This window comes from Vespa mandarinia, chromosome 2, assembly GCF_050613455.1.
Source record: "Vespa mandarinia isolate Hongniang chromosome 2, ASM5061345v1, whole genome shotgun sequence".
Classification (NCBI taxonomy): Eukaryota; Metazoa; Arthropoda; class Insecta; order Hymenoptera; family Vespidae; genus Vespa; species Vespa mandarinia.
In genome coordinates, this window is record NC_140811.1 from 10,471,383 (window position 1) to 10,759,740 (window position 288,358).

At 34.6% G+C, this 288,358-nt stretch overlaps 20 protein-coding genes across 48 annotated transcripts in view; 11 read left to right on the plus strand and 9 right to left on the minus strand.

Moving 5' to 3' along the window:
* Nucleotides 1-639: 639 nt before the first annotated feature.
* LOC118444306 (uncharacterized) lies at nt 640-42,279 on the minus strand. Of its 4 annotated transcripts, none has more exons than XM_035872473.2 (13): nt 41,781-42,279; nt 11,158-11,366; nt 8,888-9,406; nt 7,474-8,413; nt 6,525-7,394; nt 6,030-6,284; nt 3,812-3,981; nt 3,325-3,603; nt 2,817-2,978; nt 2,439-2,730; nt 1,967-2,204; nt 1,720-1,870; nt 640-1,526 (listed from the first exon to the last, which is right to left on the minus strand). In XM_035872473.2, exons 2-13 carry the CDS (start codon nt 11,317-11,319, stop codon nt 1,266-1,268), a joined length of 4,299 nt encoding a protein of 1,432 aa, XP_035728366.2. In that variant the 5' UTR covers nt 11,320-11,366; nt 41,781-42,279; the 3' UTR covers nt 640-1,265. The 4 variants fall into 4 exon arrangements, with proteins under 4 accessions (XP_035728366.2, XP_035728357.2, XP_085520712.1 ...); XM_035872464.2 differs by having other exon boundaries at nt 3,812-3,999; XM_085664586.1 differs by lacking the exon at nt 41,781-42,279 and adding an exon at nt 15,879-15,981 and having other exon boundaries at nt 3,812-3,999.
* Nucleotides 42,280-43,356: 1,077 nt separating this feature from the next.
* Nucleotides 43,357-46,206, minus strand: LOC118444610 (uncharacterized). 2 transcript variants are annotated; one of them, XM_085664588.1, is made up of 7 exons: nt 45,948-46,206; nt 45,410-45,767; nt 44,700-45,322; nt 44,121-44,341; nt 43,902-44,056; nt 43,660-43,828; nt 43,357-43,574 (listed from the first exon to the last, which is right to left on the minus strand). In XM_085664588.1, exons 1-6 carry the CDS (start codon nt 45,986-45,988, stop codon nt 43,661-43,663), a joined length of 1,566 nt encoding a protein of 521 aa, XP_085520714.1. In that variant the 5' UTR covers nt 45,989-46,206; the 3' UTR covers nt 43,357-43,574; nt 43,660. The 2 variants fall into 2 exon arrangements, with proteins under 2 accessions (XP_085520714.1, XP_035728935.1); XM_035873042.2 differs by having other exon boundaries at nt 43,357-43,584; nt 45,948-46,205.
* Nucleotides 46,207-60,132: 13,926 nt separating this feature from the next.
* On the plus strand, nt 60,133-93,095 carry LOC118444391 (uncharacterized). Of its 8 annotated transcripts, XM_085664992.1 has the most exons (10): nt 75,531-76,077; nt 86,696-86,785; nt 88,831-89,274; nt 89,362-89,726; nt 89,829-90,121; nt 90,357-90,678; nt 90,866-91,365; nt 91,704-92,001; nt 92,095-92,220; nt 92,416-93,095. In XM_085664992.1, exons 2-10 carry the CDS (start codon nt 86,704-86,706, stop codon nt 92,584-92,586), a joined length of 2,601 nt encoding a protein of 866 aa, XP_085521118.1. In that variant the 5' UTR covers nt 75,531-76,077; nt 86,696-86,703; the 3' UTR covers nt 92,587-93,095. The 8 variants fall into 8 exon arrangements, with proteins under 8 accessions (XP_035728537.2, XP_085521115.1, XP_085521118.1 ...); XM_035872644.2 differs by lacking the exon at nt 75,531-76,077 and adding an exon at nt 60,133-60,597 and having other exon boundaries at nt 88,831-89,726; XM_085664989.1 differs by having other exon boundaries at nt 75,530-76,077; nt 88,831-89,726; nt 90,869-91,365.
* Nucleotides 93,096-93,225: 130 nt separating this feature from the next.
* Nucleotides 93,226-98,336, minus strand: LOC118444430 (uncharacterized). Of its 2 annotated transcripts, none has more exons than XM_085664995.1 (8): nt 98,152-98,336; nt 97,548-97,849; nt 96,290-97,352; nt 96,026-96,231; nt 95,529-95,714; nt 95,025-95,166; nt 93,524-93,726; nt 93,226-93,347 (listed from the first exon to the last, which is right to left on the minus strand). In XM_085664995.1, exons 1-7 carry the CDS (start codon nt 98,186-98,188, stop codon nt 93,587-93,589), a joined length of 2,076 nt encoding a protein of 691 aa, XP_085521121.1. In that variant the 5' UTR covers nt 98,189-98,336; the 3' UTR covers nt 93,226-93,347; nt 93,524-93,586. The 2 variants fall into 2 exon arrangements, with proteins under 2 accessions (XP_085521121.1, XP_085521120.1); XM_085664994.1 differs by having other exon boundaries at nt 94,947-95,166.
* Nucleotides 98,337-98,973: 637 nt separating this feature from the next.
* On the minus strand, nt 98,974-104,341 carry Ir93a (Ionotropic receptor 93a). 5 transcript variants are annotated; one of them, XM_085655254.1, is made up of 15 exons: nt 103,965-104,341; nt 103,603-103,764; nt 103,446-103,541; nt 103,170-103,319; nt 102,852-103,069; nt 102,476-102,640; nt 102,220-102,387; nt 101,911-102,144; nt 101,658-101,840; nt 101,097-101,327; nt 100,759-100,906; nt 100,139-100,490; nt 99,942-100,019; nt 99,702-99,862; nt 98,974-99,625 (listed from the first exon to the last, which is right to left on the minus strand). In XM_085655254.1, the coding sequence occupies exons 1-15, from the start codon at nt 104,119-104,121 to the stop codon at nt 99,528-99,530; spliced, it is 2,601 nt and encodes an 866-aa protein (XP_085511380.1). In that variant the 5' UTR covers nt 104,122-104,341; the 3' UTR covers nt 98,974-99,527. The 5 variants fall into 5 exon arrangements, with proteins under 5 accessions (XP_085511380.1, XP_085511379.1, XP_085511382.1 ...); XM_085655253.1 differs by having other exon boundaries at nt 98,976-99,625; nt 99,942-100,073; XM_085655256.1 differs by lacking the exon at nt 98,974-99,625 and having other exon boundaries at nt 99,735-99,862; nt 99,942-100,014.
* A 982-nt stretch (nt 104,342-105,323) lies between these two features.
* On the plus strand, nt 105,324-108,037 carry Dok (docking protein homolog). The gene is made up of 3 exons (XM_035872988.2): nt 105,324-105,847; nt 106,163-106,336; nt 106,424-108,037. The coding sequence occupies exons 1-3, from the start codon at nt 105,776-105,778 to the stop codon at nt 107,870-107,872; spliced, it is 1,695 nt and encodes a 564-aa protein (XP_035728881.1). The 5' UTR covers nt 105,324-105,775; the 3' UTR covers nt 107,873-108,037.
* Nucleotides 108,038-108,157: 120 nt separating this feature from the next.
* On the minus strand, nt 108,158-109,839 carry LOC118445066 (uncharacterized). Of its 2 annotated transcripts, XR_004839140.2 has the most exons (3): nt 109,064-109,839; nt 108,442-108,578; nt 108,158-108,308 (listed from the first exon to the last, which is right to left on the minus strand). XR_004839140.2 is itself a non-coding variant. In XM_085655262.1 (2 exons), the coding sequence occupies exon 1, from the start codon at nt 109,630-109,632 to the stop codon at nt 109,105-109,107; it is 528 nt and encodes a 175-aa protein (XP_085511388.1). In that variant the 5' UTR covers nt 109,633-109,839; the 3' UTR covers nt 108,176-108,578; nt 109,064-109,104. The 2 variants fall into 2 exon arrangements, 1 of the variants encoding a protein (XP_085511388.1); XM_085655262.1 differs by having other exon boundaries at nt 108,176-108,578.
* A 65-nt stretch (nt 109,840-109,904) lies between these two features.
* On the plus strand, nt 109,905-116,384 carry LOC118444251 (uncharacterized). Of its 3 annotated transcripts, XM_085655252.1 has the most exons (7): nt 109,909-110,050; nt 110,142-110,211; nt 110,334-113,003; nt 113,119-113,256; nt 113,328-114,990; nt 115,061-115,232; nt 115,304-116,384. In XM_085655252.1, exons 3-7 carry the CDS (start codon nt 110,515-110,517, stop codon nt 115,525-115,527), a joined length of 4,686 nt encoding a protein of 1,561 aa, XP_085511378.1. In that variant the 5' UTR covers nt 109,909-110,050; nt 110,142-110,211; nt 110,334-110,514; the 3' UTR covers nt 115,528-116,384. The 3 variants fall into 3 exon arrangements, with proteins under 3 accessions (XP_035728269.2, XP_085511376.1, XP_085511378.1); XM_035872376.2 differs by lacking the exon at nt 110,142-110,211 and having other exon boundaries at nt 109,905-110,050; XM_085655250.1 differs by having other exon boundaries at nt 109,908-110,050; nt 110,142-113,003.
* A 656-nt stretch (nt 116,385-117,040) lies between these two features.
* On the plus strand, nt 117,041-118,654 carry LOC146873209 (luciferin sulfotransferase). The gene is made up of 5 exons (XM_085655258.1): nt 117,041-117,236; nt 117,332-117,428; nt 117,506-117,807; nt 117,902-117,996; nt 118,179-118,654. Exons 1-5 carry the CDS (start codon nt 117,041-117,043, stop codon nt 118,473-118,475), a joined length of 987 nt encoding a protein of 328 aa, XP_085511384.1. The 3' UTR covers nt 118,476-118,654.
* LOC118444892 (uncharacterized) lies at nt 118,344-120,429 on the minus strand. 3 transcript variants are annotated; one of them, XM_085655259.1, is made up of 5 exons: nt 120,299-120,429; nt 119,619-120,234; nt 119,306-119,551; nt 119,102-119,229; nt 118,344-119,011 (listed from the first exon to the last, which is right to left on the minus strand). In XM_085655259.1, exons 2-5 carry the CDS (start codon nt 119,783-119,785, stop codon nt 118,737-118,739), a joined length of 816 nt encoding a protein of 271 aa, XP_085511385.1. In that variant the 5' UTR covers nt 119,786-120,234; nt 120,299-120,429; the 3' UTR covers nt 118,344-118,736. The 3 variants fall into 3 exon arrangements, with proteins under 3 accessions (XP_085511385.1, XP_085511387.1, XP_085511386.1); XM_085655261.1 differs by lacking the exon at nt 120,299-120,429 and having other exon boundaries at nt 119,403-119,492; nt 119,619-120,153; XM_085655260.1 differs by lacking the exon at nt 120,299-120,429 and having other exon boundaries at nt 119,306-119,545; nt 119,619-120,153.
* A 75-nt stretch (nt 120,430-120,504) lies between these two features.
* On the plus strand, nt 120,505-124,107 carry LOC118444497 (protein Skeletor, isoforms B/C-like). Its single transcript, XM_035872806.2, has 13 exons — nt 120,505-120,644; nt 121,145-121,364; nt 121,427-121,535; nt 121,611-121,849; nt 121,923-122,091; nt 122,174-122,285; nt 122,359-122,495; nt 122,567-122,702; nt 122,761-122,950; nt 123,017-123,117; nt 123,190-123,444; nt 123,523-123,630; nt 123,715-124,107. The coding sequence occupies exons 1-13, from the start codon at nt 120,578-120,580 to the stop codon at nt 123,900-123,902; spliced, it is 2,031 nt and encodes a 676-aa protein (XP_035728699.2). The 5' UTR covers nt 120,505-120,577; the 3' UTR covers nt 123,903-124,107.
* A 405-nt stretch (nt 124,108-124,512) lies between these two features.
* LOC118444521 (protein fem-1 homolog A-like) lies at nt 124,513-129,585 on the minus strand. Of its 5 annotated transcripts, none has more exons than XM_035872913.2 (9): nt 129,239-129,585; nt 128,218-128,700; nt 127,614-127,922; nt 127,163-127,526; nt 127,029-127,089; nt 126,763-126,945; nt 126,449-126,697; nt 126,238-126,363; nt 124,513-126,156 (listed from the first exon to the last, which is right to left on the minus strand). In XM_035872913.2, the coding sequence occupies exons 2-9, from the start codon at nt 128,651-128,653 to the stop codon at nt 125,935-125,937; spliced, it is 1,950 nt and encodes a 649-aa protein (XP_035728806.1). In that variant the 5' UTR covers nt 128,654-128,700; nt 129,239-129,585; the 3' UTR covers nt 124,513-125,934. The 5 variants fall into 5 exon arrangements, with proteins under 5 accessions (XP_035728806.1, XP_035728798.1, XP_035728791.1 ...); XM_035872905.2 differs by having other exon boundaries at nt 128,212-128,700; nt 129,363-129,583; XM_035872898.2 differs by having other exon boundaries at nt 128,212-128,700; nt 129,347-129,583.
* Nucleotides 129,586-129,965: 380 nt separating this feature from the next.
* St2 (Sulfotransferase 2) lies at nt 129,966-132,463 on the plus strand. Its single transcript, XM_085664728.1, has 7 exons — nt 129,966-130,124; nt 130,201-130,404; nt 130,511-130,607; nt 130,673-130,829; nt 130,897-131,017; nt 131,757-131,851; nt 131,928-132,463. Coding segments are annotated over exons 1-7 (990 nt in total). The 5' UTR covers nt 129,966-130,123; the 3' UTR covers nt 132,243-132,463.
* A 1,435-nt stretch (nt 132,464-133,898) lies between these two features.
* On the plus strand, nt 133,899-145,372 carry Ask1 (apoptotic signal-regulating kinase 1). 4 transcript variants are annotated; one of them, XM_035872486.2, is made up of 24 exons: nt 133,899-134,019; nt 134,388-134,522; nt 134,621-134,829; nt 134,893-135,087; nt 136,366-136,535; nt 136,889-137,057; nt 137,129-137,428; nt 138,224-138,477; nt 138,661-138,820; nt 139,049-139,402; nt 139,523-139,784; nt 139,941-140,078; nt 140,169-140,335; nt 140,405-140,500; nt 140,565-140,704; nt 140,798-140,953; nt 141,476-141,583; nt 142,068-142,180; nt 142,258-142,427; nt 142,503-142,767; nt 143,012-143,339; nt 143,437-143,590; nt 143,670-143,746; nt 143,823-145,372. In XM_035872486.2, exons 2-24 carry the CDS (start codon nt 134,486-134,488, stop codon nt 143,890-143,892), a joined length of 4,092 nt encoding a protein of 1,363 aa, XP_035728379.1. In that variant the 5' UTR covers nt 133,899-134,019; nt 134,388-134,485; the 3' UTR covers nt 143,893-145,372. The 4 variants fall into 4 exon arrangements, with proteins under 4 accessions (XP_035728379.1, XP_035728387.1, XP_035728394.1 ...); XM_035872494.2 differs by having other exon boundaries at nt 141,488-141,583; nt 143,823-145,369; XM_085664952.1 differs by lacking the exon at nt 133,899-134,019 and adding an exon at nt 134,069-134,106.
* A 3,400-nt stretch (nt 145,373-148,772) lies between these two features.
* Nucleotides 148,773-171,983, plus strand: Dhc93AB (Dynein heavy chain at 93AB). The gene is made up of 34 exons (XM_035872292.2): nt 148,773-148,897; nt 150,951-151,240; nt 155,724-155,966; nt 156,047-156,279; nt 156,387-156,652; nt 156,725-157,131; nt 157,186-157,613; nt 157,687-157,928; nt 157,992-158,259; nt 158,343-159,207; nt 159,293-159,647; nt 159,725-159,996; nt 160,077-160,457; nt 160,547-160,695; nt 161,337-161,582; nt 161,659-162,190; nt 162,264-162,828; nt 162,915-165,308; nt 165,385-165,746; nt 165,817-166,293; nt 166,369-166,633; nt 166,705-167,054; nt 167,112-167,374; nt 167,435-167,731; nt 167,801-167,970; nt 168,043-168,346; nt 168,409-168,878; nt 168,947-169,501; nt 169,578-169,878; nt 169,953-170,536; nt 170,622-170,749; nt 170,819-171,033; nt 171,092-171,448; nt 171,540-171,983. Exons 1-34 carry the CDS (start codon nt 148,773-148,775, stop codon nt 171,981-171,983), a joined length of 13,803 nt encoding a protein of 4,600 aa, XP_035728185.2.
* A 10,343-nt stretch (nt 171,984-182,326) lies between these two features.
* Nucleotides 182,327-183,226, minus strand: LOC118444999 (venom metalloprotease inhibitor-like). The gene is made up of 3 exons (XM_035873866.2): nt 183,065-183,226; nt 182,634-182,755; nt 182,327-182,514 (listed from the first exon to the last, which is right to left on the minus strand). Exons 1-3 carry the CDS (start codon nt 183,114-183,116, stop codon nt 182,419-182,421), a joined length of 270 nt encoding a protein of 89 aa, XP_035729759.2. The 5' UTR covers nt 183,117-183,226; the 3' UTR covers nt 182,327-182,418.
* Nucleotides 183,227-186,464: 3,238 nt separating this feature from the next.
* LOC118445033 (chymotrypsin inhibitor-like) lies at nt 186,465-187,541 on the plus strand. The gene is made up of 3 exons (XM_035873924.2): nt 186,465-186,625; nt 186,890-186,990; nt 187,279-187,541. The coding sequence occupies exons 1-3, from the start codon at nt 186,574-186,576 to the stop codon at nt 187,357-187,359; spliced, it is 234 nt and encodes a 77-aa protein (XP_035729817.1). The 5' UTR covers nt 186,465-186,573; the 3' UTR covers nt 187,360-187,541.
* Nucleotides 187,542-187,682: 141 nt separating this feature from the next.
* Nucleotides 187,683-191,371, plus strand: LOC118445025 (chymotrypsin inhibitor-like). Its single transcript, XM_035873913.2, has 3 exons — nt 187,683-190,904; nt 190,993-191,102; nt 191,202-191,371. Exons 1-3 carry the CDS (start codon nt 190,856-190,858, stop codon nt 191,280-191,282), a joined length of 240 nt encoding a protein of 79 aa, XP_035729806.1. The 5' UTR covers nt 187,683-190,855; the 3' UTR covers nt 191,283-191,371.
* A 13,601-nt stretch (nt 191,372-204,972) lies between these two features.
* On the minus strand, nt 204,973-207,606 carry LOC118445017 (chymotrypsin inhibitor-like). The gene is made up of 3 exons (XM_035873901.2): nt 207,490-207,606; nt 207,238-207,344; nt 204,973-206,760 (listed from the first exon to the last, which is right to left on the minus strand). Exons 1-3 carry the CDS (start codon nt 207,542-207,544, stop codon nt 206,677-206,679), a joined length of 246 nt encoding a protein of 81 aa, XP_035729794.1. The 5' UTR covers nt 207,545-207,606; the 3' UTR covers nt 204,973-206,676.
* Nucleotides 207,607-243,355: 35,749 nt separating this feature from the next.
* heca (hdc homolog, cell cycle regulator) overlaps nt 243,356-288,358 on the plus strand; it is a 122,741-nt gene continuing 77,738 nt past the window's right edge. The window contains exons 1-2 of the mRNA XM_035873222.2: nt 243,356-245,687; nt 262,188-262,284. Of these exons, the coding sequence (XP_035729115.1) occupies nt 244,882-245,687; nt 262,188-262,284 (903 nt within the window). The 5' untranslated portion in view covers nt 243,356-244,881. The remainder of the gene's footprint in view (nt 245,688-262,187; nt 262,285-288,358) is intronic.

Below are 288,358 nucleotides of genomic sequence, written 5' to 3' on the forward strand. Positions count from 1 at the left end.
TATGCGTTATACGCTTCTCGATTCATAAACAAGAAATTAAGTTTTAAGTAAATGAATAAAAAATTAAGTAAGTGTTTATAACGTAAAATGAAAAGCAATAAACATCGTGTTAGTAAATTAATTACAAAATTACCACGTATGAAACTGTATGTCCGATATTTTCAAGCCATGTAAAATACATATATACATTTGATATAGGCACAAGGCTTACCAATGGACATTTATTTTTACAAGGTAAAATTCATAAAGTTTAATTAAAAACTTTTTTCATATCATTCGTGTGCACCAGTTTACCGTATGAATAAATGGATCCTTTTCTCTTCTCTCGACGTCAATCTCGTCCATTTTCCCCAACCAATTTTTATACACATTTTCAACTTTTATGCAAAAGTAAATATTGTGCAAAATAAAATAGAATGAACACGTGATTTTTTATAAATGTAAATATGTACACATATTTACATTCATTAAAATAAAAGCTTTATTTTCTTAATGTTTACGATAATTTCATTCAATTTGATTATTTATGAGTATTGCTAATTTTTTTATATTCTTTATCGTCGCATGCAACATCGTTTCAGGAATAGAATATTTAATGAAAGGAATAACTTAACAAAATTTATCTTTTATTATGAGTATTACAATGTAGGCACGTTTTCTTTGTACAAAAATGTCTGATTATAAACAACATTATATTAGAATGTATATAAAGCATAAACTTTTTGTTCTGCATGAAATAGAACTTCCAACAAATATATGCTTGCTTTACTCTTAAAATAATTAACAATGATCAAAAATAATGTACTTATAAATAAATTTTCAGACAAGACTATCGATAGAAATTATTTGATAAATCAAGCATGCATTATCACGTTTTGATCGGCCTTTGTTTGGCATGTATTTTTGAATATCTAAATTACCATTATTAAATATACTAAATTAGTATATTTATTATCAGATCTAGATACATTGGGTAACATATTTAACAGTAGTCACATAGTAAAAATATCTTATTATAAATGTTACGGTGTATTAATTATAAAAGAGAATTCTTAAATTTCTTTTATAAAAAGAAAATTAAATATAATAAAATATAATACAAAGAAGTCATTGGACTACTGTTAAGTGCACATCTTTTATCGCTTTAAAAACTTAAGATATTAACGCCATTCACAATTCATAATGAAATAGATATTTCCTATCTTAAATTTCGATTTTTCGATAAATAATTTCATAATTACATAAAACAAATAAATTATATCACTTTAACAGACTCGCGACAAACGATTGCGCTGTTCATCCAATAAAATCGATGCCTCACACATCATTTTCGCGCTGGTGCGAACTAAAAATAGCAGTTGATATTCGTCGGTTATCGTCAAAGGTGCTCGCGTTCTTACTAAAGCATGGAGAATAGTTGCTCTCTCAAGATCGAGCCATCTTTGAAGAGCCACTTCCCTTTCTCGTGGTCCACCAAGAGTGACATCGGCTGGACCCCAAAGAGTGAACTCGAGTAAAGATTTTATCTGCCCAATTAATATTATTGACAACGATAGTATAAAAAAAGGTTGATTGTTCATTTAAATTTAGATATATATATTAGAATTAAATTATACAATGAATTACATGTTGGTAAAAAAATGTCGAATCGTATTAAATGCATTCAAGAAGCATATTATAGTAATGGAAATTACAAGGCAGAAAATTTATCTTATGTACCTGAGAAAGAGTAACTGCTTTTTCACGTAACAATAATTCTTGCACGAGAGGAAGTTTCTTCGTCAAGTGTAGTTGTTGAAGAGCCACCAAAGCACACTGACACAAGGAAATTTTTTCTTCTCGTTTGACGTCGCACGTGTCCACATTTAATCTGCGGAACAAGAAGTCGTTTAACAATAGCTATCATCGTTTTACAACAAGTAAATATTTTCTACAAGGGCACATAGAAAAAAAGAAATTTACCGACCCTTGCAACAGATAAAGTCGATAGCAGACGTCTTTATCCTCTCGACAAAGTATCACGTTGCTCAGACTTTTTGAGGATTCTTCGATTCCTCGTGCTTGAAGACTTTTCAGTGCGTTAACGAATTGAAGTAAGACGAACGAGGACTCTCTTGTTATACCTTCGTCTTGGGAATCCTTCGTGGCTAATCCAAAGCCTTGAATCGTACTTACTTGTAATCGTGGGAAAACCGAGATCGCCGCTGTAAGAAAATCGATTACATTGTCCATCAATATACCTTTACTTCAAATATTATTTTCTAAGATCTAATACAAATGATAGTTTATTCAAATGTTTAATTATGAAAATCTTAAGTATGAATCGATATTATCTTCTGCTCGTTAATTTTCGTAAAGATCAAAAAATAATTTTTCTTTCTTAATATCACAAATTTCTTTCGACAAAAATTCTTTCCAGAAAATAGAGAATAAATCACCTTCCATGTCCTTGCCGGCGGATAAACTGACTCGCTCGGAAATCTCTTTCGGCACGGTCTCTATGAACTCAATTATTGGCGCCAGGTAGAATTCCTTTCGCGACACGTGCATCGCTTGATCGAATGCGATGCACAGGCTGACGTTTTGCTCATTCCAACTAGCCGAGCAGAATATTCGCCTACCAATGAAAACGGACGTGTTTGCGTCAATGGTGAAATTGCAGAGACGAGGATTCAAATTTTTCAAGGCACGAAGACTTACAGGTACTTGGGCAACTTGGTTCACCTGCAACTAATTTATATTCTTTTGTTATCCTATTTCTTATGAATTGAAAAAGAAAAGAAAAGCTTTTGTGATTTTTTTTTTAGAAAATTTACTTGTTCGACAAATTGTGCGAGTGCCTCATGATTCGCCACGATAACAGCGCCATAGTTATCTTCTAGACTTCGATGAACAATGCTACGTCCTCTTCGTTGTCTCAATTGATTCAACCTTAGCTCGTCATCTTTGCTCTTCCAATCCTGATCCTCTTCTGCACCCTGCACATTTAAGTAATTTATTTTAGAAACAACATTGTATACTTCCCCGTCATATAATATTTCAAACATTTAAAAAGAATAATCTTATTAATTTCATCCTAGTAAATCTTTCTATTTCCTCTTCCATTATTCTATGAGCATTATTAAATCTATTATTGCTTTTATCTCTTCTCTTTTTTTGGGATTAATTTACAAAAAGGATTCTATCTTGTGCCATATTTTTCTTTCTTCTGGCATCTTTATACATATTCTATACCCTTCATATAAATAAAAGTTTATTGTGTTCAAATTCGATAAAAAAAAAAAAATGAAACGAGATCGAGAAAAAGGTGAAACAAAAATGTACCTCATCACCAGTGTAAAAAGTATACGGTGCATAAAGTTCGCTTTCGGTTTCGCTACCGCAATAGGGTAACGATGTTGATCTGAGAAAGGGTTGATGATGATGATGATGGTGGTGGTGGTGGTGATTGAATTTGAATTCTACGCCTGGATCCATAACACTACTGTCGGATTTCCGCTTGCAGCTGGGATGATGGGATCCGTTGCCATGACGTAGCTCTAGACTCGAATCGCATTCCGGTGAGCTGGACAAACACTCATAGACGTGGCTATCGTTCAACGTCTGAAACGAGTTCAAACCTAATGCCTTGTTGTCTATGTCGAGTAAAAGGTGCAATATCTTGAAAACATTTCATTGGACTTGAACTTTTACAAAAAGCGTACAAAACAATTGAAGCATATGATTTAAAAAAAAAAGAATAAATAAATAACGATATCTGAAAAGAATAATTCAGAAAATTAATGAATACTTCTTAGCTGATTTTCATTACCAGCGAATCGGAAGTTGGTAGCGTAATAGTTGCGGCTGTCTCGTAATCGTTTTGGTTCAAATTTTGGGACGAAGAGCCATGCTTCTTTATCAAAGGCTGGGATGTTGTTTGGTCTCTCATACTGGCGGTTCTTTGAGGTTTCGAGGGTGCCAGGGCACTGCGCACCTCACCTGTAACATCCTCCGCTGCTGCAGGCACGTCCGCCATCGTCAAGCGCCACGGGTTAGTACCACAAGACACAAGGCATTGTCACAAAACAGGCTAGCTACTACAAGTAACTAGCGTATTAGCCGCATAACAATCGTACATTCAATACTAATCTATGTATCTCATGTATATATCTATATATGTATGTATTACATACTCTATACTGCGAAGTAGAACTCAACCCTATTTGGTCGTCAGCAAGAATTAAATGACAAGGCACAGGCACAATAATCATGAAATATTTTTACGATATACAGAAATTTTCTTCAAATTTCTATTTTTTTATTATTTTTTTTCACAAGTGCATGTGTATGACATGAACAGAGAAATAATGAATTAGTCGTTACATTGACATCGCTAAGGCAAATTTGTGATTATCGAAGATGCAAGAGTATTTACAATATATTATCGCATTATTGATATTAATAAAAAACAAAGTTTCAGTTTTTTAAGGTTTCGGCAGACATAAGTACCGGTTTGATAGCGCTATGATTGAGAAGATTCGGGAGATGTTGAAATTAGCAGACATTCCTTGTACCTAAATACCTAATTCCAGTGAACACGATGCTGATGTATTTAATCAATGCATGCGGCGTTAATTGCACCCAGCGTCAGTTAGAAGAGCTCTGCGCAACACAAACGCTGTTGTTAAAAGATGGCTCAAAGGCAAAACCGATGATAATTTTTGCAGTTTTTTATTTTTTTTAAACATCATTATCTTGCAAGCTTTAAGCACTTTTACAAAGATGCTCCAGTCATCTATTCATCGAAGATATAATTTTATTATCGGATGATTTATATAGGACAATACTTAAAAAATATAATTTTTGTAAAAGGAATAAAATTATTTTGTATGATACAGATGATATAAAATAATTATATAGACCAAAGCTAAGATCCTAGATAATCGATATCAAAAACTTGGCTCCATTTTCATTGGCGTTCGGACATCGCGCATTGCGCACCATTTTTCTCTCCCGCTCAATTAATAAAATGCCGAAATATTTTCGCGAAACGAAATGACACGCGCAGAAATGCAAGGACCAAGCGAGACACCTATTATAAAAAGGAGATAAGAAAGGTGACACGAACGCAACAAAAAAGAACGTCTTGGTTGATTTGACTAAGAAAAACAAGACTCTCCGATGTCTTTTTCAGGCAAAAATATTTTTATTAAAAAAAAAACATAAAACGTCAAATAATATTACAGGCTTCTTCGTTATTTTTCTATTTTTATTTTTTACTTTCTTTTCTATTCTTTTTTTATCTTTGACGTGTTTACGTATGTACAAGATTCTATGTCGATTACAATACCACAGAAGAACATTATTGCATAAAAAAGAAAATTGATACGCTAGTCTATCTAATAAAAACCAGCCATTCTCAAACTCTTCTTCGTGGCAAACATCGTCACCATAGTGAGAAAAAACAGATAGCATGCGTACACTTTTGATCGTGCTAATCATCGACTTTCGACTTTTAGTTTCATAAAAGCACGATATACGACGCATATACATATGTACGTATATATAGATATATGTATGCATGTAGATATAATATATGTATTTATGTATGTTTATATATGTATATATATATGTGTGTATATATCTATCACAGAATATTATGAACTATTTTACGTATGAGACATAGTCATTTATCGTTGTGAATTACTAGTAATGGCTTCTTAAGAATAAAAGCGATTGTACGAAGTTTAACTCATCTCACGACATATAAAAGAGAATATGGTCGAGTACCGAGAAGAAGAGTATAGTTTGAAGAATAATTTTGTTATGCTCTCATTTAACTTACATTAAATAAAATAAAAAAAAGAACCACAATATCGTCGAAACAAAGAATCTAGCAATAATAAAAGCGTTTTTTGCATCACTCTTTCGTACGTTTAAGCGGCTAACGCGAGGGATCGTATGAGTATGGCTGTTAACATTCACAGGATTCGCGTGAAAAGACCACGATGAGTCACATTAGTTACATTGTATAGGTCTGAACTTACCCAGATTCGCGTAAATCAAGTCTGAGCTGGCCGAGGATGAATTCGACGGTTGCCAAGAGGACGGTGCAGTCGTCGTCATTGTCGTCGTCGTCGTCGTCGTCATCTTGCCTACTGATTTTTCGTTTCTATCCAAGAATTGTTGCGTCGTTTCGACACGCGGTGGCGGTGGTCTGATAGGTTTGTTCGATTGATCTACTCGAGACCAATTCTCCAAAGATTGATTCCTTGGTGGAGGTGGTGGCTTTCCTGGTCTAACTGTGAACAGACATCTAAGATCTTTACCGAAATTCGCGCCATACTCATTTTTAAAAGGACAAAGTATTTGAACGAAAAAAAAATGAGTATACGAAAAGCTTTTAACGCATATCAGAATGAATTGAGCTCTATCTTTACTATTTTGTTTGAAATGAAATTAAAATTCAATCTTTTTACGAGAAAAAGTATTAATTAGATAAATAAATTTAAAAGAGAGACGTTATGATTGAGAAAGCTTACCAGTCGAAGAATACTGTTGAGAACCATTGGGAGAACGTGTCATCTTTGTGGCTTCACTTCTCGAACCGCAGAAATCCGTCTGATCCTCGCCGATCCTGGTGATTCTATCGTTTCCCACGACTTCAACTGCAGCACCATCGAGCTCAAGAGGATGAATGATTTCTAAGCGCAGTTTCGGTTGCGGTGTCGAAGGTATTTCATCGAGTCGTGAATTTGAAGCGTGGCCGCTGGTCATGTCGACGTCCTTTCTCGAACCCATTCTGAGAAATCTCTTTAGTGAAAATCTCGATCTACCTCGTTTCTTTCCCTCTCTTGTTTCCGATCCGTTCGTCAAACTATCCTGCGACAAGGATATAGTCCTTTTCGAAGATGAGGAGGAGGGCTCATCATTCGAATGAGATGAACCAGTTGGATCCGGTGCTTCGCAAACAGCTTTCCTAAACTTTGGGCTACAAGACGAGGCTCTCTCCCTCTTCTCTTTTTCGCGTACAACCGGCGAATCTGATTTCAGATTCGCACTAGGATTTCTCGCAAACAAGCTCGAACTTGTTGGAAGATCCTCCGTAACTTCTGGTGGTCTTGGCGCCATTCTTCTTTTATTGTTTACCAATCGAGTTGGTTCCAAGCCATCTTCTTCTGCATCTGTACTTTCGCCAATATCACGACCGTTCGTTGAAATCGTTTTCTTTTCTTTGACCGATTCGTAAGTAGACACGCTTGTTCTGTGATTAATTTGATCGTTTCGTTCTATTTTATCCTTCGTTACTTTATTCGTTGCAACGGATCGTCCAATGATATTTAAAGAAGAATTCTCTACTTCGGTTTTGGTCACGTATCTCGTTGAATTTGGAATCTGTGACACAACTGTACCTAACATACGTGAAAGAAATCGTCAAAATAATAGCTTATTAATCTATAGAAAATAAACTAATAAATAACTCTTACCAACCTGTACTCGGAAGTGTCCTGTTAGTAACATTTTGTACCGACGGTGGTGGTAAAACGTAATTAGCGTTGATCCTTTTCATATTGGCACAACTAATATCACATGTGGGCTCACTCTCCGGTAGAACAGACTTTGTCCCAACGAATGTCGACGGCTTTTGAGGTACCACGGGTTTCGATTTTGCGTCCATACTGACAGAACCATGAAGAAAAGACGGCCTCGGTTCCGTAGCGATTAGAGAGACTTTATCCGTTTCACCTTGAATCGATGACCTGGATTCCATAGGTGGTGGACTCCTTGGTAAAGCCGGTGGTTCTATAATTTCCTCTTCATCAGCCTTGCCATCAGGTTCACCGGCCAATTCACGACTCTCTTTGAAATTAAACTTTTCTACGATAGCCTCAGACGAGTCTGTTTTTTCAGTTTTTTTATCATCTACACCTACAGCAGTAATTTTGTTAATCTTTTTATCACGAAGAATTAACGGTCTATCGCTTTCAGCAGCTTCCTCGTTTTTTTTCAAAGATGTCAAGTTCACTTTGATTTCATTCTCTTTCATCGGACATTCTTTCTCGATGTTCTTTGAAAATTCATAGTTCGAACAATTACTATTATTATTACTTTGTATCAATTGAATCGCGATCTTTGGTTTTTCATTGTCTGTTTTTTTGATAGCTGGGCTGCGCGAAATACTCGCTAATTTTTTCTCACATTTTACACCAAACTCTGCACTATTCGTAGCATTCTCGAGATTCTTATCAGTGATACTAACAACAGTATTGTCGATTTCCGTCGATTCGTTCCTCTGTATTACGGATATCAAATTTGTCGAAGTAATCAGCGGCATGTCCGCAATCTTCTCCAATTTCGAAGAATCGCTACTCTGCTCGCGTTTATCGTCTTTCCTATCAACTGTGATCTTCTTCAATGTCTTCAAGGTAATCTGTGAAAGTTGTATCGTTAATTTAATCAAAAATTTTCTTTTAGTATACTCTTGCCTTAACAAATATACATAACAATGAGTGACGATGACTATTGATATATCCTATTGATTTCATAAACGAAGATATGGCGTAATTGAACATTTTACGTAAGACCTTTTAACTCATAACAATGAAAAATAATAGAGCCGAAATAGTATAAAGTTAGAACATTACTTGCGTTTTCCAGTGCAACAAAACAACATATATCTCAACCTGTTCCAACAACAACCTTTTCTAATGTGCAAAGATCGAGCAATATTTCATCAACCCAGTGAAAAGCAGTATAAACTCGAAGTAATATCTTACTGTATCAACTTCACTTGGCAAGGATATAATAAAAATGATTGATTATATTTCTAAATACGTTTATATTTTTTACATAAAATTGACATTTAAAAATTTCATAGTTATGAACATTTTTACATTCGACTCACCTCGTTTTTCGACTCCATCGAGTTATTAAGAGTGGCGGACTTAGTGACGTTCGAAAAACCATTCACAGTAATCTTCCGATCACTTGGCCTTTTAGCGGTCGGCAAAGATTCATCTCCACCAAAAGGAGTGACGGATACTAAGAGCGTCGTTTTTTTCCCATCGGCGTCCTTTTGAATCCTACCGAGCATCAATGAAGCAAATGTTCTTGTCGATGCTGCAGCAGTCGTTGAAGATTTGTTCATTTCATTTGTAGGAATGATTTCGCTAAGATTCGCCGTAACGGTATTGAAATTTGTATTGGCGCGGGTTAGATTGCTCAAAGTACGTTCCTCCTCACTATCAGGTATTGCATCTTCTTCCGCGTTCAGAGAGTCCACAAGCACTTGCTCGATGTCCTCCTCATCGTCGGATAGAAAGTCATCGCCGCCGTAACCTATCACCTCCGTTAGAAATTCCGGAAAGGCCACGTTCTTCTTCTTTTGATCCTTTTGCACCGACTCTTTTACTCTCAGGATACTCTGGAGATTACGTGAAAATAAGAAAAGGATCATTAAATAATTTACCACGATGTCACAAAATTATGATAGATCTTATTCCTTTTCTTGAACAATATAAGAAAACTGTTCGAGGAAAAAGTTAGATAATATGAATCCATACAAAGATAGATAAAATGAGAAATGAAATATAAATTTTCTCATGCTTCTTTGATTATATTTTAATCGTATTTCAAGCGTAATCGTATTGATATCGTCGATTTAGTAGTAACACATTTTCATGTAGAAAACTGGATAATACTTTGAAATCTCATTAGAGAAATCGCGAATCATCGAGCTTTAGTGTAGTATACGGGCAAAGTGCCCATACGCTTTTCCCACGATATATGATTTATTTAATAACTTATCTCGACATTTTATGAGACTCAATAAAAAGCTAACAATGACATAAGACTGAAAATTCTTGCTGAACTCGGGTCAGTTTCAGTCTCTAAATTTATTTTCGTCGTTAGACGTAGACTTTATGACTGATTAAAGTCGAAAGAAAATCTTGTTGGAAAGTGGGATAGAACTTTGCCATACAATATACATAATACGTTCATTCGCCTTATCGGAGGAAATGAAAGTTTATTTCGACTAAAAATCCATGGCGTGACCACCGATGATATCTGCCAAAAGAGATTCGTTAAAGTTTTCTCCTTTGGAAACTCAATAAAATTTGATTTTGATCAAAAGACACCATCTATCTCTCCTTTTTTACGTTTATCAGTACCATTTCGATCGTAAAAATCATGAAAGGACACTTGATCGAGCTTTATTTGCAGTTCCATTTATAAATCAAATGGTATTTTCCACGAAATATACTAGAACTTCGTAATTTCTCTATAATTGTATAGCATTTGAGAGGCAAATCGAGGGTAAATCTCGCATTAATGTCGATTTTAATTCCATGACGGTTTCAAGCGTACGAAGAACGCTTTCACGATGGCCATAACACTAACAACTACGTAGCTATGTAGATATCTACGGTCAGAGTAGTATATGAAAAAAAGATGGGAACTTGTTCGGCCTGTTGCTCTTTTAAAATTTTCTAACGCATACGCACGCCAACTACAACAACCTGATGTATATGTATGAGATACTGATTTTAAACGAGACTCTTCACTTGGACGACCCACTTCCAGTGAGTTTACACTCGCAACACATAGACCTTGCTACTAGCAATAGCCTCGGTTAATGAACAGAGGGTTCATTTCGAAATGAGATTCGGTTTTACAATTCTTTCTGTTATGAGTTTTATCGACTATTTAATTACATCGCCGCAACTATTTTAATTCATTAATCGTCATGTTTTAACGTTTTTTATGTAAACTTTCCAATTCAATCTCCGTTTCATCGACCCACGTAATTATTGCGATAATCTTCGATACGTTTTATCTAATAACGGGCATTTATTAGCGAGTTATGCCGATTCCGCTATTTGCAAGTACTTGTCTTTCCCCGTGAATCATTACCAATCCCGTTTACTCGAGTGCTCGTTCCAACGATGGCCGGACGCGACAGATGCCAGGAATACGCCAAGTTTTTCCGGTTATTCGTCCAAGCATTTATGAATTGCGAGCAATCCAGTTTCCAGTTGGCACGATCGTTAATCTTCTCGACCTTGTACTGGTCGATCGAACGGTATACACAGCCTGATACATCGAGGCTGTCGAATTAAAACAAGCATCTCTCTCACTCTCGAAAATAAAAAACAACGCTCACGATTTAGCTACCTGGAGCCTGAAACTGTCGGCCTTTAGATTGGAAGAAGCCTTTTCGATATTGAACCTTAGCGCGTCCTCGTTCGATGTGTGTTCCTCTCTCGGCTTGAAGCAATTCGAACAGAACTCCTTCTTCCAAGCGTTCTGCACGAAGCGATTGCATTGTGCGGACATCGTTGCTTCACTGCAGCGACAGCGAAAGTCCCGTTACATCATCGTCCCTGAAAGGAAAGAGGCGAATTAGCGATCGTTCGGCTCTCGATACGCAGTCCATACTCTTTACCATTCTTGAAAACAACTCTGTTGCATGCTTCATTTAGTTCTGGTGCACGTACAGATTGCATCTGCAATTTTGTGAAGCTCTACGTGTTTAGGCTACTTTAAACTTCAGTGAATAAATAATAATGGACGAATAACGAATAGGAATGTAAGGATATTTCGTATAAAATAAGACCGACAAGATGATCGTAAAATCTGAGATTCACGAGAAATGAACCAATGAATCCTTCTTGCTATAAATAAAATAGAATCAATTCTCTTTGGACTCATGCGAAGTGGGAAGATAGTTTTAACGCGAAAGAATAACATTATAGGAATATCTCCGCAAGTACATATTTATTGAAGAGAAAGAGAAAAGGAAGAAAAAGGATAGAAAGAAAATGAAGATGCACTGCTACTTCTCTAGTTCACGATGCGGTTTATTTTATTATCAATTTATCTGTGCTCCTATTTTGGCGACCTCATATATTTTGATCGAGACGAGGCCTCTACTGTCTACTCGTTTTTTTTCGAAATCATCTCTCTCTCTCTCTCTCTCTCTCTCTCTCTCCCTCTCTCTCTGACTCATTAACATCTCTATTGTAGTAAACCAAATTGTTTTGATAGTCAAAACATTATTATATACTGGTATCGATCGAAACGTTTCTCGGTTAAGTGTCCGAATGCTGACCTCGGAAATATTTCCTTTCGTTAGAAAAAGTGATGTGACACTTTTTAAGCGTAATATATAAGCAACAAAATTTCGTTGAACTTCAACCTGTCTGTGCCTCGCCTTCAATATTTTTGTAAAAAATTTATTGTACTATTAAAAAATAACCTAATTATTTGTTTATTTATTCTTAGCTCTATTCTTAGCTCTATTCTTAGCTTATAAATATCACGGTCAAGTAGTTTTTATCACGAGACTAGATGAAGATTTCTCTTCGTTTATCGTATTTATACATGAGATACCTATGAATGGGAGAAAGAAAAAGACGAGAGTAGTAAGGCAGAGAAAGGGAAAAATAAAAGACACGATAGTTGACGATTCGTTTCATAGGCTTCAAACCAAACGACTTGTCTACGTTTCCCTGTCGACAGCAGCTACCGTGAATGCAATCAGGACAATTGACCTGAGCTGCTCGCTCGACTGAGTAATTGCCTCACTTCCGGTTCTCGCTTTTATTCCTCCGACCTGCTTGTCGGATCGAATCCCGCCATTGACGAACGATACATGAGTACCGATCCTCTTTTGAGAAACGAACGAGCTTGCAAAGATATCTTCAAAGGCCGCAAAGAAGAAAGATTTGTTTTAACGTACTGACTTTTAAACTAATTTAACGAGAATTCACATATTCACCTAATGTATTTTATAATCTCTTGAAAAAGAAATATAGAGGAAAATTTATTATTGAGTTAAAATTAGTGACTAGTGGATTAAGTATTGGAAAGTGACAAAATTAAAGATAAACTGTTATTTCCTTTATAGGCTGCTTTCTTTGAAAATTAAGTGTCAAAAATGATCGAGTCGAAGGAAGATTTTTATTCATTGTGTGCGTGAATATGTTACACCAATCAAATTAATTACTATTTTGCCAATTCCCCCTTGACGATTCGTACGTTGCGAACCATGACGTAGAATCAATAAACGGAGCAAAAGAGAGAGAGAGAGAGAGAGAGAGAGATGCGAAGGTCGGTTTCTATGACTACTAGAATTATGTCACGTTCCGTTATATATCCGGAAATACAAGTCATGCGAAATCCAACGGAGCGAGTTCTCGGAATTCATGAAGAATTTCTTGTTACCGATACGCATGCCAATTTTGATAAAAATTTACTCGAGAACGGAAAATCGTATTCGTGAAACACATTCTCTTCTTCTCTTTCTTCTTATTTATTTTGTATTCTTATATTCCTTTCCTTTTTTAATCAAATAGCAGTACTTTTTTTACTACTATTTTATATTTTAACTTATTCAATCATACTGAATTATTCAAATACAATAGATATCTTTCCGTCTGTATTTATTTATTTATTTTTTCACTTGGTATCTCCTTTTTAGCAATTCGTCAAGGACAGAAAATCGGTTAGTAATGTCGCATTATCATGCACGAGCTGCAAGTGCTCCGGCTAAGAATAAAGTACCGTTCGCAATCTCGATGATCCGTTACATCCCTCACGTCTCATCGAATACGAAGAGGTTTCGCATTAAGAGCGAAATTATTACCACGTTAAAAAAATTACGATTACTGTTTCATCAATTAAATTTTATACTTGGAATTTGATTATTTTACTTTTTATTTGTTATCATTATAACTCGTTTAAAAATATTAAAATTTTGAAACATATCACCAATATCACAGGAACATGATCTATTACTAGCATACATCTTCCCTGATGTTGCATGCGCAACATATGTACATTAAAATGAATATATCTATCTACCTATTTATTTTGAACTGGAACGGATTTGAATCAAATAGGACGAATGAGAAAAGAAGGCTGAGGCCAACGATCTCATCAGAACATCTTTCTTGGAACCTATTAACGCGAGCAACGTGTCGCAATATTTTGACAGTCACGTTGTTAACGAGTTACAAATACACTTCCGAGGTTAACAGTACTCGAGGAATGGCCTAACTGGAGACGATCTTTATCTATTTTATTTTACGATCTTGGTAGATACGATAAGGAACAATAACGAGCAATATTTTTAAGAAAAATTATATCTAGAATACGTAAAGTAAGTAGGTATATGAGAAAAGAGAAACTATAAAATATGGTTACGGTTATCAACACATAAGTTATAATTGCTTTTCACTATATATCTACGTATACATTAAGCGAAGCGTTCTCGACAAACGAACACATGCACATGTTTAACCGAGCGTTTACGAACAGACCGTGAGATCTCGATTCTCTTTGCATCGCTCATAATTGTCATCTCGATCGGAGCAGACGCGTGCACTTTATCGTTCAACGTTATCGCCTGAACGAAGGATTACGACGACCATACGCTTGAAATTAGTTATGGTGTATTTCTGGTAAGAATAGCCGTGAAAAGCAACTTCGTTTAACTTGCTCATCAAGAAAAAGAGAGAGAGAGAGAAAGAGAGAATTTCTCTCTGAATTTCGCACGCTTCAAGAGATCAAAGCTAGCCGCTTCCAAGTATTTGGTTTAAAAGTATGAAAAAGGTACTTAACCATCAACAATTCTTACCTTCTAAAATGAACTCTTGAAACTTTAATACATTCGATATACCAGAGCATCGTTTTATTCTTCATTTATTTTACTATGTTTAGATTGTCGAATAATTTATTTCCTTTCTGACTTTTTTCTCTTAAAGTAGTAATTTTCAGGAAAACATATTCACATAAACATTCGATAACGAGATACATTTAAATAGGAAAAAAAATATTTATTGAAAACGAATGATTCCTTTGACGCGTCCTATATCCGCCATGCAAAGACTTTCTTCCCTCCAGCTTCTTTGCTTTCCGTCTCGCGCATCGTCTCGTTTTCTTGGCCTCAACGACCGGAAAGGCGGACCTTCTCGACGCATTCCAGAAAGATGACGTGGCCGAAGTACTTGAGAAAACGTGCTTGATCGTACGTTTCTCTAAATGTGAGTCCTTCCCTTTTCCCTCTTACTCTCTCTTTCATCAAGTGATTAGATATAATTATATTATTGAATTATCACCGACGAATAAGATCTATTAGGTTGATTATAAAGTATAACGCATGAGAAAAAGAGAGAGAAATAAATATTTTAAATGTACAGTTGGAAACGTCTACGGAATTTATGCTTTTATAGACCGTTTTCATTTCCCACGATACAATGAAACACGACGGATAAACGAGAAACGGACGAACGAATTACTGACTCGTACTGTAAACTTGATTCCGGACATACGTACGAGAAAAGAACGGTAGTAGGGAAAAGAGAAGAAAAAAAGAAGGCTCAATATATAACAGGCGGTAAAAACAAACGAAGAGATAGACGGAAAGAAAAAAGAAACAAAGAAAGAAAGAGAAAAAGAGAAAGAGAGAGAAAGAGAGAGAGAGAGAGAGAGAGAGAGAGAAAGATAGAAACGGAAAGAACAAAGCAGAGAAAATTCATATACGATTCCGCTATTGTGCGGATCGCTTCTCCTCGTTCCCTTGCTGTAATTACTGTTAGCCTTCCATTCAATTGCGAGCATTAAAGCTAGTCATGCCTAACAGTACGGCGTCTGGGAATCTCGTGTGATGCGTGTCAAAAGATAGAAAAGAGAGAGAGAGAGAGAATATTGGAACAAATACCAGAAGTTTTTTTGCGAATGAATTTGCACCGCTGATAGTTGTCGAGCATTAACTGCTTACTACATGCGACGCGTCACTTACGCTGATAAAAGATACAGAGAACCGTTTTTTCAAAAAATAATAAAAAAAAAAAAAAGACGAAAATGGTAAGATAGCGTGTAGTATGACGTACCATTTCCAGATTTAGACTCTTTTTCTATTGTACGATGTTCGAAGAAAGGCTGCGTGTAAGTCAGAAGATCGTCGACACTTTTATTGCAAGCAGTATCCGCGATCTCAAAAGAAAAATATTCATTTATTCTTGTCGTCGATGACTGTGCTCGTTGGTCTCTTTGTATTAAATAATAAGCATGATTAATAAATAAATAATATTAATTTTGTGTCTACATGATCGTAGAATAAATGGTGTGATCATGGTAACACAAAGAAAGTCTAAAGTTCTAATTCCAAAGTCACGATTTTATTCTAATCACGTCCGTATTGAGCGAATGAATAAACGAAGTGAAACGTAAGTAGCATTGGACCACGAAACGATTTCGTGTATATTTTATTTGGGTATACCATTCGTACAACGAATTTCCTTCGAATAAAGCTCCCGACACTCCAGAGATTCATAGTCGCACATTTACAAGAGAGAGCTCGTCGTTGATCGAACGACGCGATCGTGTGTAACTGTAGCCGATGGAGAGTATACGTCGCATTCGACTCCAATTGCAAGAGAAGCAAGGTGTAACCTTCCTTCCACCAACCACTAAAATTCCATCCCAAGGTGACGTTTTTTGCATACCTTTTGCTCTACCCGACGAATCGTACTTACGATGAAAATTATCCGTGAGTACTGCGACGCCAGTTAAATCTGACGCAACGATATTTCTACTTTCTCCTGGGAGACTAGCAAATAGCAAGAGGCGAAGCATTCGACGTGAAAATAACTAGAGATTTTTCTTTTTCTCGTGAAATTTATTATAAACTAATATTTAGAAAAAAATTATCTCGATTTACATTTTACGTGCTTTCATCATGATAATTTTTTTTATATAAATATCGATAAATTTTTGAAATATTGTTCTCTAAAACTTCAATTGTTGAAGTTTTTAGAATAATATAATTATCTCGAGAAATTTCCTAAGAACTTCCTTTTCTTCAATGGTGTTAGCCTATAATAAAAGGCTGGCAGAATATCGCCAAGTATCGTAAAACTTTATTAAGCGGATAGAAAGTACAAGTGTTCTACGCATACTAACTTATTCACTTTTCTTGCTCTACTCTCTTTTTTTTTATAGGAACAAAAAAATGAAAATAGAAGGTGAAACAATGACGTTAGCCAGGAAACATACAAGGTTCTGCACTTCGAACGAATGGATTGACATTTTTAAAATTATACTAAAGGAACGTGCCCAATTGTTAAGCGATCCTTTATGGGGTCGAATATGACGTTAAAATACGTGGTAACGTACTAGTTTGAAAATAATTTCTCGAAAGAAAATAAACTCGATGAAAAATCATTTATAAATCTCCACTAGTTCCTTAATTATTTTTTTTAGTATCTATAGGAGATAGCAACGTATCGGAAGGAGAATTAAAATCAAATTGCGAATGATCGATTCAAACAAAGCTTCTTCTGAGATCTTAAAAACGAAGGGACAAGTTTCACACGTCGTTAATGACCAATATAAATCGCAGGTAGGTACGCTATAGCGAGTGGAAAATTCAAGCGTCGCTTTTGCGACGCTTGCATTTCAAACCGGTTTGAAATAACATACCGAAACCACAATATTTTTGAGCATACCACTTGAGAACAGAGAACTCGCGTTAAAAGCAAGAACATAAACCGGATCCATGCTACAATATTCAATTTTTGTGACTAGAAAATGCAAATGATAAAAAGGCAAAACGTTGCCTGTTAGACTCTCTATCTAGCTGAACGATCTATAATTAATAATCTATGCCGAATAATGAAAGGATAAATAATGATCGACGAATATAGTATAAATCGCATGCGTTCATTCACTATCTCTCAATCGTCGAAACGTTAACGAAGCGATTTCAAAAATTAATTACATGATGAATCCACACGAGGAATATATAAAAAGAGAAAACAAGAAAAGAAAGTATATGTTCTCTCAAATCTTATATAGGAATAAACACGCATTTTTATTAAAATACTAGAATTTATTAGAGTGAGAGCGAGTGAGAATAATAAAGAAAATGACAAAAATAAGTATCAAGGAAGCTTTGGATTCTTTCTTTTTATACATTCATAAAAGTGAAATACGTTTTGTAAATTTGATTCCCGTAATGCAGCCCATTACCAGAGCCCATTTATACTCGTTCCTTCGGCCAGTTCTCCTCCGAGATGCGAGCATGTGTTCGCGTTATGCCTCTACTGGTCCTAAACGAGGTCGACCAGCTTCGACCATAACCACACCTCCTTTTACTAGACTACTACTCGCGCTGCCCCGTGTATTTTATCCTGCGATCCCAGAATACGTGGCGGGCTTTCGAACGGCACGAGATATACGCCTCGACAAAGGATCTCACCGCTGTTCCTTGGAATTTTATATACCTATCTACCTACCTTTACCTACCTACCTATCTCTATCTCGCTTCTTTCTATCCTTCTTTCTTTCTTTCTTTCTTTCTTTCCTTCTTTCTTTCTTTTTTTCTCTCGACGAGGATCTTTCTCATCCGTCTCTCCAAGAACAAAAGGTAAGAGTCGATTTGAATAATGTAAAATCGTACTTTCGAAGTGACGGCTAACGAATATTTTAACTTACATGAGCTATCGACAAATTTACTATCTTTTTTACGAACGCTTCCTTTTCATCGTACTCTTTGTCCTCAAGTCCAATTTTTTTGGATCTTTTTGTTTTCTTTTTCTTCAAAACGAAAACAGAAGAACGTCATTCGTTGGATAAAAATAAATTTTAAAATTCAACATTTGTCACAAGATATATGAACATCCGTATTATCGTATGATACTCAGCTGTATTTTGTTTCCATCGCCCAAATAATCGATGTCGACCCGATTGGATATCTCACGTAGCAGCCGATGGTATTCGTTGAACACTTTCGCTTCAGCTACATAAATACGGGCTCGACCTTTCTCTTAAAGGAACGAGTCTACTTCGTCGTTCTCGATGACTCGTAGGGCATCGGTAGATAAGATAAGAAAAAAGAGGAAAAGAGAGAGAGAGAGAGAGAGAGAGAGAGAGGAAAAGAAAGAGAGAGAAAGAGGAAAAGAGAGAAAGGAAGAGAGAGAAGAAGAGAGAGAGAGAATACAGAGTGTGTAACCATTAAAACAAAACCGATTCCGTGATCCAAGGAGACTCTTGCTTCAAGATTTCTTAGTCACGAGCAAAGCTTATGTAACTTCGGTTTGTCTAATTTTTCAATGGTTTCATGTTCCAATAGGTTCTATTCTTATTTTTTTTTTTTTTTAACTAGAGTATAAAATCCCTCAATTTATTATTTCACTTTAAGTGGGTCAGTCATTCCAATGTATCTTTGAGATGTTTTAAATATCGTCATACAATATGAACGAAACTTCTCCTACCAATCATAAAAAATAAAATTTCTGCCACCAATCGTGAAAAATAAAATATCACAGACACAGAAACTGAAAGCAAATATTATTCGTGTTACGTGACTTATCGAATTCACTCCTTTGCAGTGAATTGCCATGTCTAATGGATAGGTAGACCTCGCAAGGAAACTTTCTCCGATAGGGATACAGCTCGTGATCGGTCACTCGGCCATTGTCGTTTGACGCATGGGACTTTGATGCAGCCGTTCAATATCGTCACGTGGACTTTCTACAAGTTATCTCATTCAAGTCCGAGCACGAATTTTCACAAAGCACAAATCTGTACTGAAATATTTTCTTAGTTTCGTATATCTATAGATAAATATACGTATCGTCGATCTGTCTTTCACTTTGAGAGCCAGAATGCGCGAAGGCATCATCATCACGCGTGGCTGATGGTATGCCGCGCGAGAATGGACTTTCCTTTCTAACCTTACGATCTTACTTCCACGCAAAGCAAGAAAATCGAGTCTTCTTTTCTCTTTTTCAACCATCTTTTACTCACCCACGAACATACGTGATCATCTCGATGCGCTACCTAAAAGGCGACCGACGTTGGAAAATGTGTTAATTATCTCGCATACGACTATATCTTCTTTGCTATGCTATTCGAAATTACAAAGGAAGAGAATTCTTTTTATTTTCCTTCGAGTGTAACCTCAATTTTTTTATCAAGATAAGATGCGGAATAAAAAATTTCTTAATTATTATTTTATTTTGATTAATTGAGTTTAATCAAAGATATTTGAAACGGAATTTCAATAATGAAAATTATAAACATTTCGTTACGTTTCTAACGTCTATACAATTTTGTGATTGAATAAATTAAAACGAATGAGGAATAAAGATCAATTATTAAATGAATAATACAAACTAAAAATGAAAGAATTCTAATGATAGGAAGAATTTTTTGATTGGCCTTCCTGTTTTCTTTCTTTTTTCTCTTGATTTCACCTACATTCATACTTTGAAAAAACTTCGACGAACAACGTCAGAAAGTTGGTCTCTCTTATAACGAAAGTTTTTCGGTAGCGTGACGTTTTTCCTGAACCACGGAAACTTTGCAATCGAGTGAAGGTGAACAAGGGGAAAGGTGAAAATGGGGAATGCCACGTGAAAAATAGTTTCGGTGTAGGAGCTTTCTACAAAGAATAAAAATCGCGTCGAAGAAGAATCTTCACTTTTTTACCAGTCGCCTACGAAAAATTTTATTTACAAACCACATGGTTTAAAGTTTTGTCGAGCTTCCTTGTACTTCCGAGAGTCAAACGAGTTAAGCTTAGACATCGCTTCTTCTATTAACAAATTAACGATTAAGTTTTATTTAAAAAATTTTAACCTCCGAAATAGTCCCAAAGAAAGAAAAAATGAAAGACGGAACAATTTACGTTTAACTAACACATTTTATTTTTTTCTTAAAATCTTACACAGTGAAAAATTAAAGTTAAATAGAGGAGATTCAATTTAGTGTTCAATTCAAATTTCAATAAGAAAAAAGGCATTCTTGAATCTAACAGGATATTCACAAATGCCAAATGAAAATACTAATGTTAATTCGTTCGGAAAGAACTTAATTATTCCGTTTTTTTTCTAAGATTTATTTCTCTTCACTTTTAAACTCTTAACAATGACATGTTACCAAAATAAAGCTCGTGAGTTATACTACCTATGCGAAAAAACTATTTTTATCTTAACAATACCATATATTCTCCACTTTATACGTAATCTTCTCCCCCCTTTGATATACGTCGACCTTGACATTTTCCGTATAAGCACACGTCGTGTAAGCGAAATTGAAACATCCACGAAAGATCGACTTAGATCGATACCCGTCTATTTTTCAAATCATCTCATCGATCTTCGAAAACGAATATGTTCGTAGTTAAATCCAGATAAGAATTAAAACGATCTAAATCAGATTTCATTTGAAATAAGATATATATATATATATATATATATATATATATATATATAACATAAAAGAAATTTTATTTTTAAATAGCTTTCGTTATTGAAATGTCTCAATTTTAAGAGAAAAACTTTTATAGTAGAATAGTATTCTCATTGAAGAACGACTACGCTGTCGTTTCTGTCGAATGCTTCTAGCATTGTGTAACGGAGTATTGTAAGAGTAAACTCGAAGAAAGTAGTTCGTGGAATGAGTACGGGCATTTTCCTTGAGCTCTTCTTTATGAGCCTTACCACGCATGCAATTGCTCTTTACAAATTTCATTAACGCATTAGATTTTAACGTTGACACAAACCCACGTACCGATCAACGTTTTCCTCAGTCATATTTCTACTTTTTATTTCTCCAAAAGCGTACCTAATTATATAATACAGATGCCTAACTTCTTTCGTGATCTTTCTCTTCTTTCTCTTACTCATTTCACAATTCGACGTCTATCTTACAAATGACAATCCGCATGGATATATCACTCAATAATTCTTGCATTTGCCATGACTGGCGAAATGCTTTCATTTACCAATCATAAACATAACAAAAATGCAAATTTTCGAATGTTTACCTTCACATTTTTCTTTCTTTTACTGATTTTTCTTATATATGAAATAATTATCATTCCAATTACTTCGTTCGTGTGAAATAATTGGAAATGGCACGTGTAAAATTTCTTTCTCTTTATTTCCTGACTTTTTTTAACGATAAGAATTAAACTAATGCATGGTTATACGAGTAATTTAGTTAATTTCTGAGATTCGACTCTCGTTATTCCTATAGATAAACTCACTATGTTTATATCGTATTATAAAACGTCGAATTTCTTTATATTTAGTCTCTTAATTAAAATTTCAATTATTTTTGTGAAAAGTTCTACCATCTGATCAGGATTAGAAATTCTTTTCGTATGCTGTATATTTTAAAATTACGATGCAGAATGTACTCACGATATTTTATTCGTGATATTCATGAAGGATCTCGTTGAATTTTAATGTCAGTGCTGGGGATAGCTTTTTATTTATCGATTAATGCAGAATGGTCGCTTTGAACGCTTGAGCTCACTGTTATCGGTGAAACGATTAATGGAGTATTGCTCCATTACCAAAATGAGGTAATATTATTATTTTAGATACAACATTACTATTGTTTGGGCTATTTAATGTGATGGAAAAAAAACTCGAATTTAAGAAAATTTAACATAGACATCAATACTTTGCATATCATATTACATTGGATATATGATATAAAATCTTTATAATGTTTAATTGAATAAAATTCAGTTATTTGTTATTATTTTTAATCTAATCATTTTGATATTTAAACATGATTTTATAATGGATTGAAAATGTTGGTTGTATTTTACATTGCATTATAACGTTTGATAGTGATCAAATTATATCAGCATCAACTTATATAAAGACTTGTTTTTAGCGAAAGGTGTTAATGACACGATACTCGGTAGTAGAAAAAACAGAGACCATCATTTTCGAATCTACAAAAAAGAACAAAAGGCGAAAAAGAAGATTCTTCAAGATTCCCATTCCTGGAACGCTGATGATTTCTAATTGATTGTAAAAGGCGAAGCTCTGCGATCGTGTCCTCGATATTTCACGAGCACGAAGAAAAAAGAAACGTACTCGTCGTCTACGCACGAGAATCTCGTACGTACATACATCCTTCTTTCTCTCTCTCTCTCTCTCTCTCTCTCTCCTTTTTATCTCTTGAGGCATTTAACGTCACAAGTGAAACGATGTTTCATAGTATCAAAGAAACGATGTTATTGGGCTGAGGAAAGATTTAACAACAAGGTTGTACATATTTCTGATTTCTCGATGAACAAAAACTATATCTTTGTCTTCCTCGTGTCTTAACCGAAAGTATTCCGAATAGCTTGAAGTAGCTTAATCAATTGCATTAATACTTATTAGGTCGTACCAGATCAAGGACGAGGTTTCTCAGTGTCTCAATACGTCGAGAAACCCGGTTCGGAGGCCTCGTACAACTTAAATTCGGGCACTTCCTAAACTGGAAATCAGGAAACGCGAATCGTTCTCTCTCGTTCTCCACCAATTCGACGAAGGAGAGAAGAAAAAAGAGGAAAAGCGAGTTGTGCAGGTGCCGATCGAAAGGTCGTGTCTCCGTGGATAAAAGGAATGCTTGAAAGTGGGAGGAAAAGGTCGAACATCAATCCTAAAGTGGAACGAAACGATAGAAGAGAAGGAAGGTCGTAATCTATCTTTCTCTTCCTCTCTCTCTCTCTCTCTCTCTCTCTCTCTCTCTCTTCTCCCTCTTCTTCTTTCTTTCATACACGTCCACAAACGCACAATAACACATTCTGGCACTAATAAATTTATAAAATTAGCAATCCACGCTATCGGCTGGGAATAGCACAAGCGTAAGAATCGAACCTCATTAGGCAGGCTCGTTTCTTCTAGCCGGTAATTAAATCCGACAAAAGAAAAGGAAAAACGCTGGATAAGGTACATCGTTCGCGAAGTAGGCTTCCCGCATTTAATTGTATCGCACCTCGTTAGGTCGTCCCACAACAGGTCGACCTTTTGGTTCTGTGTGTATGTGTATTTATTTCAGGGTTCGCAGGAAAGCAAGAGACACTGCGTATTACGATAGGTCGAGGTGATGAAAAAAAAAAAAGAAAGAACTTGGAAGAAAAGAAAAAAAAGAAATCGGGTGCAAAGACCAGCTTGCTGCTAGGCAGACATGATTATGGAAACGAGAGAGAGAGAGAGAGAAAGAGTTGGTGAAAGAGTGAAAGAGTCCCAAGTCTTGTGGAAAGAGTAGAATTGCGGTCCAGCCTAGTTTTTTAAAAAATGTAGGTAAAGAGAACTCGTGATCAAGAAAAGAATCAATCTCGTTCTTCTTTTCTTTTTTTTTTTTTTTAAAGAAACGAGCCAGTGGTCTAGTTTATTGAACGGATACGACAGCTTCTTCCTCTTGAAAAGATTTTGATTTCATCGGCAAGTTCATGGAAAAGACGGAAAGGAAAGAATATCAGGAGACAAAAATAGACGCCACAATTCGGTAAGTAGTTATAGCTTAAGTTTCACGAAAAGTCGTACCATTGCAGAATCAGAAGTTATAATGTAGAGAGTTCTGATGATCTTAGAAAGGCTCGTAAATATAGTAACAAATTACATCCCGTTTCTTGCTGATGTAGTCTTTAAACGAAGCAGCCGTCTTCTTCCTTTGGGACCATACTAAAATTCGAAACTTATTTCGAAGACGAATGAAAAGTCCGAAAGCATTTCTACGGCATAAGCGTAGAATTGAAAGGGTTCATTCTATCTAGGTCCATCTTATCCACAAGTAATAACGTGCCGTATATACACCTATTGGTATATACAGATCGGATAGAAAGTTGTAAAATAGAACTTGATAAAAGCAAAACAAAATCGAGTACTCATACGAGCAAAATAGAGAAGAAATGAAACTATCGATTTTATAATAAAAGAAATAATTCATCTCATTTTCTGAAAAATATTTAGGATATTGTATCTTCTCATCGTTTCTTTTTCGTTTTATTTTCTCTCATATGTTTACGCAAAATGATCATAGTACTAATTTTTATCCTTGAGTACTTGCGGTACGTTTCTTTCTTTCTGTCTCTTTATTTGAACGCTTAGCTGAGTCTCAAAGGCCAGCACCTATTGCCAACGATTGTTCCTTTGTGCAACGCACATCTCTGAATTGCCTTGAAAGTTCGAACGGGAAATGTTACACGCCGCTATTCCGCGCGCTAAGAACCAGGATTTGATTAAACGTTGCAGTAGTAAATGAAAATTATTATCTAGCGTTCGCTATCCTCTTTTCTATTCAATAAATAGTAGCGAAAAAAACGAAGCAAATTCTATATCGCGAAAAAGAAAAAAGAATTCTTTTGAATCCAGAACTACGTCAAAAATTTAATTACATCTTATCAATTTTAAAAAATTAAATTCGGTCAAGTGATTGATTGAATCAACGGTCAGCCGATTTGAATCCGCCTCAAACGTAACACCGTTTACCGTTTTCCGTTCCACAAACCGTTTGACGTAATATTCACCTCGCTGCTTCCTGTGATATCCTGAACGATCATACTTTAATCGATAGCTATATGAAACTCGATTCATTCTTTCGTCACTTATTTGTAATATATAAACTCGAGAATTATTTTCGAATGAAGTAACTTCTTATTTGTTGTATTTAAGATGCAATCATACGAACGAAACAATTTATTAAATTATTTTAATGAATTACAAATACGTTAAATGCACTTGAATGAAGTTTTTTGTAGAAAAGAAGTTTTCGTAAAATAAACAAAGAAAAAGGTTATATAGACGAAGATGAAGACCATTCTCACTCAGTATAATATCCGAATAATGGAGCGATAAAAACGCTGAGAAACGAAAAGACGAAGAAACTAATTCGCGGAAGATTACGTAGCTTCTTTTAAAAATGCCGATTGTTAATCTTGAAAAAGGGAATACTTATTCTCGTCTCTCTTTCGTTGGCAATTTATCTCGAGTTTCCTAGGAAAGTAAGACCCACATTTAAAACATAGGTACATAGGTACATAGATATTTATGTACTTACATATATATGTACATAAAGAAATAAGTATGTAAGTGTATGTATGCGAGATCGAGTAGCGAATTCCAAAGCAGCATTTCGAAATCGCAACGAGGTTTGCGAGCGAAAAGAAATTACATGCGGGCGTGTATCGCATAATATCTGGGAAAACATTGAAAACTCTGTGGCCTCGCGCTCGAGCGCATACTCACACTCAACCGTTAACGGTTTAACGAGCATTTCGTTAGTTTTTCTTTTAGAATTCGTTTAACGGCAACGATTCGTTTCTCGCTCGCGTTCTTCTATCGTCATGACGCGATTATACCCTTCTATACGCGTTTGCGCGTACGTACATCTCCATGTACATACATATGTGTGTGTTGTCTCTTGCGAGTTGCGTGCACAGCCTGCCAAGGAGGTCAATGCCTCTTTTTTCTCTATCTCATTCGGTTCCTTGGCAGGTCAGCAATCGAGCATATAAATCCTATCGTTGTAATTCAATAAAAAAATGTTTCGTTTGATCTAGGAACGAAATTTCGTTTACTTTATTTCGTTTTTATTTCTTTTATTTTTCTTTTTTTACATCATGATATATAATTATATATTAAAGTTTTAGGAAAAACATATTACTTCAGTAATCGTCCAGATAAGAAATCGTCAAGTAGCGTAAAAAGAAATTGATACGAAAAAGCATGCGGAACGTAGAGAGCAGATAGGAATATAAATATAAGTTTCCTTTTATACATACGTACGAAGGATTAAATTTCAACTGACGTTCGCACTGTATCAACTTCCTGGACTGATATATCAACATTAATTAGCCGAAATTTATAATTTTCGCTTCCAATAATATTTTTATCATCAATATATTCTAACTTTTCGGTATAATGTTTTTCGCTCTTTCAACTTTACGATCCTATCGATTATACCAACATAATTTATTTTAATAGACAAAGATATAATTTTGGAGATTTTAATCCCTTTGTTATCGATGATCATTAGCGATTAAAATAATTCTGATCCTTTACCAGATTCAAGGAAAGGAAAAAATGGAAAGATAATAAAATCTGTCAAAAAGAGTATTCGTTGATCAATCCGAAGAAAAAGATGTTGAATCGGAAAGTACACGTCAGCGATTTTATCGATGACAAAGGCAAAAATACATTTCGATGATGCAGGATGCATAGTATGGTTCGTCCACATCGTACAAACTTTTACAGTCTGGTATAAGCGAAAAGAAAACTAAGGGAAAGGAAAAAGTATAAAAAGAAGGAGCAACAGAAAAAGATAAAGATAGAATTGAATGCGGCGTATCGCTCACATATATATATATATATATATATATATATATATTGTACGTGTACACACGTCGAACTTACATAGGCATTCAGAGAAGGATTCCGTGTGCGAGGTCCAACTTACGGGGCAAAGTTCCGCTACGTGCCAGCACGTTTGCTACCAACGAACGCTGTAGAAACGCATAGCTCCTTAAGAAGAAGAAGAAGAAAAAGGAAAAGAAAAAGGACGCACATGAAGTATGGAGAACCCACTGGTACGCGATACCCTTTGTAAGAGAACATCGATGATATTATCGAGACGATACATATTTTAAGAATTTATGATTAGAGGAAGAAACGATCGATCGTCCCAGAATTCCTCGTTTTTAAGTAAAAATGCAAATAAATAGACAATCAAGTGTTAAAGGATAATTTATCATCTTTCAATATGATTAAACAACATTACTTTTGCATGGCTCATCATTCAACATACGATTGATTTTCGACGAAAGCTATCAACGATTTATCTCTCGATCAAAATTATCTAATATATAATAGTAGAACGTTCGTTATTTATAAAATCATGTCGGATGTAAAGCTGATAGAGAAAAACTTATGCGGTTCGTAAACAGGCTCCTTTTCTTCACTCGAATCATAAATTACCATTTTCAAAAGGCATTTCTATGAGTTTATCTTTCTGGAGAATTGTATCCCGCACGTGAAATCTACAGAATCTACTGAAGGAGAGAATCTTACACGACAAAAGTTTTTCTGTTACCTCATGAAATCCGGAAAAAGTCCATCCTGCAAAACATAAACCGTTAATGGGTAGCATTTCGAAGATTCGCCGCACGGATTCACTAAATGGAAATTTAACAAAGGTATGGTACCTGGCGGTTATTGATGGGGAGAGGGAGACAGTAGCGACGGAAAATAAATTTTCTACCCAAGTAGTCGGTGAAAATTTTTCTAACTCTCATGAACTTTAAAATTTGTAGTTTGAAAATCTTAACGTGATTGTCCTAATTTTATATTTTTTTACTTGCGATGTTGGAATGTATTACATTGCTATGTACATTAAGTATGTATATATATAAATACAATACATATGTAAATATAAAAATCAATACTTTCGCAGATATATCGAAATAATATGAGGAAAAAAAAGTTTCATGATGTAATAAGACTCGTAAATGAGCATGAAAATATAAAAAGGTTCAAGAGTAATTACTCTAAGCGATTTCTTTCGCCTTGACTCGCGCAAAACGATGTTCGTTCGTACGTTAAAAACTAGCACGGAAAGGCAACACGTTCTTTGCGGACCGAACGAATCGCCGTGTAATAAGTGAAAGCCCACATGTTTGTTTCTTCTTCATCTTCTTTCGCAATATATTCAAGGCGAACTCCCATTTTCATAGTCGTCGCGTCATGACATTGACAGTGATTCACCATCAAAAAAGAAGAAAAGGAATAAGTTTACAAAACGGAAAAAACGGCACAAGCATTTCTCTTCGATAAACAATGTTTTATCTATCAAATATCATCCATTCGTTATCGTGCCAACTAAGCTCCTACACGAGATCCACTCAAGAAAAACTGCTTTTACCTACTTTCCCGTTTACTTCTCTCTTTAATGTTTTCACTAGTCCGCCTTTTTTCTCGCTTCTCGTTTCTTTAATTTTTGCTTCTTTTCTTCGTGTTTGACTAGTCATATAAACAATATCTGACAAATTTTTACAATAAATTGATTCATGGTGACGTAAATTGAACATATGACGTAAGATAAATATAAAACAACATGATACAGAAGAAGAAAATATTGGAGCCGAATGAATATCGAGAAATTGTTAAAATATCACTTTCGAATAAAATTGTAAGAGCAAATACGTAGATCTATCAATAATAACGAAACAGTGATGAAAAACAAACCAGAGTTGTTTATATTTTATGAATATATATACATATCTTTGACGACGATGACGATAATCTTTTTTAACTGTTCCTACAAAGAGCGTTACTTTACAAAGAGACCGTTGTAAATACAACATTAAACAAAACCCTATTATTGGTTTACGGTTTTATGCTGATTATCTGATTTGTTTTGCTTTCAAATAATAATTAAAAAGTCAGTTTAATTGTTAACCTTTGATGCAAGGATATTGATTTCGCTCGATGATTTGTCGATCAAATATAACGAGAATATGGTGCAAAAATTATATAAAATTACCACTGAAGATGGTAATTTTAGCAAAACATCAATTGGTATCTTCTCATTATGTGACAAGATACCTAAACCGAATCGAAATTATAAAATAACATCGCAATTATAAAGTGATTGGTATCGTTGAGTTGAATTCATTGCTATTATTATTATATTTGTCATTACTAATCAAACAACATAATCATTATAAATGAGAAAGAATGGTTCTTACGAAAAAATAAAATCATTAAAAAGAAAAAGAAAATTAAGTTTTCGTCTAACACTCTTTCTGCTACACAATAAGAAATAGTGAAAAATGTCTCCCACAGTTTCGAACGATCACAGGATCCGCATCATTGGAGAAACTCGAGCCCTAAGAGAATCTCCTGTAGTCTGGAAGCTTTCAGCAGGGAACACGCCATTCCTCTGCGAGGGAATTTGGGACGGATTAACAGTTAGGTCTTCCTCTTCCTCTTGGCCCGACCTCCATCGATGTTAAGGAATGCAATGGCATTCACTTATAAACGCTTAGAGTTATACAAAACATAAAATGCGAATTTTAGCAATCAACATGTCTATTCGAAAATATTCTTTCTCACTTTCTCTGAAATATTTCATATAAAATCGAAATCTACATTTTTGCGAGACTGATTCACGTTTTTTCGAGAGAAAAAAGAGAATAGAATGGTATTTATGAAATCGAAGAATATTCTTTCAAAAAAAAAGAACATAGAATTGTCTATAATAAATAGACAATGCTTCGAGTGAAATGTCGGTCGAACGGTATTGACCTTTGCTGGCATTTCGACCCTAGAAAACATGCTGAAGAAAAACTACCGTTCGATCGATCGATACTCGGTTTCTTTGCGAACGTTCGAAGGTTTACAAAATAATATGAAAAGTTATAGAAGTAAGATAAATCTGTCAAATTAAGAAAAACGATCGACACTCATTCGCGTTAAGGACGCTCTAAATCTCTTTTCGTTAATCTCGTTCGTCGAGCGAGTTATTTTCAGCTCTCATAGAAATCAAGACACACTCTTGTCGTTAGTTCAGAAGATCCAGAAAACGACTGTGAATGTAGCTCGAAATGATTCTCCTTTTTTCCTCGTTGCATCTCGTATTCCCTCGAAAGTATCTCGTAAAGGTCTCAACGAGACTGAGAGAAAACGTATTTTTGGATGTAGCTGCGAATAAATGAAAACAAAGGGTAGATATAGCGTCCTAAGAGCTTACAGAAGAGACATTCGAGATTAACGAGCACCGACTTGTTTTATTTGTGGCCCTAAGAAAAGTTCGAAGAAGGATTTCCTCGTTCTTGAAAGTAATTTCATAGCAACCTTTAAAAAGTAATTTTTGTGAAAACTTTGCAACAACATTCATCTTTTTCGTACTTATAGTATTCTCATGGGATTTCATAAGAAATAAGCGAGATAAAATAGGCCGAAATCGTTTACGGTGTCGGTTGATTACGCGATCGAGTCCACGAAATCCATGTACCGTTACGATCTCGACTCTACCAAACGTAAGCGCGCAAAAAGTTCTTCATGATTGTAGAAGCGCGAGTATGCGAAAGTCACGTGATGCGTCGTTTCACGGTAGATCGACACTGAACTGTAAATCATTCTTGGGAAGTGCTTCGTCCGTGTATTAAACGACTCCTTTTTCGAGTATGGATATTATTAAACTAATAATCTCTGTTTTCATCGACAAGAAAAAGTAAAACAAATAAGTGAGCTTTTTAACGACTCAACTAAAGAACCAATCAAAGATATTTAACATTTTCAGACTGCCTTAACTTAAACTCGTCACGAATCCAACTCGACTCATTGAATTTTTTCCATTTTTGAAGTCTATAGATATTTAAGAAACAATAGAGATTTAATAGATACCTATATGGGAAAGTTCATCTTTTACTAAAATGTTACAAAAATCCTCAATTTGGGCCATAATACAGTGGCTTTAATTTAGGCTCATCAAAGACTTAGAGAGTTAACGTTTTAATAACGAAAAAGGATTTCGATAATTGTTCTTATCCTTGGCAAATTTGTACAAACAAATCTGACATCAATGTATAGTTCAATATCTTCAAAATTAATATACAAAAAATCATAGGCTTTGATAATTTTTTTAAAAGTTACCGAAATTTATATAAATTCTATACAAAAAAATTAAGAAAAATTGTTATTATTTTATTAAAATAACTTATTAATATTAAAAGTATTACAGTACTCAACTTATAAAAATCAAATTAAAAAAACAAATATTCCGTTTACAGCACATGTATGAAAACTCCATTGATTTTTGTATTAACTTGACAATTCAATTTCATAATAATAAATTAACGTATACAGTAAAAATTATAGGTAATATTACAAACTACATTTTTTAATTAATATTTTCCGATCTAAGAATTTTTTAGATCTTACATTTAGAATTTATTTTTGTCTATTAAGCGAAACGTAGTGCAATCTAGCGATTCCGTTATGATTTCAACGCACGCTTTTACCACGCATAAATAATAAACAACGACGTAGTACCAAAAGATAAGCTTATTAATAAAAGAAAAGCCTATTACCTTTCACGAAATTATCGAAAGCGAGATCAAACAGGAGGAACTTTTACGTTTACGTCTGCTTCGTCTAAACCCTCTTAGAACTCCCTTTTTCTCTTCTTAAACGAGTCGTAAAGTTTTACGAGCCTTCGACGACCCATTCTCAGACGATGCACTTTTAGAAAGGCGCGCGCGCGCGTACCGGCATCGTAGCTTGAAATAGCCCGCGATCGTGGAAAATAAATACATAGGACTGTTTCTATCTCTCTCTCTCTCTCTCTCTCTCTCTCTCTCTCTCTCTCATTTTTTCTTCACCGGCAGACGGACGTTTCCTTCTTCGCAAACCATTCTTCGGACCGGATGTCATGTCGTTCCACCATTCATTCGTGTGATAGCAACGGTAGCGTAACCGCTTATTGCCCGCCCATCGACGAATATGCATATGCATACGCACGCGTCTCTTGCATTATGATGGATTCTCACTTATGCCAGTAACGTACGACGTTCTTAAACACGTAGAGGAATTCTTCGAAAATTGACAATAATTTTGGAAAAAGGAAGACGATGCAATATTTTCTTATAATACATAATTATAAATTAATTATATTTAGACATCAAACAATTAATCGAGTATTCTTAAATTATAATTACAAACATATAAGAAAAACTATCGTGAACGTAGAATATAGTGATCTTATATATTATCATTAAAGAAAATTGAAATAAAGAAAAAAATAAAAATCATGAAGAAGAAATGAAAGAAGAGCAATTGAGGGACAACACCGATCGATGACATCATTTCCTCCACTCTCCTTGTTTCCTTCAGGATCGCGAGAAAAAATCTAAAGAGGCGATCGTGCGTTTTCCTCTCTCCAAACTTCCGGCTAAAACTCGTCGCGCTGAATCGAGGCTTCTCTTCCGGCGCACGATCACGCTTTTCACTTCTTAATTAGCAGATCTATCTAGCAGATTAAATAATATTCCGTGTATGGAATAGACAGGAGACTACGAGTCTCGTTTGAGTTCTGTCTTGTAGCTAGAAAAGCATGAAATCTATTCCCGCGAAACGACCAAGAGGAGGAAGAAGAGGAAGAAAAGGAAGAAGGCTTTTGTGTCACTCCCTATAACGGACTCTCTCGTCTAAGACTTTAGAAATTACGAAAGGCGAGAAAATAAAATGTCTCTTTTATCCCACCGCCTTTTCTACGTAGCACGAAACATCTTAATTAGCCATGACTATAAATCGTCTCTTTTCCGCACGTGTCCGTTCTTAAACGTCAAACCGGATTCTACAAATTGGAAAACTCAATTTAACACTTTATCGCTTATATATTAACAACTTAGATTTTTTAAATTCTTCTGTCAAATATTCTCGATGGATATATTTAAAATAGAGGATGTACCCACATACGAAAAGAGATGGGAAATTAAATTAATTAAATTGATTAAATTCTTTAAAGAATGTAATTTTTCCTAAAAATATTTTAAATACGAATGATACTCTTGTCACGTATTTCAAGAGATACACGTGTGACCACGAAATAACCATGTTCTCGCGTATAACAATCTAATTTCCGCAGATATCCCCATGTCGAGTGAAACAGGCACGGCATCCATGTCTATAGGTATTTCTCTATCCTGCTCTCTCTCTCTCTCTCTCTCTCTCTCTCTCTCTCTCTCTCTCTCTCTCTCTCTTACTCTCTCTCTATCTCTCTCTTTCTGTCTCTCTTCCTATTCTCTCTATTTCTCTTTCTCCCTCCCTCAACTTCCGAGAGCAAATATAGGACAAACCACTAACGTATGAAACCCGCCTGTCAAAGGAGATTACCGATCACGTCTATATAGTTATCCGTCCGGTAAGTAGGTACTGTCGCCCTGTTGTCAGGCTCATCGTTACCACCTTCTCTTTCTCTCTCTTTCTCTCTCTCTCTCTCTCTCTCTCTCTCTCTCTCTCTTTCTCTCTCTTTCTCTCTCTCTTGTATCTCTCTTTTTTCTCACATATACAGACATATGGTTTTATAAGAACGAAAAAACCCGAGAAAATCCTTCATCTTATACCGTTTTCGTAACGCAATACGAAGTTATTAGATAAAAAGTACCCATGAAAGAATAAATCAATCAACAAGATCACAAGAGAAAATACTTTCTTTTCGATCATGTTATCGCTTGCATCAAAAATTTTTTTTTTGTGTGAATGATTACGAAATGAATAGTTTAACTATTTTTTTCACGACTACGAAAAACTTACTTCACTGAAATTTATAGGTCCATAAAAGAAACATCTAGACTTAAACTTTAACGTAATCGACTTATCGGGAGAACGCGATTATCTCCTTATAAGACCATACGCAAAATGTTGTTCTTGTAGGCCAAGCATAAACCTATTGATAGAAGTCACGCTTTGCTTTCTCCAATTTAACTCAAACCATTAATTATACCCGTCCGCTTTTGCCTCTTTGAGAATGGCTTGCGTACGGCGATCTCACACTCGAATATCCCGTCTGTGTAATTAGAAGCATCGAGTGGGCACGTGCTATTTTTTTATGCACGAAACGATCCCCTCAAAAAGTAGGCCTACTTTCTCTCTCTCTCTCTCTCTCTCTCTCTCTCTCTTTCTCCCCAGCTTTTTTTTCATACGCATAATCATACTTTCGATATTTTGCGTGTTCTCTGAAAGGCTGCGGGCTTTATCGTACTCAAACTTCCGACAATAATCACATTTTTGCAATGCATCATTCTCGTTCGTTTTTCCTAATGGTTGCGTTCGCAAGCAAGGACAGCGATAAAGCGTTTTTCTTTTTTTTCTCTTCTCTTCTGTGGGTATTTTCACTTCTGTCAATTACGCATTAAAGATTGCACACATATGTCTGTACATTCGTTTGTGTGTATGAGGATTCACATAGGGAAACAGAATAGTCAAATTCGATCTCATTTCAGCGATTTAGAAATCGTTTTTTCTATCTTCTATGCGAACTCCTTATGTATATTACGAAGATGATGGTCTATCAATCTTGCTTATGATTTAGTATACGATCTTGAATGCTGTTATTACATTTTCAATATTGAATAAACCGTAAGCAGTTCGAGGAAAACCATGTTTCTACCTTTACATGATCCTTTCAAAAAATAAAGGAAGAAAAGAACAAGAAACGATAGTTGTTATATTTTATCTTAATACATCAATAAGTAGTGAAATGAAAACAACAATAAAAATAACAAGTAATAGAAATAATGAAACGGATAAGAAACAAATGAACTCTGAAATAATGAAAAATAAGCTGATAAACCAATTGAATGGAATTAATAAAGTTATATAAAATAAACTTCGAAGATTATTGTAGAGAAAATAAGCAGGCAATTTATCGTATGACAGGCTATATAAACGAATGTAATTAATTGCATAGACAAAAAAAATATGAGAAGAAAAGAAAAAGCTAACAAAAGAGATACAAAACTAGAAGGAAAAAACTCGCGTGACCGTTTCGTTTTTGCTCTTAAAAATTTATCGGACGCGAATAAATACATGCAAGGGTAATTATCTTAGTTAATTCTCCGCTCGTTTGCCTAATTGAACATTTTTTGTAAAGATTATCGATGCTACGACAACCGGAATCTTTTTGAAACTTTTGATAATAGAATATATTCTAACTTCGTTTTTATCATAAAAAAAATTCTTTTTTATTATTCTAAGTTGACAAGGGTATCATGACACATCGATACGAACATTCTTCGAAAACAAAATCTAAATGCAAATCTGTTAGCGATAATGAAATTGTCGAGAAATCTGCGTTTTATAATTGTTTCTTTCCATTTTTAGAATACTCCAACTATATTTACATTTTACAATAACATTTTAAGTATTTGACTTTAAATATGTATATATTAAACCATACGTTTCTGTTGCAATTTTGCAAAACTTTACAAAGTTGCCACTTTCCCAGTTAATGAACATCATTCTCGTTCAATACGAGAAAAATATTTGTTTATATAATACGGCTTATGAAAAAAATATTGCCTATGAGATTAAAAAAAAAATATATGAGAGAGAGAGAGAGAGAGAGAGAGAGAGAAAATTTCAACGACAAGGACGAATCGTGCGCAGATGATTTAATGCGAATCGACTGCTACAATGGTCGACGCATTGGGAGTATGTACATCAATAAAAATACCATGTTTTAAAGTCGCTTTTACGCGCTTGTTTTATAGCGCTCTCATTTGACCTATTCAGTCCGTTCAGCAATTTTAGAAACAAATGTTAAATAAAGCACTTTCCGTTTTTGTTTTCTTACTCCTTTAATTACACTTTATAATAATCGAAAAGGTAATCTTTAAAGTTTTTTGAAGGAGGATATTTTGACGAAATCGTGCATTGTTAATTATAAAAGAAATAATAAAAAAAATTTTGAAACTATCCATGAAAAGGAATGACGTCGTTTGGTGCTCGTATCTGAGCTTCAGATTTCGTAGTTAGAAATTCAAGAATCTATTTACTCTCACGTAACAAGAGACTCCACATCCTGTTTTTGGTTGGACATGTTAACCATGTGTTATTGTGACTCGATATTTTACAATACATTCAAAAGAAGTAAAAAATAAGAAGTAGAATTTGCTTGAATGGAATACTACTATCGACTAATAATAAGAATAATGTTTCGAGATTTTGCGACTAGTTCGTGAATAGAAAATCGCCTTGAATATGGACATACTCGTTTTGCCTCTTCAAATTACGATGACTACTCATCGAAATTTTGAAAATGAATAAGATAAGAAAGTCGCGGAACTATGATTCTCTTCTATCTAATTTCAATTACTTGTTGCTTGTACTATATAACAACATGAAGCAATCTTACCTCACCATCCTCCAAGAGATAAATATTTTTTCCATGTTTCCTTATCATGTTTATTATGTTTAGATTTCTTTTAAATTGATTTATTTGAGTCAAAAAAGTATATTATTTTATTATGGGAACACATTCATTTCATACAAGTAGACATTCGTAAAAAAATTGTCTAAAAAGTTTAAGCAGGTTAATCATTACAGCAGTAACCAGGAATGCGGAAAACTCGCATTCGATACCTGGTCCAGGTTACCCAACGGCCCAACTTTTTTCACAAATCCTATATTAATAATAACATTTTTCATTTTTTTTTCTTATGTTGTTTTAATTTATACATGCGCCCAATACAGACCGTCATCAGAATCTAAAACGATGATAATATGCGAAGAATATCAATCTTCTTATTTATTCGTTTTTCGAAATAATGTGTCATTCGCAAGATGATTCGTAAAATGATTCACTATCACTATTATACTTATGTATATGATACGTAGAATATAAAGTTACGTTTTAAAACATAAAGCTAATTGTATACGTTTAACATGTACAACAAACGAGAGATAGAAACGAGAGAAAGAAATGAGAGAAAAAACGAGAGGATCACGAAAAGCTATAGAGAAAAGCATAACATCTTTAAAGTAAAAAAAAAAGAAAGAAAAAAGAAAGAGGAAAAATGGAATAGAAAAGGGTAATATTTGTTCAAAAGATGAGAATTACGAGAATATGATATCGATCTTTGTTTTTCCTTTTTTCAGGTTTCAGCCTTTTGAGTTCCTTTCTAAATTAAATTTTTTTTCCTACATTCTATTCTAGTCTATCTCACATGCGAGATGGAAATAAAAAAGGCGTGGCATATGTGGAAACACGTAGTAAAGTGGAGAATAATTCGATGTGTTTCCAATTGAAACAGAGCGATCGTATACCATCCAAGAGCACTCGAGAAGGAGCTTGCGAGCTTAATTACCAGAGCGGCTCTTTAAAGCGTCATGCCAAGTGGAATCATCGTTTTTTCCTCTCTTTTTTCTTCCGTTTCATTCTTTATACGTCACATTGAGGCCAGGCTAAGGGCGCTAAGGCCACTATACGTAATTGTGTGTGCTCTTAACTGCTAGCGTTTACCTACTTGGATGCGTCCACTTAAATGTATTCCCGTTAACTCTACGGTTTTGCGAAAAGCCAACGATGCGAATATAGCACTCTCTCTCTCTCTCCTTCTCCCTTTCTCTCTCTCCTTCTCCCTCTCTCTCTCTCTCTCTTCCACCCTCTCTCTCCCTCTCCCTCTCTCTCTCTCTCCCTCTCTGAAAATTATTATTTATATTATCGAAAATAGAGTTTTGAATGAGAGAACATCAATGACTGCAACGAGCCATTGACTTTAAAAGAGAAAACAACAAAAAAGGAATTCTTTGGAAGTCCTCGATAGAAACGTGCAAAACAGAGAGATGAGTCACGATTGTAATTAACACGATCTCGCTAATGCATCCGAGAAACTTATCAGAGGAATGAATGCATAATGCGAAATACTGTGTCAAAGTTATCGATTATACATGCGCATAATATACATATTTATGTTATTATAACAGAAAAATAAAGCAATTCTTTAGAGATAGAAAGAAAATATACTCAAAATTCGAACGACTATTCGATTTTAAAGCCTCGCCTATACGAGACCGCTGCACGCCAGATGTAAGTAGGTTCAGCAAAGAGACGACCTCACGAATGATTCGTTCTCATGTTACAAAAGAAAAATATACTCGTTAACACATCGTTTATTGCTCATCGATGGAAATCATCATATTCTCGCATTTCACCCAGTGACACAACAAAATGGTTGAAATTATTTATCTTGTAAAATCGATAAGGTTTTACATCGGTGAACATGGATATATGAAATTTATTTCGATTAACAATAAAGTGGTACATATGAAAATAGAAATCTTTGAATAAACTAATGTATCGTAAGAAGAAGATTCGAGAAGTATAAGACTTTTTCAATAGAAATGAGAAATAAATGATTCAGTTCTTTTATTAGAAAAAAAGTTAAATCATCAAAACGAATTAATTTGTTTTTTCCGATTAACAGATTAAAATGTCCAAGCTAAGTCAATCATGTGTAAATTAAAAAATAAGCCTCCGCATTTTAATTGAGACCAATCGATTCGTTACTCATGAATTAGATTAATTATCCGATTCTATAACTCTTCCATAGCGTTCACGGAACGTTAGTCTCGTTTTTCACGCCGAACATGTTTAAACATTTTATTCTTGGCATGCGCTTTTTTAAGAATTATCTGTTAATAGAAAATGTTACGATAGGATGCGTCTACCTTTAATGATCAAACTTGTTATACTATAATAGTACTATTAAATAAACGGTCATTGATATGCCTTTGAAAAACTTTTACCAAAAAATACCGATAAAGTTACCGTAAAAATAAATCGTAGCAACGTTCAATAACTTCGTAGGAATCGCAAAACAGAAATATGTACTACAAGAAATATTTTTCTTTCGATTAATGAATACATATATGCAGGTCACGTCGTAATATGCATTTCTTACACATACTTCCTGTATCGTTAAAGATCTAACAGACATATCATACAACGTGACTGCTAACGACTGTCCTATGTCTACTTGAAAGAATCTCGATTTTCAAGCGAACCGACAAAGCAAAAGACCGCGAGCATCGTTCTTTATATATTTATATATATACACAAGAAGAGCGACGCACTCGAGAAAACGAGTCGAGACTCGGTGTTGGATCTCGTAAATAGCGCTGGCCAATTAAGAGGGTCATTTCTACTTTTCTCCACTATATGGAAAGGGGAAAATCTTTAACAAAATTATTATTGTAAGCAATTGCGAACTAATATCTAAATAACATCAATGAGACAATAAAGATATTCTGTCTCTGATAATTTCATTTTTATAATGAAATTTCTTTCTCTCTCTCTCTCTCTCTCTCTCTCTTTCTCTCACACATTCTCTTTCTCTCTTTCGTCCATGCATATTAAGCATTTTTCTCGCGATACATTTTTCTCCTTTATACTCAATTTCTTCTTTGTAAATCTACAAAAAAAAATGACAACCATTAAACAATCGATACACACCATAAGTCTTCTCAATCTAAATGATATTTCGCAATTCTAACGAATATAATAACTAAGAAGTATTTTACAACATAAGAAGATTAAAAAATCGTTCGGTATTTAAAGAAATGTCATATTCAAGGAACAAAGCAGTTACGTTTAAATAAATGCCTTCTTTAAAGGGAAAATTTTTTGTTTTGGATAACGTTACATTTTTCGTTTTTTCTTAAATTTAAATGACAATTGATTGTTGAAATTTGAGAATTCCCGATTGGCTACTTTACTAACTTACCAAATTCGATTTCTGTGTATGAATGGGAAAGAAAAGAATGACGATCTTTCGACGATGTGCAACGAAGAGAAACGAGTCTTTCTATCGCTCACATTTATTATGCACGCTTGAGGAAACTAGAGAAGAAAAGGAAGATAAAACGGACGAGTATTGATTGGGCCCTGAGTTCCTTGACCGATAAGCCAAGACATCGAAGAGACTCCAAACGTTTTTCTTCCTCACATTCCTTTTCTTTCTAGTTTTCTTATTGCTTCTTGTTTAATCGCGATAATTTTCTATCTCATCGAAACCTTTTTGTGTGTCACGTAACCGCCCACTTCGCGGTATATACAAACATTTATCAGTAAAATCCTGGCGGGATTTCAACCAACGAACAACGAATCGTTTCTTATCTTTCTATCTTTGTTTACCACGGAATCGCGTTCGAATTTCATGACGGAAACGGAAAAGGACGCGACTTGTGGTATTTCAAGAGACGCTATTTAAACATTCCTTCTTTTTCTACGAAATAATATTTTCAACGATACATCCAAGAACTAAAAATGATTTCTTTCAAAATCACTCCTTTCGTATGATTCCTTGCTCCATCCACACATTATTTATTAATTAAGCAAACCGCTTGTTAACAGTTCACGTCATTTCGAAAAATTAGCGTTTCATCCTACATTGATATAACGCTCAATGTAGCTGACTCATTAACTTCATACACTAGCGAAACAATTTTTTTCATAGACAACAATTTTTTCTCAAAATTAATAACGTTCTAATCTCAGTCGAATTTCTGCCTCTTTTTTCTTCGTTCTTTCTTTCTCTTTCTTCGAATTACTTCGACGTCAAACTTAACGACGTTTCTGTTATATACGTCGGACGGTCATCGATTCGTCGATCATTGACGCCTAACGGCATCCGAAATCGTTGTCGAACACACGAGCATGCGCGATAGTCATAATTCGAAATGACTGAACGATCTCCTTGCGTGCCATTCGAACCGGAAGCATAAGATCGTTTTGGGTTTTGAAATTGAGGATACGAAGATTCGTGCTCCTGTTGCATATATCGTCCTTTCGTTGCATCGAAAATCGCGCGGTAAGGTAATCTCTTACGAGATCAGAATCCTTTACAAACTTACCGAGTGTGTGCTACTTCGCGAAACTAATTTAACGAAGGATTACACACGTAAAGCTAAACTTTTGATTAGCTTTAGCTATTTCATCTACGACACGAAGTACATTTTATTTATCTGTCTTATTATCCTACGATCCTATTTCAGTCTAAAATGTAATTTTGTTACAATGAAATACTTTGTTTCCAATAAACTCTTTGCTAAGACGTTGACAGCCAAGTTATTCTAGCATAAATTAATCTAATACTTTTGTAAATAAAATATATAAAATTAATTATTTTATTTTTTACTTACACTTTACTTTTTCTTAGTCTTACAAATGTTACAAGAAAAATCTTTTTAATATTTTAAATAAAGCCTTTAATATTGAATTATCGGCATCTTCAAAGTATTTTTTTCAACCTATTAAATAAGATTTGTTAATTTGTATATTATTTATAATGCTTCATAATGTTCTAACAAAGAACGGTCAAAAAAGTCTTACTAGGAATCTTTTTTAGGCTAAATAAAAATATCGAGATAATACAAAAAGATTACTGTGCCACAAAACAATACGTTTATCCTTGAAAAATAATGAATATATTTTACCTTCGACGAATCCAAAGAAACCACAGTAGGTACTAAAGTTCCCAAACTCTCGATAAATTCCTTTGCAAGGTCACTCTCGATAAATTCAATAAAAAGCAGAGAAGAATGAGATTACACTCAATGAGATAAATGTCGCCAAGAAAAACGAAGATAAAGGGTACAAAAGACGATGTGAATAAGAAAAGATATGCTACGTGGTAGAAATGAAAAGAAAATAAAGCATATAAGAAGAAAATCCGCGTATATACTCTACTGATCGTGCATCGCGGCCGGTGCCGAGCCGACTGACTGACTGACTGACTGACTCCGCAAGTTAGCACCGGTCGTACAATCACCGCACTTGCATCAACAGACGCACACACATATAAGCGCACAGAGAGCTCACGGTCCCGCTTGAGACCCTCCTCTGACTTCTCCAGTCCCTCATTGGTCCCAGCGTTTGCCTCTCCTTTCTAGCAAGAACGAAGGCTCCGTTCCAGCTTCCATTCGAGCCTCGCCTTCTTCGTTTTCTTCTCTCCTCTCTTTTTCCATCGTTACTGCATCTCAACGATATAACTTGCATGTATGCGTTTATGTTGGTACGACTATCTTTATACTATGTGTTTCATAGTAGCAATGGGTCCAATCTAATACGTATCCTTCTCTTAATTTTGAAGGTTATTCTTTGTTCTGTCGCCGTTAAAAATTAAGATCTTATCCTAAGCATATATACTATAATAAATATTACGATTATGTTATTCGATTCAAGGAACTGAAAAGAAAGATCGAGTCTGTATATATTCTGAGTATATTTATCGGTGTCGAAGGTACGTAAGTATTCAATAGTATAATAATGGAATTCCATTTGTAATCCTTTGATAATTCTTTCATGAATTTCTATGCAAAAATTTGAAGAAAATATATAAATGGTGAAAGTATAGATACATTTCTTGCTTGTTTTCTCATTTTAGCCTATCGGTTTGATATTAATGATGAAAAAAAAAGTATACTGAGATTTTGTTTGGTACATACTCGAAGCCATTGCTACGTTCACCGTTTCTCTCGAATTCTTAAAATCTCTTTGTGACACATCAAGTTTCGTAGAAGCAAAATTTCAAAAGACTGAAAATACTCGAATAATGTCTTCGACCTTCTTTCAACTTGAACAAAACAATCCGATGATATTCATCTTAATTGGTTTAATCTCATGAAAACTCTTTCTAAAATATTACTTTAAAGAAAAAACTTGAATCGCGTATGTAGAAAGCGATGCATTTAAAATGTATAAGAAATTATACGCTTTTTAAAAAGTATAAAATACGTCTAATTTAAGTATCTAGAAATATAAAAAAAAAAGTACAAATCCAACAAATTTTTTGATAAAACCTAATAGTAATTTTTTACTTAACAAAACTCGTCGAGACATTAAATTATATCGAAATATTACACGTTTCTATTTTTATTAAAGACTTTAAAAGAGTTTTAAGAGATTTCAAAATATGACTTCCAAATATATTATTTAATCCGACAATCCAAAGATATTATGTGGCTACATTTCTTTTAGCTGACAAATGTTAAAGTGGGAAAACTTTATAGATTTTCGTCACTATGAATTTATTATCGATATATTATATAAAAAATAGCTTCAAGTAATCCCACGTCTACTGTTACAATTGTAAACTTCATTTATCAAATCCAACATCCTCTTTTTCATATTTGAGTTGAATCAGGACATGCCCTAGATGTTCATCGCCTCAAGGTTACATAGATACAGTTCGCTACTGAACTGTTTTATCTTATGAATACTTCTCTATCCTGAGAATTACTAGAATTAAGTAGATGCAAATTTAATATTAGTTTCTCTGATTTTCAATATACGAGGATTTTTCAAGATTGTTACTTTATTTAATTGACGCTAAACTCTTGAGTAGAACTCCAATGTTCTCTGTTAAGAGACCATTTTCCTGAATTATTTTCGATATGTCAATTATTTTCTCCGATCTTCCTCGCAATTCTTCAAACATGTTCCGCGCAATTATTACCTCGACGAGAACGTTCCAAAAGAATTGCTACCAAGAAAGATACATATTAATATACCATAAAAGCGATATACCTTGCAAGATATCATACTTGATCGCTTACCTCGGCATTAGCATAATTAGATATGCCTATACAACTTACGAGTCCATTACCATGAGCATAATATCCTAGCTTCCGCCTACGGAGACCAAAGCAAAAAACTGTCTCATGCGTTTTGCAATTTTCCAATAATTTGTCAATTTCTTCGTTCAAACCACCTGGAATAATAAAGTATTCGGTAATTATAACTCGATGATCAATAATCCAATCGTCATATTTTACCTGCAGATAAAATCTTTTCAATATCCGGTGCTATCACAACAAATTGCACTTTTTTTAATAGAACGTGTTTTTGAACCTCCTTTAAGCCCGAGTAATAACGACGTTTATACTTGCCCTTATTTTGATCTCTATTGTAAAGTTTTGTTTGAAGCCTTCGAATTTCAGACAAAAATTTTTCCAAGGATTCGTTAAGAGAAAAAGTTATTAAATTATTACAATATCTGTAATGTAATTGAACTGTCAGAATATATATCAATTTAATTTATTCTATAACATATAATAGTATATTGTCATTATAATACTACGCATGGTTAATTACAAATAATATAATCTAAACGAGTTTCACACAAGGCATATATTATTTATAGAATATAATATTTTATGCAAACAATATACGTTTCGTTATCTATATTACGAATACACATTTGTAATACACACATTAATATATACATATATGCATGATCTATACAGAGATTGATAAGAATAAATTAAATTTCACAATATCTTTAATCATTTCATCCTTTTTTCTTGTATATTTTCAAACGTATTCATACCACGAGAAAGAGTAATAGTACTTACTCTCTAACATTTTTGGAATATTTTACATCTAACAAATTATTAATATTTGGTTTAATATCTACATTATCCTCGTCAGTAAGAGACAAATTACGTTGCAAAACGTTTAAATCATTAGTATTGTTAAACGCATTTCTATAAGGAGCAGTGGAAATATTCTTATCTTTCACATCCGAAATCTTTAACTCATCTAATTTCTGAGTTAAGTCCGGCCGAAATTGTACAGAATCTTCAGAAATGTTTTCCACTATAGTGTTTCTGTAATCTCTATCATAAACTGTCAATGTTGACATAAGTTTTACATAATCTACATCCACTTCCGGATCTGATTTGATCTTTAAGGTATTCAAATTAATACTATTCACATTTATAACGTTTTCTTTTATCTTTCTGGTGTTGATCTCATCTTGATATTTCATTTTCATATTATTCCAGCGTTCTAGTATAATTGTTCTCTTTAATCTTGATGGTTTTTTAAATTTTATATTGTACAATTTATTTTTTCTTATTTGGAAACCCTTTTCATTTGATTTATTTGTGTTAGCTCCACTTGAATTTATTTTGTAAACGTCGAACTTTAGTTTTCTAGATTTTTTTCTATTCCTATTTATGAAACATTCTGCATTCTAAACATTAAATTTAATAAAGAATTATTATTTTTGACATACAATAATATCAATCAAATATTTATTACTGAAGTATTTATTACTTACTTCCAAAGCTTTACTTAAGTCAAGAAATAACTTCTCCGATCTTCTATGCTTATGTAATCCTAACAATTTTTGATGTTTTGCTTTTTTTGTAACATAGGGTATCACAGTTTCTGTGATAACAGATTCATGATGAGAAACAAAAAGATCTGGCAAACTCTTAATCTTTACATTTTTCTGACCAAGTTCAGGATATTCTGACTCATTTAAACTTACTTGAGTAAATATCTCTGTTGATATACTCGCATCACTACGATATCTGCAATGTTGTTCATTTTTCTGTGCAGTATGTTTCATTTGATTTTGAAAGCTAAGCTGAGGCCACGTCAAATCTCTTTGCGATTTATTCTCTGTCTGTGATCTATATTAATGCATGAAATATAAGTACAATTATTTTATAATGAAATGGAAAATAAATAAATCTGATAAACATCATCTTTAACATTGCATTATAAATTATTAAATCAAAAATTAATCTTTGTAATTACATTTTATAAACTAATTAACATGTACATATATATCTTGACATTATTGAACTTACCGACATAACCAAGAAGAGTATGCATTGTAGGATTGGTCCATATTGTTTAATATTTTTTACCAAACCAAAATTATCTTCATAATGTATTCACACAGTACTTCTTTTATCGAAGTTTAATATTTATATTGTATTGTTTGATATTCGAAAAAATTATTAATTTGTACAAATCTTATTTCATCCTTCCTTCGAAGCTTATGCTTATACTTATAAAAACCAACACGTATTAATAAAGGCACGAACAGAATACATCATAGATATCAGACAAACTGAATATATTTTGTCACAGTGTTTGTTATCAACTGAACGTTAAAGTTTCTTTCTACAATTTACGTGTCGGAATCTGCATTATCGATGTAGCATCGAAGAAAGATACTAACGCTATTAACGTCATAAATTGAAACTAATAATCGTCGCGCTTGTTATCACGTGATCTTATACTTTTTATGAAACGTAATTAAAATCACTATTAAATTTAATTACAAATTCTGATATTATACGATCTTGATCAACAGCAGTTCTAATTCCTAATTATAAGCTATTTTAATTCTATATTAAATTGTGCAAAACAATTAAAACAATACTAAACAATTATATACGCATATGAGAAAATATAATATTGATGTGTTGAAATATACTAAAATGGTATAATAATATACGCTTCATTATTATTTATATTTTGTTTACATTCATGGTTAGAAACAATATAGCAGATAAAAACAAATTATACAATGCTAATCATCAAATGTTAGCAATAAATCACAATTGTAATTAAATTCGCAAGAAAACGTCCTTTCTCAAAGGAACAATTAATCTCTTTAAACGTCTTTCTTTTCGCTTTCTTGAAATATTAAAGTACTACGATACCATAACAAATTAAAACTAAACTAAGAAAACTGATCGATCATATAAAAGAAAAAAATAATCTTTCCGAATTCTATAGATTCATAAAAAATAAATCATAGTGGTTCTTCTCCTAATGTCCATTAATACCAAAACATATATATGTGTACTTTCTTTTCTTATGTTACCAAAGCAGTATATTCCGTTAAAAGGCACCATTTACCGTAATACACGGCCGCTGGTACATATTTTTGCCGTTAAGCTCGCCTTTACGACAGTCATAGAGACACTCGTGTTGCCATACGTACTGCCATTCGTACAGTGGCGGCCATTAATACTGCGAAGAAGGATTACCTACTATTTTTCTTTTGAAGATTTCTCTTTAACCTGATTTATAGTTATTAGCCATATAAATTCATATTAATATTGCTAATGTACTCATTTGTGTGATAACGTTAGACGTTTCACACTTTTGATAAATATGAGAATAATCGGTGCGCAATGTGACAATTTTACCTATGCATGTAAGATATAAGATGAATATCATAAGAAGAAAATAGAGAAAAAAGCTTTTTTGATTTAAAGCGAGATCCCTCCGTATGTTTTTCACGATTAGCACTATACATTACAAGTCTTGCTTGTGCGCCGTATTGAAAGGACCTGCGCACGTGGTACCGAGCAGGTACTGAAAGAGGAAAATCAATAATTTCCAGGGTATAAAAGATCCTGCCTCCCGTAACGCGAGTTACCTTCTCTTTTATTCCAGTGAACGGTGTGCAGTGTAGCCGAGAGAGAGCTCGTCGCGTCCGTGAATTTAACCATTAAGCTACATTTCGGCCTATAATACAAAGTAAGCTCGGTTCTTTCTCGATTGGTTCGTGTCGTTTTTTAAAAAGCTCTCAAATTTTTTCTTTATCATCGCAGAGGTAAACACAATCATTCATGTCTACCGTAAGATTCGTAGTATAAGTAATAATAATTTATTTCGAAATTTAAATCGAAATTCGATTAACGCGGCCGATCTCGATGTGAATGCGATCACATATCTTTTAACACGAAAGAACCTATATTTTTACCGTGACAAACTCACTTATTGATCAAACATTCACGTGCAAACAAACTTATAGCACATCGATATCGTCCGCACGTTAACGAAGGAATTTAATCAGAAAGATGAACTTCTTACGAGATTTTATAGACTCCTTGCATATGTTGACGATCTGTATACTATCCGTATATGCAGACATGTATACATATGTAATTTTAATTTATAAATATTTCTTGTATTCCAAATTATCTACATATATATACCTATCAAAATTATTAAATACAAACATGTGTATATATATGAAATACGTGCCTTAAAAGTTCGAGAATAAAAAAATAAAGTGCTCTATATATACGGATATGAAAAACACTTCTGTTTTCGCATCACTCCACCTCTATATTTTTTTTTTTTCGTTTATGGTTCTCCACACGAGACCGTTACTATCACGTACTCCGTGGTGTGGCACGTGTGGCATGGTGTAGGCCTCCTGGGGATCCCGCCATGTAAAAGAATGGGGACGCGTTCGGGCACAGTACCCCTTGGGTGACGAGGAAAGCTGTGCTAATCTCTTACTTTACTTCTCTCTCTTTCCTTACTCGTTATCATATATATTTTCTCTTTAACCATCGAAGTTGATTAAAACTTGCTGGGCCATACCTGCTGTCGAAAGTTTACAACCGCAGTCTCGTATTTAATTACTGCATATAAACGACTTTTTATTCGCATCCTCTCGTTTGCTTTTTATTTTCAATATCTTCTCTTTTTTCCTTGATCGCATTCCGAAAGTTTCCTACCGATGATTACGAACTTTATCAATTATCTTGGTATAAACGTATAAAATTTCACTTTAATGGGTGAAATTCGTACATACATATATGTATATATACGTTGAAATAAGTCCCGGCAGCTTTCGCCCTGCTTCTTCTCGGAATAAAAGTGCCAACGTGGCTGATAGATAACGATCGGGTTCTATGGAAAGTCTCCTCTACGAGAATTAAGTGGAAACTTTTTTGTTGAGTGATTCATTTTTCGAGGAAGATTATCCAACGGGTATATGTACCTAATTAGAATAAATAGGTATTAGTCTTAATTACTTTCCACTTATTTTTTCGATTACTTTCCTTAATCCTACTGACTATAGAATTTTAAAAAATTTCCTTTTATATTTTGCAATCTACTTAAAATCTTTATTTCAAGTTATCCGAAAGCACTTGATAACATCTCTTAATGATGAAGGAAGATAAAGAAAAGAAAAGAACATCTATGTGTGTGAGTATAATTACCTAATTACTTGCTTGCAATTATCACAATTACATTGCGACGAGTTGGTCGCAAATCGTACTTTGATGCTCTTTGCCCCAAGCGTAAAATTGAAAATACATATACTCATTGTCGCTCGCATTCGCGTCGTTCGTCTAATTGAACATTACTTTTTTTTCCACTAATTAAACATTACTTTTTTTCAGTGGTCTTCTTGAAAATACCGGAGTTCGTTATGGAAAATAAAAATTATCATAATACAATAATCAATATCTCTTTTATCATTTTTTCTTATTCTCACGAAAATAGTTGTTTACGAAAAACTGATTGGTTGTAAATCGCAAATATCACAATATTTTTGCTCAATGATTACAATGGAATATAAATATTCTTTCGAATGTTTTCTTACGTAATTCGAACACAGATAAAAACAGACATTGTAAATATATATTTCGAAGGGAAAATCTGTGATAGATAAGATGGATGGAAAGATGTCGTAAACGAAATGAGATCGTTTTATATGCACGAGGCGATTTACGCGTCAAGATATATCGCTTAAAAGCATATTAGTAAATCGAGTGTTTGCTATTCCGAGCGCATAGCCTCTTTCTCTTTCTTTTTCTTTCTGTCTTTTCTTTCTATCTCTTCGTGATGCAACGACCCTCTTTATGCACACGAACGATATATCTCGCAAAATTGATTTTGTCGGTATGGACGGTCCTTCATTTTTATTTCCCACCTTTTGTCGAGTATTCACTGTAGTTTGCTAAATTAATATGGACAAGTTGAGTCGTCATTTTTTCTATTAACACATGGACGTGTGTAAACGTCCAGATGAAAGATTCGATAACAGAGAAACGATAATATACTGTGAAAAAGGAACAGGCAAAAGAAATAGAGGAAAGGGAGTATACATATAAAAGACTAAAAAATTAGCAATTATAAGTTCTGTACATTAGCATACAAGAAGGCATTCGCTCTCACAAAGCCGTTGAGTTTAATAGCTTCTGCATGAAAGCAGGAATTTATGAAAGATCGATGTTAAATTTTATCCCTAAGGCTCCTTTGGGAGAAAAGAGAATAAGAAATGATGAAAATTACTTTCGGGAACAAAATAAAAGGAAGAAACAGTAAAGCCGGTATAATATGAAATACACATAAGAAGAAAAATAAAATAAAACGACAGATGTAACGTAGATAATTTTGTTATTATTAATTACTCTTTCCTAAGGTTAAAGATTTAACATATGATATATATTTTCTTTAGAAATGCAGAAATCGGTGAATACGGATCGAACTTCTAAGGACGAAATAACGATGAGGAGTAACGATTAAAAGTAACTCATTTTAATTCGGTCGCAATATTATTCGTTTGTACGAATTACGATATTACTCAACACAACCGTATTTTCTTGGAAGAAAAAAAGGAAGAGAAGAAGGAGAAGAATCACATTGCATTCGATTTAATGATATTCTCCAGAATTCGGGTCTCCGCCCTTTCACTCACTCGCTCGCTCATCTTCTTTAAAGATGGAACGAATCGATGTCGAACGAATCTTCCTCTATTTCCCTCTCTCTTTCAGATCGGACCGCACTCGATATCTGTGATTTACGTAAAATCCTGCGGTTTCCGGCGACATCTGGCAGAGTAAGCGAAAGATACCATTTGACATAATCAACCATTGAATTAGAATCTACGTTCTTCTCTCGAATCGATATGAGGGGAGGAACGTAAATGAAGGATGAGGAAGGAGAAGCAGTACGGTAAATTGATATGCGTCGGAGGACGAATGAAAAATTTAAGATCGTCTTGGTTATGATTTACGATAATGCCGATAGCCCATTCTTCCGACACTTATAACATATATATCTATGTACATATGTACATATATACATAGGTAGGGGTGTGCGTGCACATATAAGTTACGTACAGAGTATATAACAGAACGAAGATCGTAATGTCATTTGCACCATGCACCGAGGACCGTTATCTTTATCACGCGTATTCTCTACAATGTTTTAAAGCAGTGTTGTTATGTAACTTCTGTAACTGTACATACAAGACACGAATACCGGTACAGGTGGTAAACTTTATTCTTCTCTTTTTTATTTTATTTTTTTCCGCTCAAACGAAACAATCCGTTGTCTGTGCTGCTCTGCGTGCCGCAATAAAATTCTTACTCTTTTTCGAGTCGTTATGTTCTGCGGACGAAGGAAAAGGAATGAAATATTAAAGATTAGATAACTGATCGTCTTGTTTCTTCCTATGCGAATAAACGTATTAGAAATTAGATAACCACAAGAGACAAGACCGGTTTGCACGTTTACGATCGATGATTTCTCTTCCTACTAACTCTTCGTCCTACGCAATTTTCTTAATTTCATTTGTCAATGCGATTGAGTGTCTCACTGAACATCGTTTTCTATATAATCTTATATTTTAATTCGACCTAGAAATTATGACGTAACGAAGAAAATATCGAATGAATGCTCCTCCTCATCGATTCAAGCAATCAATCAACTAGAAAGTCATCTGATAAAGTCGCTGCATTAGAAAGTATGTATACTTTAAAGTGGCAAGGGTTAACTTAAGGATATAATTTCAGGTCAAACGAGTATGGTCATAAAGTCATCACCTTCGACTGCTGCTCGTTGACGCGTAAGATCGTAAGCAGACAAGAAACGAGTAGATCTCACTGAATGTCACCTCGATATACGGAAAAGAGATAGAAAAAGAGACAAAAGAGAAACACTTTGCCCGCTATATACGAATACTCATTCAATTACACACAACAAGGTGTTGCTTCCATGCGCATACTTTATCAAAGCCAACAGAGTCGCTTAGGACGTAAAAGAGTTGTCGTGTAAAGAGAACACGTAATTGTTGAAGATATTTAGTTCATAAACAATTTTGACTCGTATTTTGATACGTACGATTATTGATCAGAACTTGTTAAATATTTTACATATTGTACGAGAGTACAAATTTTTAATGATATATATATATATATATATATATCATTATAATGATATATATATATATATATATTATATATATATGTACTTATAAAAATAAAATAGAATTATATTTTTCATACTTATGTGTACTTTTTTCGATATATTATGTCAACTAAATGTAATATAGGCTATGGGCGTAACGAGAAAAGCCTTTCTTTGAAAAACACTTCGTTCTTGAAAAATCCCACGGGAAGTAAGATAGAAAGAGGGGAAAGAGAATTAAAATTCGCACGATGCATTTAGCAAGTACGAGGATCGTGACATTAATACGGCTTGGCGTATGCGAGGAAAACTTTCACCACTGTGCATTGTGCGTTCCCTTCTTCTTCACCGTATCATTAATGCCGTCTCACGTTCGCCGTTTTACAGACACGTCCGATTCGCGTTCAATTTTCTTTTACCATTGCGGTTTCTCTTTTCTTTCTTCGTAAAACGATTCGGAAAAAGTATCGTTGGTCTACACTAGAAGTTATAATTTAAATAAAAAGGCAAAAAAATAATTACAACTCAGAACAATTTTTTCCGCCTTCAAAGAGTTAATTTAGCATTAAGATTGAGTATCCTGTCAAGAAGATTTCAATGAATGCTCATGCTCACTCGAAATTCGTAAACAATGGATCCTTGCTTCCTCTTGCCAACAATGCGACGAGATATTATTAAGATTTCCAACCGCGCATGTACCTACATTATGAAATCGTTTAAATGCGAGAACACTCTCATTTTTTCTTTTCCTCCCTCTCGTTTTTTACTACACCTCTTTAGCTTCGTCCTTTCTTCCGACAGTTTCCTTCGAATTCATCGCTCGGAACGTCGCTTTTGCATAATTGGACGGAAAAGTAAAACGTTCAAGAAAAAGAGCATTAAAGGTTTTAAATATTCGAAAATTGTCATATAGAAAAAAATATTATATGTATTTACATTATTAGATTGCTTGAACTTTTACGAAATATCGCAACATACTTATATACATATGTAGCGTACCACCCAATAATTAGCATCCCGTTAAACTTTATCCTTTACTTAAAGATTTCAAATCATATATTTTCTCAAGGTCGAGGTTAATTACTCGCGACAGACGCTCGTAATATCTCGACGACCGTATCATTACTTACCACCGTATTTTCCTAAAAACCTTCACTTATAATTACGAGATACGATCGCTTAAGAGAAAAGCATCATATATCGCGAATATAAGCCAGATCGTGTGGCGATAATTCGAAGGTTCAATAATTAGAGAACCACCGAATTAAAAAGTATTCTCCAGTGAGGGCCCAGAAAGAAACAGAGAAAAACAGAGAAAGAGAGAGGTACCTCATGGAGATTTCGCGGACACCTTCAAGAGGGAGTTCGCCGGTCGGTTTTACAGAACGGAACGGGCAGTTTCTCGTTTCCTACTTCTTAATTGGCTGCGCGATGATAAATCCGTATAGCTTTAATTGAGAGCCCGGCAGCACGTGAGCTGCCTCAGCAGGCAGCCGCAACAAAGATAGCAAACGAAAGAAACACAAGACAAAGCGATCTTCACGAAAGACTCTCTGTGCCTACTTCAAAGTTGTCTTTATGTTTCTTTCTTTTTCTCAAGAGGAAGAGCACGAAGAAGCTCCTTCCAGCTCTGGTAGAAAATGCGTATTGTGACCCAGTGACACGAGTAGGCCGATCCTAAGCCGACCGTTATCTCCGCTTGTCTCCTCTCCTCCTAGCTGTCACGGCATACGTCTTTTTGCCTGTGGTATTTTAGCATTTCAGGAATCCTCATCGAGTCTGTGGTTGTGTTTTTAGTAACCAGGATTTCCGACTTCTGGATATTGAACGAAAAATTGAAGTAGAAATAGTAGACAGAGAAGAAACAATACAAATGATCTCCAACAACTGTCGAGAGAAAGACGGAAAGAGCTATTTGGAGCAACGATGACTCTTCGAAAAATATTGAATCTCGAGAAAAGAACGGCAAGGCGAAGATGCAGCAGAAAAGTTTGCCTATCTTGTTTGCACGTGTCACAAGTAATAAAATACGAAAGAGAGGTTTCGGTTCGAGGAAATTTTGCTATGCGTCGTTGCCCACATTCTCGACAACTTGACATTTGCGACATATTGACAATAAGTAAAAGAGTTGAAACGTAGATACTTAACTTCTGAGATTTATTTAATCACGATTTATTCATCGCACTCTTCGTTCTTTTTATCGTCAGCCACCCTCTTAACTTGCTTACCATCATACGATGTCAATCGTATGACGTCATCTTTGAACATAATCGTATTTTAATTACGAGACGCGAGGAGTCAAAGCAACGAGGTCGCTAATTTAGCTTGCTATACGAAGTTTAATCAAAATTTATTGCTACGATACGTATTAAGCGCACCATTTACCTTTTCGACCTTAATAGACCCACTACAAGTAGTTTAACATTGTCATCACTACAAAAGGATAGTCATAAAAAATCCTTTTAAAAATCTTTTCAATCATGGACCACGTTTGTACGGTTTATCCGAAAAGAGAAAAGTTTTTATCGATTCTTAAGAATTTTCTACCACAATAGATGTTTCTTATAGTGGTAGGTTCAAGACGTGCAATTTTTTTCTATTCGAACGAAACGTAAAGATATCCTTCAAAATAGTTGAAGAAGAGTAAAGAGCTCTTTTAAAAAGAAACAGAGAGAAGAAGATTTGTGCAAAGAGAACAGTAATTAAAAAGAGAGAGTCCAGATTCAATCCAAATGCCTCCGTACGCTCGATTTTCTGTTATAAATGAATTCAATTCGTTAGCCGTGGAAGTTTGTGGTGTGTGAGCAAGATAAAAGTGACCCACTTATGATTAAAACAAAGACGAAGAGAAAAAGACAGAAGGAGAAGAAAAATACAGAAGAAGAAGAGGAAGTGGCTGCTCTTGAATATAAAACAGAGGATTATTATCGTTCTCGATATAAACTCTTTAAAGGAGGAAAATATTATTGTTTAAGTTGGAAATATTATTGTTAAAGTCGGAATCGATTTCAGCTTATGTTACGCTTCTCTTCAAAGTTCTATGATTCCAACGATTCTTTAAATTTTGATGTCAAATTTTAAGAGCTTACTTTGGATAACTTTAGCTTCGAGAAAATGTATAAAACATTTCGATTTGTTCAAGCGTATAAAAGGAATAGCCCGTTAAACTCATCTCTTCCATAAATCCTCCATAAGACTTGAAGTGAAGTTCGAATATAATACATGCCAGATAACGACTTACGGAGGACGAAAGAGCCGATAGAAACTTCCCTTAATCGTCCATAAAGCTGCCACCGTAGTCGTGGCACGTTACCACGTCAATTAGGAACGTAATAACACGACGAAAATTCGACACGGGGGCGCGCCAGAATTATGACATGTGCCTGTTTCAATGGTCTTTTCGCGAGATACCTTCTGAGATTTACGACGAGACCACCGTCGAAATGTCCTCTTCCTTTGGACCAGACGAAATTTTACGACGTCATTCTTTCTCTCCGGAAGTATCTTCTCGTTCCTCTTTCTAACGAGTCATACTTATTATAGATCTTTCCAGGTAACTAGGACAAAATGACCAATACTTTGTTTTATATTTTTATTTTTTTATAATACATCTTCGTCAAATTAAACAATATTTGCGATATTAAATAAACTCACCCTCTCCAGTTTTCACCCTCTCCATATGAATACAAGTCGTCGAATACGTGCGTTTGTAGTGAAATTTTAGATAAAAAAGAGAAAAGAACTTTCTTGCTTTTATCCTCCGCGCGCTACCCTCATAACGGGCCTCAATTAACGAGCCCGATACACCAGTCTAACCAGTAATCACGAACATTCGTCCATGAAAAGTAGAAGGGAGCGATTTCTAAGTCTGTCCATTGGCGTAATGAGTTTAAAAAAACATTTTAATTTTGAATTTTCAAAGTATTTTCAATTTATCCGCGCTGCTACATACGATATGATATAATGTCATTTTTATACGTTGTAAATCTCACTTCTGGCAATGAATGAATAAATAAAATAAGTAAAGTAAATAAAAGATTCTTCCCCCACAATATTTGAAGATTTTTGAGATTGAGAATATAGTCTTCGATCGATCAAAGATTGATTAATTGATTAAAGACTTTAAAGTCACTGGTCCTGATGAATCATATTGACTAATCCCATTCGTTTTAAGACGATTGGCTTAAGCGGTACTTAGGCCCGTGATTAACCGATAAAATATTGCAGCATCATTCGTACACACGTGGCTATATTCTCAAGATGAGACTCGAAATCCTCGCTGTTCGATCGCGTGAGTTCCGAGAGTTCGAGGGGATCTTACAAACCCTCTTTCTGTCTCTCTTTTTCTCTCTCTCTCTCTCTCTCTCTCTCTCTCTCTCTCTCTCTCTCATCCCCCCTGCCGTGAAAAAAGAAAGTGAACGCTGTTGCAGAATGCATCCATTTTAAATTAGTTTCGTTAGCTCGCAAATGATTATCGTGCAAACGATCTCGCCTGACTTCTTCGACAAGAGGATACAATACATGCTCCTGGGAAGAAATTATTGAACGAAGGGACTTTGAAAACGAAACTCGAATCTTAATACGTATGAACTATGTAGTTGAATTCTATTTTCTTTAATTTGTAATTCCACGTAATATTATATTATAACATAAAATCATAATTCGATTCACATTTGCTTACAACTTTACCTACTTCGCTAGCTTCATATGGTAGAGAGAGAGAGAGAGAGAGAGAGAGAGAGAAAGAGAGGTGAAAATGTACGTAAGAAGAGAAATTTTCATTTGTAAAGATCTCTTGAGATAATTAGATACATGGCGTGAAAGCATGATTGTTTCAAACAAATAGAGGCTAATTAGATGAGGTTAAACGACGAATTTTGTATTCTTAGGAGAGAAATGCGGAGGTTGGTCTGTCGATTGTAAAAAGGGAAATCAATTCCCCCTCTAAATGGAAGCCAAGTAACGAAGAAAAACATGTTAATTGATGGTAACGGGGTAGAGCATGCCGTTAACGGCTCATGATCCAATAACCCATTTACCTTCTCCTGTGAAACAAAAAAGTCTCAGTTTCATCAGACGTTTATATGCATTTCCACTCTGAATCGCCGACGATCTGCTTATGCGAGTCGGCTGACACGAACCACACGCGCGAACACATGCAATATTTCTATAATATTATACTTATCTCTATCTAGCGCAACTTCGAACGGCCTTTCCCACCTCACGCATCTACAATTAGTCGGCGCATTTGATACAAATACCTTGGGGCATAATTAATAGCGTGTACTTCTACGTACGTGCATTGTAAGTAACGAATCCTATGAATGTAAATAATTTTACAAAGGTAGCTATCCTTTTTCGAATCGAACGATTCTTTCTCTATTCTCTCTCTCTCTCTCTCTCTCTCTATCTACCTATCTATCTATCTATCTATCTCTATCTATCTATCTTTATCTATCTATCTCTTTTATTTTCCAATATGTTATTATTTGGAATAATTACAAAGAAGTGACCCATGAAAATGAATGAAATAAATTAGAAACTCTTCAAATACTTCAGTTCAAGGACCCTTGGGTTAAAAGGACAAATACATCTGCGTTAATTTTTCCTTTTTATTGAAATGCTTATCTCGTTAATAACTCAGAGCTACGTTTGGGAATTATTGAAGTAATTATTTACTGCTATACTCCGCGTACTTATTTTTATATCATGTTTAAGTTCTATGGAGATCGAGCCTGTGTTATAACATTTTCGTTAGCTTATACCTCTTCATTGTCATCTTTTATTAAAATGCTTTCTACCTTTACGCGCATATTTATTTAAAAAAACAAAAAGATAAGCAAACTTGAAAAGAATTCAACATTCCGTTATCTTCTGAACGACGAAATCTAATCATCTTGCAAATTTGTCACCTTCTTTAAACTGTAAACGAATAGATACATATATTCTTCATATATTCTATCTATGTATATATTCATAGATTCTATCTATGTATATATTCATAGATTCTATCTATATATGTATCATAGATTTTGTATATGCATTTATAAAATATAGAACGTTTAAAACGTACGTGTATAATTTGAGATAATAAACAGTTAAATTTACAGCGAATTACTTATATTATATATTATATATCATGTTTATACTTACGATTATGGATAATATCTATAATTATAGTAAGATATAACTTCATATGTATAATATATTGATGAAGAGAACGAAAAAAATGTAAATATCAACTCGGTCACATATGTCCTTGCGGTTTTCAGAATAGTATCGAAGGATGAGTTCGACCGCAATATTTCTTTTCCGATTCTTTCCTAGTGTCCCCCGTTTGAGGTCTCCCTGCGAGAAGTAAGTCATTAGAATATGAGTGTTCAACGTGATCTCTACGACCGCTTGGCGCGTACCGATGAAAGGGAATTCGATCGCGATTGCGTACACGATACGAAGTTACGTAATTTTACTCGTTTAAAAATAAAACTACATTTGAAGAACCAGAAACGAACAAACTCATTCAGAATTCATTGTCAAGTGAACAAGAAACGTAAATATATCGTTTTAACTTTTACACAACCGTTTCAATCATTTTTGACTGTCTTTATCATAAAATACAATATTCTTCCTATCAATTCGCGAGATTTAATTCCAATCTTCGGATTCTTCTACTTTGCAATTCCGTACGATTATAAAAGATGTGACCAGAAGCGAAATACAAATGGCACCCTAGTTACTCGACCGGCACTAAATCTTGGCTTGATCTGTTATACCACAAGTTCAGAGTGAAGTCCGTGGGCGTTCCTACGTCTTTATATGCACGGAACAGTAAACTCCCGAGCGTCTACTTCATACTTTCCTCGTCCTGGTTACTCTCCGCGAACTTGGCACGTAAACGTTTGCCGTTGTGTTCCAGCATCAAATAGCTATCGTCGAATGCTCTGAACATAATGGAAATTTGAAGAATTTGAAAGTGTTCTTCGTTCAATCTCGCGGTTTCTTTGCCTTTCAAAAAAAACTTATCTTCACAAATTCTGGATATTCTAAAACGAAGCATGAAAATTTCTATAGTATACGAGTAAATTTGACAACTCATAAAAATGGAACTCCCAGAAACGTCTATCTGATACAACTAGCTCTAATTCATTGTTTATCTAACGTTCTAATGAACGGTAAGCTTTCAGAGAATAACTGGTGTTGTAAAAAAGAAATATTGCAAAAAAGAATGTACAAAAAATTTCAGAATCAATAAATACAGTTACGTACGTATACATAAACTGATTGTTTATGAAGATCTTTTACATTCTTTGTCCACATTAACGAAATAACGGTATCCGGCTGATATGAAAATATACAATTAGTATCCCAGATCGGTAAAGGAGATTGGAATTTTCGTGGACGGTTTCGTGGCATCCTCGTGATGCGACTAAGAAAAATAAAGCAAGGGAGGAGACGCAGGCCTAGACGGCGGTAACAGCGGCAGGTAGACGGCAGCGAAAGATGAGGCCGACGGCCTCGCACTGTTCTCCAAGAGGTCGACCCACTTCGTTCGAAGACGAGAGGGACCGTACTGGTAGGCAGTTGGGTACATACGTACGATGTACACCGTACATACGTAAATATATAGACCTTCCCCTCTTCCTCGTCATATCTCCTTCTCTTTTTATTTTTATTTTTATTTTTATTGGATCATACTCGTAGAATCATGAGTTCTACTTGCTTCTTCAAACTTTTTTATCATTTTTCAAAATGACAATATGACGAATCTAAATATAAAATTAGTACTTTTAAATATTTGTTAAAGAAGCAGAAAGTAAGAAAAAGAAAGAGAGAGAGAGAGAGAGTCGCTATCCAAAAAATTCTTTTCATTAAGACCAAAAATGAGGTAGAGGTGGAGAAATATCGGCGGGAGACGACACGTGGTTTCTGCAATAGCACGACTGGCACGAGACTCCCTACTACAGCTCTCCTTTGAAGCGCGGTTTCCTTGTCTCCACACTGGACGCAATGAGGCGATCCTCAAAGCGCGACCGGTAGTCGAGCCGCGTGCACGTGCTTTCCGGAGATGGTCTTTCGATCGACGAAAATCTACACGCTGTTGTCACCGGTTCTTTCTTCCGTCTTTACCTGTTTTATCATTCATTCTCACTCTTCAATCTTACAATATCGAGTTCAACGAAAATCGATCTGATCAGATATTATCTGATCTTTGTCTCTGAAACAGTCTATATATGTGTTTTAATGAATTTTTCGTGTCTTTTATGAACTTGTTCACGTGTCATTAAAGTTTTGTTGAATCGAAAAAAGAAAATACAAGTGTCTCGGAAACAGAAAGGAGCCTCGGTTTCTAAAATTCCTTGAGAATAGAAAGCAAGTTTAAGCCTGTCCGTAAACTTGGGAACGGATCCAATGTCCCCGAAATAAATTATCGAATATGACTAGAGACTGAATGTGCAAACGCAAAGCCGACAGTCCTCCTGAGGAAGAATCGGCATCTTATCGGTGAGTCCATCGTCTTTTAAACACATCTATGACATGCAAGGTCGACAACGTACGCGTTTTTTAAAGTATCTCGCCGGAGTAGGTTACCGGTTATCAACGTTGCCGCTTGAAAGTTTCGAACGGTATGATAAAAAACTGGAAAAATTGGAGAGAAGGTGGAAACGTCAATGGATTTATAATCCGATGATAAATTCTTCGTCGTTTAGCGGATTAATTCGTCTCTTTGAAAAAAATATTCGAATTCCACAATTTAAAAAAAAAAATAAATACTTATATTTTTTTTCGTTAAATGCAAACCGGTCCTTTCTCTCTCCCCCCTCTCTCTCTCTCTCTCTCTCTCTCTCTCTCTCTCTCTCATTGGATTTTCCACTAAAATCTATCCGAATACAAACAATATCAAAGCGAGGAGCAAAAAAATGTTTTTACGATAATGAGTGAAACTATGTGAATTAATGGCAACTGAAAGTACTTCGTCCGAAGAACGTGCACTCGCTCGTGATACCCGATGAATTATCAAGCATCGTTACGTGTAGAAAACGCTATAAATAATTATATGTTTTAGCTGAATTATGCGTATGATTACTCTCTAATTAACAGAGTTAAAAGATTAAGGGTTCGACGGTACGATTTCGAGATACAATACCTTCAATATCGCTAGACTTTCGCCGAGACTTCAAACGTTCTCTAATAATAGTCGGACAGTCTTCTCATTAATAAAACAAATAAGAAGGATATAATAAATCTGTTATGAAGCATTTGTCTTTTTCTTTCTTTTTGAACTTTCTCTCAAAATATAATTATCAAAAGTTCTGAATGATAGAGAAGTGACAGCAAAGCGACACAACGATCGATTCGAATCACACGTTTCACGTTAGCTTCTTAACTCTCGTAATTGGAATCGACTACAATCGGTCCGAATAGTACTTGTATAGTAATAGAGAAGAGAAGAGAAGAAGAAGAATTATTGCTATTAGTCCGAAGGCGAGATGTAGGCAAGCGGCTAGAGACAAAAGGAGCGTAACCCACTTTACGTTAGATGGTTCGTAATGGAGAATTGTAGACGACGTCGGCGACGTTTATTTAGCTAGCGGTCACTGGAGCGATTGAACCGAGCGGAGATTTCCACTCTTTATTCTGAGCGAATCGAAGATATCTCTCTTCGTGTGATTAATCGTCTCAGTTTACGATACCTGTAACGAAATGACCGTGTAAACTAGGTCGACTGTCCCTCGATTCCTTTTCGAAATGAGCGAATCCGTTTACGATGCTATCGTGCACTTTCACTGATTAGTTGCGCGACTAGTCACATCGTATTCCCTGGCTTCTAAACGACGATTGAAAACGATTTACAGTAAAACTGTAGATATCTATTTCTAACGTATTCCCCTCAAGATAGGATTTATTGAACATACGAATCTTGTAATCATTTTCGATAATAAAGTAATGAAGATTGAAATCGATAAATAACAATTGTTATTTATTATAAAGAGTCTATGCTCGTCGTTAGATCGTTGAAAGAAAGGAAAGAAAAGAAGGAATGAGTTCGAAGATGAGTAAGAGTTTCGAGCATCGCTATTCCGCTCCAGATTTCGTAACGCGGACGTGCCGATTCGGAACAAATTAGAGATGCTTTTGTTCACGATGGATTTGGGTCTCTCTCGCGAAATCCGTTAGACCGTCTCACCGTCACGGTCCCTGGGCCATAAAAGATTTGTCCTCTATAACGTGAACTATTACGATGAGGACAACGAAGGGGACTCTCTTCTTCTTTCGACCCAAAAACCAACCGATCGAAATAAATTTAAGAAGTTTAACAAGCTCACTCGATTGGATGATATTCACATTGGATGATGTTAATTTTTATCTCCCTTTTTCTTGCTCCGAGCGATAGTATAACCGTTAATAAAACTGAACCGTTTGATCATTAATTCTGGATGGATTAATTCTCTCTCTCTCTCTCTCTCTCTCTCTCTCTCTCTCTCTCTCTCTCTCTTTCTTTCATAATGAAGCAACATACGATTTGCAAAAACGTAAAATTTACAAACATATAATCTGTTGTTAAAAATTATCGTTATCAAGAAGAAAAAAAATGAGTTTGTGTGAAAGTAAATAAAAGATAGCAAATTGACATAGTTTGATTTAGATCTGATAGAGAGTTAGTGAAAATTCTAAACGCGTTTGATAAGCAAACGGTGCAATCGGTTCGTTCTTTCGAGCCAAAAAACGATATCTCTTTCTTTTCACTTGGTAGACCATAGTTGAATGAAGCATTAATTATTTACAGTGATCGCAAAGTCGTCAACCTCACCACACTTTTATTTTCTTTGAGCTCATAATATTCACGTAAGCATTATAATGGAGAAATTGTAATCGAAGATGTGAAAAATTCAAGGAAAAGAGCTGTCGAATAAAAATAATCATTGTTTCCGGGATCAATGTCATCTAGAGAAATTTCCACGACGACAAACAAGCGGTTCTTTTCTACTATCTTGAGCTTGTCTACGACGATCTCTCTTCTCTGACACGACGAGTCGGAAGTCCTCTTTTCTCTGGAAAGGAAAGCATTTTTAGACAGCGTTCTTGAGAGAGAACGCAAGTTCAAATTCGCTTAACCATCTTTCTTATTGACATTCAACATTTGTTGCAACGAATTCATATATCCAGTATAAATTTCTGTCCTCTCGAGAATCCGAATCTTTCTATTTTTCTTTCTTTCTCTGATTTTACGATTGATCATTAAGTTATTCAATATCTTGGCGTTATTGTGACAACACGTGGCTTTTAAATTCAGCGAAGCATCAGATAATTTGGCGTAACTCCTGTAATCATGTCATCAGCTAATTCTCTCTTTCTCTTTCACGATTCATTTCAGTACTAACAGCTATAATAAAATAACAACTGTTGTTTGCTAAGCTTGCATAATTTATTATGTGATAATGAAAGAAGATCATTAACATATAAAAAATACTCAATTAGTTACTTCTAATCTCTTTCTAGTTTCTTTTTAATCTCTTTTAAAGAATTTTACTATAAAATTCGAAAAATTCCGCAATCTCAAACATGTTTTACGTAAACCATGTATATATATATATTAATCAATGATTATTAAAACACAAAACAATGTTATTTTCTTGGTAACTTCAACCCGCAAACATATACGATACAAGAGACCTTTGGTTAAAATCATAAAAGAGAAAGGAGTTAAGAAAGTACTTCCCACGATCTCGATTGTCGCGATAACGTGATTAATATGAGAGTCGTGACGGATCATACGCGGTGTTTCATTTAACTTCAATGTAACATATAACGATACGAAAATAATCAATTAAAATATATGATAAAATAATATCAAATGTCTGTATAAAATGTAAAAGTAATAGAAATTTAAGTAATAGTTTTTTAATTTTAATTAATTATGTGCTTTAATTAAATTTTTTCATCGCGACTTGCTTTTTTCCAAGTGTTCTATCGTTTCCTTAATTTCGAACGTTACATAAAGGAAAATTAAACGGACGTATTCACGGAGTAAGTAGGCTTATAGACTTGTAAAGAGAAGATGAGGAAGATTCGCTCGGCGAGAAAATGTGCGTGTATCGGTGACCGGGCGCTTTTAAAACAGGCTCTCTCGGCGCCATTAAAATGCGTCGTTCGTCGTGGAAACACCCTTTCCAGTCTGTCACATTGCAGCGCCGCCATAAATTTCATCGGGTCCAACAGGCTGCTCTAAATGGCGAATGCCAAGATTTCTACAGGAACAAAACGGTCACGAGTTAGAATCCAACCTTGCCAATCACCGATTCAAATCTTAAATATCTCTCTACTCCCCCAATCCAAGATAGACACAGAAAGAGAAAAAGAGAAGAGGGAGACTTCTTCCTTTTCCTCTCTCGTTTTTTTCTCTCTCTCCTCGTATCTTCTTTTTATCGTTTCATCGCCCACGGCATTCACTCATCGACCTTCTTACGAGAGATCCGACTTTTCCGTATGTCGTCCTCGATCTCTGTAGCGATACGTACATGTAAGAACCAATAATAGCGTGTTATTTATCGAGGTTTCCCTCACATTTTTTGAAACTTCCTCTTTGTATGATGGAAATGAAAAATAAAAAAAAAGCTAATATTGGACACAAACCAGAATCATTACATCTGGGTTAAATTTTCGAAAAGCGACTTTGGTAGATGCCCTAAGAAAGAGAGAAAGAGAGAGAGAGAGAGAGAGAGGAAGGATAGGTCAAGGTAGATGGCACGTGCCCGATAAAGTTTTCGCTTTAAACGCGAGACATCGCGTGAGCGTCTCGTCGCACGAATGTCAAAGTCTTCGCGCAAAGAAAGCATACACCATATGATTCAAAGAGAAAGAGAGAAAGAAATATTCTTTATCGCTTCTTCTTCAAGCTTTCACTTTGATGTTGCAAATATTCTAGTAATTCGAAAGGAAATGAAGCAGATGGGATATAGTTCAAATCAAATATTGGGAAACAAAGTCTTTGACACTTGTTTTAATCAATGATCATTTTTTTTCATTTAAATCTGTCCTGATAAAACACTTTTTATTCATATGATTTTAAATTATGGCATATAATTTTTAAAAGATATATACAAAATCAATGAATCTCTATATTATCTTTATTATAAATACAATATATGTACTTAATTATTTAATTTAAATAAATAAAGAAAAATGAACTCAAAATTCAGTTCTGAAAGACAGTAGAAGAAAAGAGGAAAAAAATCAAAAAGGTTTCGTCATATTGAAGGGTTTAGATACAAACGGGTTTAGATATTTAATTGATTATTTTTATACGTTAAAAAAATAAATTGAAAACACTCTAAATTAAAATAATATAATCATAATAAGGATGTGGAAAAGACTAAAACAAAGTCGTTAAAACATTAATTATCAAAAACAACAAACATAAAATTATTGATTATGAAATTTTGAAATTTAACGATAGTTTCCAATAGAAGAGAGTGTTGTTCTAAAATGTATAACTTTCTGAATTATTTTCCTGATACTATACGGAAAATAATAACTATAAGATCATACAATTATACCTTGGGTAGAGTTATAATTTATTTCTTAAAGTTTATTCACTAAAGTAAAATTAAATTATACAACAAGAAGTAACACAAATTTTTCAAAGTATATTTCTTAAAATCTGAATGCAGTAAATCGAAATAGCATTTTGAAATTGAATACATAAATTAAATAATGATTAATAAGAAATAAATTTTTTAAATACACTGCAGCTAATTAACTCAGCAATATTTGTGTTGTTATTAAATATATTAAAATAGTAACTATATCGAAACTAGCAGTCTTTAAGTACAATCGCTTATTTAATTAATAAACGCTTGTTAAATTAATAAAATTTGTATTGTTTTCGTGAATGAGGTATACTTTCTGGTATACATATTAGTTCACTGCGTAGAAAGCATTTATGAAGTCGTATTGCTCGTATACAATTTTTTTTGTGCTATCATGTAGATTATACATACATAAAAAAGGAAAACTTCATGACATAAGTTTAATGTCCGTATCTTAATTAATTAATAAGTAACACATATTAGAGTCAGTGAATTACAGAAAATAATTAAGAAAGCAGTACACTTTAAAATCACACACTTTCTTGCGAGGAACTTTAAATTAATAAATTTGTTAATTTCATAGTCAATAATTTTACAATTTTTTTTATAATTAATATAATAACGATTTTGTTTTAGCCTTTTTCAAATCATTGCAATCGTGTCATACTAATCCACGATTTTAATCTGTTTTGATGTTGATTTACTTCAATTTAATCAATTGAAATCTTCGTTAGGAATAATTATATCGGAACCATTACAGAATTTTCCAAGTAGTAAATGAAAATATAACATTTTTGTCAGAAATAATCTGTTATACTTTTCACTATCTCAAATGGAATTCTCTATGATTATTTCTAAAAAAAGAACTTTTCGACCGGCACGCGAAGTTTTCACGAGTCAACGAAAGAATTCTCACGCGAAGCGAAATCTCGTTACGGTGTAAAATATCTTTCGTGGAAGAGAAATCGACCGAGTGCGCCGATATCCCTAAACACTTTTCTAATTCGACGTCAAATCAAAACCTTCTCATGAATTGCAGAGGTACTTATTATCGAAATATGTATATATCTTTCCCTTGTGTTCTCATAACGTCTTCAACTCGATAATTTTCTGCATGTACATACGATTATTTCCTTCTTATGAGAAACGATTTTAGAATAGAAAGTTTCTTAGAATATAAAGATCAAATATGAGCATTAAAAATTGAAGTATATTAATAGCTGCGATTAGAGATATTGAATGTGACATTTATCTTCAGATATTTAGGATATTTCTCAATTATTGTTGAAATATCTTAAAGAGAATCTTTAATGAGAAATGGTGAACCACTCGTGTATCATGGAGAACACGCCAAGTTCACGCTAACTCTCTCTCTTTCTCACGTTCGACAGATAACTTTCACTGACTGAGTGGTCTCCTCTTCACAAGATATCGATCGCGGAATCGAGAAGCAAAAGCGGACAATCGACTGAAAATTTTGTGTAATTAAAACTGATCATGAAGAAGGATGTCGACGCGTGCTTGGAAACTCTGTTGCGTCTATTTGTTACTGCGTTCAAGAATTCAACGAATATACTTACATATGTATGTGTGCGGATGCATACACGCGACTGATTTAATGCTAATTTTACCTATTATCAGTATGATTATCGACAACTCGACCACGATTCGTAACGTACTCGGAAGCTGGTATTTAGCTTGATTTATTGACTCAAGATTCTTTGCATTCAAGCAATAAGCTGTTTTATTTTTCAAATTATCTTCTATAAAATATTAATCTTGCTCCATCTTAGTTCTCTTTTATTAGAAAGAGACAGTCTGCATCATAAAATTTATTAAATGTACTTATTTTTAAACTTAAACTAATTTGAATAACCTGTTTTCTAAGAAAAGAGAATTTATATTTGAAATAAGAACAAATAAAAAATTAGGAATGTATCATCGAAATAAATTGGTACGCTTATCAACGAACGAAATACAGTAATGATACAAATATGTCGTATGTCTACTTTCCCCTATCTTTTTTTACTTTCACGATCGAAGTCGTCCGAGTATATAATAGCACATACTTAATAGCATCATTTGTTCTTATTTGAATGATAGAAAAAGGTCTCGATGTTTCCAAATATCTCTAAACTTTCATATACCTTGTGCTGTCGAGTGTACATCTATGTATAGATAGATTGTTGTAGAAAGAGAGAATACTGAATCGGCTCAGCCTCTGCTCCGTATCCGTATCTTGGCGATTTCATTAATCAACGTCGCACAATAGAGGCGGCTTTAATTGCACCTGCCCGACGACTAATTAAAGAAAATCAGCATCGTACGCGATAAGATCATCTAAACGGAACTAACGAGCCACATACCGTAGCTCGATTCTAATGGGAGCGAGCGAAGCCGAGCGTCTCTCTTCGTCTTCTTCTTCTGTGAGATGGAATCTCGATGGCGGATCGTCGAGCACGTACAACGACACGACGAGTGTCCATTCAACGCCGATAATGACGACTGTTCTTTCTCTTTCTCTCTCTCTCTCTCTCTCTTTTTCTTTCTCTCATCCCCGTACTCTCGTACTTTCGTACTTTCTCCAAATTAGCCCCGCGTAGATACGACACGCTCGCTCACATTAGATAGGGTTGCCTCCCGCGAGCTCTCCTTTTACTTTCAAAACTATTGTAGAATGCGAAAACGGCATGTTTCTTGAAAAACTCCTGAGAAAATTTTCCGTCGTTCGCATTAAAGCCAACGTCCCCGTGTTCTAAAGTAATTAGTTTTTATTGGAAAAAAAATTACCGGAAGTAGAACGCCGAGATACAAATTTTCTCTCTCTTTCTAATAGAGTTCGTTCATTACGTTAGTTGAGTTCTACGTGTAAAAATCGTGCTAAGATCGTGCACGTAGAATCTCTTACGTTCTCCAAGACTATTCATTAAAAACAAAAAAAAATAATGTATAATATATATACATAACTATGTACATGCATCGTAAACTTAATAATTTTTTTCGAATTTTCAACTTGATTTTACATATCAATAAATCAATGATACACATACTTATGTATTTTCTCGTTACTAGAACTCGAAGCGACGAGAAAAAAGAAAATCGAGAGCTTGAAACACTAGGTGGGTATGCATGATACTCGAACGCCTTGCGTGTCTCATCTTTAGGTGGTTAGAAACGAGACCATTTCGAAAGTGATCTCCGTGCTCTATCTCCCGTACGTTGACTCTCATCTCCATTGACAGTGACGAATAAGAGTCCGGTAGATGCCTTTAACTTTGGGAATCTTCTCAAATTTCTGATTACAGCACGTCATTCATATTAGTCTTTATCAAAAAATTCTGTCGAATGAGATCATCAACTTAGGAGATCCCTTTTGCTGTGTGAGTGAGGATAGACGAAAATATAAAAGGTTAAGGGACCATAAGATTTTAAATCATACTCCGTAAAATTAAAATAGATCGTAGAATGTGTTTCTTTTTTAAGAAATTTCGATGATGAAGAAGTTTCATACTTTTGAACGTTCTCCTTCCGCATTACGAGATTATCCTTCTTTTATAGCCGGATTCAGAAAAGAAGAAAAAGAAGAAGAAGCAGAAGGTGGTAGCTATGGACGCGATATTCTGATAAATATTGACCAGTCTGGTTGAGCACGCTCCAGCCTACATGCGATATCCATGGTCACGATTCTCGATGCACCCAACGTGTTCTTCTATTGTCATTCTTAAAGCACAATGCTAACGACGGGAGGTTGCTACACTGTTTCTCGACCTTTAAAACGGTCCGAGAAACACTCGAGGGAATAACGGACGATTTCGAGAATATTTTCAGCCATTGAAACGATCCCAAATACGAACTTGTTTTCTTTCGAAGTAAGATGAAAATACATAAGCTATTGTAAGAAGATTGCAAAAATACGATGCTTCTAAATGAGATTTCGAAAGGAGTTCCGTAGACCCTTCTTGATAAGTTGTAAAGTTTGATCGATTTTAAAAAAGGCGACAGAAATATTATCGATCTTACGGAATTTTTGAAAAAAAAAAAAGAATTACGTCGTTCTCGGAGAACTTACTTGGAAGCAATTAGTGTTGCTAAGTCGAAAGTCTCTCTCTCTCTCTCTCTCTCTCTCTCTCTCTCTCTTTCTCTCTTTTGCTCTTTCTACTTAGCTCTTAAAACGTGAGTTATTAACTCGATGGCATAGGATGTACGCGAGTCGGTAATTGCTCGCCCGGTGGAGCGTTTATCTCGAGTGGAGAGCCAGTCTACTCTCTTTATCTCTCTCTTTCCCTCTCCTACTTCGCAGTCGTAGCCTCATAGACTTTCATTGAGTAAGATTGGTAAGAGTAAAACATAATGCTCGGAGACATCGATTAACGGTAACTGTAAACGACTTTACTCTCCTGGTCATTTGTATTAACCTGTGTACAGTACAGTAGAACCTACGTTATCTGAAGTACTGCAAGACATATGAAATAAGTTCCAATCTTGAAAATCGTATACACTTATCATGAAAAAAAGTAAAATAAAATTAATATAATACTTAATTTAGATTCCTGTTTAGAATACAGAAATAAGATATTCCTGTTTATTCGTCGACGTTGTCGTTTTATATCTATCTTTGGGAGAAATCTTTCTTGAGCATTGACCCTTTGCGCAATGCGATGTTCTCTTTGGGCTCAATCCAAATAAGAATACTTGTACGATAAACGATTTTGTTGTTTTCGTATTCTTCCAAACACACATCTCCATCATACAAGAGGTATGTTCGTAAACTGTACTAAAATACTTATTAGTCATTCTTATGAATCATCCAGGATTTTCCATCGCCGTTCCGTTTTTCAAGTTAACATGAGTGAGAGAGAGAAAAAGAGAGGGGGAGAGAGGGAAAGAAAGAGGGAGGAAGAGAAAGAGAGAGAGAGAGAGAGAGAGAGAGAGAGAGAGACTAGATACTCGAAGACTTTCACTTGATTAGACGAACATGCTCTTAAAAATTCGTCGATAAAAGAGCCACGTACGACGAGGAGGAGAAAAAACAAGCCAGTCGAAGGACGACGACGGTGGGTCCTCTTTTCTTTTTTACGGACTACCCAAACGAGAGTAAGATTTAATTCACGATAGGGCACAGTCGAAGGAGAGACTATATCGAGGCTCGTAATCACTCGGACACGTTGATGTATCGTGCCCTGGAGCACAGCTCGTGTACTCGCCGCGTTAATTACGGGGTCTGCGTCTCCGGGAAGTCCTCCTTTGAGTGCTCATTGAAATTTGGCCGGGAATACACGCTAGGTTTATCGGTCCCTTTTAGAAAGTGAAATCACGATGTTACTTATATTCGATCGAGTGGAGAGAACGCTTTATTCTCTTTTTTTTTTAATCTCGACATTCAAGATACATCGAGGGAGACACTTAATTAGTCCTTACGAGGGACTCACGTAAAGAAAAGATTATCTCGTGTAGAACGAGTTCGCATTCCTTTGTTAGAAGATACCGAGAGAGCGAGAGAATATGATTTGTATAAGAGAATTTCGCGTTTATGGGACGAGTGTATACGGTACACTCACTCGTTGTAATACTAAATACGTAAGCTCGGTCACGATACGACTTGGCTCGATTATTATCGGTATGAACGGTCAATGACGAGAATACTATCTTGATATGATTATGATCTTTGATTAAATGCGAACGAGAATAGAAAGGGGCGGCGTGAGTCGAATTACGTGATACGAGGAATTGTTAAAACGGTATTAGAAGTTGAGCATTTATTGTTAAATTCGATTTTGAGGTCGAAACCTCGTCGATTAATATGATTGTTATGAAATTTCCGAAGAAGGACAAAAATGTCTTCCACAATTTAATTCGTTCGCATTATGGCGTATTTCTTAGAATCCTGAAAGAAATTTAATGCAAATTAACGTGAAATTTGAAAGTTTGTTCCATACTCATTTTTAATATTTTCAAAAACTATAACTCTCGAGATAGTCGCATTGATCTCTCAAAGATTTAATGTTTTCTAAATTTCTTCCAAAACTAATCTTTCCGCATGTTTCATTAAGATCTCACTTTTTCTAAGCGTTTTTTTTTTTTTTAAGTAAAAATAAATCTTTCGGAAGTCCAAAGCAATCTTCGTACTAGATCGAGAATAAAACAAGTATTATCGGGAGGTCTATGATTTAGTAGTGATGAGAGAAGGCGGAAAGAAAGAGAAAGATAGACACTACTGGATCATTACAGTACTCTACGAGATACGTGCCGTTCTTTCAAACTAGGTATCCGCTAACATTCCTATATACATTGATAGATCAATGATCATATCATTCTATCTCCCTTGTCTCTTTTCTTTCTTCGATGTTACTGTAAACCTCTTTAGATGTAGGTACTTATTTTACCTCTTTACGAACACTATTACATTTGTTTCAAAATGGGAATCATGAATATAGTCAAACAAAGATATAACGACTATAGAAATAAATTTGTTACCATCTGCTTTCGTTTAAAAAACTAGCTCGAACATTATATGACTTCACTTTCCTCTTTCTAACCCTCCAAAGAACAGTAATATATCTATTAATAGAAAAGAAAAAAGAAAACAAGTAGAACTTAAGTTGAAAAAAATTAAGCTCGAGGTAGCACTTTAACCAGCATGGTTTCGAGAGTGTCCGTTCAATGAACGATCCTTCTCCGACGAACTCTTCCATCCGTAGCCTCATACTCAACTGCAAAGTCAATACCAATGTTTACTCGGTAAATATCATGTGAAAAATACTCTTACTCTCTTTTTCCCTCTATAATCGGAAAATCATTATATATAAAGACGAGGTTTATAGTAGAAATCCAATTAATTTAATTTCGTTCGATCATCTATCGAATTAATTTGAAATCGAAGCTCGTAATAAATAACCGTGATTGTACCGTTCGTTTAAATCAATTGATTTCTATTTATTATAATCGTCTGCTTATTAAAATCAATTATATCTGTTTAGTAATTATTTGAAGAGGAAGACATAAATTGTCATTGTTAATAAGATAACAAACAAAGCATATACAAATTAATCGGTCGAACTAAAACAGTTGCATTCGCCATCTACCATTGTAATTATCGCAATCGTAGCTATACTTACAATCTCTCTGCGTTTCCATCTTCGTGAATTGTTCGTTTACTGGTATAAAAGCAGTCCCATCTTCAAGCTGCACTTCCGTTAATTGCAACAAACTGGAACTAAAAAAGAGCACGTGCCAGGATCGTTTCTGAAACATCGCCTTTCCGCTTAATCAACATACTATTCTACGCTAAACTAGAACTAATTTGATTTTAAATAGATAGATGATAAATATTTTTAAATATATCAAATAATCACAATCCAATTATCCAATGAAATTAATTTTAATAATTTAATAGTACATGGGCAACTTTTCCACCGTGAGTCATCATCGATCAATCCATTTCCTCACTGCTTAAGTTTATTAGCCACCACTCCATCTTTAAAAACATAAGCCATGCAACTTATGAGGTACGGTATCAAATAGTAGATATCGTTTTCTCTCACCTTATCGGAACAGGCTAGTAGAAGCAGGAGTCGCATGTGGTTCGCTGACCGTCAGTTGCTCGCCGTTGATGTAATAGTTATATTCTTAACGTAATAATCGTCTTAAATTATTAATCGGCTAAACAATTTTATGATACTTATATTATAATTTTACAATTTTGAAATACGATTTAAAGAGAGAAGACGATATTTTTATCTATCTTTCTCTTATTTCTCCCATTTCTCTCTCTCTTCGTCTCTCTCTCTCTCTCTTTCTCTCTCTGCCTCTCGCTCTCATTCTTTGATCTCTAATATCGATAGCGAAGATTTAAAAGGATTAATCTATGATTCTTAATCTATAGAACTTGAGATTTTTAAAGAATCCGACGTGGTAATCCTTCATGAACACTCAGCGACCCGAATACCGAGAAACTGGAATGTATATGTTATACTCGGGAATAACGTTTCCGCGATCCTGACTCATAATCCGATTTTGCTCGAATCTCGAAAGTACTTACATTGAATATTAACAGTGATTTAATTTTATGATACATTAACAGAGTTGATAAGAAAAAATTGCATAGTATTAAAGAAAGAACAAAATGAAAAACTGAGGTAAAGCGTAGGTGAGATACGAATTTAAAATTTTCATGCAGTCGCAAGCTGGAGAATACATTTCAAAGTTTGTTACATCGAAACATAGCGTTCCCCTGCTTCCGAGACGATAATTCGTGTTAATTTTACAGTTATTTTCCACCTTCCTTTTTTCTAGCGCCACAACCGCCGCGTTAGGAAGACTCGACTCCTGGCGTAGACTTGGTTAATTAAAACAAATGAATAAACATTAGCTAAAGACCGTTGCTCGTGCGTATTGCAGCACGTATCTTTGCTCGTTCTATCTCGGTTTCTCTTTAGTCGTTACTGTATTAAGGAATCGTAAGTCGTTGATATTGTCGACAGCGACGGCGTCGACAACGATGTCGACGACGAGAAGGATGCAGCGTACTATTTTGCATCGACCATTAATCGATGATCTCTCTAGTGTCAAATTTACGAGGGACACGCGAGATTGCATTCTAAACGGTATTTTATCTCCTCGGATCGATCTTTTCTTCGACTTCCCGAATTCTCTTCTCTTCTCTCTTCTTTTCAAGATCCGGCTTCTTACCAAGTTTTTCGTATCCCTCTTACAAAGATCTCTAGAGTTCGCTACAGGCCGTTAATCGGTTGCATTTATCGCTCAGACCCCGAAGTATCCTCCTCGTTTACCGTACGTGTCATTACGTACGAGGCATGCCATAAGAAATTCTTTGGAATAGCGTGCGATCGACTTCATATGCAAAAAATTAGAAATATGGAACTTTGTCTTTCGAGTGTTTGAGAGTATTAATTACCTGATATAATTAAATGCTCGATCGTAGGAAGGAACAAAGCAAAAAAAAAGACAAAAATACGTTTATCAGGACGATTGAATATAAAAAAAAAACAAAGTTCACCGGTATTTGACAAAGAGAGAAGATCGCGATCCTATCCTCTCAGTTAAAGCCCCGATGAAAAAAGAAAAAGCACGGACCTAGAGAAGAGAGAAACGCCTCACGGCAATGCTGCTCTCGCAACGGTTCGTAATTAGTGGAAATAATTTCGTCATTAATCGCGTCATGGGCCGACGGTCGTTCGTTTTCTCTTTCCTCTCCTCTACAGCCGCCTCCTGCGGCTCGGCCATCGTTTTCTTTTACCTCCTTCCTCGTTCCTCTTCGTCGTCCATCGTGCCAACATTCTTACTTCTTGCGCGGCTCGATGCACAACGACGTAGAACTTAAAGATAAACAAGGAAAAGCGATACTTTGCGTTAAACGTCTCTTGTCTTTTTCTTTCAAATTCGAGTAGGAATCACGATAATGAAATGTATCGCAAATTGATTAAATCTCGAGCGCCTGGTATTTTGCGATTAAATTAATTATATGTGTTGAGCATCGAACGTCCCTCTTGTTTTTATCGGAAAATTTTTAGAGAACGTAGAAAGCTAAATATAATACTGAGACGGTACACAAGTGATAAAATTGATCAGAAATTAACTTAAGAGTGATAACATAGCACTTGTTTGAATAGCTGTAACGAATTTTGTAAGTTCTTCTTCCGGTGGCTTTGAATAAAAGATACTGAAGAGCATAGGATGCGTCCTGGAAGAAGGACGAGCAACAAGATAGCAGTTAGCAGTGTAGAAGAGAACGCGTCGAGTGAGCAGGGAGAAAGGAGAGAAAAAGAGAGAGATCAAGAGGGAGAGAGCCACGATGGCTGCGATGGTGATGGTCAATGGTTGTATACCGGTTAAGCCGTTCAGTGCTAGCCCGGCGTTCGTCACGGCTAAACCTTAAACCACTCGACTTATTGAATATCCGCGACACGATCGTCTCTTCGGCATTCTTATTTTGCCTTCCGCAAAACAACGTCCAAAGTATAGCCTTATGCTTTTTGTTTTCCTTCCAAGGGATGTTCCAATTTTGATCATCTTCTTTTAATTTGATATATTGAAAACTAAAATGATTTTTCGTTAAAAGAAAAAAGAAGAAAAAAAAAGTAAATTTCAAAGTCGATCGTATAACTTCGTCGTCGTTCTTAATTTTATTCTTCTGGAAGATGAGAGAATTGAATGTCAAAGATCTATAACAGCTTGCGAAATTCTTGAAAAAGCGACATCACAATGGAGATATCACCGTACGTTAACGTTGTTGTTACTGGCATCGTCAAAAGGACGCGCTTGGAGATTAAAACGTCGAACGAGCAGCCTACCAGGATTCGAGGTGATCGCGGATGAAGTGATCACGCGAAACGGACCAATCGCGGATCAGGACCGATCCCAGAGGTTTATCCAGGTATTCCGTACTTCACGAAAAATCTCTTTTCCGTTTTCTTTTTTTCATCGTCCATTTTTTTTATCGCAAGATTAGATGACTACAACAATGACCATTGTCGTCTCTCTTTCAAATGAATGCACGTGACTCTTCTCGTTAAGAGAGGAAAGTCAGGGATGAGTCGAACGATGAACTCGTCGATCTCTTTCTCCCTCCCTCTCTTTCTCTCTTTCTTTTTATCCAAACGACCGATCTCAGCTTCTGGGCGGCTTCTTGAAGAAGCTCAGCTATCTCTCTCGCTTTCTCTCTTTCTCTCTCTCTCTCTCTCTCTCTCTCTCTCTCTCTCTCTTCTCTTTGTCGCACTATGATTTCCACTTGATTCGTGAGCTGCTCGTGAATACCGTAACGACGTTGTCGAACGTGACTTCGTTCGTACAACCACCAACAACTATCAGGTTTGCCTCGCTCTTTCTTACGCGCCACTGTTGATCTGCGTCGTTTCCAGTTATCCATTACCGTTTTCGTACTTCCGTAATACTTCTCCCTACCATTTATTAATAACACGGTAGAACTCATTCATGACAGCCACGAGCGACGATACATTGGTAAAGTTTCTGTGAATCTCTGTATTTCTATTTGTTATCCTTATTTATCTGTTTGCCTTGTTCTTTCTTTCCATCCGACTTTTTCTGTTTCTTAAACAATATTATATTGTATTATAAAATTTACTGTATTACTCTTATATTTAATTGTAAATTATACTTCTTTCGATTTCTAAAATAAAATGTCTTCGTTATTTCCTATATGCTACATTTAATTATATTTTTATTTTGTTATTGAAATTACGTAATAATTAATATGACGGACAATGAGCCTTGGTACAATAAGTTAATCTTCTATTTTTATCCTTTTTTTTCCCTCGTTATCTCCCTTACTTTCGCACGATTTACTCTACCAAGTCCGCGATATATAATCTTATCTTCTCGATCTCTTCTCATTCTTTCGTGGATTCATGATGGTCCAGCTTCCGCGCTTACGCGAGAACCTTCCTTGGTTCTGCCGCTTCTAATTTCGAATTACATTCGCTATGCACGTCTTCGTTTCTCCGCGAAAACCGTTAGACGCCGTGAGATTCTAAGACCTCTTCATATTCTGCTTCTTCTAAGTTACGAACTTGAATTCGATGAGATTTATGGACGATCAATGATCTCGATGTAATGAAATGATCGATTTTGATAGAACTCATTTATGTCACTTACGGATAAACGTTAAGTTAAACACTTTATATTTAAGATGAATTTATTGTTAACATTTCGGTAAATCACCGACGTGATTCGTTCGTTAATTACTACATGAATGTACACGAGCATTAAGTTAATAATATCGAGCTCACGTGGAGCCGTGTTACAAGCAGAAACGAAGGTACGATGCCTGATTGCCGGCACTATATCGATCTAAACTCGCTTCTTCCTAGCACGTACCTATTCCGAGCGGGTCAAGAAGAGTTCCTCTTCTTCTTTTACTTATTTTTTTTAGACTCGTGCAACGGGATACCGGTACGGTGGCTCGATTTCGCGCTTATCGCAACAAAAAGGACTTCTCTTGCTTTTTGCATTCTTGTCCATCCACATAACATTCAACGTATTCGTTCTCATACAACGAAGAACATAGAATCAGACAAAATATAATCAAATTAATAATTACCGAGTAATCAAATTAGCGTTTAATTCCTATAATTGATAAAAAATATAAATAATCAATATTTTTTATTAAATTGTTAATCTTTTTAAATTATTAATCAGATCACAATTATATAATTTTGATCTTGATCGATTTAAATTATTTGGATGGAAAATTCTTTTCTTAATCTATTATTTAGTCTTTCTCTGAAAGAAAATCCTTTCATCTCCTCCTTCTATTCATTCTCTCTATCGATTAATCTTTTTTTTCGAAATATCATCTCAGAATTCTTTGGCGGTCCTTCGCTTTCATACAAATTCACTCAAGCATTCAACGAACATAAAACGAAGAGAGAAAGAAAGAAAAAAGCATCGAAATACGTCGTTCATTTCTTCCATGAACATTTATACCGCACGATAACTCGTAAACTCTACTCGCAGATAAGAATAAATTTTCCATTATCTAAAAAGTCGTGCACTTTCCTGTGATTTATGAGATTGATGGATCGATCGATCAGCGTTTTAATCGTCAAGAGAAAGAGAGCTGATAGAAAGTAGAGGAAAAAAGATTGATGAGGCCTGTTTGATTGCATTTCTACAAGATCATGCGAAGAAGAGAGAGTTCTATTTGCTATCGCGAACAAATCACGTTCGCCCACTCATCACGACTATGGAGGTGCGCCTCGTAATTCACGAAAAACGTATAGAATAGTTCGGGAAAATTATTCACTCACGTATACGCCTTGATTTCATATATGTTTGACTAAGGGAAAATATAAGAAGAAATTCTACAAGCAATTAAATAATACCGAGCTATGAAATGAAATCGTTCGAGCATGAATCTTCATTTACCGAAATTAATTCAACTGATCGAGAATACATTCCTTCTTAGAGGATTTTTATTATTGCACGCCCTATACAGACTTTTTCTTCTCACGTTCATCTAGACGAGAACCGTGTGTTTTAAAATATGCTTTCTCTTCTTTTCCATCAAGTCTCGAATCATCAAATTAGCAACGAACGTTCGATCAGGTTTCTTGAAACTTTTCAAGAGATTCGATCGATCTTTAAATATTGTCCGATACAAAAAATTTATTAAATACATCAAAATTTGACTCGATCATCATTTTGATAATTTATACTTCTTTTCAATAGCGTAACTTTTACTACAATCACGTGCGAAATCACTTGCTTCCGAGTTTACGAATACACTTCCTAAGTCGTTTAAGCACTTGTACTTAGTCCTAAGGTAATTTAATTTATGTCCTTCCTGGTACGTCGACTGGCAATGCATCTTGCTCCGTTTAATAATCGAGCGTAACAAAGTCCACAGGAAACGAACGAATGATTAAAAGGAATAGTAGAATATATAAACAAGAAGAGAAAGAAAGAAAGAGAGAAAATGAGAATATAAAATCTCGAAGTCTTCGCATAAGGAATTCGATTTCTAGCATCCACTCAAAAATGCTTCGAAATTTTCGTGATAACTTCTCTCTGATATCTTTTATTCATAGCTTGAAAAAATTTCGACTTATCCATGAACGCAAGATAAATTACATTGTTCGTTAGACGGATCAATTTTTTCAAAATCTGATCTTAGACAACTCCAAATAAGAGGCAAAACATATATATAAAGATATTTATTACGTAATACCAACATTATACTCAATGAATTCTCAATGAATTATTTTACGAGATACCTAACTATGCAAAATATTAGTTTTGCCGATAACGGTAAAGACTCTATCGTTCAATAAAACTAAAATGGTTCTACTCTATAGTGCAATAAAATTTTCTTAATTCGGGCAGTAATCGTTATTTCGGAAAATTCGCTTCATGATTAAATTAAAAAATAATAAAAATCAAATTTCAAATCATAAAAATATCAACGGTGAATTTACACAAAATTTTCCAAACTTTTGTTCGAGAATGTATTCATCTAATTTAATCGAATCAAAGTCAGAACTTAACGGAGAAAAACAACGATTCATTCCACTGAGATTAATTAATTTGACGCGCCACGTCGAACATCCTTAATTACAATAGATCGCAGATTATTGAGATTGTATAATAGGTGAACGAACGTAGGCGCCAGGCCGTTCGTGTCGTGTCTTGTCTCAGATGCAATTTGTTCTCTCGAGGACAAGTTGGCCGATTCATTAACCGGCACCTTAGAACCGATGACCTCGTAGCACCGGCTTCGAAGCTCTGATGCACAATGGAGAAGGCGTTTAACCTTTTGCGGCATCCTGCGTCGCGTCCAGAGCGTATTCTATTCTACAGATAGTTCGTACCTTTTCTCTCATTAGTATTTACCTACGATGATGACCATCATAAGAAGCCGTTTCAAGAGTGAACAACTTTTTCTGCTTTTCCACGACGACTATCTCATTTCATGGACCATTCATTATTCTCCATAAGGAGTTTTTCAAAAATGTATTTCTTCTATAGATTTTCGTTTTGATTGAAAAAAAAAAACATTGCATCTATTTTAAATTAATATTTTGATCACCAATCACAAAAGCGATCCTCCATTCGCCGATGGAGATAATTGAGAACGCGTTACACAACTCTTTTATGCCATCATTGTTCTCTCTTATCATTTTTCATCGCAAATGATTCCGTCATAAACGATGCGGTCGTATAACGGTCATGGAATTGCCTTGCAACGCTAATCGCCAAGAAGACGACTCGAGATCGACCATAGGTAGCAGACCATCTATTCGCTTGTAAGAAAATTTCACAAAATCTTACAAATATTTGTGTTGATAAAAAAAAAAAATGATTTTTCATCGTTCCATCTGTAATCATTTTTTTTACATGTTAAAAATTATTAATTTATATATGTAATTAAACATAAATTTATCTATTTGTCTATCTAAATGTCATATCTAAATCATAGTGTAAAGTAAAGATAAGAAAGCCAAGACGTTCGCGGATCAACGTCCTTGCGTGTTCGCTCTTGAGATGCCTCACGATTCGATCGGAAATTTTCTCACGCGCGTCAACGACACGTGTTCGGAAAGACTGAAGAAAGGTAATACAATAAAAAAAAAAAGAGAAAAAAGAAAGAAAAGGATTAAAAGAACGCTAGAAGGCGTAATAAAACTCTTTCTCCAATCGGCGTCGATCTCGAAAACATTCGGTCTCTTCTCAAGCGTGAAAAATATCATAAAAATATTGAGGATTCTCTTGATTCTTGAAGAAGCATTCAAAAAGATAGTCATTGAAAGGTCCTCACGTTTTCTTGGAACAATAACAAGAATGGATGTGTAGACATAGATAATAAAATCCGCGATCAGTAGGTCATCCAAAAGCATCTTTTTGTACTCTAGCCAGCTGATGTTGCGGCAAATAAACAAGAGAGCAGGCGGTGACAGTTTTATACTCTTTGCTTCTTGACCTTGCCCCAGAGAGAGGCCTCTGATCGGAACACTATTCGAAGCATGTAGAGTGGAGCCATTTCTTCAGCTTCTTCTTAGCACACTGGACTTAACGGTCCACGGTCCAGCCGATCTCGAATGACTTTGGTATCGGTGGAATATCTTGACGGGCTGCGCACACCATGCGAGAAGAGGAATAGATAGATAGATGTATAAGTTAGAAAGAAAGAGAAAGAAAAAGAAAGAGAGAGAAAAAAAAAGAGTGAAAGAGTGAGGTTGAGGATCGATTCGCGCTGGCAGCACAATTCTATTTGGTCTTCATGCTAGACCGAGCAGAGGACGTCATTAGAGAAATATCGAATCGAAGTTGCTGTTGTGTTGTTTATCTTTTTCCTTCCTTCCTTCCATTTTATCGCTTCCAACGAAATCGTTCCTTCCTTTCATTCCTTCCTTTTGATCCTCATTCTTGTCCTGAAATGCGTGTCACTTTTTGTCGAGAGAGACCATGTGGGAGACACGTATGTTATCGAGTAACACGAGATCACGGCCCAGTTCTTCGTCGACCGCGAGGCACACGCGTACCGTTCTTTCCTTCTTCTTTTTATCCATCATTTTATTTTTATTCTCCGCTTCTCTGTACCTCTGTTCTTCCACGCCTTTACTATACGTTGTTATATACATCGAAATGGCATATATATATATATATATATGCGCTCGATCTTATACTTAGAATCATGTTTGATGTTTTATTTTAACAGAAGTGTCGACGAAAACAAAATGGACCATCATGTGAAAAGAAGCGAGAAAGAAAACAAAGATAGTTGTTTCTTCGCAAAATATGACTATATATAACGATTCAACGTTCAAACGAATGCTTTTTCTCTACTTTTTTCTTAGTTTTCTATGCTTCATCAATCTTTCTTTTATAGAAAACCATTTCTACTTGCTCACAAAACTCCGATTTCCTTTTTCTCCATCGTGGACGCATCTATATCGAAGATAGAAGTTTTCAGATACGATTCTAACTCGTCTTACCGTACGATATAACTTTCACGAAGCGTATAAAAATGAATATCGAGATATGTATCATTTTCTCGAAATAAGTCTGAGCTTTGCACTAACTAGAAAATATTAGACTGTGTCGAGTCATATTTAATCAAAAAGTGCAACAGTGAAAAAATGATATAAAAATAAGTACGTTTTCATATTTTAAATGTATTGAAAAAAATATGTACAAATCGATAATCGAACAATTTAAATTCGATCGATCGATTTACTCTCCCGCATTATTTCGACCAAATTCGTATCATCTTAAGGGATGTTCTTTCTTAAAATAAATAGAAAGGCTTTCACAAGTTATGCTCAACACTTGACCTCATGATTACCGTTCGAAGTCATTTCGATAAAACATCGAGATACGTGAAAATTTAACAATTTCTTTCCTTCATGGAGTTATTTGTGGACCACCCACATGCAATGATTCACGCTATCCATGTGTTGAGGATAGGCGATTTAGCAGAAAAAGCCTCGTAAATTTTAATCGTGATCGATCCCAGATGCCTAGCCTGCAATTACTTAGGTTAGAACTTTGATCGATGAAATCGTTCAATTTTCAAACGTCATATAAATTACTCTCCTGTCGTCATATCGACACACGCACATTCTTAAATAGTCGAGGATGTAACGGACATCGATTTCATCGTCTTTTTTGATTGTCTTTTTGACATCTTTTTTACAACAGTTTACCGCGAATATCTTGACGTCGAAGTAATACAACACTTGATTCCTTTTTTCTCTAGTTCAGCCTCAAGATGAAGAAACAGCTCGCAAAGTCTATCTCTTGCATTTTTTTCTTCTCTTTAATTTTTTTGTTCAAACGAAGACAAGGCAGTAGCAAGAGGATGGCACGCTAAAATCCTGGAGGGAAGATGAAAAAGCGTAGGGGGAATGGGTTTTAAGATGAGTAGAGACGCGCGTTTGGGCCTACCTCCGAAGAGAATCGGTGCCAGCACGACAAATTATTGAAAAAACGAGGAACGCGAGAGAAAGAAGGCATCTCTCGTCGAGATGAACTCTCGAAGGGGGACTCGATCGAGCAAGCACGACTCGAAGACGTCGATGACCCGGTATGCGAAACCAGAATTCAGTGACAACGGGGAGAGCCCGATCTACCCTCCTGCTTTTTTTTTCTTATCTCCGCGCCACATTCCTTCAGAATCCACGAATGTATCCGTCTTCTAGGTATCTACATAAACCGATTTGAAGAAGACTTCTCTGAAAAAGATATACTTCGATGAGAGCCAAGATGAGAACCGAAATAGCTATGTTGCTGAGAAATGAATGAAAAATGTATATTTTGTACAGTTAATAACTATACCATCAGTAAAATTCGAGATCCTAAATCCTGTTGATTTCCGACATTCAATAATACCGATCACGAACGTCTCGCAAGTCGATACCACTTACGTCAATCGGCCTCACACTAATCTCACCAAACTGGTTGGCAAAGCATCTCGTTTCTTGGTGGTGTACAAGCTACTATATTCCGTACGGGAACGAGTAGGTGTTTCTACCATGAGATTATCAACGAGAACATAATTCCAATACCGCTCGCACGAATGTTATGCGGTCCAATATCATCGAATACAGATCAATAAGAACGACGTAGACGATGTTTTATTTCTATCTCATTTCTTATTCGTAACTAGTGATGGAAATGATAGTCTTGTAAAATCGAAGTGTCAATTCTTTACAAGTTGACACGCGAGTTGGAAATTGCAATCAATTATACTTATATCCAATATATTACGATAGCATACATTTTTTAATAATTATTATACCGTAATCATATTATTTTTTACTAATACATAAACATGTTATACAAACAAATAATCAAATGATTCTTATTGACAACAATAACAATATGTTCCAATACAACGCATCGAAAGACGAGAAAAAACAAGTAGTTATCACATTAAACGAATTCTACTCTTTGCAAGAGAATGGTTCGATCTGAAAACATTGTGTTCGGCTTTCGATTCGCCGTGGTACGGTACTCGGAAACGTCAACGCGTTTCACGCCACATAAATCAAGCTACATTAAATCCCGTGGTGGTACGCGCTTTCGAAGAATGGCTGCGCATGTGGGTCGATTCCACCTGATTTATGCAACCGTTTGACTCTGATCCGCTGTAGAACGTTAGGCGAAAACTTATAAAGCTTATATGGCTATTTATGAACTCTTTTAACGGAGTTCTTTGAACCTCGTGTATTTCATATTTTCCTTCTCTCTCTCTTTTTCTTCATATCTGATTTAGCAATAAACAAAATCATCGAAGAAAAGATTTTAATCAATGAAATAATAATCGTCAAGACTGGCTCACCTCGTTGACCTACTAACTGTGCTGTAGAAATTAATTAATAAATTAAATATATCACTCGTCCTAACTTGTTGCTATTATGAAAATTTTATGTTTTATCGGTTACTGCTTTACTTACGTGAATCGTAGGACTTCGTTCGTGATTCATCGCGAGGTACATAGAAAATAGTAGAAGAGGAGGAGAAAGACACGGCTGAACGGTCCAGCGTGATCGCACGTGTTTCATTAAACCGTTACGGTATGACGATTTCTTTTCTCGAGCTCGATAAACACGTGATGATATTCGACGATGCGAGTATAAAACCGTTCCAACGTGATATATATATATATATATATATATATATATATATATATAACATATATATATATATAATATATATATATGTATATGTTATATATATATATGTTATATATATAATAATTTGATAATTTCTTAATACGTTCAACCATTTTTTTGGACCGTAGCAGATTCCCTTCAAGGCAAAGGATTCGCAAGCACAAAAGAATTCAGATAGTCTGAAATATCTCGATTAAGTAACTTAATTCTAATACGAGAGATCATTGATCGATCTGTCTCAGTCGAGTTATGTGACTTGAAAGCGAAACTATGTATTATGTACTCGTTATTACGTATTTTCCTTTATCTTTGAATATATACACTTAAAACAAAATATAGTTTTGTTGGACACCGATTAATCACACTCTTACGATTTCGAAAATGCTATGTGAGAGAGATTATGCAATTTTCAAGACTGGAAACAATGCCGCGCGACTGACTGGCCTCGAAAAAAAAATAATCCGCTTAACGCCCACGGCCGAGGTAGCGGTATAATAACTCGAGAAAGTAAAAGTAGTATGAATTGTTAACGGTAATAATCTTAGATGGTCAAAGCTAAACTATGTCCGTGCATGGTCTAATTCCAGACGCTCAAGGAACGAGAAAACGCAACGATCTTTTCTTGTAATCAAAGTGTCTTGTAATCAAATCAAAGTGTAATCAGCATCCAGCCAACATCCAGCATCTCTCATTCAGTTTCAGGCGTGTTTATTTTGACGATCTGTAGGGAATGCAATGTGGTAATCCCAAAGTAGGTCGTAACACACCGAGATCGACTTATAAAGAGGCTTCGACAACGCGATAAGTCAGGTGCATTCAGGTCTCGTCTCTTCTGTCTCGCAACGGACTACTTTACATCCGTCTTCTTCGTTCAACGTCTTCGTTCAACGTTGACCGACGACCGGACCGTCGTCAAGGACAATCTGTGAAAAGGAAGAGAAACAAGCTGCTAAATCCGACGCGAACAATGACGATGACTCGTTAGAAAATCCATTGGCTCCGAGTAGGATTACAAGCTTTTCTATCCTTTCTATCGAGATATCTCCGAGCTAATTACATAAATTTTCAAATTAAAACATTTTCAAATGATACAATTTTCTAATATTAAGGTTATTAACCTGAATTCTTCTTTTTTGAGCATATCAATTATAGTGAATTATCATTAAAGAAACCAATTCAATGATAGAAGATTCATTTCATGATCTCTGAAAACATAATAATTGATTTCGCTGCAATTAACGAAAATCTCGTCCAATTAATTGTGAAGACGCTTTAACAATTCGATTACTTGTTCTCACTTCTACGAAGATTGAATTCAAATAGGGATCTGTAAGTTAAATCATAGCAGAGTTTGTGTACATAAGAACGTTTAAAACCATAGTCAATTCTACATCTTCGTTCGCGTTTATTCTTCGAATGCGCCTCCTCTTCGTTTGCCGATTCTAATCGCGTAGAAATCGCTTGGCAAATCCATCGCCTCAACGCATTATAATTCCGTCTGTCGAGAGCGAAAACGCGACATTGAGCTCGTACTTTGGCATGCCTCTGAGACATGTGAAAAGAACGTATCGCATTAGGTATGCTTATTAAGAGACATAAGAAATGTTCTTCTATATTTATGAAGAAGAATATTATAAGAAAATTAAATACAAAGAAAATAATTAAAGTTATCTCCTTTAAAGGTACTCTCTATATATAATAACATTAATTATATCTAATTAAAAACTTTTGCTCCTTTTTTATCCTCTTTTCTCCATCTTTTGTTCTTTCGAAAACAGATATGATATTAAATGACAATAAATCTCAAAGGAAGTATCTTCGACGAAGCTCGGCTAAAATGGATAACATTGATGTTTTCAGGGATCAGGATGCGGTGGATCGGTTACGTGGCCACAATTCTCTGGTGGTCGGGCATCGCCAGGTCCCTCAGCACGGTGAATCGAGGTCACAGTCAGTAATACTCCTTTTGATGTTTTAACGTACACACGGTTTCGGTGTTCCCTCCTCGGCGGTAGCCGTTTGTGTGACTTTCGAGCGGGATCATCGAAGCCATTAGCCGGTATAAGAGTTTACACGGAATTCGACTCGTGTCACGAGCGAAGAATTTTGGGTGATATACTCAAAAAGATTCGTGTCTTTTACTTTTTCTCTCTCTTCTCTTTTCTCTTTCTCTAATTTTCTCTGTCTATACTTACCTTCAATTATCTCAAACTCCATCTTATCCAAGAGATTCCTTCTCTTAAATGTATAACGCCTAATTGAAAGGAGAAGTCGGTCAAGGTGCAGTGGGCCGTGCGCGAGCGTGAGAAAAGAAAAGCGAAAGAAGGAAAAGAGAGACAACATTGCAACGACTTTCTGTCGATTCGAGGAAAGATACGTGGAATAGAAACGATGCGAAAAATGATTTGATAAACGATTGGTAATGGTTAAATCTTATTCCTAAAAGAGCAAAATTTAATGTTCGTCTCGTAGCCTCTTTTATGAGGTGTTCGTTTAATTATGAAATCTTACCTTAACTTTCCACTAGTTCCATCTTCCAGATGAATATCTCGAATGTAGATAAATGAAAATTATGTCCAAGTTTTGTAGAAAACGCTCGTAAAACGTACGTAATAAGGTGAAATCATTTTTTAGTCGAAACACGTTCAATACCAGTTTATTAATATGTATATTTGTAGACAAAACATTTATTAGAAAAGATTTTTGTCGTATAACAAAAAAATATAAAATTATTACAAATAATGATAATTATAATTTATATATGCATGTATATGAATAGCAAACATACTTTTGACGAGGAGGAAAGCGAGTGGTATCGTCAAAATGAGCTCGTAATTTACGTTTCCGTCGTCCTGCGTACGACTCGAAGAGACGACACGGTTAACGACCTGGCCCAGGTCTACGTACCCATCTTCTTTTCCGCAATTAAACCTCGACGTTTTTTCTTTCTCTTCTCTTTTTCCTTTTTTTTTCTTTTTGTTATTCAACCTTGCTGGCGCGCGTGCTCATCGACAAGTGGTACACTTTCACCAAGCGGCGCGACGAAGACGCGACATCGACGACGGAGCTCATCCACGATGCACTAACGACGTTTCCGACAACAGGTTTGCTTCGGGAGTGGGATAAAACTCATCGAGCTCACGTAATTGAAAAAATGCTTACCATTCGTTCGATTCTGATGAAAATTTATCAATCAAAACATCAATTTATTCTAAATTCTATTTCGAGGACAATGAAAATGTATGCAGTTAAATATAAAAGTTTAATTGATGTTATTTGGCTCTATTATAAAAAAATACTTTATTCCTAGAAATTTATTTCGCGCTTGTTAAAGAAAAAGAAAAAAACGGCGATACTACCGTGCACGAGCGACCAATCGAATCGAGGATTAACGCAAAGAAACATGCTGCAAGTTTAAAACCGTTAAATCTTTTCTCCTTCTTTTGCAAGAGAATCAGACTGAGAGGTATAACTCGCATGTATCTCGATTCTCCAGAAAAGTATCGAAAGCTGGTGTAAATGTGTCTTTTTCTCGAAATAATAATTCCGTCTGTTCGAGCGAACAAATACCGAGCGACTAATGGCTAAATTCAATTAAGGAAACCGCTAGAAGTAGAAACGCTACAGCGGATACGATTGTTACGCATCGATTTGCTTCCACGATACACATAGATGTACACTTGTATAGACTTGTCGTGCGCCAAACATATAACTCCTGTTAGATTATCGCAAGAGCGAAGTAACCGTTCATTAGACACCCGATATAATCTCCACGGTCGTTAGATTTTATCGTGACCCTACGCGCACCATGTCCGTTCGACGATCGTATTACATGCATTACTTGCACTTACCGTTGCTCCTCGTTCTGCTACTTGTACATACGTACGCTCGTATCAACGTACGGTTCTGCACCATGACCGAGCTAGAAGAAGAGTAATCGACATTTCGATTCTCCGTCAAACGAGATAGCGATCGTAGTTCTTGCTTGATCCTAGGCTACAAGATCACTCCGAAGCCTTGCAAAGTGCCCGGTCCAGGTGACCACGAAGGTACTTGCATGTTCGTCTGGGAGTGCATCAAATCGGAAGGCACGCACGTTGGTGTGTGCGTGGACACCTTCATGTTCGGTAGCTGCTGCGTTCACAATTCAACAGTGAACTCGATAGCTTCGCTAGGACATCAGTCAAATCAGCAGGAACAAGATCATCGTCACAAGGAGCAAGGAAATCCGCAACATCACCATCATCATAATCACCATGAGTCGAATACTCTCAGGCCAACACTGGCGGAAGTTCTGGGAAGCGAGACGACAAAGTTTACCTTGACTTCTCTTTCGAATTTCCCGATCTCGAGTACTTCAAAACCAAGCGTCGTTCATCAGCAATTATCTTCTCACATTGGATTCATCGCTTCACCGAGACCCTTCAAAACACCTTCCAGTAACGTTGCTCGACCTTTACAAAAAAGACCACACGCGAAGCCAACGTCCGAACATACTGATAGATTTCAAACTTCCGTGCTCCCAGTTGGATCTTCACCTTATTGGGGTAACAGCTCTCAAGGTACAAAAAGACCAAACTTCCATGAGTCACAGTTGCCTCAACAAAAGATCAGACCAAATACCAACGTGGACGATAAGGTCGACCTGCAGCTCCAAGGGCATGGAAACTATCAAGGCTTTAAGGATAAAATAGGAAGTTCGCCTAATACGCTCGTGATACGCTTGCCTGGAAAGGAACATGCGTCGAACGATGGGCAGTCGAAGAGGCCTAATTGGCCGAACAACCAAAGACCCTCGGAGTCGAGGCCAGATGATGAAAAAGCGGAGGATGCTGACTTGAACGTACAGGAAACAATACATCGACCGTACGTCAATTCTGTTAATGAAAATGTAAGAAAATTATATTATTTATTTGTATTTTACATACATAAATTACATATATATTATTTTCTTCTGAAAATTGACAAAAATTAATTTTATACGTCTTATTAGGAACCCCTGAAAAATCAGCATTCCAATATAAACCTCATATACACTGAACGACCACAATGGGCCACAAAACCAGCTACCCCGAAACCATTGACAGATTTCTCAAAGCCGTACTTCTCGATCAAGACGACAACATTTCGACCGATCTCCTTGAGTAGTCAAACTGATGCGAGACCAACCTTCGTCCTGAAACCTAATATCTCGGACGTGTCTTTGAAAACGGCTACATCGCCAAAACCTACGTATTTCAATAGTCAACCGACTAGGTATTCGACTACGTGGTTGAGTAATCAAATGTGCGAATATGCTAATTAAAAAAGGGAAAGATATGGAAGGAAACTTAGGAAAAAGGAATGAAAATCTTTGATTAATCTTATCGGCATGGTATTTTGTTTCTAATTATATGCTGCGTTGCGTTCTATATCTCTCCTTTATTTATTATCGATTATGCGTAGCAAGTATAAAATAAAAGTGCTGGGAGTGGAGATGAAAGTTTCTTAGCCAGCGCTTAAAACTTTTCTTTCATTCTAGCGCAGCCGGATCCGTACCACAAACCTCTCACTGGCAAGTTACCACAGAGCCGGCGTTTGTAACAAAGCAGAGACCCTCGTCATCGTCTTCGTCCACCTCGTTGTTGTCCTCCTCTTCGACTTCTTCTTCATCAGCAAAGCCGATAACCGTGTTTGAAACCACTAAACCCTTCAGCACTAGCTCTTATTTTTGGTCGGAAAACAACTGGACGCCACCCAGACCGTCCTTAAAACCACATTGGACCGACAATCCTAGTTTTATGCAAAATGGGCCGGAAAGCTTTCCTCATCAATCGAGTTTTAAGCCTACTGAGTCACAAGAAGTACGTTATTTAATGCTATCCTTTATATTGAGTCATTATAGATAATTCTGATGGTCTTACTCTTCTATCGATTGATGTATATATAAAAAAATTGTTGTCTAAAACATGGTTACCTTTATCTCACCGTACTCTGTTTACGGAAACGACATTAACCTTCTTACTTATATATTCACCTTTTTCGTCTTAGAAGACCGAATACCACAAACCCGTGGGTTCGGCGCACTACATAACGACGTCCCACTTTGAGACCTCGACGAGAACGAGACCGATGAAGAAGACCACAACGTCAACCACGAGCACGACAACAACGACTACTACTAGCAGCACTACTACCAGCACAATTACAACCACTACGGAAAAGCCATCTACAACGACTACAACGACTACAACAAGAAAGTCTACGGAATCTATGTTAAAATCAACAACACCGGAGACTTTAATGAAGACAGGCACAATGATGACGGTATCGGCAGTAGCTGAGAACAAAGGCACTCAATGCGGTGTCCCTCCTCTCTTTCCACTTCCAGAAACCAGAATAGTCGGTGGCAAGGATGCTCCGTTCGGTCGATGGCCTTGGCAGGTATCGGTTAGACGTACGTCCTTCTTCGGTTTCTCGAGTACCCATCGTTGCGGTGGCGCAGTCCTCAATGAAAATTGGATCGCAACAGCGGGCCATTGTGTCGATGAGTGAGTACGGACAACGAACTGACGATTTAATCGAATTATTTTCAATGAGATCAAATCTTCATCTATTTTTTTTTTCTTCCTTTCTTTCCTTTACCAGTAACTTGCCTTAGCATCTAATAAATTCTAAAAACACATATAACGATCCTTCACGTCGAATAATTGATCGATCAATTTGTTTGCTTCGAATCACATAATAGATTTGACAGAAAAAAATCGCTGTAAATAAACACTCTTTCGAAGGTGTAAAACAAATTTTCTATGAAAAAAATATTGCTATAATTACGTTCGAACGAAAGAAAAAAATCTATCTTGACTTTTGGTCTTTTTTTAATGTTTAGCTTGCTGACATCTCAAATTCGAATACGCGTCGGGGAATATGACTTCTCGTCGGTCCAGGAACGTCTGCCCTATGTCGAGCGTGGAGTTGCCAAGAAAGTCGTTCATCCGAAATATAATTTCTTTACTTATGAATACGATCTGGCACTGGTTAGGCTGGAGAGTCCATTGACCTTCGCACCACACATATCGCCTATATGCCTGCCAGCTACCGACGATCTTCTTATAGGAGAAAACGCGACGGTCACCGGATGGGGAAGATTGAGTGAAGGAGGAACCTTACCTTCTGTGCTTCAAGAGGTTGTCGTTTTTCCTATGTTCCTTTCATTCTTTTCAACTATATACGCATCTAACCTCTGCGTCTGTTTGTCAACGTGATTTCTGTGATTCCAGGTTTCTGTGCCGATCGTTAGCAACGACAGATGTAAGTCGATGTTCCTCAGGGCGGGCAGACATGAATTTATACCGGATATCTTTCTGTGTGCCGGTTACGAGACAGGAGGACAGGATTCTTGTCAGGTAATTTTATAAACCTTATACAACTATTACGGAGAACACGCACAGGCGCACGCGTTCGCTTGATGTTACTAATTTTACTTCAAATGTTTGATAGACATCAAATTTATACAAAATTTACTCAACGATCAATGATTTTATCAATTATAAATAAAAGAAGGAAATATTTAATGATTCTAAATGGTTTTATTAAACAAGATTCTATTTCAGGGCGACTCAGGTGGTCCTCTTCAGGTACGTGGAAAGGATGGTCGATATTTTCTCGCCGGTATAATATCTTGGGGTATCGGATGTGCCGAAGCCAATTTACCGGGTGTCTGTACAAGAATTTCAAAGTTCGTCTCTTGGATCTTGAAAAACGTCACATGACGTCTCGGTGTATTAGATGGACGTCGACTTTTTTCTCAAAGAAAGATCTTCGTCAACGATTCCTAATCGCCCATGTGTCGGAAAACGATGCGAAGCTTGAAAAATCAATTTACACGTTATCGTTTCACTCATGAGAAGATTTCGCTATCATTGACAGAAAAACGTTGATTTTGCCTTGAAATAATTCTTTTCGTATACGAAAAACGAATAGATAACGAAGTATCAAGATAAATACATCGTCGTATATCATCGAATATATCGTTGATCGTCTTATTATACCGTCCTTAAAAAAATAACGAGGAAAACGAGCTACTAGTTCGGAGTCATCGAAAGGACATCCCGCGCTTTATCGCGCTCGTGATAGAACTGTATTTATATGAGTAAGATGATAATATATTTATTAGTTAATAAAAGATTAATTAATCGATCCCGTCCACTAATCATCGGACAAGTGAAAAACCTATACAATAATACTCTTGTATTTTCTTATACCTATATACGAACCAACGAAGAAAGATCTTGTTTACGAAAAACTGTGAATCGAGAAATCCCGATAATATTTTTTATGTAATTTTTCGTTATTTATGTATACTTGTTGTCTCTACGATATCTGGAGGATGATTTGATCTTTTTTTTTTGAACAACGAAACGCTGAGCTCTTGCCCTTCCTCTTGACATTCTCCTGCGATAATAATGATTATTATCGTTCGATATTTGATTCGTCCTCGTTCTTCTTCTTCTTTTTTTTTTAACAAGTAAATCTGTACAGTGCACAATAAAAGTTGTATACTGGAAGGTATGTGTGCGGAATAGACAAAAAAAAACTTCAGTAAATAAATATATATGTATACTTGTTTATAAGTTTGTAGTTATTTATAAGAGTCGTCAAATAAATATACGTTTATTATTACTTTGAAGTTTTTCGTTTTTTCTTTACCTGATATTTCGTAATTTCCAATGATCTCGTATCAATTCATGTTGGAAAAATACTCAACAATATCTAAATGATTCTTGAATTAAGAGGATCGTCCACTCGACCGGTAATCAACGTTACCGAGGTTTCAGTATCAATGATAAAATAAAGAAACGGATGTACGATTGTAAACGGCACTGGTCCAGCTCGTTCGAATAAACCATTTCCTATAAATCATTGATGTTATTACATTTAAGTATTAATAAATACCATACTATAAACTTTAGAAATTCTAAGTGTGCACGTGCTGCAAGGATAAGATAATTAATAAGACAAATGCATATTAAAATATAGTATAGCAAGAAATTGAAAAAGTTTCGGAACCTCACAGCGAAGAAAAAACGGCAATATCTTTGTAAAAGTACAAAATTACGAAAAGATTTTGCGCAAGGTCTTTTCGTTCGTTTCCTTCTCTGACTCACACAGGATATCAGCTATTAAATTAAACGAACTTTATAACAATACTGAGAATATTCTCGATAGTAAATGATACTCTCTTCCATCTCCCAATCTGCGCAATGCTCGACACAATTGCAATAAATGCGCAATAAAATGCTTTTTTTAAACTTTAAGATGGTAAGCAATGATTTTTTTGTCTAATATATCTCGATAAAAACAAAATTGATTTTTTCAACGATCGATAGTATGGAAACTCATGCCTTTTTTCTTTTGAAATGGAGTTAACACATATCTCGAGAATTTCATTTTAACGACATTAACGTCCAACTTCGTGGTATTTACTTTCAAAAAGAACAAGGACTATACCATGTAATTTCAAAGGAACATATTGTGCCTTTCGGCAGTGTGATTTAACAAATTTTTACCATCGTTAACGACGGTAATAATACCTATTTTTCTTCGGAGGGTGAACAAAGAAAACAAAGGTAAAAGGAGAAGAGAAAGACGAAGATGCAAAAAGCATGTAAAGAAAAAAAAACAAACGAGCAACGCGCTAGTAGTAATAGCTGGCCATTGTCGAACGTATATGTTGGAAGGAGGGAGCGTCGGTTTGCATTTGCAAATTGTCCGCACGATGTTTGTGATACGACCAAGCAAAGGCGAAACAAATTGCAATTTTACTCTCTAGCTGCGATAAATTGTGACAACGTAATTTTTTCAATGTTTTCTTAAGAGTTGTCGCCAACATGAAAATTTGTTTCTCGCGCTGTGTAAAACATTTCTTTTCTTTTTTTAGCGAGTAACATCATTTGACTTCATTGAAAGGGTTCTCTGTTAAAATAAGCGGACTAATTTCAAATGAAAAAGTTAATTCATGGTAAATGAAATCGATTTACGTTTGAAGATAGAAAGTCAAAGGAAGCGTTAAAATGATGAGTAGAAAATAAGGATGATAGTGCAATAGTATGTACAAAGCGTAGAATAAAACCTGAATGAAGAAGAAAACGGTAAGAATTTCGACGAGATGGTACGATGGGAATCGGTGATTCGATATTAGTTGACTCACGAGAGTGGGTTCTATCCGGCTTCATGTAATTCCTTATATTCACTCCTATGCTTTGTTGGATGTCTCTAGCATAAACTCCTAAATCCGAAGTCATCGGTGACAAGTCGGCCACTCTTGGCTCGAAGACATCGGTTATTCCAAGCTATCAGATAAAATATAAATCTCTTGAGCATGTTCGTTCTAACGAATAATTGATAAAATGTCAAATAAAATGAATTTAAAAAAACGGAATTAAGTACGTTGCATGACGCGTAAGCGAGCAGAATTCCGGAGAAACTATCTTCTTTCTTCGTAGAAGGTACAATTAAGACCTCGACTAACGCGATTAAGTAATTAAAAGCTTAATGTCCGAGACTAATGGTGCAATATCGAACGACGTAACCCGGAAGACATAAATAATAATCGGCTTTGAAAGTTTTCGTTGTCACGCTATAATGGCTACCGACGTTTAAACAATTTTGAATAAAAATTTCCGAAGGAACTTGAAGAAAAAACTTAACTCACTCTTTGAAGAAAAGACGTGAGGGTGACAAAACCGCGTAGCATGAAAGAGGGTATGGTAGCTCTGACCCAAGCTGGTTGCAACTGCTTCCGTAACCATCTCAATGACTTCCTGCCGAGATCTCTCGCCAGACGATGCGTATCTGTTCTATCCGTCGGCATAAGAAGAAGAATGTTATATCTCGGATCCTTCAACAAAAAGAAGAGACATCTTTTATCGTATCCACAAGGCAATTCATGACAGGAAGCACACAATCTTTTTCAAATACGCGTTCCTAGTCCTTAACTAAAGGTAAACACAATATATCAAGTTATTCAATGAATACTAACGCATACGTTTTCATTTGACAAAAAAAAGAAAAAGTTATAAAAAAAAGAGACCTTCAGCGAAGCGTGTAAACTCGGCCACAAAACTGTTCTGGACAATCGGTTTCATGCATTCAAAACTACAATTCAATAGCCACGAATGAAAAACGTGTTAAAGTGATTTTGCGGCTTACGTCCAAAGGAAACTCAACGGCAACAGCTTGCAGCGATGGAAAGTACGCAAAGGGTAGAACCGCAACATATCTACTAGCCATTACCGAGGCCACGTCGCAACCATTCACTAGAAAAGATATTTCTGTAGAATCCCTGACGGAAGCCTCGTTGTTGATGGTCGGATAGGCTTTCCAAATGCCAAGATCCTGCATCCAGATACCTTCGTCTGAAAAGGCGAAAAAACACTAATGATCTGATCGTTCATCATCGTCGATAAGACTTACCTGGATAACTAGAGAAGTAGCCTCGGGAATTTCTCGTACTTCGCTTTCGAAGTTGATTCCTCGAGACATTTTCTATCAAAGCTGGCACTGTGGTCATTCCTTGTCCTCCTTCGTTTATCGAATTCGTAGATCCAAGATCCACAATTCCGAGCATAGTGTTTGGTCCACTTGTCGGCTGATTCGTCAAAACGGTACTTTCTTCAGCGGGAGGTCCGATCTCGAGATTATTCCCCGCGCTCGTTGTTACGGAAACTGGAGTCGTCGTTGTTATATTTGTTTCGACCGATGACGTATCTGTAGGCAAGTTCATTACCTCGATCTGATCGGTCGAGTCTATTGAACTTGTTTGCATATTCGAAGGTGTTACAGATGCAATTATCGTAGTGAGAGATAATATACTCGTTGGAATCATTGTATTTTCTACATCTTGCAAACTCGAAATAGCAGTGTTAACCGTTGTTTGAGAATCGCTCATCACCACGTTGGTCGTATCAGGAATGTTTGGTATAATTGTGCTTGTCTCTCCGATAGTTTGACCAACCGTAATTTGCATTGTCTCAAATGGCATTGTAACAGCTGGTAATTGCATAGAATACGTAGAATTTTGAGGCATAGTACTCAAATTTCCGTCAGTCACGATTGTAGTAAAGGTATTAGAATCGCTTGTACTAGAAATCGTGGTGCTAATATTAGATACTTGCGTTAGCCTGTCCGATACCATCCCCTCGTTAATTGTAGTTCCAAGTGTTTCGGTCATAGGAGATATGGAAATAGAAGTTACGGGTAGCTCCATAGATTCTGAGATGATTGAAGTACCTGAGGAAAGAGTAGTGTCAATTATAGTTGTCGATGGTTTAGTAGAATCCTCTGATTCAGTGGTCGGTGCATTTGTAACTTCGGTAGCTCCTGCGAACATTGTTGTTGTATCATTGGATTCTTTCTCATCTATATCCGACAAATTAAAGCCATAAAATCGTAAAATGTCCTCGTATTCTGGTCGGAGTTTGGTGTTTTCTCTGTTTAACGTCAAGCCACCCAAAAAACCATCGGCGTTCAGGTAAGTCTTAAAAAAGAAATTCATCACCGTTCGTTAAAGCAGTCCGAGTTGACGACTTCTTTCGAAGAAATCGTGATATCGGTGATAGATCCTTCGCTTTCGAAAACTTTGAATTAACAATTTCTAAAGGAAAACTAATATCGCGAAACGAGCCATGATCGACCGATACTTACGCAATGCTACGAATTATAGGAGTCTTACTCTGAGTCGACGATGAATATCACGAAAACCAATCCTAGTGATGTCTCGGTTGTGTGGCAAAGCCAAAACTTCTGCTATCTGATGACTTCCTCCGCCAGCTGACCCTTCGTAAAGTGCAGCCAGAACGAAAGCAACTCCGATTGGTGAAAAGGCGACATTTCCAAGATTGCTGTATTGCTGAAGGATTCTCACCCCAAGATCGTTAACAATGTCGGTAACGACGTCGACCGGTCGACGTGCCACTGGTTGATACCAACCATCGAAATCGGCTTCTTGGTACGAATGTGCGATATCGAACAACACTGAGAAGAAAAACAAATATTATGTCATATTAATGTAACATGTATTATATATTACTATAAATAAGATTATTATATAAATAGAGATGAAAATTATCTCTGTCAAAGTTTGAAACATTTCATACATTCAATTCTATTTCTGTTTAATTAATTATGTCATGAATTGACGAGGATATATAAATTAAAAAATAGAAGGAAAAAACTAAAGAATAAAAATATTAATATATCAAACTGTTCAAAAATTTCGATCAATTATGCAAAAGGAAAAGAAAAATATCCGAAATAGGAAAAAACATCGTACGTACGTTGCAAGAGTAAGATCCAGATCAACGATATCCTCATTTCTTTTTCTTCCTCGTTTCTCTCACGTAAGTACTCGGATCTGGTTCTCTATATTCCTTAGACTTGGTTACCTCATGGGTATCGACGAACGACTCAATTTCTCGATTCACTGAAAGAGCGGGCAAGTTGCGTTGAGCTCGTGCGCTCGTTTATTCGACCTCGGCAACGACTCCGGCTCGGCGTTTATTAGGATTAGTCCTAGTCTCGCGCGCTCTACAACAGAACTGGCTCGCAGATGGCTCACGCCGCCAGTTCCGAGCTCGCTGCCGGCTACTCCACGATTTTTTCAACGGCAAGGTCATCAGGTGGACAACCCCGCGTCTGCCGTTTCTCCTCGTATCGCCTTCGCACCTACCAAGATTTGACCTTCTCCCTAGCTTCGATAGAAACCCTAACTAAAAAAAACTCCCATTACAAGCTTCGTGTTCTTTTTTCTTTCTTTTTACTGTTTTAATATATTCTTTGCTCATTCTCTTTCGTTCAAAAACTCGAATAGAATACACATGAAGATTGCTTTCACGAAAGGAAACAATATTTCGAGAATTCATAAAAGTTATGAAAAATCGTAAAAGCCTCTCGTTCATTCATTTACACATTTATGTTTTTCCTTTTACTTTGAGATCTCGCTTATACTTTATAAACGAATAAGTTTTTTCAGCGAACTTCGATTATCGCTCCTTTGCTATTATATAGGCATTTTTACCAATCAAACATGTCGCATAACTTATAAACGAAATACTACGATGTTCGAGCTTTTTTATTTATAAATTATTTTTAAATATTGCAGAAGTACAATATCCCGTTTTGGTGATACCTTACGAATTATAGTTATAAATTTCGTTGATTGCGGATCTAACGTAAGCGGTAGAAAAAACACGCCATGCGAAAACCCGGTTTTCGAGAAAGACAGTTAGAAGAGGATATCCACAGCGAATGCATTATGTAATTTCATGACTTTTACCTTGCGCGCACGGCACCACCAAGAATCGTTGCTAAATACATCGAGGATCGACAATGAGGGTCTCTGCGATAATTAACTCGAACTTGCAATGCCCATCACAATATTACGCGCGTACAGGACCTTTTCCGTTTGCCGACCATTTCCGCCGATCCATCCTTGAAATCTTAGGATAATCAACTTAGACTTAAGCAACCTTACTCAAGCCTGGTTTCCGTTTGCCCTTAAAACCATAAAAACCGACAATCCGATATTTCTAAAACTAAATTTCTTAACATTGTTGCAAGGATAATGCTAGTTTATTCTTCGACATTATTATAGTAAAAATGTAAAGATATAACAATTATAACGATCGTGCATAAATGTTCTTCTAAGAAAAATTTAGAATACAAATGGTTGGATAAATTTACGTTGTTTCGATACTTTTCGTCTGTGCCAATAAAACTCCCAGCAGAGAAAGATGATCGCTAAAACAATTCCTGTAGAAAATAAATTGGTTCTCATTTTGTTACATATTTTTTCATTTAGCAATCTTCTTAGTGATAGTGATATTACCCATGAAAAGTACAAAAAAGATTCCTTGCATATCAGCAACATTAACCTTACGCTTGTCCACGATTTCATTAGAGTTTGCACCTACCCAGCATTTATCCCTCGTTGGCATCTTTTCGGAAATCCACTTATTTATTAAACCAGATTCATACATACGATACAACCTTAATGGTAAAATAAATTATTTCTATCACAATAAATATTATCGAGATGTTGTTTCTTTAAGAAATCTAATAATCTTACTCGCTATTTATGATCGGCAAGTATGGACTATTGTTGGGAACGATCATCGCAATGGGTTCGTCCATGAACTCTTCTGTACTAAGAGAAAAATGACAAATTCCACTGGATAACAGATCCTTCCTCATCAAAAACCTATCATTCGAAAATAACTAAATATTAGAATAAAAAAATGTTCATGAATGACCTCAAATATATACCGCAAAGAGCTTCTCCAATCAATGAAGACGTGTTTGCCATCTTTCACTCGTCTAATGATATCCGTCTCTTCTGTGTCGTTATGTCTTTCCGAACGAGAAAGAAGCAAACGATATTGTTCATTTTCAGAACTTTGTAAATATTCCTCTAGAAAGCTACCGTTCGGAAAACCCCAAGTTAACTTATCCTTATGAGCGAGAAGATTGTCCACTGTTAAAATCGGGTCATCTATTTTCGGAAAGGTCAGAAATGCGATTAAACTTCCAGAGTAAGTTGCTACTAGAACTGTTACGATTAACCACCAGGTACCAACTAGTATGCGAGCACTATCAGATTTAGGCAAGTACATTCCTCCTAAAATCGAAATTGTATGCGTTACTAATTCTTTAAGTTTGCTTTCCGTTGCATTAAAATATGTTTCAAAAATTCATTACAATATCAGAAATTATTACTAATTTATAGTATTAATTATTCCATAAAAATATTAAATAGTTATATTCTTAATTACAATAAAAAACATATCGCCGATATAATATGATATGATATATATACTTTTTTCTGATTATAGGAAAATACAAAATTCTTTTTTAAAATGAAAAAAAATAAGAAAAGTATAAAATACCTTGCTGAAGAAGTGCACCATAGATGTACCAGACACACTGCCAAGACGAATTCAAACCGGACATCTTCGTACTAGATGGACTGTACTTGTGAACCAGGTATAAGATTGGACCCATTATAATAATGGCTGCGGCCAGACAGGCCCACGTCTAAAAGCGAAGCCATTCAACGTAACATATAACTTGCGTTCATGCATAAGATACATGTTAAACTTTGCGAATGTAAGTTCAAAGTTTTGTCAGTCAGAAATTCTGACGTTTCAAAATTAAGTTTAACTATGTAGCATAATAAAAGCAAATTGGATCGAAGTTAGTTAATGATGAACATATGATCGCATACCTCTTTAGTAAATGGTGAAGTAAAGAGCAAAGCTCTCGACAGTTGCGTTGGTCTTGATGTTAAAAAGCTGTATGTCTGAACGAAGATAGGTATGGTGAAATTAATAGCACTCTTCTCAAAATCACTGACTGTATAGGCGCAAGCAGCAAGTAAAACTTTCTTCGTACGAACTAATTTCAACACTTCTTCCGGCAATTTTCTCGTGGTCGATGTCAAAGTTCCGTGTGGCCTCTACAAATTTTTCTTATAATTTTTATTTCCTATACATTTCATTATAATTTTATAATTCAACTTCAAGTATTGCGGCTAGACTTTACTATATATAGTCAATAATGATACTTACGAATGCCATCTATCAGTAAGAAATTCTTATAGAGCCCCTTATATAGGCAACCCATCTATAAGTATTAAAAAATTTTTCTTGTCTATTATCAGGGGCTTTAAAAAAGTTTCCTGCTGATAGGAATAAGATCCACACACAAATACGATATTCAATATCTGAATATTGAATTACAAAAAACAACGAATTCATCACAAATTATTAATACGAAAAAAACGAACCTCCCCAACTTTTAAAGCCCTAGTAGAGCCACGTAGGGCTTTCGTGTTATTTGCAATTTTGGGAACAAAAACCACGTATGTGAAATTTAATTTTTTACCCAAATACTTAAGCACGTCAAAGACCAATCCACTATAACTCACTTCACCGTTCTTCATCACATTTACCATTTGCCAGGGTGGATTCTAAAAAAAATAATTCTTCTTTACGATATTAATGAAGATACATAGATAACTTATAATAAATTCTACTCACATGAAATGTCACTATCGGCAGACTTATACCCCTAAAGCCATATGCAATATGAGGGAATATTACATCGGATAAATTAATACCTTGTCTTGGCCTCCAAGTGCTTGATTCTATCAAATTAGCGCCTTTCCTCCCAAAAAGAAAATAATTTCCCCAAGTAATAGCTGAAGAAATTTTCCAAAACAAACAGTTCCCGTATTTTTTATTAGATAAATTTGACTTTTCTGAAAATTTCGTCTAAACAATATAAAAGAATATTTCTGTTAATTATAAGATTCATTAACAAACAATTTAGCAATAATAATCGCTCACATTAATACTCTTGAGAATGTATGAATTTATTTGAGACTTGGTTAATCCAGAAATTTCATGTTCCGTATTAGTGATGTTCTCGTATAACTCATTATTGATTTGAGATAAATTTTTCACAGCACTCGCAAAATATCGAACAAAATCATTAACATAATAAAGAAGATCGATCTAAAAAATAAAAATCTTTGTGTTAGTCGAAACTGAATGATCGAAATTATTATTATTTTTTTTTAATAATATCTAATTAATCAATTACATTACAGATACTATCGGATGTAGTAATATTGTAAATAAGGGCCACGTTTCCACCTTCTGGCAATAAATCTGCAAGGTACGTTACATTCGTCGAATTCCGATTTCCAGCGTCTGTGAGGACGTACAACCATTGACTACCGGGATGAACCATCTTTAATGACTTAGCCTTTTAAAATAGATACGTACATACATATATGTATACACACGTACAAATAATAGAATAAGCAACAGAATAATGAAAATTAAAAACTTAGATAATCGAAAAGAAAAAATACAAAAGACTAAGGAGAGGAATGTTCATTATACATATATACGTATGAAATAAATGTACATAATGAAATAAAATTGTTAAATTAAAATCCACGTGTTGATCTTACAACTTCCATGACGTCTGTGATTGTATCGACAGTGACGATAACAAGGAAACAATTGCCGAGTTGTTGAATGTGAAAACTGTTAAGTATATCTTTTATATGTTGTCTCCTGACCCATTCAGAAGCAAACCGTTTAAAGGAAAATATCGACCTCGATGCAATGTTCATATTCGATATATCACTCGTTACGGCTTGAACGATGTTATTGATTTTTTCTTTTTCTAAAAAAAGGAACAAAGAAGTCGTTACCTTTTCATATCGTTGACTGGATTGAAAAGCTAAAATTGCATGCTACGACGGATCGAAAATTTCGTTGATCACCAAAAGAGTCATCATGCAAAATCACAACTTTCTTCCAAGATAAAGCGTTTGCAGTACGAAGATCCAAAAACATTTGTGGCAATTCTTCGCCTGGGTTAATCAATGGGATGCTTATACCATCAAAAATTGAAATACGTGGGCAGCTACGATCTGAAATAATAATTAAATTCAGTTGTTTTTCTATTTTAAAAAAAGAATGATTCAACGTAATTTTTATCGCAACTATTATTATCTCTAGGGATTTACCTATCGTTATTTCTAATAATCTACATTTACCTGTTATCGCGAGATGTATAACTCCAGACTGCTGTGCTGATTCATGTAAATGCCATGTTTTATTGCATGTTGCAATCGACAAGAGTACCGTGTAATCTGCAAAATCGTAAGAATCAATAAGTGAAAAAACATTTATTAAATTCATATAAAATGTTACCTTCGCGAAGATCAACATTCGTGTCTTGCAATGCGCGTATATCTATATAACCTACACCTATCTCCTTCTTCACGATTTCATGGATCGAATCTAAGATCATCGTGCGAGCTTTTCGATAATCTTCATCTTTCCCAGAGAAGAATCCTTTGTCAATGACGACAGCTACTTTGAATGATACCGTAATTATTTGTTGCACTTTTTTTATTGTATTATATCTTATACGAAGATAAAATAAGAGAAAAATTAAAATAGATAAAAGATGATTTATATTCAAAAATAATTATAATCAATTATACATGAATAACTATAATATACAATTTAAGTTCAGTGTCAAAAAAAAAGAGACAGACAGACAGACGTACCCATAGTGGCATTCCTAACTCTAGAGAAAGGCAGAATGTATGAGCCATCAGTGTATAACGCACCGGTGATGCTCCACAAAAAGAAGAAAAGGAAGGAAATCATTACTATCGATGAACCTGATATGCGATCTTGTCGATATATATACGCCTTCGACATATATATACATACTCGTGGACATTAGTGAATAATATAAAAGTCTATTACTTTCTTTGAGTCATTATATCACGATGGCTTTGTCAAAACGTAATCACAATTGGCGTGTATAGCCCCTCCTTCGTGGGCAATGGTCTACTACGAATCGACGAAAAGGTCGATCATTTAATAAATTATTAAGAAACGATCGAATCTTTCACGGAAATTGGAATGAAATGCATCATTGACCTAGTTACTGTTAGTGCACCCTGCTAAGAGGCGCATAGACTTCTAACTTATTCCATAAACGTGTGAAATTGAATAACCGCTTCGATATCGTAATTGCATAGATAAAATTTATAGGCTGTCTTTCGTCCTTCAAAAAGAAACTTTCTTGTTATACAAGGTGTCTCTAAACTAATCCATAAGAATTGCATTATATATATATATATATATATATATATATATATATACGCATACACGCATGTGTATGTGTTACATCCATAAGAAATAAATAAAAGCTTTAAAATACTTGGTAAACAAAATCAACATAAGAAAGACAAGAAGCTCGAAAGGCAGAATATCTTTTTTCGATGCGTGTACAGTACGACGGTGCACCACTTCCGCACGATGAAGTCGTCCGATAAGAAAGACCACTTCCGTCGACTACATTCTTTACTACTTTCGAACACGCTTCAGAATACCGCCAGAGAGATATATCAAAAAAAAAAAAAAAAAGTAGCTAGAAAGAAAAAACTATGATACAAGGGAAGCAGAAATGTGTGTAAATAGAAGAAACTGAAAAAGTTAACATTTTTGTTCCTCCTTTAACGGTTTCGCATTCGTAATAATTCGATCGTCATCGTTAGTGCACCGAGAACGTGCACAAAGCAGAGAGATAGAGACAGAAAGATAGAAGGAGAGAGAGAGTGAAAGAAAAATAGAGAGAGAGAGAGAGAGAAATAGAGAGAGAGAGAGAGAGAGAGAGAGAGAGAGAGAGAAAGAGAGAGAGTCTGCTCGACGCTTGGACAACGTTGATTTGGAATGCGATGTGGAGAGATCATGCATGACCCTATATTGCTTGTACACACATACGTTACCGTCATACATCTCATGAAAACGCCGATTGTAGTAGTGTTTCGTTCTTTCCTCTCTCTCTTCTAGTCTTTCCATCCACTCTCCTTATCTCTTTCTCTCTCTCTCTCTCTTTCTCTCTCTCTCTCTCTCTCTTTCTCTCTGTCTCTCTCTTTCTCTCACTCTCGTGTTGGACGACAGCGAATAAACGCGCGCGCGCTCTCGGGTACGCGGAAAAGCGCTTTCGGATCGCAAATACGGACGTCGGAGTGCGATATCGAAGAAACGAGATCGAAACGTTCTCTCGTGAGATGTCAAGCACCACGCGTCGTTATGATGGGTTGAGTGTCATCCTCAATAGCGAGAGCCTTTACGAGACTGTCAGATTTAGCGAGACAACGACGTGTCTTCGCACGAGGGGCCATCTCCTCGCAGTGAGAGGAAAAGAAAAAGCGTGCTGTGCATCGAGTGAAAGTAAGAAAAGTACTCTTTTCCTTCGTGAAAAGCGACACAAAGAACAAAGGATTGCGACGTGGACATACCGTTTTTCCATAATCGATCAAGCCAAGCCACGAGATCGTCAATCGATGTTCAATCGCGAGCAATGGAGCCCGAGATACCTTTGATACAGGGGATTCTTCTTCTACCGCCTCAAGGAGTGCTAGGACAACTCAAGGTTGGTTACTTCTTAGCAATTCTCTGCACGAAGAGTTCTTCACCTCGTTCGATGAACTCTTGGATTTATCATCCAATTTGTTGATATATAATAACCTTATATCTGGATATGTATCATTGAAAAAACTATATTCTAGTATTTGTAATTATTTTTTTAAATATTTTTTATAATTAACACTACTTCTGTTTTAATAATTAATTGTTCTTGTTTCTTCTTGTATGTCATTTATGATATTTTCTTCCTAACGGTATTATTCTACTTCAAAGTAGATAGACAAATAGATGATTTTTAAAGGTAACTCTTGTTACTTTGTAGAAATCGTGGCACAAAAGATTTTGTCAGCTCTTCAAGGCAAGTAATTATGGAATTGAACGTCTTGAGATATATGATAATCATGAAGAAGCAATATTGCAATTACATTCTCCTCGTATTGTTACTTTGGAAGCTTGTGTTAAAATTGCACCCAGTAACCATTCGCACGTATTTACTGTAAGTATCGACTTTTAAAAATATAGCATCTTTTATTTCTTTTTTACTTTCATATGATTGATAGTAATGACATTTTCTTATCTTCAGGTGGTTACAAAGTCAGGCGTACATTACTTTGGATGTTGTTCGGTAGCAGATATGTGCCGGTGGATCAGTGCATTCCAATTAGTTGCATTTAAGGATAAGTTATCGAAACAAACAATAGAAGAAAATACAGACTTATACTGTACAAGTGGTGAAGGAGTATTTTCTGTTAAGGTAGTAGAGACAGACGCATCTAAGCGTTGTGGTTTAGAAACAAGAACTTATACCTTGGTAGTTGCTGCTGTTGATATTAAATTGATGGATGGGGATGTAGTCTTATTCACATGGCCTTACAGATATATTAGAAGATATGGATATAGAGATGGAAAGTTCACCTTTGAAGCTGGAAGAAAATGTGAATCTGGAGAAGGCTCTTTTTGTTTGGAGCATGGTAGCCAGCAAGAAATCTTTCGTTGCATGTATTCAAAGATGAAATCTATGAAAAAATTACTAAATGGAGACAATAGCCCGAACATAGAGTGCAATGACACTCAATATCATGCTGCTTTATCTATGGAAGCTGGCTCCAGATCGCCATTGCCTCCTTCTCCAAATAGCTCTGCAAATTTAATAGATATAGATTTTTCTGCTATAACTCCAAATTCTCAAAAACAGTTAAATTCATCTTCTAGTTCAGATTCAACTCCTGTTTCAAGACCTTCTCCACCAATCATCAAACCAAAGCCCGCAAAACCACCACGCAAGAATATATTTACAGGTTTACTAGACAAAAAAAATATCGATGTGGAAACACTTGATTTCTCTAGTTCCAGTGAACAAAAACACTTCAGTAGTACTAATTCACCAGAATCATCACAAAAAAGTGTGAATAGCTCTATACTAGAAGAAGAAAAACATTCCTATGATTTAGTAGAAGTTCGAAATGATGCTTGGAAGACTCATGGTACAGACAACATACATCACACGGAAAGATACAATCCTTCTTTAATTAGGAATAATAAAGATAAAGAAAATAATGAGGATAGCCAATACGAGATGATGATGCCTGTTAACACGTCTCAGAATTCATCCAAAAATAAAAGCAATACTAGTGAAGTAATTAGTATTTCTTCATCTATATTTCATACATCTTGTAAAATGTCTGAGGCATCTGATTATGATGAACTACAAAATTTTGGCTCAGCTTCTAAACTTATTCCAATATCCACGCAAAAAATTTCAACTGTATCTTCAACAACTCAAAATACACATAGTACAACTCAAATTACAGTATCAAATTCTACCGCCGATTCGAATGCGACGTGGTCCAATTATGATATCGTTGAAGATATTTCTACTGTTAGATTAGCAGATGACAGTCATCTTGGATACGCTGTTATTAGAAAAAAAACTCCATCTGAATCAACTTCCATTAATACGAATATGGGACCAAAGCCTAAAGTTTACAATGATGGTGAATACGCGATTGTATCGAAACCAAAAAGGGTATGAAGCCTCCAAAAATTTTATTCATCCTAATATAAAACATATGAAATAAGTGAATGAATTATTTTAAAGTTGTCACAATTTACATTTTTTAAATATATAAAATAAGAGAAGACATATTTTAGTTTGTACAATCATTAAGAAAGCATTCCTTTTTTTTTAAAAAGAAAACTAAGACAAATATTGAACACAAATTTTTTATATTAATTCATCATTAATATGTCAAGTTAAAATAATTTGTTTACACGAACTATTAATACTGATATTACAGAATTCCTATGATGATTATTAATACGCTAGTCTTCCTGACCATTGTCAACATGTAGGAATTACTTTGAAAGTAAGAGTAGATTATTTTAAATATTTGTGTAAGTTGACATATAATGGGTTTCTTTTATTTGTGTAAAGCATGACTGATTCAGACATGGTGCCTTCGATAATGCTATAAAAGAAATAATTATATTTGAAATATATTATAGTACACTCATTCCAATTCTTATGAATTTATATATTAAAATGAAATAACTTTTGGACATGTGCCTTAGTATACTTAGGTTTTAAACTGTCTTTATTACATTTATCACATGATATTGTACATCCATCTTCAAAAATGTTATTTATGAAACAAAAGGCATTAAATTATTTTTATATGCCTATATTATAAAAAAACCAAGATAATCCTCTTCAAAGATCCATAGTTTATATGTATTATCTATATTAAATAAAAATATATTAACGTAGGACAATTTCAATAAACAAAAGATTTAATCGATTTAAGTCTGTGAAGTATGTATACATGAACAAATTTCTCATGTGCCAAGTAAAAATCTGCCATGCTTTGAAATATTTATAAATTTTAGATATAGATTTTAAAAAGATAATACTAAAAATTATTGCAAATAATAATTTGTTAATGTATACACAATCTTAATATAATTATATAAAGGATGATGTTGAGAAGCTGAAGGCATTCTTTAGATCATTATTTCTAAAATATCTTAAGAAGAATATAAATGGATAACATTGTAATATTAATAAAAATTTAGAACATACTTTAAATATATATACAAAAGTTAGAAATTTATCATGCAACAGAAAATGTACATATAAAATAAATTTATAGTAAAGTCTTAAATTGTTTATATTTTTATTTATATCTATATTTTTATACATCTATATCTATATTTAGATTTTTACCTATATCTTTTCTTAAAATTGCCAACTTCCATGTATCCTTATTATTTTGAATCTATTTCATTTTTAGATTCATCAAAGTTTTCTTTTTCTTGTTGAGTGTTTAATTCTTCTTTTGGAAAAGCAAGAAATCCTTCGGAATTATATTGTATCTTACGTACTGTTTCACCTTTTGCTGCTAATATTTTTTCAATATTTGTATGTTTACTTAACTCACTAAACCATCCTAAATTATCAGCTATAAGGTGATTATTTTTACAACCATCACAGCATATTATTACCACACCTTTTTGGTATGCTAATTTTGAAATTATTTTATTATTTTGTGTATTGCATTTTTTACAATTGAAGATTAATTGAAGCTTCGGTTCTATTTTTGCGAACACTTTCTTATTCTCTTCCTTGCCATTTTCATTGGTTGATTTATTAGGATCATCTTCTAAATGATCACATTTCTGGTGCTCCGTATTTATGGAATATGCTTTTAGGGACGCTGATGCATGATGAAATTTGACAGAATCTTGTACACTAATACATCTTACTAATTGTACCGCTCGTCGTATTGCAAACATGACTTTATTAATTGATATTGTTTTATTAAAAATTATTCATATGCGTATTTAACTTGATATAACAAAAAAATAACGAATAGGTTAATATGATCTCTACCAATCTCCAACATAATCAAATCAAACTATCTCAATTCTTCTGCATGATTTCTGAAGAAATAATCGTCAAATGTAGCAATGATCAAAATATTAGAGTCGAATCTGATTAATATCGATTGCTGTTTCATATCGATTATCGTAATAATCGTTTGTGATATTCACCGCCATCTTGTGGCTCTTAGCAAAGATTTAGAGCAAATGTAAACAACAATTTCAGTTTTAAAGTAACCGAACTATTCTTGTACTCTACATAATTTTTAAAAGTGACGCTAACAGCGACTGTTAATTCTATGATGTATAAAAGATAGAATAAATTTGTTCTGTAAGCTTTCCTAGTTTTAAAAATTTAATCGTTGTGTGATAATGTTTAATAGATATTAAGGAAAATATAAATAACTTCTCTTAACTGGTAGATAAAAAGAAAATCATTTTGTAAAGGCTTATTTAATCGCAATCGTATGGCTTAGAACATATTGCTCAAATGTATGTGAATTTTGTACAAAGAAGGAATCATTTACTATTTATGTATGACATTACATAGGAACTTTATTAAAAATGTGAATGGTTGTATTTTGTATGAATATGGAATATGATTCTGAATCTAGTTGTGAAGGTCATTTGAGAGATTTAGAAGCAACAGAGGATCCTCTAGAATTGAAAGAACAGCAAAAAGGTGATAGAGCATTGCATTTCTCTACAGCCTTGCCCCATCACTCTCTTAAAGATATACCAAAGCAGCCAAATCTGTCACTACATGCAGCCAAGAAGAGTCTTTCTACACAAGTAATGGAATATTACGAAAAATATTCCCATAGTTCTAATTTGGATCAATACTTTTCCTTACCCACATCCAATATACCTGCTGAATCTGTTAAGTATTATTACAATGTTTATGAATTAAATTCTAAATTAAATAATAGTAGGCAAGATTGCATTGGAGAAGAATATAATTTACAAGCTTATGTTCCTAGAGAACGACGTAGATGGATAAGACCACCATTAATTGGTCAATCTTCAAGTACAGAAAGTTCTACCCTATATATCCAGCCATTGACAAATTCACAATTTCCATCACCAGATTTAAAACACACCACAACAGAAAGAATTTCTGAAACAAAGAACGAAAGTCAAGAAGTACTAGAAAGTACCGAAAGGAAGATATCTTCACCTACTTCCAGTGTCGCATCTCATAAGCCTTTGGAATGGGATAGTGGTGCGGATGTAGGATATTTCAATTCTTTACCTCATAATAAACACAATAACAAGAAATTAAGCACCATAGAACGTATGGCATTAGCTAGAGGATGTTCTGCAGCTTTGAGATTAGACCCAGAAGGTACTACTGAATCTGGAGTAATTGGAAAAGGCACAACAATGCAGCACAATTCAAAATCATTAAAAGCTCCAAAAGCAAGTTCTACTTTAATAACAGAAAATATCTCAGAATCAGAAAGTGAAATTGAAATCACTCCTATAATGAAAAATATGTTACCAGGCATAATTACAGGTAATGATATAAAATCAAAAGAAAAATGTTCTCCAAAACATTCTAAATTAAAAAGCCTTACAACTCAAAGTCCGAAAAGTCCGAAAGAGAAATATCCAAATATAACTCTATCAAAATCTTCATTTACTTTTAAAATACCTTCTGTAAAGTATTCAACTGAAGGAAAAAATATTATAAATAAAGACAATATACATAATGAACATTTTTATCCAACTTCTACCTCTCTTTTAAAGAAGAGTACCTCCATGAATACAATAGCTCCACCAACTTCTGAAGATATTTTAAAAAGAAGTCAAAGTGAATTAAATCTGTATGCAAAAGATAAAAACAAGGTAACTTTACCTTTAATTTTTAATTCAACATCTTCTATATCTACAGTTGTAAATAAACCTACTACCTGTGATAAAGTCATACAAACAAGTTTAAATACATTTTCTCAAGAATCAATTGGTATACAAGTATCTGTTCAAGAAGAAGAAAAGCCACCTTTACCTAGAAGTGTTCAAGAAGAAGAAAAGCCACCTTTACCTAGAAGAGGAACTAGTTTGCAAAAATCATTACAGTCCATTTTAAAAAATCCAAAGAATACATATAAAATCCAGAATTCCAGAACAAATAGCAATGATCATAAAGATGATCATAAGACTGTTGCTTGTGCTAGAAAAGAAATAAAAAATAAGGCATATTACAGTAGCTCGGATATTTCGCAAAATGAATCAACTCCTTTAACCCCTCAACTTGATGACACAGAAAATATTACTGGAAGAGTTAATAGTTTTGAATATTTTCCTGGTCATATATATGAAAATGTTCTAAATGGAAGTGGTAGTCATGTTTCTTCTGTTGATACAGGAGAATCTAATTCAACTTTTCCTAACACTAGTTCTAGTTTAAGTGAAAAATTGTGGGGTGATTCTGACAGTTTAGTACGAGATTTAGAAAGAAGTGTTAATATACTAAAATCTTTAGTTGATGCCAATAAATGTGACAAACAGGTTAAGAAGCGATTGATACATCATGTCATTAAAAGACTTGTAACAGCCAGGTATGCTGATGATAAAATTGAACATAATTTAGAAGATAATGTACCATGGAATCCAGATGATGCTAGGCAAAAAGTCTATCAAACTGAAATTTTACACGCTTTAACAAAAAAGCATAGTACTACTGATTCATCTGATAATTGGAAAACAAGTACAAAAAATTGTTCTATACCAAAGTCTATGAAAAATGGTCAAGAGATAATAACGCGAGGAACTTTAGCAAGTAGTAACAGTGATAAATTTGATGGAAATACAGACAGAACAGAAATGGATGGAAGAAAAGCAAGAATTGGTTTAAGAACTGATAACTGTCAGCAAAGTAGTAATATTCCAACAGAAGCAGATAGGAGTGAAAGTTCTGAATGTTTTGTTCCACAACAAAACCAGAAAGGCAATAAGATAAAGAATACATTTTGCTTGAAAGAGAAATGTAAAATATTGCAACGGAATGAAACAACTTCTACACATAGTACTCCATCTGATCACAATAGAATGTTATTAAATGCTGTTATAAATAGAAAAACTTCAACTATATCTAGTAAGAGTACTGAAAATAACACAAATTGGAGATTCCCAACTACATTATCCGAACGACAATTTGAATTAAAACGATGTCGAAATTCCAATACAGGAGATTTAAGATTAGTCAGTTATGCTGAAATGGAAAAAAGAAATCAAATTGTCTGGATAACAAATGAAATTAATCACCTTTGTAATTTAAAAAAGTATATTTTTTAATATTTTATACTTATTAAATACTATATGTATAGATAATTAATCATGAGACAGTAAAAGAAAGTACAAATTAAAGATACTAAGAAAAATATTGGAATGTTTTAGATTATTGGAACAACCACGAAGACTGGAAAGATCAAAAAGTTCACCAAGAAAATCAAAATCTGCATCATCTAAAACGAAACCAGTACATATAATGACGCATATGGAAGAAAAATCTGTTGATACTGATTCTGTATATAGGTAAGTAAAAGAGCTATAAATTAACATATAAACATATAATATTATATTAAAATAAATTTATATATTTTAAGGAATGCATCAAATTCAAGAGAAAATTCTATTGAAGAGCAATGGTCTTCTCATTGTAATTTAGCAACTTGTCATTCTACTGATACTGATTATACTAATAATATACAACGCACAAAAAAACGAAATAGTTCATCACAAACAGCTACCGAAGCAGTTGATGCCCATTCCAAAACAGGAGGAGAAATTATAACTACATCAAAAGCACGAAATACAATTAAGTTAGTTAATATAGGTGTGCAAACTCTCCACGAGGAAGTATCCATGATTACTTCTTGCATACAAAATGGAACCACACATTTTACTAAATGTTTCGTCCACAAAAATTTGATACACTCACCAAATAAATGCAAGTATGTTAATCAAGATGAGAAAGATATTTCACAAGCTATATCAAATGCGTGTTTATGTTCACAAGGCCAGTCTCAAAATTCATCAACAAAAAATAAATGCCGTCAGATTTCTACAAATTCTGATTTTGCAAAAGAAGATAGTGAGACAGATGCAGAATCGACAAGATTATCTTACACAAATAGTAATAGGGTATCTTCTTCCCAACAAATCCACTGTTATATGGATAAGAGCAAGAATCAATTAAAACAAAAAGAAACTAAAAATCAAATAAATGCTTCTAAATCAAAGTACACGTGTAATTGTCAGTCTACATTTAAGGCTTATTGTAACAATAGTAAATGTGGCATAAATAACATAAATAAGAAAACAGTATATCAGAATACATTACCTGAAACATGTCGAATACACACAAAACAAATACCTACAATGGAAATTATTGGTACTGGTCCTTTTTGTGAGCTATGTCATGAAAAGACTTATAGTGCATATAGAAATTCTTGCATTTGTCAAAAACAAGAAAAAACCAGTGAAGGTACTTCCGCAACAATAAATGGATGTACATGTACAAACGAAGTAATTGATGAAATACAAACTAATATATTTACAATAAGATCTGATCGAAGCTGTCTTCAAGATAGTAGACTCGTTGACTGTAATAACCAACAGATAGCTGATTGTAATAACCAACAGAAAATTGTAAATTTATGTGGATGCTCGAATGATTATTCTTGCGAGAATAAATTAGAAAGTGAGATTTATATGCCAAATGCATCGCACGAAACTTGCTCAAATTTAAAGGCTGAATATAACAGAAGATATCATTCTGAGAACTGCTCAAAAGCAGAGCGGCATCAAATACATACTCGACCTTATTGTCTAGTTAATACAGAAGAAAATGAAACTTCTCTGCAACCAAAAGTACAAACTAGAATAAAATGCAACTGCAGTAAGAATTGTTCTTGTCCTAATAAAGTTAAAGAAGGTGACAACAACAATCATAGAACGAAGTATAATACAGAATCAAATGATATAAATAGATCTAATGCCAATGATTCCAATAAAAATTGTAAATGCTGTCGTACATGCGGCAAGGTATATGAAAACATCAGAAAATGTAATTGCCGTCAAACATATCCAAAGTCAGTGGCATATGAAATTTCATTTACCAAGGAGAATAGTCAAAAAAATATTAGCACGATAAAAAAGATGCCATTATCTAATACGATCAATGATGCAGTAAAATCGGATAAGTGTACCTGTACCAGTAAAAAGCAAAAAGAAAATGATCAAAATGATAAGAAGGCGACTCTTCAGGTGTATTTTTCGATTTTTGAATTTTTATCTATAATTAATTCAATATTTAAACTACATTTTATTTTTTTAGGATTATTTATCAAAGAACAAACCAGAGTTTATAAATAATGCTGAAACGCGTAGACAGTACGTATCCGAAATTGCGCACCTTCGACAGCTAAGAAAAGAAAAACGTATCCAATTGCTTGCTATGGCCAGTACATCGAATTCGATTTTATTGTCTAAATCATTTAAACCAACAGGTAATTTTTTTAATATTATTTTCAATGACAATATTTTATGATTTGCTAATAGATGGTTATTTTATATTCAGTAAATGTACAAAAAAGGATTACCGATGAAGAAATAAAAGAACGATTACGTAAACGTTACCGTAGACTGAACGAGGTACGAGTTAAGCGGCGACAGCAAGAAAGGCAAGAAGAAACACGCCGCAATAAACTCATGGCCAAAATTTTTTGTAAAAAATTACAGCAGAAAGTTTTGAGGGGCCAAGTGGATCTATCTCAAAGTGTCAGTGTAATATCCAATTTATAACATTAAGATCTCACCAACGTTACTCTTTTTGATTAAATAATTCTTAGATAAATAATATTTATAGTTTTATATCGAATGAAAAAGAGCACAGTATTTAAAATTTTTCTTCGAAATATATTTAATGATATTGCTTATATTATATCTTTTGACCGTATAATCTTCGATTTTTTTAAATAATTAATTCAATACATTTATACCCAATATTATTTTTAATTTTTCATCAATATTACTTTATAATTTATTTATCAGATTGAACGATTTATGAATATCATATTAGAGCGATTTATGAATTAATATCATAATATCATATTAATAACTTACAGATATATATTTTATGAATGTTTCACCTCAATCACTCGCACTTATGCATACATACTTTGCGTCTTTCGCGTAAATAGTAAAATTTTACGAAAGATTTATTAATTTAAGACATTCTAATTGTATGGATACAATATAAATGTTAAAAAAGTTGTAGAAAGAAGTATTGGTTAAGTATTTATACGAGATTAAATTGTTCTTGTCTTGCCAAGATATTTTCGTACATACACCAAGTATAGTTAGTATATTTCATTGAATAGATGGACCTGCTTAATTTAGTCATTTAACAATCAAATTTTTTGATCGCGTTAAAAAAAAACATGATTCTGGTCACAATGAATCGTCGACCATAAAAATTTGAAACGCTTATGACGATAGAAATAGTTAGTACCTGAAATGAAGTACAGAAAAAATTTATTAGATGTAAGTTTTAACGAAATTTATTTGCAGTTCTAGACTGCATTTTAATGTCTTGTCTTTTTGTACGATTTTGAATGTACCTATGTCTAAAGAATAAAGAAAAAAAACACATTATCTTATTTACATTATTTTTATTTTAATTATGATCCTTTCATGATTAAAAGTCTATTTCAGTAACTGCTTTTCTCTTTATAGAAAAAATTCTTCTATTGAACTTTCTATCGTAGTAGCTTTCTAAATGAATTTTTTTATAAATTTTTTGAAAAAGGGAAGGCCAGTCAAGTGACATGAATAATGTAACTATTTAGCGAGAAAAACTACTAAAAATTATCCGTAACAACCTTGTACAAGCGTATGACTATCTAAATAAAAAATTGCCGCCAATTACTTGGTGCTCTTACCCTGATTTTACTGGAATTATCTCTCTGTCTCATATATAAACGAGCTGTTTAACTTTCGAACCAACCAGTAAAGTTTCACTTCTCGACATCGAAGATAGTCTTTAATCATTAATATATATAACAATAATTTTTTTTTAACATTTTATCGTAAGGTCGTATATTTGCTTCTAATGTACCAATTTTATTATCTTGTTCTGGAGAAATCCGTATTATCATCCCTTATCAACGACCATTATAGATAAAATAAAAAATAAGAATTTCTTGATTATTTCGGTTAAAATAAAATCCAGTATACACAGTATTATATTAAATATTCCATATTTGCATCCGAGCGATCGAATATTTAATAGAAATCGTTAAATAAGAGTGGAAGGATGGCTCCGCAAATAGATAACACTAATGTAACATTAGATCGAATATTGAAGGAAAAATTTACCTCGGAGTTTCGTAGTGGTTACATTACTGTGGAGGGTGTTTGTTTACCTGAACGTTATCAACATTTTGCGGAACAAATCGAAAATTTTGAGGTCAAAGATGATGATGTTTGGGTCTGCACCTTTCCAAAAACCGGTGAGAATTAAATAATGCAACCTCGTAGTCTTTGAATTCTTTACTTTTTTTATTGAATGAGTCTCCTATAAAACAAACAAACAAACAAATAATAGGTACCACATGGACACAGGAAATGGTTTGGTGTATTGCTAACGATTTAGATTTCCAAGGCGCAAAACAATTATTGTTTGAAAGATTTCCATTCTTAGAGTAAGTTTGAAGATTGAAATGTATTAATTTTCAACTGCTTATCGTTAAAATAAATAAATAAAAATTGGTTATGGTAGGGTCTCAATTATCTACGACTTCGAAAAGTTCTTGTTGGATATACCAAATTCATTGAATTCCGAGGTAATGCAAAATAGCGTGAACTTCATAAAAAACCAACTCAGTCCAAGATATATCAAAACCCATCTGCCATTTCATCTCCTTCCGCGACAATTAAGAATGGGTGAAAAGAAAGCGCGCATTATCAATGTCATCAGGAATCCAAAGGACACATGTATCTCCTATTTTCATCATGGCAAATTGGTTGAAGGCTATCGAGGTGATTTCGATGAATTTTGCCAGCTTTTTCTAGGTGGAAAACGTAAGTTTTTCATTTTAATAGCAACAATTATTTCGTATAATTTGAAATAACATACCTTAACATCGTACATTATACTGTTAATCTTTTTTGCCAGTTACCTACGCTCCGTATTGGGAGCATGTCCTTGGTTATTGGAACAAAAAAAATGACATGAATATTTTATTCTTAAAGTACGAAGATATGAAGTCTGTAAGTATGTAACGCAATATTTACGAACGAGTTATTTTCTTAATTTTTTACAATCGTTTTACGTCGACTCTTAAAACGTTACGTTAAATGAAAGAAAAAGAAGGTGAAACAGATCGTTTTGCTTGTTACCAATTTCTCAAACATTATAAAGTGCTCCTATTAAAAAAAGATCTTGCTTGCAGGATCTTCCGTCTATAATCAAGAAAGTAGCCACTTTTCTGAACAAAAGGATTACAGATGACGAAGTGGAAACTTTAGCCACGCATCTCAGCTTTGCGAATATGAAGGAGAACCCTTCGGTGAACTATAAAGGAACAATTGAAAATTACAAAAAAATAAAGTTAACCACCACCGATGGTACATTCATTCGAAGCGGAGAGGTCAATCAATGGAAAGGAAAATTATCTCCTGAGATGATCGAGAAATTTGACGAGATGACTAAGAAAATATTTGATCCTGTTGGTCTTCATTTTTTTTAACGGATCTATCGACACAACTTTTAACGTTTTTTTTTTCTTTTTTTTTTTTTGATAAATGTGAACAAGTTCACGTTTTTCAAACAATACTATTTAAACTAATCAGAGTCTAAAAAAAAGTTTAAGCTGAAAATATGGAAATTTCTTTGTATTCATTTTTGCATTTATTATAATCTATGAAATACAATTACTTATACTTGTATGATATTGAAATGCAAATAATATTTACCAAAATAAAAATACTAATTTTATCATTTTTCACATTCAATCTTGATCCTCGCAATCAAGAGCATCTTCTTCGTATTGAATAGATGGTAACAGTTTTGGCAACGTAATTTCGGACAATTTTCGAAGCGAGATTTTGGTCAGCGGTGTGGGAAGGTTAATGTCGCTTCCTCTTTTAATCAAAAGAATAGCAGCATCTCTTTTTTTTCGCAAGATTGCAAGGTGTAAGGCCGTGAAGCCTGTTTGATCTCTAGCTGTAATATCGGCGCCACGATTCAAAAGCAGCAAAAGAACGTCCACATTCGAAAAAAGAACTAACAAACACATGCTCGAATTATATCGTTAAATTATATTTATTTTTTGATGATAAATACTTTTATATTTGTTATAACTGCAATACCTACCGGCTATCATTAGCGGTATTCGATTATTGTAATCTCGAACATTGATATCCAAACCAAAATCCAAAAGAATTTCCACATTTCTTAGACATTCTCCAACTATGGCATATTGAAGACAAGTCCAACCACGACTGCAAATACATATATCTACGCGTTACTAAAATATAAATGATTAAGAAATTGCATATTTTTGCCTTGAGAGCTCACTTGTCGAGCTTTTTGATGTTAGCGCCTTTTTTTAAAAGCAATTGTAATATTTCCGGATTTTTGGTAGTGTATGCAGCACTCATAAGAATAGTTTTACCATAAGGTTGTGTTGTCGTATCGTCCAAACAGACTGGGATCTTTTCGATAAGTAATGCCAAAATATGAACATCGCCACGACGAATAACTTCTAGAAGGGGTGTTTTTAAGTCGAATGTGGGATAATGTAAGTTTATTGAATGGCTAGAACTAAGAAAATATGTACATGTTGTTAATTTACATTGAACCTTGAAGGATAATTAACATATCTACTTACATCTTAGAAATGAAATCTCTAATTTTCTTAAAACTCGCAAATCTAATAAGTCTTATGAATTCCTCTTCTATGGTATAACCAGGTACCAAGATATCTGTGACTAAACAATGAGACTGACCATCGTAAAAGGACAATATCGAATCATTTAAATTGGAAATCATTGACATCGTAGATTTGTTACAACAAACAATAGAATCATATCGTATCGACAAACGTTCTACGCATGGCTATTTAAATCGATCAAACACGTTCAGTTATAATCATCATAATAATACGAGAGAGAAAAATCTTATTTTAAATTAAATAACGGTAAATAATTTCATTCCATACAAACAAAAAATACGCAAGATTTCGCTGAAATTCTAAAAAAAAAAAGAAAGAAGAAGGATGAGGCATAAAAAATGGAGTTCCAGTTCAGATGTTGAAAAGTAATTTTACGTAAAAATTTCATTAGATTTATTAGATGATTATCGACGGCTATTGAGTCTTAGTCAGCGTTTGGTACCGGAAGAACGTTGATAGATTCGACGAGTTCGTAAAGAATTGAAATAAAACACGCGACTCGACTCAATGAAGGTACGTGCAGGCAGTCAATGCAGCGCATATACTTTCTCTTCTGAAAAGAAGGTTGAAATCACTTAGGCAAAGCCACTTGGAGGTGCGTTGCCTCGCGTACTAACCATTCGGAGAGTTAGAGTCTACTTTCTACTGAGATACTTCGTTTCAAGGAGCGAATCACCAACCGGTCGAACGCTCGATCTGCTATCGCGTCATTTCTTTCATTTTGTATCATTTCTTATCTCCAAAGTGCGTGTGTGACTTCTTAACATCAAAGAGACATTATTTTGTTCTATTTATCTTCTATGTACATACGTTTCTTACCGTATATACACTCCATTGATCTGATCAACGGATAATATTTTCCTGGATTTCGTGTGAAAGCTCGATAAGATGAAGCAATGGCAAACGCCATAAAAACGTGGAGAGCGAGCGCTCTTGTGGCGTGTCTGTTTCTCTCTTATAACGGTACGTGTCATTGATGTCTCCTTCTATTGAGCTGGCGCGATCCTCCGAATCAATGGACCTTTCAATGGAGAACTTATAGAGCTCATTTTCCTTTTTATTATTCTTCCTTCTTTTGGCTCTTGTTTGTATTTTCGAAAGTCAATTGATTGAATTCCACTAAATTATTTGATTGTCAATTGGTTTCGTAACTTTGAAATTATCTTTCGATTTCCGTTATGAATCACTTTAATGGAATGAATATAAAAACGATATAGATCGTTATTATCTAGAAGAGCTTTAAATATACATTTTCTTTTTAAAATTGTTCTGTTTAAGAAAATTTTTTAAACAAAAAAATAAAAAAAAATATCCTTTCTATAAACTTCATTTTTATTCTTTCCTTATATTTTTTGAAAGTTTGACAAAAATAGATTCAAATGAATAGATAGGACGAGTATGTTCATCGACGAACACATAATACGCATGAAACAATTTTACGAAATATGTAATTCGATCGACAGGTTTAGCGGAGGAGAATGACGAGGAATACAGAGGAAAATATATTGGAAAGTTAAACGCGTATCATCATCAGGTATCTGGTGAGTTACATGCAGTCGATGAATACACGCTGCTTGTAACTTCCTTCAGTTACGATGGTAACGGAGCAGATACGTTCTTTTGGGCTGGTGCATCTAATCGGCCAGGTCCTCAAGGTTTCATCGTACCTGACGAGTGGGGCAAGTAAGCGACCTTGAATAATTCGCTTAACTTTCATGCTTTTCAACTTTTTCACTGATTTTCAGGACCAACGTACTTGGTCGGTATCTCAATCGAGATTTTACGCTGACCTTGCCGGACAACAAAAAGATAACGGATATTAAATGGTTCGCCGTGTACGATTTGGCTAGTCAGGTTGTTTTTTGCAAAATTTACTCATAATTTTTCATTCTCGTGTACCAGTTTTAACGATTATTTCCGATTTTGTAGAACACGTTTGGTGATGTCTATATTCCTGAAGAATTTGATCCACCAGCTCCTCAGAAGATTTCTCAGCTATCCAAAAGATCCCATGACGTATCGTCTGAATCGATAGTGATCTTGGATTCGAAGACAATCAGTATACCACAATTTACGTATGATGGGACGGGAAATGATACGTATTTCTGGGTCGGTTTAGGTCCTCAACCTTCGAGCAAAGGAACCAAAGTTCCTGATGAGTATGGATAGTAAGTAGAATAAATTTTTATGATAAGTTTTTTTTGAGGCATGTCTTCATTATTTATTCGCCTCTTTCATCAGCCTGGATCCACTGCGTGCTTATAAAAAAGAGGATATAATAATCCAATTGCCAGGAGAAATGACTGTCTTTAACGTCGATTGGTTGAGCGTATTTGACGTAAAAACTAAATCGAATTATGGCTCGATTATTATACCAGACGGTCTTAATGTACCACCATCTTTAGTTAAAGTAAAATAATGCTTTCTCATGATTAAAAATCGATCATTTTATTGTTCTAAACGCATTTATTTAACATGTTCTCGATTGACAGATTGTCAAGCATACACAATCTTTGCCAAATTGTGTTCAGCTCCATAAACGTTATCAAGTTAGTTGGGAAATCTTTGGTCCACAGATCACGATACAATTGGCTGGTCAAGTTGGTCAGTAATTTTATTATCTCATAAAATAATTAAGATTCTTTGAGTCTTTAAGGCTTAACTTTGATGCTTATAGCCGAAGATGAGTACATGGCTTTTGGCTTATCCGGTTCTGATAGCTCCAGCCAAATGGAAGGTGCAGATGTTACCGTTGCTTATATGGATGGTACTCGGGGCTATGCCACTGATTATAACATAACGACAAAAGCACCGGTACGTATATTTTTAATTTCTATTGATAAAATATAAAAATAATTACCAATGACTAACAATTTGTAAAAAAGTGTGGAAAAGTTCTTGGACAGTACAAGGGTGTTTGCAAGGATGAGCTTTTAGGTGGATTAGACAGCAATCAATTGTATACCGCGGTAAGGGAAAATGGCATCAATATCATTACCTATAGGCGAACGCTTAATTCGTGTAAGTACAAAAACATAGTTCTGATAAACCCAATCTACAAACAATTTGTAATTTTTAGCTGATCCAGGAGACAAAACATATCCTACAGACAGGATGGTCTATATAATTTGGGCATTAGGAAGATTAGATGAAAATATGGAACCTAATTTTCATGATCTCTATCCTAAAAGTGACTTACGATTAGAATTGAATCGTCAGGAACCGGAAAACACCTGTATGGATTTCACGGAAGATAATGAAAAGCTCCTGTGAGGATTATAGTTCACTATTGATAGTAATATACAATTCGAATTCATTTGCATCAAACTTTTTAGGATACCTTGGGAAAAGGCAGAAATATTCGATAGGAGTATTAGAACTTTTAAAGCAACTATTGGACTATCTGGAGGAAAAAAAGGCTATCAAGGAATAACAGGTTTGTAAACACGTTTAGTCACTCTCTGTAATTTAATTATGTCTCCAGTATGATCGGAATTTATGATAATAGGACAAACGTCAATGGGTTACGCGTGGTACATTGAAGGTCAATTAATACCGGAATTGTACTTGCGTCGAGGATTAACATACAACTTCGTTGTCTATGGAGGTAATAATCCTCATAGTTCTAATTTGTATCATCCTCTAATTATCACGGATGAGCCTCACGGAGGCTACGATAGACTCAGCGATATTGCACAAAACAAAGTAAGAGTGTTAGCTGGTGTTGAGTTTACTAGAAGAGGCCGACCAAGGCCAACAGCAGGTACCTTAAATAATAGAATTATTATTTAAAAGAATTAACTTTATAAATTGATCAATATGAAAGCATATTTATTTACAGTGGGCCCTCTTTGCCTGAGCAAGCATGATGGCAGAGACAGAAGACTAGACGATGACTTTCTATCTTTCAAAAAATTTAATAGAAGTCTTATATCTATTTGCGAACCTGGTAAATTCTGATCGATATATTTTTTACAAAGAAATTATACGATTTTGATATTAATCATTTTACTGTATATTCGTGTCTTCATAGGTGAAGGAGGTATTTTAGAAGTGACACCTAACTCATCGTGGCCGGATATTGTTTATTATAATTCCTTTACTCATGCAAATATGGGTTGGAAAATATACGTCGTTGATGCTTATTCTCGAAGCGAAGCAATTTTACATAACTTATCCCTAACTGTTGGAATAGTGGCTGTGTTTTTTCGTCTCTTATAAATTTAGATACATGCTAAAAAAATTGATTGTCCCTTTTTATTATCTAAGAATGAAATAATTTTCACAAATGATTTTCACAAGCAACCTTCGTGAACATATTTATCAAACTTGGTAATAAGACAATTAGATCTTTATTTACGATTAACATTAAGATAATGTTTTCTATTTATGATCGAATGACTGATGTTTATCATATGAGAATCACATCATCATTGACATTTTATATTTCTTCTTTTTTATATTTCATTTATGTGTTGTTCCTTGATTATTATTATAGTGCCAAAGCAAACTTATAGTTGTCAAAAGCAACACATACCTTCGTATGTTGTACACTTTGATCGAAAATTATAATAGATAAGACGATTGATTTTATATATTTTTTTCCACGTCTTTGCTTTATTTCTTTTAATAATATTAAACATAATACTCATATGAATATCAATGTATGTATATTAAGTTTCATAAACATTATGTATTTAGTGCTGCATATATTTATTATATTACAAAATAATTTTTATATAAGATGTAAGATATAAACAATCGTATTAAGTACTGTATTCGTTATATATTCTTGTATTATATATTTACAAAATCTCATTTTTAATATTCATTTATTTATAATCTGGATTTTTGAGTAATTTTTGCAAACTTAATATACTTGTACTGTGGCATGCATCTAGATATAATTTCTTATTATTATGTACGTATATTTATGTCATATCACCTTTTACAGGCTTTTTTGTTTAATAATCTCAATTTTTTTAATATATTTGCAACGGCCAGAGAAATTTAAGACAATATAATTACGCAAATATAAAGTTCGAAAATAAATGTCGTACCTACAAACGTAAAATATCTTTAGTACTGAAAGTAAATATTTTAATACTGTGTTACCATGCGATCTAGTTTTGCACTGAAAAGTGCCAATACTTAAAAAATAGTTTTGAATTATATACATAAATAAAATGTATAAAAGTGTTTTAAAACTCATAAGTGAAAACCAAATTTTATTTTAAATTTTACTTCTAAGCAATTATTATGTATCCAATGAACAATTTCATAAAAACTATTTAAGCATAGTCTTTTCAAGATGAATATTTTATTAGCCTCTACCTACAACTGAAAAAAAGAAATGTATTTGCTAAATTAAAAAGAAATATCACTTTTTTGTAATAATATAATCAAAAAGGAGAAAGCAGGATGATAAGCTATCGGTTTCTAAGCGATATCGTGTGTGGTTATAATAATAATAATATATTTAATCTTAAATATATTAAAAATTCGACACGCACAATACAACACTGGCTACTCTAACGATACTGACAACTCTGCACCGACGATTCTAAAGCTTTATTCCCACTAAAGCAAAAATGAGGAATTTTTTGTTGATGTTCCATATATCTTGAAAAAGTCTCTTACTATCGAATGTTTCTCCATATTTCTGTTCTGAATAACAAATTTCACCGCTTCTTGGCTATTTCCATTCGAAGCAGTAAATTTTAAAGAAAAATATGAAACATGCGGCCACATGTGGAAACAGAAATAAATGCTCTTCCAATGTGTAATGCAAATAGTCTTGAAAAAAAAGAAACGGAAACAAAACACAACTATCTCTCAGATTATGTTGCTTCAGTGTAGAAAAATGTTTCTATGAATTGTTGTTCAAAATGTTTTGAAACACGCAGCAACAAGAGGCGTTATCACTTCGGTGAAGAGAAGGCTTAAAAATTCTGACTAATTTTTAAACAGTTTTGTTTAAAAATTAACATGTATCTTGCACTATATCATCAGCAGTGCAAAGATAAAAATAACCTAATACTTATCTCAACTTGATGTAGTTTAAAAATGTATGCATCGATCCACTCATCACACGCATAACGTACACACACCTATCTGTTTTCTTAGAGAAAACTTTCAAATTGTTCACATCTTACAATATTATTTTTGTATAAACACACATGCACGTTTTTGATTTTTTAAATTTGTCGAATGTCATATATCATTACTTTCATACTATTGTAAAAATATATGTTTATTCTCTGTGAAATTCTAAAAACTCTTGTAATGCAGATGGCAATTCTATGCACTCAATACCATATTTACACATTGCATGTGCCGCGTGACATTGTAAGCTAATATATTTAACAAGATTCACATTATTCTCAGGATAAGAAGATATTAAATCTGCTGGTGTATTTCCAGCTTTGTTTGGAGTATCTAAATGAGCCCCATAATCCAACAATAATTTTATGAGCTGCGTTTAAAAAATATATAAAAAAAAGAATTATAAAATTGTTTTATCCCACATACTAATAAACAGATGTAACATACTTACTGGAACATCAAACTTTTTAACTTTGCTTGCTATGTGCAAAGGAGTTGATCGTGATTCATTTCGTGCATTGACTTTTGCTCCACATTCTAAAAGTAACTTAACAACTTCCAAACGTGGAAAAATTACCTAAAATTTTATTAGCATTTGTTTTAGTGATATTATATAATATACTAGTGATATATGTTTACATAATCAGCAAATCTAGACTAACCTGAGTTGCATTAGCAGTAGTAAAATAACTTGTATTGATAGTATTCAAACTAGATACACATAGATGCAAAAGAGTATCTTCTGCATGTGCAGATCTAGGATTTTGTTTAACTAATTCATGTACTAGTTGTTTTGTTAATGTTTTCTCCTCATTAGTTTCTCCTGTTTCTATCAATAAATATATTAAATGTGTCACACATTTTAGGATGCGTTCATAACTTTCTTGTTGTCTTTTGTGCACTGGTTTTATCTATAATGATTTCATATTAAATCATAGTAAAAAATAAATATAATTGTATAATTCTAGGAAAATACCTCTAATAATTTTCTAGCATCTATTAATTGACTTGAGAGTAACTTAAAGATAGCTACTACATCACAGAATCTAGGCTCCTTTTTATTTCCATTACGATTCATGACCTCCAAAGTTTTTTCATTTAAATCAATCATAAGCTTCAGTAAAGCTTGTGCTGTTAGACATGTGTCAGCATACAAAATCTGCAATGTTATAAATATTATTATACATATTTATTAAATACTTTTTGATTTTAATATGTTATATATGTACAATGCATACTTACAGAATCTTTTTCGACACGAATTTCTAATGCCCTACGCCACAAATCTATGCAACGTTGATATCTATAACAAAAAATTATATAACAAATTTTATTAAATAATATTATATCAAAACAAAGTATATCAAAATATATACCTTAATGTATCAGCATATGAAGCTCCCCTAAACATTAACCTTAATAATGTATCTTTATGATGTGGTCCTAATATTCGTTCACATATTAATAAACTTTGTATTCGCATTGCATCTATATCAAGTGCAATTACATTTAATTCCTCTAGAGTAGTAAATTCCATTGCATATCTGTAAGTATCTCGTTTGGGTAACACAGGTTTTTTTTGTAATGGTTTACCATCTACCATGTGAGAGTTTCTAATTTCCATAGCTGTTCTCCAATACTTTAAAGCCATTTGTGTATCATTATGATCATAAAAAAATGTGGAACCCATTAACTCATTAGCATCTGCTAATCTTTCTGGAGAATAAGACACGTTTTCCACTAAAATAATATGTATTAATAAATAAAATCTATATAAATGTATTATATAAATTTTTATTGTAACATTAAATGTAATGAATCTTTTACCTAAATATTCAAATATTGGAATGGTCCCTCTTAAACAAGCAATTTGAAGTGCATCATCATTACACCGAGATCTAATATGAGGATCTGCATTATGTTCAAGAAAAAGTTTTGTAGTTTTAAATTTATTCTCTTGAATAGCATAATATAAAGCAGTTTTATTATGAATATCCCTAGCATTTATATCAGCGCCATGCTGCAGAAGGAAAATGCATAATTCTACACTCTGTATTGAATTTATTAAGCATGTTCCACCATTATAATTTGGTTTTGATATGTCAGCACCATTTTCAACCAAATAGGATACAATATCTAAAATATAAAATATATATCAATAAAAAATAATATAAAAAAAGAATCTTTCTGGTCGTATATCAAATATTCCATTTCTTGCTTTATGCAATACTATATCAATATAGCACAATTAGTAATGACACAATAAGTTTTGATCTTGGCAATAAAACATAGATTTAAATCTATGTATAATTATATCTCTGGTTCAGTACTATTTGCTTATATATATTAAATTATAAAAACTTTGATAATAAATAATATAAAAATATATATATCTATAATTATTAAGGAAGATATATTCTATTACCCATACGTGTCACGAAGCATGTTGATCTTACTGTAGTAGAACCAGAATCTGAGACAGCATTAATATCTGCACCATGAGCTATCAAACACTTTACTACAGGAAGTTTTTCAGATACTGCAGCACACCATAATGGTGTAACATAATGTATTGATCTATCATCAGGCGCTGCATAGTTTCCTCTCTGTTCAATATCTGCATCACATACTGTTATAAGATATTCTACAATGTCTACATGACCTCTTTTGCAGGCAATAAATAATGGTGCACATCCATCTATTTTATAAGACACAATTTCTCTCCGAGTTTCAATTTTACATTTTTCTATACGGTTTCGTAAAGCATATGATAGGTGTGCATCCAATCCAGTATATTTACATTCATCCATAAGATCATCAAAAATTTCATCCGTGGAATACATTGTTTGATATTTACTAGATTGCATATTCTTTTTCCCAAATATTATATATTAGGTCCTTCTAATTTAAATCTCTAAAATGTATAAAATAAATATTATATCAAAAATAGTAAAATTTTTTTAATCTGAAGACTAAAAAACATAAGAATTAAAAACTATGTAAAACTAGATATATAGAAAGACTTGTATATATACTTTTTAGTGTATTAAAAACTTTTACATGTCTCATGACAATACACAAAAAAACAGATGTTTCATAAGAAACAAAGTAATAAAGACGGGACAAAGAAACCTAACCTGAAAAAACTAAACTATGTATATACAAGCTTATGAGACAGAATTTGTTTTAATAATATTTAAGAAAATCTCTAATCAACAGAAGACACAATATAAAATACAATCAAATTTGAGAAACAGTATTTTCTTATTTTATGGAGATTAAAATGTAGATTAAAATGTAGATATTTGTAAAGTTATACTTGACTTTCAAAATAAACTTACTTAACTTCCAAAATAAATTTAATTACATATATTTGCATTTTCACACACTATATATAATAAATACCACACATATGCGTTATGTTAACATATAATAAATAATTATTAACCTACTCGTAATAATCAACAACCCATTCCATCATATAAACGGTAGAAATATTACTAGTTTTCTTTGTATTGTAAATGACAGGTGCTAGTTATAAATTACATGATTAAAATTACCGGTCGTGCATCGTACCCGAATTGATTACCATAGTTTTATATGTAACAGTTTATACATCATCCGTGATCTAAACCGATATTTTCTCTGTTTCTTGGTCTGACCACGAAGACATACAGACACAACACGCAATTGTATAAATATGATGACGCTATTAATTTTTAAGAGCGTATTTACAATTTTCAGATAATGTAACACGGTCTCTGGTCATATATAAATGTTTGAACAAAGAATGGCTACAGCTAGATTGTATATAAATGAATCTTAATTTTAATAAATACAAATATCGTATTATGAAATGAATAAACAAATATTTTTTTACATGTAACAAGGCTATACATCTTATTCATCCTGCTTTTCCGTTAGATTATCTTTTTATTATTTTCCTATTATATTTTTATTATTATCTATCATTATCTATTTTTATATTATTTTTTATTTTAAAATAAAATAATTAATTTATCTATCTTTATATTATTTTTTTATTTTAAAATAAAATAATTCAAATCTAGAATTATTTATTAACATGAACACATAAATAAATATATTAGTGATTAATTACTATATCATTCCATAAAAATGTAAAAAAGTAGAACGATTGATACTTTCAAATAAAAAAAAAATTTACGGAGATAGTAGAATGAAAATGCTTCGAAAGTGGTTTGACATACTTGCACATTTCCTTCACACAGTCTTTTTTAAATCAGTATATCTCTTAACTGTATATAAGTGTACAGCTTATGCAAAATCTAAACGTTTGTAAAATATTTTGAACAAGGAGTAAGTATAAACAAATTTTATTTTTTGCTTATATTGTATAGTGTAACTATCATTGACTAAAATAAAATGATTATAGTGAATAAAAAATCTATTATATTTTCAACTATGGAAGGCAATTTTGCTGATAAATTGGATTATATGTTTGGAGTAAAATCCAGCTTTTTAAAAGTAGAACCAGGATACTGTTTATTACCTCCTAATTATGCGTTCTTTGCTAAAAAAATAAGAGATATGAAAATATACGAAGATGACATATGGGTAGTTTCTTATCCTCGAACTGGTAATTTTGATTTTTCAATTATTTTTGAGATAAATTATAAATCATAAAATTGTAATATAATAAAATTAAGTAATATTTAGTATATTTAGTAATATTTACATTATAGGTAGTCATTGGGTACAAGAAATGGTATGGTGTATTGGAAATAATTTTGATTATAAAACCACGAAAACTCTTCTGGTGATACGTAGTCCGTTGCTAGAGTAAGGATATTAATACAATGTAAATAATTCAATTACAAAACGGCATAACAGCTGATATGTTTTAGAGCATCCGCCCTCATGGTTACAGGAAATTACGTAGATTGGTTTTCAAAATTAGGTGACTCAGTAGAAAATGTTGTAAATGCATCACGACCTCGATATATTAAATCACATTTACCTTGGGATTTATTACCTACAGATATTCACTTGAAGAAACCGAAAGTATAAACATACATTTAATTATGTTTATGAACTAAAGTAACGCTTATAAAAATTTATTATCTTTCAGATTATATATATAAGCCGAAATCCTAAAGATACATGTGTGAGCTTTTATCATTACTGTAAAGTATTTCATGATATGAAAGGCAGCTTCGAAGATTTCGCGGAATTATTTGTGAATGACAATGGTATTAATTACACAAAAGTTATATATTATTATAGAATATATACAGAATATCCTTACTTTTTTCTAACTAATAACACCAGCATATTTTACAAATAAAAATGAAAAGAAAATATATAAACATAGTCTCAAAAATGCTACATTAAAAAGTTATAACAGAAATATAAGATAACAACAGCTTGTTTTTCGTTCGATGTAGTACATATAAGAACAGATTAACAGTAATTATCTAATATGTTTATACAAGCTATTTGCTACTTGAAATGATTGTAGTAATATGGTTCTCCAAAATAAAAGGAAATCGACAAAAAAATTTTGAATATAATTAATTCAATTTTTGATAGATGTCAATTCTGTATTTATAAGAACTTCGAAATGGAACTAAAATAGATAAATATCTTAAATTTATTCATTTACTATATCAAACAAAAACCAGTCTATTGTTATTTCGTAGTTTTGTTATAACTTTTTAACATAGCATTTTTGAATCTATGTTTACGACATTATGTTTAAGATATTTTTTTTATTTTTACTCGTAAAATATGCTGGCATCTGGAAAAAAGTGTGTACATTCTCTCTCTCTCTCTCTCTCTCTCTCTTTCTCTCTCTCTCTCTGTCTCTCTCACTCTCTCTCTCTCTCTCTCTCTCTCTCTCTCTATATATATATATATATAAATAAATTATATATATAATATTATATATATATAAATTAATGATAATGCTTTTGATAATTTATATTCAAGTTCCAATGGGACCATTCTGGAATCACGTACTTCCTTTCTGGAATGCTAGAAAACAAGATAATATTTTGTTTTTAACATATGAAGATATGATGAAGGTTACAGATGAGAGTACTTATTATAACAATATTATATGTGTTTTTAAAATGTGTTAATTATAATTGCATTTTTTAGGATCAAGCTGAAATAATTAAAAAAACAGCAAAATTTCTTAACAAAACAATAACAAATGAACAAATTATTGAACTTAGCGAACACTTAAAATTCTCTAAAATGACGACAAATCCTGCTGTAAATTTAGAACATATATTAAAAGAAAAGGGTTTTGATGAAAATAATCCTAATGTAAAATTTATAAGGAAAGGCAAAATTGGTGATTGGAAAAATTACATGTCAGAAGATCTAAGTCAAAAATTTGATATTTGGATGGAGAAACATTTAAAAAATACTGATTTAAAACTGGATACAGAAAGTTCCATATGTGAATAGCATTGAAAATTACCTATTTATTATTTACTTTAAGCAATGATAAAGTTACATCAAAAATTGCTGCATATAAAAATTCAGAGAATAATTTTTGTATGCTATAATATACTTTCTTCTAGACTTTTATATAACAGACATTAATACAAAATTAGAGATAGAAAAATCTATATATTATATGTCATAATTAATTAAATGATCATACATATATGTATAACAGAATAAAATTTCTTCTGATAAATTAAATATCAGTTGAAAACTAAATAATTTCATATTACGTAAATGGAGCTAATTAGTTCTTAAATTAGTACTTAAATTGTATTGTATTTTATATCTAAATAAAAATCACTTTTTATTCAGTGTTTTTCTTATTTAAAATGTTAACATTACTTATTGGTAAACCCAATATAAAGAAATTATTAAACTGAATAAGGATGGACCAGATCTGATTAATGGAAGTACTGGTTACAGAGATATCTACCAACAAATATGAAATATATAGAAAATTCTGAAAGAGAACGAATTCAAGAAAATTGGTAATTTACTTGGATGACTACGACATTTACGAGATGAAGTACTACACATAATGAAAGAATGTCGACTGAAATTCGAATATTGAATTGTTTATGTTAAGTTTGTGACTAATTCTAATTTAAAATACGAACGTATTTAATAAATATTTGCCATTACACATAATATTACTATTTCATTAAAATTATTGAATTAATAATTTAATTGACGCGTTTCTATTATGCGTAGAAATATAAAATTATGGAATCAGTGATGCTCATTGTGTTTTGTAATCTTATTCAATCTATTCTCACACTTTTACATAATATTTTGCATTAATTTAAAGACGATTAAAATATGTATAAACACCATATGTATAATATCTAATTAGTAAACGTGCAATTAATTATATAAAGTCCGGCTAATTATTTGTATTTTACAATACAATATAAATTCATAGAATACATTCATTTATATTAGGGAGACCGGAAAGTAATGTCGCTTTCTTAAATTAAATTCAAACAAATAAATTTTTAACAATTTTTAACAATTTTTAACAATTAAATATCGACATGCGCAGAAACGACATTACTTTCCGGTCCCCCTAAACTATATATTTTTACATACATATATATGTCATTGTGTGATATTGAAATGTAACTTAGCATACTCTCCTGTTCACTCGTCGACTTTAGTCGATCGACAAAAGAATTTTACAATGCAATGGGGAAACATGCACTGTTTTCATCCAAGATTTTTCATTGCATATAAAGGAACATATATAGTCTTTCATCCTCGTATTGACTTTATACTATCCTAATAATAACGTTAAAGACTTTCTCTGCATCTCTTATATTCTTTGAGAACTCATTTCACTCGATAAAGACAATGATCGATAAATGCTTTAACAGTTTGAAATTTTTCTCTAACATATCTTGTAGTTTTACTCTCAGTTATTTATATAGAAAATTAAACTTAACCAGTTCATGAAAAATTTTATGAATGAATGGAAAATTTTTAATAATTACTTTGACTAATCTAGCTACAGATTAAAATAAAATGTTCATTTCTGTTTAATCCATTATATCTCGTAGTGTTTCTATTTTTGAATTAGTAAAGTAAGAGAGAAAGATATAAAGAACTATGTATGCACCATCTGTGTGAAGGAAAAGAAACTTCTTGCAGTAGGTTGTACTTGTGCGCGACCTCGAGCCCGGATTTGTGTGTTCTAGAAGAAACAGATAGAGATTTTTTATAATGTACGCCATAAAAGGTATTGTTTTTTAACCCTTTACAAATTAAATCACTCCATTTATCGCAGTTGTTTAATTAGTGAAGATTCATTCAGCAGCTTTTCAAAGTAATTTATTATACAGACGATCCTAAAGCAAATGCGACTGTCATCAAATATTTTTGCTTTTGTAATTTATAATTTTTGATAATCCATACCATAAACTATTTTCTATTTTATTATAATTATTTTAAAGAATATTTCATGTATAAGAGTAGTTTTGTAAAGTCTAAATAAAAATTTATTTTATATTTGCATGTTGGAGTATATATTATCAATATAATTTTATATATATGTGTTATATCACTGATTACGGTAATTGATTTAAATATATTTTTCTTAATGTCCAGAGAAAAGTACGAGTAAATTAATCAACAAGATTTGTGACTTATAAATTTGAAGAAAACTACCTTTATAGAGTGACGGTCATAACAAGTATATAGTTAATATGCCGTCCACTTGTGGAGATACTATAGATGTACCAGGTATTAAAAAATATATTTTATAATAATGTTTCATGAAAATTATATTACACATTATTTAAAGATATAATGTATGTATGATAAATATTATTTTTGTATAGTTGGAATAGTAGATGGTATATCCAGTACAGATAGTATTGGAACACAGAGCGATGTTTCTGGACATACTACAGTATCAGGAAGGCCTAGAATGGATGTAGCATGTGTATTAGATCTACAACAACCAGAGCATCTTGCACAACGAAAAAGAGCTTTAGAAGAAGTAAAACAAGCATGTCATTTAGTGAATGCAAACATGCATCATATACAGGTACGTCAAGTAATATAAGCATATTTATTATGTTATATAATTTAAAACGTGTTTTCATTGCAGTTTGAAAAGCTTGATTTTGGAGAAACAAATGTTTTGGATACATTTTATAATGCAGATGTAGCTGTGGTTGATTTAAGCATTCAGTTACAACAATCTGCACTATTTTATCATCTGGGTGTCAGGGAAAGCTTTGGTATGAAAGAAAATATCTTGCTTCATAACGATGTAGATACTGAAGCTACAATTAGACTTAAGGTATGTATGCTTTAATAACAATTACAAAATATATGATATAAAGTCCAATATATAAAAATTATACACTAGATCAATATGCGTTCAATAAACATTTTTTGTAACTATTAATAAATATAAAACGAAAAAACAAATAACAAATTATATTAAGAAGTATTTAGAATACTTAAAAGTTTTAAACTCTCTTAACATAGAAGTATAGGTGTCAATAGGAAGTTTAATGATCAATTAATAACCTTGTCCATTTATCAGAACTATAATAGAAACACTGAAGCAATAATCTTAATTAAAGGTCTTATAAATAGCCATGTTCTATGAAACGAACCTACTATATCTTGATTAAATACTTATTACATATTACGAAATTTAGTTAATTATATTTTTTAATAGGTTATATTCTCTTTTAAAGTACTTTTAGTTTTATATAAATTAATTAAAATTTTGAATGATTATTTTTTTTTATTAAATTTCTTAGGCGAAGGTATTAAGTATGAATTATAAATATCATTTATGTCATTTCATCTACTAATGGCAATAGTACAAGTGTTAGACAAATATATATTATGATAAAACCTATTTGAGATCATGGTGATTCGCGCGCATGCGGCACATGCGGTAAATGCGATGTCTTATTATCTTCATAAGTCTCATACTTCGTCATTCTTGTATCTACATTTTAACGGATTATATTCAAGTTCATTATTCTCGTGTTGAATTATTAATAATTAAATAATTAATAAATATTATTATTTTGTCATTTAATAATTGTCAGTTACTATCACCGATATTCAAATATCTTTCATAGGATTTATTGTACCACATAAGAAATTTTAATATCATAAAAGTTTATTTAAAATATTCGAATTAAATTAACAAATAGATGAGTAATATTCGTTTCGATAGAATCAGTGTATGAATAATCTTATCATATACTATATATGTAGTTTTACTATATATGGAGTTGAAAAATGAGTCCATGCTTTTAATATAGCAATTACCATGGTGCTTACTGACAGTGCACACTAATCAAAATTGCTCTATATTTTTCGTTCTATAATGCAATTTATATTTATATTTGTAGTACAATAATTATTAAAATTCAAAAGTTATATTTGTAGTATAATAGGAAATTATATCTTACCAAGTATATTATATCCTATCAAATTAAATTGTGACAGTGACAGGCTGCATTAAAGAAACATGCATACATCCAAAGTAATGCTTTAATATATTTTATTGTAATATATAAGACAACTAATATAAATGAAATAATTCTTACAGTTATCATGTGGTAGTTATACATTCGTGTCATATCGTGTAATAGAATGTGGTTCTTGTGTTGCTACTTGCCCAGCAACTAGTAGAATTACAGGCGAAGAATCCGTAGATCCAAAACAACATCTTACACTAAAATTAAAGAAATTATTTCAAGATGTTGAAGTACAATCCAAGTAAGTTTTACAATAATATGTAAAAATAAAATATTTATAAAATAAAATATTTATAAAACTTTGTATAAATTGTTGCCATCTGTAATACAAAAGCTAATATGCATTCATAAGTAATTACATCACAGACAAAAAGAAATTTTGTTGTCATTCTTATCTTATCTTTTTCTCACAATCTTTATTAAAGTATGTATTACGTTAAACTGAATAATCTTTGTATTACTTGAAGTACTAAATTGTTTTTTAATTTAAATGTAGTTCTTTATGCAATCAAATATAATTGCACATCTTTAACACAAATGAATAATAATTGTACGTTTTATTAATATTATTATCATCATGTTTGATGTTTTTAGAGCTCATATGAAAGAAAAATTCTTAGCAGATTTACGTAAAGCACGTGAAACCTATTCAGGAGAAGAACTCTCTAGAGCATTGAACAACATGCGTAAGCGCTTGGATGATCCCAATGTTCTTTCTGGAGAAGTAGTGCTTAATGTACTCATTTCATTTCGAGAGATACAGGTAATTTGTACATGTAGTGTAATATGATAAAAAATGATAATATATTTAAACTTATAATATATTTGTTCTAGGGTTATGATGCAATGGTACAATTAGTAGATGATTTAAAAACTATTCCTACACATAAAAATTATATAAATACCCCTGCTATTCGTTACTTATATGCTTTTGCACTAAACAGACGAAATAAAGAAGGAGATAGGGAAAGAGCTTTGAAAGTTATTGAAAAGGCATTAGAAAAGAAAGAAAATCATGTACCAGACATGCTGTGCTTGTGTGGAAGGATATATAAGGATAAATTTGTTGAAAGTAGACATACGGATCAAGAAAGTTTAAGAAATGCTATTCATTGGTATAGAAAAGGTTTTGAGGTAATATTTATATATATGTCTATACATATGGTATTCTTCAGCCAATGCATTGCTTTGAAATGATGAATTTATAAGATTAAAATGATAAAAATGTTAAAAATATTACAAGAAATTGATAATTCCTGAGGTACATATAAGTGGCCAAGAAATAATTAGACTCTACATTAACTTTTGTGTATGGAAATCTATACTGTGAAGAAATATAACAATGCTAACTTTTTGTAGGAGTCAAGCCAATATAAAATAATGTGATTATGATGAACTTGTACTATATGATTAGATATGTGAATATTACCATATTATAAGCTCTTAATATTTAGAAATATTGATTATATTTTTGACAAACAAACATGAGTTAAGGTGGGTGGAATTCAAATAATTCAAAATAATAATGATATATACAAGTATTATATAGAAGTATTAAAATGTATTTGAACATATTTATTATTCTGTAAGCTTTTTCTTTATTTTACACTTATACTTATGTTTGTATATGATATAAGTTTATTATCATTTATTTTTTTCTTTATATTACTATTATTGATCATGAAAATTCTTTTATATCTGTGATTGTCTGCGCCCTTATTATTTATACAAATAGAAAAATTAATTATCAATTTCTTAGCTTATGATATCAATATTTTCGTTTGTTGTTTTGATTTCAAATCTATTTTTCCAAGTTGATTCAATGGCTGTCGAACATTATATATATAACAATATGCATGTCAACAAAAGTAATTATAAATTACATTGAGGATCATAATATTTAGCATGATTATAATTTTTGATCATTAGGTTCAACCAAACGAATATGCCGGTATAAATCTTGCTACACTGTTAGTTATAGCAGGAAATGAATTTTCAAAAAGTGAAGAATTACAACATATAGGAATGGTATTAAATAACTTAATTGGAAAAAAGGGCAGCCTGTCAAGTTTAAAAGATTATTGGGATGTTGCAACATTTTTTGAGATTAGTGTGTTAGCAGAAGATTACTCAAAGGCTATTCAAGCTGCTGAATGTATGTTCAAACTGAAGCCACCCAACTGGTATGTATAACAAATACTTTAATATTTTTTAATACTTTTTTTTTAATACTTTAATATATTTTTTACATTAATACATTAATACATTTAATATATTTTTTTACTTTAATGGATATTTTAATATATTTTTTAATAATTTTTGTATAAAAATTATGAATTTTCTATATGAAAGCAATTTTGTTATAGGTACCTGAAGTCAACTATAGGCAACATATCCTTGATAGATAGATTTCGCAAAAAAAATGAAGAGGCTGAAGTTTCACCTGAGGAGCAAATATTTAGTTTCTGGATGGACTACTTTGTGGAAGCCACAAAACCGGAAGTTGGAGATAGTATACGGTTTCCAGTAAGTTGATAAATGGAATCGTTCTACAAAGGATCCAGTTTTCAATTTGGAAGACTATGGCTTATAGTATTGCATTACGAAACCAGCTTGCTTCTGTACATTTTTGGTCAAAGTAAGAATAATATAAAATGCTTTTCTGTGCAGGTCCTTAGATTAATTTTTATTAATAAATTTTTTATTTTAAACTATTTATTGAAAATGTATTGTTTTATATATTTTTTGTTTTAGCTTCTAGTGTTAGAGCCAACAAAAATTTTAATGCCAAGTTATGTGAATGTCAATCTTGGTGCGGAAGAAAAATCGATCCAAATATGGAATTTATGTTTGGATAACATGAAAAATAACTGTAAACAAGTACATGATTGGTTGTTTACTGCAAATATGATTCGAAGTGTGAGTTTATATAAAAGAGATGAGAGATGTCTCTTTCTATACGTTCATCAAAATTCTGACGATTTCCAAATGTATTTGCCATCTGTACAATGTAGGCAAAGATTTTATGATTTGGTCTTAGAAATGACTAGAGATCAAGAAGGTATGGTTACAGATTTAGATGCTTACATGACCGATGATCGTATGAAGGTCAGTAAATTTATAGTAAATAGAAATAACATTAGTCAATTAAAAATCCATTATATATAATCTAAGATATATATATATATATATATATATATATATATATATATGTATTTATATTTTTAGTTTGAATATGAACTAGATGATCAAAATAAAAGAATAGTACTTGGAAAAGGAACATATGGTGTTGTGTACGCAGCTCGTGATTTGAATACCCAAGTGCGCATAGCAGTAAAAGAAATTCGGGAACGGAATTTGGGAGATGTTCAACCTTTACACGAAGAAATTAAATTACATAGTCAGTTAAGACATAGAAATATCGTTCAGTATTTAGGATCGGTAAGTGAGGACGGATACTTCAAAATTTTTATGGAACAGGTCCCAGGAGGTGAGTATTAGAAATTTTTATATAAAAAGATATATGTTTCTTACGCTCTTGCATGCACGCGCACACATAAACATTTATATATATATATATATATATATATATATATATATATATATATTATTTTTTTTTTTATACAATTATCTTTTTTCTATTTAGGAAGTCTATCTGCTTTACTACGCTCTAAATGGGGTCCATTAAAAGAAAATGAGTCAACAATATCATATTACACTAAACAGATTTTAGAAGGACTTAAATATTTACATGATCAAAAAATAGTTCACAGAGATATTAAAGGTATATAGTACATATAGGCAATCGAATATATATGATCTTTGATAAAATATTTAATACTTATTCATACATACTCTTGGTTTTCATTTTTAGGTGATAACGTGTTAGTTAATACTTACAGTGGAGTAGTTAAGATTTCAGACTTTGGTATGTCTAAACGTTTGGCTGGTCTTTGTCCAAGTACTGAAACATTCACTGGAACTTTACAATACATGGCACCAGAAGTTATTGACAAAGGTCAACGTGGTTACGGTGCACCTGTAAGTATAAATATATTTCTATATAATATAATATATATTACAATTTTTTAACATAAATTGTGACATTAGGCTGATATTTGGTCTTTGGGCTGTACTATAGTTGAAATGGCAACAGGAAAGCCACCATTTATCGAATTGGGTTCTCCTCAAGCAGCTGTATTCAAAGTAAGTAAAAGATATATCCTTTAAAAAATTTAATAATAATCAAATTTTTTCATTACTCTTATAGGTTGGATATTATAAAATACATCCTGAAATACCGTCCGAATTATCCGAGAGAGCAAAAAGTTTTATATTAAGATGTTTTGAACCAAATCCTGATGTGAGAGCAACTGCTGCCGAATTGTTGGAAGATCCATTTTTAAATGAGTGCGACATTTTATATTTATTGAATAATTATTTAACAATATACTAAAATATTAATATTACATACAATACTCACTTTATATTTAATATTTATAGGAAAAAGAAAACTAGTAGATTAGCAGCACCACCAGACTTTAGTAGAAGTATATCTGTTCCTGCGGATAGAATCGATCGTTTAGGAAAGTGTGACAAAACAAACAACAATCATATTGTAACTGCAATTCCAATGCAAACATCACAATCAGATGACAGGTACTGTTGATATTTATAATTATCAAATATTATTTTTTTGGGAGCTTGAGAGTAATTTATATTTGAGTCATTACATTTTACAATCATTCAATGCTTGAAATTGATATATATGAAGCTTTGAAGCCAACATTTTCATTGTGATATTGTCAATAGTTGATAGCTGCTTTTAAATATTATATGTAGTCCCAAAAGCTTAGATATTCATATCTTAGAGATATAATTATCTATTTATGATAGAACACAAGAATACATACATTGTATACAATCTTGTAATATAAAATATATAAATATCTTGTAGATACATAAATACATATGTACATATATAGAAAAAGCATTTATAAAATTTAATTTATTTATTTAATATTTATATTTTTTTTTATAAAATAATGGTATAATTAACATTACTAAAATGATCTATTTTATATAACAAGAATATTATCAAAGATATCAGGTTTATTGGATCAAATTATAATTGGTATATAATTAACAAAGTATTATTATATATAATATTTAATAATTAAGAATTGCATGTAGTGGAGGGCTAACCAAGTCAAGCCCATTGAGAGAGCGCAGTCCAGCTCACCTTCTGTCTCCCATCAGCATGCCATCTGCAACTCTTTCTTTTAACAGGTATGATACCTTTATTGAAAATTATTGATGTAATGTGAATATACACATTATAAAATTTATTGATTCTTTATATTATGAAACGTTTACAAATTATTTACAACAGTATGAATAGACAATTATGTTCTTAAATTTTTCATTTCCTTGTATCACATTATTATAGATAATAATGTTCTCCTAAACAATTCCTGCAGAAATTCATGTGATGCTTTTTATTGCTGAACTTACATGTGGTGAATGATATTGCTTTATCAAACATTTACATATAAAATATTTAAGCAGGGGTGTGTGGTACAAATAAATTATAGTAATTGTTTCCATAATGTTAATTTTATCTATGTGATTAAATAAGTAGAAATTATATATCAATAGAATATATATGTATGTTGAAATAAATATTTTAATAGATAGTTGTATACAATATATACTTGTGTATTCTATAGGGAATAATATATAAATATAATAGTTTACTTGTTTCTATCTTTAGCACAATAGGTAATACACCATCAATAGAAACAAGTGAAAGTGATGTGACTGGAGCTTCTATAACTAGAAGAAGTTCTTCTGGTGGATTATTATCACCGGAAGTTGAATTAGGAGGTAAGTACATGCATGCACATATATAAAATTTTTAATTTGTTAATAAAATAGCTGAATAAATGTCCGATTCATTGCAGGGCAATCAGGACATAAATCTGGTGAAGAACAAGAAGGCTTTTACCTATTAAAAAAAGATAGTCAGAGAAGAATGACACTGACAAGGGTTCTTAGTCAAGATGAAACAAAAATTTGTGAAGTTTGGATGAGAGGTATACATCAGGATGTAGGCCAAACTGTTTTACGCATGGTAATTTTACAATATATATTTCTAGATTATGATAAATACAGATTATAACAAATACTAATATCAAATTATTTTTAGAATCATTTGATATTATTGATGCGTGGATTAAAGGACTATATTTCTGAACAAAATCAAGAAGTGATCATAACAGCTATACGCACATTGAAAGAAGAATTAGATTTTGATTCAACTGCGATTAACCATCTTCAACTGGCTATTTACTTGTTTCAAACAGCAGTAAATGAAGTTTTAAGAATGCATAGCATTAAACCACATTGGATGTTTGCATTGGATAACTTAGTAAGAAATGCTGTTCAAGCAGCTATTACAGTATTGTCGCCTGGTGAGTTCTTCTTTTTTACTTTCATATATACATGTACATTTGCGGTCATGATATGAATTTAGATCATAAAATTGAATATGTAAAATCGAATCTTAGTATATTAATGAAAATTTTCAAAATATTTTATAGAAAAATAATTGCTAATAGCAAGAATCTTGAAAATAGTACTACAAGCTCTTCTTATCAAGAAGAGCTAACAAATATATTAATTTTAAACGAACTTTTTCTGGATTTGATTTTATAGAACTTGGAGCAAATTTATTGGGACAAGAGCGCGTTCAACCTGGTGGTCAAGGTCCTGAAGAAGGTTCTACATCTGGTGTTTCAACAGTTAATTCTATAAAGTCTCAGAAGATAGCAGATTCTGTTGATAACAAGTATTGGAAAGAATATCATGATCAAATGGGCACTTTAAAAATGGAAAACATGAAGTTATTGCAAGAATTGTTAGATTGTCAGAAATCATACCAAGTATTATTGCAGCAAGCTTTAGAAGAACAAAGAGCACAAATGAATACATTGACTCATCTTTGTGAAAATATTAATAGAAAAGCTTTAAGACAAGAATCAGGGTAAGCATTCTTAGATGTAGTTTGACTTTTTTAATAAAATTATTATAATAATTTTTATAGAAAGAGAAAGAAAATTTATGTTATAATTTTTGTGCAGTTATAATTCTACTATATCTGGTTGTAAAAACGGGACTAATCAATCAGACTTATTACAAATAGAAAATACAAATCCTATAAATCCTTCATACAAAGATGGAGCACTTATAAATTGGTTACAAGATCTTCAAATAGATGAAGTTTCGATCGATAGGGTAAATATTGTTTATATCTTTCATATTAAAAAATTAATTGGTTATAATCTATTTGTAATTATTATTATATATATTATAGTTTATGTATGAGGAATACACTTTGGAAGACGTTTTAAATTATCTTACGAGGGATGATATTCGAAGACTCAATTTAAGGTAATTCTATTATATTTTTAAATATATAAAATCTATTTATAAAAAGGTTTAATATAGTTCTATATTATACATATAGGGGCGGCGTCGAACTAAGGATATGGCAAGCTATATTAAAATATAGAAGGGATCAGGAAAATACAAATTAAAAAAAAAATAATTTCTATATTTTACGAAGAGTCAATCGTTCTTTTATTATCTGTATAAAAGTTTTCGAGCAGGGTAACGTACTTTCGTCAAGTCTGAATGCTATGAAATAATATTACATCAAAGGATATATTTTGTTTGATGTATCGCCTAACATAATTGGACTTCCACTTGAGATCATGAGTGACACGATGATATTAGTAATGTATCACGTAGTTCCTAATTATCGATTATTTGAAGATCGCTATTGTAAATATCAATAATTAATTAATAATGCAATAATTTGTTTTCTTCTTTGTGCGACCACTTGTTAAATTTATGTAATTTAATATTTTTTGTCAAACATATGCATCATGATGTATACATCTTAATGATACAGAATTCGTAGTTTTTTAGTCATTGTATCACATTCGATTAAATCATCTTATTTTCGTCTAAAGCAGGAAATATTCTGTTTACTTCTATTCGTCTTCAATTAAATCATTTATCATTCATTACATACTCAGTAATTAACAATACATTTTTCATAGATTTCGATGGAATATCAATTGCATTCTTATAGAAAAGAAATTATACTCACGATTGGTATCGTTAATGTATCGTATACATTGCAACTGTACTACTATCATACAAATACAAATAACGCATACATCTGTGGTACGAAATTAAATAATTACGCAAGTTTTTAACATTTTATTAAAAACGCGAAAATCAATTAAATTATTATCAAAAACATTTATATGACAATACTAATGCAGCTTAGAAACGTTATATTTTTAACGTAATATTACATTATTATATAATAGGAAACGTTTCTATGTGGTCTAATGCTTCCTCACATGCAAAATTGTTTTCAGTGCCTATAATACTGGTTATAACTGGTTATAACTGTTTACAGTTAGAGTACAAGAAGTAATATTTATTGTTTTTCGTCTTACATGTTATCCAAATCTGTGTATCATATTATCTTTACGTTTTTAAACAACAAAACATGAAATAAAGAGACAATACACTCTTCACTCTTAAGAAATGATATGCGTGAAATAGTAATCAAGTAAATTATTTTTGGTTGTAAGAATTTTCTTTTAACGATCGAAAAAACTACTTGATATTGCTTTGAACATCGATCGATTCGTTATGATACAAGTGCCTACTCTGTTAATGAATACTTCGAATTTTTCATGTATTCTATGATATATTATATATATGATAATGAATAGATCAATTGTTAACATTACTTTTTGTCATGTCAGACTATCGAAGGTGGAGAACTATCATCGTGACGAAATAGTTGCTCTCGGGTTTTACATATATAAGCGAGAGTAGATAAGTCGTTACACTGTTAAAATATTGTTATTTCTGTCGCATAATAAAATTATCATCGTTGATCTTAACATTTACAATAAAGAATTGAATGAATGTTATATTGAATTTTTAACTCTCATTACGAGTTCGTTTTAAACCTTACCAGAGGCTACAATAAAATATTTCGCTGATATAATTTATATATTTACTGCATTGTGTAGTAAAAAAATCGAAAGATTAAATAAAATGGAAGAAAATATATTCGTTTAGCGAAGTACTTTGAGATAACAATAGACAATTATTATGAAAATTGTACAAATTGGGCTCATTGTGTGAGAATGTGAAGTGTAGAAGAATCAACGCCGATTGCATTTATTTAAAACATAAAAGTTTTCGTCAACGAATACGTGTAAATGGCATCATTTTTTTTTATTCTTTTTTACCATCAAAATATTTTTTACTGCTCTCTCTCTCTCTCTTTCTCCCTCTCTCTCTCTTTCTCTCTTTCTCTCTTTCTCTCTCTCTCTCTCTCTTTCCATACGAGTGTGTTATTGCGGAGCACTAAAAGCAATGGTATAAAATATTCAAAGTATTCCGGATATTAATCCAATAGTTTTAATCTTTAATTCTTTTTTGATTTACAAGAGTGTATATATGCCCCGCCGAATCATTGTATCTAATAATTATTAATCTTATTGAACGCGAAGATAAGACATAACATCTAAATAGTCTTAATTGACACCATTATATTAGAAGTTCTCTCGATCGTTTTCACCCCTCGCATTCTTAGAAGAAAGATCACTTTCACGTTTCATGACTTCGTTACGGTGTGGTTTTATTTATCTGTAATATTCTTTTTTTTCATTATTTTTACATAATACAAAATATGAGTATTTTTTATAATATGAATTTTTTCCCTGTATTATTTCAAATTTTTAAAATTCTGAATGGAAGTATCGAACAATTCTAATCGAGAATCAAATTTTTATAGAGATTAACGTTATTGAAAGGAAATTATATTTTAAAATATAATTTTTACGAGTACAATGTATAGAGTGGAAGAAGGAGAATAAGGAGAAGTCGGTTCTTTTATAAGTGCCTTTATGATCTCGTTGTTTTCCTTAAGAATCGATATCGTTCCCGAGACACGCAGAACTCTTATCGTCGTAACGCAGTTATCGAAGAATATTTTTCCACACCTATCTATCGAATTGGCAGGGAGCAGCTGTTATTGCAACGATTCTGGCGGCCCTTGTCGTCATTAGCAATTCCATAACGAAAGTCTGGCCGTTTCAAGGGCGGGATTTCTCTCTCTCTCTCTCTCTCTCTCTCTCTCTTCTTTTATCTCTTTTCCTTCATCGAATGCTCGCGTTTTTGCAAATATAAATGTAAATGCTTACATTCCGAAGGGTTTGGTTGTTGCTTCTTTTCCTTCTTCTTCTTTCTCTCCCTCTGTTTCTTTTTTTCTTGATCTTCGTAGTATTCGCCAAATATGAAATCGCGAATAAGGGAGTGGAAGAAGAGGTGGATGGAAGCAAATCTCAGAGAGAGCTTTACCGTCAAGCCGTTCGATCGTGCTTCTCCTCGATGGGGTAGTCCGTTGCTCATCCTAGCGTATTATTAAATCAGTTTTCCTCGCTTCGCCTTCTCTTCAAATACGCTACTTCCCTATCCACACTTTTCAACGGCAATACGTCAAAAAACTTCTTTACGAATCGTCGCACATTTTCTTCTCAGCCTCCGTCGCTAGAGATTATTTTTTAATATCCGTGATATCCCTTTTTCAGATGGATTAGCATGAAAAGATTTAAGATAGCTTTCCTTAACCTGTTAACTTGAAAATACTTAATTACGAGTCAATTTTATATCACTATCGAGGTCTTTTACAAAACCTTCAATTCTAGCTCGTTCAGTCTCTATGTAAATCCAAGCCTAAAATTGTGTACGCAGGAGCGTCCTTTACTTTGGGCTCTTTGAAATCGCAAATAAAGCGGTGCAAACGAGCGCCGAATCAGAAGCCATTCCGAATGATTCCAGTCGAACGTGAAAGGGAGATTTTACTCTGATCGAGCTACAAATCCAGTCCTCTTTCTCACTCTCGTTTTGTCTCTTTTTTGGAGTGCCCTTCTCCGGGCCGCTTTTACCTTTTAATTAACTAACTACGTCTGTGAGTTACGTAACTAAAAAGGATTTGCATTCAAGGATAAAAGATTTCCAACGTCGCCCAAATAATCCATTTTCTTTAGAAAAGATAAAGTGGAATTAAGAGAAAATGGTTTTTGTTGTCATACGTAGAATAAAATGAATCACGAAGTAATTTGTCGAGATACTGTGAATCATTGATGAATTACTTTAGCATAGAATTATTTCTATCTTACTTTTAGTTTTAATTAATTTTTAAATGAAGTAATAACGAAAATATATAGAAATAAATATTAAATTCACAAAGATGAAAATATCAACTGTTGCAACTGTTTACAGTTCCAACTGTTAACTGTTATTATTATTTTAGCTAATAATTATATAAATAATTTAATCGTCTCGTATGATTAGCATCGTTAATTAAAAAAATTTAATCATTAATTTAAAAAAGAAAAGAATCGTCGAACGATCTCGGATTATTATACAGAAGAGAACAATGAGCCTTGATTTTCTCTCAATCTCTTCGTCTTCCAACATTGTGACACCTCGTCGTCCGTTGGAATTAATTACTTTCAGCTTAAAATCCTTAATTTGTTACCGAAGGGACAAGGCTGTGATGACCGAGAAGAATCGATGCAGCCAGCCAATAAAATCTCTTTTCAATAGTTTCTTTCTTTGTTCTTTGCGCTGCTTTGGTCAGCATCAATGTTGGCGACGACAGAATTCTAGAACTTAATAACAGAAAAAGATATTGCTGAAAAGATAAAAAGATAATATTTTTTTCGGCTCGTCGACTGGCTTCAAATTAGTCTTTGGTTGTTAAGTTCTAGCACGTTTCGCCGAAAGGAGTCTGCGACCGATATTACACCGTTCTCGCCACACCCTTTCTCCTCTCATAACACCCCAAAGGGCTACAAGGCAACAGATGTATCCGATACATATTCATATCTTCCACGTCTCTCTTCCCATTATTGTTACTGTTATTATTGTCAGGGGTTGGTAAAGTTACGTCGGTATAACTATTAAAAGAAATACGTACGAATTTTAGTAGAGTCAATTTGAAAGAAAATGGAAAAATAAGAGAAAGAAATGTACTCGTAATCTTCAATCGTAACTATAAACGGTATCTCTTCCATGATCGCGGAGGAATTAATTAATATCGTAATCGAACGAAATTTAAGATGACTTGAATGGATTTTAAGCTTTGAACGACACGTCCTGATATTAAGTTAGTTAGCCGTTGAAAAGTTTGACATGTAAACGGATGCTTGTTTTGCCGAGGGGAAAAAAAGAAGGCTTTTAATCGTCCGTACTTAATACTTCGTACCGTGGGAGTTGGAGAAAGCTGGCATCTCGAGAATCCTTTAATCTCCATGATCTATTATCTCCTCGAGAGAACAGTGGGTGAGAATTAGCCTTCCCTCGTAGGACCGGCATGGCTGTAGTTGAATTATTGCCAGGCGTATCTGAAGGCGGCGGCGGTGGCAGCACCATAAAGTCGACCCCGAAATGTTTCGCTGATAATGCGATTCCATGTACGAAATTACTCGGCTTAACGGCGTATATCGAGAGCTGAAGAGGGTGTGTAAGAAGGATAGAGAAAGAGGTTGGCCGTGATTCGTCGCAGCGGCGACGTTCTTTTCGCAAAAGGAATGAAAAGAGGAAAGAAAGAAAATTGAGAAATGAGAGAAATAAGAGGAAATCGAGAAATTCTCGGTGCACAATCTCGAGCGTGTCGCGTCATGCTATGCTTGAAAAACTCTCTTCCTTTCTCTTTCTTCCGCTCTTTCAAAAGATATTTTTCCTAACAAAGTAATGAATTATGCATAGACGCTCCCTATGATATTTTATGATGTATACGTACCTACTTGAAGTCGTTGGGCCGCGAGTTTTTCTCCTAAATGATATTTCTTTAATTACATTCTATTAAATCGTTTATGACAAAGGTCTACTTGCTCTACTTATGAATTTTCTGTTTGATGAGAAATTTCATCGATGTACTTGTTGGAACTATAGTAAGTGGCGCCACAACGTTTTTCACATTTGTGACAAACCTCACAAGGTGCAAAGATCAACGCGAATAGTTGCACGATAACGAGCGCACCTTCATTATAGGATAATATTAAAATTTTTGAAGAAAAGAAAACGAGAAACATGGTAAGTATAAATTCTTCGAACAAAATTTAAAATACATACAAATTTCGAGAACATTAACGATTTTTCACGAGTCATTTATGTTGTCTATACGAACGAGTCAAAATCTATACGATTTTACGCATGCTTTTTCCAACTTTGAACTCAATATTTGTATTAACAAAAATTTTCTCGAATTGTTTTCGCTCAAGGAAACAAAGTTTGGAACATGTCCAGGTAGATGTGATCACGAAGCAACACGGCCGTTGCTAGGAAGTGTTTGCCTTCGACCACACCCGTAGAATCCATAAACTTTTGTATCATCGACGACTCGTTATCTTTTATACATTATCCAAGAAAAAAGCGAGTTGGATAGGAAAATAGGATGGGATACTCTCAGAGCTGACTCGCTCGAGAGAGTCCTTACTTTATTTTTTCTTAAGAATTTATGGATCTTCTCTTTTCCTCTTTTTCTCTTTTTTTACCTTTTCTGCCAACCAACATTCTTGCCACCTAGTAGATCGGATATTTCTGTTCTTTCTCTCTCTCCCTCTTTCTGTCTCCCTCTCTCTCTCTTCTACCCTCGTCAAAACTCGAACGAGCTTTGAGTATTCCCCTCTTTTCGGCACTCTAACGTCGCGATATGACGAAAATCCATCCTGCCATCGCAGTAAGAGGACTTGGAGACAAAGCGAGCTTAGGGAGAAGAGGAGAAAGTAAAGGAGAAACGAAAGAAAGAAAGGAGAGAGAGAGAGAGTGAGAAAGAGAATAATAGACGATATGTCGACGTCAGCGAGATCGAAAATCTTCTTGCATATCGAGAAAGAAAGAGAAATCGGAGAAAGAAAAAAGAATGCCGTGCACAGCTCTAGGATAATATCCGAATATCAAGGAACTTTCAATGCGAGGACTGCCACGCTCGTAAAGTAAGCTGATATGAATGCGTATGGTTCCATTTTACGTGTCTACACTTTAGAGAAGTTTCTCCTTTCTTTCTTCTCTCATTCTTTACATAACTTTATAGACGAACGTGTCTTTGTATCTACGTCGTACGTCATTCTCTGTCTCTCTTTATTCTTCTTCCCTTCCCTCGCAATAAGCGAGAATATTGCACAAGGTCTCAGGTGGCAGAAAATCGGCTAGATGGAAGAGCGTTTGGCATTATCTTCGAGGAGGTGTTCTTTCATTTATAAATATGTATGCGTGTGTATATGTATATATATATATATATATATATATATATATATATATATACAAATGTTTGATTAAAGTATACACCCGCAATTATCTTTTTATGTAATATTAAAAAAAATCAAGTTTCCGTAGAAATCTCTGAGTAATAAATAAACAAAATCTAAGCCTATGTTATTCAATGATTTTATTATTTTTCTTGATACATGATTCTTTGAAAGTGATGTTAAAACAAATCGATGTAAACCTTAAATGTCACAATTTTCCTATTCCTTTCTTTTCCTTTTAGGATTCAAGAGACGCCTAGTCGTCGAATTTTCAAGATCCTTCGCGAGAAACAAGCTGTAGAAGCAAGAATGTCGGATTCCGAGGGTATCGGGAGCGTTCTCGATTCGGCGAAGTTTGAGGCTGAGAAGTCTGAGGAGGACAGCGAGCCAGTGCCAACTTGGCAGAATCATCCATGTGACGAGAAAAAGGGGGAATTGGAGAAGCTCTTACAATCAATGATGGATTCTTGCGAGTCGTCGCAAGAGGAAATCGAAAAGGAAGAGAACGAGGCTGACGAAAAGAACACGATAGGTAAGTGTTTTATTAGGAAGTCCAATTCAAATGAATTATTTTTCTGACATACAAAACGAATCGATTTATATTTGTCACAATTGATGAAAAAGAGAAAGTAATGGAAGCAGTTAAACACCTACGCGGAAAACGTTAAAAACCAATCTCTCGAATGTTAGACGGGGAAAAAGAAGGGTGTTGTGAATCCACGAGAGTCATTTACTGTCCATTCTCCGCTTTATTCGTAACAAGCAAACGTCGAGTTAAAGAGAGAGAGAGAAAAAGAGAGAGAGAGAGAGAGAGAGGAAAAGATAACGAAAAGTTTGCTTTGGGGGAAGAAAGAAATAAAGAATAGACTTTCGAGAAAGAAGAAGAGAACCCAGGTAACCTGTTGAGAGCTTCTGGAGAGGGCGAAAATGGAGAGCTTGCTGCAGCTTAACTTGGACAATTTCCCAGACACACGCCAAGGGCATTACAAGAGAAAGTGGTTGAAGTCAGCTTGCGTGTGCGCGCGCACGTCAAGAGAAAAGGAAATTTCTCTAGCCTCGGGTAGAATTTTCTTGCGTTGAATTTTCCTTCTCTATTTTCTTCTCATATCTGTTCTATTCTTAGGAATAAGAGACGCTAGTAGATGTTGTCTCTATTTTCTTCTTATTCCTCTTTTTTTCTTAAGGTACAAGAGACGCTGATTTTTTTCGAATACGAAAAAGAAGAAAAAAAGGACTTTCCTAAAACTTATTTCTCATGCCGATAGTGTATTTTCTGGGAAAATTAGCGACGAGTCAAAATGTGGATTTGTCGATTTTGACAAAATTCTTTCCTTTAGGGAGGATCAGAGAGAGATAGATAAATAGATAGATAGATAGATAGATAGGCAGAAAGAGAGAGAGAGAGAGAGAGAGAGAGAGAGAGAGAGAAAAAGAGGGATCGTGTCCGGAGATTAACTCTATTAGAAGGATAAGAATTACTGCGCGGAAGAAACCCTCCGGTGGTCTTTACGTTCGTGGAATAACGAACGATCGGGTCTTGATCGAAATATTAATTGGAATTGATGGTACACCTAGGTTTAGCTATAGTAACGTTAATTAATAAATAAAAAAGATCTGTAAAGTCGAATGAATGAGTCGAACACTAGTAAAACTAATTAATAGAGAGGACTATATTTAGAGTCAAAAGAATGAATGTATGGCCATTAAAATTTAAAAGGCACTGAATACGAGACACGTACAGCATTTGTACATATACCAGTCACTATAAACTTGGATGTCACGAACTAAGAAAATTAAGCTCATAAAACAGGAAGCCGCAGAAATGCTATGGCGACCGTTTAATAGCATCGAGGACCAAAGTATCGTCACGCAATTTAGTAATGTCTTCTCCGACAAAAGTCTAACTCATTCTTCGTCCACAAAGACGAAGGGAATACCTTGGAAATACTAGCATAATTAAAATAATAAATTCTGTTGCCGGAGCGCGACGCCCTTAGCGTCTAAATTAGTAACACAGAATAGTACGTATTGTGAATTCTCTCTTGCGTTTCTCTAGCCGCAAAAAGCGTGTCTTGAATTATAAATGCTAAAGTGCCTCATATGTGCTCTCTCTTTCTCTAACTATTTTATTCGTCCTTATTTTCTTTCTCTTTTTTATACAGATTCCTAATCCTGATGATCATAAGGAATCCTAACGCGTCGAGGTCGCTCCAGATAGGGTTCTGATTTTATTAGGGAAATGTTCGTTAGGAAACGTACCTGGCGAGGAGCCAATTCGATCTCACGCTTCGTCGAATTTATTCTTTGAAATTGCGGACTCCGAAGTGCCCGGTGGATCTGTGCTCTGGCTCTTCTTTTTTCTTATCTATCTTTGAGTAGAACTGGACGATTTGGAAGACATAGCGAAATTTAAGAATTCTAGTATATTCCAACTGTGTACGTCTCTCACTAAGGAATTTTTTCGAAACGGAGAAATGTTGGGAGAGCCAACATACATCTGGAGATTATCATAATGTCGTTTGTCAGCCTGAAGCGTGTATAAGCGTGACGAGTATGTATTCACGAAGTGACAGTTTTTCCCTTCCCCTTTTAAACCTTTCTGAAAAGTTTCGATGCGTTATATTTGGCAGATGTATTTCTCTCTCTCTCTTTCTCTCTCTTTCTATCTATCTATCTATCTATCTATCTATCTCTTTTTGTCTTCTGAGTGCTTCAATATTTTCATTCGACTAGAGTGTCGAATTTATAGACGACGCCGCCTGGCGTCGATTTTTATTTTCTCTTAGTTTATTTCTGTCAATCAAGATTTTCCGATTGGACGCGGTCTAACGAGCTTACGAGCACTTCCAAGGAATTTTGAATCATTCACGAGTTAAATACCAAAAACAAAAGTTCAGATAATGGTTGTGAGTGTGTAAGTTAGTACTATTGATTTAATCTATCAAATTAACGAACAGTATCTTTAAAAACAATTGAGAAACTTCGGTACAAGAAACTTCTTAGACCTCTTTTTTAGGCAATAAAAATGCTTTGTTATGTGCAAGTATATTGCGGGAATAAAAGAGTTTAACAAAATTTCTTACAGATAGATGACAAACAATATTATCGAGAAACTATGAAGTGATGTTTATCTTTAGGACTGATCTTCATGTATAACTAATTAGATAATTAATAATGATCCTAAACCAATAAATTAATTTATTCAAATGAACATTCTTTTACGTCGAGTTTGGGTTCTTTGCGATTACGAAGAAGCCGGATATTTTTTCTCCTCGCGAAAAAGAAAAAGGGAGGAAGAGGAAGACGTTTCAAAGGCGTCGGTGGTATCGCGACGTCGGATCGACGAAGGCGTCCGTGAAAAATGACGTTGGGCTGAAAAGCTCCCTAAATAAGAAATCACTTTGGAGGTTGCACGGAGGGCACATTATTCAGTTGCTAGGAAAAGTCGAAAGTAAAATGGTCGTGAAACCGCGCGAGATTCTCTGTCATCAATTTTCACGTCGCGTTGCTACAAAAAAGGGCGCGGAAAGCGTTTTGCCATAGAAAAGGAAGCGAATCAGGAATCGAGGAGAATGTAGAATTATCAGTTTTGCATGCAGCACTGGTAATCCATAAGCTTGTTTTGTTATTCTAAAAAATGGAAGAATAATCAGAACAATGAAACGCAAGGGAAAGAGGCACGCAATAAAAGATTGGAACGGTGGCTGGACATGTTTTTTTATCGAATCATAGAGGATATTATTTCATGATGATTAATCAAATGTCTGTAATTAAAGAAAATAAATCAAAGTAATTGATAAAGATATCGTCCATATCTATCCTGAATTTTTTTTTTTTCGACATTACAAAAAAGAGAGGTGTTTCAACTTTTTCTATCTCTCGATTATTGTTTTTTATTCGTATCTTTGATGATGAATTCTGCTTCATAGAAAGGGACACAAGATATTTGTAAATAAAAAATAATTCTATATAAAAGAACCAAGGATGGAGAATGCATTTGCTTGATTTTTTTTTATATGACTAAAGATTAAAATATGCGAAATGAAAAGTATCCATTCTATCATGCTTACTTTATATTCATGTAAATGTAATAAATGTACAAATATTTTATATATTAAAAATTTTGCATATTAAGAAGGAATACGTTTGAAAAAAATAATTATAATAAGAAATATCGAGTAGTTACAGAAGTATTATTATTTCATTTCAATAAATTGCGATTTTTTTCACATATAATAAGATGAAAAAGATTGACCTTTTGGGTCATTCCTTCTTTCCGCTTTTGGGAATTTATAAAGGCCAGTTGATATTTAACCTCGACTAAGTTTTTTTATAGTCAGTTACTTATTACACTGAAAGAGGGCATCGATTTAAAACATTTATAAAAAACATCTACCAGCATTTTTAGGAAATTATATAGATTAATCAGTCAAAACGCTTAGCTATATTAATTCTTGGAATTATTCGATCGTCGATATTGAACGTTTTACGAATTCCTTTTCTGTACAAATTTGAAAAAAAATGAAGATCATAAAATACTTTCAAAAAAGTTCCTTTTGTTATCGCCGATGATAATTTTAATAATTGATTAATAAATTTTGTAAAGTACACTTACTACTTCCGATTCCCCAATTTCGTATAAATCAATTCAGCGGAACCTTCGTCAAAATTCTCTAGAGAAGTTTTCTCATCTCGAGGTTCCGTAACGACTACGTAGGCTTCTTCACGAGTAGAAATAAGGAAAGGATAAAGAGGACGGATCGCGTGCAATGTCAGCCGCGTTTCAGGACATATCGTGCGTTCCGTGACAATAGGCTCGCCAATAAGCGAGCGAGCCTTCTTCAAAGACACGATCGTTGCCAATAGTAGTGGCAACCGTACCAGGTTCAGTCCGTACCTGGTTTCCTGACCTGCTTGCAAAGCTTTGACGGAATATTATTGGAATTTATGAAAATTCAACCCTAACAAGTTATGAATATTAATTATTAAAAGAGAGACTTTATTCATTTTGATAGAAGAAATGGCTACACCGGACACACCAACGGATTTTCGTCTCGAGTATATCGGTAAATTTGTACAAAAATCTCTTAAATTAAAACCGGAAAAATGGGGAAAATTATTATTGACCAAAGAATACAGGACCGCTGTGTTCGATTTTCTGAACAATCCATTACCAATGGCTCTCTTTGTTGTATTGACACCAAATGTTCAGCTGGTAGCATCCACTTCTTTTCCAATACCGTGTCAAAGAATGAAAGGTGAGAGAGACGGTAAAAGTAAGAACATACGATATATAGTATTTCATGGACTCTTAGATTGAGTGAATTCTCAATCGTAGGTCTTTATATCGTGAAAACGATTAAAGCACCATTACCAAAAGAAGAAGGTGCTTACTCATCGATATTAATAATTGGTGATCTCTCTCATCGTGTGGTTGATCAATTGGCTACTTTGATCGATAACGTCTTCGCGCCACTTCTGAGTAATCCAAAGAATCATAAGGATCTACCGGATGTAGCGATACAGGATATCTCTAGGCACGTACACTCTCTTAGAGGCACTTTGTATCAGGTAAGCTTTCACGTTGCACTTCTAAATGCATAATGAAAATTTTCATTTGATATGATATGCGATAAATTTCGCGGGCATGATTAAAATGACTTCCTTGAGATGATCAGGTGAAAGGTCAAGTGAATGGCAGGACAGTTCTACCAATGCCAGCCGGCTTAGAGAAGGTGACAGAAGTTGAGAGATTGGTCTCGACGGTAGGACCACAGGCGGTCGATTTGTATCTGAAGAGCGCCATCGAGGGTGTAGTGATAAAGTGGGCTTATTTGGTGAATGACGTTGTCACTCACGAATCAAGCGCCGCTTTTGAGAACGGTCAACAACCAACGCCGAATGCTGAACTAGAATATTGGTCCGTCAAACTGGCGAATTTAAGGTGGAAGAGAAGTAGAGATCAAAAAAGGAAAGGAAAAATCATGAAAATTACGATAGCATATTATTTTTCTAGGTACATTTACGATCAGCTTCAGGAGGATAAAGTAAGGAAGATGGCGACGATTTTAGAGAAAACCGAGAGTGCTTATTTTCCATGCTTTCGAACGCTCTCGGAAAACGTTGTGGCTTCCTTGGAGGAAGCAAAAGATATATCCTTGTATCTAATGCCGTTGGAGAAATGTTTCAAGGCTATAGAAGAGACGGATTTCTCCGAGACGAAACCCTTAATGGCGGTTCTGATCCATTCCTTGGGATTAACGTGGGCACATTCGAAATATTATCAAAGTTCCTCGAAACTAATCATCATGTTACGGCAAATATGTAATTTATTGATACAAGAGGCTCAAAAATTTCTCGATCCTACGTCAATTTTTCAGAGTGACGTGGATGAGGCACTTCAACGCGTACAGATATCGCAAGGTATGGTTCAACAAGATATTTAAAGCCAATACGATATATATTTTACCCTTTCAGATATTCTGGAAGAATTTAAACGTCAGTTCGAGGCAAGAAGAAACATACCCGGTATGAAGCCTGAAGCACTACCTTGGTCTTTCACTTCTGGCGTCGTTTTCATACGTCTCGACGCATTTCTCAAACGTTTGGCGGATATAGAGTGGCTCTTCGATACCGTCTTAGAATTTTCCAAGCTCGAGAAAATCGAGATCGGTGGTATTCTCGGTCGATCGCTTAGTAATAGAATCATCGGTATTTTCAAGGAATTCCAACAGCTCTTTCTTTCCTTTACGGTACGAGCTAACGATGTTCTCGAGCCGGACGATGAAACTTTTGCCCTAGACTGTGCGAAATTTAATCTATCCATTACCGATTTGGATAATAAACTGGCTGCCATATTGTGTCAATCTTTCGATGACTGTGGTAATCTCGAAAGTGTGTTTAAAGTACGAAATCATTTTATTATAATAGTTAAATAGTTGAAGCATTTATAAATTGATATTTAAAAAATGATTTTAGCTGATCAATATCGCAGGATCGGTGTTAGATAGGCCGATGATACATAAACAATTTAGCGATCGGTATTCGAGAATTTTGGAACTTCTTAATATCGAGTTGAACGTCGTTGAAGCTTTATTCAATCGTGGCACCAAAGGAGCTCTAACTGATCTTCCTCCTTTAACAGCTGCTTTAACGTTCACCAGTATGCTTAGACAACGAATTGAACTTCCTATTCAAAATTTTAAGGCCATGCTAAATCCGTATGTAGAATCGAGTTTAATCGTTAAATCTAGCTTTGCATAAGATAATAATTTTACTTTTAGTATTATTAATACGGAAGAGGGAATCGCTATAATCGAACGTTATGAAAGACTTATGAATATTTTTTCTGAAAAAGAAGAAAATCTCTTCGTAGAGTGGGCGGAAGCCGTTCCAAAGACAGTAGATGCTGGTTTAGATTGTAACTTAATGATCAGGGATCGACATTCTGTTTTACGATTGAATTTCGATCCCGATATTTTAGCTATTTTGAAGGAAGTAAACTACTTAAAACATATGTCTCGTTCGGATATTCCTCAGGAAGCTTTAGAGGTAGATGTTTGTTTATCGTAATCAATAAGCATGTTAAAATTTATACATTGTAATATATATCTATTTAATAAATAATGTATCAGGTGTCCGAAAAAGCGGAGACCTTTAGAAAATTCCGTACATTACTTACCGCGACCATCGACTCTTACAATGACACTCGTAGATCGACAAGAAGCGTCGAACACGATTTGATCGAATCAGAATTAGCAGAAATCAATTCTATGATATTCCGAGGTGAGTTCGAGCTCTGTTGGCGATCGGATGGACTTTCAGAATACATTGTGAAATTGGAAGAGCTTGTAAACGAACTTTGGAAGCGTGTGAGAGCTTCTCAAACGAATGTGGACAAGATTAAATTAATTTTGGAGCCTTGGACAAAAATGCCTCTTTTCGAAAGAAAGGATTGTCGCAAGGATATGTTGCTTTGTTTAGACGAGAGACAGGAAAGAGTCTCGAAACGTTATACTGACGTGAAGAAAGCTGCTGAGCAAATACATTCGTTGTTAGAAGAAAATAAGAAGCTGTTTCAAATTACCGATGTTGAGAAGGAAAACGCTTGGAAGGAGTACGTAAAATATGTCGACGACATTGTGATAGAGTCACTTCGCAAAACCGTTGGCTGTAGTCTTGGTTACCTGGCAGATAATATGGACTCAAGCGTTCAAAACGAACCACTTCTAGAAGCTAAATTGGAACTAAGAGAACCCGATCTTTATTATGTGCCTTCGTTGGAGCCCGACGATCCTGATGGTCTCGAGCAACTTACTGCTGGATTATTGAACGACATCATTGGTATGGCCACGCTGATTCCACGATTGAAGGCTGACTATATTGGATATGCCGAGGAATTGGAAAACGATTCCGATGTTAAAGGAATGAAGAATGAAATTTTAGAAAGTTTAGCTACCGCAATAGATGAGGCGACCGATTTTTGTGGAACTTTTGAAGGTATCGTGATTAAAACTTGGAGAAATAATTATCAAACGATAATCATTAACTCTACTGAAAATGAATTTTCATCGTTTGAGATTAGGATACGCTTATCTTTGGCTCGAAGATAGGGATGTGGTGATGCAACAGTTTCTCGAATACAGTCGACAGTTAACGATAGAGGAAATGGAGATGATAGCCGCTCAGGATCCCAAGGGTCCGGTGCGGTCTGTGCCGAAGAAGGAGCAATTCCGCGAACAAATCGATCTCTACGAGGGTCTTTATCTCGAGATCGAGGAAATGGATCTGTCGAGAGTATTTTGCGGTTGGTTCAGGGTAGACCTACGACCCTTCAGACAGTCAGTCCTAAATATTGTTTGTAAATGGTCAAGTATGTTCAAGACACATATGGTTGATCATGTTACTAGTAGTCTATCGGATCTCGGAGCGTTTATAAGGTATTAAAAAAGTAACATGATGTACGTCCTCATTATTAAAATATGAATTTAATGAAAAGTACTTAATATCTGTCTAGACGAGCGGACGAAGGATTATTGCAGCAAGTACAGCCTGGAGATTATCTGGGACTTGTCAGTATTATGGGATATTTGATGCAAGTTAAAGAGAGACAACCTACGACGGATGAAATGTTCCAACCCCTGGAAGAGACCGTCGAGTTACTCAAGTTTTACGATCAAGACATTCCCGAGGAAGTGAATGTATTACTTCAAGAACTCCCAGAACAATGGGCCAACACGAAAAAATTGGCCCTTATGGTGAAACAACAGGTTGCCCCTTTGCAAGCGAGTTCGTAAAACTTTCACTAACTTTCTTAAATCTTTCTTTTTCGGATTGCAAACGTTTTTTAAGCGAAATGTCGTCCATAGGCGAGGTTTCCAGAATCCGTGGTCGCATTTCTGCATTTGACACAACGATAATACTTTATCGCGAGGCATTCAGGCGTTATGATTTCTTCAAATTTGAATGTCAAAATCCGTACGAATTGCTGGACGAAGCTCATAAAGAAATACACATGTTGGAGTGTCAAATGAAAGACATACAGGAGTCAGCCTCGTTGTTCGAGGTGAGTGTGCCGGAATTCAAGCAATTGAAACAATGTAGAAAGGAATTGAAGATGCTTAAGCAATTGTGGGATTACGTAAATATCGTATTGAGTAGTATAGACGGATGGAAAACTACTCCTTGGAGGAAAATCGATGTAGAGAATATGGACATCGAGTGTAAAAAATTTGCCAAAGAAATACGAGGTTAATAGTTAATAATTAATACTTGGAATCTATTTATCGTTTTTTATTAAAAATTAAAATGAAATTAATAATATTTTTTACTTAATTAGCTTTAGATAAAGAAATGCGTCAATGGGATACTTATATATTGCTCGAAGGAACCGTAAAAAATATGTTAACATCATTACGAGCAGTTGGAGAACTTCAAAATCCAGCGATTCGGGAAAGACATTGGAATCAATTGATGAACAGTACGAAGGTATTGCCGTTACGTATCTGATAAACATTTCATTCCTGGGATAAGTAAAATTAAGAGATCATTATTAAAAAATTGTCTATATTTTAAGAAATTTATGATATTTTTTTATACCGATACTCGCAAACTTCTAATCGCAAACGTTGCATTAATATATATTAGAATTAGTTGCACTGCTGTATATACGCTGTCGATGTTACAGAAATTGGGCTACATGACTCCAGAGATGACCGTAAGTTCACTGTATATAAAGTGCACCATACAATATATTTTTTAATTATTGTATGAAATCTCTTTTCAATATGTGTTTTAACGCCATAATATCAGACATATCATCATTTTTTCAAACTATTTTAAGGCACTTTAATGGCTTAATTAATTTTTAATATATATTTTTATAAATCGTTGCATTTCTCTAAATAAATTTAACATCATAATCATAACAATCATTGTAAAGTATCATTGTACATTTTCTGAATAAATTCATTATAGTTTTTCATGAGACTCTATTCATGATACACATTTCTATAATTTCACTGCTCTTGAAATGCACTTGATTAGTCTTGATCCTTTCTTTCCTGAAATGGAGATATAAAAGATAGATTTTATTCCGAACTGACGTTAGACAAGATTCCACTGTGTAGGTACGTTTCGTAATGGATGAATCAACAAAGTTGGCCGATTTACTCGAATTGAATCTTCATGAATGCGAAGAAGAAGTGAAGAATATCGTCGATAAAGCAGTAAAAGAAATGTCGATGGAGAAGTATATGCGAGAATTGAATGTCACATGGTCGAAAATGGAATTTGAGAAAGAGATTCACGTTAGAACGGGTGCAACCTTGATCAGAGCGAGCGAAGAATTGATCGAAACTTTAGAAGAAAATCAGGCAGGTGTTACTTAACTTTGGTTTAAGAACATCAGCTTTAAAGAGACTTTATCGAGTTTCGAGAAATTCTTTTCAGGTTCAATTACAAAATCTAATCACATCCAAGTTCATTGCGCATTTCTTGGAAGAGGTTTCAGCTTGGCAAAACAAGTTAAGCATCGCGGATCAAGTAACCACAGTTTGGTTCGAAGTTCAACGAACTTGGATGCATTTAGAAAGTATCTTCATGTCTTCCGAGGATATTCGTCGTCAATTGCCCATAGATGCTGAAAGATTTAACAAAATAGATAAAAAATTCAAAGAGATGACGACAGAAATGGCGAAGACACCGAACGTGATCGAAGCAACAAATAAAGATGGTTTGGTAGCTGCTTTGGATTTACTCCAAAAGGAGCTTGTCCTGTGTGAGAAAGCTTTGGCCGAGTATTTGGAAGCGAAACGTTTAGCTTTTCCTCGATTTTACTTTGTATCCTCGAGTGATTTATTGGACATATTGTCCAATGGAAGTCAGCCGGAAATTGTAGCGAGACATTTGACAAAGTTGTTTGATTCGATGGCTCGACTGAAATTCGACAATTCAAATGAGCAAACGACTAAACGTGTTTTAGGTGAATCTAGAGAATATGATTTTCAATTAAATATATAATTCAATTTAAGTAAGAGATAAATCTGTTTTTTAAGGAATATTCGCGAAGGACGGAGAATATGTGAAATTTTGTAATTACAAGATGATTTGCGATGGACCGGTCGAGGTTTGGCTGAATCGACTTCAACTTTCTATGAGGGTTTCCATTCGGTATTATTTCAGTGAAGCCGTTATTGCTTACGAGGAAAAACCGCGAGAGCAGTGGCTTTTTGATTACCCAGCTCAAGTTTCTCTCTGTGGTACACAGATCTGGTGGACAACCGAAGTTAATTTAGCTTTCGCTCGATTGGAGGAAGGTTACGATAACGCAATAAAGGATTACTTAAAGAAGCAGATCTCTCAGTTAAGTACTCTAATAACGTTATTAATTGGAGAACTTACGAAACAAGAGAGACAAAAAGTTATGACGATCTGTACAATAGACGTGCACTCCAGAGACGTTGTAACAAAGTTGGTTCAGTCGAAGGTAGAAACCGCTCAAGCTTTTCAGTGGCAAAGTCAATTGCGGCATCGTTGGGATGAAAAAGAGAAGGATTGCTTTGCCAATATTTGCGATGCTCAGTTTAAATATTCTCACGAGTATCTAGGAAATACTCCTCGGTAAGATGCAAGATAAGATACATCGAAAAAACTTTTTTGAAATCTTCGATTATTATTATGAAATTATTTTTTTATCGATCATTTAGGTTAGTCATCACACCACTGACCGATAGATGCTATATAACTTTAACACAATCGTTACACTTGATCATGGGCGGTGGACCAGCCGGTCCAGCTGGTACGGGTAAAACAGAAACGACGAAGGATCTTGGTAGAGCTCTTGGAATTATGGTCTATGTCTTCAATTGTTCCGAACAAATGGATTACAAATCCTGTGGAAACATATACAAAGGACTGGCGCAAACGGGTGCTTGGGGCTGCTTCGATGAGTTCAATCGAATTACAGTCGAGGTACTGTCGGTCGTTGCTGTGCAAGTGAAATCGATCCAAGATGCCATCAGGAATAAAAAGGAAAAGTTCAATTTCATGGGTGAGATAATAGGATTGGAACCGACTGTGGGAATATTCATAACAATGAATCCTGGTTACGCTGGTCGTACAGAATTACCGGAGAATTTAAAGGCACTTTTTCGACCTTGCGCCATGGTCGTGCCCGATTTCGAACTAATTTGCGAAATTATGCTGGTAGCAGAGGGATTTCAGGAGGCAAGAGTACTCGCGAGAAAATTTATCACACTCTATACTTTGTGTAAGGAATTGTTATCGAAACAAGATCATTACGATTGGGGACTGAGGGCGATAAAGTCCGTTCTCGTAGTGGCAGGAAGTTTAAAAAGAGGTGATCCTGGTAGACCCGAAGAAGAAGTTCTCATGAGAGCGCTAAGAGACTTTAATATTCCTAAGGTAGTCTCGGATGATCTACCTGTCTTCATGGGCTTGATCGCAGATCTTTTTCCGGCCTTGGACGTACCCAGAAAGCGAGACGTCGAGTTTGAAAAGATGGTTAAACAAGCTGCTACCGATGTTTCATTGCAACCAGAGGACGGTTTTATTCTGAAGGTTGTACAGTTAGAGGAATTGCTCGAAGTAAGACATTCCGTATTTATAGTAGGCTCTGCTGGATCTGGGAAGACTCAAGTATGGAAGACCTTGTTTAGAACGTATCAAAATATTAAGAGAAAGCCAATTTATAATGACTTGAATCCAAAAGCTGTGACCAACGACGAATTATTCGGTATTATCAATCCGGCGACTCGCGAATGGAAAGATGGTCTCTTTTCTGTGATCATGCGAGAACAAGCTAATTTGGGAGGCGATAATCCTAAGTGGATTTTGCTAGACGGTGATATCGATCCAATGTGGATCGAATCTTTGAACACTGTTATGGACGATAATAAAATTCTTACATTGGCAAGCAACGAAAGAATAGCGTTGACGCCAGCTATGAGACTGCTCTTCGAAATATCGAATCTTAGAACGGCTACTCCTGCCACTGTATCACGAGCTGGCATCTTATATATAAATCCGCAAGATTTAGGCTGGAATCCATATGTTACTAGCTGGGTCGAGAAGAGAAGCAATCCTGTTGAAAAATCTAATTTGGTAATGCTCTTTGACAAATACATTCCTACGTGTTTGGAAACTTTACGGAGCAGATTTAAAAAGATTACACCTATAGCTGATATGGCTCACGTAGAAATGTTATGCCATTTACTCAATTGTCTTCTAAAGCCAGAATTAACGGCAACTGATTTTTTGAAAGATCATTACGAGCTTTACTTTGTATTCGCAGCTGTTTGGGCATTTGGTTCGGCCATGTTTCAAGACCAGACTATCGATTATCGAATAGAATTCACCAAATGGTGGGTGAACGAATTCAAACAGATCAGATTCCCTTCACAAGGCACTGTCTTCGATTACTACATCGATTCAGAGACAAAAGACTTCGTTTTGTGGACCGAACGTCTTCCGAAGTTTGAGCTAGATTCAGAGATGCCTTTACAAGCCGTTTTGGTTTATACGTCTGAATCTATAAGAATAAAATATTTTCTGGATTTATTAATGCCTGAAAAACATCCCGTAATGTTAGTTGGTTCTGCAGGTTGTGGAAAAACCGTTTTAGTTTCCGAGAAACTCTTACAGCTGCCGGAAAATTTTGCAATTTCGAACGTACCATTCAATTTTTATACGACATCGGAAATGTTACAAAAAATTCTGGAAAAGTCCTTGGAGAAAAAGGCAGGTAGGAATTACGGTCCACCAGGAAACAAAAACTTGGTCTACTTCATCGATGATATGAATATGCCGGAAGTTGATACTTACGGTACAGTCCAACCTCACACATTGATTCGTCAACATTTAGATTATGGTCATTGGTATGACAGAACGAAACTAACATTGAAAGACATACATAATTGTCAATATGTGAGTTGCATGAATCCTACGGCGGGATCTTTCACGATCAATCCAAGATTGCAAAGACACTTTGTTGTTTTCGCCGTTAGTTTTCCTAATACCGAATCTCTGACAACAATTTATGCCTCGATATTGTCACAGCATCTTGCTAACGTGGAACATAGGTGACTGATAAGAGAATATTTTTTATGTAAATCCATATAAATGCAGTATTTTGTTTTTATCTGTCATTATTTTTAGATTTCCACTTTGTGTTACCGAACTCTGTTCCAATATCGTTCAAGCCTCGATTCAACTGCATCATCGTTGTGCACAGATGTTCTTACCGACAGCCGTCAAGTTTCATTATATTTTCAATCTCCGCGATATTTCCAACTGTTTCCAGGGTTTGTTGTTTAGTGGTAACGAGTGTTTGCAATCGTCGATAGATTTAATAAGGCTCTGGATGCATGAGACTCACCGAGTTTACGGAGACAAATTGATAGATGAAAAAGATATAGAAACTTTCTCGAAATTGCAATTGGATATTTTGAAAAAGAATGTAGAGGAAGTTGACGAGGGTTCGATTTTGGAGAAGCCGAATATTTATTGTCATTTTGCAGGTTTTCTTTGTTATTAAAATAACTAGGAATAATCCGAATAATTTTGATCATGAAATGAAATATACTTTAGGAGGAGTTGGTGAACCAAAATATATGCCAATAAAAGACTGGGCCACGTTACATCGATTACTATCCGAAGCCATGATCAGTTACAACGATCTTGTAGCTGCTATGAATTTAGTACTATTCGAGGACGCCATGATGAATGTTTGTCGCATAAACAGGATATTGGAATCGCCGAGAGGAAGTGCACTGCTGGTTGGCGTCGGTGGTTCTGGCAAACAAAGTCTTTCCCGTTTGGCTGCCTTCATAAGTTCACTGGAAGTCTTCCAGATTCAATTGAAGAAGGGTTACGTCATCGTCGATCTTAAGTTGGAACTCGCATCGCTATATTTGAAATCGGGTATAAAAAATCTCGGTATAGTCTTTCTCATGACTGATGCTCAAGTACCAAACGAGCAATTTCTTGTACTAATTAACGACATGCTCGCATCTGGTGAAGTTCCCGATCTTTTCGCTGAAGATGAAATAGAAAATATAATAGCAGGTATATGTTTACATTGATAAATTGCAATAGACGAAGTTGATGCTTAAAGCATTCGATTTTCTTAAATCATCATAGGCGTACGAAATGAAGTCAAGGGAGCCGGCATGCTTGACACTCGCGAGAATTGTTGGAAATTCTTTATCGATCGTGTACGACGTCAATTAAGAATTGTTTTATGTTTCTCACCTGTTGGATCCACACTCAGAGTCAGATCTCGAAAATTTCCGGCTATAGTAAACTGTACAGCGATCAACTGGTTTCAGGAATGGCCTCAAGAAGCTTTGATGTCAGTGTCAAAGAGATTTCTGCAAGAACTTAATGAACTTTCAGAAAGTTACAGGTTTATTGTCTTTTACTAAACAACAAAGTTGTTACTGTATTTTTGTACATATAAGATTACATTTTATGTAGGGAATCGGTTGCAAAATTCATGGCCCACGCTCATACAAGTGTCAATATAGCTAGTCGACACTATTTAGCTAGTGAACGTCGTTATAATTACACGACTCCTAAATCTTTCTTGGAACAGATCAGTATTTATACGAGACTTTTGAAAACCAAATCTAGCGAGCTTCGTGCGCGCGTCATGAGATTAGAAAATGGATTGGATAAGCTCAGATCGACGGCAGTGCAAGTGGATAGCTTGAAAGAAAAGTTGGCCATGCAGGAAATGGAGTTACAACAAAAAAACGAAGCTGCCGATGCTTTGATTGCCATTGTCGGAGTTGAAACGGAAAAAGTCCAAACAGAAAAAGCGCTAGGTGATTATTTTAACTAAACGGAAACAGGACACATAAAAATCTCAATAAATTTTATAGCCGACGAGGAAGAATCTAAAGTAGCTATAATAGCCGAGGAAGTATCGAAGAAGCAAAAGGATTGCGAGGTGGATTTAATGAAAGCCGAGCCGGCTTTATTGGCAGCCCAAGAAGCTTTGAATACATTAAATAAAGCGAATCTCACCGAATTGAAGTCGTTCGGTTCGCCACCTGGTGCCGTGACAAACGTGACAGCGGCTGTAATGGTTTTGCTTGCACCAAATGGAAAAGTTCCGAAAGATAGAAGCTGGAAAGCAGCGAAGGTATCGCGCTATAAAATTCTTTGAACATTTTTCGATATTAACTTTCTTGTACATACCTAGATCGTCATGGCGAAAGTCGACTCTTTTCTCGATGCTTTAATTAATTATGAAAAGGAAAACATCCATCCAGAAGTTATAAAAGCGATACAACCATATCTGAAGGACTCGGAATTCGAGCCAGAATTCGTGAGATCGAAATCTGCTGCTGCTGCTGGCTTGTGCGCTTGGGTGATCAATATCATCAAGTTTTATGAAGTTTTTTGTGATGTTGAACCTAAGAGGAAGGCACTCGCCCAAGCGAACGCTGAGTTGGCTGCTGCACAAGACAAATTGTCAGTCATTAAACGAAAAGTTGCTGTGAGTGGTCTGATTATCAAACAAAATGGCTTTGATTTTTCAAGGATCTCATTTTTTCTGTTCTAATAGTCTTTGGAAGAACAGTTAGCCAAATTAACTGCAGACTTTGAACAAGCGACGTCAGAAAAATTGAAATGTCAACAGGAAGCAGATGCAACTAATGCAACGATTGCACTTGCAAATAGACTAGTAGGTGGCTTAGCATCTGAGAATGTTCGTTGGGCTGAGTCTGTAGCAAGGTAAAAAAACTAATAAACATCAAACGTAAATAAAATAAGACGTTAAAAATTATAAGCGTTAAAAAATATTAGTTTCATGCAGCAAGCATCCACCCTACCAGGAGATGTTCTTTTAGTAACAGCATTTATATCATATGTTGGTTGCTTTACAAAACAATTCCGTCAAGATTTGTTGAATAAGCAGTGGTTACCATTTTTACGAAACCTGGAACCTTCCGTACCAATTACCGAAGGACTGGATCCTCTATCATTATTGACAGATGACACGCAAATCGCAAAGTGGAATAACGAGGGCTTACCAAACGACAGAATGTCAACAGAAAATGCTACCATTCTAATTAGCTCGGATCGTTGGCCACTAATGATAGATCCACAGGTAATCCAATAATTATCCATCGAACTAACGAGTAATAATTAATATGCTTGTCATTAACGCAGCTTCAAGGGATCAAATGGATTAAAGAAAAATACGGTGACGAGTTACGAGTCATTAGATCAGGCCAACGAGGTTATCTCGAAGTGATCGAGAATTCTTTGGTCGCTGGCTCCACGGTACTTCTCGAAAACATTGGTGAAAGTGTTGATCCTGTGTTGGACACGTTGTTAGGACGAAATCTGATAAAAAAAGGTCGGGCCATTAAGATAGGCGATAAAGAGGTGGAATATAATTCTAACTTCCGACTGATACTTCATACAAAGCTGGCGAATCCTCACTATAAACCAGAAATGCAAGCTCAGACGACATTAATCAACTTCACTGTGACGAGAGATGGCCTTGAAGATCAGCTGCTTGCAGAAGTCGTGAAAGCTGAAAGACCCGATCTAGAGGAACTTAAAGCGGAGCTAACAAGACAGCAAAATGATTTTAAAATTACACTGAATAGCTTGGAAGATTCTCTTCTCTCAAGGTAGTTTATGCTTATATCCATAATTTTTTATCCATTGCTTTGGCTACAATCGCATTTTATTATCGTAGATTGTCATCGGCTGGTAGCAATGTCTTGGAGGACACGTCACTGGTTGAGAATTTAGAGACCACGAAGAGGACAGCTGCAGAAATAGAGTCTAGGGTTACCGAAGCTCGTGGAACTAGTCGAGAAATCGATGCTGCTCGTGAACTTTATCGACCAGCCGCAGCCAGAGCTTCCTTGCTGTATTTCATTTTAAATGATTTGAACACCATAAATCCAATCTACCAGTTCTCGTTGAAGGCTTTCAGCGTAGTATTTCAAAATGCTATTTCAAAAGCCGAGCCTGCAGCCAACGTTAATGGTAGAGTTCAAAATCTCATAGACTGTATAACTTACTCGGTTTTCATGTATACCACAAGAGGACTCTTCGAATGCGACAAATTGATCTTTACTTGTCAAATGGCTTTTCAAATTCTCTTGGCTCGTGATGAAGTTACTCCCGGCGAGCTCGACTTCCTTTTAAGATTTCCCATAACTCCTCACGTTACATCTCCCGTTGATTTTCTCACCAATACCAGTTGGGGTGGAATTAGAAGCCTCGCTACTAGAGAAGAATTTCGGTGAGTGAAGAAATAGGACTAGATAAGGGAATAGAATAACTTAAATTAGAATATTTTAAATAATACCTCGTTACAGTAACTTGGATAGAGACATAGAGGGTTCAATGAAGCGTTGGAAAAAATTCGTTGAGTGTGATTATCCAGAACGAGAGAAATTTCCTCAGGAGTGGAAAAATAAAACAGCGATACAAAGGCTATGCATGTTGAGAGCTCTTCGGCCCGACCGAATGACTTACGCTATTACCGCTTTTATCGAGGAGAAACTCGGTCCAAGATATACTGAAGGGAGGACAGTGGAGTTTGTGAAATCTTTCGAAGAAGCTAGTCCTAGTACTCCTATATTTTTTATTCTCTCACCGGGCGTCAATCCTCTCAAGGTAAAGTAACTTTTTCAATATGTTCCTAAGTAATTGTCTACCAATCTTATTTATACCCTCCTGTATTATTTCAGGATGTGGAAGATCTCGGTCAACGATTAAAATTCACATCGGATAATCAAAATTTCCATAACGTTTCTCTTGGTCAAGGTCAGGAGACCGTAGCCGAACAAGCCATGGATATAGCAGCTAAGAATGGTCATTGGGTGATACTACAGAATATACATCTAGTTAAGAAATGGCTACCCTTGTTAGAAAAGAAATTAGAAACAACCGCTGATGGCTCTCACGAAGATTATAGAGTTTTTATGAGCGCCGAACCAGCAGGTTCGCCTTCCGGCCATATAATTCCTCAGGGTATCCTAGAATCGTCTATCAAAATCACGAACGAACCACCGACTGGCATGCAGGCAAATTTACACAAAGCCTTAGATAATTTTACCCAAGAGACTCTAGAGATGTGCACCAAGGAAGCAGAATTCAAAGCTATTTTGTTCTCTCTCTGTTACTTTCACGCTGTAGTAGCTGAACGACGAAAGTTTGGTCCTCAAGGATGGAACAAGATCTACCCTTTCAATGTTGGCGACTTGAATATTAGTGTTAGCGTACTCTATAATTACTTGGAAGCAAGTCCAAAGGTACCTTGGGAGGATCTAAGGTTGGTACTTTATGAAAACCACTCTCGAAATAAAGTTCTGTCGAAAAAAAGTCAATTTCATTAAGAATTCATTTCATACTTAAAGGTATCTTTTTGGTGAAATCATGTATGGTGGACACATAACGGATGATTGGGATAGAAGACTTTGCGTTTCTTATCTCGAAGAATTTCTACAACCAGATCTAGTCGATGGAGAATTACATTTAGCACCAGGTAAAATGTTTTTTATTTTGTTATACGAAATCTACTGCTTTCAATTCAATCAACTCATTTCTTTTAAAGGTTTTCCAGCACCACCCAACATGGATTTGGCTGGTTATCACGCTTACATAGACGAAGTTATACCTCCAGAATCTCCATACTTGTATGGATTACACCCAAATGCTGAGATAGGTTTTCTAACGATGACGGCTGAAAATTTATTTAAAACTGTATTTGAAATGCAGCCTAGAGATGCCGGCAATTCTGGAGGACAAACAGTAACTAGAGAAGATAAGGTACATCGATAATACTATTTATTTAAATATTCTAACTAATCAAATGATGTTTTAACAGGTGAAACAAATGTTAGACGAAATAATAGAGAAATTACCGGAAGAATTCAACATGTCTGAAATAATGGGGAAGGTTGAAGAGCGTACACCTTACGTGATAGTCGCCTTCCAAGAGTGCGAGAGGATGAATTATTTGACGAGCGAGATCAAACGGTCGCTACGTGAGCTGGATTTAGGATTGAAGGGTGAACTGACGATTACATCAGACATGGAGGATCTGGAGAACGCTTTGTTTCTCGATCAAGTTCCACCCGTTTGGACGATAAGAGCCTATCCTTCTTTGTTGGGTCTTACGAGTTGGTTTGTCGACTTATTGTTAAGGTTGAGAGAATTGGAAAGCTGGTCTACCGACTTTATTGTAAGAGAAAATATAACGTGCTTTTTCCTTTGAATATTATCGCGTAATACTTTCGAGTAATTTATGAAAAAACCTTGTAATTCTTGTTTAGTTACCAGCCTCGGTTTGGCTTGCGGGCTTCTTCAATCCCCAATCATTATTGACAGCGATCATGCAATCGACGGCCAGGAGACAAGAGTTACCGTTAGATAAAATGTGCCTTCATTGTGATGTGACAAAGAAGAACAAAGAGGAATTTACGTCAGCTCCGAGAGATGGCGCATACATCCATGGAATTTTTATGGAAGGGGCCAGGTGGGATATTCAGAGTGGGATCATAATCGATTCCAAGTCGAAAGAATTGTTTCCTATAATGCCGGTTATAAATGTGCGAGCGATTACACAGGACAAACAAGATTTGAGAAATATGTACGAGTGTCCAGTTTACAAAACTCGTACACGTGGGCCTACTTATGTTTGGACTTTTAATCTTAAGACCAAGGATAAGCCTGCTAAGTGGACTTTAGCTGGCGTTGCACTCTTGCTTCAAACTTAAATTTTTTGTTCACTTGTAAAATAACGATTGTACCTGGACAAGTATAATAAAATTATGTGCCTGTAAAATATATCCGTAGGAAATATATACTCATTCACAAAAGAAATGAGTACATGAAAGCTTTTGTGTTTCAAAGAATACTCCCGAGGAAAAAGACGGAGACTTTAATCTCGTCTCGTCACTTAGCCTAATCGAAGTCGTTGCTCAGCCGCGATTACTCGACGTAAATAGGACGTGGATCGTCCGACGGTAGTCTCGGAAGACCGGATGGAAAGACAGGCCACACGAAAATACCAGAACATCGACTAATCGAGCGAAGGTTAATAAAACGAAAGACGGAGAAAACTAACTCGAAGTCTCGGAGGAGGCTTCCTCCCTTCTCGAACGAAAAGGCCGATTTTTTTACGATGGGGAAAAAAGAAATTATCTGTCATTCGTAGAAACTGCTTTCTTGAAGAAGAAAGAACAAAAGAGAAAAAGAAAGGAAAAGAAAAAGAAAGGAGATCAATAGTGAGTGGAAGGAGTAATAAATAAAAGCTAAAATTTAACTGGCTACAAAGTATCGGTCAATTTAATTTACGAGTCTCGAAACACGAATTGAGAGAGAGAGAGAGAGAGAGAGAGAGAGAGAGAGAGAGAGAGAGCGAGAGAGAGAGAGCGAGTGAGAAATGGCTCTAAGACGAGCTGTAAGGAACAGAAGAGATACAAGATTTATCCACCTTGGAGACATAAAAGCTTTCAGATTGCGGCGCTGGATCAAAATTGTATCGTGTTAGCGAAAGAAATTAGATTTCCCTTCCAGCAGTCATCGTCCAGGGGTAAGAAAACCGTGTAACTTTCGTCGTAGTCGTCATTGTCGTCGTTGTCGACGAGAAACGATTTTCCAAAATAGAATGGAACCCTCCATCAAATATGCAGAGGTTATTAGCTCGGGAAGGAGCGAAGAAAAATGTTTGCTCTTCTCCCTTTCCTTACTTTGATACAGCCCTTAGCGCCGAAGGGAACGGCCGTATTCTCAATAAACTCAAGAAGCTTCGTAGGTAGACCAAATTCGAGCGCTCTCAAAGTACCACTTTCGAGAGATCCCAGGTGAGAAAATTTCTCTAACTCTATCGTCGTTAGAGAAAAGAAAAGAATAACTTCTCCTTTAGATGAGAGAGAAAATGGGATATTAAAACTGGTTCATGAATCCCATCAGATGTAAAGTCGAAAAGAGGGGAGAAGAAATTATCGGCTCTTTAATGAAGCTTGGTGATTGGTTCGGAAACACTCTCAACACTGCGATTTCGCGTTCGATCGTAGTTCTTTCTCTTTCTTTCTTATTTTCTTTTTCTCTTTGGTTCTCTCTCTTTCTCTCTTTCTTTCTTGCCTACCAAACTTCAATCACGCTTTTCATTAAGCCATGCCCGAGGATGAAGGGTATAGGCTCAGATCGAATAATCGGATGTATTTCGTACATCAAATGGGAGCTAGCTATTATATTGAAGCTGCTTACTTTCTTTCGCTCTTCCGTTATATGCTGGCAATAATTGGAGAAACTTTAATGGCTAATTGGCTGTCGACCATTCATTAAATGATATCCTGAAAAGTAGACGAGATATTGTCGAGACAATGCAGATAAAATTTTCTTTCCAAATAAATATAGGCGAGTTTGAATCATTTTGAGTAAATCCTCTTTGGAATTTATCATGGATATTTGATTAATTAAAATTCTATTCTAATGAATTTTCAATGTAGTCTTCACTTTCGAGAGAATAAATTAAGAATCGTATGCTGCATACGATTGTAGTCCGTAACTATGAATTTGGTCTGGATATTAATGGAACGTCGTTAGTGTGACAAATCACTTGTCAGAACGATGTGTCATTCGGTTCGAGATCTGTTACGGGATCTTCGATAGTATATCGAAGATATGCATAGTATCGATCCAAATGATTGATATGTTCTTCCCGAAGGGGAATTCGTTCGGATTTGCCTGGTAAATAATATATCAATATCGATCCATATCAGAGATCGACCAATATTCAGAGATAGAAATGCATATCGATGACATTTTTTTTTTTAATAATAATAAATATATCAATATTTTGTATATCAGTGCAAGTCTCTTTTTTATAAATCTTCTATAGCAATCAACTTATATTGTTCTCAAAAAAAAAAAATAAAATGATCGCATCGGATCCTTCCGGTTTATTTCGTGCAATAACACAAGGAGAAGTTAATGGTTTCCTTTGTCTTCCTTTGTTCCAAGTGAAGACGACGTTGAGAAAGTCATTTTTCATCGAACACCATCGGAAGACTCCGGAATCGCTCATTTCGTCAGGTTAATCATTTTTAAAGGACCGACCGCAGGTGACAGCGGTCTCGTCATATTCCTCACGGTCTTTTATTAATGCCGTCGGAGGCATGTGAGCGACGACTCACTTTGAAAATTAAATTTTCTACAGTTGGCCAGAAGAAGAAAAAGATAGAAAGAGAGAGAGAGAGAAAGAGAGAAAGGGAGAGAGACAGAGAAAGAGAGAGAGAGAGAGAGAGAGAGAGAGAGAAAGAGAAAGCTCTCGTAATAGCAGAAGGATAATGAAACGACGCAAAGGCTGTGCACAATTTGTTTTGCATACAATTCACATTTTTCATTTCTTTCTTCTTCTCTTTACTCTCTCTCTCTCTCTCTCTCTCTCTCTCTCTTTATTTCGTCAAATATATCTACTATTTGATGTCGCATCGTTTCAAACTCAGAGTATAAACGAACATCGCATAAGCGTAGATTTGACAAGTAAATACGTTGTAATAATTAACACGTTCGTAGCAAGGTATGAAACATACCTACATCTTGTTTTTTCTGAATAAGCAAATGCTTAATTTCCGAGTAAGTATTTTCTTTCAAAGAAATCATTTGATTTTTTTCTTTGTAATAAAGCTTGCAGAATATTCACATGAATTGTAAAAAATAAATGGGAGATAGATATTCTTGTAAAGACAAGACAGGTATCTAACGTGTCCGAGTAACGGCACGTGTTCGCAATAATTCTCTATTCCTACCCTCTCTGAATTCTCTCGGCTAATGCTGTGCCAACAGCATGAGCTTCCTTTTTTGTCGGCTTATGCCGACAAATTCGACCCCACCTTCTGGTCGCTTTGTCTTCGACCACCCTCGTAGAATGAGAGAAAGAAAGACAGGAGAAAGCAACTCGCGCGTGTTGCCTTTAATACCGTACCGGTGGATTTGGGACTCTAAAACTTTGATTCGATTTACACGTATCTTCTTTTTCTCTCTCGAGAATATCAACCAAGTATATATATTAAGTGATCCGTGCTAATCTCTAAATAAATTTATTTTCGAACATATGAACGATCGATAGAATTGAAAATGAACGTCACTTTTAATATGTTCAAATTTCACTTTACCTCTTTATTCAATCCAATATATTTTTCGAAATCCATTCATTTATAGATTAAAACAATTGTTTCTTCTTCATCGATAATAAAGGTGAAGCATTTTTGATTAAAATGAATTCAAGAGACAGTAGTTACCGACTCGTCCTATATATTTATGTTTTTTACGTGTATCACCATCACAATCGTTCGAGTGTGAACTCTGATATTCAAGGCAGTAATGAAGTTCGAAATCGTAACGGATGCGTAGGTTCTTCAAAGTGAGGCAGAAATGTTGAGAGAATTAATTAAACAGTCACAGCGCGGAAAGGGCGGAAGCGAAGTAGGAAGATAGGGTGACTCGGAAACTGGAAGAGAAAGAGAAAGAGAAAGAGAAAAAGAGAGAGAGACCTTTGAGCGGCAAGTCTGTAAACCAATCAGTGACGCCTCGCTGATAGTGGGACTAAGGTCGAGCTAGCTAGATCGCTCGACTGAACTGCTTACTTGATTACGATATAACTTGGACCGTTCTATCGATTCTCCTTACGTAGCTCCATATTTTTTGCTTGCTCTTGCAAGATATCTCGGAAAACTTGACGGCTTACGCAGCTCATTGATTCAGCAAAAAAAAACTTCCTTCGATTATTTTAAATGTCTTTTATAACCGATGGTGTCAAACAATCATTAAAAAGAATTACGGATAATTTTCGAAAATTTAAGATATTCAGACTTTTCGAATTTTTTTTAAATGTTATGAAACACATGCGACTTATTAAGTCACATGCAGAGTTTAAAACAAATATTCTTTTATTATAACAAGACGGCTATATACGGATTTATATTTTGATTTTCAAAATTGCAATGAAGAAAGAAGCATGTGTGTCGCCGACATTAACGTAACGCAGAGACAGAGGAAGAATAATTTTTCGAGATTTCTAGAGGTAATAAACGTATATAATTATACATATAATTATAATACAAAGAGTTATTTCATTTCTTATTATTCATACTTATTGTTAAATGCCTACACACCAAATAATAAAAGCTATGATTCGTTTGATCATATATTCATCCTATTTCTTCATCTAGCACAGTATTTAATCATTATCGGTTAATATCGCACAAAAGAATAACATGCCCTGTATAAAAAAAGATAAAAAGGATAGTCTTGGTAACAAAATGAAAATATAAGGAGAGTACGAATGGTATTCAGCAGGACCCTTATAGAGCCATTTGTTGGAAAATGCAAGAAAAAGTCGGGAAAGACAACGAGGTATCTGTCTGAGCACACGGTATACGTGAGTCGACACCAGATATCCTTCTCCCTAGGCGAGTATTCTCGCGGGACACGACAGAGAACAGATATTCGATAGGCATGAGCTTCGCCAAACAGCGCTCTGAGTCGATTGTATACCTTACTCTCTCTCACTTTTCTTTTCTGCAGACTCATCGCTTTATCTCTCTCTCTCTTTCTCTCTTTTTCTCTCTCTTTTTCTCTCTTTCTCTCTCCCACTAATTTAGCGAGTATCATCGGTAGAACTCCAATTGTCCTAATTAATGTGTTTTTCTCGACGATAAGAGAGACAACGTTTTTGCCCCTCGTACTCGACGTTGCGTATTGTTTGAACATCAGCCTCCGAATGCCGTGAATTCGACGCTATCGTTTGCTGTACCAACCGAGTCACGACAATAAAGAGAATAACTTGCGTGTTTGTCGACACCTAATTATTTTACGTTCCCGCGTCTGTGTTTCCAATGGATTTGTGGCTTCACTCGTTTCACAAAGATACTTTTTGAAAGGGCTATTACATAGGGACGATCCTTCTTAAAATCTTGCGTTCTTTCCTTTAATTTAATTTGCTTATTAACAAAAAAAAAAAAACAAATCGATTACAAAAACAATACATTCATATTAATGTAATTAAATTAAATAGAATTGAATTAATCTGATATTCAATGCTCTTCAAAACAATCGAAATGGATTTCGAAGATCTAAAAAAGATGACGAGACAAAGAGAAATTCACTTTACGAAAGTCTCGTGCGTGTTTATCGTCTTAACAGATGCTGTCGAGGCTCTCTTATCAGCACTCCTTTCACTATATATTCTCCAGCTCGAGGGTAAACTTGAGAACTTCCTCGAGAGAGAGAGAGAGAGAGAGAGAGAGAGAGAGAGAGAAAGAGAAAGAGAGGCGGTTCGGCACGGTCCTAACATTTAGAGAGAAAATATTCTAAGATAATATTTGTCCTAATATCTCTCTCTCTCTATCGTTCATTCACTTTAGCAACTTTCATGCCACCGACTACCGTATTAATGCGATTAAATCGATACGTGATTCGAATCAGTAGATTTAACGAAATATTATGATAATATTTATTTTTATTTGTCTCTTAAATATAATTTATCTATTTTCATGGTTTCTATATGAACAAAATAATAAGTATTTAGTTTATCTCAAAGATATAAAAAAAAAAAATCTTTTCGCTTGAAGAGAAAGTTTCAATTGAACATTGCTTCTAATTCGAGAAAGTCGAAGAATGAATTGAAAAGATACATTCGTGCTTGATAAAACTTCAAATCTATTTTGTAGGACAACAATCACGAACAATTTGCGGACATAATAGCAGCGGAGCAACATGATGCTCTCGGCTGGCTGCTCATCAATAACCTTGAACAATTTTACATTATTTTGAAGTGTATAACTCGTAATGGTTACGGTCGCGATTTGTATGCTTAACGAGCCGATGATAATTAGAAAATTGTTATCACTTATTTTTCAACTTTCAAACATTGTTGTTCTTTTAATTTGCAAACACTCCTTAAATTTCCGTTAAATGTGTCTTAATAAGAAAAAAAGAATAACGAAGAAAATAAAGATATTGCAGATTACAGTTACTTCTCATAGACTTTTTATGGGAATAATTGCATACGCATCGAGACGTCAAAATATTTTTTTTATATCGTGCGATGTTTACTCGCTCTCTCTTTATCTCTTTCGCATACTTTTTAATCTTCGATGTTTCGAGCTTACACGCATCGAATAGTACGGCTTTATCGCCGACGTCGAGACAAAGCTGACTCCGATTAAAAATTTCACCGATAGTCCATTGAAAAGCATCCCCGATCGGCAACCCTTCCTGCTACAAAAGCGTTATCGCGTTCCTGACAGAGAAAGCGTCACATCATGGAGTCCCATGGATTATACATTCTCAGCTGCGGTACGCTCGTTTCCGTCGACGAGACCGAAAGCGAAACAATACGTGGATTACAGTTGGCATGATGTGCCTCGATTTCTCTTCTTTCTCGTTCCTTTTCGATCCCATCCATCTCTGCTTTTTCTTCTTTCCTTCCTCAGCGAAACACAATTATGCAATGTTGTGTTTTTTTTCTTTTTTTTTTTTGTTAACCTTTTAATTTTCCATTTTTTTTTATTGTAGATACAAAACAATCGGAGAGAGCGGAGGCTAGACAGAATGATCTCTTTAGAAAGAAAAACATCTTAATTCTTTTTTCATTAATATAGAACTCGCTTTTATATTTCAATTTATTCTCATTAGCTATATTATTTTAACAAATACTATAAATATCAGAACTCAAAGAAAACCGTCGAGTGCAAAAAAAGAAATTTTAATCTCAAACAAAACTCGCAAGAACGGAATAATTCTTGCAAATAATTCTTATCTGGAGATGTGCATCCTATTGAAAATATTCATTCGGTACATATGTATGTATTATAAATTAATTTCGTTTAAACAAACAGAGTTTATCGGTTATGCAAATGAACAAATGCGGATGTTAGGAGAAAAAAAAATCTTCCCCGACGAACAAGATTAGCTGTCAATCGCCTTTTCGCAGAAGTAAGCGCTAAACGATGCGCATACGTAGAACCATATACTTTTTTTTACAATCTTTAAGAAATAAATCATTGCTTCGTTGGCATCGTAAACTTTCTGCAATAAAAATATATTTTTCATTTTTCGTGAACTTCAAAAATTGTTTTACGTGTTAGTCGAACAATTTGGAAAATATGAATATATATATACATATAAAAATATAATAAAAATTACTTGTTTTATCGTAATCTTTCGTTCGAATGATAGTATTATAACTGTTACGCGTTGTTAATGTCGATAATAAAGAATAGTGTAAATGACAATCGTCTATATATCTCGATCGTACGACAAGAAACGCAATTTAAATGATGCATCGAACACTGGGAGAATGGGAGAGTAGGAGAGAGAGAGAGAGAGAGAGAAAGGGTTGTTAACATCGTTTGCATGAAATCGCAGGTCTGTCGTTGTTCTCCCTTCGTATACGTGCAATGTATACACACTCCTTGTATCCTACCTGCAGGTCTCTGACGTATTTATATCAAACGGACGTAGAACGTGCCGCCCTGCAATTGCCAGCTGACTGGCCAGCTGAGTCATTAGGGGTTGTATTGTACGATCACAAGGAGATATAACCGATCACTAACCGTTATATCCTACTGATCCTACAGTAACAGGTATGCGATAGTAAACGTCTTTTCCAAATGCAAATCCATTCACGTAAATATTTGATCATTATTTCTATTAATTATGGCATTTAAATGGCATCTATTCATTAATGGCATTTAAAAATTTAATGATAATATTTTGTATCATACATTACAACTTACTATAACTGTATCGTATTGTACATTATATTTATTTAGAAACCATTTTGGAGGAGGGAAGCAAAAAAGTGAATCACAGGATTTTGATCTTGATTCTAGTCGATCTAGGTCGTTGGATAGAATCATATTACAAAATCTAATCGTTTACAAAGTTTGTACATATCGAAATTCAATGTCAGCTAACGGTTTATGTTATGATCTCATTGAATATAAATTGAATGATACGATAACAATACCTTTAAACAGATCTGTTCATCTCATATTCTATTTCTAAGATTCTCGAATGGTCGACCTTTCTGTTTTCTCGATAGAGAATATACGAGCTGTCCAGTCAGTTTTCCAATCGATTTGTTGAAAGGAGTTTATCTTTTTCCTTTCTTTCTCGTCTCAAGGTTGGCTGATAACGAGCCGCTTATGAAACGAAAGGAAATTCTCTTCTGCTTCTCCAATCCGTACTCCAATTCTTTGATACTATACTCCAACTCTCTTTTTGAGACATTTTATCGATCCGTAACGAAAACATTGCCAATTTGTTCTTGTCAATTGTTCAACGTAGCAGGTGAAATAACGAGAATACAGCGAGTCACTCGATAAAGCCGATTTCTCTTTCCGAGTAAGAAAGTCTTGTTTATTTAGATTGATCGTTGTGCTTATCTCTCGAGTATGACAAAGAGCCCACGGAAGAATCAAGCAAACAAGATAGAAGAGAAAATTCGACGAAATATAGCTCGTTGGTTTTTTCAAAAGTCCGCATGAGCTTCGAAAATGAGATTAATCGTTTTTTATTGTCAATGCGTTATTCTCTTTTTTTTACAAGAAGAAAGAGAGAGAGAGAGAGAAGGAGACAAGAAAGAAGAAAAAAGGCAAATTATTATCGAGGATAAGATTGGAGCGTGACCAAACGAAAGACGGTTCACTAGTTATGTATTACGCAACGCATATATTATCATTTAAGTAACTTTCAAATGTGAAAATATACGCTCGCCGATTGAATATTCAATTTTTGAAACGTGGATACATATTTACATTTTAATAAATTATCATAAATTCGTCTCTCTGTATTTAAAAATATTTTCTGTAGTATCTTTTTTATGATTTTTTAGACATACCTAAGTACGTTTCATCGGCCTGATATGTATGTACAGTATGATAATAATATGAGATAAGAACATAAAGAATAACATACATATATGATAAGCGAGGAAGAGAATAAAAAGGAATCGAAAGTTTTGAGAAACGTAACGTTGACGATGATCATGCAGATGGAAGAGTCGATCTCGACAAGGGTGCTTCGCCGGCCATGTCGGTTCTCAATTAAACAAATGCCTGGTAGGGGCAGAACAACCCTCCGGCATCATTTTCTATCTTCTCTCTCTCTCTCTCTCTCCCTCTCTCTTCGACCTTAAATCGCCCTATCTCTTTTTCGCTTGTAGGAAACGGGGGAAACGCACGTGTCGAGCAGCATGTGAAAGCCGAGCTAAACGCATTGTAGACCTTTTGCGTGTGTTTGCGCATATGTACGCAGCCCGTTTCATCTATCGTGTTTTCAAGGCCATTCTGCTATACCATATTCGTGTTCGTAAACTTCACCAAATTATGTATGCATTTACGAGCAAGAAGTCATGCATATACGCGTGTACGCGCTCATGGAATATATAATTAGATCCTCGAGCCTAGTTGTAATCAAACTAGTGATCCCATGACAACTTTGAAATTCTCTTGATCATGTCTTTCTGTCATTTTTATTCTTTATTATCGTTATTAAAATGACTTATCTCTCTCTCTCTCTCTCTCTCTCTCTCTCTCTCTTTCTCTCTTTCTTTCTCTCTGTCCTTCTCTCTAAGTATATATATATATATATATCCTGGTGAAAAGATCATCGAAGCGTTCTCTTTTTCGCGGTTTTTGCATTCGTATGCTTGAAACTCTATTAACTACGAGAATCAAAAACGAAGAGAAGTGGTAAAAGGAAACGGTCGGCAAGTTGGAGGATGTTCCACGAAGCACTTTCGACTTCTTGCTGGATTACATTATGGAGCCAAATATTGAAACACCCCTTGAAGGCTATGGTCAAGCCTCTTTGACTTTTCGTCGGCAGACGACTTCGTCAGCAATCGGCTAGCCGGTGAAAGCTCTTATTAATCCTCGAAAATAGTTCACAGCATATGCGAATACGTACATTTTGTTCTATTTCTTCCGTGAATTTCATTTTGAAAGATCGTAATCGTTGATTTGGCAACACATATATATTGTAAAATTATTATTTTGCTGCTTACACGATTGTTATTTCTTTGAAAAAATATAAGATATATAGATAACCGTTATTTAGTTTGAATATATTTAACCATTTGTTATATTAGATATAATTCCAATTGTTGTACATAACACGTTGCATAATTATTAATTACTAATTCTTCTTAGGAGGACATTCAGAGATAGGTATACAATTTCCTTCATCGTTTCTAGCGTAATTATCTATACAATAGCAGGCATCATTACATTTCTGAAATAAAAAGAAAGAATGACAAAAATAATAAATATCATCCTTCATCGATTTTCATGTTTAATTCAAAATCCTCGCAAAATAGTAGTCAATAAAATATGAACGGTTAATATACTTACGATATTAACTATAGGACAAGGCTCTCCAAGAGATTCGCAGCTCGTCTGACAAGCTGAACCGCATTCATATACTTCGTTGGGTCGATCACAGACGATATCACTACATGTAACATTTACTACAGCTATAAACAATTAAATTTAATATTTAATATCTATTATAAATTGTCTATATAATAGGTTGATAAATTCAGTTACAAGTATAAACATGTTTTAATTCTAACAATAAGTGAATATAACCGAACTTATTTATATTAGGATCCAATACTATATTGACCAAAATTCACATTATCATTTATCGAAAGATTACATTTTTTTTTTAATTTATAATTCTTTTCCAAATGAATAAGTACAAAAAAAGAATTTTAATAAAATTCCGGTAATTTCCAAAATACTCGCTATCATGCGTCCTTGTATTGTATAAATTTACTCACTAAGCAGAGACATTGTCAAAATAACGAATGAAATTGATAAAATGGACCGCATTTTCCGTCAGCTGTTTGTTTCCTTCTAGTATATTGGCAACTAATTGTGATCCAAAGATGAAATGAATTTATATAGTAAAGCAATCGATAAGCTTCCTCTTTTGACAAGAAACCATACGTGATGATGTAAAATTTGTTGACATTGAGAATATAGTATTGATAAGAAATCGACATAATTACTGCTTATCTAAACTATATTTTTTGTGTATTTTAACATATGCATATTCTTTGTTTTGTTCTATTTTTTATTTTTTTTATATTTATGCATACATATAAATCTATATTGATGCTATTATTATTAAATATGTTATTAGCATAAAATACAAAAGATGTTATTCCCCGATAAAACGAGTATAGGTATATGCATTTTAATACGGGATTTCCCTGTGATCGTTCACTCTTTTGTTTGGCCTTCGAATTTTAACTCAATCTAATCAAGCAGTCTCTTTCTCTTTTTGTCTTGCTAATTTCTAAGATAGCATGTTGTGCTAAGTATCCATGTGACGTCAAAAGAGTGATTCAGAATAAAAATTTTCTCACGTAATTCCGATCTCTGTTAATTGCCAACGTGATTAGAGTGATAGAAAGAGGAGGTCAAGATTTTTAGAAATGGATTCGGATTGCTCGAAAGGACTAATAATAACTGGATCACTAGGTCAGATTTATTCTTTCTCATCTCTTCTTCTTTCTGTCTTTGGAATAAAAGAAAGAAAAAAATGCGAAGTTTCAAGGACGAAAATATCCCATATCAAATTTTATATACTAAACATGTTAAAAAATTTTTTTGTGTATCCCATGTTAGATTATATAATAATTTTGATTACTGTCGATAATGTATAAAAATAAAAACTTAAACAATTACTTATAAAAATTCTATTTTTCATTTTAAGTAAACGTTCACTTTGGAGAGAACGTGAAAATTAAATGAAACGAAATACTTGATTTATGATTAAATATTTCATAAGAATTGAAGTATCAAGAAGATGTAATTGCGCTCGTCGCATTTATGATAATATTTACTAAAGATAATATTTACTATTCATGACTTCGCAGAAAAAACAAAATTATTATCTAACTACAAACAAACGAACGTATATATTGCTGACGAATACTTTGTTTTCGTGTACTTATTCCAGGAAGCATTGATAAAATAATTTATAATGTAGACATAATGTGGAAAATTTTAACGCACATGAGGAATTAATATTCATGCATATGAGGAATTAACTTTAGAAGTAAATTAATAAAATATTTGAGAATTTCGGGTGATACAAAAGATAAGGGGAAAAAATATAACTCTCATAAGTTTCGTAGTTTACGTTGCTGTTTTTGTTGTCAAATGTGTATTAGTCGTCTAATTTATACCTCAGCAATTATTTGCCATGAATATAAACGGCATATAATATAAAACATATAAAATAAATAGACAATGATAGATTTGAATAAAAAAATTGATAGATGAAATCTGATTTTGTGCATGTTATAAACATTTTAAAATATATAATTTTTTATCTTATTTTCAATTAAATTTGAAACTTTTAAGTTTAAAATATATGTAAACTATTTTTTGTATTTTTTAATTTCCCACTACTCTTTTAATATTTTCAAAATGGTATTTTTTGATTATAAACGATTTTGTTAAAAATTAACGAAATGGTCAAACTGGTTTAATCAAAATTGTATGGATAATTTCTCTTAAGCATAGAGAAGTATTGTTTATAATTTCAAACGAATTGTCTAATTAGTTTCAATATGAGGCATCCATTTTAGTATAAACATTTTAATGTTAAAATATGGTATAATAGTTTTCGTATCCAATACATATAAGCGAAACGAGGAAAAATAGTGTAGTTATTATTTACATAATTGCTTAACTGCATAGATTGAGAAGTCTGGAATAGCTGTGTATAATAATTTTATAATAATAATTTGACGTATTAGTTCGCTATAAATGAAATTGAACGCGTTGGTCAGCTGTGTCCAAAAGAAAAAAAATTGCTAATACAAGTGATTAAATCAGAACTTTTATTATTTATTATAAGAAAATTTATAATAAATTAATTTATTTTCGTAAATAGTGTACATATAATACTAATCTACAAATATCAAGCTACAATTTCCAATATAAATTTATGTAAAAATTTATAAGAAATAAAAAATATAAAATAACATTTTAAATGGTACAGTTCTTGGCAATTCTTTTTCAATTATTGACGGATAATATATCCTCTTTTGAGAATAAAAGTTAATCCTATTAAGCTTTTTATTGTTTCAAAATTTGCTGTCTTTTCTTTTTCAGATAAAAACCTGATTATTTAAGTAATCATGTTTAAAAAATCCAACTGCTATCATGACAATATTTCGTTACTATTTTTGTCTAATTTATTATATCATCATGTTATTATGTTTATATCTCATTTGAACTTAACGCAATCTACAAGCATAACCATTTCAAAATTCAATGACACTATTTATCTTATCCGACGTATACGATTTACTAGCAACGAGATTCAAATTTCTTTATCGCTGATATCGCTTGCGAAAATTTAATATTGAAATATTATTTAGTCTTGAATTTGATTCTTCCAAACATTTAGAAAATAACAAATCAATTAAATGAAGTCGAATTAGTAATTATCATATTAATGAAATTTAATTTGTTCATAGAATTCACAGACAACGTATGAAATTTAACGAACGATATAAATAAAGATACGAAAAAGACATTATTAAATGCTTATTAGCGTTTAAAAGATAAAATTACATATATGTTTATATCAGTAATAACTTTTATATGTATCACTAATCAATTTACGTTGTATTTAAGAAAAGTATAGTGCTATATATTATAAACAATATTGCAAATAAATAATATTGCGTGACTTTTTGGAATTATATATTTTTGAAATACGTTAATATTCATGTAACATGTAATGATGGACATGTAAAAAGAAAAAAAGATTCAGTTCCTTAGATAAAAATCAAAAACCAGTCAGTGATTTATTTCTTAAACTAAACTGACAGGTAGATATATATTTCGGTGAAATCTATTAGGCTCAAGGACTGGTTATTGTACAAGTATGTATGTATATAGGAGTATGCTTTTAGTCATTGTATGATATGCTGAAGAATATGTGTAAACATGATGCGCGTATACATGTGTGGGTGTGTGTGCGTGTGTGTGCGCGCATGAATGTGTGTGTGCGCGCATGAATGTGTGTGTGTGCGCATGAATGTGTGTGTGCGCGCGCGCAAAAGAGAGAGAGAGAGCGGTCGAGCGATAGAAGAAGAGAGAAAAAAAGAGGAAAAGAACAAATTAAAGAAGAAAAACAAACTTGGCGTGAATCGGAATGTGGAGAGGAATCTACGAAAGATGAACGATGTCGAGAGTATATAAGCTGGTGGAGATCGAATACTGCATATCAGTCTTGTTTTGATAGAATATAAAGAAAGTAATCATGTCTCGCGTCATTATCGCTCTTCTTGTCCTTGTGGCGATCGCTTCTGCCTGTAAGTTGTTTCTTAAGACTAAATCTCTTTGAAATCTAATCATCTTTCAATGAAAAATAGATTTATCATTTCTTATAATATTTTCCTATTTTTTTTTTCTTTTTATTTCATTTAACAATTATGAGGGATATAACAAACAGATTTGAGAAATCTAGATTATTATTCGTATTTCGGTCGAAAAATCGTGAAGAACGAGACAAGTGAAAGTGATACACTTAAAAATCTTTCTAATATTTAATTAATGAGAACAATCTTTCTTCATAGTCCCATCCCAGTCAACCAATTGTGGGGAGAACGAAGAATTTAATACCTGTGGTTCAGCTTGTGAGCCTTCTTGTGGAGTTAAAACAAATATTTGTACTTTGGTAAGTATTTTTTGAAAGACTTTATTAAATCTTTTAGTTTTTACTTTTCCTTGAGCAACATGTAATATCGCGAATAATGTGTTCTAAACTTAAACATGATTATGATATAATCTAATCGCTCGTTTCCTATGAACTCATCTTAGACAATAAAATCCTTAATTAAAATCTTTCATTATATAACTAGTAATAACATATATTTAATCTACTCAAGTACACACCAAATTTCTAAATAAACATTTTAATAATTTTGGAACAGTCTATGTAATCAAGTATTTCATCCTATTTCAGCAATGCATAATAGGGTGCCAATGTAAGCAAGGATATCTTAGAGCTGGTAATGGCGCATGCGTTTCTCCTAATAACTGTTAAAGAGAATTAAAAGATTCTATTAAATTAGGAGAAGTACTATATATTAAATATCACTTAATGTTATACTCAAACTTTTACCGTTCCTACAACATTTTATATACTTAAAATTTTATTCATTTCTTCGATCTTATACATGTAGCTGTTACATTACTATAAATAAAATACGTTATTTTATCGTGTAATTATTTTTTTTCTACAACGATCCATTTGTAATATCTCATAAAAGTATTGCGTAATAAGGAAAATTTGGAATAGATGCAAAATCGATGCATCTTATGACTCCAATAAATTTTCAATTTTTTCGATGTTTATTTTAGTCAATTTCCGTGATAGATATCGACAAACAATAATAACTCATTTATATATAGAAATACAATTTTATCGATTGAAAGTGTATAACTTATCTTAGTAAAACTCAAATACATTTATTAGTATACTAACAAATACTATAAATACTAAAATAATAAACGAATGTAAGAAAGTACGGATTCTTCGATTATAAAAAGTGACAGCAATAATTGATTATCCTAAAGTTTTTATATAAGGTCGTTTCAATCGTTTCAAACAGATCATTTAATTCTCTGACAAGCTTTCTTAACTAATTTCAAATTGTCACTCAAAATGCTGGCTCTTTTTTTAGTTCTTGGTGATTTTGCCTTGAGTAGGAGTTATCAGAGTGTAATATAGTTTCGAATTCCTTTATTCATTTATAAAATTTGCCACATATCCTTTTATCATCAATTCTTTTAATGTCAAATGATGAAATAAAATTTAGAAATGCACCAATTATTGTATTGAAAAATAAAGCGAAAATAAAAAAAATGAGATGAAATAAATTCTACGTATAAACAACTGTTTCGGATGGATTGCTGAAATTGAGTTTCAATTGATCGTATTACAGCGATTCTAATTCCAACGAACATTCATTACAATTTGTATAATTTATTTAGCTTTAGATAATGCCATTTATCTAAGTAATAAATTGTTTTAAATGTATATCATAACAATGCTCTGCCTCCAATGGCTTTTTTCAAATTTATTATTCTTACTAAATCATTTTATATTTACTAAAAAAAGTTACCTCTTTTGATTTTCTAATCTCTTAATCTTTTCATCATATGAAGAAGATCTTCACAGATAATGTGAACATAAAAACAAACATGATAAGTAATATACATAGATAAAAACTATGTGCGTATAAAAAAAATAGTATATAAATGACATTTTATCAATCCTACTTTTAAATTTTGAGTCGTTCTAAATTTGCCATGTTTCACGTTACTACGATTCTTTTAGTTCTTCTTCTACGTCGCAAGAAAGTTCTAATACATATCGATTAACGATAAACATTGATAATTATTTATTGATAATTATAACTAATAATTTTTGTAGATCAAATGAAATTTTTTTCAGGTGTGCAAGCAGTTATCCGATAATTTGTAAAAACTACCATAATATATCTACATTCTTATACCTACATACTTATCTATATATCTACATACTTAATTAGATTTTTTTGAATTAGAAGTTGACTTATTTGAGACGAATTAAATTATTTATTTTAATTAACTTATTTATTTGGTTATTTTTATCATGTTTATTTACAATGATGTAAATACATAAATGGACATATATTAGACAACAAAGAAGAAGAAATTTTACTCAATTAATATTAATGTCCTATGATTGTGAAAAATGGACACAAAAAGTTTCGTAGAAAAGTTTAATTCAACCGTGTTGAAAAACCTGTACATATGGTTAAAAAAAAATAATTATAGTATATTTCTTAAATCATTTCTTTCTCGCACTTGAAGTTAACATGTTTATTATAATATTTATAGTTTATTCACTAGATAATCCTTTGCCTAAGTAATCAATTATCTTAATTGCTCATCATAAGAATGTCCTATCTCTAATGACCCTTGATTCACATTTTTTTTATATAATTTCTTATTTTATATTATATTTATTAAAGTGGGTTGTACATATTTTAATTTTATAATCTCTTAATCTGTTTGTTATATAAAGTGAATGATTTACAAAGGTCGTAGCAAAGAAAGTACAAAGAACCCTTTTATAAATTGGGAGCTACTATCCAGAAATATATGGCGTTATAAAAATCGCGTTATGCAAAGTTTATATTATATACTAGTAAATAGTAGGATATATACAGAGAATGATTTTTTAAAGATAATAATTTATTCATTTAGTTAAAAAAATATATATTTTTTTTATTTATTTCTCTCATTTGCATACACTAAAATGTGTTTTATAAAATAATAATATTATGTAATAAAATTAAAAATTGCACATAAGTCTGCATGAAAACTATCAATCAATCACACTCGGTTGATTTTATACGAAGCTTTATTTTTATACATAAAATGTTCTTAAAGAAACATATTTTGACAAGATTCTTTTCAAAGAAAATAAAACATTTTCAAAAATTCAAAAAAATCATTTCCTTGTTTAAATCTTCATCTTTAAAACGAGATCTTTTTCATCAAAGTTAACCAAAAGTTATGTTTGAATTTATTCGTTTGAATTAAATTTAAGAAAACGGCATTACTTTCCGGTCCCCATAATATTTGAAGTAAGTTGAACGTGTGTAGGCATTGTTTTCGGGAAATAAGACGATTCGAATAAATTCAAAATAATTCTAAAGCTTTTTAATATATCATTAATATTATTAAAGATTACTACGGATTATTATAACATTATATTAACGGATTATAATACATATACTATTATTAAGGATATTATCTTTTTATTAATATCAATAAAACATATGCCATATTAGAAATATATTTTTGACAAAAAAAAATTCCTAATTAATTATGTATGATACTTATCAGGAAATAAAGTTGTGATTGCTCAAGATAAATACACACTTATGATTTAATTGACTCATCTACTCTATACATATAATCTGTTTAAATGTTACGTTCAAGAACGCAATTATTATAAATAGTTGAAGCAAACAAAAAATCCTAAAGGGGAAATCCCAGTACATAATATTCGCTAATAACATTCGCACAACAGCGTGTATGTACATAGAAAATATATGTTTATACTCAATGCGGTACAAGAAGAAACATAACTAAAGATTAACAAAAAATTCTATCCTGCAAGTAGCGTGGAGATGGATGGTCTAATAATGAAAAAAGTTATGGCACATTAAAGATATTCTAGAAAGTATGAGTACAACACATTTCTATTCTTGGATACAGTCAGACAAAAAACTGACAGTTTATATTTATGTGAGTGTATATGAATACTCCGCGTTATGTAAAACCGTAGAGTGCGTTATGTAAATGCTAGGTACAATTTATGAGACTCGTTATATCGAAACCGCATTTATAAGTATCGCGTTATATAAAGATTATCTGTAAAATAAACATCATAAGTCATTTGCAGAAACAAAAACAGTTCGCGAATATAAAGTGTACCGCATGAACAATATCGAATTCTATTGTCTAAATCGTTCTAAATCGACATGTCTCGCGTTACGACGATTATTTTTATATTAGCTCTTTGCATCTCATGTAAGTTTTACAGTATATTGATTTAACCATAAATAATAAACCAATAACAATATACAATGAAAATTATACAATAATTTGTATGATATAGCCATCGTCTACATATCCGCTTGCGGATCAAATGCGATTTGTACCGATTGTGCGAGTACCTGTCCGCTAACTTGTGAAAACTATAATAATCCACCTAAAATCTGTTCTGATGTAAGTAAATTTTTTTTTTTAATTCATCCGCCGATGTTTTTAAAACGAATTAATTTATGTTTAGTAATTAACTTATTTCTTTGATTATTTTCATTGTAGATATGTAGAAAAGGATGTGAATGCATAAACGGATATATATTTAACAGCGAAGGTGAATGCGTTTTACCTAGTGAATGTTAATATTTCGTAGAAATGTCTAATTCAATTGTATTGAAGAAAATGTATATGTGTTTCACATAAATACAATAATAAAATATGATTATAGTATATTTCTTGAATTGTTTCTTTCTCGCGAGTGCTCAATGCGAATTTACTATTTTACAGTATGTATACATTTTATATCTTTATAAATAATTTAAAACTAGTCATTATAAAAAAAATCGTACTTACATCTAATTAGTTTAACGTGAACATAAAGCTTACATCTGACGTGACATTAATTATAAATACATTTAGTATAATACATGAGTCAGCAATAAGGCTTTTTACGAATACCATAATATGAAAACTTATGTGTCAAGAATTATCGTATTTGCTCGGAATATAAGCAACCTGAAATGCTTTACTGATAAATAAGATAAAGTTGTACATGTAATTATAGCAACCGGAAAAAATTGACAAATGGAGTTAGGTCACTTTCAAAATAAACGGCTCATATCTTCAAAAATAACAATGATTACAGTTGACGATAAAAATAAATTGAAAATAATGAATAAAGTAAAACCTGAACAATTGATTGTTCAGGTTATAAAACTTCTTTGTTAATAAGCTATGTTTAATGAAGCTACGTTTATCCCTTTATATTTGTTATTTGTTCTAAATGTGTTATAAATCTAGAACCTTCGCGTGAATTTGAAATCTAACGATAAGTTAACACATTGCACGCCGATTAAATATCAGTCACTGAAAACCTGAATGCTGGCTTCACTTGCTCTAAAAAATGAATATCTAAAAAACATTAAAATAAAATATCGGTGCGCAATGTGTTAAGCTTTAATCTTATTCCTTTTAATTTATCTTATTTTGATTGCAATCAGGAAAACTTTGGACTAGTCCATATTGAAAAATTCAATAATTCAAATCAATTCCTGACTCGAAGTTATATATTTGTAATCATTCTAAGTCATTGTGTCCTGTGCCAAAATAATCCTTTCTATCCTAACTTTTTATGTCGCATATAAATTTTAAAAGACAGTGATTGAACGATATACAATAATAATTACATAATAATTCATATGATACAGCCATTGTTCGAACATGTCTGTGTAGACCAAATCCGATCATTTTCTGTTCATTCACTAATTTGTGAAAATTATAATGATTCATCTAAAAGTTGTTAAATAAAATAAAATTTCTTAAATGTATTCGAAATATATTTCACTTTTAAAACGGATTAAATTATTTTTCGTAAATAATTGCTATATTTTATTGTTTTTATTGAAGGCCTGTTCAGGAAGATGGGAATGTGTTAAATAGTAAAGGAATATATGTTTTATAAAGTAATTGTTGATGTCTCACGATATGCAGATTAAAAGATTTTCATACATATGTACTTTAATTATAAAATATATTTATAGTAAATTCCTTCGTCTCTTTCTTTTATCTACTATATTGTAGAAGAGACTGGTTATTGTTAAATTTAGTTAAATTTATTATAATATATATAAATTATTGTTAAATTTTAGGATTTTAAGTTTATATTTTATAATAGGTTTTCAAAGTCATTTATTTATGACTGGTGGAATTTTTATCTCTTTTTGTAGCAAGTTGTTATCACGTTGGGGCAAATTTTTATTGCAAGATATAAAAGATATCTTTTAATAAAATATTTCATTTTCTAATGAAATAAAATACTATTTTATTAATAATGTTTATTCATTAAGATTCAGATTAACAAAAATATATTATCTTTAAACGAAAACCAAAACAATATAATAATCATAAATATTATCTATAATATAAAAACGGTAATTTACTAATCATCTGATTGACTGTTATCGTATTTATATTTTTTATATATTTGGAATAAGCCCAGTTCTTGCAAAGTATACAGTTGATTCCTTTTCTTTTTGGATCGTGATTCGAAATATGCCTCGCGACAAATAATGCAATAATATTCCAAGTTGTCTTTTTCATCATTATTTTTATTTTTTTCTTGTAGAATCTTCTACATAGATTGATTTTTACCCTTCCTTTTACCATTTTCTTTTCTTTCGCTTTAAGTCTTTGTATTAATATCTTTTTTTTCTTCTTTTATTTGATTGCTCTTTAGCTAATGCGTTTTTTCTAGAATATCAATCAAGACAGCTGATTTTTTAATGCGATGATGCATGAATTTCGCTTGTCCCAATTTCGCCTTTATTAAAAGCCGAGCTATTTCAGATCAAATTTATATTCTTGGAGAGATCAAGAATAGGATCTTCAATGACGTCAGTAAGAATCGATTATCTTACGTTATAAAAGTTAGAAAGCTCTGATTGAAGTTCATTTTCCTTTTCGACGTTCTGATGAATTATGGACTGAACAGAATACTTGTTTATGTTTCACTATGAAACAGAGAGGCAAGTTGTTATAGTAAAAATTACCCCTCATGGACATATATGCCTATCAATGAATATATTCTGCTTATTTATTTAAATAGTTTAATTAACATTTACAATATGGTTCTGAATGTCATTTGATCCATAAGGACGAAACAATCAATGATATCGAGGTTAAATAATCGAAATAAACCAAAAAAATATTTATTTGACTGGCTCATTACTAGATCTTTATTTCGATCTTGTGAATCACAGATTCGATGTTGTGAATGCTATTAAAACAGACGTGATCGATTCATGCAGAAAACAATAAAAAGAATAACACTATTTCTTTTCATTCTGAAGCGTCGAAAGAACTTAATCCCGGAAATTTTAACCATTAAACATATTATTTGTGAGCAACGGAAAATTACAGGAATATATATGTAAGATGATCATACAATACTTAATAAAATTCTGCATAAATTAAAAAGACTCTATGTGAAAGTAATATATCTCAATATCTTCACTGCAACCAACGATTTTTATTTTAACGTATATTCAATTATAATTAATTCTATAAATTGAATATATCTAATTTAAAAAAGAAACCAATAATTTTCATAACATGACAAGTGTCAGATATTACTATGTCATTATCTTATCATTTCTTAATGACAGTTTGTTCTCCATGTTAATAGATAATAATAAAAATTACAATATTTCATAGCATGACATGCTAAAGAATACCTGCGAATATGACGGGTTGCGTTTGAGTTGCGCATGCGTTTTTTTCAGTAACTATTAAAGATTAAAAGGTCTATTGAATTACTATGTAATTATTTTTTTTGTCTACAACGATTCATTTTTAAAATATCATTTTTATGATGCGAAATGATGGCGTCTTTCGATTCTAACGAATCTTCAATCTTTTCTGTTTATTTGAATCAAATGACATGAAAGACACTGATAGACAATAATAACATAATTTATAAATAGAAATACAAAGTTTTATCGATTGAAAATGAACAACTTATTTTAGTGTTGATGCACACGTGAGATTCATAGGTCTTTCTTTCAAGGACCATATATCACTATACGGCATATTTGCTCTTGAGAATTTGTTGAACGCTCGCCAAGGACAAACAATAAGATAAAGAACACATTGCCACCACTGTCTAAGTCTTAAGTTTTTTTAGTTAAACTCTTAGTTTTCAGAAATTCGCTAAATCGAACAATTAATATAAGGTTCGTAGACCAAATACGCTATGTATTTCTTAGGAGCGTATCCTTAAAAATAGTTATTTTTTACATGTTATTTATACAGCTGCACGAATTATTTATACATTCACTTCGAATATGGGACTGTAGATGCAATAGTTTAAACATTCTATTCAGACACTAGTTAAAACTATTCAAACACGGTTACAACTAATAAGCGATTATCCTTTCCCTTTTTACATACTTTACACGGAAATTCCAAAAATAACGCGAGAAGTATCTCTCGAACAAATCATGAATAATTTAATGAAGAAATGCAAAAAATCGAGACGGAAAGGTATTGAGAAAATTAAAATTAAATATGTAAAAACTAAAAACTTCATAAAAGAAACGTCCACGAAATTCAATGATATACAATTGACATTATTTAATTCCTTGTCGCGGACTCGTATTTGACTGAAAAATTCAATATTGAGGATGACTACTTGTAAATACTTGTACTATCAGTTGCGCAAGATTTAATAACTGAAGCTAAAAACCTTCAATTTATAACTCGCGTATAATCAAAGACGGAATCAGTAACGCAACGATATCCGTCGAATCAAATCTAAGATTTGACAATGCATGATTTGACAATCGTGAATCACCAAATTTGTGGTCGAAGACCGTCTTGATTTTGAGGAATAACAATATAAATTGCCAATTTATAATGAGCACTTTTTAGACAACTGTAAGCGCTTGAAATTCTTAAGATTCTGCCTACAGAGCAAAGCCGTGTTAAAACCGCATACTTGGCAAACTGCCTGTTTAATTATGCAGTCGGTCTTGAACGATTCTAGAAAACCATTATAATTATTCTGATAGAGGAATATTATTTGAACACATTATTTAATATTCAAAAAATACAAATGGTATAATATATACAGAGATCATTTTATTCTTAAAGCTTGCAGAATCTCATTCGAAATTGCTCGACGTAATGAATCAATCATCACATAATACACTCTTCATTTACATATCAACCTCCCTTTATGATATTCAAATTAAATGAAAAGAGGATCCTCAGTCATGAGGATATCCACCCATGAAGATTTTTTCAAATTTTTTGATGAGAAATGACATGTTCTCGTGCATACGTATTCGAATTTATTAATATTCAAAGTCAATAATGCGATCATGAAAGTAATCACACACATAATTCGCGAGCAATCCATTCGTAACCTCGATATATTCAAATGAGCTATCAAAACACCCTAAACGAAAGCGATCAGCGTATCCTATAAATGCATTTCTTGTAATCACGCACCAGCGTTACTAGATTGTTAAAAAGACAAAACTTAGTCTAAATTGCCTTCGCGCTAACCATAGCTCAGATATATACTAAATTGGGAGTTCTAAATGGTGAAAAATGAAACATCATACTTTATTTATCAAAGAAACGCATCTTTCGACTCCCAAGCAATCGGACATTATTTTAATGTTATTATGACTTTTTGCTTATGACTATAATTCGATTGTGAAACGGTGAACACACGTATCATTGTCAGCATCAATAAACGATAATACAACCGCAATCATAATTTGTAGCAGATAAAATCGCGCAAACGAAAACTCTCGTCAACATCTTGATATCCCAGTCAATGAATCATATATTTATAATAAAATAATACAGCATTATATGCAGGTCTGTCTTGAGTTCTTGAAAATTGCTGATTGTTTCATTTTGCCAAAATTGTAACAAATATTATCTTTTCGGCTCGCAAACCGTGAGAAGTTCAAGATTCCTCTGAGAATTCAACTGGCAGATCCGCTGTCTTATAAACAAACTTTAATAGACGTTATTATTGGCACCTCTTTATACCACAAACTGATTCTCTTGAACAAAATATCTTTCTATACTTTGAAATTCTATTGCCGTTTTAAAAATCAAGCTCAAGTGGTAATTAGGAAAATATGTGACTTCTACTTTCTCTTTTCTGAAAGGGTTCTCTTATCGGAAAAGAGCGCATGCGAAAAGAATTTTAAAGAAAACACAACACGCGAAACAAGTAAGTACATCATCCGATTCTCGTTTAAGGACGATGAAACGTACATGGAACTATTCAATTGTTTTCGTTTTTTAGAAAGAATCCTCCGTAAAAATTTGAACTTAAAGGCGCAGTATACGATATTCATGCGAGAATACGGAAATCCGGAGTTCGTGAATACAATGGCAGGAATCATGCTACATCAACTTAGTTGAGTGGGGCCTATCGATAGCTCCTGAGATTTACTCGTCTTAGAAAATTTATTGAAATCATCTCCCGGTTTTAAATAGACTGTGCATACCTCAAAAAATGATGCTTACTATTTACACCTTCTTACAATTTTTTGGATTTTGCGATGCAAGCAAGCGCACTTACAAGTGCGTGTCTTTATTTACGATTTATAATGGTGATTAATATCTTCTTTCTTAAGTACGAATAGTACTGATTAAATAATACAAACATAAGATATTATCGATAGAATATTATTGAAATATTATCAAAGATAGGAATTGTACGTCACAGAACTATTCACGAAACTATATAACGCAAGGCACGCAAAGCTTTATCAGACGTAATAATCGCTAAGCCAGACTTAACGATTTGTTTAGGTTGGATTGGCAATTCAACCACACCTACTTACAACTTTCGTAGTTAACTAACGTAGTTATCGTGGCAATCCAGGCATAATAGTGACTCATCAATAGCAACACGTTGAATCACGGAATAATATATCTGTGTTAATTTTCTACTGATCGTTACTGACTGATATCGTTTATAACGTATTATGGTATAATGTATCGACATGAACGAACAATTCACGGCATGGATCAAGGTTGAAGATATTTCTGAAAATTGCCCTTTTGCTGCGTTCCCCTGACAATTACCGAAAAATCGACCATCATAAATAGATTCTTATCCATCATGAAATTGGAGTAGGTCGCGGCTTGTATGAAACATCAAAAATTAGCATGACAAATCTAAATTAAGCTTTCTAAAAATTTTCTAAAAATTAGAAAATACGATATACACTCAGAATTGTCCAAGAGGAGACATTTGCTTACCTGATAACTTGTAAAAATTATCATAATTCGTCAAAAATTTATATACTATAAATTAATTTTCTTTAATGTCCTCGTCAATGTTTTTTAAATTGATTTAATTATTTTTCGTAACTAACTTATTAATTTGATTATTATCATTATATAATAATAGCATAATAATACTACTAACCAAAGACCCAAAGATCAAAATCAAAGACCCACTATTTAATATGCATTCATTTGAATAGCTTGATACACGTCAACGGTAGAATATCGCGATCCAATTTGACATAAATCAAAACTATCGAGATATCAAGCGAGTAACTGCGAGATTAGTCTTATCTCGCAATCATTTTGTAACATTATTATTCAGTACGCACACCTTAACGTTTTTCATATGATGTTACAGACCATTCTGACACAATTAAGAGAATGCTATTTATCGATCAATGAAAAAGATAAGAGAAAGACGTATTGGAAATGTAAAGATCGTAATATACAAATGCATCACGTGTCGCCGTGCGAAACAGTCTAAACCAAATTCGATCATAGGAGATTTTTCGTTAGATCAAGTCACTAGTATATCGAATATCATATGTTAAGAAATCTCCAACAAATATTTTTTCTTCTTTATTTTGAATAGAACCATCTAAAGGAGGCGATATGTTGACGCACACGTGCGTCTCTTGGCAGTTCATAGAACTTTTTCTAAAAGGCTATATATCACTATACGAAATATTTGGCCTTGAGAACTCTTTGAACATTCACTAAGAATAGGCAGTAACATAAAAAATACATTATTACTATTATCCAAATCTTAAGCGTTTTTAGTTAAGTTCATAGTCTTCGGGAATGTGCTAAACAATAACGACGAAAGGTGGGCTCGTAGAACCATGCATTTGTTTAAATCTATTCAAAAACCTATTTCTCACTTATGAAGTAGCACGATCACTTCGCTCAAAAGACTGCATGTGCTATTGTTTAAACATTCCAAATGAATTATCCAAACATACCTACAATCAATAAACGATCACTCCTTTCTTTTCTATATATGTAATTTACATGAAAACTTTTTCCTTTTCTTCTCTTTTCCCACATTCTACAATTGTTTTCCCGAATAATTCGTCAAAAGCATTTCAAATATTTGATCAAAGACATTTGGTTAAAATTATTCGGTCACAAACATTCAATTACAAAACATATAATACTAAATATATCTGTTAGGATTCAATCCTGCAGCACCTAACGTGAAACACTTCTAAATCACGTGATATCATAACGTATTACGAGTGACACATCATCGCGAACACTTGACGAAATTCAAATACATTTGTTAGTATGTGCAAAATTAATAAAGAAACGAAAAAAATACGAATTTCTCGAATCGACAAAAAGCGATTAGAAAAAGTATAAGTACACTAATAATTACAAAAATCACTTGATATTACACTCCTATGATTGTCGCTCTTATAACACTTTGTATTCTTAAAATTTTATTCTTTTCATAGATTTTATATGACTATTACAAATAAAATATATTATTTTATTGTATGATTTCTTTTTTCTACAACGATTCATTTTTAAGACATCATATAAGTATTGTATAATAAAAAATATTTTAGATGCGAAATTGGGCATTTTGCCGACAATTAATAATAACTCATATAAGAACAGAAATACAGTTTTATCGATTGAAAGTATACAATTTATTTTGTTTTATACTGACAAATGTGTTTTGTTCTTAGTACATGGGGTTTTTGCTCTTAGTACATATCAGTTTACAATATAGTTTCATAATTTCGAATTTCTTTATTCTACTTATAAACAGCTGTTTCGCATAAATTACCAAAACCGAATTTCACTAAATCGAATAGTAATGATTCTTACTCCAACAATGACTGCTACTCCAAAATCGAACAAATTCAATTAAAATAAGAATTACATAGTATTTTCTCCTTCAAAACATCAATTACCTATTCAAGTGTATCCGTCTAATGAATAATGCAATAATTGTTCATCAAATTGCGAAGAAGCATGCAAAAAACCAAATCCACATTCTTGTATTTAGGTAAGTATGTAACATTCTTAAAATCATTCGATTAATACGTTGATTGGTATGTTAATTTCTATCTTATTTTAATTAATCTATTCTGTTTCACAAGTGATTACGAAATACAAATGTAAGTGACTTCTTAAAAATAAATTAGATAAATGTATTGTACCTTAAAATTGTTGAAACAATTTTCGAAAATGTCTTCGAACATTCACTACAATCTGTTTATTTAGCTGTAGATAATGTCATTTGTTTAAGTAATAAATTGTTTTAAACATAAATCGTAACAATCATCTGCCTCTAATGACCTATTCTCAAATTTATTATGCTTATAAAACTACATTATCTTTACAAAAAAATATTCCCTCTCTTGATTTTCTAATTTTTTAATATTTTTATTATTAGATCGGTGCGTATGAAATGTCGGATTTTCTTTAAATGTAAACGTTTGTCTCCTTGTTCTTGTTATGTTTTTGTTTTTGACATAACCTGGTTTATAGTCGTACTGTCCATTGTCAGAGTCACATTTTAGCAAAGAAAATTTTCTCAAAAGTGTTTCCTTTTGTTATTTGCTTTGAATTTTGCACCGATATGAATTCAACCGATATTCGTATAATTTTCTTATATGAGTATAAACTTGGTAATAATGATGCAAAAGCTGCACGCAATATAAACCAAGCGTTTGGGGAGAATACTGTGAACGATCGAAAAGTGCAGCGTTGGTTTGAAAAATTTCGGTCTGGTGATTTTTCCCTGCAAAATGAACCGCATGGAAGACCCGAAACGTCTGTGGAAAATGATGCTCTGAAAGCATTGGTGGAAACGAATCCAACTGTTTCTTCAACGGAACTTGCTGCCAGAATGGAAGTTGACCATACAACAATATTGCAACATCTTTCTGAAATTGGCGTGGTGAAAAAATGGATAAGTGGATACCGCACAAACTAACCGAAATAAGCTGGATCGCTTGAACGTATGCTCATCATTGCTAACCTGATTTAATCGAGATCCATTTTTCGATCGGATCATTACTTGTGATGAAAAATGGGTTCTTTACAACGATAGGAAAATGTGTGCTCGGTGGCTTGATAGGGGCTCGTGCTTGTGCTCATAATCCACGGCCATCACTTCATCCACGGAAAATTTTAATCACAGTTTGGTGGAATGTGACTGGAGTAATACACTACTCATTCCTTGGAACTGGAATGACAATTACAGCTGAAAAGTATTGCCAGTACATTGAAGAAATGCATAAAAAATTGAAAATTATACGTCCATCACTTGTTAATTGGCATGGCCCAATATTTCTCCACGACAACGCTCGGCCGCATATATCGTACAGAACAATTGTGAAATTAAATGAATTAAAATATGAAATTTTGCAGCACCCACCTTATTTACCGGATCTTTCGCCAACCGACTTTCATTTATTTAAACATTTAGAACTGTTTTTACGGGCTAAACAGTACGAAAATGAAGGCAGTCTGAAAAATGCCATATCAGAGTTCATTGATTCTAAAGATCAGAATTTCTTCAAGACAGGCATCTATGCATTAAAATCGCGTTGAGAAAAGTGTATTGAAGTAAATGGAGGATATTTTGATTAAATAAACAGCTTTTGGAAAAAGATATGCAGTTTAATATATTCACTTAAGAATCCGACATTTCATCCGCGCCAACCTAATAGATAAGATATGAGATTTGCAAAAATTATAAAAAATTTAAAAAAACAAACATGATAAGTTTTTATCTATATATATAAATAATATATTATATACATATAAATAAAATTATTAGATTATTAAATATTTTTATCTATCTATCTATCTATCTATCTATCTATCTATCTATTTATCTATATATATATATATATATATATATATATATATATATATATATATATATAGATAAAAATTATTTGCGAATATAAAGGCTAGCATATAAGTAACGTTCTAATTAATCTCACTTTTAAATTTTGAGTACTTCTAAATTCCCATGCCTCATGTTACAACGATTCTTTTTGTCCTAGCTCTTTACATTGCAAGTAAGTTCTATAATATATATATGAATGATAAACATTGATAATTACACAATAATCCTTATAATACAGCTGTCGTCTGCATACCTATTAGCGGACCAAATGCGATTTTTTTCAGCTGTGCGAGTGTTTGGCTTTAAATTTGTAAAAATTATCATAATCTACCAAAATTTTGTGCTACTGTAAGTCAATTTTCCTGAATATATCTTCGTCGACATTTTTTAAATTGATTTAATTATTTTTCGTAACTAACTTATTAATTTGATTATTTTCATTTTAGGCCTGTGTAAAACGGTGTAGATGCATAAACGGACATATATTCAACAACAAAAGAGAATATATCTTACCTAGTGAATGTTAATCTCTCGTGATGGTAAAAAATATATACGTAAAGTTCTGTAAAAATTTCTAATTTAACCGGATCAGGAAACTCGCATATATGCTTCAATGATAAAATATGATAATATTATAATATAAATAAATAATAATATTAACATAAATATTATTTCATGAGTTGTTTCTTTCTTCTACCTGACGTTAACTTTAAGATTTGTTACAATATTTATACTTTATCGACTAATCCAATTTGTCTTATTTGTCTAATATATATATATATATATATATATATATATATATATATATATATATCGGAACGAAAAAAAAGATAGAGAAAGCTGCTTTTGAAGAAGAACTTGAAATAATGAGAAAGAAAGAGAGAAAGTGGAAAAGTAGGGTAGGAGGGAGAAGAAGAAGAAAGAGAAGAAGGGAAAGAAACAACTTCTTTACTTTTAAAAAGTCATCGTCGTAGATGAAGTGGACGGCCATTCATCGTCGAACTGCTGCGAGAACTCCTCCAATCTTCTTTCTTCGCGACTTTCTTACTCACCAGCACTATATATATTACATATATATTATATATTATATATTATATATATATAATCAATATATATATATATTATATATTATATATTATATATATATACTCTATATATATATTATATATATTATACATTTTATATATATATATATATATATATATATATATATATATAATCAATAATTAGTATTGCACATTGTAACAATGCATTTTTTATTTTCAATGATCTTTAATTCATATTTCTCTTGTATAATTTACTATCTTATATTATAATGTATTTACTAAAGATTATTTTCTAATTTTTTAATTTCTTTATATAAGGCAAAGATAAGGGAATATGAACATAAGTCTACTACTCCTAATCTTTGTCTAGATAATCCAATTTCATTATATGTTCTTTTCTTTCTTTTCGATCATTACTGACAAGACTGTTTGATTTAGAAGAAAAAACTATTTAAAGTTTCTGTCAAAGATACCTGCGAAACGAGGTCCGCCCTTGAGAATTCAATGAGAGAGGAAAAAGGACGACACATATATCCTTATAGGGTAATTAATTTCAAGTTAGACCATGTAACCAAGGTTAGCATCAGCTGGTGACTATTTCAGAGTGAGCGAAATATCCTTAAGATGAAACTCAATTAGTGGTCATGAGATAAATGAAATTGAATAAATTTTATATAAATAATATAGTAATTCAAATACAGAAAATGAAGAGCTAATTTTTGCTGAATATTCTCTGCATTTTAGAACAATAAGATCAGCTATCCATCGAAAGGAGGTCAGGGACACCTGTGTGAAGAACTAAGAATGAATAAAACAAAGCAAATTCCAAAAATCAAGATTCCAGGTGTTAAACTGCTTTCCCGAAAGATTATGGTTTCTTTCAGTATCGCTAATTCCTCATAGGTTTTTAAACCATAATTTTTCCATAATTTTTTTAGAGCTCTGTACGAGCCACTTTGAGTAAATAATTGATCCAGTAATTAGTTAAAGAATAGTGCATAAATGATCTAATCAAAAGTACTCATCAGAACCAAACGTGAAGGATAAAATCCAATTAAAAAAATAAAAGGAGAATTATAGAAACTTTTAGAGGAGAGAGTAATGTTACGAAATTTAGCATCATTTGATACATTAATTGAAGAAACAAAGGAAGCAGCATTTAGAAATAGAAAAGCATAATATCTATATTTGTAGTATTTGAAAAGAAAAACAGAGTCTCTGACGAATATCGGATGACCTTAGATATGTGACCATTAACCTCAAAATAAATCGTTAGTTTTATTAAAATCTTTAAGTTCTGATTATGCGATTGAATATCTGCTTACATGAGCGCGTTGCTCGCAACAATATATTGAATAATAGGAAAGAATGTATTTTACTAAGTAATTGTCAATGTCTTATAATTGTGAAAAACGTATACAAAAAAGGGTTTTATAGAAATATCTGATCCACCCAGATTGAAGGATTTGCAAATTTGTTTTAATATATATTTATAGTATATTTCTTGACTCGTTTCTATCTCATATCTAATATTTTATATTATATAGCAATAAACTATGAATTATGAAAGAACTATAAACGAATTATTCTCAAGTAACGGAAAATAACGTTTTTAAATAATCTATATCAAATACTTACTATTTTAGTTCAAATACTTTGTTATTACATCTAGATGCAAATCTATTTTTATTTTGTATTTCTCAATAAAGGATACATATCAGTATGTTTGTGTATTCTGTCATGTTTCGCTACATAAAGGAAACTGTGTTGAACGATATCATTTACTATTATATTATTAGTTAAAAAATATTGTATATATAGGAGACATTATAAATATAAATTAATAATTTTTTCGTTTGTAATATTAAAACATGTTATTATGCGATGATACTAATAAATTCAAACTGCTGATAGTATGATGAATATAATTTAAATAATTTCATTAAATTCCGACAACTTTAAACGTTATTGACAACGAATTTTAGTGATGTAAAGTGTACTGTGATGTAAAGTGAAATTATTTAAATTATCTTATGGCAAGAGGAATATATGATAAAAATTAAACGATCTTATATATCCATCATTCGAAGAATTTTATTTATATTTAATAATTCAATGAAAATATAAAAATCTCGTTCGATGCAAAATTAAACTTTTCGGCACGTCGTAACAGATCATTTGCACGTTTCGATTTTTTAAACGCATCATTAATTTTTCCGAATCGGCATCAACACTATATGTCCCGATAAAAAACCAATTCGGCGAAATAATCGGACAGTCAAAACACCCACAACGTGTGAACGATCCATAAAATCAATAATAACGCTTATTACGATTGTCACGTATTTAAACAAAAAAATGATTAAAGCCAAAGATAAAAAAGAAATCGAAAAAGTGATGTTTTTTCATGTAAATCCCGCATTGTAATGCAAACATTTTGAAACGAAGAATCATAACAATTTGTATAATCATATTTTTGATTTTTAACTCAACATTAGATAAAAAATACATAACACATTCTTGGAAATATTTTCTGGGTTATTTGTCCAACTGATTTTATTTTTCTACGTAACGTCATTTTACCAAGGAACTCGCTCGTCGTATTAACAATCCGATGTTAAAGTGCATGGCCTAAACATCGTATCGCTAATTAGTTGGTGAACCCACTATATAAAGTAGAGCGTAGCGACATGAGATAACAAAATTATCTCGTGTTGACTTTGTGGAACTTTGGATTATAAAGACGTTTCTTCTTTGATGCTTGCTTCTTCGTAGATGAGAAAGATAAAGTTGATAAATAAAGCGGATTAATCTTCCTCAATATCAAATAACCATTCGATTTATAATAATAATTTCTTTTTTACAAAAGTATGCGAAAGATTGTCGGATATCGATTAAAATTATCGATATTAAAAAGACAAACGACATATTTGAAAAAATCATATTTTTTGTTTGAACAGTTACATGATAAAAACTATAGGTAATTATAATAGGTAATCAAAAATATTACATAAGTAATACAAAATATTAAAATAACAGGTAAATCTTATAATTTTTAAATGTTTCTAAAATAAAAATTTCAAATATTATAAATTAATATTTTTCCGTTTGCAAATCTTAGTAATTGTAAAAATATAGTAAAAATATATACTTATATATGCTTCTTCTCAAAATTTCTTTAATTTTCTTGAAATTTCAAATCAAGTACGTCTCATAATGTACGCAGCAAGCAAGCAAAAACTACTCAATAAATCAAAAATCTTCCAATTTAAATGTTCTGTAAACAAGAATAACGGAGATAAATATGACGGATTCTACGAGTTTCACTACATCTATTTGCTTCATTACTATCACCATAAATCTATTACTAGATAGTCAATTAATTATCTATTTGTAAAATCGCAAAATTTATGTTATGACTAATCGAGATAAAATAATGTATATTTATTATGTATACCTGATCACACCTGAAGATACATTTGCGACACATTTTTAGATAAAGAAACGATTCGTATTCTATATATAAAACTAGAATTAATTCAATTATATGATTCATTAATGTGAATCAAGCACGTATTTATAATAAAAGAGAATATGTTTTATATTTAAGATATTTTCTTTTATTAAATAAAAATGGCTTAATCTAGACTTCCGTGAATGATGTAATATACAATAAACTTTGTAATTTATTTAGAGGATATCACTAAAAAATAAATATAGAGATTCCTCATTAAATCTTTAAAAAGATATCTTCACATCTTTTTTAAAGTTATAATAAAATTTTTCTATTTCAGTTCTAATTACAATCTTTGGTCAAAACACAATTTCCGTCATTATTTTCAACGAATCCTTCTTTGCATCGGCATCCGACAGTACATTTCTGTGGAAAAAAGAATAGAAATAAAAAATTAGCTTCGAAGAAAGTCGAAGACAAATTAGAATCTTATACGGAATGAATCAACAGCAATGAAACATAAAGTTTCTTCTTCAAATTTTTCCTATAAATTTGAAGATACAAAAAAAGTTGATCTAACAATAATTATTTAGTAGAAGATAAATACGAGAAGAATAAGTAAGACCCAAAACTGTAATACACAGATGAACTTATTTTATTGTCACCTGCATAAATATATTGCAAAGGAATACTGATCTTAATAATTTCAAAAAAAGGAACGACAGTGACCTTGATAATTTTAAAAATAATGGCTTTAAAAGAAAAGATATTATTTTTAGAATACCTGCATTGTTGAATCTTCAAATTCAAAAGAGATGAAAGGATACATTCGTATTCTGTTTCTCGTATCTCGTTCTTTACACAACGTGTTTAAAATAAACGAGAAAGAAAAGCAACACTCACCAAAACGCAGACATCTGGAGAAGGATTTTTGCAGCTTGGCTGGCAGACGGATCCGCAGGTGTCAAATATTTGGTTAGGACCGCACGCGGATCCCTGGGGAAAAGCGGCTAAACAGAACAACAGAAGTGACAGGTCGTTTCGCGAGTCCTCTCGTTAAAATATACATACAACAGTATATCTTTGGACACGCTTCGTCTCTATTTTTCACTCAATTATATTAAAAACACTGACTAAACCAATAGAAAAACTTACAAGTGCAGTAGATTATAGCGATAAAAAGAGCCAAAATGATCAGTTTCTGCGACATTTTGAAAATCGAACGGAGCGTCTTCTTTTTTCACTTATCACTGAATCGTTAGCGATATTTTCTGATACTGATAACGCTCGAACGGGCTGCTTATATAGTAATAATTCATCGGCATATCGCAATTCCCTCTTTTTTTACTATAATTTTCTATCATTAACACTAAAACTACCAACAGATCTTATCTACCTATTTCTACCAAACCGGTCATTTTGACCGGTCTGATATTTAATTGGCAAAATATAAAAATTCAAAGAAAAGTTTTAAAGAAAATAAAATATATTTTATTCTAATATTGCAAGTACATGATATATACATCTATTTACATGAAAGGTAGTACTATTATTTGTTTTTTATTTAGGTTTAGTTATTATTTGGATCATCATCATTATCTATACTGAATCTTGGAAAGCATATTTATTTTTCTTTTTTTCATTGGAAAGCATTTTTTCCGAAATCCCTCTTTTACGTCGATTGTCTCAAATAATATGTAAAAAAAATTACTAAATGCATAACAATCACTTAAATCGTAACATCAGTTTTTTTTTTATTATTACTGAATATAAATAATATCTAATAATAAATATATAAAATAACTGATAAGAATATGATAGATAAATTAAAAATATATAAGTTTCATTTTATTTCATGCATATTATAAATATTTTAAAAAAGCCAATCAGATTAATGTAATGTTAATAACGAAGCATATTCTCAAAATAATACAGATACGAGAATTAATAGTAGAACTGAAGAAAATAATTGTCTCTATTATATGGAATAGCCTGTGGATAACCAACGTGTCACGTTCGAACCCTTTTGAAATCCCGTTCGATTAAGGCATCGAAGCCAAAACCGGATTAAACGCATGGCCAAACATCTTTATTAATTAAGGATACGGTTAATAACTCGGCGGAATCATACCCTCGTTATGACGACGATCCCCATTCGCAAAAGAGGGACTTCAAAAAACGGAACCCTATTTTAAAGCGATTTGTCACCGACAGAATTTAACAGGACATTAAAAGACTCGCCGTACATGAGCCCATCAAAAATAAATTTAATACGATTAGCGATGATAATTAGTAATCTAAGGAAAATAACTAATGAGATCAACTAAATAATCATAACAAAGACTTTATCAATAATAATGAATTTTTCGATAATAATAAATAGACGATTATTACAACATACAATATTTTACAAGATGAATAGATTAAAAAAATCGACTGAATAAGAATAAATTATCTTGTAAATGTTATTATATGGATATTAAATTTCTATTTTTCCTTATTCTCAATAAATCCTTCTTTCAAAGGAAGCAACCTATCACTCCTACCCTCTTTCCAAGTTGGAATAATTTTTACATAAATAAGGTACTTTCGAATGATTCGTTCTTGTTTCTGAGATTGCAGAAACGTTGAACCGCATAAAAGAATATCGCATAAAAGAATGAGAAAAAGAAAAAGAAAAGGCTCGAGCTTTTATATTCGATTCGAAGAAAATAACTTGAGGGAAGGTAGAATATCATCCAAATAAACAGACATAGCAATGATACGAGCGAATATATCGAGATGTCGACCCTATCGACAAGCTGTTGCATTGCTATTTTCCAGAATTCGCAAGTATTATAGTTTGCAATAAGACAGAGAAAAAAATGGAAACAGATAAAATATAAAGAGCAAATAGAAATTAAAACGCGGAAAAGATAGTTAACACATTCCTTTTAATGATAAAAAGTACACGAAATAATTTAATTTAATGAGACACATCGCTTTGAGAATGCAGAATGCAACTCATGCGAAAGAAAAGTACTTCTCCTTAATGGAATTCATGAATCTTCGCAAATTAGAAAAAACTTATCGACCACAAATCAATGATTAAACCTTGATCGTCTATTTCAATAAGAAAACAAAATAGTACTAATAGTCTCTCAAAAGATTAAGATCGATTGAGATCATTAAAAAATATGTTATTTAATCGAATAAAAACAAAATAAACGGCGAAATTTTTTCTGTAAAGGTCTACTGCTTTTGAGAAGCCGTTTTAAAGTATGCGGAACGAGTGAAGGAAATGAGAGTAATTATACGTTTCTAACAACTATGTTAGATTATTTGGATGAGACTCATACGATAAGAACTTCAGGAGAGTGAAATTATTATGCACGCGGAGAGAGAAGAACGTTATATCTTCCCGGTTTAATTACTCGATGCTTCCGTTTTAATCGTCCGTCGTTTGGACGCGTAAAGCGTAGGAAATAATTATAACAGCCCCTTCAAAGACGCAACCCATCGAGCGTACTCGCAGAACATTCGAGCAGTCTGCAGGTGCAGATCTGAAAGCGCCTCAAGGACGCGACACAATGTCGACTCCTCTCTTCGTTCTCTCATGCATTTTCCTAAATTTTCGTCTTCTTCTTCAACGGAGACAGAGAAAGTACTTACCAAACCTACGGAATTCGCATTTACTTTTCTAATGATAAATTCTCTCAATTTAATTTCTAATTAATATAGGTGTAATTTGACAATATGATTCATTCCAGATCTTTCAACGAGAAATTCTTAAGAAAGAATTAAGGAAATAAGGAAAATTGATTTCGAATGATCTTTAATTCTCAGCTAACGAAATTATCTCAAGGAACTATCACATTAAAATATGATCATATCGCATATATTATTCATATGTGATATATCTTCGCTATATATCAGGGAAAGTAATGAGATAAACATAATTTCTATAACAATGCTTTTCGTTTTCTTAAAACATAATTATTCGAGAATCCTATTGCGTTGAACTCTAAGAAAACCTCGATGGTCGAGCAATATTCCGATTTATCGTCCAAAATGTTTTCAGAAACTTACGACACTTACGAGAGTTTCCTTTTTCCATTAGGTAGATTGAAAAACTCTACACAAGAACTTCCGAGGTGTCGAACACCGACGATAAAACGTTTTAGTATTATTTCATGGAAAATCATGAAGTAAATAAAATGTAGAGAATTAAAACAAACTCTTCTGCTTAATGAGAGATTTAAAAAGAAGAAAAATAAAAATAAGAGGAAGAAGAAGACAAAGAGTTATTCCAAGCATTATCTGTCGTTTCGCTCAAGAGAAGAAAAAGGGTTGAAGATCCCGAGTCACATACATCCTCGTGAATCGTAAAAAGGGCTGTACTGCTCGACAAAGTCCACCTGCGATACGATGAACACGGTGATAAAATTTCAGGGAGCGGCTGTTTACGGTTACCAAGGAAACCTGCCAACCGGTAGCCATATGCGCGCGTGCGACGCGTTACGAGGGCGTTCGACCGACTACAACGATTCTTCTCTTTACCTCGCAACCCTTTACGATAGGGGATGATCAACGCATCAACTTATATAAGCAATTAAGTATATTTTAGCGATAAGATAAAATGAAACTTAAAAAATTCAAATATATCAATGTTCGAAATTACATGACGTTACAAAGAATTAAATGAGCAAAATAATCTGAATATGCGAATAAATTAAAAAAAAAAATCGATGAAATGAATGAAATTTTTGTTTAACAAACAATTTCTAAAATAGTATAATGCTTTTTCGAGTTACTATAATCTTCGCAGCAATCTCGAACAATCCATTTGTTACGTACACTCGTATACGAACGTACTGCCACGTATGTATCCTTGAACTGATTCGAGGTTCGCGAACCTGCTGTTTTCTCACGACTACGTCCACGCAAATCGAACCTAAGCAAGATTAACCGACGACATTTTCCACGGAGAATCGACTTAAACAAAGCTGTTTCTATCGTGATCTATCGACTTTGAATATAAAGATCGAATGAAATACATTTAATAAAAATAAAAATAAATGAGATACATACAATTATCTTGATCTTATCAATTTTTTTTTTCGTAAATGTATATAACATGGAATATAATAAAATTAATTCTAATTTAAATATAGTTATCTAATATGTTGCATAGCTTTTATTTCACAGTTATAACTTTTAAAAATCATATTATTTACAATTCATATGACGTACATAGATAAATAATAAGCTCGACGAGGATTAACTTGTTAACCGGTAAAAATAAATTAGCTCATCACAATGACTTAATTTAACTTGTTATAAAAAAAGAAATAAATTATTACATTCTTATAGCTATTAAAAATGCTATCTATACTTCCTGATTCTTCTTTTTACGATTGATAATTAAGCTTCTTATCTTCATTAACGTATTATTTTATTTTTAATTTAATAAAATAAATTTCATAAAACTACATTTACCTACCAAAAACCTTCTTAACTAAGAGATTAAAAACAATTGCCCGTAGGTAGACTTTATCATCGGAAAAGAGTTCCATGCTAAAGAAGGAAGTCAAAGATGGATCTTGGTGGACTCGATTCGCTTCGCAGCACCATTATCGCAGCCTTTCACTGAAATCGTTCAAAGCAGTAAGAGGATCGTCGAAAGAACACGACGACCGTCTCTCCGTCATCCAGAATGGAGTCCAAGGACTCTACTTCGATGCCCGATTGTGCAACAGCTATCTTTTTACCGAGTCGGTCAACGATCCGTCCATCGCACTTTGTCCCATTGCAACTCGAACTCGCATCAGAAATAGAAGAACGAACTCGATCTTCTCGAATTCGCGTTGTACACCTTTCTACCGTTGCACGATTTGCAGCTGCTGTGGTTTCCGGGCACGAAGCGACCAGTTGGCCCAAGCGTTGCCAAATTGTTCCTTTCCTTTGTTCTTTCTTCGACTATACGTATTACGAATGTTCTATTTTTCTTTTTCACAAAAAACAAACGTTGAATAACGATGAACAAGAGAAAACAACACAAGAGTGTCATTATTATGATAGAATTCGAATTTGTAAACGATCGACTTACCTTTGCTCGCCCCGTTGGAAAATGCGCTTCCTCTTTTTTCTTTTTTTTTTCTTGTCCACATAGACTGGACTCCCCTCCAGCGAAGAATTGGTGTATGCCGGTGAGTCTCTGTCACTCGATAAAACGACGAATCCGCGAAGGTTAGAGGCAAAATCATCCCTCGTTAATGCCAGGGTAATGACTGGGGTGGTAACGTTTTTGAGAACCCTCGATGAGCCACGTTTTATGCTCCCCCTTCCACTTTCCTTTCCTCCCGCCTTTTTGCATGTTTCGCGACCCTCGATCACGGCCAGCGGGGATGCTCCGATTCATCGTTCCGGTTCTCTCCCTAACGGAGAAGGGCCGGAAAATAAAATCACCCGCCAAAATTCGGCGCAATTTGCATGCGTACTTTTTGGTGAAAACTTTTTTTTCAATCTCATCCGGAACACTCGGTATCGGTTGGTTCGCACGATCTCCATAAAATGGGGTCTCGAGCTTACCAGCTAAAATACGTTCGCTTTGATACAAAATTTCATCTAATACATGTAAAATTGTGTGAAAAGACATTATATTATAGTTTGTTCTAAAATGTTTTAAGGGAACAGGAAGCTAATCGTAAATAAGACTATTACCAGATCCTATTGAGCCGAATATGAGGGAGAGAAGAAGAAAAGATCCTGTTCACATTAGATACGTCTAAGTCCCTCACAGGCTTGAGTATTTCGTTCAAAAGGATAAGGATACACGAAGCAGGTGCCACGAAATGAGTTCCGTCGACGTATCGCGTTTGATTGACGTCCTCCGGACGGAGGTATTAATCGTGAAAAAAAAACCGGCTAATAGATTGTGCCCAACGACGAGGGAGGATCTGTCCTTCGCAGCGAAAGAGCTTCGCGAAAGAAACTTTGAAGAAGGGTAGATGCTAGTCAACGATAAGACGATACGGGTAGTCATTTACGAGTTCTAGAAAAATGACGCTGTCGAGAAACTAAATGGAAAAGTTTGTATTTATTTACAAATATAGCTACATATTTACATATATATTTATAACAATAAGTCGGAACGTTTTTAAAAGTCGGTCAAATAGAACATTGCAATTGTGTAAGCATCGTATTAATCATTTCACTTCAACAATAACTCATATTCGATATTTCACTCTCTTGTAATTGTCCGTAAGTGTAATGGATGGTTTCGAGGAATCGCTTTTCACGAAAATATACGAATCGAGCGAGTCAAGAAGAAAGAAGGAAATGAGACTCATGTCGAGCGGCAGTCAGGGGGCGTAATAAAAATTCGTCGGCACACAAAAAGCCTGTAATTACGGAGAGTCAGGCGTACCGATAATGACGCCTCGCGGAACCAACAAAATCCCGTCGTCGCAAAGTGGTAATACGAAAATAAGAAGGGTGCTTTCACGAAGGGTTCCACTTCGAATCCTCGTCCAAAGAAACGGGACTAGGACAGCTGTCGACTGGGTTGCTAAAACAAAGCCTAGATATTATTATCATTGTTATAAATACCAAGAAACTAATATCATAATAATTTTTTTCGATTTTTGTGAAATAATATACAAAGAAAACATATCTTATCTAGATGACAGTAAGTGTCACAGAGCTATCGCGAAAGTAGTCTCGATTTTTCTCCTTGACAATTTTAAATCCACCCACCTGACATCAATCTCGAGGGTGCAGAAAGCCAAAGTCGAGGACTTTACGCCGACATCGTCATCGGCTTTTTAACGTCTTTCTCTTAAATCTTCCGCGCAAGAAACGTTTGCACCTTACGACTTTCCATCAGGGAATTTAAAGAAAGACTCGTAACTCACCTGTACATACGCATACTATTTTAGCGTGTGTGTACATACTTGTTTACATTACATATTCCATGCTTCAAGTCGTAACACCGAAATATCGTTATACGGAGATATCTATGGTAACTTTATGAAAAAGAGAGAGAGAGATTTTTACAATAAACTCAGTACACTACAGTAGATTATCAAACTTTGTGAATTCTATTTTTTAATTATGTGTCAAGAAACGTAAATATCGTAATACATCGTATACGATTATATAAAAATACGTAAAATCGTAACAATTTGAGGTCAAAGTAAAAGCGAGCCAGGGGACCACACGTACTTTTCTTCGAGAAATATAAAATTATGTGTGAATTAAAGAGTACGAATCTTTAACTAAGAGTAAATATGGTCTTATCGCGTGCTGACCGACAAGAGGAACTCCTCCTTGTAGGATATAAAAATAGAAGGATAAAGGCATCTTGGCACGGTAGTATAAAAGTGCAAGAACATCGGAAAGCCAACGTGACCGGTATCGTCGAACGTATAATTTCGACCAATAATTCCTATCTACGGACGATTTGAGATGAATCGACGCGTGCTTCCGATTGGCCGAAACCCTCGATTCCATTATAGTACGGTAGATAGCACATACGATTTGATGCTCTCTCTCTCTCTCTCTCTCTTTCTTTTTCTTTCTTTTTCTTTCTTCCTTATAACACACACATGTTTAAGATTTTTATGTGGAAACGCTGTTAGAAAGAGAATATCCATAAGATCGAATAGATAAAATAAATCATCAGAAGAAATGGACTCGAATACGCTTCGCTATTTTGATTTGTTGAAATGTGATTCAACAAGAAAGAGTACTCGTAAGCTCGTTATTTTTAAAATGATCGATCCGTTGAAGTCAAGTCTATCTTTTGAATTAAATTGAATACTGTAATACATATGTACTACGTAATATGTAATACGTATGTAATACGTATGTATGTAGATTTTCAATTTTAAAGATATAAAAGGAAAAGAAAATAAGGTGGATGGAACGGAAAATAATCGTCACAAAAAAATTATCAATAAGATCGTGCACATTTTTTTCTAAAAAACTGTCACGATTGGCAAACTGAAAATAAAGAGGAACCGAAATCGCAGACTTTGTCATAATTATATTTTCTCGAAGCACACGTAGGCGCGACTCGTCTTACTTCGTAGAGAAAAAAGGATCGACTCGCAGAAAGCCGAAGCTCGCTTCACATTTCCAGACAGCGAAATAGCTTTTCAATCTCGACGAAGGAGCTTTTTTACGTGGCGCACAGCGCGATGAAAAATCGTGGGCGCAATGATGATCGATGCGTTCTTGGATAAAGCGAGAATCGGTAGGGGTGAACATGTATTCTCGATACGCTATCGAATCGACAGACGGACGAATCTACATCAAGGTAATCACGACGATACGTCATATGGAAAAAGGTTATACATCCATCGACAAGTCTCTCTCTCTCTTTTCCTTCTTTCTCACGTGCAGCTCACGCGTTTCACCCTCCGGCGAAGCGTTAGGGCGCGAGCAAAAATCACGGCTGGTAAATTAGGCATCCTCCTACGCGTGACGGACCCTCGCATTTGTCAGAAGAAAAACGAAGAATATGCGAGAGAAGGATAAAGAGATACATACGTATCTACAGCGTATTCCATCTCTCTCCTTCCCTCCCTCCCTCCCTCCCTCCCTCTCTCTCTCTTTCTCGTTTTCTCTCTCCCTTTCGTTCTCTCATGGAGAGCGAGTATAGACTATGCACAACGTGGATTTTTACGAATTGGATACCAGTGAGAAAAAGGCGTCCCATCGAATGCTACCCTGGAGACCTACGGCAAGCTTTTGCTATGAAATTTTCGATCGTCCCGCCGGAAAATCAAGAAAAATGATCTCGTTTTAATAACGGAGTACCCGGGAAATGAAATCGGTCCGTACGAGGAGAGATGGGAAAACGTACTTGCAATTTTTCACAAACTTCCGAGATATACTATCCTACCTGACGTGCTGCTAAACCTAAAAGAGAAAAAGAACAAAATTTTTTCTTCCGGAATCAAGAATATCGACTATCGTCGTATTCATCTTTTTTGAAGGAAACATTAAACCGTCACAATTACGTTAAAAGAAAAGAAAAAGAGAAAGTAAAAACGAAACAGAAAATATTTAATCGTAAAACAAAGGTAAAGTATAGCTTCTATTCTATCGACTACCAAAAACAAATTGAATATGGGTATATGCTCATAAAGAGATTCACCGACAAAGAAAGAAGGACCGAGGAAGAAAAAAGAAACAGAAAGAGAGAGGAGAGAGAGAAAAAAAAAGAAAAAAAGAAAGAAAGAAAGAGAGAAAGAGAGAGAGAGAGAGAGAGAGAGAGAGAGAGAGAGAGATCAAGGTTATGGCTGTGGGAAGGAAGAAGAAATGTCATCGTTCAAGCACGATATTTAACTTCTTTATGGTCTTTGCAAAAATAAAAAGAGGTCGAACACGTGCTGGTGCCATTGCTGCTACGCCATCAAATTCTTTGGCGCTACCTATCGCGTTTCTTCTATTCCGAGAGTACCAAAAATAGAGAAGGTGAAGAAAAAAAAAAAAAAGAAAACAGGACGTACTACTCGTTCGTCTTCTTCGTCCTCCACGCGCTTGAAAGAGCTGCGTAGTTTGACCCATATACTATACGTTCTATCACACACGCATATTTTCGCGCACGTGTTGTTCGAATTTGCGTGAAGGTCAAACCGGGGACCGTCCTCCCTTCTTCATCCAACAGGATCTCTTATATAAATGCTACTATTGATGTGTGTGTGTTCGCTCGTGTATTCGCATGGTCACGTAATAGGGGCCCTTGGGAGAAAGACCTTGGGCCCCGTATGCCTGCTCGACCGCTTTTGCCTGCCTTCCAGCTGCCTCTCGCGCACACACAACAGTCTCCCGTATTTTTTCCTCCTATATATATCCCCTCTTTTGCGAATTATCGGGACCTTGAATTCCATCCACGCTCGCACGGACGCAGGAAGAAGCAACGGCGAAACATGCAATGCACTTTTAGCGTTCCCTCGATTTTCTCTCTCTCTCTCTCTCTCTCTCTCTCTCTCTTTCTCTCTCTCTTTCTCTCTCTCTATCTCTCTCTATCTCTTTTTTATCTTTCTCCGTCTTTTTTTATCGTTTCGAATTTATTGCATTTAAAAGAAAAGGGACGAAGAAATGGTCGAATAATTACAAAGAATAAAACGTTCGTTATATAATTTTCGATTAGAACTACAGCATGTCAAAAAAAGAAAATAAAAAACAATCAATCGTATCGAAAGTTTCATCGTTATTCAAAGAGTCGACGAGTACTCCATGAGAAACTTTGAGAAATAGACAGATCCGGTTTTCTACGTATATACGTAAGAGGAATTAGTCCTCCACGAGGACTCCATCGTACGAAAAAATGCTTATCATTAACGAGGTCGACGACAAAGTCCATGAAGAAAGTTCTCATTGTCCGTTTGCGAAAATCGATACTTTGAACAAAACGAACGAAGAAGTATGCTCGATACTTTTCCAATCGGTACCCTTTTTGTGTAAGAATACAACAACGACGAAGATATCGAGAGTAGTGCAATTATTGTAGGACGTGGTAGTCTTCGAAAAAGAAAGTCGAAGGGCGCTGCGTCGCTCTCGTCATTATTTTCACGGCACCCGACTGCTCAATGGTCCGCGATCCCTCGTGTAGCCACACGACAATAATATTACGAATCGGCCCTTAATCGAAGAACCTATGCCGTTTACCTTTTCGATCGTGGAAGAAGAGACCGATTTGGAGTACCCTAAGACCTTACTCCTAGCTTTTTCCTCGAATCGATATTTAATAGTCTCAGAGAACGAGTATACGATAGAAGTAAAATCGTCAGCTTATTCCAGGCTTAGATATCCCCTAAGAGGTCCTTCGGTGAATTAATTTTCACGCAATTCTCCAACTCGACCATCCTGTGTCACCAACATAAAAGGGAGGACCAAATGAGAATGAAGAGAAATTTATTGTATCGGAAAAACTCTATCGATACAAAACATATCTATAACAAAGAAATAGAAATTAGGGTAAAATTCGAAATAAGTACAATGATGAAAAAAACGTTAAGGATTAAACAGATTAAGAAAATGTTTTAATTTTATAAAAAATTTCACATTCTAAAAATATCACGAGTAGGTATTACTAAACGGAATTACAATGTATCAGAATCGTGAGTCTAGAGATCATCGAAGAGAAAAAGAAGCGAATGTAGACGTACGCATATTTGAAATTCAGATAGCCGGATTGTTTCGCGCAAATCAAGAGAAATGTGACCCTGGTGAGTTTCCGCAGGAAATATCGCACCCTACCATTCGACTCATCCTTCCATTCAAAGCCCTCGTCTCTACGACTCACGAGTCTCTCTGTTTACAGTTAAATCACTTTTGTTCTCGACGCTTGTCACTCCTCATGGACCATTCCCATCACCTTCTACTTTCTCTTTTCCTATTGTATCCTTCATCTCGAAAGACACACGCGATGTAGAGCATTGATTTAATCATATATATGTATAAATAATATATATCGAGGGCAAATTCAAAACTTTAATTTATTTTTCATATTTCGAGTGCTCCATCTACTCTATTAACATTTGCATTTATATATATGTATTTACATTTGAATCGTATTTTTTAATTCATTTACATTTTAATTTTATTACAAAGCTCTCTTAAGCTTTTATTCGAAATTTTTACGCACGACGAACACATTTTCTCTCTTTTTTCATTTTCTTTCTATCATGAGGACTATTTCCATTTTACCCTCTTAGAAAATCATCGACTTTCTTTGTTGACCTATCGCGGAAATGCAAACGTTGATTTAAGAGACGAACAAAATTTATTTGGCAGGCCAAACTCGGTGATAAAGAAAATCGTCGAAAAAAAACGAGATTGGAATGTGAACGCTTACCGAGTGGAATCCGTAGATTTTAATGATCCTTTGTTATCCTCTCTAGCAGTGTCATGCGAGAAAAGGAAAATCAATAGCAGCTGCCTTTTAAGAGAGAAAGAGAGAGGGAGAGAGAGACAGAGAGAGAGAGAGAGAGAGAGAGAGAGAGAGAGAGAGAGAGAGAGAGAGAGAGAGAGAGAGAGAGAGAGAGTTCCATTTAATCCCCCGTTAAGTCGTCCCTATATACCTTATTTTTCTTTCTTCCTAACTCTACTCTCTTCCTCGAGTTCTCTTATCCGAGAAAGTTTCGTAGGAAACTCCTTCACCTCGAAAGATCGAGGTGTTGAGAGGTTTCGGAAAAGTTCATTCGTGCGAGCTCGATCGCGAAAAACTGAATTAATGTTATGCGCTAGGTATAAAAGAAAGATAAAAATAAAACAAAACATAAGTGATATCCCTTTACATTATACATGGTATCTCGCCTCAATCGAATTACGAATTATTTGAAATTCTTAAAAGGCAAACCATTGTGATGATATCTCACCTAAAGATTATTTTTATCAATTTTTATTGACCAACGAATATTTATAAAAAAAATTCTTTTTTATCATTTACATACATGCGTTTAAAATACTACAAATTGAATACGATAAAATATTGTTTTTATAAGTTACAATGCATTTATTTGCCAATCTCTGTTCAGACCAATTTTCGATCGAACGAAATCAAATATTCCCATGCCATTTAAAAGTGTCGTTTATTTTATAATCAAAAAATTTTACGTGCAACTGAAAATAATGGTTCCAAAATTTCTCTTAGAACATTAAATCAATAGGATAAAAATTCATCGAGATTTCTATGCTTAATTAAATACATATAGTTTCGAAAAAAAAGAAAGCAAACAACCGTATATTATATCATAACAACTCCGTTAATAATTTGAATTTCGATCTAATAATTTGAGAACATATTTTTTAGGCCTGAAACATTCAAACGATTTAACGAAAAAATTGGATTTTGTTAAACCGTCACGATGGCATTAATGATAACAAAAAATCTTTATAAATCTGCATGACGTCAAATGTTATTCAGGCATCATGATGATTAATTTTTTAATATTACGACTCAAGATTTAACGATTCCATTCAAAGTAGTTCGATTAAAACGGGACATCCCGTAGATCCTAGAGGTGCAATAATTCAAAGCCCTTTAAAAGGGCGATCGAGAATGATTTAACGTGCATTGTGATACTGTTCGCACGTTAAATTTATGAGGTTCATCCTTTGTCCTCCGTTGGCATAACCGGTATATCGATAACGAGTCTCTTTTCCTTGTTATACCCATTATGCCTGTAACTATTTTTATGGGAAACATCTTGTTACGATCGGCAAAAGAGAAAGAGAGAAAGAGAGAGAGAGAGAGAGAGAAAAAGGGAACGCGTTCACGGCTTTTTTCTTTGTCCCGTCGGCCGACTACCTACCTGAAGAGCATGTGACCAAATGTGGAACAGTCCTCAATTTCTGTATTTTATTCCTACCAGTCAAATAAACTACCGCAAAAGATAACTGTATCTATGTGAGCTTTGTGAATTTCCTCATAACAGTACATTCTTCTCACTTGTCGAAAGATTTTTAATTTTTTTATTAAAAAGAAAAAATTTCTAAAAAAGAAAATTTATTGTCTTCTGTATAATTTATGATCTTTATCTCCTACATCCATGTTACGTTTAATGTGTCTGATTGACTATTATAAGGCAATTTACGAAAATGATATTACTTCGTTCGTTCGACTCATTATTGACCGCAATGATTACCGTTTTCGTTATATCAGAAAGTTAGAGCCATCGGGTCAACATCGATAATTCTCGTTCGACCATCGTAGATCTCCCAGTGGACTCATTGTTTCAGTTTTTCCTTCACTCTTTCTCCTTCTCCCTTTCTCTCCCTTTCTCAAAGGAAATCGAAAGCCCCATTCGAAGTGACTCTTCCTTCGGACGCTGGTCAAATTCATTGTGTCGAAAAGCAAGAGTCCGTTTATCGCTTTTTTCCGCGCCGTTCCTATTTTTACTGTCCCTCTTTCTCCTCCTCAGATGTTTCACGGCTCCACACTGGCTGCAGAAAACGGGGCAAGTCATTTTTAGCGGTAAGTGTACAGCAGCTTTTCACCATAAATATGCTGGGCGCATTTCCAAGGGTGGAAGAAGAGATCTCTTTGTTTGCTTCGCCTACCAGTGAGAGAAGAGGAAGACGGAAGAAAAGTCGAATGCGAGGGAGAAAAAGAAAGTAAAGGAAAAAGAGAAAAAGGGAAAAAAAGGTTCATTTTAAAATTTAAAGCGTAAATATTCCATTCTCAAACAAATAAATCAAATCAATTATAATCAAATTAGCTACTTTTCATTAATGCTCTATCTCGATTATCCCACAGTTTTATTCGAATTATTTTTATTATTTAATTCATTTCATTAAATTCTGTAGATTCTAGATGTGTATGTGAATAGAAATAGAAGGACAAAGAAAAGAAAGGAAAGGAAAGAAAGAAGTAGGTCGCAAAGAGGAAAGGGGAAAAAGTGGGGTGATCCTAGGAAAGGCAGAGATTCTTCTTCAAACGTAACTTTCGACCGAAATAGTCGGTCCTTGGAATCTAATTATCAGTAGTCTTTCTCTTTCTTTCTCTCTAGCTGGAAACTCAGATTATTTATGCCCCTTCTTCCTTTGTTCGAGCCGAGACGTGGCTTGCGAGCTGTACACGCCAGCCGGAAGGCGGCGTCGGTGATGGTCGGGACCGAAAGAGGGATAAAGAGGGGCTAGGGGTAAAGGAAAGGAGACGATGGAAGTAGTGGGATAAAAAAGACGCCGCCCTGAAGAACGGTCATAAGTAACGATGCGGATGAAGTTCTCGATCGATGAACGACGACTACGACGCGACGAAGCTTCTGCTTTCTTTGTTCGCGTTCCTCTTCCTTCTAAGCGTTTCTATCTCTTGGTTTAGGACTTAGAACTGGGTATGCGCTTTGTTCATTCCCTACGTGGCCTTTCTCACGAGCACGAGTTCTTTAACCGCCTCGTTTTACATCAAAACATTGGAATTGTTGAATAACAGATTTTTTTTATCCAATCAAAATAAAACCGATTAAAATATATAAGCAATGAAAAATAGTTTCTTCCAATATCCAATAGTCCCTTTTTCAATGTTTTAATTGGAAATTAACGATCGTCGATAAAAATGCGTACGACACGCTCGTTAAAACCAGAACTCGTTTATTAAGCGTTGGCAAATGAAAATTCAGCTAGCTTCATGAATTTTATCGCAGCGTCTTTCTTTCTGTCCACATGTTAGGCAGCATGCCAGGATGTACTCGTAATTCAATGCAGAGCTGCACGATGTGGTAGCGATAGTAGCGATGAAGAGAAAGAGAAAGAGAGAAAAAGAAAAAGAGAGAAATAAAGAAAAGACGCGGAGGTTTCTCTCTCTCTCTTTCTCTCTCTCTCTCTCTCTCTCTCTCTCTATCTATCTATCTATCTATCTATCTATCTATCTATCTATCTATCTATCTATCGCGCTTGGCACATAATATTCCCACAAGGGTATTTTGCAGGCACAAATTTTACACAGTGTAAATATGTACATACGTATGTACAACGATAAAACTATGTACTACACGTACTTGCGTACGTCGATCAAACAAAGAGAATGCTCCCTCTCTCTCTCTCTCTCTCTCTTTCTCTTTCTCTTTCTTTTATTCTTTTATTTTCTTGTTGAAAAGCATGAGTGAGAGAGAAGGTGCATTTGTATGAGAGGCAAGTTAATAAAATACGGCCTTTAAACGAATTTAAATGCAACGGGGTACGAGTGAGCGCATCTGCATCGAGTTTATGTGGGTCAATCTTATTCTCCTCGCTTCCACTACGTCGATCTTCAAAAAGAATAAATTTTTATTTCCACGTGATTTCCTGTATTAAAAATGATCATACTAAAGCTATTTCTAATCGATTAGTAATATCAAATTTTAATTGATTTCCATTATTATTCCCATTTCTCTGTCCGAGATGTATCTAGTTATATCATAATATCATAATAAAAAATACGATCAAAGTCTAGAAAAAAGCTCTGTCCTAAAATGTCGAACGAAAGAAAACCAAGTGGGACCCTTGCTATTTCTACGATTCCACTCGTTTCAAAATATATACGACTCGCATAATCTTCGCATACGACAAGAATAAAGACGTAAAAAACTAGAAACCGGATGTGTCAGAGTATACCGTAACTCGTACGCACATATATACGCACACACACACACATACACATATATATATTTATATTGTATATATGGAAGGTCGTTATATATAGGCAAGCTACCCCCCACCATCACATTCTTTTACCCCATATTCCTTATAATCCGCGCTCACGAGATCGAGCGTTTCAAACGCACAGATGTATGTTCGCTTGGGTGCCCCGAACTTGACTCATTGGGTACACGAAATTGCTCCGCCCCTTTATGGCTCACACGTGGAAGAAAAACTAAACGACGATGAGACTTCTCTCTCTTTCTCTCTCTCTCTCTCTCTCTCTCTCTCTCTCTCTCTCTTTCAAAAAAGCTTAACCATGTACGCAACTATAAAATATAGTTAACGAATAACGATATGCTTCGTCGCCTTTTATGATGCATACGAATAATCCTTTGTCCGACCTCCATTTTCTTTCAACGTTTCCTAACTTTGAAGTTGACTTATTTGAGCGATTGAAAATATAAAAGAAATTAAATACAATTTATATAATAAAATGTTATCTTTATATATGTATATAATGATCAACATTTTTTAACTCTTTTTATTTGATTCCAATCCTTTTTGGATTCATTCTATTTACAAAAACTCAATGTACGGTATTGTTTCGAAATTTCGATGAGCATTTTCAGCGTCTGTTTCTCTTTCAGAGCAATCGTCCATGCATTTCTCAAGAAGAAAAAGTCGAATTTCGATGGATCGTTTATGACAAATCTATCACAACTTTTTCTCAAAAAGAATCAATGATTTGTATCAGTTTTCTCTCATTTTGACAAAACCGGTAATGTTACGCCGAGACGCGAGTATGAGCATCGATGATTCGCTATAAAAGGCATACATTGAGAAAGAATGAAACAGAGAAAAAAAAAGGGAAAGAGAAAGAGAAAGAGAGAGAAAAAGAGCTAGTTGGTTGCGCTCATTAAAGCCCGCTGAATCTCAATGCCTTTTATACTTTGCCCATTCTTTTCGGCCATAAAAAGCGCACATTCCGTGCGCTCCCGTATGCAACCAGTTTAAAACATACACGTACTATCGTAAATCACTTCCCTTGCTATGTCTCTCTCTTTTTCTCTCATTCTCTCTTTCTCTCTCTCTTTCTCTTTGTCTCTTATAATAGGCTTACTTGTCTTTGTCACATCATAGATTTTTAACATACTACATTTGCGTAACTTTGCTTTAAAGGATCCCTAATTAGCTTTTTAAATTTACATTATGAATTATTACTTTTTATTACTTTTAGCTCTACTATCATGTACCAAATCATGTCCTAAAACTTTATATATAATCTTTATATTTGTTACTATTAAATTGAAAAGAGACAAATTAGATAAAAATTCAACAATCCATAAAAATATCAAATTAAACAATTTTGAACGCACCCTTAGAACCTTGTGAACGTATGTACGGATCGCACAACTTCCTCCACTTCGTATGTGCTTACACAAGCTTGACGCATTATCGATACACGAAAATCGCAATTCGACACCCCTTTTCCCTCATTTTTGCTACTCCCCCTTTTTTCTTTCATTGATCTTCCAGATCTTACGGAAAATTCCTAACGTCCGGTCACTCGTTAAAGGCTTTGAAAATCATAAAATTGTTCGTTCGATTTTACGTGATAGGAGTATGGGACTGGGCCGAGTGCGTTTAATGGAAACTATCGAAGGGTTTTACTAATTACTAATTGGCTATACTCGGACGTGCTAAATTGGCGAACACATACATCGCGCAGGTGGCAAAAAAAATAGACGCTATTCATTTGCTCCTCTTGTTTAAAAGTCTGAAATCCTTAAAAACATTGATTATCATATATTTTGAAAATATATCTCAGCAATTAGTTTAAAAACAAATTATTTGTTCAAGAAATTATTAAAACTAACATTCAATCGATTTACCGTCAGCTGCTGCCATCGCGCCACGAAAGAGCGAAGCTTCAGCTATACTTTATCAGTTAAATTTAATCGTTCAATGCTACGTTGAAGACCTTCTCTATTCGGAGATAACTTTGAAAGGGATAGTAACTAATATCATAATGATGATATTGTAAAATGAATGATTAGAAAAAACAAGATAATATTTTTCCAGATAAACATAGAATATATACGTATTATAAATAAAAACAATGAGAGCTTAATAGTCACCATTTTCTAAAATGGCGGAACTCGAAGATTAGAGCTCTTAAAATGGCATTATGAAATGGAAAGAAGATAGATAAAAATGAAGGCAGAAATAGGAGGTAGAAACAGGGAAAGAGAAAGAGAGGCGTTATAGGGGTAACTTCAAGGGTGGTTGGCAGAAGTGCATTTTCTCCTTTCGTGACTCGAGGAAGGAAACATAGTGAGAAAGAAGGAAAGGGAGGAAAATGGAGAGAGAGAGAGAGAGAGAGAGAGAGAGAGAAAGAGAGAGTTAGATAGATAGAAAGGGATAGAAAGGAGAACGAAGGTGGGGAGTGCAAGCACAGCGGTAGGGGTTGCCTCTCCTGACGTGGGTGGTGGTCGATGACGTCACTAAAGATGCAGCAGGGAGCAGCGATGCAAGGGGGATGAAGCGAAGCCAGGCGGAACTGGGCCAGTGGGTCTCCGGCAGCCATCTGCGATTCGCTCGACTCCTCCGTTCCGATCTTCGTCTTTTACCTTGTGAACATTTCAACAACAATCGAAAATCATTTTGTTCCACCGTTCTCGCAATGTGATATTTATCAAAGAACTGTGCGTGGAATTGTGTTCAACCAGCGAGTGCGGATACCAATTGATTTTCTTCAATAAAAAATCATTTTCCCTATACGATCGTTCCTTTTGTTCTTATTTTATTTTCATCATTACCACTATGTTATATATACAAATTTATCTATGTTTCTCAACGACCATATTATTAATCTCGCTTTATTCTTTCTTTTTTTATTCATAACTCATTCATTGCTTTCTTTTTGAAAGTTTGAACGAGTCATCATCGATGGAAAGTTTTGGCCACGATGATCGCCGATGCATCACTGATATCCCAAAGATAAGTTCAAAATAAGACGATAAAGATTATCTAACTCCTGGTTCGAACTATGCTGAAAGAACGATTCACACATCTCAATTCAATCTTCCGTCTTCGTAATTTATATTAGAAGAGTTGTATATGATGGATCGCTGATTGAATTGAGACTAAACGGAAATGTATATGTATATATAAAATTACATACAGTAATGTTAAAATCGTTATGGTCGGATAATTGGAACGGAGACTGAACTAAACTGTGTGAATCGACCTTAAATTAGTATTTGTAAGAGATTCGATGCATTCAACCCGACGCTCTCCGTTTTTTCCCCTCTTAAATATTTCTTCCACAGATATGTATGTTCATCTTCCTTTTTATCTTTGTTCCTTCGTTTTGAGATGATTATAAATAACACGAGATTACCACTATTATATAAAATTCGTATTTACACAAAATTTCGGTTGATGGTGAATCACGAAAAGAAATGTTTTTGCAGCGGAGGTAGAAAACAAGAATAAAAGAAGGAAGACGTTCATTGAAATTCTTTTCTCTCTCTCTCTCTCTCTCTCTCTCTCTCTCTCTCTCTCTCTCTTTCTCTCTCTCTCTCTCTCCCTCTCTCTCTCTGCCCCGAAAGACACGAACTTTAAAAAAACTCATGATTGATCCACAGCTGTTCCACCTCCGACTCACTAATCGTACTAAATTAAACCGATTAAGTAATAGAATAAATTAATGGCTAATTTCGCATGACGTATCAAAAAAATGTTCGTTGTGCACATCCCTTCTACCTACATCTCTGTGTTGTTATAATTATTATCTATCGACATAGACATTATTTAATCGATCGTCTTTTCCGATCGACCAATTGGTAGTAGCATCGATCAACGTGAGAAAAATAAAGTGAAGAGCTGAGTTGATCAGCTGTCCACGCGCGAGCTTAATGTATTTTTTAACATCCTTATGAATCGTTTGCCTCATTTGCCAAGTGTTGCTGCATTCGATTAGCACGACGTCCTTGTATCTCTCTACGCAATTTAATGAGGTGCAGAGTTTCGTTAATTCATATGGAACGAACGTATAATTACAGACCGTCGATAAAAAATTTATAATTCAGTTTATTTATAATCTATTGAAATAGATTGATAGCATGGCAGGATATAATAACATTATACGATTATTTTTACTTTTTTATTTTTATTTTATATTACGATTATTTTTAGCACATCATAATAAACCTCGATTAATGATCCATCGAACAGATCCACTTTGAATGAAAAAAAAAGATACCATCGAAGTTTACATGATGGTGACCTTGAGAATTGTGAGTCATATATTTAACTATACGCTTTAACGGCCTTTATTTCCACCTCCACTCACAATTTAAGCCGCTCGTCGATCGAAAATGTAAGAGAAAGACAAAGAGACAATGAGAGAAATTCCAATTAAATCTCAAATATATTTTAGAAGATAAATTTAATTGAACCGGAAAATGAAAACGAAATTAAATTGAAAGAGTAAAAGAGAGAAAGACAGAGGAATGGACAGAGGGAAGAAAAAGAGAGAGGAAGCATAGAAGAAGCACATCAGAATGCATAGAAGAGTCGATATCAAAGGGCGTGTTTGCGCATCGAAAGCCGTGAGCTTCACTATATTCGCTATAATCAACGCTTATGGGTGGGTGCGGGCACGACAGGAAGGACATGGCAAAGGTCAAAATCGTACTGTGTCTCGTCGATGCAGCGATTACACAAAGAAAGAAAGAAAAAGAAATATGTGAGTATGAAAGAAAAAAAGAGAAAGAGAGAGTGAGAGAGGCAAACAGAGAGAGAGAGAGAGAGAGAGAGAGAGAGAGAGAGAGAGAGAGAGAGAGAGAGAGAGACAGAGAGAGAGAGAGACAGAGAGAGAGAGAGAGAGAGAGAGAGAGACAGAGACAGATAGACAGACAGAAAGAGACGCAGAGAAAGAAAAAGGGAAGGAAGGAAGAAAGCGATCGAACGGCCTGCAACTAAACTGCAACGGTTTGAAATGGGAGCAACTCAAAAGATTAGAATGAGAGAAGAATCTTCCTCTTTCTTCTCGTCCGATCTGTCCAAACGATCAGAGGGGAAGATGTTAAAATGTGAGCTGGTTCGTTCGATTCGTCCAATGGCGCGTGATTACAATCTCTCTCTTTTTCTCTTTCTTTTACTAGATCGTGCGAATAATATCTTTTTAATCCTTTCTAATTAATTAAATTTTAACATACCAGAGTTCTGCAATTCTGCTTTCTTATAAAAATGTGATTCAGTAAAATTCGGGTGATTCTTGCTACATCTAGGTATCAGAAAATTAAAAATTAAAAAATGTGTACTTATTTATTTTTCCTCTATTTTCAATACAGAAATGATAATAGTTTCGCTTTTAACTATTTCTAATCGTTCGGGTATGGTTCTAATCTCATAAAGTGCTGGGAAAAGGGATCGTTTCTAGGAAAAAGATTAGAGAAGAGAATATACCGAGAAAGTAAACGCTTTCTGTTTCAATAAGATACGGTGGCACGAGATGAAGATACAGAAGACATATGTCGCCAGAATTTCCTAATATTTGACGAATTGTGCGTGGATCCGCACAATGTTTAAGCGTATCGAATGGATACACCATGGTCGGACGTATGAGAAAAAAGATATAAGGCCATTTCTTTGTCCCTCCAATTTCTAATAAAGATTCCCTTTAATGACGGCCGACAGGAACTCGAATGCCTTGCTATGTTCAAGACGATATGACGTCACGTCCGGGACTACGACACCCGTGAGATAAGAGCGTTACTCTCGACGAAATTATAGTGTTTACATGACATATCGACGATGAAGGGTCTTCTTCTCAGAAACAAGTCAAACAGAAATATTAGATATTCTTATTTATCAATGTTCTCCTTTTAACATGGGATGAAATAGAAAGATTGAACTTCAAATGATCAAGAGAATTAAGATAAAATTTAATATTTAAATAACGAAATTGTTAAAAAAGTTGAACAACTTTTTTCATAACTTAATATCATTTCAGGTGTTCGAAACTGTATATAAAACAAAAACGCAAATCATATTTAAAGTATAAATTATTTAAAACTCTTTTATTTTTCGTAATTCGTTTCGTTACGTAAAACTTCGTCATAGAACGAAAACATCGTTGCTGGATCGATACCGCTTCGAGTACGACCTCTTTCTCTTTCTCTCTTACCCTTTTTTTCTCTCACACGGAACGAACAAATTTGGAATGTTCATGAATTAAGTTTACGCTTTAAGACAGGATAGCTGTAGAATGGGTGATACGATTCAATAGAACAAGTAATGCGGTCCACCGGAAGTTTTCAGAGATAAGTTATCGTAGAGAACGGCAACTGAAATGTAATCGCTTTTGGATAAAAAACATCAATAACGGAAGTCAATCGAATGAGAATGACGCCGCACAATAATATAATTGAAGCCACGTGTGGAACGGCAATATGTTTGTATGTGAAAGCATGCCAAATGTATTGTCGCAAAGACAAAGTGTGACTAAAAAAGAAAAATCGAAAATTTGACAATACTGTATGTTTTATTTTTTGTAAGCAGTTCAAAAGAATTTCTCTTGACTCATTGTCAGTTAGGAACAGGCAACCAAAAAGATTGGATACTATTGCTTTAAGATCTTACTCGTCATTAGCATCAGCAACGATATTAATCTTATAAATATTAATACACCTTCTTATTGTTAATATAGGATCACAGTTGCCGAGAAAATTTCCTCATGAGAGAATACATGACGTCACATTACCCCCCACTGCCATTCTACATCTACGTTACTTGCGTCATGTGATATGAGTTATGATACGTCGTCACGTCTCTAATCCAACCTAGCCCTAATAACTACTACTACTATTTTTTCCGAATTTTTCCCTTTTTCCCCTCAATATGGCAACAGAGTACGGGATATAGTAAAGCAAAATATAAGCGAGGAGAAAAGAGAATAGAGAGAAGAATTATGAGACTAGCATAGCGGAGCGGTAGATATTTATAGTTAAGAGGAAAACAACGAGGAAATATTGTCATTAAATATTATGTGACAGTTTCAAATCATTTAAGAAACAAATTAATTCCATCGTATTAATAGAGATAGACAAGAAAATGAGAATTTAACTGTTCATATATATAATTAGGACAATATCCTGTGAAATATAAGAAATTTCTTATAACATTTGACTGGATTTTAGTTTTTGATGTATCTGAAAATAATACTTCAATGGAGCAATTTTGTACCGAACTCTATAAATGTTGAAGAACGCTTAATTATTACCATAAAGTAACTTTAAATTAAAAATTGAATCACTTACTATCATAAAAAAAATACAATTTAATAGATAATTTTACTCTATATATTAAGATTATAATGATTTTAACATGTACACGAATTATAAATATTTTTTAATTTTTATCTGATAATTTAATCATCATATCTAACATATTGGACATGTTGAGTACATCACATGGATGAGATATTGATTGATGGTGAGTATAAGAAGTGGTGGTCATTACATTTGAATCTGGCTCTTGCTGTTGTACGGAATATTGAAAAGTATCAATCCGACAATTGCCGAGGTCAATCGAATGTCCTCGACCGCGTTTGTCTCCGCTAGCAGGATCAAACATTTTTGATTCTACATAGCTGCACCGCTATTAAATGTCGCCTTCCTCAAGGTTCTCCTCGTCTCTTTAATTTAAAAATTCGCATTGAAATACATCAATTTGATTTTACCTTGTCTCATCGCTAATCTTGCTTCTCACCGCTTCAATATATTCTTTATCTTAGTGTCGAAAATATAAAAGAATCCCATCAATTATTGTTTCCTTTCTTCTTTTTAACGGTACTTTCTTCTCATCACAAAAATGGAGCATATTTTAAATAATGTGATATCATCGCAACGTTAAAATAGAAAAAGTGAGTAATATATAATATTATAACACACACACATTCATATAATTTGAGGTAAATAGAATGAATGAATGAATGAATGAATGAATGAACATCTGTTAATATTCATCTTAATCTCATATAAGGTAAAAAAATTCTAGCATAAAAAAAAGGTTAAAAGGCAAACAAAAAACTAAATAAAATGGCTCATATATGAAACTTGATCGGTTTGCACGAACCGACGCGAGATCGAAGAGAAGTTTAAAAGCTAATCGGAGTGCAAGTAAGTGTTTACAATGGCCGATAATAAAAATGATACCTCGTTCGAGAATAAGCCAGTTCGAAACAACCGAAATTTATCTTCAGTAATAACAAGTGTTCGTTAAATAAACTTTAAGTCAATAGAAACAGATAGAGACAGAATTTCTTTGACCATATAAATATATATATATAGTTTAACAATATATAGACAAGTTTGAATGATTTTATATGACTTTCTTTTCAGTTTTAATCGCATAGTGTCAAGGAAATAGTAAGATCTCGTATCAAAATTTCAACGAAATATATTATTGTAATTATTCTCCGTCGATTTTCTCATCGACAATATGATATAATAAAAGAACTGCAAAATTCGAATCGAGTTTGAGCGATGAGACTAGATCTTGGCTTCGATTCAACGCCAATGACTGGTTTTCATGGAGCTTAAACTGGATTCCATTATCTTCTAGACGACCAGCTGACTTCTGAAGGAAAAAAAAATGTAATAAAATAACGTAATATTCAAATGCATCGAAAGTTGAAATCAACTCGGACGATAACAAGTTAATTACTATCTTTCTCTCTGTCTCTTTCCTTTTCTTTTGGTCGACAAGGCCTCAAGCATAATAAAACTCGAAAATTCGGTGGCCACGTGTGCATCTCTTATTTAAGAATCGTATTAAGACAACGAATGATATAAGAGAAATCGCTTGGTAGGTGGGCCCAACCGTTATTTACATTCTCGCTTTGATGACATCATTGCCAAAGGGAGCACAAAGAGAAAGAAAAAAAAGGAATCGAGGATGGCTTAACATGTTTCACACCGGTTTATTCAATGATATAGTAAAGAATCGAGGTCTCTTTTCACGCTAATCGGAAGGCGACCCTCGAAAACATTTTCGAAGAACCGGCTCGGTTCGCTGCACTTCGTAGTCGTTAGTACGATTATCAAGTCTCTATCAATTAATTGATTCTTCTAAGCCGAAGACGATATGATAAATAAAATAAAGGAACATATGCGATCTACTTGAAAGGACAAAAATTCTCTCATCGACATAATATTATATGACGTGATTGCTTCCCCTCTCTCTCTCTCTCTCTCTCTCTCTCTCTCTCTCTCTCTTTCTATTTTGTGTAAAAATTATCAAAATATTATAGCATTCTTATCTATACCGTAAAACGATAACTATACTGATTAGTACATAAATAAAATGATAAGATCTAAAATATTTCGGAAGTTTGTTTTGATGACAAGTTCGAATCATTTCGATCTTGATTCGAAACATAAGAAGTATTGAAAGTTGATAAGTTCTCAAGTTTTTTGTCACTTTTGTTGTTTACTCGAAAATAGATACAATTGAGACACTTCGAATCGCTTCAAGTCTGTACCGTAATTACGAACGCGATTCAAACCTTAATATTCTTGAAAGTCCTGATCGTCATAGATTTAAAAATCTTAAGAGTTTCGATAAGTTTTAGAGTTTCGAAGGTGTTTCTTTGGAGTTTCGAATATTTAATATCTTATAAGCTTTTTGATTACTTTTGTTCAAGAAATATCATTGACATAAAATACTAAAGAAAGTCCCTAAAGTACGAATTATATAAATACGTTATTTATTTACATTATTCGTTTTTATAGCTTACAGTACATATGACGAATGTCAATATGAGAAGAAAAAAAAATAAAGTAGAATAAATAAGTTTATCGCTTAAGTATTATTTATTCAATACAATTTGAAAAAATCGCTGTTTTCTTTTCAGTTATCATTTTAATGTGTGTTTTACTTCAAGGATTTATAATTTGTAATAAAATATATATAAATGATTACTAAAAATTAAATACGCTTACTTTGATTGCTTAACTAATCCTAATGAATACACTTTAGTTATACGTAACATTTAGTTATACGTAATGTTAGTCGCTATCTTCATTGCGTCCTGCAAAATTTGATTATTTATACACTAAAAAGAAAAAAATGTGTTTTGTCCTATTACATTTGTGCCTTGTGAAATAATTTTTTTCAAAACAAAAATATAATCAGTACCAAAGGAAGATTATTAAAACACTATTTTGAATAAAATCTTGTTAATAAACAAGTAATAAAAATTTAGCGATGTAAAATTCGATATATCGCGAAAGAATCCATTGTCGCTATTACAACGAAAGTGACAAAAGACTCAAGGCTTATCGAGACTTCATAAGTATATGTATGATATACGATTCGAAGAATAGAAATAACGAAATCCATGAATCACGAAAGAGGTAAAAATAGGTCGTCGTAACGAGTATTTATTTTCCGGCTCAATATGAATTAATGAAAAAGCGAATTCCACGGAATCGTAGAAAGAAGGTCGAAAATTCATACAATAATACGTGTTATGCTTGGAACATCGAGCGAAGTAAATTCCTAAGAATAATCGGGAATGTTAGTCGCTAGAAAGCCAACAATTTGGCTACTTAACGAGTCCCCTCGTGACATCGATCCTATAAAATTTCGATCTCTACTTTCTTTTGTCGATGAAGACACGATACGATTTTTATTGTCCCTACGAATATGTTTTTTCTAACGTTAAAAATCAATCGCACATTATATTTGTTTCATGTTGTGAAAACGTAATTACAAAAAGTAATTAATTAAAAAAGTTTCTTAAACGAATGACTCGTTTTTCTGCGATACATAATAGATTCCGAGAAAGCTACGATCGCCGCCACTTAATCATAGGCTTCGAAGTTTGTTTTGGTTTTTAAAATTGGGCCGATGGGTCGTTGGCCTCGGACGAACCGTATCTCCCCACCAATTCGACTCTGCAGGTCGGAGTTACTGCGAACCTATATGCCGAGTGGGCTATACTAGAAGCCGATCGTTTACGGTGCGTCACGCACACAATCTCCACGTGCTCGCGCCTATCTTCATGTTCGCCTTTTGACTGAAACAGGGACGCCGACACTTCTCTGAGACGATAGCGATCTTGCCGTTATTTCGAAAGCCTTCTCGACACTCTTTTCTCGACAACTTTTATTTTATCTTAGATCGATTCAATTTATCGAATAAAAGAAAGCAATTATTTCGATAAGATTTTTCTTATTTTTTTATACAAACTGATTCTCATATATGTGTTAATGAAATTTTCTAATTCGAAAGTAACACACATAAATACGATACGTTGAAAAAACTATTCAAATATTGTGCATACCGATGGAATCAGAAACATTTTGAATCTATATTCGTCTAAATTCGTAATAATTTTACGTCTATATTCGTAAATATATGTATTCAACGAAAATTAAATTTTCGAAACAAAACGAGAATTAATTATAATACTTCCAAGCGATATTTTCGATCTCGAGCGATTATCAAGATTTTTGTTTCTACAACGAAGTTAAAGGTAAAGAAAAAGAAGAAGAGAAAAAAGGCACTCGCGGTTCGCGTGGAACTCAAATTTCAGGGTGCACGAGTGGATATAAGGTTTCTTTCGAACGACGATGCGTGTTCGTGACGTGAGATTATACTTAGCCACAACCGCCGTCGTTATATATTGTCTCGAACATATATACGCACGCACGTATTCACACAAAACCATATAATTCCCGTTACCATTCGAAAGCTCGGTTACCTACTCTCTTGCTTCGGCCGGTCATTAACGTAACGACTGTTACGTACATATGTATGTACATATTACATACGTACATAAGTACACGTATCCAAGAACGTACATACATGTACGTGCTTACCTACCAACCTACCTACCTAGCACTCTTGTCTACTTCGTTCCTCGATTTATTACCAACGTACCTCTACCAAGAGAATATCGAGAGTTCTCTCTCTCTTTCTCTCTTTCTCTCTCTCTCTCTCTCTCTCTCTCTCTCTCTCTTTCTCTCCTCAATATCGGATATTATGTCTGCCTTTCTACCTGAAAACGTATTTCCTACTGTACCCGTCGACAATGTCGACGACGACAGATGAAACTGTTTGACGTCAACATTGGTTTGAATTCTTTCGAAAATAACGCGTTAACTTCCTAACTCGGAAACTTCGTCGACGGTAATTAGATAACGACATCTAATTGCATAGCATGAACGTCAGACTCATGAAATGCAACCCAGACGAACGTTCGCAGCAAATTACAAAAACAATCGAAACGATTATTAAACGTTGTTATTATTGATATCGAAGAAAGAGAAAATTATTGAGAAAATTTTTGATCGAAGTAAAAAATATTATTAATTTTCTTAACTATCTTCGTTTCAACGATTCAATAAACATAAAGAAACGTTATTTTCTCGTTCATTTGCAAAATTCGAAACCATTTTATTTTGTAGATATCCGATACCATCTCTAATCACGTGCTCTATTAATTAATAACCATCTGCAGACTGGGTTGCTATGAGTAGCTACAATAGAGATGGCGATTCGCATACAGTGTGCATTTTGTAACAACGAACCTCTCGAAGCGATGCAATCCGGCGGTGCTAACGGCCGACGAGCGGTCATTGTTCCGCAATTACTGTCCTATCTAATCGGCGTTAGTGACTAGGAACAGTCACCGAGCGATTCACGATATCTAATCGTGAAAGCAAACGATACGTGGGAGAGCCGATTACGATTCTCGTTTCATGTGAAAGGATCAATGACATTTTCGCATTTTTCCCCTCTTTTTCTTTCTTCGAACATTATCCTTATACCATTATTATCGATAAAATATCATGATAATCCTAGAGTTTTCTTTGATAATAAGCATAATATTATTCAACGAAATCCTTAGATACAATCGATTTTCGATAATTATAAATTTAGTAAAGATGAAGAAGAGAGAAGTTAAAGAAACGCAAGGTTTTAAGAGAAGCGTATATACGAGTGAAATATGTCTCTTTCGAAAGTTGCCAGTCGAGCACGAGGAGATTGCGAATAATACGATCTAGAGGCGAACGTATTCATAGATATACAACCGCGGGACCAACCATCGAGCAGCAGTGTTATCGTTTCTTTGATAGCTGGCACTAGACGCGACTTACGTAACACGTTAGGGTCAACGTATCCACTAGCTTTATGCAATTGCACGTTGGCATGCTATGAATAGCTCAACGCTTAGCGGTGGCTCTAAGCCGTGTCTAGTCGCGATCTAATCGAAATTGCGACGGCAATTCGTGGATCGTCTTCGGAAAATTTCTTACGATTTCTATTTTTATCTTCTTCTTTTTTTTGGCGTAAACAATATAAACAATGTTTTAGCATTCGGACATCGTACATAATTATAGACTTCACGAGAATATTAGCTTGTAAGATGTTCAACAAAATTAACGATTTACGAGAACAATAGAATATCTAATCTTTAACCTCTTAGGTAAGCCTGAATTTTGCGCGAGGCTGTTTCTCTGTACGGCAGAGTTTAACGTTAATTACGCGTAAACGATACAGCACTGCAATGTGTGATGGATAATGCTGTTCTCTACGCAAGCATATTGGAATGAATTTTTGTTAACTAAAAAAGAAGAAAGAAAACGGTGAGCGAATGAGTAACTATAGTGGCGCGTTGTAATATAAGATGATATCCGTGAAAGCCACTATAGTGATACATCGTACCTAAGAGATTAAATTAGCGATTAAGAAATAATTGTAGAATGTGCATTTATGTTCTCGAATATCGCTAATTTATTCGATAAAATGTAACGAAGTTGGGAATAGTTTGTCGTTCTTACAATATTTTATTGTCGTCTCTTATCGTAGTCGTTGCACTCGTACCTTTATTTCTCTTCGTCGATATTCTTTAAAAGAAAATGATCCATCATAAAATTCTTACAACAGAATTGTTCTTTGAGAAAACGTTTTACGTATTCGAAAAAAGAACGCAAACAATTTCCTTCGAGATAAATTTTCGAGAATAACTACATTCTTTATTTACTCTCTCTCTCTCTCTCTCTCTCTCTCTCTCTCTCTCTCTCTCTCTCTCTCTATTTCTTTCAATCAATCTGTCTTTTTTATTTTTAGCGAATAGCAAACTGCCCGCTTCAACTATTTCTACGATCAACGAAAAGAAAAAAAAATATGATTATAACGAGATAGGCGCAGGATATTTATGCGGGAGGTATAACAATAATTTATAATACGAAGGCGAAACGATGGAGAACGTCCAAAAAAATGGTCGTTTGTTGCGTAACTCGAGCCGTATTTCGAAATGGATGAATATAACGTGGACTGCCCTTCGCTCGAGTTCGCATTTTGCGGGCGTGGTCGCAGAGTCCTATATCAATTCTTTCCTTCCTACGTTCCACTACGGTCTTTATTCTCTATCTTTCTCGTTTTCGCTATATAATCACCGATAGAAAATCTTTTCATTCTTCTAAAGGAAAGATATTAATTAGATTTTTTGAATAGAAAAAAGAAATTTCACAAGTATTTCAAGAGTAAAGATTTGTCCGTCACGTCCAGAGAGATTCAACGAGACTATAAAAAGAAGAGGCGAAGCGAGTTACTCTTTCCACGGTCTAGCAATCGATCGGAAAAGCAGCAGTTGTCCGGGTAAAACAGCGAGGCTTGTTCGAACGAGCTCTCGATCCTAAAGGGGCACGTTCACTGGCGTCGAGAATGCAACGATACTTGATCGGGACCTGATAAAAATTCGTGGGACAAGGCGGGAGTTTTTGGCGTCAGTACATCGAAAAAGGACCACCCCTTCTCTCTCTTTATCTACGAGTGACGCCCTGTAATTTTCGATCCTGACGAGGTACTAGGGTAGTGAGCGTGCCGAGGGTGCTGCTCGTACCGGTGGTAGTGGATTTTACGTGGGTAGAATCTTCGTGAACGCATCTAACTCCCAGACTTGGGAGCGAGAGAGAAAGAGGTAGTAGGAAGAGAGAGTGCAACGAGCATGCGCAGCCTGAAACCGAAAGTGCACGCCCATCCAGGCAATGACGGCCCTGAACCTAGACCTATACCCCCGCTTTCTGCGTCCCACGGTCAATCCTGTGTCCCCAACCTTCAAAACTCCCCCAACCCTTACTCCCAGCCTACCTCGTCGTATCATTATATACGTTGTGCTGCCACGGTAGCGCCACTGTTCTCCTTCTATCGACTCTCTTTGTCTCTCTTGCAGTAACTCACACATTGTCTCGGCCTATCTATATTTCTCGATCTTGAATTGAACTGGTATATAAAAGTATATTTTATGCAAAATTTCAATATATTTCAGGTAGCGAACATCATTAGCTAGCTCGCTCTCTCATCCACGATACTTTTATACCCTCGCATTTAGCGTGCAAAATAAAAATTTCAACGAACGATAAGAGCTCGTTTCTTTGTTCCTCGCACGCATCTATTTACGTTATTCCCTTCGAGAATTTGATGCGCGCAAGATCTTACGGTAGGACTATCGTGCTCATACCCAATAGTGATTCACTTTAGAATTGATTTTCATCCAGGAATGAATTTATAACCCTCCTCGCTTTCGATAAAACGAACAGATGATAATCGTTTCAAAGATTATATTATCGTGCGTATATGCTATCTAAAAAAAAAAAAAAAAAAAAAAAAAAAAACGAGGAATTCAATTTTCTACGATCACATGTAAGTATACTGTTTCTTTTTTTATTATTGTATTACATTACCTTCTCTCAACCACCCAACCTTTCCTCAAGCTCCCTACAGAATGCGGATTTTTTAATTGAGCAGCGGTGCTCCTTAAGCGCGAAACGGGATGAACCGTGTTTCTTTTCAGCGACATCTGGTTCTTCTGTACCTAAAGCGTCCCTACCTTCCTCTCTTTTCTTCTTCTTCTCTATTCTCCTTCTATCCTTTTCTTTTCTAACCGTGGCCATTATATACCGGCTAAAGCCTCATTCACGGTCACCGTCCTAGAAACCCGAGCCGATCAAAACAACTTTTTCATAGGGAGCCCTCTCGAGGACGATGGATTATCCTTTCTCTTTCTCTCTCTCTCCCTCTCTCTCTTTTCGGATGCCCTGATTTTGCGTTCCCTTCTTCCGTTATGCAATTTCTTCGGAGCCTTCGGTAACTATTAGAAAAAAAAAGAGAAAAAGAGAAAATCTGTATAGAAGCCCTAAAATTTTTCTCCCCTGTTTTACGCCATAATATTCATCCCCTCTCTTCTGTCTTCCACTATCCCTTTCGTACAATATTTACACGTTTCGATAAACAGCAATATCCTTTGTGACAAACGAATCGAATTCATCGCCGACTACGTGTATGTATGTATCTACTCGATCGTCCTATAAATCTCTATTTTCGATTTTGTTATTCATCAACGACAAGTTTCATGTGTGCACGCATAGTGTACTTTCATGATAGAAAAAGGAAAAAAGAAAAAGGAAAAGAGGGTGTGGATGATGGCAGTGGACGATTTGCGGCCGATACGTCACGTAGTATGTTTCGAAAATTCACACGCGCTTTTTCCTATCGCTCCCAAGTTCCTTGAAATTTATCGATTAGATCGTAAAATTTTGGAGACCCTTTTCCTATATGTATGCCTTACATAGGCCTGGGTTCCTTAATAGAATCGACGATAACGTGAAAGAGAGTAGTATCTAAATAATAACTATTTACATAATTGTCTATATCACGTACTTTAAATATTGCTAAGAAACTTGCAAAAACAAATACTTGTTATTAGTATTTATCACATACATTAAAACTATAATATTTCGAATTAATGATAGATCATCAATATATAAAGAAAATAGTTGTTTCAAATAAAATGTATTAAATATTTCGAAAAAAATGTTTGTTATCTTGAATCAAAGTTTAAAATGGTTCCAGGTGCTATTTTTATTGAAAAACGTAAGTACGGCTTTCTCAGTTTTATGCCATTTCGAGAAAGAAAGAAAGTCACACAAAGAAAGAGGGAGAGAAAAAGAAAGAAAGAAAGAATTGGGCGGTCTCATGTTTCGTAACAGCTTTATGTTCCACCGATAAAGTTATGCAATGTAATCTAATACGTATTTCGTGTCGTTTCTCTGTCGGCGGTAACGGCGTATCGAAAGGCGTATCGAAACTGACGCATAGCACAAAGTTTTTCATCTCAGATGTTTGTTGTTTTAAGTCTGATCATAATACCGTTTACGTTGCTAGACGTCTCCGAAACAAATTGCAATCTTCGAAATTAAAGATGATCGTTTCGAGTTCATTTTACGTTATCGTAATTAAAACTGTATTAAAAATTTATAAGAAAATTTTATAAAATATTACGTACTTAAAAGGTATTAAATCTAAAAGATGTAACAAAATAATCTATTGGAAAGATACGTATACGTATGATAAAAATGTATCATAATATCTACTTTAAATGATTTTGGGAAGAATTCAAGGTTCGTAACAATCACTAATTAAGTTTGCATTACTCACAGCATGACGCGGCGCCGTCAATACACGAAGGAATGTCGTCGTTAAGAAAGAATGAAAGGAAGAAAAAAAGAAAGAAAGCAATCGATTCGATTATATCCAACATCGTTGTTCGGTTCAATATTTCCGCCACGCCTGAGAACTAGAAGTGAATTTCTCGGAAGGAACGGGACCGATCGATTAAAGAACGTAAAACAGCGATTAACTATTTTGAGAACTCGATCGGGTGGTTATACGAATGCTTACAAATTCTTTTCGTAAATATAACAAACACGGAATACGTTTCATGGGAACTTTCCTGTTGATAAGAAAACGAGATAACCATGACAATCTCCGATTCGACCGAAAACATTTCTTTTATCTATTTTCGTCTATTATCTATTTTTGTTCAACACACTTACTATCAAACGAAAATTTCAATATTATATTACCTTACGTCATAAAATGATTCTGAAAATTATAAAGCGATATTATACTTTCAATCAGTCTTCTCTTCCATTGCGTAGATTGTAAGCCACTATCATATCGTTCGACATAACGGATAAGCTGGATATGCATATAAGTACTTACTTGTATCGTAGTTTCATCCGTGAATTTCTTTCTTTGCTTTGAGAAAAAAAAAACTTCAATAACGTCTCCTTTCGGTAAAATGCTTTATAATAGATATATTTTCGCGATTTAGTACTTGGTAAATACGATTATCGTGGTGAATACGACTATCCATTTAAGTATACCACACATATAAGCTATTTTTTAAAAACATGATTCACGCGCTTATTAAAATATTAGATATGCAATTCGCGTATCAATATAAAGAAAAAAACAGGAAGGCGTATCTGATGTTTCATATGATTCAAGAGCGACTTACGAGTCTAAGATCGTACAGTTTAATAAATTATCGATCTATTCCTTCATTGATTTATTTATCTTAATAAATTCAAAATTGGTCAGATCCGGTTCAAGTTTTAAACGAAACGATTTTACTTATTAGAATTACAATAATATAATATCTTAAGATTAACGAAAGAAGGATGATCGAGATGTGAAAAAGATATTAAGGAATAAACGAAGTATTCGATAGAAGAAAACTTCCGATTCGAGAGAATCGATCACGTGAGATCGATGAAAATCATTTACAATTATATCATTATTTATATCGTATAAACTACGTCAAGATATCAAGAGAGTATAAACAAGTGGCACAACATCTAATATGCTTCGTTCTTAATCTCTATCAAAACCGTGTAAGGCGATAACTAGTTTTCGAAGAATTATAATTATAAATAATCGTATGAATAAGCCAAAATAAGAAGTATCGCGAAATTTACGTAAGTAAACCAGTCTTCTCATTGTTCGGAACAATCGTAAACGGAATGTCGTGATATTCAGGACGTACGTAAGAATTCATGGAATAATGGCGTGTTGACTAATTGATAGTGAAATTAGAAAAAACGAATGAAAAAATTAGTTTTATTATTCTTCCTTCTCTGTCACTCTCTTTATCTCGTGATCTTACATTGTTTATTCTCTTGTGTATATTCTACGAATTCAATGTTCCAACGTAGTAACAACAGAACTTCGATATTCATACATACACACACATATACGACGTTCTCTTTCAATTTTTCGTAACGAGTCTCAACTTCGACTATTTCAAGCGGAACAAAGAATTACAGGGACATTTTTTTCATTTTACTTTTTGCTATATTACCAAGATTTTGCGGCCAATGAAGTACGATACATCGAATCTCGATAGAAAATTAATGTCTATCCAGCAAAAGTTTCCAAACTAGATCATTGAAGTGCAACAAAGTTTTATTTGATGCAGTGCTGTAGTGTCTAGGTCACAATGTTACATTTCAACATAGTTACAGAGACAAACATCGTGTCACTTTTTGAACATTCTTGTCCCTTGAGTAATACATACTATATAAACAAAAAAGTTTCGTTTGTTTAAAGCAAATATCGAAGGCACGTATGCACGGTACCTACTATACTCTTAACTTTCGATGGAATACCGATTTTTATGTAACACGTTCGTGTCAGTAGTAATACCGGTAGAGTTACTAAGAAAATAAAAAAAAAAAAGAAAATGATCGTTGGCGAGACAAAAACGAGGAACTATCGAAAACGTAATACAACGAGAGAAAAGACAGGATTACCTTTATACAATTTCCGTGTAACTCCATGAGTATGAGAAATAGAGAGAGAGGAAGAGAGAGAGAGAGAGAGAGGGAGAAAGAGAGAGAAAGAGAGAGAGAGAGAGAGAGGGAGAAAGAGAGAGAGAGAAAAAGAAAGAGAGGGAGAAAGAGAGAGAGAAAGAGAGAAAGAAAAAGAGATAGGAGGCTCAGAATCGCGTGTCACGCGCCGAGTGCGTAGCACACACATGCTCGTCGCGGATTATTCGTAGGGCCGTCGTGAAAAGTAAAACGCGTTGGACTCTTGGTAGATACGATGTACAAGCGCATATACACGTATTCTCGGTAGTAGAGAGGAAGGGGAAGCTGCACGGCTCACTCGCGAGACGAAACGAGACGATTCGATCGGTAAGCGTGAGTAAGAGAGAGAAAGGGGAACGGGCGACGAGCCGTCCGGGGGACGAGAACGGCGGGCATCGATTGGCGCGCTAGCCGTGACCCCCACCATGCCGCTTTCGCTTTCACCCAATGAGGCCTCACTTTCGCGCTCGCCCGCGCTCCGAGCCACGGCAGCCGGCACGCTGTCGTCGCCGGTACTCTCAGTGATTCTGGTGCACCCTAAGTGTGAGCGAATGTGCGAGAGCGTGCGTTTTTTCCTCTCGTCATATTTCTCAGAGCCACGCACGAGAGAAAAGAGAGAGAAAAAGACAAATAAAAGAAAGAACGTGACAGAAAAAAAACGTTCTTACGTTGGTGATTTTCTATTCGCGATTTGGATGCTAATATTCATTGAAGGCACGAAAATTTAAGAGAGAGAGAGAAGGAGTGAGAGGGGGAGTAGGAGCGAAAGAGGTCTTATTCATCCTTTGAAAATTGCGTTTAGTCGAACGTCGCGCGCGCCCCTCACCGGTGACCCTGACACTCGGACACACCGGGCACACACGGCGCGCACGTCCTTCTTCGTGTTCTACAGCAGGTGGGAGAAGAAAACAAGAACAAGAAAGAAGACAGAAACAGCACCATTAGTATCAGCATTAGCATCAGCATCAACATCAGCATCAGCATCGAACTATCCGCCTGCCAGTTCCGGTCGTACGTTCCACGGTACGCGATCATCGAGAGAAACTCGCCTACGTTGTTTCTCGTTACATTCGACTGAGTCATCGAGAAAAACAAAAGAGACGCGTTTTCGATCTTAACGTGAAGTTTGTGCGTTTCGAGAAAAGAATCTAAAGAACGAAGTACTCCAAGTGTCCACCCTTCAACGGTGTCGCCTCGATCGAGCTGACCTTGACTTTGATTTTTCGCCGATCTTTGTGATCTCGTTTTACCGAATTCGTCGAGTCAATTTTTACGCCTGTAGATAGATGGATGAATCTTCCCTGTCGTCGAATTCTAACCTCCGAATAACATTCTAGAGCGAGACGCGCGCGCTCATTCGCCGATCAGGAAAGAGACAGAGAGAGAGAGACCACGTGACTTTCATCTTGCTTCTCGAACGTGGAATCGCGAAACAGGCGGGAAAATGACCAAGTGATCTGTACGTTAGTTACTCAAACGCTAGTAGCAGTTCGGCATCAGTTGCAGCGTTTGCTGCTGGAAGATAAGAGGAAGAAACAGGGTAAAATCATTGAGGAAGAGGAGGACAGAGGTAGGTGTGAGAGAGAGAGAGAGATAGAGAGAGAGAGAGAGAGAGAGAGAGTGAGAGGAAGAGAAAGAGAGACGAAAATCAAGAAAAACGGCTGCAACGGCTTTTGAGGTCGCTTGTTTGAGAGCCATGGCCCCTCGGCGCCACGGCAACGGTCACGCTACTGGTGGTGGCCTCGGAGACAACAACGGTGTAGGTGCGACCGGAAGTAACGACGCCGTTCAAATGGACAACAATCTCGTGGTTGGCCAGAACAATAACATCAACAACGGCATCAACAATAACCAAGGTACGACTCGTTGCTGCACACCGACAGGCGAATGTCTGCGCAGTGACTCTCTTATTCGAATGAACGCCTTGCATGATACGGTCAAGGTTATTTGCAACAACGAGAACTGCCCGGTCGGTCAGTTTATGCATCGCGAATGCTTCGATGCGTGGGAGCAAACGATCCTGACCTATCTTAAAAGCTGCGGACGTGCAAGAAGCTGGTCTGAGAGACAACGTCATCAAAATCTCTGGACGAAAAAAGGCTACGATCTTGCATTTAAAGCTTGTGGATGCCGTTGCGGTCGCGGCCATCTTAAGAAAGACCTCGATTGGATGCCACCGGGCTTAGGTAACGCTGCCGGCAATCGTCACGATGAGAACGAAGCGAAGAAAAAGAAACGACGCAATCGGCAGAACACTCGGCCGACTTTAGCCGTGTCGGCCGGTCCACCGAACCACTCGAGTCACGTAGTTTCCGCGAACGGACGTGGCACCACCGAAGCACAACTTATCGAGTCTGGACGTGGCAGGGCCGGATCCCTATCATCGAGCACCGGGTCGAGCTCACCGCCGGCCACCAGCGAACCCAGCGTCAGCCCTCTTCATCAACCCCAGGCCATCGTCAAGAAGAAAAGCAAGGTTGACTTTTTTGCAGATCGGGCCAGGTTAGTACAGATAGTAGAGACATCTTGAATATATTTCCTATCTATATATATATATATATATATATATCTTTCTTTTGTGATTGAACAAAAGATCACCGACAAAGATACGATACTCTTACATTCGTAAGCTTTTTATGCTAACAATACTAATCATCGTTACTGATTGATATTTGGACACGTTAAAATATTTTTGTTCCTCTTCCCCCCCCCCCCTCCCTCGGTAATCTCTTAAGTAATAATGGCACTTTAGGCCAATAGTAGTATTTTTTTTCGATCGAGAAACTTTTTTAAGGTCCTATATATACGTAATATTCGAGAGATTCTTATATATTCTGCGTACTTTATATGCAATATCCTTTGTAAAAAAAGCAGGCTGCTGTATCATTTTGGATCTTCTCAGAAAGGCTTACGGACGAACGGTTAAGAGGAGCGATTACCTCTTATAAACGTAACTTAATATCCCTAAGAATCATTCTGTTATTTGAAATTTTGATATCACATTCTCCTGTTCTAGGATAAGATTTCAACGAAAGATAGAGATAGTGTCTCTTTGATTTAAGACTATTGGTCAACTTAACCTATAAAAGGAACATTAGAACGCGATCTTTCGGTCGAATCGATCTGATCGGTTTCATTCGAAGTTAAGAAAATTAGAAAGAGAGATAGAAAGATTCTTTTCTTTTAGTTCGTTTCGAGGAACAAAGAAAAGGGCACTTGAGTAGAAGCAGAAAGCGGAAGTTCTTCCCCTATTCAGGAACTTTCCAGACGAGCTTTCCAAAGAGGTTGAATGAAACTGCGAGTGAGTTCGTTTTGCGAAAACAAAGTCAGAGAGAGGAAGGAAGGAAGGGACGTTAGAAGATATATATATATATCCTATCAACAATCATATATATATATATATATATATGTATATATATATATATATATATATATATATATATAGGGTTGTTGTATACAATCATATGTCGTTTCTCGAAAGTTTCTTTACTCGAAGGGAGAAAAGACGACGAAGGGTAGCGAAGACTGAAGAAGATTACGATGTCGGTCCCACCCACGGTGTGCGTTTGAGGCATATTCGGCGCATCCTATATTTAGTTCACGATCTTCAGGCTTGGAAACCTATCCTATTTTTGTCATACGTTCCATCGAATCTTTTCGACAAGGAGGAACGAAGAAGATCGTGAAAAAGCATTATAAGCTTATGCTATCCGACGTTTTCATTATTCTATGTATTATTTTTAATAGAGTATTATATACGAAAGAATTGTTGAGATGTTAGATCGCGTTTTTTTTTTTTTTTTTTTTTTTTTTTTTGTCGCAAAGATCGACGCACCTAACAGACAATATAATCATATTCGTCGATAGACGAAGGAACAATTTCACTTATGTATATATGTTCACTTATATATATATGTGTGTGTATTGCGCGAATATAAAAATAATATATAGCATATCTACTACTACCGTGGTACGATTTCTATTTGTAAGTTCGGTCTCGTGTTGCGATTAAAAAAGTGCGCGTTCGCATAAAGGAACCGGAGCCGTTTTCGTTTCGAGCTCAATCAGGCGAGTCTTACCGAGACACGGCCGAATGCTTTTGCACTCGAAAGCAACGTTCGTAGAGTTTTCAAAGCCCCATCATACCATAGGGATTCATCGAGAGTCTCTTCTCAATTTCTCCTTCATCTTGGCTTACGAGTGTGTATGTTGCGTGAAAGTATAAAAAAAAAAGAAAAGAAAAGAAAAGAAAAGGAAAGGAAAGGAAGAAGATGAAGATGACTATGAAGAGTGGTGGTGAGGAGGAAGTGGTAAGAGAGAGAGGAAGAGAGAGAAAAGGTACAGGAAAGAGAGGGGGAAATGTTTATGGCCTTGACCGTGGCCACCTCCTCAGGGCCATCAAGTAAAGGAGTCCGATGCTTTAGCAGCTTTTCAAGGCCGACTGCATTGAATCACGGCATCGCGATGCATTTAAAGAGGCAAAACGACGAGGGAGTACATTCAAAAATTTTTACACGCTACTACCATCTTTCTTCTTCTTTTCAAAGGACCCACTAGATCCCTTTTACAATTTTTTTTTTTTTTTACCATACATTGATATATCGATTAAAAAAAAATTCTCTGATCTGAAACATTCCTCGATCTGAACTTGTTTTTCAATTCAACGATAAAAGTCTTAAAGATGTTGCTGCTATTGTGTAATCCTCTTTCAGGAAATGCGAGTTTCTTTTTATTTTCAATCTAACGACGTGTCGCTAGGAGGAAGCTCGTAAAATTTCCAGGAAAGTGTCCTTTGTCTCTTTCTCCCTCTCTCCCTCTCTTTCTCTCTCTCTCTCTCTCTCTCTCTCTCTCTCTCTCTCTCTCTCTCTCTCTCTCTCTCTCTCTCTCCTTCCCTTACTCTTTGGTTCCCTATACAGCCCGTCTCGCGACACATTTTCCTCCTTTATGGGCTTCAATTAAAAGGAGGAGCTTCCTCCGAACTGCGCATTATCCTAAATCTTTCGGGTGGTTGTCGACCCAGAAGGGGCCACCATCTCGACGACACAATGACGAAGACGACGAACACGCCTTGTTCCGCTTAAGGATCGAGAGGATAACAACGAGGATGTCGATTACCAATTCTAAATATCGTTGTACGTAACTACAAAGGCAGGCAAGAGCAGAGGGTTGCTGACTACTCGCTGCTACTAAAGGAACTTTTCTTTTTAAGCTTCTCCTTGACGCTATTTTTAGGGAAAATCACTTGAAAGTCTTCAGTTTATCTTTTACATATTTATTTATAAGTTCTTCAAATCGCCAATCAGTCATAAAAAAAATTTTGTTTATTGTCGATTAGGATAGTTGATAATGAGTTTACAACAATCTTAAATTTTAAACCGTCGTCATCAATCAATCGATTTTTCTATAAAAAGGAAAAAAGATACAAAGAAAGAAAAGAAAATGTTGAACAATTCTCGAAGGGAAGGATAAACATGTTTTTTTTCAGTTGGATTTTGTTTTTTTTTTTGGATCTCTTTCTTTCGTAAAGTTCATAAATGTTATAAATGGATTCTTTCGAAAAGTAATCTCGAAATTTAACAACCATTTCATGATTTTTTTCTATTCGGTAAAGCTGGCAACGATAAAAAATTATTTGCACTAGTTGCGTTAATATTAAATAAATTAGAAAACTGTGGACGAGATAAAAAGTACTTCTAAGAAATTCATATTATCAATGTTTGAAGGATTTTTGATAATTGAAAAATGACAACGTATATAATCAATTGCTAATTGTGATGATTTATTTATAAATTCTTCGAAGAACATTAATGTTTTATGTATATGTATATGTATATGTGTGTATACGTTCATATGACGTCATTTTTCGTTATAGTTTTAGTGAATCTTGTAAATATGTTATCACGTTTTTGACTCATCGAGAATTCATAAATTTTTCTCATTGTATGTAAGTACGTGGTTTATCATAAAAATAATAATAATTGCTATGATTAATGAGATCTTTGTTTTCACGTTGAATTTCCTTCGAACTTTTTAATCCGTTAAGATTAAGAAATAGAATTTCGTTTGAGAAAATTTTATTTGTTATAAAAGATGTTAAAGTCGTTTCTCACTTTCACTACGAAAGTATTACATCATTAAACGTCAACCTTTTATTTATATACAACCATTATCCTTTTTTCACGCTTTTAATCATGATTATAACGGAATTTTATAAGACCCTTAATTATAGAGATCTTATCCATACGGATGAATTACACCATATTCGCATTTGCTATTTGAGTAAAAATTTACAGCTTCAGGTATAGTGATTATCACTTTCATCGTTTCTCCATTATCGATCGTTTTTAGTGGCTCTCGAAGTAGGTAAATGATCGTTACGTGTTATTCAATTGTATTCGATGGGATCAATCGATAATTCTTTCTTCAAACATAGTAATTAACGCGTGGCGAGAAGTCTTCGATGATATTTAGAATATTACCCCATTTATTCTCGTCTATATTTTCACTACAAACTCAAAAATGTGTGTTGCAAAATGTCAAGGTCGTTTTTTTATATTGCTCAATCTTACAAACAAGTTCGTGGATCAACTTTCAAAGTTGATGAAATACCTTGAAATGCCATGAAGGCCACTCAATGTTGCAGGACTTTATTCAAAATTTAAAAAAAATTTTTTTTCTAACTTTTTATATATTAAACTTTCAAAGATGCAAATAATCATATGATTTATATAATATGATAATTTAAGGATGATATAACGGAATAGTTAATAACGGAAATAGTTAAACTATTGACAATTTTGATGAAATCTGTAAATTTTATTAGATTTTATATTGTAATATTTTATTAATTTTTATGTAATTCAGAATGCAGTAGTGGCATATTATTGTTTTTTTTTTTTAACGCGATGTTTGTAAGACTCGATAAAGTGTATCGGTAAATAAATTGGAGTGAAAAGTAAAGCAACGATAAAGATAGTGAGAGAGCTTAGAGAGGACCGGCGAGTTTGGGGATTGACCCTGAACCTCGAATCTAGAACCTCGACCTTCAAGTCCGCGAGAGCGAGAGAGAGAATGAGATAGATCTCCCAAGGATGCCTTAAAGAAGACGGGGCGAGATGTGTACCATCTCTCTTCTCTGCCTATCAGTTGTGTGTTTCTTTTTGTAAAGGTCGAATTTGCCCTTAATTAAATTCTCTTCGAAGGGTGGATATTCACCCTCTCCATGACAAATCCAGTTGAATTTTCGCGTTATTATCGGACCAAGAGGCTGTCCCCACCTTCTCTTTTTTCTTTTTCTTTCATCCCAAATAAGACATTCCATTCGCGCCACGGCGAAGCGAAAGAAAAGATCGTGAGTGTTCCTATTATTAAAAAAAGAAAAAAGAGCATCGTGAAAGATCAAGAGAGACGTTAAAAGACATTTTGTTCTCTTTCATTCACTCTATTTTCTTATCATTTTATTGCTTATATATTCATACATATATTTGTTTACAATTTATAACATATACTTTACAGATAACACGAGATTCTAATAATTTGTTTTATATGATAAGATTTTATGCATAGGATACTGGCTTAAGATGTATAATAAATCTGTCGTTTTTTCCTTTTTAAATGGATTGTGTGGAAGTAATCTAAGCGTGACGAGCTTGACTGTTGTCTTATGTTGCTTCCTTTTTTCCTGATTATTTTTTTTTCTTCTATCCTGAAATGAACTTGCGGAGTGTAGTCGCGTAAGAAGGAGAAAAGTTTATAAAGGGATTAAACTTCGTTATAACTCGTGCCTCTGTGAGTTTCTTTCTTCTTTTTTTTTCTTCAGCTGCTACACGAACTCGTCTGATACTTTTTATCCTTCCCTCGGCGCTAGGTTAATAATAACAAGGTGACTTTCATTATTACCGCATGTTTAACTAACCGGCCGGTCGGTTAACGAGATTAGACGGGCCAACTATGGTATCGCGAAAATTACGCGCTATGCCGACCCACGTTTTAGTGATTTTAGTCTCTCTCTCCCTTTCTCTCTCCGTTTTAAAAATTTGCGATTGACTGGAACGCTTGAGATTAACGAAATCAAGTTATTTCTAAACGCAGAAAGAGCTTGATAATTACATGATACCGAGATGAGATTTTTTTTTTTTAATTTTGAGTGCCGAACTAATTTTTCACACAAATCAATTATATTCATTCAATAACTTTCATAATATTTTTTTTGCAGATCGAGGATACAAGAGTATTGTTATATTTTTTTACATTGTATTTTCCTTCCATCAGAAAAAAATATTTGTAATATCTTCGAAACTTTATTGGAAAAGAAATTTGAAAATCCTGCAACATTGAGTAGCAGTCACGAGTGATCTTAAGAACATTTCAAAGTGTTAAATAATATCGTTGATGTATCGATCGACCATATTTTATATATTTACATCATTTTGATTTGCTTAATGATTATGAGAAATAGTATAAAAAAGTAATTTATAAAAAAGTATTATAGCATTATGAATTTCGTAGTCTACGTCATTATAATCGTGGCTTATATTGTTCAATCGGTAGAAATGTCCTTCACACGTTGACCCAAACTCGCGTATCTTTTATCTTGTATTTTCTGCAAGGGAGAAAGAGAGACGAAATTACATACCCGCGTATCCGTCGACGAATGCGTAATAGACTGTTTGCCAAATTTATGCAAATGCATAGATCGTATAAGTTGGGTAGAGGAAACGACGACGACACGCCTTCTCTTCTCGCATGTCGTTAACATTCATGAATCGAAAGCCACTCGTAGTCATTCCTCTCCCCCTCCGCCCCGTTCTGCCCCCTCTCTCTTCTGTCTCCTCTCCCTTCCGCCCCTTCTCTCTTCTTTTTCTCCTTTGTCTGGTTTCATCCTTCGACGATCGCTTTTGCGCCTTTTTTAGTAAGCAAACCACGCTTTTCCATGATATAAGACTAAGAAAAGGGGATTCTTGACTGGGCTGAATGCTTGCTTGGTTATTTGGCTTTGTCATGAATTCAAATGCTATTTGAAAAGATCGTTAAAAAAATAATACAAAGGGAACAATGTTAGTTAACGAGAGAAATCGATAATTCGAGGATGTCGAGTACTTTTTAATTGGATTTACTTTTGTCCGATTCGAGGACAATTCTATATGAATCGAGATCACTTAGGTGAGATCGAATAAATATAAGATAAATCGGATTTTATCATTTAATGTATTATATATTTTTTTAACGAACGGAATATAAGTGTTACATTTCTCTTTGTCTCTTTCCCTCCCCCCTCTACCCTCCCCTCCACCTTCCCCCTTTCCCTTTCCCACTCTCTCCCCCTCCCCTCTCTCTATCGCCTTTCTCCCCCTCCCCCTCTCTCTATCGCCTCTCTCCCCCTCCCCCTCTCTCTACCGCCTCTCTACGATGGTATCTTGTAATTTTGGAGAGACGTATGTATCACTATAGAAAGCGAGAAAGAGCGAGTAGAAGGATGGGGAAATGGGGATAGTAATTTGGAAAGGTACAATGAGTACGAAACGGTAGGAGAACAGTCGGGCAGCCCTTCTCGAGGTTAATTAGCGTAGCCCGATAGTGGCGTTCAGACTGTGTTTGTCGATGGACCGTTTTCACGGGTCCTCGGCTACAGGATGATTTTCGTTAAAAATATCCACCCCTCGGGCAAGTCTAGTTACATTTAAAGCCATGCGACGTGCAGTACCTATTTTAGAGAGATAGATAGAGAGAGAGAGAGAGAGAGAGAGAGAGAGAGAGAGAGAGAGAGAGAGAGAGAGAGAGAAAGAGAGAGGAGAGAGAGAGAGAACGCGCGGGGTGTTCGTACAAAGAGGTCACGTTTTCAAAGCACCCATCGAATGACCGTAATTAAAGAAAATTACGTCTCGCCTTTTGCAAAAGACATTTCCAAAAAGGTACTCATGCCATTTGTGCAGACAGTCCTTCCGTTATTGATCGGATCGTGACAAGAAAATATTTATAGTTGATCGTTAATCGCGTCTCTTTCTCGATTCTAATCATGCAACGTAATTCTCGTTACGTCGTTCTCGGTGAAATGAGAGAAGACAGCTGTCCGGGCAGAGTTATTATATCAAATGGACGTTTCAAAAATTCTGCTAAATATTCGCGGTCAATTTTGATTTCAAGGATAAACGTTATCTTTATTACGCTGGTGTTCATGTAAAAGTATCAGAATTCATGCGTATGAGTTTTTTCATACGTATGTGTACACGAGCTTCTTGTAGGAAGTGTTAGAGAGATACTTAATAAATTTCTATTTCTTCCTTGTATAATTAGCCGTTAGAAAAACAGACATTATAATTGTCATCTTTCTCTTATATCATTCACATTTTTATCTCATATATAAAGCAGCCATCTAATTTGCAGTACGCGCAAAACGAGGAGAAACGTAGCTCGGTATATGCTGCTGATATGTAGTCATCGTCTAAATCGCCGACTTAAAGACCGAGGAAACGTGAATCCTTATTTACGCGGTCTCTCTCTCTCTCTCTCTCTCTCTCTCTCTCTCTCTCTCTCTCTCTCTCTCTCTCTCTCTCTCTCTCTCTCTCTCTCTCTCTCTCTCTCTCTCTCTCTCTCTCTCTCTCTCTCTCTCTCTCTCTCTCTCTCTCTCTCTCTCTCTCTCTCTCTCTCTCTCTCTCTCTCTCTCTCTCTCTCTCTCTCTCTCTCTCTCTCTCTCTCTCTCTCTCTCTCTCTCTCTCTCTCTCTCTCTCTCTCTCTCTCTCTCTCTCTCTCTCTCTCTCTCTCTCTCTCTCTCTCTCTCTCTCTCTCTCTCTCTCTCTCTCTCTCTCTCTCTCTCTCTCTCTCTCTCTCTCTCTCTCTCTCTCTCTCTCTCTCTCTCTCTCTCTCTCTCTCTCTCTCTCTCTCTCTCTCTCTCTCTCTCTCTCTCTCTCTCTCTCTCTCTCTCTCTCTCTCTCTCTCTCTCTCTCTCTCTCTCTCTCTCTCTCTCTCTCTCTCTCTCTCTCTCTCTCTCTCTCTCTCTCTCTCTCTCTCTCTCTCTCTCTCTCTCTCTCTCTCTCTCTCTCTCTCTCTCTCTCTCTCTCTCTCTCTCTCTCTCTCTCTCTCTCTCTCTCTCTCTCTCTCTCTCTCTCTCTCTCTCTCTCTCTCTCTCTCTCTCTCTCTCTCTCTCTCTCTCTCTCTCTCTCTCTCTCTCTCTCTCTCTCTCTCTCTCTCTCTCTCTCTCTCTCTCTCTCTCTCTCTCTCTCTCTCTCTCTCTCTCTCTCTCTCTCTCTCTCTCTCTCTCTCTCTCTCTCTCTCTCTCTCTCTCTCTCTCTCTCTCTCTCTCTCTCTCTCTCTCTCTCTCCTTCAAACACAGAGAGGACGATTGTTATTACATCGAGCTTGAGTATGTTCCTTTGCTCTTCTGCTTTCTATTTTGTGTAACATTTGTAATTAAAGAACAATAACGAGTCATTCTTCAGCAATAATTTTGTTTATTATTCTCAGATTTTTTCTTTATAAATGTTCTCTATCGTTTTACAATCGCTATATACGATACCGTAAACGATATTTTGACGAATAAGATTCCTTTTTTTATTGTTTTTCTTTTTTTTGTTATAAGAAATGGAATGAGAGAATTAAGTGATAAGAATTTTATCTTTCGAACATACGTTTGTTGTTTACTCGGTCAGTATAATTTCATCATTGCGGACGTAGCAATTAAAAGCTTTTGCTATAAGGAATTTGTATTTTCTTTGGAAATACTCGTATAGAAAGAGATTTATCGTTTGAAATCTATGTTTGGTGAAAGATTAATGTATAAACTCGAAATCTTTTAATATGATACACGTATTGCCTTGTCGCACGATTGTTAGATTTATACGAAAAGAAGTAGGGGAAAGTCGCGATAATGAAAGAAAGATACGCGTCAAGGTAAAACACATACACGTGTCACGGTGAACAGTCACCTCCTTAATATTAGTTGCAGGAAAACTTTCAGATAAATTTCTTTCAATCGAAACTTTTTTCAATCGAATTTTGATCGAGATCAAGGGTGAAATACATATTGCGCTAAAATAAACAGGAAGAGAATAGAAAGTTTAATATTAGAAAATAAGGAGATGAGTAAATTTTATTTTAGAAATTTTTTTTTTTTTTTTTTTTTTTTTTTCTTGCCAAAGGAAAGAAGTGAGATTGCTCCTGTTTGCTAACGTTTCAACGTGACCCGATTCGTGTTGGAACGATTCAAAGGGTTAATTAATCATGAACGAAGTATTACTCCGGAGCCTCATGATCGTGTCTGAAATATTGAGATAATATAGCTTGATTATTTATCTACTTTCATAGAATACAGTACTTTCCTTTCCGAGTGTTTATATCCTGCGGGAAAATGTTGGTCCTTTTTCTTTTTTCTCGTAGATACACCTATATCTATTATAGCAGATTTATTTCATGAAATAGATGAAAAATCGTAATCGAGTTTAGCATCAAGATAAAGATGTGATGGGAGAAAGGGGACTCATGTTTTTTTTTAATGCCATTTCTGGTTTAATTAACGAATCGAGTTGTCGTTTCTTGCAGTAGGAATGATCTTTATTAGCATATAATTAAAATTGGCGCATAAATGCACGTGAGAACTAAGACTATAATGCGAATAAATTTTTGCCTTGCAATGCGATACACGTAGAGATGAGCAAACGAATGAACGAATAGCGTGACATACACCAAATTTTTATCCTCTTTCCTCGTTCATTGTCTGTTGTATGTACTTATAACGTTTATTAATAGTAGAGGTAAAAACCTGCCGTAAGAACCGGTCCCCAGATTCTTCTCGGTAGAAACGACTCTTATTCTGCGTCATTTCGAAATGTAGAAAAGCAAATCTTTTTTTCTTTCCTTTTTTTTTTTTACAACCCTTAATCTTTTTCCTTTCTGTCAGTTAATTTTAATTTATATTCATATTTCAAACGTCATTGTAACAATTAATGTTTTAACAATTTGTGACCGAAAACACATCAGATCCTTCATTCATTATCATTTTTAAGTTTATTAGAACTGATCCACGAAGATATTCGTATGTTTCTGCATAGTCAGATAGCTCGACATTTCAAAGTCAAATAATTCTCTCTCTCTCTCTCTCTCTCTCTCTCTCTCTCTCTCTCTCTCTCTCTCTCTCTCTCTCTCTCACTTCCCCTTCTCCTTATCCATCTCATTTTCTTCACTTTATCGCATGCAATCGCATGTGGCAGCTGCTAACGTTCCTTCATAGCTTCCTTGGAAGGATCTTCACGTCTCTAGTAATTCGTGAAGCGAATCGAGGAATCCCATCCGCGTCGTTCAAGGACATGGTGAGACGTCAAAGACGGAACCATCTTTCGAGGGTCAATCCTCCTTTCTCTTTAATACGTTCGCTGTCCTTTTAATGTACGTTTATATAGAATCGTAAAATAAATTCGACTAGAAATTGAAGACGAAAGTAAATGGAATGTACTACATTTGAAAAATGTAAGTGCTTGTTAAAAGAACAGTCACGAAACAATGGATCAATATCAAAAAACTTTTAATCCTTCAAGATACTACTCCCGGTCTTATCGATTATTGATGACCAATAAACTCAAGAAACGATTGTTATCCATTCGATTTCGAAAATAATTACAGAACCGCACTATGTGATTACTTACGAAATCTGAGAACGGAAGGAAAACCGAACGAAGGAGAAAGGAGAAAGGATATCTAAGAACAGCACTCGCTTGTACACAATTTAATTTACTTTTTTCATATTGAAAATAAAATCTCACCCGTGTCATTTCGTGGAACGTATATGTTGACAGCGTATTCTTAGCTATCAGAGACACGTAGATATTATTTACGGGAATTTTTCATCTCCCGTTAAACGAGATCGTCCGATTACATGTCCGTCTACGTCGCATTTTACACTTGGTGTGCATCGTATATAAAACTGACGTGAGAAAGTTTCCCGAGTCGAGAAAATATCGATATTTTCTCTCTCTCTCTCTCTCTCTCTCTCTCTCTCTCTCTTTCTTTTTCTATTTCTCTTTCTTTAGTGGATTTAATAAGATAATGGAAGAGTTCGTTCGAGCTATTACTACTTGTTGATGTTGCGGATACTCTCTCGTAATTCGTTATATCATCGGACACATTAGTTAGCAAGTCGTGATTCCGTGAATTGCTTCAACGATTCACCATAATCGACTTCGCCAGTAGCATTGTGTATACGAGATCTCCTAGACGTCTTCGTTTTTCGTCGTAACTGCCTTGGACGGTCTTCTAATGTAGATAATCGTTATCGCCGTAATGTGAAATAGAGATAGATAGAGCAATAGACGGAGAAAAAGAAAAAGAGAAAGAAACAGTGAGTTGAATGGGGTGCATCACTTACTTAACCCTTTGCTTTGCAGTCTGCCGTCCTGTCTACCGTATACTATACCCTGTCTAGCCTTCTAATCTCGTTCGCAGTACTGTTAAGTTACACTATAATCGTTCTCTGTAATTTCGGTTCGTAACAAGCCTCTCCAATTTCCTGATCTCGATTAATTATCACATTAACTGTCTCGTGTCTTATTGTGTAAAAATATCTATAAGAAAAGGTCAGACCAATCAATGAAATTCTTCGTTGAAAGATGAGAATAATATATTCTTTCCAAAGTATATCGCGATCGCGAGTGCAAGTGTACCGAGTAAAAAGATGATCGGATTACCAAGATCAAAGTGTCATTCTCTCTCCCGTTTTCTTCTCTCATTTCTCTTATAAAGATCGCTCAAACAAATGCTACAGTGACGGCAGGCACCTGTACATATATAAGCTCCTTGCGTATTTATAGATAACAAATGTCTTGTTTACCCCCTGCATACGCGTCGTTCTTTTTATAAGTGTCTCTTGGTGTCTAATAGAGATGAGGAAGAGGGAGGGAGGGAGGGAAGGAGGGAGGGAGTGAGTGAAGGGAGGAAGAGAGAGAGAGAGATGCAAAGAAACGAAGAAAGATGTGGGTGTGGCGACAAAGTGTGATATTCCAAAGGTAGTTGATGTTCAAACGGGAATAAAGAGAGAGGAAGCTAATGTGATCAAAATATACGTTCCCAGCATTTGTTCGATGGTCGGTCGGTCGGTTGATTGGTTGGTCGAGTGGCCGGTGTATTAGCGATGTTTTCGCTCGAGGCATTTTTGCGCAGTTAGTCGATAAAGCTCGTGACTCAGATGCCCTTCCGTTTCAGGTCTCAATGACAATCCCAATAGCACCTACACGCATAGAGTGACCGAGCGTGCGAAAGAGAGAGAGAGAGAGAGAGAGAGAGAGAGAACGCGCGCGCGAGAGAGAGAGAGAGAGAGAGAGAGAGACGCGAGAGAGCCACGCGTGCGCTACCCACCGATCTCTGACTCTCATTCTCCTCGATGCTTTGGGCGTGTCACGAGCGGACAGCGCATCGATTTCGCGCGAGTACTCGTGCAAGGATACACGCGTGTAAGATAGTCAACAATGTTGTTCGGTAAATGCAGACTGTTTTTCCTCTCAAGTATTATAATCAGCTATGCAGAGAGTATTTTGACTTATGATTTATTTTAACTTTTTATGCTGTTTTACTTTTGTTAATATTATATATATATATATATATATATAAATTTGATTTGCTCATGCGTCATAATAATTAAATTCATTCATTTGCCATTGTTCGATTCACTATATAGAGTTTTGTAGTATGTGACTGGATCGACTTTACGATTCATATCGCACGTGTGCTCTAACCGATCGAAGTTCTTCGAAGTTCTTCCTGTCCTTGTGCGAAGGCAAACTACGACGACTGAAATAGAAAGGGAAGGAAGAAAAGACGTGATTTTCTTCGAGCGTTAAAAGTCACGACAAGGTCAGATAAAAATGCTCTCCCGCCTAGCAGAGTCGAGTTGAATACAGCTTGAGTTGTAATCTTGCGATTATTTCGTACATATATCCCCTAGCCACTGTTTACTTTGTGATAACAGTGTTGCTGCACACACGTGTACTTATCGTTGATAATAGAACTGACGTTAATTGGACCGCGAAGCATGACGATCTTCGCTCAGCAAATCTGTTGAAATTTGTTTGCGATTTACATCTTGTTTAATTTGACAGACCATATTATCATTATGCATTGTCGTATTCTATATGTAATGATAGGATAAACTTGGATATAAGTTCATTGATTTGCAAAATATTTTTAAGTCCTCGGTTAAAAACATTTTTGCTTATCGACGAGACAAACTTGTTCCGAGTTATTTTCATGGGAGTAAACATGCGATATATATCCCCACTTACGATCGTCCAATGCTGTGATTAACGAAAGTATCGATTCGTATCCATCTCTCTCGTGACAGTATTGCGTAACGTCGTTGAGTATTAGTCATTCTAAAACAACTAGTCAACGTAGTGATGCAACCACGCGCGAACGTTGAGATTAAAAACTGCAAAACCCAGGAGATTTGCAAGACGATGAGATGCCACGCGTGTGATTCATAAGTTCACTTTGTTTCTTTTTTTTTTTTTTTTTTTTTTATGATAAAAAACTATCTTTTTGACCTTGACTCTTTTTTAAAAATGACAATATTTCAATTTTTTTTTTCTTTTATTATTATCATCATCGTCCAATCGTATTCAATTTAGATAATATATCGTACATGTTCTTACTTTTTATGTGAAATTTGTATTCCAAAACAAGTACATATATTATTATTGCTATATATATATGCAGATAACTTTTACGATTCGATTCTCCAAAGGAATTCTCTCACAGGAAACGTACATTCTCGTGAATGCGTGTGCGGTAACTTTCAAAAGTTATTTTTAAGCACTCATTATCCTCCTCTGTTAGCACGTGCTACGATTCGTTAATTAGTCGCAACGTAATCCGTTGCCCGTATTTGTTTCTGCACCTTTGCCAGTTACTATTGTTCACTTTTCTCTTCAAGATAGTCAAATTTGAAAATAATTCAACTCGTTGATCGTTAAACCCTCGAGAATATTTTGTCGAATGAATTTATATTGTAAGACCGTGTCTATTTATTTAAAATGAATCATATTCGGATAATAATGTCGTTAGCTATTAATAAAAAAAAAAAAAATAAATAAAACCTGAGTCATTCTCGTTTAGTACGTTTTCGTTTTTATCGAGCTATTTGCCTAATTAACGCGAAAATTGCATCGTTTAGAATGAGAGAAAAAGACGTAGGGAAAACGAAAAAGAAGAAATATAATTTCCTCGAAACTTATTTCCTAAATAAGTTCCTCCAAAGGCTCATTGAATTTCGATAACTTACGCGATCTTTCGTGTTATCTTTGTATGATTAAATCATGATTAGCTAAACGTCTTTCTACTTGTTGAATTCTAATATAATAGAATTCTTCGAATTGATTTGAATTAGACAGATATTTTTTATCATATCCATCAATAACGGACGTACATATATAAATATACTTTCATTAATAATTTATACTGTAATGAAATCGAAATGAAATGTTGAGAGGTTAAACTAATGGGAAATTGGAATTATATAAAAATGTCAATAAAAAAAAAAAATTATTTCGATTGCAGTCGTTCGCATAACAAGGCTCGTGTATTTTCCAGTTTGTTTTCCTCCGATAGTACGGCTACATTGGTGGTGTGGTGAGGACAGAAGGGAAAAATGCGTAATATTTTCGTGACCCTTGCTTGACATTGCCAAAAATAACCGATACGGGTAACGATAGGACGATTTCATTCGAGTGGAGGCCAAGGTTAAGGTCGAGTTGTTGTTTCGTTCTCTCTCTCTCTCTCTCTCTCTCTCTCTCTCTCTCTCTCTCTCTCTCTCTGTCTCTCTGTCTGTCTGTCTGTCTGTCTGTCTTTTTTCTCTCTCTCTCTCTCTCTCTCTCCGCCCCTCTCTCCACATCGTAGCTCTCTGTCACACTTGTCTTCGTCTGCTTGCATTTGTTTGCTTGCTTTTGCTTATAGTCTCTCTTTTTGATGACGTAACTTGCATCGTTCAAATAACGGTTCAAGCTTTACGATTGTTGTCACTTTTCTGTTTTCCTTTCGACGTTTCCTTTTAATCGTTTATCGACTTTTACGAAACACAGCTCTTAAAGTCATTTATTTTTATTAGTTACTTGAGTTTTGAGTTCTTCGATTTGATTATTCGTTTGCATTTCTTTCGGCTCTAGTAGGTTTTCTAAATAAAGTACTTAGATATTAAGATGCTTTCAATATAACTTCATATTATTTATCCGACAGTGACGTTGAATGATATTTCTACATAAATACGTTCTCCTAGATCCCAAAAGCTCTTTCGAATAAACATTCTTACATCATCGCTCCTTATAATTCGCACTTCTACTTCGAGAAGGAATGCGCACATTTTTTATCGTTTGAAGTCGATATTTTTAGATTTTTTTCTTTTTTTCTTTTTTACAAGATCGTACGAGAATCTGACGTACGCGTGTACAATTTGAAAAGCTCTAAGCTAGCTCACCTTGTCCATATACGTATAAATTTGTGTGTACGTAAAGATATATATGTACACATAATATATATATATATATATACACCTACACGTACAAACATATGTGTACGAGTTTTATCGCGCATTCCTTCTGCCGCTTCCTTTTCGAGGGTTATCAAGGGATAGAAAGGAGGGTGCGGAATTATTATGAATCACGAGAAATTCACTGGATCCTCCCCCACCGGCTTTTCCCGTAAAAGCCTTTCAAATGGAATGTTTAGTTCCTCTCTCTCTCTCTCTCTCTCTCTCTCTCTCTCTCTCTCTCTCTCTCTCTCTCTCTCTCTCTCTCTCTCTTACACTCACACACACACACACACACACATTCTGACTCTCATTTTCTCACTTTTCGTTAAAAGAATTTTATCAAATCTTTTTTAGAGACCATCTATTGCGAATGAAATGACGTAGAAAATTTTCAAATGATAGACGTAGATAGTGCTAAGGTCATTGATAGAAATATATATTTGTTGACTTGATTTTGTACAACGATTAAGATTGTAATAACCCTGAATTTTTATTTTCAGACAAAGCTGCGGAGCCAATGGTATCTTCTCCCGTCGTTTGGACTTCAGCGCATTTAACAGCTTGCCCCGCACCAAACTGAACTCCTATCATATTAAGGTAAGAAATTTGAAGAAGTTTAATGTAAATGAAGTTTACTCTCATTCCTTTTTCATTAGAATTAATACATTGAACGTCGAATTGATTTAATAGAAAAATCTATGTGTTCGTTTAATATCTTTCATAACCTTTTATAGATAAATTTTTTACTTTAGACTTTTATATTATACTTATTAGGGAATGTACTTTTAAAGATTTTTAAAATAACAAAAGAAATCTTACAAATTTTAAAAATAAAGCCTTTGAAAATGAAGTGTCAATCACCGATTTTTAATAATGTGATAATAATCATCGAAAGAATGTAGAAATTATAATTTAAAAATTTTTTTTCGTATTAAAATTTTTATTCGTTTCATTTCTCTCTGATTTTTTATTTATAATAAAGGCTGAAGTTTCTATGAACGATCGAAATCGCATAAACATAATTAACGAATTAAAAGAAAGGGCGAGTTTTCAGTTTAGCTTTTCTAATTTCCAACGTCGAATCAAAGTAAATCATGCGAGTACCAACCCGTATGAGGGTTCCCTTTTTATCATTGCTGATTAATCTCACGCGAACCCGATCATTTTTTTTCTTTTTCGCAAACAAGCAAAGCGGTACTATCCGTGCGCGCACGCTCACGCCCTTCCGAGCGAATCCTTTCGCGCGTTGCGTCGTAACACTGTCGTCCTACCCCAAATACGAGGGAAAATCAATACCAAACCCCTTGTTGGATTTACCGTGCACTTACTCTCGCATTTTCTGCACGTACGCGTTTTGCTCCTACGCACGCGCCGTCACTTCCTGGAGGGTTGTATAATTTTTTTTATTACATTCCGTTTTGTTTTACATATATTCAAGTTGTCTGATTCTTTATCAATAGGATCGATCGATTCGCAAAAAAAGAAATCAGGATTATTAACGTTATTTTATGTCTATATCTATTCGTGCGAATAAAATGGCGTAAGTAATAATATAGTACATACTTATTATAGTATATTCTTATTATAGTACATACTTATTATAGTACATACGTGAATATAAATATCTGCGAAAAAGGATGAGAAAGCAAGCACGAGAAGAGGGGAGAAACAAATACTGTTGCTATGGCGCACACTCACACACACAAGAAAAGTCATCGAATTATTCGTGCGTTGGATGGAGGACCCGAAAAAGGGTTCGAATCTGGCTGTGTAATATGACAACGTACGTATTACGTTTTAGACATAATCGATAAACGAAAGACGAATTGGTATACTCTTCATTCTGCCGTTTCTGCGTTCTATTCGTTTAAATTGTACAAACAAAAATGTATGGGAAAGTTGGAGAATAATCTTTTAACTATGTGGAAAAGTTTTTCATATTTACCCTTAGCCATTGAGATTAAGATGAAAAAGAAATGAAACGAGAGGAGATTGTAGGACGTCGGTCGACCTTGACCTTAACCTTAACCTTGACATGGGTTCTTTATTTTGGGGGGTATATATATATGTATGGTAGGTATATGTGTATTTATGTATGGATGTATATATGCGTGTGTTAGCAAGTGCAAAGTGAAGGATGACTAGTAAAATAGTCGGCTCCCCTAAGAACTCGGCTAAGTGCCTGCGGCTTTCCGAACGAGCAACCATAATCGACCTTGTTCTCTCTCTCTCTCTCTCTCTCTCTCTCTCTCTCTCTCTCTCTCTCTCTCTCTCTCTCTATCCTATTATATTTTAATCGAAAGGACTTGACACTACTGTTCTCTGGCGTGTAAAAAAAAGAAAGAGAGCGTGTTATGCCGAAAGGGTTAATTTAGTTTTGAGATGGCTTCGATGTGTGTACTTCGATAGTTAAATTGCCGTCAGCTCGTTGAGATAATGCTAAACTGTTAAATTCATTTCTCCTTCCTCTTTCCCTTTCTCTACTTATCTATCTTTTATTTCCTTTTTATTTTTTCGCTTGATATCCTTGTTTTACAAAAAAAAAAAAAAAACGTGTACGGCATTATCGATGAACGTTGTAAGAAAAATAAAAAGTGAAAGAAAAGATCCAAGGATTTTTTCTTATTACACTTCGCATCAAAGAATGATCGTAAATTCGTAAAGTCTCTTTTCAAAAAGAGCTTTAGATATGGTAGCTTTTCTAACACAAGACCGCCGCACTAGGTAGTTCAATAAGAACTTCGAATGCGGAAAGAACGACGAAAAACGAAGAGGAGAAAGACAAAGAGAAAAAGGAAAGCCAGTGAGGGGGGAGAGAAAGAGAGACGACCCTTACAGTGTATAAACGAGAATATCGTACAGTTTGTAAAACCGAACAACCACCGTTGTGAGTCCTTGTTCTTTTCGACCAATCCTGTGTACCCTTCTGACGCGGGAAAAGCCGCTAGTTCTTTGTACTACGAACGAATGAAAATAAAGGGTACTCTCACGATACCACGGGCGAGAGGCAAGAAATATTCTTTAACCCTTTGAGCAAATACAAACGTATATTTACTTGTCGTATTTTAGTCAGCTTGCCTCCTCGTAGCATGAACGTACATAATACATCCACGGTTAACATTTTATATCAAAGTTTTAGTACTATTGTTAATTTATTAATTTATTAATTTATGTCTGGTCTGGATTGCATCTGTGTAATCATTTCTAAAACTTATCTCACAAAAGATTATACAAAATTTAAGAAAATAATGTAAATCCAAAACATAGAGAATAATGAATAAACTTTTGTTTGTTTTAATTCTTTCTAAAGAGTAACATACGGAGCAATTAATTTGACAATTACTTCTTACTTTATAGACAAATGAATTTAAAGTAAATTAACTATTAACACGTTGAATGCCATGGGGAGTCATCAGTGACAGCATTGAATTTGCCTGTAGCACAATAGGGGGGCGGGAGGGCGGTCTCCAGTAACTGGCGACATCAAAATTAGTAGAAAAACATTAGAGTAAATGTCAACATTTGTAAACTTTTTTAACAACTATCGTTGTTATTACGATGGTGTGAAGACCTCCAGTAAGATAAATTCATTAAATTTGATTATAAACCTCAATTTATCTGTAATAGATAATATTTAAAAATAATATGTATCGCATAATAGCAGATTCACGTTGGCGCTGTTCTACTCATGTAATATTAACGCGTTATTCAATGTGTTAATTATCTTGACTTTCCATAATAGAAAAAATTGTATCTAGGAGTCGCATGATACGTGAGATCAATTTAACTGGCATTATTAGGATGATTTGAAAATTCAGCAACATTGGTAGTAGCTCTCGAGGATTACTGGTCCCTTTGCAAAAAGAAGAGTGATGTTTTCGATCGAACGAGCTGGCCAGGATATTCCAGTTTCCAATTGCGTCGCTTTTCGTTTCAAACTCGCGACCCTAATGACGTGACGAGAGGGGTGAGAGAGAGAGAGAGAGAGAATGATCGTATGCGTAATGGAGGAGGAAGAGGAGGACAGACCCTCAAATATATTCCTTTGCCGTGGCAACGTTGGCAGGGAACAACGAAACTCGGCAGGGCTAGTGGTGTACGTGTCTATAACCCTCTCTTGCTTCGAGTAAGGGTAGTAGAGCACCCCTCTTCGCGAATTGCAAAATGCAAGGTTTGCCTTTTGCTCGGTGAATACCGATATGCAGACACCAAACCCCTCGCGTTTAGTTGCGTTGCTTTTAAAAGCCGAGATTGCTGGCGTGAATTGGAAATCAGCGCACATTCTCTTCTCTCTCTCTCTCTCTCTCTCTCTCTCTCTCTCTCTCTCTCTCTCTCTCTCTCTCTCTCTCTTTCTTTATTATATGTATCCGTTTTAATTTTTTTTTTTTCGTTTTTTCCTTTTTTTCTCTCTTTTGCCATGTTTTATTTATATAGTTTCGTGATACATTTAGCATAAAATAAAAGAAAGAAATGTTTGACGATTTAGATGTCATCGATCGAATTCGACACCTACTCTCGAGACGAAACAATAAATCGATAGATAGGAGACGAGAAGCAGCGAAAACGGAAATGGAAAGGTGGCGTGCCACGAGGCGATAACTTCACACGTGGCACATCTTATAGAGATATATCGAATCTAGGAGTGGCTCGTTACCGGTCTCACGGCGCTTCCAACGATTACAGCAGCTCGTTTCGTGAGTATATACAACCCGAAAGTTACGTTCTCTCTATCTCGTAGCTCGTTAACGATTTGTTGGAAATTGATTCTTCGATATTAACGATTTATTTACGATTCTCATCAACTTTATTTTTTCTTTTCTTTTCTTTTCTTTTCTTTTTTTTTCTTTTTTTTCTTTTTTGGAAATATAAAATTTTCGTGTTGCGTAAAACACGAGAAGAAAGAGGAAGATCAATTTTTCTAAACATTTCGTTAAATTGAGTTTACTTTTAGAGAAGTAACGAAATCTCGTGGAATATCTCATGAAGATGTACGATATGGAAAAAAATCCCTCTACGCCTGTTATTATCTTATTGAATTAATTTTTCTCCTGGATAGTGTAACAACGAAGATAACTATCAAAAACTACCAACTACTTATCGTTTTTCTTCGATCAATGAATTACCCGCATTATCTTTTGGTGTGACTCGATAAGGAGACCCTTCGCTTGAAAGTTTCTCATTTTATAGTCTTTTCGCCTGTTATCTTTAATAATAACTAATAATAAATGGGTTGCATCAATAATAATAAATAAAAATAGTACATTCTTAAATATTTTTTCTTCGTATTACTACGAAGAAAAAAAAAGAAAAAAAAAAGAATAAAAATAATAGAATGAGAATAAGAATAAGAGTAAAACTAGTAAGGCGACGATGTTGAAACACAACAGAGGAAAAAGAAAAAGAAAAAGAAGAAGAAGAAGAAGAGTGAGAGAGAGAGAGAGAGAGAGAGAGATAGAGAGAGAGAGAGAGAGAGTCAAGGATGATAGTACTTGTGTTCTCGAGGGGGAGGGCCGAGATTAATTAAAAGGAGCTTTCGTAAGGACGACGTCGAAAAGCTTTTGTCGTAATTCAACTGCCTCTTCTCTTCGAAGAACAGAGACTGGAGAGTCTTTTCTCTCTTTAACTTTCTTTTTCTCTTCTTCACCCTCGCTTTACCTAGCCGCTCGATGGACATTGATTCTCAATGAGTCGACGCTAATATACGAGGGCACGTTCAACCATTTGGAGACTAATAGGAAAACGCCGGGCAGGAATTTATCGTGTCGTGTCGCGTACGAATCTTCCGATATTGAATTCGTGTCTTTGACCTTTCGTAAAGACAATCGAAGGAATTATCTCCCTAACGCGTGAAATTTTTTTTTCTTATTTACATTTATTCTATTTTACCTTATGTTTTCTTTTTTTCTTTTCTTCCAACCGAATAATCACGAAAAGAATTCTTTTATGCTTGCCAATTATTCTTTTTATTATTTCTTACAATTTTGTTTTTCTCGAAATAAGTTGAAATGTTAAACCGAGAGTTAATCCTTCGAGTACATAGCAACCAGAGAATATTTCAAGCTTCTACGAGCTTGTTTACGCGGTAGTCTGGCACAAGGAAATCGGCAGACACAAGAGATTGTTGTGAACGAGAAACCGCTGTATTTTCTAAACGAGTCGAGTACCCGTAATATTTCTTAGATAGTTTCAAAGTAATATAATTCTGAAGCGTACACGGTCTCTCTCTCTCTCTCTCTCTCTCTCTCTCTCTCTCTCTCTCTCTCTCACTTTCTATCCTGCTAGCGTTGATTAAATTCAGAGGTCGCGCAAAAGGATGGACAGAAGTTTGGCCAGTCAGATTTCTCGCTCGCATGGTTGCTAGAAAGCATATAGGACAACTCGAGAGCTTCGAGAGAATAATACTTGCTAATTTCGTTGTGCCATGTTAAATTAGCCTAGGTAGAATTTATGTCTTTGATCCAGACATTTCTATGTGTAGTAACATTTGACTTCTGTCGGACTTTGATTCGATCAGTTAGAGATATTAGACATTTCCATTAAACATGAAACAATTGGAAGAATTTTCTTTGTTTAAGAAAATTAATAATCCCTTTATAAGAAGTTTTAAATTAATTTTTGTTTTCAAAATGGTTTAAAACAAAATTGTAAACATTGATAGTTTTGGGACCTGTATGGAATTAATTTATTTATATTAATATTGTATATGTAAAATCTTTATTTTCAATTTATAACGATATTTCGAAATACGACAATATGGTCGAACGAAGTTATCGTTCGATACTTATTAGCAATACTCGTTAAGAGAAGACTCGTACGACTGGAAGATTATATTTTTCTCGTAGCGACCGTTAATTAGCTTTCCAAACGTATTCATCGGCAAAGGGTGTCACTCCCTTCTCTTCCCTTTCTTCACGAATTCTCCTCTAGTGCCTTTCACATCTCCCGATGGGTACATTTTCTCTACCCTAAGCACCTTGTGTCACAGGGTCCAACGAAGGCGTGCGCTACAATGGAGCTTTGCATTAAAAGTCATTAGCTTAAACGTTCGTGCTTCCTGTTGCGCAAGCCGAGCAATTCAACGCGTTGAGCTACTAGTAAGAGAGAAAGGAAAGAGAGAAAAAGAAAGCAAAAGAGAAGAGGACGTTCTCGAGCGTGAAATAATTGCGCCGACTTTTCGTTCGACTACCCCTTAACAGTTCACAACCACCATCATCATTACCAGTAGTCCACTACTACCCTCTTTTGCCATCGTGGTAGTTCAATTTCCTTCTTTACTTTTTTCCTTCTTTTTGTCCTTTGAATGTCTCTAACGAAACGAAAACGAACCGAAACTGGGCTACTCGGCTTCGCGACAATCTTACGATCTATGAAACCCTTCTTTTTATTATTCAACACTTCTTTTTTTTCAACTTTCTTTATCAACACGACATACTTACGAACGCAAATAGGCCTCTAATTCGCATGCTGTTTCCTTTTTCTTTCTTTTACGTATTCACTTTAATTATATATTTCTTCGTATATTTCGATAATTGCTGTCTTTCTAATGAAACACAAATTCGATTTTATTAACATGAAGATATTCTTGTGTGTGTATATATCCACATAATAAATTATGATAATTTATGGAGGAGAAATACATATATTTTGAAAACCACTAATTATCATAACAATTACCATCGGATGTTGAGATGGAATTACATTTTTTTACATTACGACATATTTTCTAAATTAAAGAAACGTGTTTCGTTTAGAATAAAGAGCTACGAACAGGTTCGTTTTAAGTTATCTCGAAAATTATGTTCAAGCCGAGCGAACTTGACGAGCAACACGTTTAACCTTTTTATTGGAGGATAAACAAAAAAAAGGAAAAGAAAAGAAAAGAAAAGAAAAGATTATGGAAAAGCTACGACGAGCGCGTAGGTTTTCGGTACGTCCTTGAAATTCATTCCTGAACTGGGATAAGAGTCGTGTCGTCGTTCCCTTGGGAACAAGACCTACCTCAAGCCAACGCGTCACGGCGAATCGATGCCAAATAGCCCCGTGTTTTCTCCGGTGCGGCCCTTCTCTCTCGCGTCGGCACTATTTTTGACCCTGAACTTGTTACGTACGACGGCTAACGTGCTTCCTTTTTTTCAAGGGTGAAAGAAGAATCGGAAGAGGGTTTGCTGGAACCTTTGTGTTACGAGGAAATCTTGTAGAAACACGGAAACACGTCTGTTCTTTTTTTCTTTCTCCGTTGGTCTTGACTTCACTCTTTCGAACGTTAAATGACAAGCTTTGTGATAACATAAAAGATCTTGTAAATGTTTCGTATTTTTCTTCACATCTTTACGATCAATAATATTTATATACTTGTATCTTTCGATAGTTCAATTTTAGACTTTTATTTGATGATTTTCTTATCGTTTGAAATGAAAAAAGATCGGATTGATAATAAGCAAGCATGATCTTCGATTTTCAATCGAAAGAATCGTCAACTAAAGAGAAAGAACGAGACGAGATAGAATTTCTCTCTCTCTCTCTCTCTCTCTTTCTCTCTCTCTCTTTCTCTCCCTCTTTCTCTCCATCTCTCTCTTCGAGAGAAGATAGAACACTTCTGGAGTTCATTTAAGAAAAAAAATTCGGGTTCGATGCAAAGAGACTGGGAAGAAAAAATTGGGTTATATAGTTTAATGCATTGTGTATTATTAATCATAGGTTGGCAAGATTTGACTGAGAAAAATAACCAAATTACGACGAATGTGCGATTTCTCTTCGTCGTCGTCATTTTCATCGTTTTCGTCGGTTTCGTTTTAGTCTTAGTCATCTTCATCTTCGTCGACTTTATTCGTCGTCATTATCGAATAGATAGGATGAGAATCAGTAGAAAGAGGAAGCAAAAGCCGACCGTCGACCTCTCGTCTTTGCCGAACGGGATTATTAATGATAACGTATCGTGCGTTATATACCCTCATTCCCTCCTCTTCTTCCTCCTCTCTTTATCCTCCTGATATACTCATCAATTTGAAAACCGCCGAGATACGGCGGAAATTACAAGAATCGTTCCATGTGGGCGGCCAGCTCTCTTCTCTGTCTCTCTCCCCTCTCTCTTTCCCTTCCTCTCTTCCCTCTCTATTTCTTAATTGGCAAATGGAAAAGAGGCTCGATTTCGTTTCGCATTGGCTGCGAGCTTAATGAGGAACACGGAATCGCACCTTTTACGTTAGATTTTTTGTTCCTAATTAATCTACCGTAATTTAAGTTTGTCTGTTTTATTTGAAAATTAGTTCCATAATTGCTTATTAATTTCCTCATTTTGATTATATCGACAAGCAGATTTTCCTCCGAACTATCGGTAACTTTCGAGACGAAACTTTATATATTCGATGCTGCTCAGAAATAGAGGAATTTGAATTAGTATGGGTGAGGTGGTAGGATTATCACGCTTGATCTTGAGCAAGCCCTTTGAAGAAGTTTCTCGAGCGAGTAGGAAGAAGTTACCTCGAGGTTCATCCAACGACTACACGAGGTTAGTTCGATAAGAAGTAACAAATTACTTGATAAGGGTTCTCGAAAGAGGTGTTCTTAGTCGAAATCTCGTCGAAAAGAAAAGAGGTCTTAAGGTCGTCCTCCTTTATCGTCCACCTTTTTTTTTTCTTTTTTCGTAAACCCTTTCAAGAATTTCAAGTAACATCGTTCCAGAGAAAAATTCTATAAAAATTATTAACGTTTCTTAAAATCAAAATATACGGGATTTTTTTTAGAGTTTTTTCTTCCCGAAACGCAGGGAAAATATGGAAAAATATTGAATCATTTTGATGCTATGAGGACTGTCTTTTATTTTTTCGTTCTTTTTGCGATCTTTCTTTTTTTTTTCTTTTTCTTTGCTAATGTACGTTCAAGAAAATGGAAATAGAAATCCGAAATGGTTGACTTCGATGACCATAACGATATATACTTTCACTGCCCCTCTCCCCTCTTTCTCTCTCTTGTACGCACGTGTACGAGATATGATTTTCTGGTAATTGCTATCGATCCATCGTATATGATCTTTTTCGAATTTTACCGTGAAGAGAAAGAGGTACTTTGGCTCCTCGATATCGCCTCATATATGGCGGGGCAATTGCAAAATGGATACCATAGGAGGGAAAATCTCTTTGGTACGGGAGTTAAACACTTATGAAGTCTCTTTATCGTTAAATAAATTCAACGACTACGATTGTAGACACTGAAAGTATCGATAAAAGTGCTGGTGAAGTGGCTAGATTTGCCATTGAAATCATTGGTAACATTTCCTTTGATAGTATATAACGAATACAGTTGGAAACTTAAGTGCATTTTCACTAACCAAAAAAGAGTAGTATATAAGCGCGCATTCTATTGATTGATTCGTTGGTTCATTGTAGAGTTCATTATTGTAAATTTAACGAAATAAATCGGAGATTTCGAATCCGAAACACAGATGCTTCGTTCAGCATTGTTTCAATATCCTTAGCTTTATGGAACGAGGAGGAGGAAGAGGAGAGAGAGAGAGAGAGAGAGAGAGAGAGAGAGAGAGAGAGAGAGAGAGAGAGAGAATATATACTAATTTCGGTCGCGTTTGCAGACGAATGCAATGAGTCCTACACGTTGGTATTCACAGCTTTGCGCCTCCACCAACGGTATTCCAAGTAATTATTACAGAAAGGATCGAGGATGTGAAGAAGTAGGATAGCTATAGGAATGAGAAGGAGAGTTAGAAGGGTAGGGATGAGTATTACGACGAGACATTCTTCCCCGGAACTTCTCATGGCTCTCTCTCTTTCTCTCTCTCTCTCCCCCTCTCTCTTCTCCCTTCCTCCCTCTCCATCCATCTCTCTGCCTTTTGTCCTGGCCTCTTTGTCTGAACCGCCGGCTTTTTCCTTCGCCGTCTCCTCCCACAGGAGGGAACCCAAGGGAAAGTCCTGATAGAGAAATAGTTGGAATACGAGGCGTTACGCGCGGTGATTTGGTTCTTGCGCACGATAAATCGATCTGTCTGCTGCGCTCCCTCCTACACCAAAAGATGCTCTCAGAGAAGAGTTGTTGGAATTATTTGCCAAATTTTTCTGTTCCCGCATATTCGAACCCATTAAGTCGATAATATTTCTAGCTCTTTTTCGGACTTATTTTGTATGTGTGTGTTTTTTTTAGATGTTACAAGCGTTAAAGAAGAAAAACGATCGTGTTCTTGCACCATTTCAAGACTCCCTTCTAGTTGGCAGACACCGAAACCAGAGAGGGGGAAGGAAGGAACTCGAAAAGTTGCGAGATTTATTACGCCATTACTCGAAGCGATACGCTCGCTCGAACGGAATGGTTATGGTTACGAACGCCCGAAATTTGCTCGTGGGAGGTCGAATACAATCACCGTGTTCAGAGCACCGCGAAACTTGAGTTTCTCTCTCTCTCTCTCTCTCTCTCTCTCTCTCTCTCTCTCTCTCTCTCTTCATTGCTTCTAAGTGTACAACAGTTGCAAGATCGTTCCCGTACGATACAAAATCTTCTCACGATTCAAAAGAATGTTTTTCAGAAAGATTAGGTAATATTATAATTGTTAGAGGAGATAATTGTTAGAAGAGCAAAATGATTCAATACCGAGAAATTAAACGTAACATTTTATAACACTGATCTACCTAGCAAAATATGATATAGGTATATATATATTGTATATATATTAGAGAGAGAGAGAGAGAGAGAGAGAGAGAGAGAGAGAGAGAGAGAGAGAGAGAGAGAGAGAGAGAGAGAAGGATGTAGATACCTATCAGAATTCAGGTTAGAATTTTCATTACTACCCAAAGGTACGTCTGCGGTGTGGCGAGTGAATCCCTCGAAGATATCGTCCTGTGATGTTGCTAGCGGAGCTTCGCGTATTGGTCGTCGTAACCAACGGGAGCCGCAAGGTATTAAAGCCATCAAGACGAGAGAGACACCGAGGGGCCGGTGTTCCGAGTGCCAAGGATAGTTTGAGACCGAGAGCCCGTTCTTAGCTATGTGTCTCGGTGGTTACGTTCGTATCCCTAGAAGGCACCATACCCCTCCGTAGAAATGCCAGCGATGTCCTTCCGAAACGTTTCTTTCTCTCTCTCTCTCTCTCTCTCTCTCTCTCTCTCTCTCTCTCTCTCTCTCTCTCTCTCTCTCTCTCTCTCATCTCTCTATTCACTCTCGATCTCTTCTTACATTCTCTTAACTTTCTTGTGTCGTAGTTCTCTCGATGATCCTCCTTTGGAAAGTTTTAATCGACTACATAGTAAGAGGATGTACAAAAGATGTACATCTCTTTGGTATGGCTCCGTCCCTTTCGTTTGCACTCTTGAACAAGAATTTCGATGAGAATCTAGTTAGGAACTTCTGTTACGCGTATCGAAATATGATATTTCAATGTCGAATATATATATATATATATATATATATATATATATATATATATATATATATATAGAGTATTTCTTCGGAACTTTTCAGATCATCGTTTGGCTCATAACATACATAAACAGAGGGAGGATCTATCTTTTATATAGATAGTTTCGTTCATTTTATTAGAATGTACAATGCGATCTGGCGCTTAAATCCGATCGTTTCTCTTCACTCTTTTGTATTCTTGCATCTTCGGTCCTTTCTCCCTTTTTTCTCCGTTTTATTCCCCGTTCTTCGTCCATACAATTTAAAGTTCAGAAAAGTGCCGTAAAAAAAAAACTTTGGAACGAGAATTTACGCTGGTGTGCGTTTGTTCCAAGTGTCAAGGACAAGAGAGAAGAAAGGCGTCAATAAGGGTGGACCTCTAGGGATCAAAGGAGAGACGGGGGAAGTTAGGTCATGTTAAAAGATACAGATAGTAGTAGCCGATAGCAGTTAAATATTTGTGTGAAGAGTCCGGGTTTCGAGATTTAACAAGAGGAGCTAAAAAGAATACGAAGTTGTTTCTACTCTCGCTAGATGATATTTCAGGTCGATGCTTCTACGTCATTAAAATCGTCTGTATTTACGCAGCCCTTCTTTCCATCCTCTCTTTCAATGAGGAGGAGAGAAGGCTGCTTAAAACTTTGGGCAATACGTCTGCGCCAGCTAAAGTAAAATTCACAGGAGAGATCTTTGTTTCAGTCTCTCTCTCTCTCTCTCTCTCTCTCTCTCTTTCTCTTTCTTTCTCATTTTGTTCGTATTTATCTCTCTTGTTCCCGGAAAGAGAGAATGACCGAGGGTGAGCGAGAGGGAAAAAACGAAGTGCGGACCGTCGTCGTTGTTCATTTGCATTTCATTTCGGACGGAATATCTTAAAAGTCATCGCGCGTTTTCACTCGATTTATTCTCGCCTCGAAGTAATTCGTTATTTCGCGAGACGCGATCAGGTTCTAAACGTTTTTATTTAAAACTTACCATTTTCACGAGAACGCGATAATTCTAACAATTTTATTTAAAATACGATTGATTTATTATGTAATTATTATTATTTATCATCTTTTCTTCTTTTTTTGCTCTTTTTTTAATTTTAATTATATCCAAAGTTACCTTTTTGTGATCTGAGATCGTGTTATGATTCTTGAGAGGGAAAGGGAGAAAAAGAGTAAACCCTTTTGGTCAGGATGGTTCAAAAGCATAACTGCGTGTCCGTAGACCTCTACCGACTGTTGAATTTAGACATTGGATCGCAAAAGGGAAGAAAGATAACGAGCCAAAGTTTCGTACTGTATGCTGGACAGTGGAGGACCCTTTCCTGACACTAATGCGAGCTCGTACTTTGAATCCTGAATATCAACGACATTAACCGACCCTCTTTCGTTGACTTCTATGGACGACGTTAAAAGTGGAATGTCAAGAGATAGAAGATTTAAACTGCCTTTTTCCAGAATATTATTGCCATCCCTAATGATATAATGCCTCTAATCTTTTCTTTATAGGCTCGCCTGTTTTTATTTTCAAAATAACATTTCGGATGGAGAAGGCGTATTAAAAAAAAAAAAAGAAGAAATGGCTGCGAACAATCACACGGGGCATCGTAAAAAAAAAAAAATAGGCCATTAAATGTTTTTGCAAATATGAATGCATGTAAATATAAGTGGTAAAGGTATTGTATAAGAAAGTTACTTCTATTTTTGACTCGTATGAAATTCATACAAAGTTTTAAAACAGGAAGGTATAAAATTTCATTCGTAGAAAATTCCAGACACGAAGTTCGGCCTAAGCTTTTAGTCGAATACTTATTTCGAAAATCTGTTCGAAAGTCTTAAAGTTTTCTTCATTTTCCTCTCTTTCTCTCTCTCTCTTTCTCTTTTTTCTCTCTCTCTTTTTCTTTCTCTCTCTCTGTTAGTAGCTATTACGAGGCAAAAGAAGGGGTTGAATCTCGTCGAAGAACTTTTAGAGTTTCACAGAAAGGTGTGCCGTATATCCGGCGCGATATGGACACAGCCGGTTACAGGTTCTCTCGCGGTATTCTCGGAAGCCTAGTAAGGCGACATGGCGAACGAAGTGAGTGTTATGAGGGAGTTAAAGCCGAGGGAATAGTGCCGGAAGTGAATGGACTCGCGTTCGTTGCTTTAAGCACGCAAGAGAAGAGGAGCTTCTTTAGACCGCGCCCATGAGTCTTCTCATTGACTTAACCTCTTTGCTGACCAAAGTTTAAAACTGTAAAATGCGTTTGTCCTGTTGTTTCTCTCGGTTGTTTCTTAACACTAACTTTCAAGTGAAAAGATTATTACGAGCGTAACAATGATAATAGAATGGATAACGAATGAATAGATATAAAAAAAAATATCGGTGATTAACAGTTATTAGAATATATATGAAAGAAGAAAGAAAATAATATCGATTTGAAGAGAAAAGGATAGATAGAATTGATATTGTGATTTCTCTCCGAGTTTCTTTTATTTCTTTCTCCCTATTTTTATCTTCTCTGATTCAAAGTCAACGCGAGCGGAATTTTTCGCAAGTCTTTCCTCATCCGTTGCACTGGATTCGTTCGGCTTCGCTTCGTGGATCCAATCTCAATTTCCCAGGAGTAGTTGAGAAAAGTCCTCTTTCTTTTTTCATATTATCTCTTTTTCTCTCACGCATTCTTACCAATCCATATTGGCCTATCAATTCGGAGTCTATCTATGAATCAGTATCAATGACCGTAACAATGACAACCTTCCTACGATCTTTAATATTTTTAAGGAAAAAAAGAAAAAGATTCCATTTTTGTTTATGTAAATTTCTAATGTAAAGTAAAACTTCCAATTTAATTATTTGATTAGAGTATATATATATATATATATATATATATATATATATATATATAGAGAGAGCGAGAAAAGAGAAGAGAAGAGAAGAGAGAGAGAGAGTGAGAGAGAGGAAGAGGGAGGGAGAGAAAATAAATGATCAAACTTAAGAATAAATTCATACGTTTTGATTTTTTTACCCCAATATCTTTTCGAATCTGCGTCAATCGACGACATTGGATCTTACCAATAAGAAAAGCGAGAATCGGTTGCCAATAGTGCATGTACAATACAAATATTGTTTTATCGGTAGATACTATTACAATTAGAAAATATTACTGATACGTTCAAAATATCGAAGTGTGTGGAACTTACTTGTAATGCGTTAAAAGTTATATATCCTATGTAGATCTATCCTTTGTTTAGTCATCTCTATTCTCCGAAACATTCATGAAATCCTTTGGTCATTTAGACGTCATAACAGATATACCGCGAACAAGGTCAAGCACGAAGGTCTCTCCTACGTTCGATCCCTTCATCCTGAACCTTTTTCCTCTCATCGCTGTCCCCGATTTTGTCCTCCCAAAACAGCTCTTATATTTCTTCCTGAAACCGAAAAAGAGGGGGGAAAGAAAGAGAGAGAGTGAGAGAGACAGATCTGAATTTTAAGCGGACAAAGCTAGCAACGACGAGGTGCAAATTAGCGAATCTTATCCGGCATTCTCCTCTTTAAGTCTCTCGCGGGGGGAGGGTGTGGGTGGGAATCAATGACGCAGCTGATGAGCTGTTCGGTGCGCATGCTCGCAGACGATTCTATCGACCGTCCTCGTCTGCTGCAGAGAGCACAGGCACGGCGGCCTACACCTTCTAACACCCTCACGTCCTTCTCCTTGCCCCGTTCACTCTCTAGCTGTCTCTCTTCCACCCATTCGGACTACACCCATGGTCAGAAGTTCGAAGCACTCTTGAGATTTTAAATAAACTTTGAATGTGTACTTACAAAAATTACTCTAATCTTAACTCGTATTTCCGGTTCGTATGAATTAAATTCTATTTAAATTTTGTTTCTATATCGTACGGTTTATTAATAAATCGCTTTTATATAAGAATTACAATGGTATGATATATATGTATTTATTTATTTAATTATTTATTTATTTATTTAAAAAGAATCTTTTGTATAGTAGTTACATATTTATTATTAAAAATATAACTTAATCGAACATCATAGGGTGCGGCAAACTTTTGGTCGGGGATATACTTTTCCTTCCTTCTTTCCCAGGGTCCCATCGTCATAGTACGGGGATGGTTTGCTGCTCTTGAAGGAGAGAGAGGGGGTTGGCCTCGACCGGGCTGCGGCTGCGGCTGCGTCTGCGGCGCTGCAATGCTGCGGCCTTGACTCTGCGCCTGTCCGATAACTTTCCCCGATGATCCACACCAGACGTACCGATGACAGTGTTGAGCCACCACTACGACCAACACCACTACCCTCTAGCCCCCACCAACACACACCCATACACCTACGCATCTCTCTCGAACTAACAAGATCCTTCTTCTTCGCATCGTTATATACCTGCAGAGTGTTAGACAACTATCTCTCTCACTTTCCTCAATACTCTCTGCTCCTCATAACCCATTTCAAGAATAGTATTGTCGAATGTGCTCGAGGGATCGGCTTTAATCTTTTACCTCTTAGTTCGGTTATGCTCCTTGGGCATATATCATAGTTTATTCTCTGAGTATTTATAGTAAGATATTTAGAAGGTTATAATATACGTTACCACCAAATTCTAAATGCTTCATGTTAATATTAAATTTAAAACGTCAACTTGCGACGAAGACGAAATTTCTCTTGTCTCTTTTGGTAGAGCATAACCTCAAATGTTTTAGGATGATTTTCGGTGAGATGTCTGCTCTCTTCGTTCTGGCAGACGTGATATTACGCGGCCTTCTCTTCCGTCTATTCTTCTTCCTGTATTATGCATGGTCTTTAGGATATTAATATCGCATCGTTCTTTGCGTAGTTTCCGTCCATTTTCTGTCCAGGTTCTTTCCCCTTAATGCCCCCTCCCTCTTTCTTTCAACCGCGTTTCCTGCATAATGAATTATATTATCTAGTTGGAAGAAGATAGGATGAAATTCACGAAACAAAGGGAAGTAAAGAAAAGGACAATAGATTTGGGAATGTTGAATATCATCAGATCAAAAATTTATTGAAATCGTAAAACAAAAAGAGATTATATCTTTAGATTAAAGTAAAAATATACAATTCGTAAATTTTTTATGATCAACTATAAAAGAATTTTAAATATCAAAAGTAAAAAGACCGACATCTTTATCCATTGGAGACAATGATTAAAGACGTAATCACGTGGATGGAAGGACTAGTCCCTTATTCCTTCTACGAAGGGCAATATGTAATAAAACGACGAAACACATACACGCACACATCTAGAATTATGTTTCGTTAATCGTACGAACATCAGCCAACGCTCGTCGAGAACGGTCGGTTCCGTTCATGATGCAGACAATAGTGTGATCAGGACACAATGTGTCTTCCTTTCATTTCCCTTTTCCTCGATTGCTCCGGGGCTGACGTTTCTCCCTTTCTCCCCTCTCTTTCTCTCTCTGTCTCTTTGTCTCTCTCCCTCTTCCTTCGGTTTCTCTTTCTCTCTCTCTGTTTCTGTTCTGTGTCTCTTTGTCTCTCTCCCTCTTCCTTCGGTCTCTCTTTCTCTCTCTCTCTGTGTCTCTTTGTCTCTCTCCCTCTTCCTCTCTCTCTCCCTCTTCCTCTCTCTCTCTCTTTCTCATCACCTACGCACACACACACACACACACACACACACACACACACACACATTTGCCAGGATAATACTAGCTTTCAAATAAGATAGAACCGATGTTCTATCTTATTTACTCTTCTCTCCTACTATTCCATTCTTACTACTAGCTTTTAAATATTTAACCTCGACGAAATGTTTCGTATAATTGAATAATAGTAATATTAATTTTTTTATTTTACTAATCATCAGTTTATTTTTACATTTGTTAAATATCATTATCATTAACGTTACAATAAACTCGTTCAAGTATTTCTCTCTCTCTCTCCCTCCCTCCCTCCCTCCCTCTCTTTCTCTCCCTCTTTCTCTTTCATTGGACATTCCCTTCGAAGTGTCGAAAGACATTGTATCAAAGTACTCCACTGTCTAACTGTCTCGATTTGTTAGGCTCTCTTCTATGTGTAAGGCAGGAGAACTAACGCGTCATGGCGAGCTCGCGCGCGCGCGCGTTTACAAGACGACGTCAAGCGCTCGCATTAACTTGATGTATGAGCTTTGCTGCCGAGACACCGTCTGGCCCGATTCTGAGGGTGTCTCAAGAAAATTCGCACGCCTCCGTTTTTCTCCCTTCTAGCCAAACTTCCATTTCTACCTACCCCCACTTTCTTTTTTTCTCTCTTCCCTCCCCCCTGTTCCTTCTTTTTTCTGCTTATTCTTCCTTTTTCTTTTTTTTTTTGGTTATGTGTCTTTACGACCTCATTGTTTTTGCAATAAGAGAAAGATGAACAAGTCTTTAGATAGCTCACAAAGAACTGTCTTTTTCGTTTTAGTTTTTTATTTATTTATTTTATTTTATTTTATTTTATTTTTTTTTCTCATGTAAATCGAATGACATTTTAAGAATAAAGGTGTGAGAATTGTCGTTAGTGTATAAAAAGGACAGAGAAAACAACGTTACCCGTGAGAAAGAAAATAAGAGTGATAAAGGGGAAAGAAGTAGGGTTAGTCTTGCGTCAAAAGATTGCCTGCTAATCAGTTCTCTAAACAGAGACCGTAGCTAATCTTCCTCTACTCATCCGGGGACTGTTCGAAAGAACTAGGGGAAAATTTTTATTCTAAATCCTCCTTACCCTCTTCTCTTCACCTTTTAGTCTTTGGAACATGCGTGATCCGTATATGATTCGTATCTTCGAAGAAGAACAAGAAGAAAAGACGGATTATCTATTAAGTAGTAGTAAAAATACTTTTTCGATTTATACGTACGCGAGCGCACCGATAATGGGCCTGTCATAAACACGAGTATCAACCGACAGGATTGAATGAGATCAAAAAAGTAAAAAACAAAAACTAATACGTTAGCTCGTACCTTCTCTGGAACGAGAAATCGAATTTTCCATGACGATCCTTTAAGAAAAAAAATTCTGGCTCTGAGAGAGAAATTCATCTGAAATTCCCAGCACGAGTTTTCTCTTTTTTTTTTGTTTTATTTTTTTTTTTTTTTTTTTTTTTTTGCTGCACGAACAACGAAAGATCCCCGCTGATCTCGCGAGTAGATTCGGTTGAACGAAAAGGAAGCATGTCACGTTTGCCGCGAGATCAGACCAACGGACGGATTATCTCGTAAAGAGAAATAAAGAGAAAGAAAAAAAGGAAAAGAAAAAAAGGAAGAAAGAAAAATACTAAGGCGAGACAGAGAAAGGACCTCTTTTTCTTCTAGTTCTACGCGATAAGATTTTTTCATTCCTTGGCGAAAAATCGACCGAATTGAGAAAAAGAAAAATCCGTCGTCGGCGAATTCTTAAAATCGCTTTCGTTTTTCCAAGCCAAGTAAAGAAAGGTAGTAGATGCTATTAAACCGAAAGAGGAGACCCCTTGAAAGATCGGCTTGCCTTAGATAAGATAAGAACGCGATCGAAGGGAATCGTAAAAGGTGAGAGAGAGAGAGAGAGGAGAGGAGTGGAGAGGAGAGGAGAGGAGAGGAGAGCTTAAAGAATTCCAAACGTTAGAGAGCCGATTAAATAACGTGTTACGTGCGTTCGCACGTCCGTCAAAGATCATTAAATTCTTTCCACGTAGACGAAGGACCGGGCCCTTCTTTTTCTCGAAGCCCTCTGCTCGTCGTAGGTTAACGTCCCTTTTATATAGCTTTAGAACTTTCGCCTAACGCGAGAGAGGTCTTCTAACGTGTTCCCGTAGAAAGAGGATGAGAAGGAGGAAAATGTTCTGGCAATGAAAAAAGGGCAGGAGAAAACGTTGGCTGAGAAGAAGAAAAAGAAGAGGAAGGAACGGAAGGGTGCGTTTTTGCTCTTTCTCTTTTTCCTTTCTCTTTCTCCTTTCTCTCTTCTCAAAATCTCATCCTCGACTAGGTTCGGGCTTTGTGCCGAAGTAGCAGCGAGACGACGTTGCTGCCTCGCTTTTCGTCTCGACGTTTCGATCCACTTCCAGCGTCGTTCTCAACGACACAACGAGGATGCCGACGTCGAGCTGTCCCTCACCCCTTTGAGAATTCCGAGATCTATCATCGACATAGCAAGCGAACTAGAACTCCCTTTATCTAATCTTATATCTATGTATTAAATATACGTATAAAAAGTGAATCCTAAATCCGTAACAACTTGTTTCGAAGATGAATAGAAGAGTGAATAGTATCGTATCGTTGGGAATATGGTGAAATGCATTATCAACTTTATTCGTTTTGTTTGAAAGATTTGTTTCTCTATATCTTCAAATAAAATGAGTTTAAAGTTTTACGAGAAGATAATATAATATAAAAAACTTGAAAATATACGAAAAAAAAAAAAAATGAAAAATTTTAAGACATAAATGTCACACGTTTTCCATACTATTAAGATCTTCCGATCGATAATTTTGTTTTTTTATTTTTTTATTTTTTTCTTTTTTTTTTCTTTTCGAGTCTACATTAAATGTTTCCAATAGTTTCGATAAATGATTTTTAAAATGATCTACGATCTTTTTTCCGAACTTTAATATCTCTGATCTGTTATCGCAAGGTGCATTCGTAAAGGGTTACGTGACTCACTCGCGTTCTATATATTACATATGTATAATAGTTCTATATGTACTAAGGTAAACAACACAAGTACACATATGCTTTATCTCAAGTTAACGTGGAAAGTTCGTAGCACATAATGATGATTTATAGGAGGCTTAGGCCAGGGTCGGATCATCGCGATGGCTTATTGCCATCAAAATTTTTCAAGGTTTAAGCTTTCTTTCTCGTTATCTCTCTCTCTCTCTCTCTCTCTCTCTCTCTCTCTATGTATCTTTATCTCTTTCTCTCTTTTTCCTGCTTTTTCTCTATCCTTGAAATGGCGTCTCTTGAGAGCGGAAAAGGGAGGAGCAGAAGTGCTGCAGGACAACGCCAGTATATTAAACTTTTTTTATAGACCTCAGTAAGAGGATTCTGTCATATTAAAATACTTGGCCCGCCTTGTTTTCGTTCCCCTTGTACATCCTTATACGCCCTACCGCGCAACTAGACCCACCTGCGCGCCTTTGTCAAGCCCTTTTCTCTCTCTCTCTCTCTCTCTCTCTCTCTTTCTCTCTCTCTCTCTCTCTCTCTCTCTCTCTCTCTCTCTCTCTCTTCCTCCTTTCCTTCTTTTTCCTCTGTTTTTTGATGAACCCGAGAAATTTTTCGGAGACCTTATGTTGTATTTCGGATATCCTCGTTTGCTCACGACCCCTTCGGATTTTCTTTGATCTACGGAAAACTATGTTTTGTCGTTCTTTTTGAATTTCTTGTAATAAAGTTCTTCAAAAAAATTTTTTAATATATTCCACATTACGATATATTAAATCAAGTAAACATTTAAGTATTCATTATCATCCATTTTTTTTTTTTTTTTTTTTTTATAAATACAAATCTGGATATATTTTTGATTAAATTTATCTTAGAGAGATCAGCGATCGAACATGATTAAGAGACACTAGAGATATTCAATGGATTTAAAGGATGGTACGAACAGAATAAATCTGCTTTACGATAACGATAACGCTGGTTTGTCGGGTAGCTTTGTCCAGAGAATCGCGCGGATGAACCCGATAACTCCAGAGATAAGCTACTACGAGGGATTTGTAAATAATAGAGAGAAAAAGACAGTGAAAGGGAGAGAAGAAGGAACAGCAACAGCATGTCATACTGGTAAGCCTTGTTTTAATCGAGCAACGCTTCCTATAAGTCGAATGCGGAATGCTACGGCACGTAAGCTCACGGTAGGTGGGCGATACGAAGTAAAAAGAGGTGGAGACTCAGGAGGATAAGAAGAGAAGGGGCAAGCAGGGATGGTAGCAGTGTTGTATATACCTACTTTGCATGCAAACGGTGCGTCGAGCACGACATCGCGTTGTTCCCCGAACGTCTTAAGGCGTTAAGTAATTGCACCGAGAGTAATTCCGGATATGGGTTATCAGGGGGAAAATCTCCGCCATTATCCTCGAGCCTGTCTCCTTTTTCGCATAATCGATGATGCGTACCGTAGACACCTCCTCGATTTCACGTTAGTTACATGATACATATACAGTATTCCTTCTACAGGCTGCTGTTATTATATTATTTGTTAGCTGCTGTTCGTACGATCTTATATTGATAGCTTTTGCTAAAAGAAAACGAACATAATTTTCTCAACTCTAGTAATTGATAGATTGCTTAATTAAAATAAAAAATAAAAAAGATTCAAGGGCACACTCGAGGTGGTTTGAATCGATCAGGAGTCGTCCGATCAAGTAGAAAAACGCGAGTTTAGTGTGGAAAAAAAAGATGCACGTAGAAGAGAAAAGAGAGAGTGGTTAGGTTGAAAAACGGTCGTCGGTATGGCAGTTAATTACAGAGAGCTCCCCTGCGTGTCATCAGCTAACCTCCACGGTCTTCTTTCTCATCCTTCTCCTCCCATGAGACTGACTCTTAGTAATCGCGCCGTTTTGTCACTTTTACATCGAGAAAATGAGGAAAAGACCGAAGAAGAAAGAGAATGAAGAGGCAAAGAAGAGAGAGAGAGAGAGAGAGAGAGAGAGAGAGAGAGAGAGAGAAAGAGAGAGAGAGAGAAAGAGAGAAGCCCCTTGACGCTTCGTTACGAGGTTGTGCACACACATACGTATTGCCAGAAAGCACGGACGTTGTCCGTGTAACAAACGAAATAGCCACACTGCTAGAGTACACAGGACACAGCGTGCGACATAACGAAGAGGGTGCTCGCACGCTATCGTACAGACGGTTTACATAACTGCGAATTTCAACGGAGCGAGAAGAACTTTGCAATTTTCTCGACAATTCGGAGGCACAAATTCGGAAGTAACGCGATTCTACCGAGTTCTCTGATTTTTAATGAGAGCGCCCTGTGAGCCTCTTTCGTAGTCTGTAAAGGTTCTTTGGTAAGGTGAAAATTGGAAGAGAATAGAGACTTATGATAAAAGAGAAAAATCGTAAAGGTATAAAATATTAAAGAAACAAATAATATATGTACGTAGAGTAAGAATAAGAGTATCTATTTGATTGTTTTGAGTATCTAGTCGATTGATATTGCAAGTTGTTATATAAATTGGTTCGTAATACTTACTCATGGTCTTGATTTCCCGGGATTTTGAAGTAGAAGGAAAAAGAGAGAGAGAGAGAGAGAGAGAGAGAGAGAGAGAGAGAGAGAGAGAGAGAGAGAGAGAGAGAAGACATGGCACTCTGGTACACTTTCTCACGCGGCTAAAGTCCGAATAGCGAAACGGTATATATCAACTTTGTCGACTAAGACGAAAGATAGTGGGATGAACACGAGATCTGTGTGTATTTTAAAATCACGGAAACATTGTCGCAGGTCAGTAGTTAGTCGCGTATGAATCACGTAATGCACGTTCACTGCCAAGAAATTCGTCGATTAGCTGCGCCGGAGAACGTAGAGAGCGCCAAAAAAAATAAGAAAAAAAAAAAAAAAAAACGTTTACGAAGAGTCTAAAAATCTCTTCGATTATTTTAAAAGTTGTCTTCCTCTCTCTTTTTTTTATCGACATTTTGCACAGTTCATGTTTATTTAATTTTCCATAACAAATATTTCACGACTTCTGACAAAGAATACTTTTTCGCAGAATTATTATTCTCTTTCTTATTATTATACAAAAAAAAAAAAAAAGGAGATTGAGAACGGTTAGATGACACGAGCTTACAGAGTTGCCATAAATTCAGAGAATATAAAGAAAGAAGAACTCGCTTGCGTAAATATGCGTAAATACAGAGGCTCGTATTCCTCCATTAAAACTTTTCGCGCACTTAGCCGGAATTTATTTCGAGCTCGTTGTGTGTGTTCGTTTAAAAAGGCGAGAGAAAGAAAGAGAAAGAGAGAAGAGAGGAACATTGGTAGATGAAAACGAGTTGAAACTGGTCTCGGGGTATTAGAAGGTAATCATTTTACAGCGGTTTAGTTTGACCTGCACATATTCGTCCGGAACAATTGGAAAGTTTTTATATATTCACGAGTTTCGTGGATCGTTAGAAATTTATAAAAACTGTTCTCGTCAGCTCATAATACTTGCCGATTTTCTCTATTTCTCTCTCTCTCTTCCTCCCTCCTCTCCTTCGTCTTTTTCTCGTATGTCTGAAAAGTAGTAAGTGCTGTTGAGAAACTCTGCATACGGAATTATATTTCCTCGGAAAAAATCTCACTTAGCTCCTACAAAATTCAACACCGAAAGTAAAAACGTATTTTAGAAATCGATTCTAAATATGCTTTACGTTGACCGATTAAGAAGTGTAAAATACGTAAATCTCACAAACTTGGTAGTAAATCATCGAAATAACTATCGAACATATGATGTTTCTTCCGATGCCTTACTAATTATTCAGAATCTTAGAGAGAGACAGAGAGAGAGAGAGAGAGAGAGAGAGAGAGAGAGAGAGAGAGAGAGAGAGAGAGAGAGAGAGAGAGAGAGCGGGAGCGAGAGAGCGAGAGAGGTGGGAAGGGAGAGAAGGAGAGAGTAAGAAGTAGAAAGAGGAATGGAGGAAGCAATGGCCTGGCCTTTCGTTGGGTGTGCGTAAGCGTTTACACGGCTGTCGTGAAAATAAATTATTCGTGACTTGCTGTGAGCAGCCTTCTCTCTTCTCTTCCTGAAAGTTTGCACATGTACCTCGAATTAGAATTAGTTTTCGTGCGAAGAAAGAGACATAGTAAGAGAAAGAGAGAGGAGAGAGAGAGAGAGAGAGAGAGAGAGAGAGGGAGAGAGAGAGAGAGAGTAGTACTTGTAAATTGTGCGTAAGTTTCTGACGCCTTTGAGGGCCACCTCAAAAGTGAAGTGTTTTGGTGAAAGACACCAACGATGAAAAGCTTCGCTCTTTCGTCAAATGCTCATGCTCTTCGCGGAAACGCACGTCTTTGATTTAAACGATGTTCTTCACACTTTTCGCGAGGATCCGTGGATGCGGAGCTTCAATGATATTGTCGTTCCTTATTTTTAAATTATATTCTTAGTCGCTTCAAGACATTATTTTTATTTCTTATTTCTATCTTTGACAACGAATAATCCTTAGGGATAAGATCTTAACGGCATTAAATAAAATTTGTCGATAATGAAGTCTCGTGACATTCGAATCGTCGGTGCACTTGCATCGAGTGCACAATAATAATAATCAGTCAACGACCGCGAGAGTGCGAAAAGCGCGCGAGCGCGTATGGACTGACTGTTACTACTTTTGCGTCAGGGTCGGCCATGGTAACGTGCGTATTATTCGTAGCCGGTCGTAGTGTAACGTTGTGCTAGGTTAGTACTATCGCCATCGCTTTCGTCACCGTCTTCTCTTCTCTCTGCTTCTCTTCTTGTCTTGTAAGTCGTTCGAGTGCTATTTACCGATTCTATTCTTACGCGTTCTGAAGCGCACGCTCGAACGATTACCGCCTACTGCGACGAGGAACGCGGACAAGGCTCTCTCTCTCTCTCTCTCTCTCTCTCTCTCTCCATGTAATAATTTGGCATATCGAAAAATTTGGCATGATCCTCTCGGTAAACATACTACTGGGATAAAATGGAGCGTACATTATGCGCCGTATTTATATACGATAAATACATGCTTTCAATATAAATATTTTCAAGTAAAAGAATTTTCTAGGTCAATGGTCTTTGTATTCGATTTTTTATACCAATTTAAATGAAGAAAAAGAATATTTCGAATAACGTTGATATAAAATTATTTCGTTCTGTTAGTAACTGTGTTTAATCACAGTGATGATATATGTATCACGAGAAAGAGAAATAAAAGAATGAAGGATAAGAAAGAGGATATCCTTCAGCGATCGATTTTTAGTTGTTAGGTTAGCGATCATCTGAGACACTATTCTTATTCGCAATCGCTTGTTTTTCCTGCACCAGGCGTATTTAAACGGCTTTGTAAATAAATAGCTATGTTAGCTCGTGATCGAGGAACGTTGTCCCCGATATGTCTGACGTACGATGAGTTTGTATGTGTGCGAACGTGCTTTGAGGATCGTTTTTCAAATAGGTAATAGAAGGAGAGAAGTAACGTCGTTTGAATAATTAAAAGAACGCTGTTTACGTATCGAGACGACAAGTTTTTTTTTCTTTTTCACGGCAGCCTTTGGCCTTCGTGGAATTTATTGGTAGTTTATTTTACGAACGCTATTCGATCGACGTATTTTTGTTCTTTTAAAACGAAAATATATACGTCATTAAACGACATAATAAAAATGTTAA

What these genes read in the sequence shown, in the direction of transcription:
- LOC118444306 (XM_035872464.2), bottom strand. Translation starts at nt 11,319, where the DNA reads ATGTCCGCACAATGCAATCGCTTCGTGCAGAACGCTTGGAAGAAGGAG. An exon ending in CTTGATTTACGCGAATCTGG is followed by an intron (nt 4,000 to 6,029) that starts GTAAGTTCAGAC and finishes ACGTGCCTGCAG; the next exon opens with CAGCGGAGGATGTTACAGGT. An exon ending in CGACTTTATCTGTTGCAAGG is followed by an intron (nt 1,871 to 1,966) that starts GTCGGTAAATTT and finishes CTTGTTCCGCAG; the next exon opens with ATTAAATGTGGACACGTGCG.
- LOC118444610 (XM_085664588.1), bottom strand. Translation starts at nt 45,988, where the DNA reads ATGGACCAATCCTACAATGCATACTCTTCTTGGTTATGTCG. An exon ending in TATTCCAAAAATGTTAGAGA is followed by an intron (nt 44,342 to 44,699) that starts GTAAGTACTATT and finishes ATTACATTACAG; the next exon opens with ATATTGTAATAATTTAATAA. An exon ending in TGAAAAGATTTTATCTGCAG is followed by an intron (nt 44,057 to 44,120) that starts GTAAAATATGAC and finishes TTATTATTCCAG; the next exon opens with GTGGTTTGAACGAAGAAATT.
- LOC118444391 (XM_035872618.2), top strand. Translation starts at nt 86,686, where the DNA reads ATGTTTTCAGGGATCAGGATGCGGTGGATCGGTTACGTGGCCACAATT. An exon ending in TCAATTCTGTTAATGAAAAT is followed by an intron (nt 89,727 to 89,828) that starts GTAAGAAAATTA and finishes ACGTCTTATTAG; the next exon opens with GAACCCCTGAAAAATCAGCA. An exon ending in GAGGACAGGATTCTTGTCAG is followed by an intron (nt 92,221 to 92,427) that starts GTAATTTTATAA and finishes ATTCTATTTCAG; the next exon opens with GGCGACTCAGGTGGTCCTCT.
- LOC118444430 (XM_085664994.1), bottom strand. Translation starts at nt 98,188, where the DNA reads ATGAGGATATCGTTGATCTGGATCTTACTCTTGCAAC. An exon ending in ATATTCATCGTCGACTCAGA is followed by an intron (nt 97,353 to 97,547) that starts GTAAGACTCCTA and finishes TTCTTTTTTAAG; the next exon opens with ACTTACCTGAACGCCGATGG. An exon ending in CCGTTGAGTTTCCTTTGGAC is followed by an intron (nt 95,715 to 96,025) that starts GTAAGCCGCAAA and finishes TTTTTGTTGAAG; the next exon opens with GATCCGAGATATAACATTCT.
- Ir93a (XM_085655253.1), bottom strand. Translation starts at nt 104,121, where the DNA reads ATGTCGAAGGCGTATATATATCGACAAGATCGCATATCAGGTTCATCG. An exon ending in AGTTAGGAATGCCACTATGG is followed by an intron (nt 103,765 to 103,964) that starts GTACGTCTGTCT and finishes CATTCAAAGTAG; the next exon opens with CTGTCGTCATTGACAAAGGA. An exon ending in ACATTCTCAAGAGTATTAAT is followed by an intron (nt 102,145 to 102,219) that starts GTGAGCGATTAT and finishes TATATTGTTTAG; the next exon opens with ACGAAATTTTCAGAAAAGTC.
- Dok (XM_035872988.2), top strand. Translation starts at nt 105,776, where the DNA reads ATGGAGCCCGAGATACCTTTGATACAGGGGATTCTTCTTCTACCGCCT. An exon ending in GAGTGCTAGGACAACTCAAG is followed by an intron (nt 105,848 to 106,162) that starts GTTGGTTACTTC and finishes GTTACTTTGTAG; the next exon opens with AAATCGTGGCACAAAAGATT. An exon ending in ACCATTCGCACGTATTTACT is followed by an intron (nt 106,337 to 106,423) that starts GTAAGTATCGAC and finishes TCTTATCTTCAG; the next exon opens with GTGGTTACAAAGTCAGGCGT.
- LOC118445066 (XM_085655262.1), bottom strand. Translation starts at nt 109,632, where the DNA reads ATGTTTGCAATACGACGAGCGGTACAATTAGTAAGATGTATTAGTGTA.
- LOC118444251 (XM_085655250.1), top strand. Translation starts at nt 110,290, where the DNA reads ATGGTTGTATTTTGTATGAATATGGAATATGATTCTGAATCTAGTTGT. An exon ending in CACCTTTGTAATTTAAAAAA is followed by an intron (nt 113,004 to 113,118) that starts GTATATTTTTTA and finishes GGAATGTTTTAG; the next exon opens with ATTATTGGAACAACCACGAA. An exon ending in TAAATCATTTAAACCAACAG is followed by an intron (nt 115,233 to 115,303) that starts GTAATTTTTTTA and finishes TTTTATATTCAG; the next exon opens with TAAATGTACAAAAAAGGATT.
- LOC146873209 (XM_085655258.1), top strand. Translation starts at nt 117,041, where the DNA reads ATGGCTCCGCAAATAGATAACACTAATGTAACATTAGATCGAATATTG. An exon ending in CTGCACCTTTCCAAAAACCG is followed by an intron (nt 117,237 to 117,331) that starts GTGAGAATTAAA and finishes AACAAATAATAG; the next exon opens with GTACCACATGGACACAGGAA. An exon ending in GCTTTTTCTAGGTGGAAAAC is followed by an intron (nt 117,808 to 117,901) that starts GTAAGTTTTTCA and finishes CTTTTTTGCCAG; the next exon opens with TTACCTACGCTCCGTATTGG.
- LOC118444892 (XM_085655259.1), bottom strand. Translation starts at nt 119,785, where the DNA reads ATGTCAATGATTTCCAATTTAAATGATTCGATATTGTCCTTTTACGAT. An exon ending in AACATCAAAAAGCTCGACAA is followed by an intron (nt 119,230 to 119,305) that starts GTGAGCTCTCAA and finishes ATGTATTTGCAG; the next exon opens with TCGTGGTTGGACTTGTCTTC. An exon ending in AATACCGCTAATGATAGCCG is followed by an intron (nt 119,012 to 119,101) that starts GTAGGTATTGCA and finishes TGTGTTTGTTAG; the next exon opens with TTCTTTTTTCGAATGTGGAC.
- LOC118444497 (XM_035872806.2), top strand. Translation starts at nt 120,578, where the DNA reads ATGGCAAACGCCATAAAAACGTGGAGAGCGAGCGCTCTTGTGGCGTGT. An exon ending in GTACCTGACGAGTGGGGCAA is followed by an intron (nt 121,365 to 121,426) that starts GTAAGCGACCTT and finishes ACTGATTTTCAG; the next exon opens with GACCAACGTACTTGGTCGGT. An exon ending in TAGGCGAACGCTTAATTCGT is followed by an intron (nt 122,703 to 122,760) that starts GTAAGTACAAAA and finishes TGTAATTTTTAG; the next exon opens with CTGATCCAGGAGACAAAACA.
- LOC118444521 (XM_035872905.2), bottom strand. Translation starts at nt 128,653, where the DNA reads ATGCAATCTAGTAAATATCAAACAATGTATTCCACGGATGAAATTTTT. An exon ending in CTACTGCTAATGCAACTCAG is followed by an intron (nt 126,364 to 126,448) that starts GTTAGTCTAGAT and finishes ATAAAATTTTAG; the next exon opens with GTAATTTTTCCACGTTTGGA. An exon ending in TTAAAAAGTTTGATGTTCCA is followed by an intron (nt 126,157 to 126,237) that starts GTAAGTATGTTA and finishes TTTTAAACGCAG; the next exon opens with CTCATAAAATTATTGTTGGA.
- St2 (XM_085664728.1), top strand. An exon ending in ATTATTTGTGAATGACAATG is followed by an intron (nt 131,018 to 131,756) that starts GTATTAATTACA and finishes TTTATATTCAAG; the next exon opens with TTCCAATGGGACCATTCTGG. An exon ending in CATATGAAGATATGATGAAG is followed by an intron (nt 131,852 to 131,927) that starts GTTACAGATGAG and finishes TGCATTTTTTAG; the next exon opens with GATCAAGCTGAAATAATTAA.
- Ask1 (XM_035872486.2), top strand. Translation starts at nt 134,486, where the DNA reads ATGCCGTCCACTTGTGGAGATACTATAGATGTACCAG. An exon ending in CAAACATGCATCATATACAG is followed by an intron (nt 134,830 to 134,892) that starts GTACGTCAAGTA and finishes TTTTCATTGCAG; the next exon opens with TTTGAAAAGCTTGATTTTGG. An exon ending in GCTTTAAGACAAGAATCAGG is followed by an intron (nt 143,340 to 143,436) that starts GTAAGCATTCTT and finishes ATTTTTGTGCAG; the next exon opens with TTATAATTCTACTATATCTG.
- Dhc93AB (XM_035872292.2), top strand. Translation starts at nt 148,773, where the DNA reads ATGGCTGTAGTTGAATTATTGCCAGGCGTATCTGAAGGCGGCGGCGGT. An exon ending in TTCCTCAGGAAGCTTTAGAG is followed by an intron (nt 158,260 to 158,342) that starts GTAGATGTTTGT and finishes ATAATGTATCAG; the next exon opens with GTGTCCGAAAAAGCGGAGAC. An exon ending in TCATTAAACGAAAAGTTGCT is followed by an intron (nt 167,732 to 167,800) that starts GTGAGTGGTCTG and finishes CTGTTCTAATAG; the next exon opens with TCTTTGGAAGAACAGTTAGC.
- LOC118444999 (XM_035873866.2), bottom strand. Translation starts at nt 183,116, where the DNA reads ATGCGGTCCATTTTATCAATTTCATTCGTTATTTTGACAATGTCTCTG. An exon ending in TTTGACAATGTCTCTGCTTA is followed by an intron (nt 182,756 to 183,064) that starts GTGAGTAAATTT and finishes AATTGTTTATAG; the next exon opens with CTGTAGTAAATGTTACATGT. An exon ending in CTTGTCCTATAGTTAATATC is followed by an intron (nt 182,515 to 182,633) that starts GTAAGTATATTA and finishes TTTTTATTTCAG; the next exon opens with AAATGTAATGATGCCTGCTA.
- LOC118445033 (XM_035873924.2), top strand. Translation starts at nt 186,574, where the DNA reads ATGTCTCGCGTCATTATCGCTCTTCTTGTCCTTGTGGCGATCGCTTCT. An exon ending in TGTGGCGATCGCTTCTGCCT is followed by an intron (nt 186,626 to 186,889) that starts GTAAGTTGTTTC and finishes CTTTCTTCATAG; the next exon opens with TCCCATCCCAGTCAACCAAT. An exon ending in AAACAAATATTTGTACTTTG is followed by an intron (nt 186,991 to 187,278) that starts GTAAGTATTTTT and finishes ATCCTATTTCAG; the next exon opens with CAATGCATAATAGGGTGCCA.
- LOC118445025 (XM_035873913.2), top strand. Translation starts at nt 190,856, where the DNA reads ATGTCTCGCGTTACGACGATTATTTTTATATTAGCTCTTTGCATCTCA. An exon ending in ATTAGCTCTTTGCATCTCAT is followed by an intron (nt 190,905 to 190,992) that starts GTAAGTTTTACA and finishes TGTATGATATAG; the next exon opens with CCATCGTCTACATATCCGCT. An exon ending in CACCTAAAATCTGTTCTGAT is followed by an intron (nt 191,103 to 191,201) that starts GTAAGTAAATTT and finishes TTTTCATTGTAG; the next exon opens with ATATGTAGAAAAGGATGTGA.
- LOC118445017 (XM_035873901.2), bottom strand. Translation starts at nt 207,544, where the DNA reads ATGTCGCAGAAACTGATCATTTTGGCTCTTTTTATCGCTATAATCTAC. An exon ending in CGCTATAATCTACTGCACTT is followed by an intron (nt 207,345 to 207,489) that starts GTAAGTTTTTCT and finishes TGTTCTGTTTAG; the next exon opens with CCGCTTTTCCCCAGGGATCC. An exon ending in CTCCAGATGTCTGCGTTTTG is followed by an intron (nt 206,761 to 207,237) that starts GTGAGTGTTGCT and finishes TTTTTTCCACAG; the next exon opens with AAATGTACTGTCGGATGCCG.